We start from the raw sequence: 234,704 nt of genomic DNA, 5'->3' as shown, positions 1-234,704 counted from the left end.
ATTGGACCAACGTCTGTTCATGAGAGAAAGACAAGTTTTCCAGTTTACACAGAGCTTCTCTTCTCTTCAGGTCTGGAAAACTTACACAGCGTTGGAACAGACTGAGTAAATACAAAGTGGAGCAGATTGTTTCAGGCTTGTTGACTGGCTTTCTTTCATTTTTAGTCATTTTTTTGCTTGGTTAGTGGCACCATGTATGAACATGGTTGTTAAAGAACACTCTGGTTCTTCTTCGAGTGCTTGCTCATGTCCATTCCATTCTAGGTGTGCACACACGTAGAATGGAATGGACATGCGCAACACATCTCAAAGAACAACAATTACAAAGGTAAGAAACAGTCTTTTATAAGATCCTCTTGAAGGAGTTGAACTCTTCCACAGTAGGTTTTCCACTTACTCCAACACTTTGAAAATGGCAGGGAAACATGTTAGTTCCTTTTTCTCATTTTGTCAACTTCAGTTACTATGGTCATCCTTTGTTCCTGAAAGGGTGGATTAAAAACTTCTCTGAAAGTCTGAAATTGACCCATCCAGGAATTGTTGAGCTGTTACAGGCTCCCATTTATACTGGACAGGAAAACAGAGCGCATTCATTATAGTTATGTACATTTTCTTTGCAACATCGTGTGCTCTTGACTGAAATAGACATAGAATGCCTAAAGGTACACTAGTATTGCCTAAGCATGTCTTGATAGCAATGACTCTGGGAGCATAACCATGGGGGACTTCAGTCTAAGTGACATATGCTGGAGGTCTCAGGCTGACTAATTGGAGAGGGTTCAGAGAAGAGCTAGAAGAATGATTAAGGGATCAGTACATACACCTGATAGCAAAAGACTCAAGGAGATTAATCTGTTTAGTTTAACAAAGAGATGGTTAAGGGGTGATTTGATGAGTCTATAGGTACCTATAATGATAAACAGAAGTTTGATAACAGAGGGCTCTGCAAATTAGCAGACAAAGGTATTACAAGAGCCAATGACCAGAAGCTGAAGTTAGACAAATTCAGTCTAAGGATAAGGTTCAGCTTTTCAACAGTGAGGGTAATTAACCCTTAGAACAATTTACCAAGGTTTGTGATGGATTCTCAAACCCTGGAAATTTTTAAATCAAGATTGAATGTTTTGTCTAAAAGAGACGCTCTAATTCAAACAAAAATTAATTCAGGGAAGTCCTATGGCCAGTGTTATACAGGAGATCAGACTAGAGGACAATGGTCCCTTCTGGCTATATAATTTGAGGCTATGAAACAAAAAGCAGCTGAGTTAATTTTTTTCTATTAAACTGGTGTTTGTTTTTTGACCAGCCCCAAAAATAAACATATACAGTATATCCAGTATTAACATTAATACATTGCTGATTTCTAAAGTAGCACCATTTGTAAATTATGTATATTCTCAATGGATTCCAGTAAGAATAAATGGCATAAGAGTTGTATGTAGGTGACAGATGAAAGCTGAAAAAAATATTTTTTTTTTTAATGAGAGGTCTGGGTTGGGGTTAGGATTTGGTGGGATTTGTTACATTAGTTCATTTTTTACATTAGAAATTCATGCTTTGTTTATTCTGTTTTCATGGAAGGTTCTATGAACAGCTGGAGAACAAGTAGGATCATGAAATCCCAATTACTAAGGAACTGAAACTTGAACAATTAAAATCAGAGGGAATTTTAGTCAGACTGTAGAAGCACTTTGTTTTGTTTTTCTTAACATAGTTATTTCAAATGCCTGACAAACAGAGAGGAGAAAAGACCTCTTGGTTAAATATCCAATAGCCCCACCCTTTCATAAAAGAAAGTGTTCCCACACCAATTCCTTGATCCTCTCTGGAAGCCTCCAGGAAAACAGGGAAGGCAAGATTCAATATTTCTGATATTTCTAAGGTTCAAAAACACCAGAAAACTACTAAAAAAACTAAGCAGACAATATTTCCAGTTTTCTATATATATATTATGAAGAAGGGGAAAAAGAACAGGATGCAAATTTTTCTCTCCTTTGCTGATCAATTTTAAAAGACCTGAACAAGCCGTTTTCAGGTATCAAGACAATCTGGAAATGGTCCCAAGGGGTGAATTGCTTCTTGATTTAAGCACTCAGTCTGCCACTTGAATCTAAGCCAAATCGGGGTGGCATTTTTCCCAGTTGATAGTACCAAAAAAAAAGGCTGGCAGCAAGAATAGTTTTACTATAATTAAGATGATGTTACTTGCTTCAAAGGTTGGAGATCTCTCAGCAGTCTGGATCTATGCCATCTTTGCTCTAACTTCATATTTATGGCTTTTAATGTTTGGAGAATCATAATAACCAACAAGGTCTAAAAGATTTCCAAGAGCCTTGCTTATGTAATGGTCTCAAACAATTGACTAAGAGCAAGCGAAGTTGTCATAATCCACTGCAGTTTGAGGAGAATAAAATCAGCCCTCATTACTATTTAAAACTGAATGTCCTGCTGAGATTGTAGAGAAATCAAGTTGCCCCCAAGGTCTGCTGCATTTTTGTACAAAAGCTGCAGCTGAGTGGGAGGGATCCATCCGTAATTAAATAAATAAATGAGTGATCAGAGAGCAAGAGCTTAAAAACAAAAGGCTGCAGCACAATGAAAATTGAGTTAAGGCCAAATTTAGGCTGCATGTGGCATTCCGAGTACCAAAATAAGGGTTAATTTACCTTAAGAGAGACTGGAAAGAAATTGCCTTTTAAGATGTGTGAAGAAAGCCTCTTTTAAAAAAAAAAAAAAAGAAATAGCAGGTCCTGACTTCTCTGTTTTGCTGGAACATTTGGACTGGAGAAGTGACACGTAAAAGCAACAGCAAAATAGGCTGACATCCTGATTCTAGCTTTCCTATCATTCCATTGAAGGAGGAAGGGACATTGAGTCTATGGGCCCGAATCTCTGTTCTGTCACTCGCAAATGTATGAGGTTTCAGGGTAGCACAGAGCCAGTGAAATGTGTCTGCATCACTCCTATTTGATGCCATTGAGATAGGGGATTTACTGGAGATGTGGCCAGGTGGAGAGAGCATGACCAGAGCGCTGCTCTGTGCTGGCTATTTTTGGGTGCTGGAACAGCCCCATGTGGCTGCTCTAATGTACACTAGATGCCAGACAGACACCCAGTGGCTGTGTGAAGTTGTGAAAGGAACTATGAAGTTGACTTCAAGCCACCATTGCATCCTTTGTCCTTTGTTTTTGAGATGAATGGCATGGAGCTCATGTGGAATGGAGAACTGGAACCCATAATTGATACTGTCTCAGTCTCTCTGTCTCTCTCCACTTCCCCTCCTCGCTCAGTTGCGGGCTGGGAAACCTGGACTGTAGGGTTTCAGCTTATTGTGTGGTCTTTGTCCCATATGAATTCTCAGGCTGTCCAAGTATTCTGCCACCAAAAAACAGGGTAGGAAAGACCTGACATTCCTGCTATTTCCACTTTTAGTTTACTTTCAGTATTGCTCTCCTCCTGACAGTTGCTGCTCTGCTGGTAATGTGCTAGATTGCAGGCATCTGTGGTGGCATGGGTACCAGAATTCTAATCACAGCCCATGACGTCACAGATAGATTCATTGCGCCACATCATCAGTAACACAATTGCGAGGAGTATTTCAGCAAGGGAGAAAATTGTTTTAGAAAGGTAAACTAATCCTTATTTAATTGCTGGCTGGCCCCCAGCCTGGTGAATTTAACACATCCTATTACTGTGCTTATAAAACTGATCGTAGCTCAAGCCTCAAAGTAACTTTGCAGTTCACCTTTCAGTTCAGCCCATCTCTGCCTGGTTAGAGAGCTCTACATCCCCCTTACAAACATCATATTCCCCACTTACCTTCACCTGCTACCCAATTCACACCCTGCTACAGCACACAGCTGTACTGACGTTACCCTCAGACCAGGTCATGGTAGTCACTCACCCTCTGTAAACCTACATGGAAGTGGAAGTAGAAAGGCTGAGGGAAAGACTCCTCACGGAATGATAACACACGTTCTTAGAACTCTTAAACACGAGAGAGACAGCTTCCATTGGTGATCCTCAGGCAGAGAGTGTTTAGCAGAACTGTGGAGCCAGGGAACTCAGTGCCTTGAAGGAAGAGGGTCTTAGGGCAGTGATGCTCAATTAGATCTACCCGGGGGTAGATGGGCCATTTGTGCAGCAGGCTGACCAAAACCATCAGCTGCCAATCAATATAGACCTTGTTTGCAACGTAAGTACTAGTGTTTCTATTTCTTAACAAAGTTTATAAATCAACATTGTTTGTGGCAATCTTTACTGGGAGATGTGACATCAATGATCTCTGGCAAGAGTGCTGTGTAGGCGGTCAGGGCAAGGCACGTGCACCAGTGAAGATGCTCATCAGTCAGGCAAGTCCGGTGTTGGTATTTTATAATGTTCATGGTAGAAAAGGCAGATTTGCAAAGGCACATTGATTTGAACAGTGTTAAAAGCTAGATGGCTAGATTCTGGCTATTCTGAAACCAGTCAGCATACTGAGTCCAGAAATCACAACGCCCCACTTCTCTGAATTGTGCCTTCAAGACATCTGTGCTCTGGAGCCTTACAATTTCTAATTTAAAGGCACCTTCATCAATTGAATCAAGAATGTTCTTTGGTTCAGAAGGGCAAGGTCCATCGGCAGAGAGAACGAACGGATCATGAACAAATAAAAGCAAATCCTTCGGAATTTTAAAATTCTCAAATCGCATTTTAAAATTTTTGATCAGATTGTGTAGAATTCTTCCATCATTTTCATAGACGTTTCATCAGTAGCACCAACATGCAATGTGGGAAAGTGCAACATCTTTCTTGTTAAGTCCGTCTTAAAGATTTCAAGATTCCTCTGAAAGGCACACACTTTTCAAACAGATCTCTAACACTGCTTGCATGGCCTTGGAGATATGCATGGCCTTGAGGGAATTCCAGTGACCAGTAATATCGCACAGAAAAGCTACCTGTGACATAAAGGGGCCATCAGTCATAAATTCCAGGAACTCGGAAGCCTTGTTGGTCTTGTGGTTTGAAATAAATTCTATTATTTCTTTTTGAAGCACCCAAAACATCTCTAACATGCACTCCCTATTTACCCAGCAAATGTCGTCATGCTGCAACAGATCACTGTATTCATCTTGTAAAAAAGCTTTAAAAAGACGATATTGCAAGTTAGAAGTTGAGCATATGCAGCTCACTAATCTCACCGCAATACTCATTGTTTTTTTCAAGTCCCTACACAACTTATCACATAGGACAGTCTGGTGAATGATGCAGTAAAGTATATTTAATGAAAGATATACCACTACCAAATGTGTAACAAAGCCCTTCTCTTTCCTTGTGTTGGAGGGACCTTTGTCTGTAACAAACAAGTTTACTTTCTGCAGCTCCAAACCATCTTTTTTCAAAAAAGCCTTTTACCTTTTAAAAAATGATCTCTCCTGTGGTGTAGGTTTCTAATGGTATTAAGCACAAAAATTCTTCCTTGAAAATTTCACCATCATAACATCTAACAGCGATAGCTGAGCAGTGTCACTTAAATTGCTTGATTCGTCCAGTACAAGAGACATGTATTTGGCGTGTTTTAAATCAGAAAGCAGTGCTGACAAACAATCCTCATAAATTACTTCCAATCTTCGCACTGCCGTGGAATCAGACAAGGAAACTTGTTTCACACGGTTCACAATGTCATCTTTGTTTTTATCTCCAGCATAAACCTCCTCCAGCATTTCCAACATGCACACCTTCACAAGCTCAGCAGCTAGGAAAGACGTTTCCTTTTTAGCTAGTAGCAACATTATCCAAATTCCTTTTTCCTGTCACTAATGTTGTGAGAATGACATTTGAAGTGTCAGACAAAGACTTCAGATTTTCAATTTTTGTCATGTCTTGCCACACTGCCAGGAGGCAAAGGCCATGTTGAAGTTACCTGTGCTTTGATTCAAAGCGCCACCTCCCGTTGACAACCTTACAGATGGATACAGTGCTTTGGCATATTAAAAACAAAGGTTTTGCATTTAAATGAGGTGGCATAATAAAAAGAAAATCTGCCGTCCAGTATGGATTAAAAGCTCAGTTTTCGCTTTCAACTTTGCGATTTTACTCCCACTCGCATTAATTTTTGGCTCCATTTCCATCACTAATGAAAAAATGGGTGACATCCTAGATCAATAGTAGCCGATTCTATCACAGGAACTTAAGATCCAGTTAGTTATGTTTGGGTTGTCTACACTCGCAGTTATGCCAGCAAAACTAATGTCACTCAGTGGGGTGTTTTTTTTACATCCCTGAGCAACAAACGTTTTGTCAGCATAAGCACGTGTGTAGACAAGCCCTTACTAAGGAAGTCATAGGCAAATGATAGGCAGTGCATCACTGTTCATGAATTTAATTATAAACATTTTTTTAAGGTGAGCTGCAGGCAGTGCTTAATTTGTGCCAGGGCTTGCTGGGGCTCAGCTTGGCAGTTCATAGACCCAACACATCTGGGCTCCCGCCCAGGAACTGCCGCTCTCCAGCCTCCCAGCTCTGAAGGCAGAAGTAAGTAGTTTTGTATTGCCACCCTTATTTCTGTGCTGCTGCTGGCAGTGGTGCTGCCGTCAGAGCTGAGTGCCCAGCCAGCAGCTGCTGCTCTCCTGCCACCCAGCCAGTGCTTAATTTGGGCCACACAGGAAGCCTTGGCTGGCCACATTTGGACGGCAGGCCACCTATTGAATATCATTGGTGTAGAGTGTCCTGTCTCACTTGGCTTAATATTGATCTAGATGGGCTCTGCAGAGGTATCCTTTGGTTGGCTGGAAGGCTGACCATTGTGTGTAAGGGCTTTGGAGATGGGATGTAGACTGGGGAGGAAATAAGGCCATTGCCAAATCCTCAGTGGGACACAGTAGCGCTCTGGGGAGTATCAACAATTACGAAAACATCTCTTCCTAATTGAACCATTTAAAGAATGAATCAGAACATTAAAATTCACTCATAGGAGCCCCTAAGAAGACCAGAGAGGATTATGCAATAGCACATGGCGGAGAAATAATAAATAACGTGTACACCTTCAATGATTTACTGGAATGGTAATAGAGAATCTGCATATGCTCAATACCGCTGCATCTGGGGCTCGATTCATTTCTATAGTAGCACAAAAAGGTGCAAGTAGCACCAACTTAGGCCAGACTGGCACTGAAGGAGAGATTCACTCCTACGGCCTGCTCTCTTCCCTTCAGGTTTCAGCTAGTGTGAGACATCCTTAATTTCCACTTGGAGACCCAAAGGATTGCTACCTCAGAAACTCCTGAGGGAACACAACAATTTGGACCATTCCCACTTGCCCTGGACACACCATCTTCCCAGGCACTCCACCTGCCTTTATTTGGGTGGTGCTGGTTCCTGGCAGATTTCCAGCAGCAGAGAGGAGGTTGTATCAATTTTCTACAAGTACAATCATCCTCCTTGCAGACTTTCTGCTGCTGTGGGCTTCCCCCAGGGTTTATGTCAGCTCTTAAGAACATAGGACTTGCCAGACTGGATCATTCCCATGATCCATCTAGTCCAGTTCCTCTTTCAGAGGATGGCTGGCATCAGATGCTTCACAGGAAAGTGCAGAAACCCCACAGGAGGCAAATGTGGCCTAATCTGCCCTCCCCACTCTCACCCACACAATGCTGCTATAGATTTTAGTGATCTAGGTGGCATGTGCTTCTCCTACTGCAGAGCTAATCTAGCAGCAGCTTCTTCCAGGGCAGATTCCCACAAATCTATGGAAAAAAAGTGGTCGAGGAATCTGTTCTTTTTTTGTTTGGTTGGATTTTGGTCAGAGATTAGAACTGAATATTCATTAATGAATCCTAAATAACCTAAATTTCCTTATTTGTTGGGCCTATAGTGGAAATAAATCAGTAGGAAAGAAAAATGAACAGCTGGCGCAACCCACCAAATGCATCACCCTTTTAATTTGTTTTTTTCCCCAAGAAAGGCCTTTCTCACCTCATGACATGTTAAAGATATGTTATGATGTAGTGATATCAGAGTTCACTTGTGGATCTAAAGCTGGGAAAGTGTGTTCTAGAAAGATGAACGACAACAGTTTGATGAGCATGATGAATTAACGTGGCTTCAGTGAGGATAGTTATCAGTTATACAAACTCAACATGTCTGTGCACAAAGATCCCTGCCTATTTCGGGTCTGGGCGGAAACATTGTTAAAGGGCTAGAATGGTAGGGAAAAGATGAAGATGAAAAGATGGTGAACTTTTTCACATCTGGACAGTGAAAAGAAATTATGAATATAAAGATGGGAGTAAAAATACTGGGCTTGTTGTAGGAAAAAAATACAAATCCTGTGAAGATTCCAACCATTGTTACAGAGTTAATTCCTGGGATAAGAACTCATTGTAAATGCAGAGCAAATGCAGAATTCTTCTTCAAGGATTCCAAAACCATTTAAAGGGAAATAATATAGGGCCATCGTGATTTCCACAGTCCATCAAATATATACATCGTTTTTGAGTCTGGCTAACCCTACAAATCAAACCCTATACAAGTCACAACCTAGGTTTTAATATAATTCCTTAACATAGGAACCTTTGCTTAAATATGATTCCTTAAAACCACATCATTGTTGGCACACTAAAACAAAAAAGTTAGAATGCAGATGCTTCTATTGTCAGACAATTGACAAGAGATGCCAAGCATAAGCGGAACTTTTTGCAAGGACTGAACCACTTGTCATACAGCTATATAATGGACCTTTATTATTAAGTTTAGTGTTTGATGGGTTTTTCACCCTTTTAGGGGTTAAAGTAAGGGGCTCGGAGTACTGGGAGTGAACTTTTCTTTTTAATATCTCAATAATGAGTTGTAGGTTAAATCTAGATAACAAGAATCTGGAAGACTTTCACCAGAACTGTATAGTAGCCAAACGTTTTGGGGAGGGCAGGGGACTAAAATCTTGATAGTGTTCCTTTAAAGATAAGAAGACAGATAGGAATTACATTCCACCTAGTAAATAATTTCTGGAGTTGCATTCCTGTGCACTCATGCACAAATCAAGTACAATTGAGAGCCACAAATGTGCATAGGCTTAATGGTGAGATCTAAGATCAGATCTGGCAAACTACACGGTTTACCCTCAAGCACTGAAAAACCCAGATACTAGAAAGCCAGCCATATACTACGTAATTTCACATCATTTTGGATGAAATGACAGGCACACACATGCAGCTATTTAAAGACAGCCACAGATACAAACATTGAAACAGTGTTCAGGGAATGCATTGGCTTCTTTTGTGTTTGTGAAATCTCTCCTATTAAATTTACATGTAGAAACATAAACCCTGCAGTGTACTTTACCAGTAGAGTGCTGTACAGAGGCTAGAATATAAAAGAAGATTAAGTATGCTTTCAGAAATAGTTGCATCCTTAAAAAGCAAGCACGGACAAGAGGAAAATGACCAAAGCTGGGCTTGGAGGGCCTGGGTGTAGGGGAAAAGTATTTTGGCTTTGGAACCATCCTGCTGTTAAGGTTCTCCATTGCCCTACACATTGTGCAGTCTTTTATACCCGTGTAAAGTGACCGTAAAATGCTACAGCTCCTTTGCACGGGTGCAAATGACTACATATCACGCAGGGTGGTGAAGAACCTAATGTAGAATTTGATTAGTGTTTGTCAGTGGTTGCTAGTGCCCAAAATAAGCAGTGGAGCTGCAGGCAGCAGCTCCCTGGACCGTAGTTTACAAATAAAAACCTGGGACACGGTGGCAAGAGTGTTGTAGGGAAGTGTTTTCCTGGGGAATAAGGGAGATTGGTGGGAAGTAAAGATTCCTTTTTCACTCTCCTCCACCCTTTCAGCATGAAAAGTAGAACATTCTTCAGTAAAATGCAGGGTGGGAGAAAACAGTATTTATCCCTGTCACCTCTGTGCTATTCTCTCCAAGTCCCAACCTCTATCCCCTACCAGCTACTCCTCCCACAGAATCCCCAACCAACGTGCCCACCAGTTCACTCATCAATTGTTTCCCCTTGACAAGTCAACATGTCCCCCCTCTTAGATCAGAAGCTGACCAGACCTTATCATTTCCCTCCAACCCAATCTAAGCCCATCTATCAGCTTAGATCTCCTTCTCTCCCTACCCCAGCTGAGATCCTCCCTCTTCCTACCTATCCTCTCCACAACTGAGAACCACCCCTCAGCTCTGAACCCCTCTCACCCAATGTTTCTAGGCCAGGAGGAACATCTCCCCCGGATGTACACATTATGTGCAAGCCAGGCTCAGAAACCTCTTTTATACAGTGTTAAATGAGCAAACAGAACGAAACAAACGCAGTTGCAATAGAGACTCTCACAAATAATTGATAGTGATGTAGTTCATCTTTTGTAGCACATCTATCTCCCACTGGTCTGGAACAGAGGCAGCATATTCATGTGATCTGAAATAGGTCCTCCCCATCTCTTCGGACCACTTGCAGCTTGTGTTGCAGAGCCAGGAGGCCCCCATTAGCCCCTAGATGAATTGCAATCTGGTAACTCCAGCACTTCCAAGAGTCTCCCAGTGACAACAGGTATCTCAGCCATATTACTCTTCTGAGATATTGTTGGGGCATTAACCACTAATAACCAGCCACCCCTGATATCTATCAATGATTTAAGAATACATATTGTCCCTAATGCTTGAGTCTAGCCTCATTCTGTAGGACCTTGTGTCTGGGAACAAAGGTAGCTGTACTGCCCTAATCCTCAGGGGCCAGTTCAGTGCCTGGTGTACATTAGATCAGCTTCAAAGTTGCTCCAGGCCGGCAAGGAATCACTAGCGTAAGGTGCTCTTGCCACACGTCCCCTTATGTCTCTGATATCTCCCACATATCCCCTATGCCCAGGGCTGGGATGAGTGCAATAGAGCTGGCTATGCTATGTCGGTGCTTCCTCACATAAGGGTTCCCCCATGTCAGGGAAATCCTCAGCTTCCTGTTTCATGCACTTTAAAAGTCCTGTGCGCTGGAACAAAGGGGTCCTAGGCTGGCCCAGAATCTGGTCCATTATACTCAGATGCAAAAATAGAACCGCACTGTCTATTGCATGAAAATGTAAAGTCTGTTGCTGAGCTCTTATGAAGGCTACACTCCAACTGACTTCTTTTTAAATTTCATTCAATGTCACTGGCTGGCAGCTTCTGAGAAAAAGGATTGACCAGCAGAAGAAGCAGGAGGGTGTCCTAGCTGCCTGCTTTGCTCCTTGCTCCAACCAAGGGTAATATTAGATTATAAACTTTTTGGGGGCAGGGAATGTAGCACAGTTCCTAGCAAAATGGGGTCTTGGTCCATGGCTGGGGCTACCATAATACAAATAATCATTTATTAAACTTAAGGCCTGACCCTGCAGCTCTTATTCATGTGAGTAGTCCTTTAACAGGTGAGTAGCCCATTGACTTCTTCTGGGTCTCTTATGTAAGGGCCAGAGGATGAGGCTTGCGTTTAGTTATTATTTGGGTTGAATGGTTGGAGCTGTCTGTTGCTCTAGATATATGTTTCTGTTAGCAGTATATTTGCAATGCAGGATGATCACACGTGTTATAATTTCTTTTCTTAAGCTCCAGTGTTTCAGGGGTTGATAACTCATGTGCTCTGGGCTGAAACTTGGCATAGTAAGGGATAGAGATTACTCATGTAAGTAAGAACTGCAGGATCTGAACAAAGCATGGAAGTGTTTCTAAAAATAGGTGCTGCTGATTTAAAATGGATAAATGTATGTAAATAGTTCCTTTTGTTTGTTTGTTTGTTTTTAAATACATTTGAGAGATGACTTGTGCCAGTACAACTTCACAACAGCTTTACTTACAAAAAGTAAATACTGGTATGTAATTTAATATCTAAAAATAGTCTGGTTTGGGGGAGTTGGAAAACAAAACTGAAAATGATTTAGATGGAAATACTTTCATTTAGGTTTTGTAAAGCCCCCTTTTTATAAAACCAACAACCAACTTAAATGTGGAGACTAAAGTTAGTTGAGTATGAACCTTCAAAAAATGAGTGTTGACTTCCTCAGATCGTCTTTCTGCTACATTCTGGAATAAATGTTAATTGAAACAATCCAGAAAAGTCTCAGTTCAAAGGCCACATTAGTTTTCAGGTATTACAGGTGCGAAAACAGCTGAAAAATTGCAGGGTTTCTGGAGAATCTTCAGGAAAAAGGTAGAAAGAAAATAGACAGAGAAAGAATGAAACTACCAGGAAAAGTCATGAGGTGTCAGAGACTGACACTGAAGCAGAGAGAGAAGCCCAGGAAGGCCAAAGAGATTATATGTGCTGTGCAACAGTTGTATCTTTGTGTGTTGTGAAATAACATGCCGTAGCTGATCAATGAGCAACATTATGCATCCAAATCTGGAAAGAAAGACCAAGCGTCCTCACACTGTTGGCGTTTGTTGAGTCTATTGTGTGCCACTTGTTCCAGGCCTGTGAATTCACTTGTTAAGCACTCCTTAATTCAAAGAGATTGTAGAATCAGAGCTATAAAATCAGTCTCTCAGCTATGACAAAGGTACTCTGAAGCTATTGCTCCTGAGGAGCTGAGGGGCGCAGGGCACTCAGAATGGAACATGACGTAATACAAAAAAAGGGAAAGGAACTATGGCATCCATCCATACAAAATAAGTGAATGCTTTTAAAACTGGCCTTTTATCTGAACAGTTTCATAACCATATTTTTAAGACATATTGTAAATTGAGGTTTTCAAAGCAGCGCAGGGGATTTTGCCATACATCTTGCTCTGCTTTGAAAATCTTAGCTAAATATGCCATCTACTCCCTGCTGAAAGGGAAATACCAAATGCTGTAGTCAGCAGTTAATACTAGCTGGCAGGGGGGCACTTTGCTTCTGATCTGCAAAACTTGTGTACTTCACCTGGTGGCCCCCACAGCCTGCAGTTAGGAATCCTGGCCTGGCTGACAGGAGTCCCTTGGCACAGGGAATGCCCTCGCTGCGCCAGCCAAGTCAAGATTTGGGACTTTATTCAAAACCAACTGAAGTCAATAGACTCTCATTAATTTCAATGGGATTTGGATCATACCCTTAGCCCTTAATGGAGGGGAGACTTCCTTATCTAGATTACAAATATGTTTAGGCAATTTTTCAAGGACACTGTGGTTTTATTATAAAAATCAGTTTGAACACTCCTTCGCCCCCAAGCTTTAGTTTTTATATCCAAATGAGCTCTACATCCAGTCCAAACAACAGAGAATTGGAGTTGTAAATCAAAGATGCTGAGACTCAAAATCTCTTTGTTGCAAGGGCACAGTGAGTTCTACTAGGCATTTTAGCCATGGCAGGTCAGTCTAGTCAGAATTGTCTCAATTTAGCACCCCCACAAACTTTACCATGCTTTATCTGCAGGTGAGTCATGCTCAACAAAGGGCAAAATTCTTTCCTACCAACCCTTAAAAACAGAAAAAGAGAGAAATTATCTGTACAAATGAATGGTCCACTGAGCAGATTAAGTCAGAGGCAAACACACAAGCACAGATGGGAAATAGCTTTTAACAGGCTCTTTTGAGCCTTATGACTGAGAGATGAGTACAAAGGAATGATCAGTAAAAATGATGTGCCACTAATGGTAATGGGTTCTACTACCTCTTGACACTTGTATAGCAGCATTTCTTTCTCAAAGCAATTGACAAACATTCCCAAACTACGCCCGCAAGAAGCACATGAATGGAAATTCTGTAGGGTTGTTAATATTGCAAAATGTAAATTGTGTAAAAATGTGATGTCGAATGATTGAAGGAGGCCAAGCCCGTGGCATGGGCTTTTCTTGATGTTTCCATCAATCTAAAGAGATAGAAACAAGCCATCACTTAAACACCCCTCTCCCAGCTGGTATTATTATCCCCACCTTACAGAGAGGGACACCAAGGCACACAGAGAGTGATTTGTCCCCAGCCCCGCAGAAAGGCAGTGGCAGGTCTGGATAATTGAGCCGATCTATCAAATCTACCCAAGTACCATCCTGAAGTTGGCTTTAACCTCTTGGTGTTGTCATCCACACAGCGTCCTCTCACGCTGTGGTTATTTATTGCCCCAGCTTCAAACTGCCCTGGCATGAGCCGCCTCTCCAGCTGAGTGACTTTGCCCCCTAAGCCAGCGACCCTTGCTGGGCGGCGAGGTCTCTGCCCCTCTGCGCCGTGCACCGCCAGGTGCCCTGTCCTGTGCTCAGCCCCCGGCTTATCCCTCTCCCACTCCCGCCTCCTCTGCGAAAGCCCAGAGCGGGAGGAGGAGGGTTGCATTGTTGAGTTTGGGCAGCGCGCAGCCGCAGTGCGGGCGGCTGCTGTGCCTGGTCGCCGGTACAAAGAGGAGCCAGAGGCGAGAGGGGGAGTTTGGTGGAGCAGGCGCCGGGGAGCGCTCGGGTGGCGCACCCCTGGGGGAAGCCCTGTGCCCGATGCGCCGCCGCCGCCTCTCTCCCGCTGCCGGTCCCTGCCGGAGCAGCCCGCTCCCCGGCGCGGGGGGGATGCGAGCGGAGAGGTGAGTGGAGCGGCTCGGGGGGGGAGGGTCGCTTTTGCCCCAGCGTTTGTGAGCGGCGGAATCCAGGCTCCCCGGGGCGGCTCTGGGGAGGAGAAAACTTTGTTGGTAGCTTTGGCGGTGTAAGTCTGCCCCCCTCCCCCAGCGGCGCACACGGAGTTAATCCCCCGGGGGCTGGGGGGTCCCCTAGCAAACTATCTTCTTCTGCGCTGGGGGGGAGAGAGCGTCGTGAAGCCCTAGCGGCGGCGGCTGCTGCTGCTGTGTGGCGGCGGCGGCAGCGTCTTTTTCTTTTGCCCCAGGCTGGATGGGGGTGGGGGTGGTTCGTGACGGTGCATGCAGCGCGCCGAGTTTGCCCCTGGCTTGGATGGAAGCGGGGGGAGGAGCGCAGCAGGCGGAGGGGCAGTGTGGTGTGGCTGAACTATCTCCCTGGGGCATTTCCTTTGGGTGGGGCGGAGCAGGTCTGGGGCTTTAGTTGTGCCGCCGTATGCCCTGGCCGCAGGCCAGCACGTTGCTTCGGGTTCCCCTTCACTTGACATTGCAATGGCCACAGACAGGGGTTGCTTACTTCCCTCCCCCCCCTTGCTGGCTGCTCTCCCTTCCCCGTGGGTTAGGGCAGCGGGGATGGGGGAGGCTTTTGTTCCTGAAACAGGGCAGGATCTAACTTCCCTGGTGCTGCTGTTCAGCCCCTCCTCTTGCACACGTGAACCCTCACTTTATGCACAGTTACAAGCTTATTGGTCATCTGTTTGGGAGGCCAGTGGGAGGTCTGGTTTAAATGACTTGTTGGGAGCCTATAGGAAGGTGGAGGTGCAAGTGTGAACTTCTCTAGCTCTGTTGCTGATAATGTATAACTTATAGTGCCAGATAACTCACACAGTTGCTTGGGAAGGGCTGTCTGTTGCAGGCTTGCTTGATGAAGTACAGTGGAGGTGGGCCATGAGGCTGAGTTTGAAGCAGAGCTTTGTTCTAAGACCCTATCCACCTGAAAGTCACTGTCAAGGGACTTCTTTACAACATGACCCTTGGTGTCGCTTTGATAGGACATTTCAGGCCACAGCTGTGTTAGACTCTTCCCCCCCCTCCCCCCCCAAATTCCTGCCATTGCTACCTCCAGTGATGTGTTCTAGTGGAGACAGGTCACTGGTGTAAGCCAGCATTAAGCACTAAGGGCCAGATTCTCAAAAGAGTTTAGCTCCCATACAGGCTCCTAAATAAGGGCCAGCTCTTTAGAAGAGCTCAATGTGCAGCAGCTCCTATTGTGAAATTTATGGCCAGATTTTCAGCTGAAAACTTTTGAAAACTTGGTTCTGATTTGTGGGTGCTGAGCCCTCTTGAAAAGCTGGTCCTGCATCTTCCAGTTCTGCACTGAGTGTGGTTAGGTAATTTGGAGTCTCGTCTATACATTGTTATCAGGGTAGCTCAGAGGCCAGGGCCCTGTTGTGCTATGTGCTGTACACAAAAAACAGAGACAGACCATGCCTCAGTGAGCCCTACCATTCTCACTGATGCAGTTCCACGGATGGGAAATTTTAAGGAGAAATGGCCAGTCTCCAGTAGCCTATGGTTGCTGAAAATTAACTTTAAGTCCCCTTCTCAGATGGCATTTTATTGCACGTAAACCGAAGTCTGGGATGCTGAGCATGACAGACTGTACACCCGAGTTCACCATTTTTACAAGACAATGATAAATTTCGTAAAGAGTGTGACTTGTGAGGTATCATTTGAAAACTCATCATCTGCTGAACATTATTTTCCTGGTAAAATGTGTGGTAACATTGTATGTAATGTTAAAGGTTCTACTGTATGGCATTACTAAGTTTAGAAAAACAGGCATAGACCAGTTCCCCAGAGCCTACACCCCAGCCAGATATCAGCATAATCAAATGGACTATCTTGGACTATCCCATGAACAAGCACCCATTCTTTGGCAGGAAGAAGGTTGTAAGCGAGAACTTTACATATTGGCAGACACATTTTGAGGTTTCTGTTCCACAGATTTCCTGTTCCCTGAACCGCAGTGGGAAATGACCCTCAAATAGGGGAGAAAAGTATAAGAATAGAGGAAAAACCCCACAAATCATCTCTCTCCCCTCATCTCTACTCGCAGCACTACAATCTTTGAAAGATAAAGGAAGCATAATTGAACTGTGGGGGAAGGTCCTGATTGAAGCCATCTAGCCAGACTGCTGTAAACTTACGGTGAGAAGAACTTTTTTTGCTTTTAAGTTCACTTAGCTTGTTTAGAATAAGCATCAGTTTGTGTTTTATCTTTCAATTTTTTTTGTAACCGATCTGATCTTTATGCCTAATTACTTGTAATCATTTAAAATTTATCTTTGTGGTTAAGAACTTGTTTTATTGTTTTATCTAAATGTAGATGGGGCTTTACTGTGCCAATCCTGTTAACAGAAGTTTGACTTTAGATAAAACCAACTGTTTAGTTTTTCCTCTTGTAAAGGTGAGGCCTGCTCTCTCTTTTTTTTTTTTTTTTTTTTTAATGTTTTAATTAAGGGAATAGCTTGTCTGGCAATTCCTGTGCTTAGTCAATAACCTTGGGTCTGGGCTAGCTGAGAAAGGTGGCATTCCAATTTGCTAATTGAGGAATCAGATTTATCTTTACCTTTGTAACTCTTTATTTCATCCTCTTCTGACAGAGGGTGACTTTGGATGAGAGCAAGGGCTTGGAGGTGTATGTATGTGAGGCAGGGAATAAGGACAGTGGTAGAGGAAAGGATGATGCAATGTATAGCGCAAAACCCCAAGCTACAATAATTTAATATGCATGAAGGACATGCAAAAAGCTCCCCTTTCTTGCCATGATGGGGTGTCCTCCAGTGCCCTGATCTGAAGACCTGATGACCACTTATGTGGGTCTGTAGCAGGCCTCCAGCAGGTCATTTAGTTCCTCCCCTGCATCACTGTGGGATTTGCCAAGTAACCCCTCTCCACTTTATAAATTGTACTGCAGCTACACAACATTTCTAAGGCCTGAAGATGGCTGGGACTCGACTGGCAAACGGTCAAAGTTGTCACCAATAATATGATGATGACTCTCTAGAGTCTGTCTACACTAAGCATATTGCTTCCTGTAGCACTCCAAATCTATACAGTAAGAGACATAGGGCTGAATTCCATTTTAGTTTCTACACATTTAACACCCATTACGACTTTAGTGGAGTTATTCTAGATTTCTCCTAGTGTAATGAGAATAGAATGAGGCCCTTGCATTGGAAATTAAACTTAGGTCTCTCAGGTGTCACCTCAGCAAATGTGGCCTGGACAGATCACTGTAAATGTGTATTTGCACTGATGAAAATGGAAACTGCCTTGTTTTTCATATCCATGAGTGTCCTCTAAATGAGACCAATCCATTATACAAATTCCTCCCCCCTCCTTCCCTTTCTGGCTTCTAAACTCTAATACCTATTTGTGTCTCAATTCCTGCTGTGTATTGTACATCTAAATAATAGATGCAGGAAGTGAAATTAAAACTCTCTAATGAAGAATCTGTTTTGTAACTGATGCAGGTCTCTTTGCAGCCTAGGTGAAGCTGTCAAAAGTAGGCAGTTGCTTGGGCTTTTTGGTTACAAAAGCACAATCAGTTAAGTGGGAACAGTTGCAAATTTGTTCTGGTGTCAGCACTTGCTGTGGAGCAGGGATGAGGAACCTTCTGTTCAGTTAGTAGAATTGAGTAACAGGGCTTAGTGAAAGTTCTAAGCAACAACAGGTGTTTTTATCAGACTCCGAGTGTTGATAGAAAAAATAGTGCCTTGTAGATTGTCTTGTAAGTAATTAAGTTTGTAAGGCGGTGTGTGTATAAATGGTAAACTTATAATATACACTAGCATAAATTTATTTGTAAATACTTGTGGGTTGTGGTAAGGTAATCCAGCACATGTTAAACAAACAACTTGTTTATTTAATATGTCCTAATGATTAGCATACTATTTGTTGTGATTTCATGGGTGAACTTAACAAACATTTGTGAGAAGCTTTGTGTCTATTTACTCTCATTATCATCCAATAAATGTTTCCATGTTACTTAAAATAAAAATATGTTTACAACACTGGGTAAATAGATGGAGGGCTTCTTTCTTGTCTGAAAATTTAACTTACTTAAAAAATAAAAATAAACCCTGTGACACTGAGCCTAATTAAATCATTACTTTTTTTTATAAACCTCACATAGCCTTTGAAACTAAAACTTGCCTTAAATAACCATTTAGATTTATGATCAAACTTACAATGTACTTGACTCTAATGGGACATAATTCATTTTAAGTATCTTTAATAGTGTCTTTTTGTGGCTGAGTAACTGGCAGTGGTGTAGAAAAGCATTTTAGATTTCTCATGGACTAATCAAGGAAACAACTTAGACTTGTCAACATTGGGACTCCACAGTTATCTGTTACTCCCATTAGAGATGCTATATATTGAAGTGTGATAACATGCAAATTATATTGTGCCAGCTGTCAGAAGGCCAGGGCCTGAAAAGGAGGATAATAGCACATGTCAGAAATGAACAATTAACAGAATTTATTACTATAAGTAATTGATGTATACTTATGCTGATTATCTCTAAAATGTTCCTTTCCTATTGCCTATGTGAATTGTATCTTAACTTCAACTGTTTCTAAGAAACCGTAGCACCTAGTGTCATGCAAAAATGCACTTCTTTAGGGGAGCTCTACTTGGATTTATGACAATGTCATATTAATATTAATATATTAATATGTCAAATCAATATTAATAGGGCAATGTCAAGTAGCTAAACTCAAAAATGAGATGTGTAGTTCAGATATCTACATTATGTGGGAATATTTAAACCAACTGCCTAAAATTTTAATAAATTGAATCCCTTCTGCAATGTCATAAAATCCTAAACTAACAGGACTGTAGTAGTAGTCATTAGAACCAGAAAGTGAAAATAACCATTCTAGTGTTGCAGTACAAGCCGAATGAAATATGAGAGATTCTTTCTGAGCTTTGCTTGTGATTCATAGATTTTTAAGGGCAGAAGGGATGATAGGATCATCTGGTGTGACCTCTTGTGTATCATAGGGCAATTAAATTTCCACCAGTTGCCCCTGTGTTGAGACCAGTAACTTGTGTTTGGCTAAAGCATGTTTTCCAGAAAGGCAACCAGTCTGGATCTGAACACAGCAAAAGAAGAGAATCCACTACTTTCCTTGGTTGGCTGGTTGCTCCAGGGGCTAATGATCCACAGTTGGTGGCCGGGAGGGGAAATGGTGCCTCATTTCTAATATGAATTTGTCTGGTTCTTGTTCTGACTGTCTCCACTATATTAAATACAGGTCCTGTAACTGTGATTCAGGAGTCCCTTTTAATTCCTCACATACATGAGCAGACTAAAGACATGGAAATGAGAAGTGACTAGACAAAACTTAACTAACTGTGTAAGAGGAATTAAGACAAAATTAGCCTTCAGGATTTTGCCTGTTTTTGTTTGGTTAGTGAGGTAGAATAGCTATCAAACTTTGCCCCTCCTCTCTGTGCCCTCATAGATTTACTCAGTATAATTGACAGTTTTAAGAATTACTGCTCTTTGACAGCTCATCTGAGGACCAAGAGAATTCTCACTTTGCTAAGTAAAGAGATAAGGGAAGGAGAGGCTGGCATCCTACACTTTTACAGACTGTCATTAAGCTCTTCTGAAGATAATGGGGTGAGGGGAAAGAACTAGGTAAATGATTTATTTCACATACTTCATACTCAGGGTTAATCAGGAGACCTATACTCCTTTTTTATATGGGGTTGAAAATATTTTCCACTTCCTTCAGCTTTAGGATTAGATAATTAACCCTACTGATCTTGCCTCTACCTGTCGTGGCCTACCCAGTGAGAATTATACCAGGTGTAGCCTGTAGGCTCTCTTGTGTCAGGGACTAGTTTTGAGTAGACATTGTGATGTGTTGTGTTCCTCATGCTGACACAAGGTTTTTTCTTAATGATGTGCCCTTGTGAAAGTGGTATATGACAGTGAGGTTGAATGAATACTATTGCTCTCTTTTCTTGCTGTGTCTCTTATGAGAGTGGTAGTGTCAGAAATCTGAATGGAGCCTTATTATGGCTTATTACCCACAGAGAGAGGTTATTCCACTGAAAGGAGTATTGATGGTTAATAGTGTTACAGAGGGAAATGTGAGAATCTTTGTTATGGACACCTTCTCAGAGCTGATAATATCTCTTGATATTTGGTCCAGTTCACTGTTCTTTGCACAAAATATCTTCCCCTGACTTCAGGGAGTGGTTTCCTTGCGCCAGAAGTAGACCCTAGAGCAAGCTCCAGCTACCTGGGATTTAGGAAGACCGTTTTCCCACGGAAGCAACTATCCCATAATTGTACATCATGGAGTTTCTTGGGCTTCCCTGTGCAGCATTTGGTACTGGCCATTGTCAGAGCTAGATGGACCACTCGTCTGAACTGTTAGGCTCATAAAATTGTCACGCCTCCTAGAACTTAAATATTCAGACTATATTTACCTACCACACTTCTGTGAGGTAGGTAAATAGTGTTTAGAAGTGCTTGGAGACCCTTGGATAGAAAGTGCTGAAGGAAATGACAAGTATTGGTGGTAGCCTATTTCACATAAAGACTATATTCAGGGAACTTTTATTAAACAGGCACTTCAACCTCTTGGCCCTAATAAAACTGCAGTCCTTTCTATCTTCATTCTCTCCTCCTCCTCCTCCCGAGACCCAAATATGATGAACATGGTTATTGGAGAGGTTGCCACTCTTCAAATAGTAGTGAGAAAGCAAAAGTGGATAGCTCTGAATGTACTGAGTTCAGAAGGCGTTGATATTCCATTCTCTGAAGGACCAAAAGAGTGACCGTACTGGGAACAAATCCACAATGTGTTCTGTAGCACAACCAGTTCAAGTGAGCTAGGTGGCTCAGGGGGTTGTATGCATGGATGCTTTCTTGTCTGGGATTTAAATATATTCTCATCACATGTGCATAATGAGTTCAGTAGTTTTAGGGCTTATCTAGACAGCCCTGCAGTGCAGGCTCTAGTGGTTGTTGGAACTCACCCTTCAAGTGTTGTCCTGTAACTGCCTTGGGCCTCTATAGACACCCCCTCCCCCTTCACCAGGACTACATTAACGTGAGCCAGGTATCTTTTAGTTCATGCTAGCGGGGTCAGTGTGGAACAGTTACAGCACAACACTTTAGTGTGTGCTGCAGCCCACATGTGGGGCCATGTACATAAGCCCTTAGTTTCCACTCCATGTGTGTGCATCATGGGTACTGCAAACTTGACAGCCTCTGTCGGAGAGACCAGTACTAGAATCAGGATGGATACAAATTTTGATTATTTTTCCATTTTAAAAAAATCTATTTAAATATTTTTAAAAAGAAAGCTGTTTAAAAATTAAATTTGAAATTATGACAGCACCTAAACTTCAAGACTCTTAAAATAAATTTAAAGCTGTGTCAATGAGCCCTCCTCAAATTTTAATGAGTTAAAGGATGCTGCTATTTAAATTATATACAGAATTAGGGGGAAATAGCTTTAACATTTTAGGTCCACTCAAGCTTTATAAAATGTCACAATACAATGCACTTATATTTAAGTATCTCTATTATTTACAGTCTTTATAATGGAGCAAGTGCTAGCATTTGAATTTTTCCAAATGTTAATACTTCCAGTTTCTGTTGTGTAGAAAAGCTTTTTGCCTTAATTACATTTGGTTTCGGTTTAGCTAGCAGGTGCAGAAAATTTGGAAACTGATTGTGAGTTAAACAATCATGAAAACTTGTTCTCCTCATCCAATTTTATGAATAAAAACCAGGTGGAAAAGGATGAGATCTACTAATTCTAAACTTGAAGCCATTGGACCAGGTATTTAAGGAACCTAAAGATGCAGATAGGCACCTACTGGGATTTTTTCAATCTGCATCTTTAGGTGTCTTAAATACCTTTGAAAATCTGGCCCATTGTGATCAGAAACAATCCATCAGTTCACTAACTACAGATACTTGATTGTTTTATTAAACAATCACTTTTAAATGCAACATGTACATTGATATGTCTTGATAAACATATTATTTCCTCCCCCTTATGTATCAGCACATCTAAGATAAATTTTATTTATCTAATAAAAAATCAGTGTTAAAATACTGCAAATCAATGATTTAATGGTTACCAACCAATGGGATTCAGCCTTTAAGAAAATAACAGAAGAATAAATGGAAAACAAAACTAAAATCAGTGATTTTTTTTTTTTAATCAAGTTTTCCTGCTTGCTGCTTTTAAATCATGATTTAAATCAAAACAGCTTAAATCACAAATTTTAATTAGTGTGTATTGTCAGAACTATGTGTGTGTAGGAGCACTAGATCACACTATATCTGGTGAGGAAAATCGACTTTCATTTACAAGGGCAAAGACGACACCCCCCCCCCCCCCCCCCCGTCTTCCTAGTTCATAAGAATAGACATACTGGATCAGACCTGTCACATTGTCTCCCATATCCTCTCTCTGGCATTGGCCAGCACCAGAGGCTTCATAGAAAGGTTTAAGAATCTTGCTGTAGGTAGATGTCAGATAATTTTGTCCCTTACCTTTGGTCTCATACTGATCTCTAATGAGTAGACATTGTCTTAAGCCCTGAAACATGAGGTTTAATTCTTTCCAATATTTTTGTTAGTTTTAACTATAACAATACCCAGAATTATAATCCATATAATAATCCCCTTTTGAATCTTGCTAACTTCTTGGCCTCAATCATTTAATGTGGCAATGAGTTCCACAGTCTTATTTTGTGGGGGTGGGGGAAGGGAGTGAGGGAGAAGTCCTTATTTCCTCTTGATCAGTTTTGAATATCTCAGCTCTTAATTTCATTGACTGTCCCTTATTCTTGAGTTCTGAGATCTACCTTTCCTATATCATGATCTATTTTGTATGCTTTTATCAAGTCTCCTCTTTTTGTTTCCTCTCTAAGGTAATAGTCCCAGTGTTTTTCAATTTCTCTTCATACAAGTTTTCCTAATCCCTTAATCATTCTTGTTGCCTTTCTCTGGGCTCCCTTTCTGTTCTGTAGTATCATTTCAGAGATGGGGTAGCCAGTACTGCACACAGAATTCCAGATAAAACTGCACCATTGACTTATGATGGCATGATTGTTTCCATTTTATTCTTCATCCCATTTGTTCTTTTTGACCACAGATGCACATTGAGCAGTCTACAATTCCCCCACCCCTATGAGTTTGTGGGAACCCATTGTTGATCCCAGGATTTGGAAACCATGAGCAAAAACACTGTCTTGTGGTTAGAGTTGTGAAAATTTTCTTTCCTTTAATCTTCTGTTCAGTATACGTTCATCAAGTTTAACATAATGTAGTTGTCCTCTAAGTTGTAGCTTTTTGTTTATGCCAAGCTTTGGAACATGTGGTAGGTTTTGGGGAAAGGGGGTGGATAGTTTAAAATTCAGCTCTCTCTGCTCAGTGAGTTCTATTTATTTTAAATGGCAATTGTTTGCCTAATTTAGGGGTTGGGATTCTTCCCAAACACCCCTGGAGTGATGAGGTATCAAAGGTTGGATGTGTTTGTTTAGGTGCATAAACATGACTTTATGACTCTAGGGCTTCTGTCAAAGTTCTTTGCCTTCATTTAATGAATCCTTAAATAGGAAAGAGGGATGGAGGCAGAGGACTTCTGTTTTGGGCCAGCTGTGACCAAAAAAAAACCCATCAGACAATGGTTAGCTATCTATAAACATTAGCTTTTCTGCTTTGTGTCAGCATATGGTAATAGAGAGGCTCTTTAGCAATAACTCCAAACTCCGCTCTCTGATTTGGAAGGAGGAAGAAGGCATATTGGTTGCTCTCGCTTTTCCACGTGGGAGTTCTCTTCAAAGCCTTTCAGTGCTGTTTGGAAGAGAGACTGAGTTAGTCTCATAGGAAAGTACATTATGTTGAGAATCCCTGCCTACAAAGAGCATTTGTTTTTTCATTTATGTGGGAGTTTTTTAAATAAAATATAATACGAAAATAAGTAACGGACAACAATGTGTATCTTGATTTTCTGACAAAAAAGAACATAGATTCCGTTACAGTTACTAAAAATAATGGCATTGTGAAATTCCATTTTGTATCTCAATGACTTCCAAGTTTGTGGGGTGTGTGTTTTTTTTTTTGTTTTTTTTTTTAAATGAAATTGAAGAGAAGAAGTTTGGTGGGTCTGTATTGCTATTTTCCAGCTCTGCAAACTCAATCTCGGCTGTGATTGTGAAGTCCACACCATGTTCTTTCTCATTTGTGCCTCATTTCTAATCCTGATATGCTACACTTTCTTCTCATTCTCTTCAGTGTCTCTGTAAAGAAAACATCAGTTGCTTCCTAAACCAGGATTCAATGCATCTCCACTTCACACAGCTGTGTTTGCTCTTCATAGCCAATCTGGAATAGAAGTTTGCTCTTCCCTAAACAGATATGAGCGAGCAGACACAAGCAGAAAATCAACTGAGAAAGAAGGTGCTTCATTTAATATAATCTCTCCTCAGAGTAGAACGTGCACTCTGAGACAAGACCTAGTGCATTATTTGAGCAGAGTGAATAACTGATAATGACTCATTTGTTGGAATCTGGCTTCTTTGAGTTCAGATTATCCCCATATAAACAAAGATTTGAAATTTATAGCCTCTGGAGTTTTTTATTCTGCTTTGATATCTGAACCCTGAAACTTGAGTTGTTGCTTTGTTTTGACTCATTACATAGTTGTGTGTGGGGCGTGTACAGGAGTGTGTGGTACCTGCTTTGGCTTCCATTAAGATGAGGTTGCTTTGTAGTTGGGTTTCTGGTGCAGATGTTCAGAGGAAGTGAATGTAATTTTAACAGGATGAACTTCTAAACAGACTTAGCTTTTGGGTTTGTGGTAGCACAATTACGTGAATGTACACAGAAAGGAAGCTGCAATGGTACAAAAATGGTTGGAGGAATTAACACAAGCTTGATCATATTTTAATGTTTGTTTTGCATTATTATTCGGCACTAATCATTAGATGCTTCACACTTGACTATGAACAAAACTTGTGTACTTTTTTCAAATTACCCCTTCCTGCCTCCAATAGAACTTCTAAGACAACTCTACATTCTCCAGCTTCTCATTCATCTGCTGAGTAGCATTTGTTTTTCCAGAAACTGTTGGCAAATTGAACTTCCTATTGGGAAGTAGAGTGGAATAGCAGTTGTGTCTGAGGGATGCCAAACCATTCAGTTAATAATGACAGGTACTTGATACCTAGGAATTATAATTTCTAAACATTAGCAAGGTTGAGAAAGGGCTTTCATTTTTAGTTAAGTCCACTGGGAAGTACTAGGATAACTTTGAGAAATTCTTGGAAACTTGCTGACTTTGATTTTTAAGAGCCCAACATATATAAAAATGCTGAGGCTGCTGGGGTTTTCTTATGTCAGAGTGTATTGTCCAGTAGGAGAAGATTTGGGCTACAGTTGAGTGCTTTTGAAATTCCCGTTTGTTCAGTAAACAAACATAACTTTTAAGCAAAAAAAAAAGCTTCCCCCCTCCCTCCCTTCACCTCACTTTTTTGGACTTCCATGTCTTCAAGATACTAGTCTAGAACTAATCACTCCATTTTTTTGCTTTTGAACTTGTGGTTTTTGTAGTGAGCGACACAAGGTAGCAGGCTGCCTTGGAAGTATGCCAGTCCTATGACAGCTTAAACTTGGGCCTGACTCATGGGAGCCTACACTTGCAGTTAAATCATGATCAGCACTGGTTCCGCTGTACCCATTACCGTCTGGTAACTTTCTAGTGTATGGACAAGGCTTGGGACTACCTGTAACTAGGCCACAGGATTGTCTCTGAAGACAGATAGAAGGTGCTGAAAATACTTATGTATTTTATAATCATGACAAGATTATTATAAAACACAGCAACCTATATATTTTGTTGGCAGAGTTTCATCAGTACAGCAGAGTTTAGTGTTTCTTGCCTCTCATTTTTAAAAGGCCCTAATATTAACTAGTTTCTGGAGTGGAAACGTTTTTCAGCGTTTAATTGAAGGTGGTGTCCTGCACTACACAGCCATAATCACCCCCCGGTGGATGCAGGACTTGATTCTGGTCCCATTCAATGACTCCCATTGGCTAGAATAGTATATGATCAAGCCATCTGAGACCACAACATCCTAGGAGTTGAAATGCGTTTCTTTAAGATGAGCTCTCTTTTTCCAGGATTGTCCGTCGTCGTCCCCCTCCCTCCCTGAGAAGCAGGTCACAATAAATAGCCGGTGACTGCACAGACTCCACTTGCTATAGGGAATCCTCTTTTGGATGAAAAAGAAGAAAAATCTTTTAATCACCTTCAAATGTAAGTGCTGTTTGTTAGCTGGAGGGAGACAGGGCAGCAGGAGCTGAACAGTAAAACTCTCCTAGCACCTAAGCTGTGACAGATGGGCAAAGAACAGGGAAATCTAAGATGCTCACTTGTCTTGTGAGGAGCAAATGTTAGGTGCATGTAGGTCTTCCTGTGGGGTAATGCTAAACACCTGCCTTGTCTCTGCTTCATGTGAAGGCAATAGACTGAAGTCAGTAGACTGACAGAGTCGCTTACAAAAATGCTAGTTAGCTGAAGGGAAGGAGGAGAGACTGCCTGGCAGCTGTTGCTGCTTTTGAAGGGAAGGCACTGGAGGCTTTTGGGGGAGGGGAATCTGAGAGAGAGAGAGAGTACAATACGAAGCAATATGTTAAAAACTGAAGTAATGGAAGAGGCTCAGCATTATTTGCTGGTTTACCCCATTGACTGGAAAATAAATTATCAACTTTCTAACGACTAGATATTTATAATGACTAGATATTTTTTCTTTCCTTCAAACAACTTACTTATTTACCTCAAGCTGTCATTTTACATTACAGTGGTTCTAGAGCTGTCTATGGAGCAAGTTGCAGAAAATGATAAAATCTCTGCAGCCGTCCGGGCAAGAAGTGAATAATTGGGGAGTGGTTTTGGCATAAGCTCAACTCTTCCCTCCCTTCCCCCCAGACATATTTTAAAACCCTCTAAACTTGAGAAATTATGAAAAAGCAGAGAGAATCCCTATCTGCCATCAACCCCGAGATAGACTATCCATATACCTCACTGAGCCTCACTACTTCTGTACCACCCGTTTACTCCATACTAGATAGGAAAACTATCCTTCGTTCACCCTCCCTTAATGAGACAGTAATGTCCATTTCCTCTCTGTGGGAAAGGAAGGATGGCCATATGAGTAAGGTAGAAGTTGGGAGATGAGAGCTGGAGTTTCTCCTTATGCTTAGAAACAATGGAGTTCTACCTCTCTGTGGTGAGAACATGACTACCAGGTTTTCTGACTTTGTGACATACCTAACTTTGAGCAGGTCACTTTAGCCTCTCTGCCTCCATTTCCTTATCTGTGAAATGGAGAAAATTATTCTTCAACCTCTCTCATAATTTAGTCTCACTAGATCTCCGTGAAGGACATTGAGACATTAAGGTGTACATATATATGAAGTGTTCTTACTGCAGCATTACTTGCACCATTTGACCTTTTACGTCCTCTTCAGTGCCAGGTGTTGCAAATTATGCAGTCTTTTAAACTCATTTACCATCATCAAAGTTTAAGCTCCCTGCAGCTGCTGAGGTAAATGAGGTAAAACTGTGCAGTTAGTGGTTTTCAGACTTCATTGCATTGTGACACCCTTCGGATAACAATTTACTACATGACCTTGAGCGGGGGGGCCAAAGCCAAAACCTGAGCCCTGCCGCCGGGGAGGGGGAGCGAAACCTGAGGGCTTCAGCCCTCAGTAGCAGGGCTCAGGTTACAGCCCCCCTGCCCTTGGACTTTGGCTTCAGCCTGAGGTGCTGGGGCTCAGGCTTTGACTTTAGTCCCTGTCGCCAGCAAGTCTAATGCCAGCCCTGGCAACCCCAATAAAATGGGATTGTGACCCACTTTAGTTTAAGAACCGCAGAGTTAGGGTAAGTATACTCTATGAAAACCCAGGTGAGTGTAGTTTAAAGACGCATGCCTCTTTTCTTCCTCCTGGAGGAAATTCCAGACCAGAGTTTTTAGATGTCATGTTAGTTGAGGTAATGTCTGCCTTTTATGGAGAGTTCACCAAGGGCTAAGGACAATGCTAAGGCTGCATAGGCTACTTGAACGCTCTTTTTTCCTATTTCCTAATGTCTGACTTGCAATTTTATTCAAGTATAACCCTAAACTTGAATTTCCTGGTTTTTGCGTGTGTCTCTTTTTTTCTTCAGTGTTCTATTAAGTCTCTCTTCTTACCCCTCTCTAAGTTTCTTATGTATTTACAACTTTAATTCCAGCTTAAAGGCTTTTGAGCGTCTGGGAATTGTAAATAATTTGCATCACAATACAGGCCCCTGAGAGCCTTCCAGAAAATGTTAGAAATGCTAAAGGAAATCTACCTCACACTGAACTTTACACTGTGGTTTTTTCTTGTGCTTCTTCTTATTTTAAGACCTGGATCCAGTTGGACCTTCGCAGCTTGGGAGGCATGCCTGATAGAAATTGGGAATACTTTTTGTTGAGTTGGCTACCAAAGATCACTTAAATTAGAAATAACTGCAGAGTAACAAGTGTATTACGAGTGGGAGTGTAAAGAATTTAGCTCTGTGCAGCCTGCAGTGAGAGAGATTCAAGGACATCCAGAGAACAAATGCTTCACTTCTTTGAAGCCTGTGAATAACACTTAGTTTCATAAAGATCTTAGAATGGCCAGGGGAGGAAACAAAGAGCTTGTAGAGTGAATTTCCCCAAAGGTAAATATAAAGTATTTAAGGTAGAATGAGGATGGAGACTTAAAGAACGATTGACTGCTGTGGAATATTCCTTTCAACATATTAAATCAATAAATTGTTTCTTTTAATTATGGGTTCTTCACGGACTAGAACCAGGGTTGATTTCTTAGCTGGTTGTATTTTAGAGGTCATCCTAGAAGAAATCTGCCTGAATTGTTAAACACCATGCTAACAGATGTTAGTACTGTGAACACATTAGAATATGAATTCATCTAAGTGTAAGAGTGAATGATCAGAGGTGCTAACCTTAGAGCATGTTGAAAGGGGTGTATTTGCATAGTATTTTTTAGTGAGATGGGGGTAAGGAAGCAAACACTTCATATCTAAAAACAAAAAAACTCACCCCTTTAAACAGTTGAATTTGACATATACTTTTTTTTCTGACATTTAAAAACTTGTTTTACATACTTTTTTTTTTTAAACCTCTTTTTGTTTATGTAAAAATATTTTGGTATCTCAGAGATGTAAGTTCTATCAATTGTTCAGGACCCTGTTGACTGAAAGATCACCTAATTATGAGTTATCTTTTTGTTTCACTTTTTCCCCATCTATAAATCAAAAGCCAATTTCTTGTCAGTCACTGGCAAAGTTTCTCAAAATGTGTGATCAGATCGAAGGTTGAGGCCTTTCAGAGGTAGCTGTGGAACTTTGAAGGACAAAACAAAGGGGGACGGCAAAACTCTTACTTTTTCTGGTACTTTAAAAAGCTACCACTGTAATTCTGTGCTGACAAAAATGTCCTGCAACTGCTTTCCTGCCTGATAAACTTCTATCATATAAGTACCAAGAAGAGACATAAGTTCTGTAAAACTCTCCTAGTTTTCACATACTGTAGATGCAAATAAGTTTTGCCAGCATAAGTGCTAGTATAAACAAGGTCTAAGAGAACATAACCCATGTCGCTCAGTGGTGTGAAAAAACACACCACTGAGCGCCATAAGTTTTGCTGGCATAACACTGGCCACACAAGCGCTTATGTCAGCTGGGAGATGCTCTCCCGCTGATATAGATACGGCTGTTGGTTTAGGTGATTTTATTATGTTGTCGGGAGAGCAGCCAATACAGCTGTGCTGCTGTAAGTTTTAAGTGTAAACTTGCCCTTCCTCTTCCCCCTGCCTCCATCCAGTATTTCAAGATGTCTGGAATTTAATGCCAATTCCCAATGCTACTGCGACTTCTGGTTGATGTCCATAGTCCTTGTATGCTGTTTAAACTTGTATCCGGAAATGATTTGTCAGACGATCAAAGCAGTGGTGGGGTGAATGAACTTTTTTGCCAAACCGCAGGGTTGGCCTGAATGTAAATATTATCTGATGTTTAGGAGGACTGCCAGTGCTCTTGACGCGTGAGTGAGTTCTGGCTTTCACTCAAATTACCCTCTAGTTTACATGACTAATTTCATACAGCAATATGAATGGACTATCAGAGCTCATATTTGAAGAAAGACCGGATGAATCAATAGTTGCATGCAGATTGGAGAAGAATATTGACATTTAATTTAATGTATTGCTTCTTGATAGAACTCTTAAAACTGCAGTCCAAGTTTCCTATTGTTGGCAATGCCTTTTACTCTTAAAGCCCCTGCCACCTGAGGATCTCAGAGCCAGTGTAAATAACTTTCATTACATCACCCTTGGTAAGTTCTGTGATCCCCATTTTACAAGTGGGAAACGGGCATGCACAGAACCCTCGAACGGCATTGTTGAGCTTGCACAGAGCATGTGTATGCTGAACATGGGAATGCAAAGTGGGTTGAGTTATGGGTGAAACTGGTCAGCATTTTCTTGAACGTTTTAGAAATTTCTAAATTTCAAAATGTGAAAATAAACTTAACAAAAACCAGGATGGTGGGGGGGGGGGGGAAGGAGAGGAGGAAGAGAGTTCAATTATTTTTTCCCCCTCAAGTCTCTACCTGGGGGCATGGCTCTAAGGCTGGGAGCACACAGATGATCTCCAGAACTGTGCAAGGCCTGCTCAGGGCAAACGAGTGTGTAAACTAGGGATAGTTGAAGCAAGTGTAAGCCAGGAGGCAAAGGTGTGGTCTTTGCTTCACCTCCATTGGCTGGTGTATCAACTATCAGGGCCAGATTTAGGGGCAGGTGACCCAGATGATTCCCTGGGGTGCAAGGCTCAGGGTGCTGTTTTTGTTGTTACCGACAAAAGGGAAAATAGAATATTTGAAGTAAAATGTTTCAGGTATTTCATATGTGGATTCATTTTTCACTAACCTCCTAGAATGTTCTGGACCTTTGCAGAATCTCATGGAACCTTCCAGACTTTCTGAGATCCACATTTTCCATGAACCTCCATGTTGTTAGCCATCCCCTTGTGGGTATATAAGGGGCAGGGCGTCACCAGTCAGTAGTGAGCTCCCAGTTTTTGGATCTCTCTGATGCTGTGCTTCAGTTCGTGACGGCAAAGGCGAGAAAAGCGACCTTTTGACTAAAGGAATAGGGTTAACATTCTACAGTTGTCACATACTGTAATCATTTATTTAATACTAAACATAAGAACTGCCATATTGGGTCAGATCAATCTAGCCCAGTGTTCTGTCTTTTGATAGTAGCCCATGCCAGATGCTTCAGAGGGAGTGAATAGAACAGGTAATTATCAGGTGATCCATCCCCTCTTGCCCGTTCCCAGTTTCTAGTAAACAGAGGCTAGGGATGCTTCAGAGCATAGTTTTGCATCCCTGCCCATCCTGGCTAATAACATCGATGGACCTAGCCTCCATGAACTTATCTGGTTCTTTTTTGGACCCTGTTACAGTCTTGGCTGTCACAGCATCCTCTAGCAAAGAGTTCCACAGGTTGACTGTGTATTGTGTGAAGAAATACTTTCTTTTGTTCATTTTAAACCTGCTGCCTGTTAATTTCATTTGGTGACTCCTAGTCCTTGTGTTATGAGAAGGAGTAAATAACACTTCATTTACTTTCTTCACACCAGCCATGATTTTGTAGACCTCCATCATGTCCCCGCTTAGTCGTCTCTTTTCCAAAGCTGAAGAGTTCAAGACTAATTAATCTCTCCTCATACGGAAGCTGCTCCATACCCCTAATCACTTTTGTGGCCCTTCTCTGTACCTTTTCTAATTCCAATTTTTTGAGATGGGTTGACCCCCCCCGCCCCAGATCTGCATGCATTATTCAAGATGTGGGTGTAGCATGGATTTATATGCAGACAATATGATATTTTCTGTTTTCTTATCTATCCCTTTCCTAATGATTGCCCACATTCTGTTAGCTTTTTTTGACTGCCAGTGCACATTGAGAGCTTATTGATCCACCCAACATTGGTGCACTGTTCAGTTTCTTGATGTTAATGCATTTCAGTTTATTTTTAAAAGTCAAATGTTTCTATAAGCTTAGGGGAAATGAATTTATTTGCTTATATATGGTATGAATAAATAGCGATTTACAGGTCCTAGTGTGCAAATTTATCGTCTTATAGGAGAGGGATAAATCATGCATGGAAATCATGCATCAAAGTCATGAAATGGGCTACAAAAGCAATAAAAAATAAGGTATTCAAAAGTTTAACAAATGGAGGAATGGGGGTGGTGCCAAAGAAGCATTTCTTCTGGGGTTATATTTGGTCTTGGGTCAGCCCTGCCAACTACTGGTGTACAAAAGAGAGAGTACCTGAGCTGGGTACTCTTGCAATCTTTGAGACTTATTTTGCAGCAAAATTCTTGATAGTCAGACAGGAGCTTGGTGATAGGGGCCTGAGAGGCAGATGCAGCAGCAATCTGCAGGGACTCTGCAGTGTCCCAGTTCTTAGCTGTTCTGGGCCTAGGAAACATTTTACATAATATCCATGAGCTGTCCAAAAACACATGGAGAATGATTTAAAAAAAAATAAATAAACCAAAAAAGTTTGAGTCCACTTCAGGCGAATCAAGTTTAAAAAATGCTGCATTTCAACTCAGCAAAAAATCAGCAGTAAAGAAAAATTAATATGTTTACATGGTCTGGTATCAGTCTTGTGCGCAGACGATTAACAGTAAGGCCTGCATTGGAAAACACATGTTCTGCAGGCAGAGATGATCCTGGAATGCACAGGTAACTTGGTGCCAATTTTGCAAGCCTTGGAAAACGCTGTGCATTGACCTCCCACCACTCCAATGGACTGCATTCCAATGAAGGACAAGGCTCCCTTATAGTATTTTTCCGGTTCATTTTCCACTGCATTCTCCTCATTCTCTTTTTCGGTATAATCTTCACCTAAAACCATCACTACAGCATTCTTCTCCGTTACACACACTTTTTTTGGCATTGGCTTATCAGCTCAACTGGTTCAGCACTTCTTGGTTCAACCACAGCACTCGGACATTCTTCTAACATCAGTGCAAGTTGCAGAAGCTTTGATTTAGCAGCGATATGGACGACTGGCAAAAGAAATTGCATGTTTTTATTGTGTGGATCTAACAAGGAGGCAATAAGTGCAAGTTTGACAGTTGTGGCAGGATCATTGGGTTTCATGTGATGCTACAGAAAGCGAAGAACAGCAGCCTTGAATCAGCAACTTTTGCATTTCAACAGGAGCTTTGCTTCTGAGGTGAGTTTGGAGAAGACTCAATTTCAAAGATTTATCCAATTTGCAACAAACGGACTGTTCTGCAGACATAGCAGTTGTAGCTCATTTTAAAGTGGCAGTGGCTATTAATTGACACCGCTCATCTTGCAGCTGAAGCGTCAGGCAACTGATCGTTTGTTGTAGAGCTATCTGAAAGCACAGCGGTTATAGTTCACCTTTGCTCACTGAATCTTTCGAACATGTCATATACCAAATTCCAGTGAGTTTTACATGTCTGGATCAGACAGTGTTGCTTAACCTGAAGCTGTGTTTTCTTTGGATTGCTTTTGCAGCCACTGTGCTGTAGTGGAAGTGTGCAACTAGCCTACTTGCAGCTGACACAGCACAATTCACACTACTTGAAGAAAACCCATCATTTATGGCTAGCTGCAAAGTATGGGCAAAACAATTGACCGATATCCATGTGACATATCTCGGTGTGTTGGTGAGCACAATGGTGCTTGCATTATCTCGTAAGCACACCAAGACACGGCCTGCCAGACCCATCTGTCTATTGTCGTGTTTAATTTTTCAGCAAGGTTTTCTGCTGTATGTCTGGCTGCCATACTGTTGGTTTGTGGAACTGCATATCGAAGCTCCCAATTTTCAATATAATGGCAAGTGATAGTCATGTAGATTTCTGTAGTTAATGCTGTCCAGCAATCAGTGGTGAAAACTACTGTAACAGTGTTTTCCAGTTCTTCATGGAGAGACTTCACACAGTCTTCATAGCAATTCTCTAGTCGTGAGGGTACAGTCTGTCTCACAGGCACATGGTATTCAGGTTCTACAAAACTCAATGCATGAAAACCTGTACCCTCAATGACACTTCCAGGCAGCATATCTGTCATGATCATGATACACAACAATGTGTATTGCATTTTCTTGCACTTGCAGAAACCAATGCTGTCAGTGTTTGGTTTTGTAATCTTTTTTTCCCCCCCCTTTTTCACATGAAACAGGGATGTTTCAGCTTCAAATGGTTCAGCATTGCTCCAGTGCTGTTTGCAGATCTCAGCTGTGTATTCTACAGTTTGTTTAACGGTGTCTTCTGTTGTTTTTGTGAAATGATTCCAGGAGTTACTTCTTTTCGATCGCTCCATCTTCAAACTATAGGTGTGCTTACTGCTCTGGAAAAGGAATTATCAAAAATTGTGCCAACCTACGTGATGTTTGAAGGCTAAACGCTACCAAAGTGTGACATCAGTTCCATAGCAATGGTCCTAACAATGCGGCCCCTAGTTCTACATACACTATGAAATGTAGAAAAATACACAGGAAGGAAATAAGGCTCATATAAAATAATGACACTTAAAAACCTAATTCTCACAACACAATTGCTACATATTTGCTGGTATTGCTGCGGCATTTTAAATGTGCACATTAGGTATTACAATGTCAAGAAATTGGTTAAAATCTGTTTTAAACATTAACTGCAATATATTAACAGTATCAGTTAACAGTTTAACATCTTACATCCCTAATCTGATGCCCTCCCACTCCAGGATACCTGTAACTGGATTTGGTGTGTATCTTTGGGAAAAAAACCACCCAAAGAAAACAAATCTGTTTCACAGTTTGTGATAAGGTTGGTGTCCTATAGTAGTACCTGAAGCCAGCTTCATTTCTAATCCAGAGATGCATGTGCTGATCTTATCCATGGGGAAGGAAGAACAACTTGGTGTGCGTAGGCATGCCCAGCCAGTTTGCTCATCTGCTGCACATCCATTACGTGCACTATTTACCCAGGATCTACTACAATGGTAAAAGCAATCAAGGGCTTGATCTATGCCCAGTTGGTGACCTCCTAGCGCCACCCTTCAACATGCTGTGCATTGCCTGCAGAAAGGTGGTTCTCTGAGCTCCTGTGGCATGATGGGGAGTTGTGGGTAGGAGAGCAGAATGACTTCTACATGTGTGTGTGCACTCTTTCAGAATCCCAGTGCTGGGACGGTGTGCGGGTTGTCAATTTTTTAAAAAGAACTGGGCTGGGGGAGAAGATCTGAGTCTAGAGCCTGTATCTTTCATATAACAACTGTGTGTGTGTGTGTGTGTGTGTGTGTGTGTGTGTGTGTGTGTGTGTGTGTGTGTGTGTGTGTGTGTGTGATCTGTAGTCCATCATTTTAAAAATGCAATGCTAGTTTAACCAAACTCAGGGAATCCTGGCTGTACATTTTCTTGTTTCTTTGCTACAGTGAGAGATATCACAATCATAAACTGAGGACATGAAGCTTGGGGCTTAATTAAATGGGGTAGGTGTGTTGTGTTCATCTGTGGGTGTGGGGTTCCCCTTCAAACTGTGGTATCAGTGATTAGCCATTCTCTTTGTGGTGCAACCAGGAAGGCGACAGCTGAGGATTAGTTGCTATGGAGGCTGACATCTCCAAGTTTAGTTGAAACATGTCTCTAATGCAGGGCTCGACAAACCCCGTGCACCAGGTTGCCATGGCGCCTAGAAATTTAATTCTGACACCTAGTATTTCTCTGGGGGGAGCGGCTGCCGCGCTCTGGTCAGGACACTCCACCGCTGGGCCCATGTTGTCTGGCTCTTTAATTTTTTGGGCTGGCTCCTAACTCCAATAGCTATGGGTCTTAACCTTCCCCCCCTTCTTTGTTTTCTGTTTGTATTGCAGTAGTGCCCTAGCGGCTCTAGCCCCATTGTGCGAACATAAAATAAAAATATGGTCCCTGCCCTAAAGAACTTGATGTCCCTTAATGTCTAATATTAAAATGGGTTATTTCTAGAGCTCTGTTTGCTTAGCTGTACAGTTATTTAAGTGGCTGTACCTGCGAAGTAACTGACAAAGACTTTTCTTTTCTAACTGGGAAGCACAATTGAGAGAGCAGGAGTAGAACTTGGGTCTCAGAGATCCTGTGTGCCTTTGTGTAACTCCCATTTTTGGGAACAAAGTTTCAGAGAAAATTGAGCATTGAAACAGTTTTTTTTATGTTGACAATTCATGAGGTTTGTGAGATGTACACATGGACTTAGAAACCTAACAGTTATAGGTTTACTTTCCACAGTGTCCTTTTCTTAACAAAAAAACTTAGCAAAGTTCCCTCTTACCAGCTCGTGCTCCACTGGAAAGAGTAGAAAACAAATAACTCTCCAGATAAGGTTAAAGGCAATTTTGATAGAGCACCAATTTGTCCTGAAAATACTATCTCCGTATTCTCAAACACTTGTTCCCAGATTAACTGGTGCTATGCTAGCTTGACATTTAGCAATGCTTTAGAATTAATTAGCAGCCCTCCTGCTAGCTGGTGTCTTCTTTCTTTCTTCTCAAATTGCAGCATGTAGGAGTGATCAGGAAACATTCATCTGATAATTCTGTATTTGTCATGGCCTGATATTGGATGTCTTGAAACTATTTGTATCAAGTGGCATTTATTTAAAGCTTTCATGTTTTAGTTCTCTTAAATCCCTAAAATTCTTCCCCAAGAATTTCCACCAGTGAAAGGAAGTTGCAGTGTCCCTTCTTCAGTCTGTCCTGAGAAGAACAGACAGAGGAGCAAGGGAGCATCAAAGGCAGTCTCATCACATAGAATGACTTGTATACATCTCCCCGCTTAAAGATAAGAACAGTTATTACTTGTTCCTTTGTGCCAAAGAAGCTGGGAGCTTTTGAAATAAGGTTGTTGGCAATTTTTTGTACCCCATGCTAGCTCTTGCTAGTCAGAGTCCATCAGTTGGGAGTTGTTTGTTTGAGAGAAAATACCTTTTTATTCACCATCTGTGCATCCCAGAGCAAGAGAAAGTCATTGATTTAAATCAAGTTTCTCACTGATACTTGTTTCTTAAACAATGGTGTAAATCTGATCACTGAAATATGTTAATTTACAACGCCAAGGCAGCATTTTACACAAAGTATCCCCTCCTAGATGTTGTAATTTTTAGATGACTTGATTTTTATTAATTTAGGAAATAGTACATAATACTCATTACCTGTGTCAAGCTGCAGATGCAGCAGCACTACATGAGGAATGGTAAGAACTAAATCACACACACAAACACAACAGCACTTATGTTTTATTAAACTAAGTCTTAAATGTTACATACATGTTTCACATTTGCTATTGCAGCTATTGCCGGCTGACAGCTGTCCTTAAACTCTTCAAAGTTTATTAACTCGAACAGACAAGTCATCACAACACTAAACGTACGCTGTCCGTAAAACTTCTACCACTAGCTCTCGTCTTCCCCACTCCCACTGTCATTTTTATTCAGAGACTGAAACAGAAATAGGATTTTTCCTGCTTTTTCAACTCCTAGTCTATTTCTTAGCTTTGAGAGAATAATACCAAATAATGAAAATATTCTCTCTGTCTGCAGAGGAACCTACTGCTGTGGAAAAGTTGGCTTAGCGACCGAAGGAACTCTGTTTCAAGGTGCCTGGCTAATGATTTCCACCAGTTCAGGGGAGTGACTTTGTTCGAAACATCGTCCGTAAACATGTACTGTTTAAATGGTTCCGCTCCAGCCCTGAAATTTATTATGACTGGCAGAACTGAGGAGTGATTTTTGAGATGCCCATGCCATGGCAGCAGCATCAGCTTCAGAAGTTAGGCATCTACCTTTAAATCTGGGGTCGAGAATGTTTGCAAGAAAATGAGGTGGAGTTAGTGCTTGATCCATTAGCTTCTTTATTGCCTGTAGTTTAACTTTCTGGTGAGGTATTTTTTTCTTCAATGTCTCTTGAAGTGCCTTCCAAATTTCGACAGCATCAGCAATGCAACAACAATTTCTCTGAAGTTTGTTTAAGGCTATGGATATAGGCTTCAGTATACTGAGCATATCCTCTACATTCCTCTTTAACAATCCTATCCAGCCTGTGTCTGTCTTTGCACTTGACTTTTGTCTGCTGAGAAACAGAAACTGAAAGCCCAGAACTTTCAAGAAGCCAGAGCTGGTAGTTAGACTGGACAGGCTAGAGCCATTAATTCATTTTTAATGAGATTGTAAGTGTAGGTTTAGCATGTTTGTGATCAGATTTAATTGTAACTGTTGTTGTTTTTTAAATGAGAGAAATTTCGTATTTTGATGTTAAAAAAATCAAACGATTTTTTAAAAAACTCTTTGATTTTTTTTTTTTTTCATCCTGCTTTTAGTGATGAAACCCCATCCTCCCTACAAAACATACTGTTGTGTGTCCTAGTCATTCAGTTTTGTCTTGGTACCACAGTGAATCCCTTTCAAGGAAAGGACTTAGGAACTTAAGTCGTGAGGATCCAAACTTTTTCCCCTCATTTAACCCCACTGAAGTCAATGGGGGGCTGTAGTAAGGCAGAACTTGACCCATTTCTTGCTTGCCATTTCCTTTTTAACTGCACTGTGAAGCAGAATCCTGATGTACAGGCAAACTCCTCCTCTGTGGACACTTCTAAAACGATACACTAACAATAGCGAGCACAAGAGGTATTGGCCTGACATTCTTGGAGATGAGCCTCCTGTTTATAATAGCTGGTTCAGCCCAGGCAGTGGTGGTGCAGACCAACTTACAATGAGCTTGGATCTGGTGAGACAAGCAAGGGATATTAGTTCAACCTTGCTGGTTTGTAGGGTCATTTGCAAGTACTTAGTTGCTGGCACTTACTGTTGAGGAGACAAGAGAAAAATGCCTGGGGTGGGGGAGAAATCTATAAACTACCTTGATTTTGCAGATCAGTATAAAGATAGAATTTTTCAACTACCTTGAAAATGTCCCCTTTTCTTTTACTTTAGGGTGTGTGAGAGGAAATCCCTTTTTGTGGCAGCTGGGGAAAGCCCATAGGGTAAGAATATCAGATTTTCTTTCACTGCAGGTCTCTCTCTCCAGCTGTTTGCAGAAAGTATATTTTGATGGCATGGATGATGTGGTAAACCAATGTAAAAGTGTTACTGAATCTTGAAGTCTTCAAGAAGGTCATCCTATAGATACTTGAATTTCTAGGTTAATCATACTGAAGCAAGGTATCTGTATTGGTTTTTCCAAAAGATAAACAGAGTAATTCATTTTAGCTTTGAAATCTGAGCTTTAAAACATTCGACTTTTTAAGAGTGTTCTGCTACTTTTATGATGCTCTGTTTTTAAACTGACCTGTTTCTGTTTTAGAAACCTTATAATTACTATGTGCTGGGGGAAAAAAAATTGAGACTTATCAACTCTGTCTGCTGCTGTTTTCCTTGATAACACTAAAAGCTTTTAATAGTTTCTGTGATTCACCACCCTACCATGTTCAGTGTTTCCGTGATTCATGAAGAGCTCTCTCCTGAGGTGAGAATGGACAGTGTCTTAGTTGTAGGTATGTTACCAGTGACTGGGTGAAGGGTGCCTCTTGGAAACCTGAAAATAAACTAACTGAATAGTTGAATTTGCTAGGCAGAACTTGCAAACTTTTTTCCAGTGTACTGTAAAGATGTTGTTAGTGCAATGTAAAGCATTAGGGAGAGCGGGATGTGCAAGTGAGCCTTCACCCATATTAGCTTCTACTTGCTCAGTTAACATAGCAGGTACTGCTGGCTCTGTTTAGAGTTTCATTGTTTTGGGATCTTTGTAAATGGAATATTTTGTTAAGCTATTGTTCAGGCTGCATGTTTTGTAATAAACATCTGCTCTGTGGCTGATAACACTCTCGAAAAATGAACTCCAGAACAGTTGATACAGCTTCATATGCTTGTGGTATTTGTGACTTTTTTCCCTCCCCCACTCCCTTCAGGAAGTGCGGCCTAATACATTTTTTGGTACTTTAAAGCTTTTTAGCTTCAGCCAGCCATAAAGCACTTGCAAATGTGAGCAGTATCTACGTCAACTAAAGACTAGCATAAATCCAGTTCAGTGTCCCACCCCTCAACAGCAGACTGATATACAACCTGTAAAACAACCCACCCCAACATACATGCCCTTCATTGCTTATTAATGATACAGGCATTTCCCCATCTCCAAAGATAAAGCACTGATAAGCAAACATGGGGTAGTTGTTTGTACTTACATCTGCAAGAAGGAAATGGAGGATATTCATTCCTCTCATCTTCACTCTGAATCTTCCATGTTATGGTCCATCAAATATTTAAAACCCTAATACACAGGTGTTTACTAGGGAACACCAGATAGTTTAGGTAACACCACTCTTGGACTGGAAGCCCATAACATAGCTTTCTGTTTGCTAGAGAGAACGGGTTACAAAAAAGGTGACTTCACTTGAAGATATTTAGGTTGGAGTTGCTCACCCTTTCACATTTTTAGTAGATATTGCAGATGTTTATATAACGTGTATAAACTTGTATTGTACTAAATATTTGTAGAAAGCCCTGAGGCCTAACCGCAGGTAAGCGGCTCATGTGGCTTCTCCAAACAAAACAGAGGACCTTGATTGACAAGCCCAAAAGTAGTTCTACACTATGACTTTCCTTAGACCTTCCCAAGTCATTCTCTCATGAAGCAATTTTCATGCTGAAATTCAAAATCTAGCAGTAGCTTAATAGTTAGAAACCTTTTCACTTGAAATACAAATGCAAGAGATAAACCTACTTTTTTTTTTCATAATTGCAATTAAAGGGTTGCAACTAGAGTTGGTGGTGTAGTGTGGATTCCCATAGTTTTCTTTTTTGAAAACAAGCACTTCCATTCATAGAAAGTCTCTAAAATATTGGATGAAAAAACTTGAAATCATATCGAAGCTGCTATTTTTTTCTATGGAAAGTCTCTAGACAAGGTTTAAGTGTGATGGCTTGTCAACCTTGACAGATTTTTCAAAGTAAAATTCCCTACAGACTTAAGTGATGTGAAAAAAGGTATGTAGGATTTTTGTCTCTGGTGCAGTATCTACGGTTTCCAAAACATATTTATAAAATGCATGGTCCTCATAACATCTTATTAATTAATACTAGCCTGTGTTTACATGCTGCGCTGGACAGACCACTTCAGACAGGCCTTGCCTCTCATCCCACCAGTCCAGCAAAAGATTAATTACAACAGGACTTATTGCGTCCAAGTGGCCTTGACCGTTCTTATTCTTAGACGTCCTGAGGATTTCAACCTGTCTGCCCATCAACATCTGACCATTTCTGGGTCAGCTGATGCAACACAAGGTATGATCAGGCACTCCAACACAGTACTTCTTCTAATACTTAAAGTCTGGTATTTGGATGTGCACCATAGAGCACTCATCTTCAGTGGCAGTTCAATCCATTCTCAGCATCTCCTGATAGGAGCCATTGATTATCTGGCCAAATGGAAGTTTTTTCTCCTATTGGTCATGACAATGCCAGTTATCTCCAGAGCCTATTGGGATTCCTGCTTACCCTTAAGACATCACACCTCTCTCTTGCAGCAAGTCGCGCTTTTCATCCTCTAGTCCATGACTGTGCTATCTTGACCCATCCTGTGATGACTTGATTCCTGAAAAGTTATTAGAACTTCCCCACCATTGGTGAAGTCGACACCACAATGGGATCTCGTCCTTTCAGTTCTTAAAAGGCCTCCCTTTGAACTATTGTCCACCTGTTCCATATTTCCTTCTAGTTGCCATCACATCATCCAAGAGAGTGAGCGAGCTGAGATCACTTGTCAGATTTGCCATATACCATCTTTCATAAAGAGAAAGTCTTGTTTCACCTCCACCCAAAATTTATCCCTAAAGTAATTTTGGAGTTTCACATGAAATAAACAGTCTACTTACTGGCATTTTCTCCAACCCATATACCTGTGATTAGAAGAGAAGACTTCACACTCTAAATATCTGATGGGCACTGGCCTTTATCTACAGAGAACAAAAGCAATTAAAGTCTTGGTGTTTTTTCTATCACACTATCAGAACAAACAAGGGGTCACTCTCTATCTGCAGAGATCTTGGGCTGAATTGTTCTTTGTTACCAACTAGCTGACATATTCCTTTCTCCTCTCCCTCACTGCCCCCAAGGGGTAGAAAACCCATTCCATTAGAGTGTAAGCAACCTCTGCAGCATCTCTGAGCTGCGCCCTAGATAGATAGATATAGATATAGGTATAGGTATAGATGATATAGATAGAGAGAGAGCAGCTACTTGGAGCTCCATATACACATTTACAAGATATGCAGTGGTCCAGAATTCTACTGCAGATACATGGTAAGGATGGCAGGCCTACAGACATCGATGCCCTCTATATCGTCTCATCTTCCTGATGTTTGACTATAGTTTAGTAAGCAGTAATCAAACTCCCATGTATGGAATACAGATAGAGGCCATTACTTGAAGAAGAAATGGAAGTTATTTACCTATAACTGGAGGTTCTTTGAAATGTGTGGTCCCTATCTGTATTCATAGCCGGAGTCCAGAGATTTTTAGTAAACAATGTCCATTTGTCTGTGGCTACACAGTTGTTCTCCTCATGCTCCAGACTGAGGATATAAAGGGCAGTGTGGACCAATACCACTCCAGTTATTTTTCTTACCACAAATCTGAGCATGATCTGCAGCAGAGGGGCTGAAGGGTAGGTAGTGGGATACAGGTAAGGACCACACATTTTGAAGAACTTCCAGTTATGGGTAGGTAACCTCCATTTCTGAGGCAGTCTAGAGGATTCTGAGGTGTGAGGCTAGCTAGTTATCACAAGTTATCACTCACTTGAGCTGAATAAACCAGGGAAACTTTTTGGGGAGGAGGAGGGGAGGGGTCAGGGCCGCTGGCTGTAAAGCATTGCAGAGTTCCTGCCCAGTGAACATGGCAAACTCTGAGTTAGTCTAACAGAAGAACTTGCTACAAGAGAAAAAGACTACATCCAAGGATTACCCACACCCGCAGCCAATTCCTTAGGCCAATGGTGGAGCTGAGGAGCTAGGTTCTAATCTTCCTCTACTATGGGAAATCTTCAGATGTGTAGTTTTTCTTTCCCTTGGATACCTCCTACAGGATAGGTTTCAATTTCACTTGCAAGTTCTCAATCTCTAAAATGTGCACTAACAATGTCTCTCAGTTGCTAGTAGGGCTTTGTGGTGGTCTCATTCATTGTAAGGACAGCAAAAACAATGAGAGTCCTGTAGCACTTTAAAGACTAACAAATTTAAGTTCTGCAGGCATAAGCTTTCATGGGCTGTAACCCACTTCATCAGATGAAAGAAACAGAAATCAGATAGACTAAGGAACAATGGGGAAGTAGTTGAGACTTATTCATAACCATTGATTAGAAGGTGAGAATGTGTGAACAGTGACAATTACTTCTTGTAATGAGAGAACCATTCCAAGTCCCTATTTAGACCCAGTTTGATTGTGTCAAGTTTGCAGATCAGTTCAAGCTCTGCAGTTTCTCTTTGAAGTCTGCTTTTGAATTTTTGAAGTATGGCAACTTTCAAGTCAACTACAGTGTCCTGGGAGATTGAAGTGCTCTCCGACTGGTTTATGGATGTTTCTATTTTTGTCTGGTTTGTGTCCATTTATTCTTTTCATAGAATCATAGAATCATAGAATCATAGAATATTAGAGTTGGAAGGGACCTCAGGAGGTCATCTAGTCCAACCCCCTGCTCAAAGCAGGACTAACCTCAGCTATATCATCCCAACCAGGGCTTTGTCAAGCCTCAGCTTAAAAACCTGTAAGGATGGAGATTCCACCACCTCCCTAGGTAACCCATTCCAATGCTTCACCACCCTCCTAGTAAAAAACTTTTTCCTAATGTCCAACCTAGACCTCCCCCCTGCAACTTGAGACCGTTGCTCCTTGTTCTGTCATCTGCCACCACCGAGAACAGCCTAGCCCCATCCTCCCTAGAACCCCCTTTCAGGTAGTTAAAAGCCGCTATCAAATCCCCCCTCACTCTTCTCTTTTGCAGACTAAACAAGCCCAGTTCCCTCAGCCTCTCCTCATAAGTCCTGTGCTCCAGCCCCCTAATCATTTTGGTTGCCCTCCGCTGCACTCTCTCCAAATTGTCCACATCTTTTTTGTAGTGGGGGGCCCAAAACTGGACACAGTATTCTAAATGCGGCCTCACCAATGCCGAATAGAGGGTAGTGACAGTCTGGTTTGGCCAATGTACATGGCAGAGGGGCATTGCTGGCACATGATGGCATATATTACATTAGTAGATGTGCAGGTGAATGAGCTCCTTATGGTGTGGCTGATGTGGTCTAACTGAGTGGGAATCCTGATCCAAGGAGCAGAATAGGAAATGCAGGGGGTGGGGGGGAGGGATCATGAGTGTGCTGAAAAACATGTGAACCCTCTCAAAAGTGTGGAAGAAGGAAGAGCCCCAGGGAGCTGCCCTTCCTCTTTTCCAGCAGCTGTAGAAAAGGGCAGATGATAGTGGAACCCAGATTTCAGTTCTGGCAGGCATCATTGGCAGTGCTGCATGAATGGGTGTAAAAGCTTCCGTGGTTGCATGTGTTCACAGGAGAACAAAATGACTGAATTTTGTTTCATGGAAAGAGAGGCTGCAAACCCCTGCTGTAACACAATGCTGGCTCTGTTTGAGTTGACAACACCACAGGGGAAACTTTAAGTATAAAAGTTCACTGAAACCTTTTTTTTTTGAAAGTATGAGAACTTTTCTTTTACATTGAATCTCATAAAAGTCCTCTTAACTGATGTTTTGGATGTAATCTGAGTCTGGAGTGTCAAAGTAACTTTTCTATTCATACTAGGTTACTTTGTTCATGGATCAAAGAATGTGGCAAATACCCAACCTAATTACGCATAAACTTTCTAATGTTTCAGCTTGTATAGCACCGCCTGCCTTCCCAGACAGGTCAAGTTACTGCTTCAAGCATTACAGTCAAATGATGTACTGTGTGTACTAGAGAGGCACTAGATTAACAGCCTTGTAAATTTAGTTTTACTTTATATGAAATCCTATCGCTTTTTGTATTGGTGGCTACATTGTTACCTTGGGAAGTATTTTTTGTATTTGAAGAACATATATAGACAGAAAATAGCTACGGAAATCATGTTTGTATAAAGGGTAGTGCTTTTTAACACCATAGAAACCTATATTTAATACAGTTGCGAACTTCCTACATCAATATTTCTTTCTATGGGGAAAAAATAATGTACAAACTGCTATGGCAAGTCTGAAAGTCCTGCACAAGTTTAAATTCCGTTAGGCAGATGCTGTGATGTGACAATGAGTAATTTAGTGATCTTTCATTTGGAATGTCCCTAAATAATCTAAGCACTCTGAATCTTAACATTGATAAGATAAAGCAATATTGCAAATCTTTTTTGCCCTGGGGTTTCTTGTGCTTTTTCTTTCCAGTGGTTACACTTGCGATTGAACTCTAGCTCTTCAGCCAAAACTGGCTTACATTGCATTGTTTCGTGACCTGCATATTTGATAGACCATGTACATAAAGGGGTTTTTACAACTTTGTAGTATTCTGTTAGAATACTTGGTTCATTAAGTGTCATTTAGGAGAACATACTTAATGGGTCAGACAGTTCATGAGTTGGGTTTCCTCCCCTCCCCCCGTTTAATTTTTTTAACTTAACCTGGAGCTGCTGCCTTTGCTTTGTGTGTTAGAACTGAGTCTTGCACATACAGCATTTGCTGCATACCATTGTAGACCCATGCGTGGGGCATACCTTAATAATTTTGTTTTTCCCCCAAAAACTATTGATAGCAACTGTAGTGGTCCTAATGTAGACAAGGCGTTGGCCACCACTGGCCTTTTAACCATGGTTGTCTACCTCTGCTATACTTTCCTACCCTCTACAGTAGTTAGAATCCATGTATCCTCTGCTTCCTTCATCCTGGTGGGAGAAACTAGAGGAGGGAGGCAGGGCAAGAGTAGTGTGCAAGTTTGGAGAGGAAAGTTGGCTTGGATAGGGATGGACTCCCCCCAAGAGCCCTAATGTGTGGTGCCCTCCTGACAGGGAGACACTGGCCCCTTTTTTTTTTTTTTTTTTAAATCACCGCATCTTGTCTTTTTCTCATTTCCCTTGCCAACCCCAAACCATCTGGAACCCTAGCAGTCTAGAAGGAGTAAATGCAATACAATATTAAGATTAGGCTGTTTCCAAAGGATTTTGTTCCTTACAAGTTGTATTTATTTTAAGCATGTTTTTCTCAGGTCACTGATTCAGCACCTCTGGTCAGCCAGCCATTGTCGGTGTTTTTTTTTTTTTTTTTTTTTTTTTTTTTTAAAGCAGCAGCATTATCACCCGTAATAGCCATCAGTGATACATGACCACACTTGCTAGTTCTTACCAGCTTGCTTTAGCAGACAGCCAAATTTTTTTCAAAATGGTGCAGCCTGGAGCTTATTCAATCCAAAACTGCTAAATTAGTGCAGTTTTAAAATACAACAGATGAGTAACCCTGCTCATTCCTGCCTAGGTTCAATAGTTGGCACTTCCTAGAGCAGTGTAGGGGCTGTAGGAGGAAAAAGGGAAGGTATGTGTTTGGAGTGGGGGCAATGAAAACTAAACCAGATAAGCACTCCCAAACTTGCTTCTATTTAGAAAGTTTAGTCTATCCTAAATCTTCAAAACTACTCTAGAGGAAAAGGTAAGATGATGCTCAAACTTCACATATTAAATGTGAAGATCTCAAAAGTGTGTGTGTGTGTGTGTGTGTGTGTGTGTGTTTAAAAAAAAAAAAAAAAAAGGGGGGGGGGGGCAGCTAAGCATCATTATCCCCATTTTACACATAGGAAATCAGTCTCAGAGGTGGAGTGACTTGCCCAAGGTTCCCTTGGAAGTCTGTGCCAGAACCAGATGTTGAACTCAGGTCATCTGAGTCCCATTTCCCTGCTCTAATCATTTGAGGGAAGAAGCTTGTTCTAATGGTGTGTGTGTCCTACTGTTCTGAAGTCTTATAATTCCATGTGTCTGTCCGTCCCTCCAAGTTCCACTCTAATGTGCCTTGCAGGAAAAGTGAAATTTCAAAGTGCCAGGCCTTAACATAAAGAGGCTTGTCATTCAGATATGAATAATCCAGGATGATTTTTCATGGCAGTATTATATTATAATGAAACCAACTGCATATGCAATGCTTCATTGTTCAGCCAGGTCCATACTACTCAAATAATATGGTGTGTAGAGCTACCTTTAGCATTCCATGCAGAAGGAAGAGTGCAAAAACAAAGGCTGGGATTTTCAGAGGAACCTAAGGGAGTTAAGTACACAAATCCCATTGACTTTCAATCTCTTAAAAGGTTTCTTTTTAAAATCCCAACCCAAATGTATTAAGCCACATATATATCTCTGAGGTGACATCACTGACTTCCCTGGATTTGCACCAGAGATGAATATAGCACACAGTTAGCTCTCCACAGATCTGTTCCACCTTGGTTAAGCTTCAGCAACGTAGAAATTTATTTTTAGTGCACTTTTTTAACACTTAAACTTTCTAAACTGCTTGGCTTACAAAATTGATGGATTGAAATTCAAGGTTGTAAATGGACAATATGGAATTTGTAAGGCTAATAATAGTGCATGAACTAGCTATTTATGGCTGCTACCTTATGGTCTTGAGGCTTTCCATGCTCCACTCTGACTGCAGCCAGCGTACTACAGATACTAAACAACTGCTGCTCATCATAGCCATCTGTAGTGTTGTTGTGGCCGTGTTGGTCCCAGGACATGAGATGGACAAGGTAGATGAGGTAATTTTTTTTTTTTTTTTTTTAAATTGGATTATCTTCCATTTGGTGAAAGACAGGCTTTTGAGCTCCACAAAGCACTTCTTCAGGTATGTGCAGCTCAAAAGTGTTAGTCCACTAAAAAATACTACCTCCCCTACCATGTCTTGTTCCGCAGAGCAGTAGTCTGCCTGCAGGCAAATGTTGCCTACCATAAGCAGGTGAGTGGCTATCTGACCGAGAAATAGAAAGAGCAGATTGAGTTATGGGTCTTCTCCTCCTCACCCCTCAGCTTCATCTCTCTCAAAGCCTTCAGTCTGTCACTCTGAAAATAGCCAAGAAGTGCTGGTGTGGACTATAAAGGCCTGCCCAGATCCCACCAAGTCCATCTACCCTCCTATTGAGTGTAGGTATTCCTACGCAAGCTTCAGTCATGGCTTTGATTGCAGTATAAAGCTACCTTTAGTGACCATGCTGGGGAAGTGGTTGATTGTTTTGGTTCTGCTCTACCTCTTCAGAGAAACTAGCAAGTATGCTATAAAGCTCAGTCTTAATATCCAGGTGAAAATTCTGCTTAGCACAATGGTGAAATTGTCTTAATGTATAGCACTGTAATAAATAAAGTGATGTTTGCATGCAACTAGATGCCATAAATGCTTTAGGCTTATACACGTGGCTTATAGAAGGAGTGAAGTATTTTATACTCCCTTAAGGCAGCAAATTCCAGGATAGTGAATGGTCTGACTTTCAGTTCAATTATAATATTAAAAGAAATGTGAGATTAATCCTCCTGATTAATGAAACCCTAGTTGTAGTTTGTTTGTACAATCTATTGTTTTGACCTAACGGTTAGATACTTTTTTGGGGGAGGGTGGGGAAAAAACCAAAGGATGATCTAAGTAAATTTTCTAGTCCAGAAATACAAAGCTAGTTGAAGTTATGACAACAAAACATTAGCAGACCGTGTTTTTTAAAAGGCCATCCACATATATTCATACCATTTTGCCTCTCTTCAAAATATTTATGCATCAACTTCCATTGAGTAATTATGTGTAAAGAGAATTTTTTATCCATCTTGAGAGCAGTCATGTATTGAAAGCTTTTGCGAATCCGTCTTCTATTTCAGGAACTGATCCTCTGTGGATCTGAACCTCAGGGAAGCGAACTACTTTAACAATAAATCATACTTATTTATTTATCTTTTTGATGCTCTTTAGGGAATTTGCATTAAGGTGGACTGGTGTTTGGCAAACCATTTTGTGGTCTTCATAGCCCTTCCCGGTGATGTTATTGAGTGGAAAAGAGGGGTGTTAATTTTGCCTAATAAGGATGGCCCCTCTTTATATACAGACAGTGAGTCTGCCTGGACTAGAAATGCAACTTAAGCACTCTTTTCAGCTATCATTACAGGTGACAGGAAGGGAGCCGACTACTGCTAACCATGTTCCAGTGCTAATCCTAAACAAGGTGAAACTGTCCTTTCCCACTCTCTCTAAAACCTCTAATTACTGAAACTTGAGAACTGACTTTGTACCCAAGTTCCTACTTGAGTTTGTGTAACCCATTTACCAGTTACATTAGTCTTTGCTAAAGTAACTAATGCATTAATTCATGTAGCTGAGCTGTGCAGAAGGTGTCAGCTGCCCAACCTTGAGAGAGACCATAATTAAAGTCATGAAGAAAAAAGATCTTCTAGGTAAAAGGTTCTCAATTTAAATAAGAGGATTTCTATGGAAAGAAACCATGTTTGCCACTAATATTGCTAATAACACAACTGCCAAATAGCCAGTGACTACCCAGTATCTGAAACTACCTGTTCACACCTATGCTTGTCACTTACACCTGTGTAGTGTGGAGATAATCACACTGCTATTGTGCTTTGGTAGCCTCTTAAACCCACTCTGCATTGGTGGAAACAACTCCCTATTGCTTTCCACCTTGTGTAATGGGATCTAGTGTGTCTAGTTGCAGATTGTAATAAATACTTACGCAGTAAAATAATTTTGACTTTGTAGTATTCCACCCCACTGACAACTATTCTTGTTTTAATAGGCGAGTCAGTCAGATATTAAACATGTTGTTCTTGATCCTGAGCATTCCATCAAGTCACTGGAAGCTGATAGGCCGTTTTGTGAAGAGCCATGATCTCTGTACCAAGAGGCAGCATCAGTGATGGCAGATAAGGAAGCCTTGGCTTTAAGCAAAAAGATTTGCTTAGTCACTGAAACATCCAAAAGAAACTTGCCAAATTACTTTGATCCCATTTTAACTTGCCTCTTAATAACTGAATGCTTACAATGAAAAGGGGGCTTTGATTTGAAAGTTTTGGAAGGTTTGATTTTTTTTTTCCTTTGGTGGGGGGGAGGCAATATTTCCTACACCAATATTAACATTTATTTAAATGAGGGAAATTGAACAGAAGTTAGTTGGGCATGGGAAGGAGGAAATTGGGTGATGTTAAAATGGAGACTGGAGCAGATGGAGACGTTGTACTTGTTACAGGGAGTGGAAAACCATTGGTAAAATAAAAATTTGCTTATTTCACATTGATATGTTCTGTAAATACCTAGTTTAAACTATACACTTAATCTGAACATTTGCTTCAGGAGTTTGAAAAGTAGATACAATTACACGTCAAGTGCTGTAGTAGTAGGAGACTCAAGGAGCTTGGCCTGTTTAGCCTAACCAATTGAAGACTGAGGGGAGATCTGATGGCTCTCTGTAAATAAATCAGAGGGATAAATACCAGGGAGAGAGGGGAGTTAAGCAGCAATGCTAACATAAGAACAAATGGATCTAAAATGGCCGTCAAGAAATTTAGGCTTGAAATTGGACAAAGACCTAGACATTCTAACCATCAGAGGAATGAAGTTCTGGAACAGGCTTCCAAGAAGTGCAGTTGCATGCAAAAATTCTAACCTGTTTCAAGACTGATGTTGATTAAATTTATGGAGGGGATGCTATGATGGGATTGCCTACAATGGCATGTGGCCCATCTGCAACTGCTAGTAGCAAAAATCACCAACCGCCAGAGATGAGGTACTAGACGTGAAGGGTTCAGAGTTACTAGAGTATATTTCCCAAGTGTCTTGGTGGGCCTTACTGACATGCTCAGGGTTCAGCTGATTGCAATATTTGGAGTCAGGAAGGAATTTTCCCCAAGATCAGATTGGCAGAGACCCTGGAGGTTTTTCACGTTCCTCTGCAGCATGGGACACGGGTCATTTGCTGGTTTAAACTAGAGTAAATGGCAGATTCCCTGTAACTTGAAGTCTTTAAACCATGATTTGAGGACTTCAGTAGCTCAACCAGAGGTTATGGATCTATTACAGACTGGTGGGTCAGGTTCTGTGGCCTGCAGGAGGTCAGACTAGATGATTATGATGGCCCCTTGGGCCTTAGTCTGAGTTTTGTTTATCTAAAATGTGGTTAAGGCTGGAAAACTGCTTATATAAAAATGACACGTTAATCAACAGACCTGTTACCTCTATGTATCTAGTATAGTATCTGCGCTGTCTTTTTTTCATGTGTTTGTTTCTACTACTCTTCATTCCAGTTAGCTGCAGTGGCTTTGAAATACTATGGTGGAGTGAGCTGGATTCTCCTCTGGTCTGCACATCACTAGTGGAATTGTTAACAAAGGTCTGATCCGAGATTCTCTGTCACTGGTAGTGAAGTAAGCCAGGCTGAATGACAAGGCTGGCAGTTCAGAAGTAAAAAAGATAACTTCTCTGACAAACTTGGATGTGGAATTCTGTTCTGTGTAGAATTTTATAACAGTCATCACTATAGAATCTGAGTACCTTTCAGTAGTGCATTCAGGACGTGACTAACATCTGTCAGGTATGATTCAGTCTCTCTCTCTCATATCATCTTCTCAGGAGGTGTGTTAAATCACACACCACACACATGCTCTGTTTGAGTGTTTATAGAAGCCAAGGTCTAAGAAGTGTGCCTTGCCCTTGTGATGAAATTTGTATTGCGCCTTAGTTCCTGTGGGATTTTTGCCTTGGATAGCTCCCCAAGAAAGCTCCACACCAACAAGCTTTATTTCTATGGTAGAAAGTTCCACTGTGCCAGAGAAGGCGTGTTTTGTGTATCATAGTCCTCATCCCGCAGCTTTAGGCGATCTCTTAGATATACTTGGCCCAAGCCACTAAGTGCCTTGAAGATAAGGACTAAAATCTTGAACTTGACTGATATTCTGTGGGAAGCAGTGTAGAGAGCAGAGGACGGGAAGCTGTCAGGACTAGAAATATAGAACTCCATAATACCTCTTTTGATCTGGCTTCAGAATAGAACCATCTGTGTCCTCTCACTTAGCTCTTTTAAAGCACTGGATTTTTTTATTTTATTTTTAAGCGGGGGAGGGGGGAGAGAGGGATGGAGGAGGGTGATTTTTGAAAACATCCATAAAATCCTTTGTAAGGGGAAGTAGTTTAATGAAGCTACAAAACAATATAGTTCCGTAAACCTAAAATTGTACAGTGGCTTAGATAAAGTTTGAGTCGATGCTGTAGTCAAGAGTAACAACAACAAAATAAAACCCCTTTCAAATGTGCTTGACTTGATTGGAAGTATTTGACAAACTTTAAAATGTATATGCATTTTTATTTAAATGCACCAGACAATACCTGAAACATTTTCAGGTATAAACCAATATTGGTGTAGAGAATGATAAATATGTTTTTTCTCTTTCTAAATATGTTTAAAAAAATTATCTGGATTACCTCTTGAGTTTAGGAGAAATGCATTCTAAACCTCTGGCACTGAAAATGGAGTACTCCATCCTGTGTGTCATGCTGTGTGTCATGCTTAGCTCTTGTTATTAATAGATCTGCTCCTATTGCTTTCCTTTGTATTTTAATATCATTTAGAAGATATCCTGAATAGGTAAATGTAATGTCAACAAAGTTCAAACCTTTCATATAAAGTGAAATGTTTATAAAGCCTGAAGGATAGGAGTTTGGGGGGGGGAAGGGGGAGAGAAGAGGGGAGGGAAAGAATCCTCATCTTTTTTATAATTTGTTTCACAGCTTTGTAACAGTCTTGAACACATGGTTATAACGTTACCAATAGTTTATTTTTTGGTTTTTAAACAAATAATTGGGGCTGCTCCTTAGTCTTCCTTAAATATTGGATCTCCTATATCTCATGAGAACTTTTTGAGTAAAATCAGATGATGTTCTAAGATTTGAAAGGGTGCCTATCATCAGGTTTGGGTTTGTTTTTTGTTTTTTTCTTGTGTTAAATCTTGCTTAGTCTAATTCCCATGTATTCCATGAAGGTTAGATGACCTGGTGTAGTGACTACCTAACAATGGCTTTGTATCTTTCCACGTTGAAGTATAAATGTGTGGTTGATCATAAAGCCTTCAAAATTTAAAACCTGGATGCAAATAATGTTTCTTCCTCTCTAAATGTTGCTCAAAACTCTTGCTTTGCTTTATTAAGCAATTTTTTTCCTTTCCTTTTCCTTTTCCTTTTCCTTTTCCTTTTCCTTTTCCTTTCCTTTTCCTTTCCTTTTCCTCCTCCTCCTTCTCTACCATCTGCCACATGCCCCAGAAGCTGTATGAGATATTCACTCTACACTTGTCTGGCATACAGTATGTCCCCAGCAGATGCTGTAGTGTGAAACTGACTATGATTTGTGAGCATGACCATGTCGCTTGGAGGCAGATGACTTTCAACCTTTTAAAAAAATTGGTTTATTTTAAAATTTTTAGCGTTGTGTAAACTGTGAAATAATTAGATCATAAACTTACAATATATGAAGTGCTCAATGCTACTCTTATAGATCATTTTAACAGGTGCTTTATTTTTGGGTCTCTTTCCTTACAGAATGACTTTCAAGGATCTAGATGGACTGTTAGATGCTGAAGTGTTGCACTAGCTGAATCTTTTGTAGTTTTATTTCTGATCTTAAAAAATTCCTGGAGGAAACTAGAGGATTGTGTTCGGTACGGATCTTTGGAGGTAAGGTTTAAATCCCCATCCCTATGGTATCAGATTAATACAATCCATATCACTTTGGTTAGATCTTCAGTGTCAGTTAAAGCATGGCTAGTTTCACTGAACTAATATGGTTTTATTAATTTAGGATTTTTTTTTAGTGGCAAAACTAGGCTGCTTCTAAATCACTAATTCTACACACAGTGCTTGTATAGTTCCTTCCATTAGAGTATCCCAGAGTTTTTTCACTTAACTAATTGGTTTTTGTTTTTGTTTTGTTTTGTTTAAAGCCTCCATCCTCATGGGATGTTAAGTATGGGAGATAATATCCCTGTTTTTATAGGAAATGAAGGCACATAGAGGTTAAAGTGCAGTTCTGATCTGAAAAGTTACTCCTATTCTCCAGTCTTTGAATAGCGCTGCTACTATTATAATTTATTTGCATTACAGCAGTGCTTAAAGGCCAAATGAGAGTGGAACCTACTGTGATAGGCACTGTACAAACAAAGTGTGTCTTCACTGTGGAGTTCACTTAGAAGATTGGCGCCTGGGTTGACCTGGTTTGGGTGTGAACTTCCACACTGCAAAGCCATATTCAAGTTACTGTGTCCTCACTTTTCCTGTGTGTGTGGTTAGGACTTCTGGGAATGTAGTCTGTGGTTCTTGGAGCTGCAATAAGCTGAGCTGCTCTGATTCTTCCACTGTGAATTGCGGGAAAACTTTCTTGTCCTTGTGTGCACACAGGGAAATCGTGGGAAAGCACTGGACTGTTAGCACTTGAGAGATTTAGCCTGTGTCCTCACCGCAAAGCAGGCAGGTTACCAGCCTGAGTGAAAACAGCATCCAGGCTTTAGCCTATAGCCCCAGCCAAGCCAGCTAGCCTAGGCGTAAAGCACCTATTACGCTTGAGTTTTTGTGTGCGGACAGAAGCCAGCTTAAGGGCAGCACCCTTAAGCCAAGTTAACTTTACTGTGAAAACAAGCCCATAAAAACAGTCACTGCCTCAAAGTGCTTGCAGTCCTGAACAGACAAGACACAGGGTGGGGAATGGGATACAACATGCAAGTGATATGAATGGTATGATTATGCTCTGGAAACGTCATGCTGGAGCTGCAGTGTACTCTGCTCTGAGAGTCTAAGGTTGGATCTGGGGAGACAGCCCTGTTTCCTGTCTGCTTCTAAAACCAAGCCAATAGCACGTAGAGAAGAGAGGGAGGAGGTTGGCAAGCTCTGACAGAGGGCAGGCAACATCATTGGTCTGGTTTCTGATTTGACTGCTCTGCCTGCGGGCCTGATGATTCTTACCACGAGCTATCTGGCTTGGTATGTTTTTGGTTTTAGAAGTACAGTTTTGGAGGATGGGGGAGCAGCCTGGCACAAGAGCCATCCATCCCTCTTCTCCATGCCATTGATCTCCTTGGATGGTGACTGTTGCCACCCTCACTGCTCACCTAGCCATAGACACTGGAAGAAGAAAAAGTTAGGATGGGGAGTTGCTCACAACTTAAACCTAAACATGCCTCTTAAATCTTATACATTAGTCTCTTGCTAACCCTGACCATTGGAAATCACTTGCCACATTTTAAAGTAACTATGAAGATAGGAGACACACCTAATCATAGAGTAAAATCAGTCCCAGGTGCAAAGGTCCAAACAAGCCATCCATATTGCATAGGCCCTGTGGTTTCTGTGCTTATCCTGAATTGCCAGCTGCAGTGAGTGCTCTTGGGATAAGCACTGAATGTAGTGGCCCAAAAACATCACAGGGACAGCAGCCACTGTACCTGCCCCCAAAACTAGTCACTGTGGGGGTGGAGGTTGTGTTGGGGCCTGCTGTGCAAGTTTGGAGATATGTGCAGATGCCATCAGTTCCCTCCCTTTGGAGTTATTTACAGAATTCAGTTCAGGCTTGGTGCAGGGAGAGGTAAATTTCATCCATGTTGCACAATTGACATCAAACAGAGGTGAAAAGGAAATGTTTGCCTGCATGTCTATTAAACCAATGGATTTTAGATTGTAGTCTGGGCTATTGATAGTCCATGGAGTGCTTCCTTTAGCTCTGTTACAATCTCTGGGTCACTCTAATGCCAGCTTTTCTCCTTGATCATAGGAGTTCAGGCTGTTTGTGCAATGAAAAGCTTTGGGGCTTGGAAAAGCAGCTGGCGGCTGGCTCCTCCTCCTGCTGCTAGTATTATTTAGAGGAGGAGCTTTCCTCTGGGATCAGAGATGGGACTGGAGCTGCCAGCCACCAGTGAGGGAAAGAAATGCCCAGAGTAGAAGAGAACAGGTCAGCTGGTCAACTTATGCAGGGGAGACTCAAAGGAACTGGTGGCTGGATTGGTTGTGCAGGGGAGAACAGAACAAAGAAGCATGTGCAGAAGAAGGAGAAAGGGATGAATGGAACAGATGTTGATGAGAAGGGGGACATCAAATGAGCAGCAAATGCAGCCTGTGTCCGACTGTTCTTCAAAAAAGCAAACTTTTCACACCAGACTGCTAAGAAATAAACAAATGGTACTTCCATGTAAGGCATTAGCTATTGCTATGGTTTCCAAGTAACACAAGGGTGTTAAGTGAATGCAAATAGGTGAGGAATGAAATTTTCTTTTAAATGTGGTCCCTGCTTCAGAAAGTTTGAGGTGCCCTGTACTGCACTGCTCTTTGAAGTTGCTCAACTGCCTCTTCTTCCTCTTTATCCCAACCTTCCCAAGTGTAATAAACACTCCTGGTCTTTTGCATCTGAAAGGTGAAAGTAAAAATGTCATAACTAAGTGGCTACTCAATTGCTAGTACTAATAAAGCACAGTAGTAATAATAGCAGTATACATTTATTAAGGAGTGTCTTATTAAGAATTACAATGTAGTACAGCCAGACTCTTCATTTAGCAGGAACATTTAAGAGGGCTTGTTTTCTTTTAATGAAATAAGTTTGTCTGGAGTATTGTGTATACATGTAATATGTTCAGATCAATACATCTTTATTTCTTTGTCAGTTTAAAAGGGTTTTGTTATATTTTTGTACTTATATCTATCTCTATTTTTTTTTTTTTAAGTTCTGCTGTATTAAAATACTAACAAATACAGAACAATGCTTGTCTCTGAGTAGCAAAAACAATGCTTGTCTCTGAGCAAAAATCGGAAGGGAGCACATCTCATAATCAGGGGGCAGAGTGTATGCTGTAGCAATGTTCTCTACATTAGAGCTCAAGTGTGTTACGTGTGTATTTTTATTTTGTGGTGTTTTATGCAGCTCATGAAAGGAGAAACAATGCTTCTAATTCCAGAGCAAACTTCTTGGCAGTGCAAGATGAATGGCAGGCTTTTTTTTACAACCAAAGCAACCTGACCAGGACATGCTCATTTTTCAGAGGTCTGTCCTATCTATAGCTTTGATTTAATTGAGGATAATATTCCAATCTCATCAAATTTTAAATGTGCAGCTGCATGTTCTATAACAAGAATTCTTGGACCTATTCAAAACACTTTCTTTTATTTTAGCAATTCAAAATCCAAGCATTCAGTAAATGAACTTTTAGAAAACTTATTGCATGAGATTTGGCAAAGAGACTTATATATTCATGGGGAACTAGATTTATGTAAAGGATGTGGCTGAATTACAGCTGTATCTGAGCTGAAGTAACTTTTGCCTCTATGATTGAAGAAACAATACACTCTTAATCCTGGTGCCAAGTGTATATGTTGACCCCTTGGCAAAGAGAGATGTCTGGGGAGGGAATTTTAGCAAAGCTAGAGAATTTTGTTTGGTTTTGTGGCTTTCTTTTTGATATTGTGGAATAAAAGTCTGTCCTGCCACTGCTTTCTGCTCTCTTAGCTGACTAGGCAACTACCGGAGGGTGTCTTCCGGAATACAGGATAGTTGCTTTCTGCTCTTCAAAAAACAACTTAATGACTGCATCTCCCAGGGGGCAGGATATGCAGGGGCAGATTCTTCTCTCACAATGGTATCAATCAACAAGAACTTGGTTGCAGTTAATACGGTTGCACTGGTTAATTATAGTTAAGGCTGTGAGTTTGTCACAGAAGTCATGGATTCCATGACTTTCCGTGACCTCTGTGACTTCAGCTGGTGCAGCTGACCTCAGTACCACCCGAGCGGCTGGTCCCGTGCTTGGCTGGCCCCAAGGACTGCAAAGCAGCAGGCGGCTGGGAACAGTCCGCAGGGGCCAGTGGTCGGTACCCCGGGCTCCCCCAGAGCATCAGTGCCCCGGGAGCAGCGAAGATTTAGTTGGGGGTATTTTTAATAAAAGTCATGGACAGGTCATGGGCTTTGAATGTTTGTTTGTTTGCACGTGATCTGTCCATGCCTTTTTATTAAAAATACCCATGACTAAATCTTGGCCTTACAGTGAGAAGATGGTCTGGTCTTCTGTGTTTTCATTCTTCGAGCTTCCCAAGAGCAGCAGATGGTCTAAGTCTGAACCCCTCTGGCCACGTCCACACCACAAATACAATCACGTTTTTGTAACGTGCTCAGATACCCCTACCTGACCAAGTTACAGCAAACATAGTTTGAGGTCGGTCTGTGTGCATACTTTCTGCCTCATAAATGGCTTGTGTGCCACCACCCTGCCTAACAATGTTGTCTAGTGACCTGAAGAAGAGTTCTGTGTAGCTCGAAATCTTGTCTTTCACCAATTGAACTTGGTCCAATAGAAATTACTTCGCCTACCTTCTCTCTCTAATATTCTGGAATGACCACGGCTACAACAACACTGCAAACAATAGCGTGGTCTAAATGCATTTTGGGAAAATCAGGGTAGCTGTCCCATACTGCTTCACTGGGGTTAGGGTTACCTGGTGGACAACCACACAGAGTGACACCAATAGCATTGCTCTCTGAATGGCGTACCATGTGGCTGAGAGGAAGGCCGGACAGACTAGTTACACAGATGGGGTTGGAAGGTCCTGTTTGCTTTGCTGATTGCTTAGGGAAAGGCAAACATATTGCTAAAGGTAAGGTTTTCCCAGAACCATCAGTGACCAGTATTTTTTGTAGAAGGACACTGAGTCAGCAGTGACTGTACAATACCAGAAGCAATGGCTATCCAGTGGTGCAGAGAACTACCTGTTGATGGTACCACCAACTCCTTCCACCTGACACTTACATCTGTCCACTCTGAAGCTGGAACAAAGCTACCAAGAACTATGTTGACATGAGGCTTCAGCTACAATGTGAGCAGAGCCTTAATAGAACTGGCCCACATGCAAAACTCACGTGTGAGAATACCACAATTATAAGGGCTCTTTGTTGTCACTAACTACTCCTTACTTTGTGTTCCTTAATTCTTTAAGGAATGCTCTTTGAGCCCATAGTATGATATCAAAGGATACAACTGACTGAAAGCCACTTCTAATGTAATGTATCAGTTGAACCAGCAGAATGATTACATAATCTCTCATTTGCTGTTGGCACTGTAAACTCAGGAGATTGCAGTACAGTAACTAGTTTCTTAATTAGATGTGATTCTTGTATGTTACTGAAAACCTGGTGTGTCCTTTTTGATCTGTGTGTCCAGCAAATAATTTTTTAAATATGTCCTTGAATCACTGGAGTTGAGGCTTTTTTGGTTTACACTTATTTAACATTCTAACTAAAACTTCTTTTTGTTTCTTGAGTCTTGTGATGTCATAACTCCATGAATATTTGATATTCACCATAGAATAGATAGGCAAGACTTTAGACTGTTGTATAGAAAACCAAATCTTATTTTCTTCTTGGATTTACATGTTAAAATATAAATTCAGGCCTTCTATATACATAAAATAGCAATAAGTAAATAAAAAGGGGGTAAGCAGAGGTACAAGACCAACTTTTTTTCCTTTTGCTGATCATCTTTAGGAATACGTGTTCAGAATAAATATATAATTTTTAAAGGAAATATTCAGTCCATGAAAAGTTTTGTGTGGCCCAATATGCTAATAAAACTCATAAAATACCTCTAAAATGTTTGTTCAAAGTGGCATGTCTGGCTTATAGTAGCTGTGTGGGTGAACTGTCCTTGAATTTTGTAGACTTAATTTAGTACTACATAATACCCACTGATGGAAAACAGCTATAAATTTTCTGTGCGCAGCCATGCATTATTGATAAAGGGTAGAATAAACTCCACAATTTCTTTATTTGATGTTGTCAGCACAACAGCTGGTTGATTTGTTTAGGTATTTTTCTATTTGAAGGTTTAAACTGTCACTGTCAAGTTTACATTTGGGCCTAAATTTTACTTTTGTGAAAACAAGTTTTTTTTATAAAACCTAAACAAAATATTTGTATAAATTTAGAAACAGTAACATTTAAGTGTGTGTGTGTGTGTGTGTGTGTGTGTGTGTGTGTGTAATTATACTGAATCTTTATTCTCTGTGTGTGTGCGTGCGTGTGTGCTTTTTTAAATGAACTCTTCTGTGCAGTGTTTGAACCCCAATTATTGCAGCACTAAACCTGACAGTGAACTGGACAGTAAACAGTACTGAAATTGTCTTTAATTGTCCAAACTGATCAGAAGTGTAAAAAGTAAATGGAGCAGACAGTGACACATTAACTAGATTTTAAAAAGTCTTCCTTTTTTAATCATATAAATTGTTTGGAGCATGATTAAATAAACTCCTTTGGAACATATTTCTTAAAATCACTGTCCCTCCAAAGCTTAGAACATTTTTTATATTTATTCAGATTTTTTTAATATTTATCCAGGATTCTTTCCCCCCTCATACTTTATGGGTAGAGATTCTTCTTCAAAATATAATTTTAATAGAAAACACACTGCGAGCAAAAGGTATTTTGTGCTGTGAACAAATGTATAAGGATCTAGTCATCAGACTGGGAATTATAAAAACTTGCTAACAGAAAACTGCAACTGCCCAGTCTTTACAACAGAAATCCAACCTAGAATAGTCTTTTTTACTGTTTTAAAAAAAAAAAAAATTCATAGAATATTAGAGTTGGAAGGGACCTCAGGAGGTCATCTAGTCCAACCCCCTGCTCAAAGCAGGACTAACCTCAACTATATCATCCCAACCAGGGCTTTGTCAAGCCTCAGCTTAAAAACCTCTAAGGATGGAGATTCCACCACCTCCCTAGGTAACCCATTCCAGTGCTTCACCACCCCTCCTAGTGAAAAACTTTTTCCTAATGTCCAACCTAGACCTCCTGCCCTGCAACTTGAGACCGTTGCTCCTTGTTCTGTCATCTGCCACCACCGAGAACAGCCTAGCCCCATGCTCTGTGGAACCCCCTTTCAGGTAGTTAAAGGCTGCTATCAAATCCCCCCTCATTCTTTTCTTTTGCAGACTAAACAAGCCCAGTTCCCTCAGCTTCTCCTCATAAGTCCTGTGCTCCAGTCCCCTAATCATTTTTGTTGCCCTCCGCTGGACTCTCTCCAACTTGTCCACATCCTTTTTGTAGTGGGGGGCCCAAAACTGGACACAATATTCTAAATGCGGCCTCACCAATGCCGAATAGAGGGGAATAATCACTTCCCGTGACCTGCTGGCAATGCCCCTCCTAATGCAGCCCAATATGCCATTAGCCTTCTTGCCAACCAGGGCACACTGCTGACTCATATCCAGCTTTTTATCCACTGTTACCCCCAGGTCCTTTTCTGCAGAGCTGCTGCCCAGCTTGACGGTCCCCAGTCTATAGCTGTGCGTGGGATTTTTCCTTCCTAAGTGGAGAACTCTGCACTTTTCTTTGTTGAACCTCATTAGATTTCTTTTGGCCCAATCCTCCAGTTTGTTTAGGTCACTCTGTATCCTATCCCTACCTTGCAGGGTATCTACCACTCCCCCCAGCTTAGTGTCGTCCGCAAACTTGCTGAGGGTGCAATCTACCCCATCCTCCAGATCATTAATGAAGATGTTGAACAAAACCGGCCCGAGGACCGACCCCTGGGGCACTCCGCTTGTGACCGGTTGCCAGCTAGACATGGAGCCATTGATCACTACTCGTTGAGCCTTATGCTCTAGCCAGTTCTCTATCCATTTTATAGTCCATTCATGCAACCCATACTTCTTTAACTTGCTGATAAGAATACTGTGAGAGACAGTATCAAAAGCTTTGCTAAAGTCAAGGTATATCACATCCACCGCCTTCCCTAATCCACAGAGCCAGTCACCTCATCATAGAAAGCAATCAGGTTGGTCAGGCATGACTTGCCCTTGATGAATCCGTGTTGACTGTTCCTGATCACCTTCCTCTCTTCCAAGTGCCTTAAAATGGATTCCTTAAGGACCTGAAATTTTAGTTTCCCTTCCTGATTTCAAATTCTCTTTACCTTGTTAGAATAGTAGTTTGTGGTAAAGAAATAGAAATTACATTTCCAAACATGGGATTATCTATCTCCCGCTCCATATTATAATTTAGGAAGACTTCGCAATGGTGTTTTGTAATTATGGAATCTTATGCTGGCTGTTTTCCCAAAAAAGGTATACGGGTAGGGAAAGGTGAATTAAAATCTATTTGCGATCTTAATGCACTATGCTTTTTTGAAGGCATTCCATCATTGCTTAAAGGAACTGCTGAGTGTTTTACTCTTCGTTTTAGCTTTCCATATTTTTCTGCCTTTAAGATAAGAAGTCACAAAGCAATTAAATTGGTCATGTAGTTTCAATCATGAGGCAGGAAAAGCTAACTGGAGAAAGGACTAACATGATTGACAGAGGCTTGCAGAAGATTTACATTGAGAATAACTCATTCTTCAAAACTTTTTCATTTTCTGATGGAAATTGTGGGGTAAATCAAATACAGTGGCTATGAATGATTAAAATGCAGAAGTTATGAATTCTTATTGACTTTGTAAATCTCTAACTCCTTCACCTTAACATAAGATCATTTCTTCCAAAGTGGTATTGGAGCTTTGGAGATTTAAATAAAGTGTCAAAATCTTGAAATGCACTATTTTAACTATCAAGATTATGAATTTAGCGACAATGCTTAATGGAGACAAAGCTGGGGTTGAGGAGGAGAAGGAAGCTTTCCATGGTTTATCTAGTAAGTCTCAAATATCTATTGTCAAGCTATGTAATGTGCTATACTGAACTGTAAACATTCGTATAGTATACATTTCATGCAAGCCAGACTTTCTACTGGCAACTAAAACTTCTATATTCATAAAAGCATACAGATCATATTTAAATCCAACAAAAGAACACAAATATTTGCTTATCGACACATTATAAAACAGTTTACTTCCAGGAGATATAAAATTAGTTGATGCTGCTTTGTAGGAAAAAAGGATCTTAAGTGTCTTAATATCCTTCTGAATTTGTTATGCTGAAATATTTAGAATCCAGGGAAATAGTAGAACAATCTGAAATAATTTGAATCTAATTCTTCCAAATGTCTCCCTTTTCTTTAGATGACTAAAGATTCAGTATATTTTTGGTGAAATATTTTGTTGGAAACAGGACTTATTCCTCCTCTTTATAGCTTATTTTTCCTCTAACAATTGCTTCTACAACCTAAATTGATACCCTTGTAGCTTATCATTTTAATGTAAGAGTTGCACTGCAGTTAAATCAAAATAGGGACAAACTCATAGGGGGCATGGAATAATATAAAATACAATGGGACTGATTCTCCTCTTATGTACAGCTATTTTAACTCTATCCACTTGAGTGGAGTTACTCTGCACTTGCCCAGGGCACCACAAACCCCGGGCACCAGGTCACCATGGTGCCTAGAAATTTAAGTCTGGCACCTAGTATTTAATGCCACTGCGCCCATGTGGCAGGGGTGGGAGTGGGGGAGCGCTGCAACGCTCTAGCCGGGGTGCCCCACCGCTGGGCCCATGGTGTGGGAGGGGGCACAGGGAAGGGGCAGGGCTGAGAGGGGAGAGCGGCTGCTGTGCTTCGGCCAGGGTGCTCCACCACTGAGCTCACCTTGTGGGAAAGGGGCCGGGAGAAGGGGCGGGGCCGGGAGGGGAGAGCAGCTGCTACGCTCTGGCCAGGGCACCCTACTGCTAGGCCCACGTTGTCTGGCTCCTTAATATTTTGGCTGGCTCCTAGCTCCAAAACAAATTTGTTGCACCCTGCACTTGCCTGTTGCAAGTTTAAGACAAACCAGGCTTGGTTCTTCTTTCAAGTACTTAATGATATTTAGTAAAAGTACTTAATACTTAGTAATAGTTTTGTGCTTCCTCATATAACTAACGAAAAATTTATTTCCCAAGTCTAAATGGCTTGGTGGTTATCAAACGTGATTAGTTATATGGCAAATAAAACTTGGGCTGGAAACCTCATAGTGAACTGGTATGTAGTGGCAGCCAAAGGAAGGGCTTGAGGGGCAGTGTAGGGTAGGAAGACACCAGAGCCTGTATTTCGGTGTGATACATTGACATGACGGTGCAGTCAGGCCAGTCTTGTCCCCAAATTTGTTTTGTAAAAAGCTTTTACAAAATTGGATATTAACTTTGTTTTTAAGTCCATGAATAAAATAATACAAGAAAGAAAGAAAAGGGGGGGGGGGAGTGAAATTCTGCTCTGAAAATGGCATCAGGAGGGTGTCATGTCTGTCTCACTGGTTTCCATATTCTACTTGCTCAAGTTACAAGTATTCGTTTGTTCATTTAAATTCCAAGTCATGTGATTTCCAGTTGGCTGCTCTGTCATCCTCTGTAAGATCCTGCCATGTCAAATTCTGCCCTCCGTTATATCTGTACACCATCATTGCCTTCAGTGGGAATGCACAGGTGTAGCTGAGGACAGAATTTAGAATTGCAGTTAGAACTAGGACATCATCTGTGCTATTTCTTCAAAGTATTTTTTTAATAGTGCTCTAACTAGTTTCTAAGAACAATAGGTTCAGCTGTGTTTGGGAACATGGTTACAAAACAGTTTGTACAATCAGACCCAAGATGTCTCAAGTCAAACATCAAGAATTGGTGGTCACTTCTGAAAATGCTGGCCTAAGTGGCTGATCCAGGAAAAGGAGAAAAGCAGGATCCGAGAGGATGAGCTGTGCACTTGGGAAACAACTCATGTGTCTAGAGTTGTTGACTGGGTGGAGAAGCCGTTTTGTAGCCTGGTTCTCCCAGTATGTTTGTATAAAAAAAAATGCGTCCTTTGTTAACAACTCAGGTACATAAGATAGAAGAGAATCCAGCTCACTGTCCAATACCGGTACTCTGTAGACTTAATGGGAATAAAAAGTAGTAAACACTTTTTTTCCTCATTAAGTATGATTTTTAAATATTATTTTTACTCAAAACCTGCTCCCTTGGTGTCACTTTCTGTCCATAACACACTGCAACCTATACACACTTTGTAGCAGTAGACTAGTGTGAAAGGACCTGAAAGTAAATGACAATTCACTGGAGAAGCAACAAAAAATGTGCATATGTATTTGCTTTATAGGAAGAAGAAACAAAAGTATAAATTAAATCTGTTAATTCTTAATCTAAATTATTAGTAACAAGTAAAGGAACTTAGTTGTGCTCATGACTAGGTTTAACCTGAAAATGTCCCTTTAAGTTTGAGGTGGCATTTCTAGCACATACCTTATTTTTAATATTTTTAGAAATAGAAAAGGAAAAATGAGCTTTCTTCCCTTTTGTAACCTTACATTCCCTAGACTCCATGACCTTGCTTAAATATGCAATAAATTTAAGGGACAAGAACCAGCAAAGCAAGTCAGGAGTTGATTTTTTCCCCCACGTCCCCACCACCACCGCACCCCAATGTAAAAATCAGATTGAAAACTTGCTGTGGAGGGGCACACTTCAAGGCAATCTTTTGGATTCACGAACAGTACAAAAACAGTCCTGGTTATGATGCATATGTGTCATGCTCTGGTTACAGCTCAGTTTTAACTTTGTAGTGTGGGACCTAATTACGGCTATATCTAGACTACAGTTTGTCAGCATAATTTGTTGCTCATAGGTGTGATTAAACCACCCCCCAGAGTGACAGAAGTTACACCGACATAAGCATCAGTGTGGACAGCGCTGTCAGCAGGAGAGCTGCTACTGCCACTTGTGGAGGTGGCTTGATTATGCCAATGGGAGAGCTCTCCTGTCGGCATAAAACGTCTTCAGACACACTGCAGTGGTGCAGCTGTAGCGCTGTATATGTAAACAAGCCCTTAGTCACATAACCATGGAAAGTCTCTATGATCTATACTCTTGTCTAGTTACAGAACATAGTTAAGGTCCTAGCTATGCTACAAATCTAAGCTGTGAAACTGTGTCAGGGGACAAGTTTGTTGATGGCCTGCCATTGTACAGCATAATGGAGTAATAAAGAGCCCAACCTTTTGCTCTTCCATTCTTTCTGCAGTCAAAGGGGATTTGAATAATGATGGTGGACATGTTGCTTTCAGTGAATTAATAGGATGAATGTGCAAGATCCTCTGTTTTAAAGGTTCTAAGGTGGCCCCGAGAGATCGATGCTCATTGATGCTGACCAGCTGTCTTTTGAAGCTTCCGTCCTCATTGAACTTTGAACTGAGCTTTTAGCTGCTTGCTGTCATAGCTAGCTCTAAACAGAGTTGTCCTCACACAATGTGGTTGTTAGCCAGTAACCACAACAATTAACTGTTTCATCCCTTGAAGAGGTGTAGGATGGCACAAAATTGACTTTCTATAAGCAGTTTAGCATTCTTCTTTTGTTTTGGGGACAGAACAACCTAACCCTCTCTTCACATCTAATTTGGGCTGACTCTTCTTCCCATGTGGTTCTCCATGTAGCCTGATATCCCAGGGCATAGTGCCCTATACACTGCTCTGTATGTGTGATGCATCTTCTGGATATTCTCCCCCTTGATGAGGCACTATGGGATTGATGCCCAGGCTTTCCCAGCGTGCATTGATACGTATATAGCTATGCTATATGGGAGGTGTAGATAAACAAATGTGGTGATGGCAGAAAAACTGCTGTGTGGACACAAACTGAATCATGCTGTTTGTGAAGAAATAAAGTGACTGTGCTTTCAATCACATAAAAAATCAGTTTAAAACTGGTGTGTACAGGGCAACTTCTAAGTTCATGAAACCTGGTTTTTTTTCCTCCCCCAAGTCAAGAATTGAGTAAGATCAGTTTGAGATACAAGAACTTCTGCATTAAAAATGAATTAATAGGCTCTAAAATATGTCATTAATATTAGATTCTGCCACTGTTTTGTCTTGTGCCATCCAAATGAATTGTCTTCCTAAAAACATTCAGTAATGATACATGAAAGATGCTGCCTGAGGTTGGGGTTACATACCAGATATTAGTTTTTTTTAAATTAGGAGGCCTTAATCAAGAATGAGCAATTCATGTTTTAATGGGATCCCAGGAACAATAGCCCTACATTTGATGTACCTTACAAATGGGGAACAGTCCCTAATTTCATGAGTCTTCTAAACTAGTAGATTAATTTTTTCAGGAATTGTTACATAAAACAGGAGGATGCAATAATGAAGGACTTTAATGCCTCATGAATCCCTTGTTCCTGTGTTCTGCCTGTCTTTCCTCAGCCTTCATCTTTTGACACCTGCTCTGGTTTGGAATTGTGTCTCTTAAACCTTTTCACATGTTCTCTTACAGTAACAGCTTTATGTCTCAATCATGTCACTTTTTTGAAAATTTTGGCCTGTGCTCAGAGAGAAATCTGACTACCTGGCTGTCTATTAGGTAACATGTACAGCCAAACATGCAACATCAAAGAACTTCAGTGTTTTAGAGAACTTAATGTCAAGAAAGAAGAACCTTCCACCTGAGAAGAATCTCTTAATACTCTGGACACCTTTAGCAAACCCAGGGAAGACCGACATTACTGCATTTCTGATGCTTGTATGGTAGTATTAACAATTTTCCAAAAAAGTTCCCTTTTATGATATTTACAATATTTTTCTAAAGTCAGATCTCTTCCAGGCCTAGTAGAATGTGTTTGTGATCCAAGGGAAATCTCCCCTTTCCAATGGATATAGAACACCCCTGTCTAATTGCCAGATATCAGACCTGTCCCTAGTGGAAGAGGGATTATTGCTTACCTTAGACTAATTAAAATTTGTGGGGAAAGCAGAATGCGGTTTTCTGGGAGGCTGCTCTTCATTAATGATTAATTCTGCTATCCCAAACTCATTCCAAAAAACACTCTGCCACTTCATCATGGGTCTTTTTGTTGCCTCTTGGCTCCCTTCAAATTTAGTATTAAAATCAAAATATTAACTTTTTTTTTTTTTTTTTTTTTTTTTTTTAAATAAAAAGGATGGGTTACTAGATGAGCACTCCTGATGTTTAAAGTGTGTGTCAGATAAGAGAAGGGGAAAAATCATGGAGAACCCATTCTTCAAGGATGGTGTAGTAATTGATGGGTTTGTTGCACCGGAAGGAATTTGGTTCACTTCATCTAGTCAGACTTGGCGGTGGGAGCATGCAGTCTTATTACTTGGTTTTTGGCTGTGCTTTTAAGGTGTTCAGAGAGTTCCCTCTAGTTCTGTTCATGTTGAGATTAAACAGTTAAACGTTGGTTTTGTTTGTTTGTTTAAATGCTCAATAGTATAGATTTGGCTGATAAGTTTGTATACCTGGGTTTGGTTTTTAATAGTGAAGGAGAAAGAATCAAGATCTTAAACAGTCAAAGTCTTAAACAGTCTTTTGTGGGGAAAAAAGTGATTGTGATCTTCATTTCAAGGGTGAGGCAATAAGGGGAATGTCTAAAACAGCTTGCTTACAACTTAAGACTGATCTAACAAAAATATAGGTGTACACAGGACTAATGCTTAAAGTGTAGTTAAAGTAAACTTTTTCTCTAATGACCTAGGAAACATAGATATCTAGAGATTTATCCCAGATAAATTCACACTACAAATGCATGGAAGAGTGGGGCAGCTCACAAGAAAGTAATGTGACCTAGAGGAATTAGCCCAAAGTTAGGAATTTTTGGTATTCTAATATTGGTTTTGCTGCTGATTTTGCTGACCTTGAGCAAGTCACATCATTGCTCTGTTTCAGTTCCTCCTATCAAATCAGCAATAGTTCAGTAACTGTCTGACCAGAAAGTTGTGGTGGTGAACTTTCTGTACCATATTTTGAACAAGTAAAATGCCATATAAGTATTTCACAAATGTTTACAAAAGATGGTGGTAATTTTTTAAAATGACAAACACTGTAACAAAGCATCATAAGTCCAAAAGTTTTGAGAGGAATATTCAGGTTCTTATTTTGCAGCTGAAACAAGGCTTCAGAGATTGATTTTTCTTGTCCTTCCTCTTGTGTAGGTAACTGTGGCCTGTCACTTTTTTTGGTCATGATGTAGGCAAGACACTCTTCTAAAGATTTTTAGACAGTGATAGTACTAGTGGACTTTTATCTAGTGGACTTTACTATCTTAAAGGCTAGAACAGAGTCTACAACACTGCTGCGTAAAGAACTTCTACTTGACTTGGGGAATTTTTTGCCGTAATCTCCATGTTTAGCCAGTTTTGAAACTGTCAAATGAGCTAGTTCATATATTTAAAAAGGTACAGCCAAGACCACATATCCAATGTACATGGTGTAATGTAAAGAAAAAAGCATGTTGAAGGAGTGAGTAATAGGGGATAACAGACCTTCTTCAGAAGACATTAGGCCAAACTGTTATGCCATTTGTGAAGGTTCCTCCAGTTCAGTGTATAATCTATGATTATGCAGGGAAGGGAATGGAAATAGTGTGTTCAGGCTTCTGTTGGATGCTTTTGCCTGAAAAAATGATTTTAGATGTCTTGAGCAGCAGTTTGATCAAAAACTGAACAGAATGAATGCAATCTGAAACCTAGTCACTCTCGAAGTGTTTCAAAAGTAATTTCTGATACTACGGTAATCATCTGCAACTGTATGTCCCTGCCAATTTTTATGATCTTCTCAATCATTATTTAAATTTTTTAAAACTCCATTCTCTCTCCTCTTTCTATGTAAAAGATCCACGCAAACAAAATGGGGGTGTGAATTGAATGATTATAGGGGAAAATGGACAATTCACAATTGGAAAAGAAAGACTTTTGCTTCAGTTTCTTTTAGTATCTCATAAGACTCCCAATAAAAGATAAAACATTTTCAGGCAGTAATGTGACTTTTTTTTTTTTTTTTTTTTCTAAATTGGCAGTGCTCCTTTTAGGATGGGGAATTACTTTCTGCATGTTTGGCTTAAGAGTATTAACAAACCTTAGGAAAAACATATCTGCCTTGCTTGTAAATTTTAATAAAATAGCTTGTCAAATAGCTTGTGATATATCTAAACACTGGTTTTGCTTCGCTTAGAATGGCAGCAATCTAATTGGAATGACTCTCTGCTGATCAGGTCAGGGCTAGGTTTGAAGAAGAAGGAGGAGGGGATGAAAACACGTGAGTCAGTTTGTTAGTTAATGGAACCTTAATTCGAACTTTACAATATATTTTTCCTCAAGAATAAGGGAAACTTTGAGTTTTTATAGTAACATTAATATGAAAGACAGAAATCTAAAGCAGGGGCAGACGTGTATGTGTTTGACTAATCCAGACATGTACTTAGCCTGAAGGTTGGGTTGATGGAATTTGGGTTTTTTTTTTTACGCCATGAACTTTCCACAATTATAGTATAAATTCTAAAGATCTGTGAATAAGTTTGAGAATGCAAAGAGTTTGTAGAAGAACATGACAGCATCTATTTTAGTGTGCACTGTGTGCGTTTTTTTTATGCAGATGGTTTTTGTTTTCTTGGGGGTTTGTGGAAAAATTTGAAAATGGAAAACAATTTTCAACAGCCACATTTGTATTTTCACCACCATAAGAGCTTTGGAAAGGCCTTCTAACTCAATTACTGCATTGTGTTGTGGTATTGCTGGCATGTTGACACATCACATTTTGTCAGTGTTTTTCTTTAAGAGGAGTCCAAAGCAATGACCCCAAAGCAGATTAGCAAATAAGTAGCAAGACAGTCATTCATAAAGCAGTATCAGTAAATCCATTAAGTTAATGGAAGAAAGGATTTTGAGACACCACTTAGTGTTTTTCTTTTATGAAAGGTCTATTTCTTTAATGGTGTGGTTTTTTTCCCCCTCTCTTGCCAAGTATTATTTTATCTGAGACATTCTCTTTCATTGTAAATCCTCATACTTTAAAGACCGTAAGAAAAACACTGGTCTCAAAGGTCAGCCTAAACTTCTTGTCTGAGTTGCATTTGATGTTGCTCAGCAGATACAAAAGAAATAGTCTACTTCATGACTGTTCCATGAATTTGGATTTAAAAGAAAGATACCTAACAGCAGAATGTCCTGCCATTCCAATAACACAGTGGTTATTGGGATGAGTGTTTTTTGCTGAACAATTGCTTTTTAAATTTTCTCTGCATGAATATTTAGCAAACTTTCAAACTAGTGTGTTTCTTAGGTAGAGTACCAGTTAATACCAAATGTTGATGATGCAAATTTTTTATAATTGTCATATAGATTATAATAGAAGCATGCCTTTTAAAATAAATGGAATGAACAGAGGTAGGACAAATTACCTGAAGTGAAATGAGTGCCAGAAAACCGAGTTCTTGGTTAATGAAAATCAAGAGGGGAGGATCTGAGCTTGTCTATTTCAGACTCTTCCTGAAAGAGTTGCAGGGTGAGGAATGTGTTCACATCTAAATTTAAACTCCAGTCTGTTTCTCATGTTCAATAACCAATGCTTCCTATGTTCAAGTCTTTACATAGACAGACCAATTAAAATAACTGGAAAATATATATGAATGAGAGAGAGGGGAGCTCTTTGTTAGCCAATTACTACTCCTGGTTGTGTTTAAACAAGAGCTTGTACTCCCATATCCTCCTTTCATTAATCTGCAGTAAAGTCATTATGCTGAATTTGTGAATTCTCAGCTCCCTTGACAACTGATTTTATAATTGTAGGATTAGATTACTTGGTCCTGTAGTGACAAAAGGAGAAAACTAGTCAGAGATAGTGGATAGGAGCCATTATTTAACACATGTATATGATCAATAATTGCAATGGGAAAGTAGAGATATTGGCCATGTAAATAGAGTATATGTCAAGCCTTTATCCTGTGTAATGAAATGTGGTTAAGATCTACATTACAAATTGAAACAGCATTTTAATTAGGTTCTTTGACAATCATGTTATAACTGTCACTGAATCTACTCCAAATGCAGACAGGACCCTTAAAATAATAGACTTTCATAGTCTGGTTCTATAAAGACCTTTTGTGTAATAGAGGTTGGTGTCTTGAGCATGTTGAACAGTGGTGTTATGATGTAGGTTTGTTTGTTTTTAACACGTTTCATAGTGTAATTCTATTTGCAAAGGGAATTACTGTCCAGAGAAAAGTGGTTTAGGAAAAAGACCCAAAATGTAATTGGATAATGCCCTTATTTTAGGATGGTAAACTCTCCTGTATCCTTTACGGAGAAGATCCATGCTTTTGACAACTGATGATGGTATTTCCTTGTCTGAACCTAGATCCTTTTAAAAGACTGATGGTTCTTGAAGAGCTTTTTTTATTCAAGTCCAGAGGATTTTGGCAGATAGCCAAGCACAGAACTCTGCAGATACAAACATAAAGTTTAAAAAGCTGTCCAGATAAGGAATGTTAACAGAACTTGAGTCGCTGGTACCTTGTACGGGTGTTTTCGTGAACTTTAGAGGAGACCCAAAAAGCTTTTAACCTTGCTCTGACTGAGTTGCGAGGTCTGTGCTTTTATTGAACTTTGTTTGAAATCACTAACTCCTAAAGCAGAACAGAAATGAAGGAGAATGCTGCTTGCTGGGTAAATACAGAGCAGTATCTTTGGCTCCAAACAAGGCAGTTAAGTGAAAAAGACTCTAACTTGATTTGCAGCAGCAGTAGTAGTTCGTGTTTAAACATGTAAATGTGTTCCATTTTAAAAATAACACTGACAGAATGTTCAGGTTCCATGGGTGAGGTTTTTTCCTGGAACTCTGACTGGTGAAGAAGCTGGAAGAAGTTGTTGTCTTCCAGCTTGTTCGTGCAGATTTCAAAGTATTTCATAGATTCTGAGGCCAGAAGGGATTGCGATCATCTAGATTATCTGACTCCCTGTATAACACAGGGCATACATAGGGCTTTGCTGAATAGATTTCTAGTTGAACCAGAGCATCTTTTTAGGAGAACATCCAATTTTGATATAAAAATTATCAGTGATGGAGAATCCACCCAAACCTCTGATAAATTGTTCCAATTGTTAATTACCCTCATTGTTAAAAAAAAATTGTGCCTTATTTCCAGTCTGACTTTGCCTAGCTTCAATTTTTTATTTTGGTCCAATGAGGTACAACACATTCCATCTGATTCATACCCCATACCCTGTGGAAAAAAGTCCAGAGTTTATATCTCTGGTTATAGGAAGCATTTGTTAAAGGGGTGCATGCATATGTTTGAAAACATTCCATTGTACATTATTGGTATGCTTTACTTTGGTTAAACTGTACGTGTCTATCATTTCAGCAAACAGTGTTTTGTATCTTGCCTTGCCCTGGCAGCCCTGGAATTCAACAAAGAGAATTGGGTCATGAGGAAACTTGTGATTGCCTAGGTCATGAGCCTCATGACTCACTTTTGAGAAGATGAGGAATATTGTATCCACTAATGTGTATGTTTCAACAGAAGCTTTTTTTCCAAGTGACAATCTTTGGATCAATATGCTATCCTTATCTCTAATGTCCATTAGGTGGCCGCACACATTGGCGTTTAGCACACTCTTCTAACATTGTGTATATTTGCTAGCTTTGGGTAACAAAATGAAAACAAATCTAAGGCCAGAGTTTCTAAAGATTTCAAGACCCAATGAGACTAATAGGAGCACTTTGAAAATTGGTCTCCTGATCTCAACTTTTACCTTAAATTTTTATTTCCTACAGTTGAGAATGTAAAGTAAACAGAACTACTGTAACAGTCTCTCTTTTGCATGACCAAAAGATACTGGAAAGAACTGTGCTAGCAATTTTAACATGGATTAAGGTTCCCATTGTAGAATTAAGAAGCAGAGCAGTGCAAACTTAAAGCTCCTTTTAAAAAAATAAGTCCTATCCATTCTGGTTGTGAAGATGCCCCCCAACCATGAACTGATTCAGTGTGCCTGCAGAGTCAGACAGCAGTATAACAACAGTTCTGGGAGGAGTAAGCTGTCCAGTGCAACTGAATAGTACATTAACTCAGAAGCATAACAATTTAAGTCACCACTAACTATTGCACTCCTGATCCTGTGCTTTATCGTGTGTGGCTGAATTCATTTGAAAAGATATAAGAATAATGTTGTAAGTGTTAAAGGCGCAAATAGGAATGAGCCCAATGGCTACCCCAAGATTCCTGTAAGGAGGAGACTCTGCCAGATGGGTTGGGCACAAAAATGGGGATCAGGGCTATGCACAAGAGGAAGAGATGCAAGAGATTGAAAGGCCATGGCCAGGAGGGGAGTGAATAAACAGTGTGAATATGAAAAAGTTTAAACATTTCTCACACACACACACACACACACACACACACACACTCATGTTCTGCAGTATTGTAAGATGCATTGTGGACTCTAAAATGGTGTGTGTGTTTACTTTCCATTTTATCTGAGATGTGGGTGTGGATAGGAATAAAACGAATGTTAGATACCAAACTTCAGTCATCACAAACTAGGAGTTGGCAACTATTTTACTGTTTAAGTACGCTGATGAGTGTTTTCCTAGTGATGCTCTAGTTTATGCTTTAATGCATTTTTTCATAAATCTTTACTGTAAGTTCTTATCAAGTGCATATAGATTACAAAAGAAAACCCTTTAGACCGATTATAATTATGGGCAAATTAGCCCAAAGGATAATTCTTCGAGTGTTGGTCCCTGTGTGTATTCTGCAAGCACCCTGTGCCTCCCCATAGTGGGATACAGGTAGAGGCCACCCATCTTGAAGAACCTCCAGTGACTAAGGTAAATAACTTCCTTTTATCTAAATATGAAAGATTTTTCAGCTGTTTTATTGTGCTTGGTATGGGATGAAATTTATGGTTTCTTTTTGAAACTTCATACTTGACACACAGTCAGTTACTTAATGAAGGCAGGTGCCTCCTTACATATTACTCTGTCAAAGTAAAGTGATGCATCTTATTAAATCTCATACTGTATAGAGATGTAGTGTTTGTCATTTTTATATATCAAAGTACACTGGTTCAAGTTTAAACATGCAAAGTGTGTATAAGTGGAGCTTTGCACTTCAGGAGGTCCACCTACTATGTCTACATTTAATCTACCTGCCAGGTCCTGTCAGTTCAGTTACACTCTCGTTTGGTGCTCCACTGGTGTTTATGCCCAAGAGCACATCTTGCTTCCAAAAATACCAAAGTTCATGAGACTCGGCCGCAGGATTTTAGAAGTGTGATTCGCTCTAGGTTGTAGTTCGGTAGGAGCTTCACTCCTACTTCTGGGAAGGTTCTTGGGTTAACCACGTTACTGGAAAATTTCACTGGGAGAAGAGGTAATGGAGATTGTCACTCTGCGTCACTGGGTCACAGCTGAGGATGCAAATGCAGGACAAACTGACGAGACATAGGGCAGACTCACCTCAGACTGGTGGTTATTTTGTTATTAGATATACCAGGCCAGGAACAAAAGTAAACTTCCATCTCACAACACTGGTTAACAAGAAGTTCAAACTGCAGTCTCTTTAGGCACCCCAGCCCTTGTTTCACCACCCAGACCCTGGACTTCACGATGAGTGGTTTTCAATAAACCACTCATTTCATCAAACAGAGTTCTTCTCTCTCAAAAGATTAGCCACGTAGCCAGGTCAATATATAGCTCAGATCTTACCCAATAATCACACTGTTGCCAATCCTTTAGTATCTGATAGCTTAAAGGTTTATTTATAAGAGAAAAGAAATAGGAGACCGTTAAAATGGTCAAAGAAATCATATACATACAATCATTATAAAGTTCTTGGATCAGGTTTGTAGCAGTGATGTTACAGACTCCTGGCTTGTAAAATCTCTGGTAACTTCCAAAAAATTGGAAGGTCCTCAGTCTGTTGATTGGATGCTCTTTTTAGTGTAAGTCCATATTCGGGAGACCAGAGAGCAGGAAAGAAGCAAAATGGAGATGCTTCCACGGTCTTTTATATCTTTTCCCATGTGGAGTTCCAGGCTTAGTTTGTGGAAAATCACTGACTCAAGATGGAGTCCAGGGTCACATGAGCAAGTCACATGCCTTTGCATGCTTTGATAATTCACAGGAACTATATTCTGGTTAAAGCGTCCACAGGATGGCTCACTGGGCAGGGACAAGCTTCTTCTATGGCCCATTGAGAGTTACGTATTCTTTAATGGGCTATTAACTTGAACGGTCCTTTCACGCGTGCTGGCTAGACTGGATGTCAACTACCTTGTGGGTGTTACACCAGGAGCAAACACATTTGAAATTCTGGCACATAGTCAATATTCATAACTTTAGATACAATGATGATACATGAATACAAACAGAATAATTATACTTAGCAAATCGTAACTTTTCCATTGACACCGTACATGATGTACTTTCTACCAGATCTATTGCCAGTGGCAACATCAATGATATAAATGGTCATGTTTCAATCATACAGCATCACAGACAGTCCTGAGAGTTTACCTAGGGATGAGACTAGGGTAAACCCATTATAGCCTGGAACAAACTTCTGGGGAGTGTCCAGGCTAGCCTTTGCCAAGCTGTTGACTACTTTGAGTTCACTGGCAATTATTTTAGTTCAGGATAAAAAGCTCTAGTAGAAACAGGCCCTAAGACTCTTCATTAGATGAAGAGTATTTGGAAGATATTCTATTAAGCTTGATTTCAGGATACGTGAAGATTGGGGTAAATTCTTATTTCACCTGAACTGGCTTTCACATCACTGGTTTTCCACAATCATCCCCAAATTCATTTGGACATCCTTTGGTAGAATAAGTTTCAGTACCTCTCCTCTGAAATTAAACTGGTGCAAAACAGCTACTAGAAAAGTATCTTTCCGTTTCAGTGGCTTTTTTTTTTTTTTTTTTTTTTTTTTATTTCTGAAGCATCCAGAATTTTGCCTAAAGATGTGTCTCAAACAAGCACAGTAGCCACTGGTAATAATTTTCAATATTTATTTATTCTAGTGTTATCTGGATTCTTCCCCTTCCTTGCCCCACTTGCAGGATTGTCTGTGATCAGTCTGTGCACGTGACAAGATTTTATAATATTCACAAGTGGTGTCAGTGTGTGCTTTTTTTCTTTTTGTAAAGTTCTGCTTATTATGGTCGTATCCTTCGTTGTCAGTCAAGTACACAACCCTGTCTTCTGTTGTCTGTTGCACATATATAATTGGATCATTATGTATACTGCTCCACCCACCAAGATTCATTCATAGATTATTTTTTCCCCCTTAAGGTGTTTCCCCCACACCTTAATTTCCTTGTCCTACTGAATCCAACAGCCTCCCATAAATATCTGCTCTGTTGGGTGAAGTGTCACCTGGTCATAAAGCCTGAGCAGTCTCAAACTATTCTGAATAAGTCTAAAGGAAGAATTTTTGTTGCCTGTGTGAATCAAGATATTTTTTTCTTCTATGGCATCTCTTTGGAGTTTGAGAGTCAACTCTTTAAACAGGGCTAGCAGGGTTTTGACCCACATGGAAGAGGACTACTCTTAGTTCAAGGCTGTAACACTCCTGTTCTGGATAGCAAAAACATACAGTAGTATCATCTGACAGAGGTCATTCTGTTGGGACGGTAATCTTGTATTACGTGCAGATGAATGAATTTACTTCTTTAAATTATTGTAATAGTTTTAATCTGCAGTGTGTGGGGATTGGGTAGTATCCTTTTAAATCATTTGGAAGCTCTCTAGTGGGGTTTTGTACATTCTGTTGGAGAAGCTGCCAGAACCTAGCACAGTGCGAGTGTATGTATGCAGTTTGGCCTTGTATGTTTGTATGTAGTTGTCTGAAACCCAACTGTCCCTGTGGCTTCCTTATATGCTTAATGTTTTGTGTTGATAGCAAGGATGTGACAGTCTAAATTAGGAATGGGAATCCTGCATTGAACTCGTGACCTTCTCCGTGCTTTTGCTGTCCCGCATGCACAGGAACGTCTCTTTAGGGCAGAATCACGCTCTAGCTGGGCAGCTAGCTAGCAACCATGTAGAAACTGAAGGGCCAAATTCTGTGCTGATATACTTGCTCTGCATCCTTACTGACCTTTAGTCACCATAGAATTTGTCCTTTTTCAGTTTTCCATTGATGGGAATGTGCAGTTCTCCATTGTGGAGGTGGTTGTTGTGTTGAGTTGAATGAAATACAAGATGGATCATCATGTAGGCCAGGAAACAGTAAACTACAACCTCCCTAATTCGTGCAGTAATCCAAATGAGTAATCATTAAAGCATGGACACAGCTTTTAGTCATTAAGGCTGGAGAGAAAAATCATTGAGATGACCAAGGTTATGGGCTGACTATTTAGGATTCATTCATTAACGTCATAAAACACACAGATTCTTGTAAAGAAGATGCTATAGAAATGTTTTGTTTTAATATTAGACTACTCTGGAGAGAAAGTTAGTCAACCCTCTGGAGACACTTCCCTTTTATTAAGCCCTATCACTTCCCCCTGTAATCCCACCAAAAAGTACGATATAGAGGTGGACAATTAGCCCAGGAGAAAAGGAGAGGCAGTACGGAAAAGTTTATCAAGATTTAAAACATTAAATGAACAAGAGACATTAGTAAAGCAGTAACTTGCAAATCTCAAGGGCTACTGAGAGTAGCATTATGATTGTGAAAGTGGGTGATTGATTTATTTGTTTCTCAGAGTTTTACCCAAAAAACAGACTAGTTTAGGATTAAATGGTCTACTACATCTCTCTGTATCTGCATGAGCGTACCCTGAGAGATGTTCTCTAGTTGCAAAGGAGACCTTCCTGTTAAACACAATGTTTTTGTTACATGCCATGCCTATGTATAAATGTTAATTAAGGTGAGCAGATTGGCTCCCACTTGTTTGTGCAGGATGCATTTCTGGCCGCTGTTGGAGCACAGAAAGGACTTCAGAGTTTGTTATCCCTGGGTTTGTTTGGGTTCACTCTAGATGTGTGGTTTGATCTGGGCACTTTGCCAAGGAATTCCATACGGAGGTGTATAAGCACATTATCCACAAACAAGTTCTGTCCTGGGGCACTCCCACACAACATGAAGGGAAGCTGATAGAGTACTTCCATGCTTTGATATTTAGTTGGCGGTTGTGGACATGTTTTGGCACGTGTATATGGAGGTGGAATAAGTCGCTTGGCTATTTATTTGAAACTATATCTCAAATGATACAACACTCAACAAGGATTAACTCTAATGAGGTTCTCCAACTGGCCTTTAGACTCATTTCGTGCTCTCTCCTCTCTGGTTTGTGGAATTTACCACGTATTTGAACATATACAGATGATGATACGTACTTAAGAGAACATAGGCAGCTTAAAACTTTTTGCTAACATTGTGGTGCACAAGGTGTGAAGCATAGCGGGTTCCCCCTGCAAGTTGTTTAGCAGTAAAGTGACCTTTCACTTATGGGGGTTTTTAGGTGAGCTATGAAGATTATTTAAAAAATTGGGCTTGTGCCCTTTTTTACAGCTTTATGTAGAAAGAAAGTCTTCAATGTGTTGGCTTTTACATTCAGAAATTTCTTTTCTAATTTTGTATTGATGATGCTTGTGTGTGTTAAAGTTTAAACACCAGGAATAATGTCTGTCTTCCCAAGGTGTGCTACAGGATCTCTTTGACCAGCTCCATAAAGAACAACATTTTTATGGAAATTTTCACCAATAGTTTTTGGTCAAATTTTGAATTTTTTTGACCAGCTCTCCATCTAGGGTCTTGGTGAATGTTTGTGAGCTCATACACTTTATATATCTCTAGCTCTTCAATTAATCTTTTAACAAAGGCATCTCTCTTTCAAAATGTTCAAACTATTGGGGTAAATTTGCGTTGGGGGAAGGGTGGGAGGAGAAGAGAGGAGGAGGGACCTCCTAGAGTTTTAAACAGTCTGACTAAAATTCCCTCTGTCGTGTTACTCAGCTTTCAGTTTTTTAACTCATGATATCATGTCCCCAATGCTCCCATCACCACAGTGGCTTTCAGAGAAAAAGAGGTGGGCATTTCTGCTCTGGTGGGGTGGGGAGAAGTGGAGGGAAGGGAACAATTAGTCATCCTTTTTATACAACTGTAAGAGACACAAAAGGATGCAAGCCCAATATATCACTCTTCCTTGCAAGTCACCTGTTAAGTGTAACTTTGGCAGGAGAAAATTTCATATAAAGCTACCCTTTGTATCAAGCAACAGTAAGTACTGCCCATCTGTTTCCAAGGGCTCTGATCAAGTGGTTACCAACATAGACTGGCTCCAGTTACCCTGAACTCGAGTACAACAGAATGGATTTGTAGATAAAAGCAAAGCACTTGTGACTGTGTAAGAGAGGCTGTAGAGATTCTCATCTGAGCTCCCAGAGTGGAGTTGGGTGTGACTCCTTTTAGGAGGCCAGAGCTGTACACTCAATAACCTTGATGTCATTGAGCTTGTACCCTTCACCCCCACTTTTCAACGCTGTGTGCTGGGCAGAGAGAAGTCAGATTGCAGTTGAACGGGTCCATTACCGACATAGTCAAAGCAATTCTGTTGCTGAAGAAAAAGCAGTAATAAGTTCAAATGATTACTGGGTTACAAGCATGCGGTGCTGCCTGCTCTCCTCATCACAAGGATAGGTGTCAACATTCTGGGCTAGTGTTTTTTCACTTTTTATGAGACAACACATCTTCAGAATGAACACTTTTTGCTTTTGTCAAGTGAGTTTTTTTTGTTTACTTCTACTTTGAAAGCAATCGCGAGACAGGGATTTGCCTGTGGATCAAATTGGGATGTAGCTCTTATCTCTCTATAAAAGTACAGCCAAATTTAGGCGACACAGAAAACAGATGTACGGTTAATCACACATTGAAACAGTGTAAAGAAAATGTGTTCAAACTTTTGTGACTTTCAAAAGATTTGCAGTACATGAAACTCAGAACCTCACAAAGCTCATTGAAGCTTGAATTTCTTTCAGATAGTGCCATATAGAAAAGATTTTGGAATTTAAAGAACTTCTGGGGCTTTTTGCCATTTTGCAGGTCCCTGACCCTAGTCTATTTCGGTCATTTGAAGGAAAGTGTACAACTTTTTTGTTTTAAAATAGGTGATGAAAATTGCCTTTTTCTAGTTTTAAATAACAAAATTCCTCCATCCCATCCTGTTACATCAGTCAGCAGAGAATTCTGCCAACTTCTTGCTCTCTCCATCTCCCGACCTGCATATCTAATAAACTCCTGCAAAAGCTTAATGTGGTTCTCAAGGAACATTGTCTCTTAATAGCAGGCATCCCACAGTCTGCTGATTTTAAACAAAACAACAACAAAAAAAACGAGCCATGTCAGCACAAAACTGAGATGTTTCCCTTACAGCAAAAAGCCCTGGGGGGACAAGATTGCCTTTTACACAGTTTTTTCACGACCCATTTGAAAAGCATAAGAAGTTTTTCTAAATGATTGCTTATTTAAGATTTTTTTAATAATACACATGTGCATACACACACCGTTCAGATATCTCAATGTGTACGGGCACAGAATTCTAAACCCATGTGAGGGTTTTTATACTAGGTAGGTGGGCATATATTCATGTGCCTTTCATCCAGAAGGACCCCAAAGTTAACTGTTAAAAACTATACAGAGATCACTTCAGTATAGCCGAACCACAGCTGGCATGCTGGGTGAAGTGCATACAGTCATTTAACAGCACATAGCAAGAATACACAAGCTTTTTTAGGGTGGAAAGTGGTCACCTTATCCAATTGAAACTGCAGGGGCTTTGTTGCAATGTGACCAGGACAAAGATCTCTTATTAACCTCTGATAAGTGGTCCAGTTGTCTGTTTTAATATCTTCGGTAGCACAGTGCCTCTTAAAACCATATCATGCTGGAGCACTGATGCAGTACTGATCTCCAAAATAGTGCTGTGTACTGAACTACCAGCAATAGTTTCTGCAGTTGGCCTATCTTTGGAAATCTCCCATCCAATAACTGTCTAGGCCTGATATTAGTCAGTTCATCTGTGACAACAATCACAGCCAGAGGTGCTCTGACTTCAGACAGCGTAATTATTGGTGTGATTATATAAATGATAGTTTGGTTCAAATGTTTGCCGCCCTGTTGGCGTGAGGTTGCATATTTTCCCTGTGGGCAGACACCTGCTGGATGAGTGTCATTCTGTTCCCAGACACTCCTTGGTTTCAATATAATTAACTGGTGCTTATTAAAAGAAAGATATTTCTTAAGTTTCCAATGTCTTAATTTAGGTGTATGCAGGGGAAGCATTTTTCTTTTAATTCTTTCTCTTCCTCTAGCATTGATCCATGCTGTATTTCAGGGTATTGTAGTGTCTGCAGGATGCAATAAGAGGGGTTACTGAAGCTGGATGATCAATAGAGCTGTTGGGAAATGTCCAAGTTTCCTATTTCCCTTAAAGAAACAGGCCTATAGTTTTTCTGTTCTTAAGAGCAACTTTCATCACTAGATGGCAGTAGGGACAGTGATATGAAAAGCTCATTTTAATTATAAAAATCAAAACAATGAGAATATATAGTATTCAGCACATGTTTATTTCAGCAGTGATTATAAGATCTGATTGTTGAACACTGCCTGTCTCAGGAGAAATCTTTAGTTCTACTTCATCTTCATTTTCAATTTCACAGCCTCTGTTCTGACTGGTAGTCCCAAATAAGAGAAATGAATACTCCAAGACTGAAAAGCATTGGGCCTGGGTGTTGTGCCTCAAAATTGTAAATCATTAGTTTCTTTTTTAAAATTCTGTGTAAGAGTGGGTTTGAAGTGTGACCTTCTCATGCCTTTTTGATACCTAAGTGTTGGAATACATAATACATACTCACTCTTTGCAGATCTACTGTCATCAGAACTGCCCCTAAAACACTATACTGTTCTTATGACTTCTACTGAGAGAATATTGACAAATGTTAAGGCCTCAGAAAACTTGTGCATAAATCATGGACTATATTTATAGATTTACGGTGGAAAAAAATTACTAGTGGATTTCTACTTGAAATAGACACTACCAGTCTTCAAAATTTTGGAGAAACTAGTCCAGTAAATTTCATTTCTCCTCCAAGAAAATATGCAACCATCCAATTACAAAAAACAAACAAAAAAACCCACACTATCTAGTTTCACCAAATAGCAAGATCTTTCTCTTACATTTAGGATCATACCCATTAAATTCCAATCCTGAATCCAGAAAGAAATTCAGGCATGTGCATGATTTGGAAGTCGATTGGACTGCTCACAAGCTTAAAGTTAACCATGTGTTAAAGTGCTCTTCTGGATCAAGGTCATATCCTTTTCATTTTTTTACTGATTCATTTTTTTAACCTTCCTATTAAAAAAAATTCCTTCACACAACAATTAAATTTCTATGGAGGGCTGAAGCAAAAGATAGGAGAACTACCACCACAAGAAGGTTTCAGAGAGGGACGAGGCACATGTGATCAAATCGTGATATCTGTCGCATTGAACAGTGCAAGGAGTAAAAACAACGAGAGTCCTGTAGCACTTTAAAGACTAACAAAATAGAAATCACGTCCTACATCTGACAAAGTGGGTTACAGCCCATGAAAGCTTATGCCTGCAGAAATTAAATTTGTTAGTCTTTTTAAAGTGCTACAGGACTCTCGTTGTTTTTGCTGTATACAGACTAACATGGCTACCCCTCTGAATCAGTGCCAGGAGTATTATCTCCCATTGATTGTGGTTCATTGACTACTCCAAAGCATTTGATCCCATCCAGCATGACAGTCTTTGGAGAATACTGGTGGCATGGAGTACCCAAAGTACCTCATTGAGCTCATCGCAAGTCTCTACTGTTAACAATAGACCATGATGCAAATCACAAAAGGCGAAGAATGGGCAGGGTGAGGGACAAAGGTGCATTCTGTTCCCACAGTTTTCCAATGTGTATGCAGAATTTATTATGAGACAAGCCATGGAAGGTTTTGGTAAAGTGGAAGGAACTGGGATTTCCATCTTTTAACTGACCTTGGATATCCTGATATTCTTTGCTGCAACACCGATGCAGTGCAATAACGTTGGCATCTGTAAAAACAGTTACTGAGCAAAATGGTCTATCCCTGAATGTGGCAAAACTAAAATGCACATACTTGACATGATCATTAACAACAGGAAGCAAGTGGATACCAGGATTAATGGTCAAGCTGTAGAGGCAGTACCTATATTTAATTATCTGGGATCATACAGAGCCAACCAAGAAGGCTGCTCCAAAAAAATTGCAAGAACACTGGGGCTGGCTTGCTCAGGTGTGGCCTCCTTTACAAAAGTTTGGAAAAACTGTGGCAGCTTGAAATGTCCAAAGGTTAAGTTTTTCACCAGCCAAACAACTTTGGACAGGAATTTATGGATGTGACTCCTGGGAAACTAATGCTGCTGAGAAGATGAAAATTAAAGCCTTTGAGAATGGTGCTGGTAAAGACTCTTGTGTATTTCCTGAATGGGAAACAAGATGAACGCCTATGTTAGAAATATTATTGGAGAGAAGTGAACTCTGCTGTGAGAAATCAACAGGCCCAAACTTGTGTACTTTGGTCACATATGGAATAGAGATGGAAATAACCTCAAGAAAGTTATAAGGAATGGTGGCAGATCATAGTGGGGGACGACCTGCAAGGAGATGGATAGATGATGTGCAGATCAATGGGAGGTCACCTGCTGAGTATGCAAAGCCTAGTGATGGATTGAGAATGCTCCTAAAAATTCTGCTGTGCAGTCACTAATTTTAAACATGAATAAAAATGAGCTTTACATTAGATGGAGGGATGGGAGAGGATAGCCACCAGCAATTAGCAGCCTTAAAGTATAGATATCAAAGGAAAGAATTTTTGTTTTGCTCTTCCCAATGGGAAGCTGTCAAGCATTAGACATAAGTGAATGACTTGCGGAAAGCCCCTTAATTTTAGACTGGCTGTTTAAGTTCTTGCCAGGTAGGGGGAGTTATGGGGAATGTTCAGTTACCAGGGGCGCTTCATTCCAGATCATCATGGCTTGGGCCTGCATATTTGGAAGTGGAGATATTAGAATGTGTCACGTTAGATGCCCATTAATGGTAGTTGGAGAAATGAGGCTAGGGTTCAGAGAAGGGCTTGGGTCAGGCACTGAGAGAAGCTCTTCTCCACAGAGCCCTTCTGAACACTTTATTTGTGAGTCGGGGTCAATGTACCTAGAACAGGGGTTGTTAAACTTACTTTGCTGTGGACCCCCTTTGAAAATATTTCAGGCTGTAATGACCCCCCCCCACCACAAAGGTGATTTACCTCCCCCTCCCCCCCATGCCATGTCATCCTTACCGGCATGCACTGGGGCTGATAGCTCGCGACCCCTCCTTCCCCCCATAATAATCTCACGACACACCCTGAGGGGTCACAACCCCCAGTTTGAGACCCCCTGGCCTAGAAGAAGTGGGAGGGGAGAGTGGGAAGGAGAAAAGTATGCGAGTGTCTCAAATTTCTGGGTTTATGAAAAGGAATCTCTCTTTGGAGACATCTTGCTGCTTCCTGTGAAACCATGCCCATTTCTGGCAAGCTGCTGGGTGTTGTGGGAGTTTTTTAAACCTATTTTAAAATTTTCAATCTGCGTTTCTAAGAAGCTGTGAGGAAAGAGTTGGGTTTCACCCGTGTTTCTTTAACTCTAATCTTATAAAAGAGAGTAGTTTAGAGGTGCCCCCCCTTCCTCCCTCCCCTGTTTGTCAGCAGAAAGCATGAGTCTCAGACCTCGTCCTGACAACTCTGGACAAGCCAGAAGCTTTGCTGTAGGTCCTACACTTACTAACAACAATGAAGTCCATGACTAGAGCTGGTTGAAGAAACTTTGATGGAACCATATCCCAGCCAATGTGCAGTTCTGTTAAAATGAAAATACTTATCAAAATTGGGTCAATTTTGCTGGAATTTTGTTTCTAAAGAATACTGGCAAAAAGTTCCCAAGAATGTTAAAATGTCCTGTTTTCAACATTTGCTCAGTGAAATATTTCAGTCTTTTCTAAACTGCTGTTTGTTTGTTTGTTAATTAATCCAAGATTTAAATATAAAATAAAGTTTTGATTTTGTGAAAATGAAACATTTCAATTGATCAGAAATGAAAATGTCTTTGTTCTTTTGTGGAGAATTTTAGGATTTTCAGGATTTATTCTGATGAGGAAAAAAGCCAAATTTCAGTCTCTAAATTCTTCATGAAGCAGAACTTCTCTCCTCTTCACAGCTCTATCTGCTACTAGAGCTCGTTGGGAAAATGGACTTTCCTATCCAGTGGAAAAACTGAGATTTTAATCCTGAGATGGGATGAAAAGACCATTTCAAAACTCATCAAAAAACAAAATTGAGAAATTCATTTTCGGTCAATCCAAACTATTTTATTTTGACACTTTTTTTAAAAAAAAATTTGCTATATAAAAATTTGAAACAAAGTGATTTCAGAATGAAAATTTGAAACTTTTCATTCTGAGAATGTTGAACCTGGACATTTTGACACTTGCAAAACTTTTTTCCAATTATTTTCAAAATGAAATTGTCAGAATCATCACAAAGTTTTGAGTTCACTGAAACAGCATTTCCAATGAAAACTTTCCCAACCAGCTCTACCCACTACCTCTGCAGTCTCTTTTAAATTTAAACTCTCAGGTAGTTTTCCACCAGAACAATTGGATCCAGCATCCCTTTCTAGCAGCAGCACATAATACAGACCATTCCCTGATCCTTTGTTAGCTAGGGGTGGGGAGTATGGTCCACTCATTTCAGGGCCAATGTGTTTATTCCTGTGTTAAGTGCTTCGGGTTCTCTGTTATCACTTTGAGAGGTACCAGGGAGTTGAAATACAGGGAAAGTGACAATATAGAGAACAGACCAATTCTTAGGTTAGTAATTGGTGCTGCTACCAGCCATTTAGGAACATCAGATCACATCACACCAATCTTGAATTAGTTGATTTTAAGGATGCAGAAAACTAAAGGTGACGTTCTGGTCCCACTAATGTTAATAGGAGTTCTTTTGCCACTGATTTCCATGGGACCAGGATTTTGCCCTAAGAGTTTCTCACCAATATCCTTTCTGTTTAAATTCATTAGGGGTGGTGTTTATGTTGAAAAGATTTGAATAGGAGATTGGGCGGGGGGGTCAAAGTCATTTTCCAAGTTGGTTGGACATGAATCTACTGCGTGTATGTAAGCAGTGAGATAATAAATGTGCATGCCCTCTGACACCGTTCAGTACCCGACCATCTTTTAGTGTGGTTGTATGCATGCAACCTAAGCGCTTCCTGCCTGTTAAGGCTTGTATACCCTGCAGAGGAGAGAAAAAGAGAGATTCCTTTTCATAAAACACAGGGCAGCAAATTATATAACCACATGCAGTTTTGTTCCAAGTTGAAAAAACAAATTATTGGCAGGTGTTACAAATTTGTGCTTAATTATTCAATCCTATAGTAGCTTTAGTGAAAAAAATCACTCAAGTTCTTAAATGAAAAACAAACTTTGAATTAAGTGCTTTAAGCTTAATTTCACTAAATATTTTGTGGTAATTTGATATCTTAATAGAGCCCTATACCATAAGCAGTTCTAATTAGTAGTCAGTTGTTTTATTAGACATGGCACGCTCAAAGGTCAGGTTAGTGATACGGAGCAGAAATGATAAATTATGGAAAACTATGTTGATTATTTCAAACTGTAATCAGCTCTTAGAATTCAGGTATCTTTAACCTAAAGCAGCTGAGGAGAGAATCTATTCTGAATATCTACAGGCAGCTAGAAAAACAGGAGACTTAAGACTTAAAATGTACCAGGCAACCATCAAAAAGAATAAACCTTAAGTTTCAAACTTCACATCCTCTAATGCTATGAAGACAGTATCTTCAAGGCCAAGGTTAACTAATAATACAGGCAATGCAGTATATTTAATGATGAAAGCTTTTAATTTTTAAATACACCCTCCTTTTATAGTATTAGGTAGAGGTGCAAAAGTGGTCTTGTAGAAATAAAGCTGGATTTAATTACAAGTGTCCAACTGATGTGCTCCTGTTTTACCAATTGAGGAAGTAGAGAATTCCAAATTTACAGCAAATATTCTCAATGCACTTTAAATATTAGAGTGATTATTTCTCTTAGAGCCACTTAAATAGTACAGAAATAGTCATATTTTCATGGATAAACCTGGCAAGTTTGTGGGGTTCCTAATTGTTCATGAATAGTGAAATGACTGCTGGTTTCTTCATTGAAAACAATGATTTTTGTTATGATTGTTGATTCATTCACAAATTTATACTGGAAACTTTACTTTCCGTTCATTTGCTTGTTTTGCAATGTTTGTCACGCCATCAGCTTGCAGAAACAATATGGTATGACTTAGATGACAAATAACACACATGAGCCGGAGACTTGGCTTAAACCAGACAAGTGAAGCATCTCCTGTCCCCATTCTTTCAGCTCTTGTTTTTTTTTTTTTTTTTTTCTGATGAACTAGCTCCCTTGCTTAGATCAGGATCTGACACCTTTTCTCTTCTGACTGGGATTTTCCATGCTCTGCACCCAGCAACTGATGGAGGTTAGAGTTGTAAAGTCCACCTCTCTTGCCTGTAGGAAGCTTGTTTCAGCTTCCCAGACAGTCTTTCTGCTACCAAATGAAGTTTCCAATCAACATCAAAGGTTACAATCATAAATGCTGTTCATAAAACAAAATGGAATTCATAAGTTGACTTATTCCCCAAACTATCACATTAGTCTGATAGTTTAGTCACAAGTATAACTTAACAAAGTATAGCTTAACAAAGACTGCTTTTATTATTTATCTGATCCTGTGATTGTATTCACTCAACGCATTATGCGATCCCTATCCTAAATATCTTACTTTCTAAATTAAACAGATAAGTGGTTTAGACCCAAGGCACCACCTGGCCAGATGAAGGTTAAAATGGAGAGTGATGCAAATTTAAGTTTATGCACTGCTTTTTAAGTGGCTTCAGAGAAGTGTGTGTTAAGGGGAGAAATCTGAGTAGAGAAAAAGAAGTTTCTTGGTGCTCAGAGAAAGGGGGGAGAAGTCGTAAGCTTAGGAGATGGAGTAGACACAGGCATCAAGATACAAAGGAAACATTTAAGAGGACTTTGTTCTCTGACTGGCAAGTCAACAATATTCATAGGTACTAAATTCACTAACACACAGTCAAGCTGAAACATTTTAAATTGCTTTTTCTTATAAAGACACTATCTTGGATTTTATATTTCCCAACAGAACTACAGAGCCTGTTCAGTTTTCACTACTTATGCAGTTTGTTTACTTTCTGCATTTCTCCCAGACTGGACAATGAAAATAGAGTAGTCCATTTTCCTTTTGTTTATAATCAGTTTCTATTTCATTTCACCTTCAGGTTTTCATCCACTAGCACAGCCTACAATATCTGGGTTGTAAACCCTTCTGGGAAATGTTTGCTTTGACAGTCAACTTTCCCTAGAATTTTTTGTTTTTAAATTGGAAGCACAGCTGCTTGTCTCAGACCCTAACATTTATAAACCCAAATTTAGAGCCACAATTGACCCTGAGAAGAGCATAAAGTTCAGTGAAAAGACTATACTCCACCAAAGATAATTGAAAATATATAATTACTATAATATTAGTTATTTAGGAAATTGGGTAATAACTAATTTATATAACTTGTGTAACCACTGCACTGTTTGTTCTCTCTAAGTCAAAAGTATTTTATTATGACCAAGAGATGGGAAGTTTATGGATAGCGGCAGCGGTTATACTCCAAATCCTTACAAGAAGCAAAAACAAACTTAATTTGCTGCAGTGTTGGCTCATTAAGACAGTATCTCTTTAGGTAGAAGAGTCTGTAGAAAAGTTGTTTTGTCTTTCAAAAACAGCTCTGCTCACTTTTTACAGCACAGCATTCAGAAATTCACGGGGCAAGGCTGATCAGACTCCAATTGCATGTGGAATCAAAGCTTTTAATTGAAAGGAGCATATGAGTTTCTTTGATGTGGCAGCCATATTGCTGGAACATGAGACTTGTGATGCTTTACCTGTGTGGCTTGTAAATTATTAGTGTATATCCGTAAGCGAGCTTTGTGTCAGACCTTACAAGCCATTTCCTACGCTGCTTTAAGCATCTACTGGTTACACTTTTAACACTGCTTAAAAAACGTTTTTCCAAGGCTGACCCATGTACAGGTATGAAAACAAAGGGACTATTTTATTCAGAAGAGCTAAGCACCTATAATTTGAGTGGGGAGTTGCTTGACACCCCTGAAAATCAATCCTAGGTATCCCCAGTTGGAGACCTAAAATTAATGGACACTTCTTCGAATACACTGGCCTAAATAATGTGCCTAAGGTCACAAAACGAGTCATTAGCAGAGTTTGTATTAGAACTCAAGAATTCCCCGTTTCCAATTCTGTTCTCAGTCCATCAGGTATTTAGCACTAGGAGGTTATTTTTCTTGCTAAACTTTCCCTTTTCTTGGAAATGGCAATAAAATATGAAAACTGAAATATTTTAACTACACCAGTAAGAAAACTTTAAATAAGTGTATTAGGTTGAGTGAGGGTAGTCTTTAAAAAAAAAAATTGAAAGCTTCCCATTAAATCTAAAAAATTCACCTCTGTCTAGAAGAGAAATTAATTTAGAGGGCAGAATGCTTTTGAAAACATTTGGCTACAATTTGCTTATGTTTCCTACTAGAAAGGGAGGTGAGGAGATAAACTATTTGCAACAGATTAGTTAAGCATTTAAAACATTTTAGGAATTAGCTACAGAGAAATAGGCCCATATTAAGTAAGACAAATAATTCACCCAAGAGCTCAGATCCAGCAGAAATATGTGCACAGCAACTGCACTGGTCTGAACTAAACTTTATTGTGAATTTCCTGAAGCAGTTGCTTATCAGCTGGTATGAGTCAGGCCTTCACATTTTCGCTGTTAATCCACAGGAAACTTGGGCGTTCATACATCCGGTAGTCCCCTATTGTTAATGTTCTACACAATATTTTCTGTAGGTGATACCCACATGTTATTACCCAGTTATTTGCAATTGGCTTTTTGTTTTGCCGGGTTATTGACATCCACTGATGTAATTTAAAGGAAATAGCTCCACAGGCACTCAGAACCAGTCATTAACAATGGTGTTCAAAACAAGGTGTATGCAGAAAAGACGCTTCATTTCAGCAAGTCACACCTGTCAACTGGAAAAAATCGCTGAATCTTTTACTTACTGTTCTTTACTTGTAACACCTAAGAGGGCTGTAACTGGAAGAGATTAGAGAGAAAATATGGTCTTTTCCAGTTAATTTACTCTGTGCTTTTGACAGCACTTAATGTATAGTAAGTCATTTTGCCTTGTTTGCACCTGTCACACAGCTCTGGGAGAGGGAACATTTGAGAAAAAAGAAAAATGTAGTTGTGAAACCATAGAAATTGAAGGTAGGGTGTAGTATCTAAAATTGCTTTTTAATTCATGTTTTGAAATTGGTGAGGTTCCAAGTTGACTGTCCATTTAATCTCATGGATCTTGTTTCTAAAGTTCAGTTCATCTGGAATATAGATGAGACTGAGAGCTCCACCTGTCGTTGGGATTACCCAACGTTTTCTGATATAAAACTGTTTTCAATTGCTTATGATTCTCCCAAACTTAAACCTATTCTGGCTCAAATTTCCCATGCTATGTATCTGCTTCAAGCTGAATTTTTCTGAAAGGTTTCAGGTAAAATAGTTCAGCCATTGTTCAGAACAAATTTAGGGGGAAATATGTTGTTTGCCCATATTTGTTTTAAAAAATTACAGCCATTTGTTGAGATGCTCTAATACTTCCGTGCTTTGGAGCAGGGACTTGATATTTGGCACAGGAGTCCTGTTGGTGTCAGGGATGTGCCTTTTGTTGTCCCGTGAAAATCTATTGAAATTTGGCCCAGTTACGAGCCTCCGAAAATTCTTAGTTTGCACTTGCTCAGTAGAGATTTGAGTGTTTTGGCAGTGATATTCTTTAAGGATTCTGTCTGTACTGAGCATGCTGCACCCTAGGATTTGCAGAGGGTGACTAGGACTTTCCCTGCAGTTGTTCCTCTTGGTGCCATGGGCAGGAACTGAAAGGGGCTGCAACTGTCACTCCTGTGGTCTCAGTGCTTCTCTGCTAGTGCCCAGGAGGAGAAGGAAGTATCCAGAGTTGAATTAAGAGGTGAGAGGAAGTGGGAGAAAGAGAAGGGTTGCAGGAGCCAAAACAGGGTATGGGGAAAAAGGGAGTAGAAGACGAGGGAATATATAGATAGGGAAAGGGTGGTGTTGGGGGAATGTTTATAGAAATGGGGGGACGGGAACAGACTGTGGGCACAGGGGCAGAAGGGTATATAACCAGAGAATACACTCTTCCAGACCCTGGAATTGAACCAGCAGTCCTGAGTCTCTACGTTCCACTGCTGTCCGGAATAGCTGAGATTCACACTGTACTAGTGGGTATCTCATGTCTCTCATCAGTGATTGTTCCACACAGAGGATAACAGCTTACTACTGCTACCAGTTACTTAGTTAGCTCAAATGGTAGAGGTCTCTTCTATGAATATAAAGGTCTGAATCCTGCTAATGACCCAAGCTGGGAGGTCTGTATAGTACCACAGAAATTCTTTCATATTTACTCAGGTTGTTTTAAAAAGACAATAAAATATTACTTGTTTTGCTGGGCCAAATGTGAATGAGTTGTATTGTGATGCCATGTGGTCACAACACCACTCGTTCAGATTTGTCTTGGCTTGCCCCACCTCCTTTTCTCCTGCGAGAATCTCTGTTTTAGATAGGCTTGGAAGAATTTTGAAGCTGCTCTGCTTTGAAGGCGAGTACAAACCGGCCTGCTAAGAATTGTCATGGTCATCAGTTAGTGATTTACTTTTTAATTTTCCTAATACAAGAAAATCAACAGATAAGGTAAGAAAATGGTATGTGTGGGGGAGAATACAGCTGATAATTAGCATGGGAGGAATTAAAACAAATTAAACCAACTGAGTTAATGAGCGTTACTCTTGCTTATTATGTTGACAGGAAATAATTTAAAAACAGGTTAGATTAGATTGGTTATCTTATAAACATTCTTAGCAATCATTTCTCCTACATTATAACTAGGATAAACTTGCACCCACATTATACCTATGATTTGTTGCAAAACCTAAGAGCTCACTTTCTACTTTTCAACATTTCATCAGTGAAAAGAGCAATGGAAGTTTTCATCACACCATCATGCTAATGTTCCTCAACCATTCTTTAGAATGTCCTCCTCTAAGAGAAGTAAATAGTTCAGTCTTCATGCCGGTTAGACATTGGTGCCTCTACTGAGATTGCCAAGAAGTGTGACTTGAGTGTTGACATGGCTACCTGTACACTAAAAGCTGAATTAGGACCATTAACTCACTTCACATAGCCACCAAACAGTTAACTGGCAAGCAGTACTTAAATAGTACTAAAGGAGAGGAGAAAAGATTCATAGGCATTCTGTTCTAATTTTCTGTAAATAGCTGTATGCCCAAATTTAAATGAATTCTATCAGTACTAGTCCTTGCATTATTGTTTATTTGCTGTTGATCAGAATCTCCCCAGTCTTTTGCACCTTGAATTACATTCCTTTGGTCTCCAAACAGTTGCAAATGGGGACTGCTTTGCAGTGCTGTTTTCATGTCTGTAGACTGCCTAGGCATGGGACCCAGGTACAGACTGATCCAATAGCAGAGATAATGGAAGGTGTATGTGGATGTAATGAACTATGATTTATTTAAGTGTGCAACAAAATATGCAGACCCTTTTTGAGTGCCCTTCCAAAGCTCAACACACCCGTGTCCCTTTTTGGAGTCAGTGATGAAGCACAAGTGTTGTATAGTTGTGTCATGCAGGAGGGCCACCTTTGTCTCTCTACACCTGGAGCTCTGTCCTGCAAGGAACTGCTTGCCCTCTTCCATTGTCTTCAGTGTGAACTAAAAGCAAGCAGCACCTTGCAAGATCAAGTCATTAGAAAGATCAGCTGGAACTTGGCTCTAGAGCTGTAGTTTTTCAGGGCAAATTTTTGTAAAGCCTTCAGATTTTGTTGCAGAGGACTACATTCTGTTTAATGTATAAACCTGATTTGAAATATAAGGAGATAGGTGGGTATCTCAAATATCACAATGTGGTGACTAAGGGTTACTTTTTAATGATACCTACTATACAGTACAGTAAAACAGGATTTAAAAAAATACACTGGTTACCACAGGGTGGTTTGATTTTTAAATCAATGTGATTTAATTCGCCAGTTTTAATCATTATTTAAATTAGCAAGCAGGAAACCCTGATTTTAAGGATCCGTTTTAATCTTGTTTTCTGTTTGCACTTTTCCTTTTATTAAAAGAAAAAAAAAAAGTTTGACTCTCATTGGTTTAGTAACCATTAAAACATGTTGATTTGCAACTAAATATAGCCTTTACACTTAATTTGGTGATATTTTTTGCTAACCATGAGCATACATTACATCTATGCACTTTTATTTAAGAACTATATAGCTTAACATGCATTGATTGAAATTCTTAAAGTTTACTCTTTTTTGGTTCAAAATGGTGCATGATGTGTTTCGTATTTACTAGAGGATTAATTTTTTACTCATGACTTGTCAAGCTCTATTTGGATGCAAATGAGAATTCAAATTTAAAATGTTTTTTGTTCATTTTTTATCTTCATTAGTTAAATAAATCTACCTTTTAAATGTGTTGGATACATAAACATACCTTTTTTCTTATCAGAACATGTTCTGCATTTGAAACTGGTCTATTAAACAAAGGAAGTATTGTTCATAGCTCATGAATGGAACTGATTTGTTTCTGGTCTCTATGTCCTCTGAGATTTTTAAAACTAGTAGATCTCATCCTCTCATCTCATTTTTATTCAGAGATGAAAAGAGAAAAACAAGGTTTCAAATTAATATAGGCTGTCATAATTTCAAATTTAATTTTAAATAGATATATTTTTTAAATAATTTTATTGAAATAAAAAAAGTTTGGTTTTTTAATCATTGGTTTTTATCCATCCTGGGTTACAATGTGACTTTGGCTCAAAAAGACAGAAATGTGACTTCCATGTCTTTTTAAAAACTAGCTTTATTTTTACCACAACTCTCCTGAACTGCCTTGTGTTTGTTCAGTCAAACAAAGGTAGGAAGGAAAGGGAGATGTAGCTGATCTGTTAAGTTTTACCTAGCAGGTACAGTACTTGGGTTAGAAATAAGTATAGATTCTGATTTTCATATCAATAATTTTCAATTAAATTGTTGCAGATTGAACTCTTGTATAATTAAATGCCACATTCATTTGTAAAATACGTGCTCCTGTGTAAGACTGACAGGCAGCTTAGGTCTGTGCACTTTGACCATCTAAGTATCTTACTATTTTTTGGGAATGGGGATCGTGTAAATTAAAGAGCATTTAAATGCCATCTACTGTTCCTAAACTTGGCCTCTCAGGAGGTAAATGCATGACTTCATTTCCTAATGGAAATAGAACTTGTCCATGTCTCCTTATAGGTTGCATGCTGTAGCTATCACATGATGACTTTTAGCTATACTTAGATGGGGATTAGTGCTATCTTTCAGTAATTCAGAACTTTATTTTGGTTCGTGATCCTGGTAGCTTTTACTTCTTGCTGGTAAATGCTCTATTTTTGTATGTCAAAATTCAGTGTGGTGTCAGTAAGAAACTTAACTGAAATCTGTTCATGTAAGTATGGTCTACTTAATTATCCAAAACACACAAAACAAATATTCAGACAGTAGATTGGAGTACTCATGAGTATTACATAATGCTCTCTCTTTCCTTCTCCAAAGCAGGATTTTTTTTTTCTCTTCTTTCCACTTTCCTGTTTATTTTGAATGAAACAAATGATATAGTTCTTCTTCGAGTGCTTGCTCACGTCCATTCTGATGTAGGTGTGTGTGCGCGCCACGTGCACCGGTGCCAGAAGTTTTTTTTCCCTTAGTGGTACCCGTAGGGCCAGCTCTAGCGCTCTCTGCAGCAGTGCGCGTATGCTGTTGGCCCCCTCCCTCTCAGTTCCTTCTTACTGCCCATGATGGTGCTGAAACGACTCTCTTGCTCTCGCAAGTCTCCGTGTTCCTAGTGGTTTCTGTTTTACCTTGTGCCAGTGTATATAGTTCAAAGTTCTAGAAAGTTATTTGGTTAGTAGTTAGCTAGGTTCACAGCTAGTAAGCTCCCAGGGTCGGGGCATGCCCCAGTCCCTGGGATTTAAGCCCTGTGCTTCTTGTAAGAAGCCTATGCCACTGAGCAACTCGCATCAGAGTTGTTTGAGGTGCTTGGGGGAAGCCCACCTCTCTGTGAAGTTCAAGATTTGTAAGAGCTTTCGCCTGAGAACCAAGAAGGACCGAGATATAAGACTCAAGGCCCTTCTGATGGAAGCAGCGCTCGGGCTAGTGTCGGAGCCGAGATTGGACTCAGGACCAAGTACCGTGGCCTTGTTGAAAAATGGTCCGCCGGCGTCGGACTCCTTTGGCATCATTTGTCATCCTCGGTGTTGAAGAAGTGCCAGAAGAAGGAACACTCGGAGAGGGAGTGCTTATTGGCATCAAAGCCGGCTAAGAAAACCTCAGAGAAGCTGGAGTCAGCCCAGAAGGGGTCTCCGCCTGGATGGGCATTGAGTCTGGTTACCGCGCCACCACCAATTCCGGGGAGTGGCAGAAGCCCGCGCCACCTGTTGGTCCCTTCCATGCTTGAGGCGTTCCAGGCGATGAAGAACCTGTTGGCCTCGCTGGTGCTGCCTACGCCACGAGAGGGTAGGTCAGTGCACCAAGGAGCTGATGCCCCAACCGAGGGTTCACTGAGGGGGACACCGATGTCAGAGCAATGGCCCTGGCCCTCATACACTGGTTGCCCTTTGCCAACCTCCAGGCACTCGTCAGGCTCTTGGCACCAGTCGCTGGAGCCACACCAGGATAGACCAAGATTGAGCCAACGGTCGCCGAGTCATAGGCACTGGTCCCTTGGGCATTGACGCTCTTTAGGGTCCCGAAGTTATCTAAGCCCTGGGCATCGTGTATTGCTGGCACGCGGCAGGGCACTGGAGCCACGGCACTGCATGAGTCCTTATGGGAAACCTAAGGACAAGATGCGATCGAGGTATGACCAACGATCTGGCTCCAGTCACTGCTCTCCGGCATTGGATCTCCGACACTGGATCTCCGACATGTGGAGAAGCAGACAAGGTTGATGCCCCAGTAGTCACTGGAGCGTTCTTCCTCGAGCTCAGGAGATGACGTTGTACTTCCCTTGAAGGGACAATCCTATGAAGCTGCCTGCGAGTGTCCCTATGCTGCCACAAATGGGGGATTGACTGCAAGGGCATCGGTCTGGACCCTGGCAGTACTGGAACTCCTGGGGGTTCCCCCACCCTGCAGTGCCGTATCTACTCTCCTCTACGGGAGCTTCGGTGCCGCACTCCTCAAAGGACATCACTATGGCACCGGCCTTAGACATTGACTCAGACCATGAGGAATCATTGTCAGGCAGCTTGTCAGTGGCCCACTCCTTCAGCTACCGACCTCTTCCTCGTCCTCCCCAAAGGAGGCAGTAGCAGACCCTACAGTAGCAGACCCTACTGCCCCTGAGGAGGCAGTAGCAGACTGCTGGACGATTATAGGTCACATCAGGACCTGCTGAGAAGGGTAGCAGCTAACCTGGGCCTTCAGATGGAGGAGCTCAAAGAACCGATGGATGAATTGTTTGGCATCCTGGTATCCTGGTGCACGACAGAGTGGTCAAACTGGCTAAGCCCTTGTGGCAAACCCCAGCGTCTCTGCCCCCCACATCCAAGTGGGCAGAGAAGAAATATTACATGCCTGCTAAGGGGTTTGAATATCTGTATACACACCCGGCTCCGGGCTCGCTGGTGGTTGCGGCAGCAAACAAGCGAGACAGGCAGGGGCAAATAAGCTCTACTCTGAAGAATAAAGAGGAAAAAAAGATGGACTTATTTGGATGTAAAATTTATTCAACAGCAAGCCTGCAGCTAAGGGTAGCTAACCAGCAGGCGTTGCTGGGGAGGTTCCACTTTAACATATGGCAGTCGTTAGAGAAATTTACCAGTTCCCTCACCCAGTCTTCAATGCAGGAGTTTGAGGCCATCCTGGAGGAGAAGACTGTGGCCAGGGCCTCCCTACGGGTGACTTCAGATGCAGCAGACTCAGCAGCACAGGCAATGACCTCTCTGGTGACTGGAGCCATGAGGCCCTCCTTGACATCTGGTTTTTTCAACTGAGATACAGCAGTCAATCCAGGACCTCCGGTTCGATGGTGCCACTCTGTTCGCAAACCAAACGACTCCAGGCTGCATGGCCTAAAGGACTCTAGGGCCTTTATACTCCGTCCTCATCAAGAAGGCACTTTAGGCCTTCACAGCAGCCGCACTTCAGAGGACAGTCCAGGGGAGAGCCCCATAGGAGGAGAAACTGAAGTTACAAGCACCACCGAGGCAGTTCACTAGCATCTTCCTTGAAGCCAGGCCCGAGCCGCCATTCCTCAGATGGAAAAGGTGCATCCGAGAACAACTGACCAGTTCATGCCCGAGATCCAGTCTCCCACCTGTTTGCCTCCCGCCTTGCTCCTGGCTTGAAGGGCGATTACGTTGGACCACTGGGTTTTGAGCACGGTGGCTGGTGGCTACTGGCTACACCCTTTAGTTCACTTTGATCCCTCCCTCCCACCCTCCTTCCCTGTCTCTCTTCAGGGACACCTCTCACGAGCAACTTCTCATCCGGGAGGTTCAAGCCCTCGTGCAGTTAGGGTCGGTGGAGGAGCTTCCTCGCAACCTGAAGGGAAAAAGGTTCTGTTAAGGTACTTCCTGATCCCCAAAGTGAAAGGGGGCCTCAGGCCCATATTAGATTTGAAGGCCCTGAAAAAGTTCCTCAAAAAGATAGTTTCGCATGGTCTCCTTAGCAGCCGTCATTCCCTTGCTGGATCAGGACAACTGGTTCGCCGCCCTCTATTTAAAGGACGCTTACTTCCACATCGCTATCTTCCCGGACCACAGGAGGTTCTTACGGTTTACAGTAGGAGCACAGCATTTTCAATTCGCAGACCTACCATTTGGACTTTCTACTGCTCCCTGCATTTTTACCAAGTGTATGGCAGTGGTAGTGGCCCATCACAGGCGCAAGGGGGTGCAGGTCTTCCCCTACCTGGATGATTGGCTTATCAGAGGCCGCTTGAGGGAGCAGGTCCATCGAGATATGCAGATCATGGGAGACACGTGCTGGTCGCTGGGCCTGTTAATAAACGAACAGAAGTCATTACTCATGCCAATTCAGAGAATAGAGTTTATGGAGGTGGTCGTAGCTAGGGTCCTGCTGGCTACTGACCTGATGCTAGATTCCAGGCAATGACAAAGCTTATAGCAAGCCTATGGGGCCACCAGCTTACCACAGCAAGGGTATGCCTCAACCTCTAGAACATATGGTGGCTTGTACCTACATGGTCTGTTACACAAGACTATGCTTGCGGCCACTGCAAATGTGGTTGGCTACAGTATATTCCCTGTCAAGACATCCCCTGGAGAGGGTGGTCACAATCCCCTCCCACATACTTACCTCTCTAGAGTGGTGGACGAACCCCTGTCAAGTGCTGGCAGGAATTCCCTTTGTGGCCCCGAAGCCGATGCAGTCCCTGGTTTTGGATGCCTCAGATGTGGGATGGGGAGGCCCACCTGGGGACCCTCAGGACACAAGGTCATTGGACCAACGAGGAGCTGTGTGCGCACATAAATGTCAAGGAGCTTGGAGCCATCAGGCTGGCCTGCGAGGTCTTTCAGTCACATCTGTCCAACAAGATAGTGAGAATACTCATGGACAGCACAGTGGCAATATACTATATCAACAGGCAAGGGGGAGCCAGGTGCCCAGCCCTGTGCCAGGAAGCCATAGATCTCTGGGACTTTTGTGTGGAGCACGTAATTATCCTCAAAGTTGTCCATCTGCTGGGGCTGAAGAATTGTTTGAGCAGGTCCTTTTGCTCTCACCACGAGTGGTCACTCTACCAGGAGGCACCTGACTGCATCTTCCGAAGATGGGGAGTTCCCCGGGTAGACCTGTTTGCCACCAGGGAGAACAGGAAATGTGCCTGCTTCTGCTCTCTGCGGGGGTCGGAGGAGGGCTCCCTGACTGATGCGTTTCTACTCTTATGGTCAGGGGGTCTCATGTATGCGTTTCCCCCCATACTGCTGGTGCACAGAGTCCTGGTGAAAGTCAAAAGAGACCAAGCTCGAGCCATTCTGATGCTGGTGTGGCCACTCCGGGGCTACAAGTTTGGGATGCTGTGGGACCTCTCTGTGGCTCGGCTGTGGACTCTACCGCTGCGCCCAGACCTCATCTCCCAGTACAGTGGCCGGCTGCTTCACTCAGACCTAGTCTCCTTACATTTGATGGCTTGGCGGCGGCTGTGTGACTGAGCGGGTAAGAGAGCCACTGTTTGGCCCATGTCCAGAGAGTGCTGCTGGAAAGTAGAAAGCCTTCTACTAGGGTGTCCTACCTAGCTAAGTGGAAGCGCTTCACTGCTGGGCGGCCGATCACAAGGTGTTGCCAACGAAGTCTTCTGTACAGGTGATCCTGGACTACCTACTTCATTTTAAACAGGGAGGCGTAGCCTTTTCGTCAGTGAAAGTCCACTTAGTTGCAATATCGGCGTTCCACCCACCAATTGAGGGCAGATCGGTCTTCTCTCATGAAATGACTTCTAGATTCCTCAAGGGGCTGGAAAGACACTTCCCTCAGGTTAGAGAGCCAGTCCCCCAGTGGTACCTGAACCTTGTCCTGTCTCAGCTCAACTGCTCCGCCCTTTGAACCGTTGGCCTCCTGCTTGCTCATGCATCTGTCTTGGAAGGTGGCGTTCTTGGTAGCAATCACTTCTGCACGCAGGGTTTTGGAGATTAAGGCCCTGACCTCAGAGCCACCTTATACGTGTTTTTCAAGGATATAGTCCGGCTCTGCCCACATCCGGCATTCCTCCCCAAGGTCATCTCCTACTTTCATATTCATCAGGACATCTTTCTGCTGGTATTCTGCCCTAAACCTCACAGATCTAGTGAAGAGAGAGGTGTCTGCACTCACTCGATGTAGGGAGGGCTGTAGCCTTCTACCTCGATAGGACCAGATCGTTCTGCTGCTCAGCACAACTCTTTGTGGCAGTTGCAGACAGGCTGAAGAGAAAACTAGTTTCCTCACAGAGAATATCGTCCTGTATCAGAACCTGCATTTGTGCCTGTTATGAGCATGCGGGTGTCATTCCTCCATCATTCCTGTCAGCTTATTCCACTAGAGTTCAGGCGTCTTCGGCAGCCTACCTGGCGCACATACCTATTCGGGATATTTGTCGTGCCGCTACGTGCTCATCCATTCATATCTTCGCGTTCCAATATGCCATCACGCAGCAAGCTCAGGAGGTACAGTGGTGAGTCACCTACAGCAGAATGGACATGAGCAAGCACTCAGAGAAGAAAACAACAGTTACGAGGTAAGGAACCGTTCTCTTCGAGATGCGTTGCTCATGTCCATTCCATGACCTGTCCTTCATCCCCTCTGTCGGAGTTCCTGCAAGAAGGAACTGAGAGGGAGGGAGACAGCAGCGCCATATATGCGAGCACATACATGCGCTGCTGCAGAGGGTTCTAGAGCTGGCCCTACGGGGTACCACTAGGGGAAAACCTTCCGGCACCGGTGCATGTGGCGTGCACGCACACCTACATCAGAATGGATATGAGCAACACATCTTGAAGAACAACAGTTACTAGGAAAGCAACTGTTCTTTTTTACTATTAAAGTTATTTTGGGGAAACTGTTGTCATATTTACATATCTATATTGGTGGTACTTTAAAAATTATGCAGGTATATATTCAAGACCTATTCAATAATAAAAAGAGAGGTACTTCAGAAAAAGGCATTAAACACTACAAAGCTTAGAGCTGGTCAGAAACCAAAAATAAACTTTATGAAAATGTTAATGATTCTCCCCCTCCTTGTTAATTGTATGTTACGATTTTTATGGCCGCTCTACTTGAGACCTGGTCAAAGACCACTGATGTCAGTAGTCTGCAGACTTTGGTTACGTCTCAGAAGATCAACTTATTTAGTGTAAATACTGTTTTTTATAATAAAATTCATAGCATCTTTAGGCAATTTAAATTGAAAAAAATCATTCTCTGAAGCGTGAATATTTCAGTATCAAAACTGATATTTTTAACCATCACTATTCATATTTAGAAAATAGCAAGTACACTGTATACCTCTAATGTTACGTCTATTCAGTAAAGTATAAACTGAATCAAATAATTGTACAATCCAGGAATGCAGCTAGCATATTGTATTCAAAAATTGGAAGAACAATGTAGCGAGAATACAAATAGCCTTTATAATTTAAAAGATATTGCTAATAGAATTTCTTTTTGTGACATTCAGTCAATAAGTATAAAAATACTTAAGAAAAACTACTGTTATGGTAGTATCAGTATGTTAAACCTTCTTCTACATATCTTCAGAAGCCTTTATACCATCAGAATAGTAGTATTCTTCCTGAAATTAACAAAAGCTGGCCCTAGCCACTGCAGTGTTACTTTCTCCATGGCAAAGAAGTGTATATATTAAGCCCAGCTCCTGCAACCATTTACATGTGCTCAGTTTTTAAAGGGCTGAGGTCTAAAACAGTAAAAGTTTAAGGCAAAACAGCTTAAATTAAAAAATTTTATTTGTAGACAAGATACAACAAATTGCATAGGAGCGATCAGAGAAACTATACATAGTTTGGGCAAGACAAACATAGTTTCAATTTTCATTTTCTCCTTTTGTATATTGATGGTCCAACACATAGGAAAATTAAAGTTTCATCTTGTAATATATACAATTCTTTTTGCTGGGCTTGAGTCAGCAACATCAGCATTGTAGTGGCAGAAATGTGTAGTTAAAATAAAGATACATATCAGCAACCATGACTTTGACATTATTTTTAATAAACATAAATGAAATAAATCAACATTTCCCACATCTCCATATTGGATTTTGCTGCAGTATTTCTTTTATTTGACATAAGAAATACAGCAAACACGGTGTTAAATGTAAACTACCGTGGGAGATTAATAACATTTGTACTTTGCACTTTGTGCACAAAGTGTGCTCTGTTGGCTTGTCTGATGTTCAAACTATTTCCTGTGCAGGAACAATTCCGAGGAACTCTCAGCTGACAGACTCATTCCTGAGGTATAAAAGAAAATCACTTTTGGGGTGGTAAATTATTGAAAAGAGTTAATCTATTTTGTAATCATGTTAGCTAACTCTTTGTTTATAATGAATTGTAATGGACAGAGGATGGAAAAGGTTTGCCTCACATGGGACACAGACTATCTGTAGCCACAGATGTATAGAACACACGCACTGTACTTTTGTGCATACTGCCTTTGAAACTTACACTCTTACTTGACTGCTTGTTAACTAATACCAATAATTCCTTCATATTGCACTCTTGAGGTATGCTGGCTTGCTTCTGGAACTGCAATGCAGTTGTAGGAACTTCAGAAATAGAGCTAAAATGATTAATGAATGAATCGGTAGAAGCTCTTATTAAAATTATTGATTTTAGTTTATAAGGGAAGGGCATTATAACTTATTTTTATTAGTAGGAAAAGTGAGACTAATCCCAGTGCAGGGGTATATAGGTGCAAATTAATACTTTCTTTGTCAATACTTGTTACATTTCCAAAGCTATACAACCATTAAATGAAATAATATGTTAAGGAAAAATCTTAAGAGGAAAGTAGCTAGCCAAAGAGGTTTTAAATCCAGCTGTGTGTTATTACCTTGTAAAATTTTTGACTCTCTTCCTTTCTTCCCCTCTCAGAAAAAATTCACGGAAGTGTAACAAATCCCTTGTGATATCTGCTTTTGGGACTGGACCAATCACACTGAGTAATTGGAGCAGGTGGAAATTACGGCTAGCTTTCAGTAATGCTTGCACTTCCTTGATGATAGAAACAGAAGTGAAAGCGATGAGTGCCTCCAATAAATACAGTTGCTCCTCCCTGTCCTGGTATTTTTCAAGCCAGAGAATCTCTAACATAAAAACAGGAAAAATAAAAACACTCATCAAGAGGCAGAAAGCCAGTTAAGTGTCAGTGGCACTAAAAACTGAACCCCCTATGTGGGTAAAAAAGGGGCCAGCTGCAATACTGAATCTTCCTAAATCACCTTAACCAGGGACACCAACCTTGGTTCAATGGCTTAGTACCTAAATGTTTTCCAAACTTCATTTCCATTTGAGGTTTGACTGGGTCAAAGACGTTCCCCTCTTGCATTCCTGATTTGCTTTATTGAGAAGGAAAGGGGGCAAGGTGCTGAGTGTGGGACTTTCTGATCCCTGGTTCCTCCAGTGAGTGGACAAAAACACTGCTGGACTGGGTTTCTCTAGCAAGCTTGTAGTATGAAGTAGTGAGAATGACCATTAGCTTTTGGAGGAGCCAGCATTTTAGCATGGAATAAGCACAGCTCAGGCATCCTGAATAGTTTGGGAAGAGAGATTAAAGGCTTATTTTGTCCCGCGGACAATGTGACTATCAGTGAAGCCACCTTCTCTTGTTACTAAAAATATTCTATTTATTTTTAGTATTGTACATGATCTAGAATTGTCTGCCTGGAAGGCAGCCTACACAGAGAAACCAATAATAAATCACATTGCACATTTTATTGCTTCACAGTTGAAAATAAACAAAATTCAAGGAGCATTCTTTTGAAAGAAAAAGAACCCACCTAATTTATTGTGTATATTTGGATTTTTCCAGAGTACCTTTTATGGAGTGTGTATGTTACCAGGAGATTGCATCCTACTATGATCAGCACAGAAATACTTTGTTTTACTGACTTTTGTAATGTTCTTGTAACTAAATATTGAATAGGGAAAAAACCAAAACCAAAGATGGTTAATTAGTCACATTATGGGTCCTCATTGATGTGTGGGGTTTTGGCAGCAGTTACCTGGATTAGGTTTGGTCCAGCGTTTCGGTGTATTGGAATGTGACCTTTAGATCTAACCTTCAGTTAGGGAATAGGTGTCTGATTATAGCTAGGAATGCGCAGAGAGATTCATAACGAGCCTTCCAGATAAACTGTTTGCTCATGTTAGCATAGAGCTGTAGCCTTGGTCCATACACAGTTTGCATGAAAGTCATTGGTGCTTGAGTGCTGACTTTTCTTGTTAAAAAAGAGAACTCAGTGCTGTACACCTCAATCCTGCAAATGTTAATGGTACTACTTATGTGCATAAAATTAAACACCCGTGTGTTTGCAAAGTCAGTTGAAATAGAAGTTTGCATGTATTTAGCTCACTGTTAATTTTTGTTCTCCATAAAGAAATAACGTTATGAATTCATAACACAATTTTAATATATCTATTCAGTGAAAGTGACTGGTGTCTTTGTGGGGGCTACCCCTTTAACAAGATACAGTACAGTGGCATTGTATTTCCCAACAGTGACTGAGCCTCCAGAGGCAGACTAACTAGGATTGAGAGAACTTGGGTATCTTTAAATATTATTGGAGCATTTCAAAATTGTTGTAAAATACAGGCTACAAAAATAATGTAATAGAACAATTGCAACCGCTCTTTAAAATGCCTAGTGCCTTTCCCAGTCTTTTTCCTACCTGGCTTTCTGCTACAGATATGAAAGAAACTATATACACAATACTAGGGACTAAGTCACAATAGTCATATAACCCAGAGCTCTAATCTAGGGCTCAGAGGTGAAAAATTAGTTCGTTGACCTACTGTATCTCTCAGCTTCTGTATTAGAACTGAAAAGGGTACACTGGAATTTGTACAAAAGCTGCTCTCCCTGTCTCCAAATAGCAGCAGCAAAGGACTTCACCTGTGCCTCTGTTGTTCCTGTGCTGAAACTTTTTTATGGAAAACGGAATACTACTAAGAGTGTCCGTGTACTGCTGCTCTGTTTTTCACAACAGTAGTGGAGAAGTACCATAGGCAAGAGAAACAGCAAAGGCACAATCCTGCAGGGGGATTTAAATACTTGGGGTTTATAGGAAGTGGAAAGGCACAGGGTTCTATCTTCGAATGATTGCTCATATGCCCCGTGCACAGATTCCCGGAACTTTTTCCCTAGCAAGCCCCGCATGGCCAGCCTAGGCGCCCCCTGGAGTGCCGCGCTCATATCGCGGTATAAAGGGCGCTGCTGGCTCCGCGGGTCCCCAGTTCCTTCTTTCCGCCTGTGACGGTTGCTGGAACTATCGCCTCTTGCTGCGTGCAAGTAGCTCATTCCCTAGTTATTTACTGGTTTCAAGTTTGTTGTTATATAGTTGTTATAGAGTTAGTTTAGTGTAGTTATAGTGTTAAGTTAGAACCCCGGACGGGGTTCCTTCTACGGGAGTCATGCCGGGTTCCACAGGCTTTAAGAACTGTGACTTGTGTGGTAAAGCCTTCCCGATCAGTGACCCGCATGACCGCTGTCTCCGGTGCCTTGGAGAAGAACACCGTCGAGACAAATGCAAAATTTGTAAGTCCTTTAAGCCTCGGACTCAGAAAGAAAGGGACGCGAGGCTAAAGGCAATTCTAATGGAGTCGGCGCTCCGTCCAGCTTCCGAGCCGTCCCGGTCTCCGTCGACACCGAGTGTGTCGTCGGTGCTGAGCGCCCCCCCACCGGCACCGCTTTCGGCACCACCGCGGGCCTCGAAGGTGCCCAAGAAGACGGCACGGCCCGTGGCCGCACCGGAGGACTCCCCCCGGCCCTCGCAGGGCGGAGGGAGTACGGAGACGCCCCAGCCAAGGGCCGTAGAGATTACTCCGGCACCGGGGTCTCCGCGCGGGCTGCCTCCCCCGACTCCTGGGGGTGGGGGAGTGCACCTGCAAGGACCGTCGACGCCGGAGGCGTTTACTGCGGTACGAGCCCTCATGGCCATGCCTATGCCTCCGTCCCCCCCTCGGCCGAGGGAGAAGGGACCCGCGTCTCGAGGCAAACCCGCGCTGGGTGGTCTCGGTGGTTGGAGACGTTCCCAATCCAAGTCTCCTTCCAGACGGTCACGGAGGGTGGAGAGCGTCGGCTCCCCTCCGAGCTCCGACTCTCGGTCGTCGAGCGACTCGGCACCGCGGCACCGTGGGCGGTCCCGAGTCCGTCGCCGGAGCCGTGGGTCCAGCTCTAACGTCAGCAGGGACCGGAATTCGGGCTCACACTCTTCGGTGCGGAGCCCGTCCCGGCACCGCTCCAGGTCACCGTCGGTCGTCTCGAAAGGTCCAGAGACCCGGCACCGACCCCAGCACCGACATCAGCATCGCCGCCATCGTCGGCACCGCTCTCGGTCCCGAGGGGGTAAGCGGCATCGCAAGTCCTCTCGCCGCAGGGGCAGGTCTGCTACATCGTCATCGTCGGACCGCTCCACGCGTCGGCGACATAAGCGACGTACGGGGGGCTCCGGCGACAAGAAGGCCGTGCGGCTGCATCAGCCTTCTCTGCAAGCCCCTGGGTGGACCCAGGGGCCTTGGCAGTGGCCGTATTGGGGGCCCTGGAATGCCCCTATGCCCCAGGTCTCGGTGTCACTACAATCGGTGGTGGCCCCCCCAGTACCCCAGCCCCCTAAAGCTCAAGAACAGGGTTCGGAGGATTCGGACCCAGGGGAGGGACCTTACCTTTCTCTTCCTCCTCATCGCCAGATGAGGCAGCAGCCAGGGATCGTAAGGGCCCCCTGTTTGATTTCAGGGTCCATCAAGACCTCCTAAAGAGGGCTGCTGAGAACTTGGGCAGGGAGTTTAAGCTCATGTCTGAGGAGGAGGACCCCCTCTTTGGGCCCTCGAGCTCTGTGTGGCCCTCACGGGCGACCTTGCCAGTACATGACAATGTCATGAAGATTGCAAGGAAGCTCTGGCAGACCCCCTCCTCTCTGCCCTCCACTTCCAAAAGGGTGGATCGGAAGTATTATGTTCCCAAGGAACCATTTGAGTTCCTCTATAACCACCCCGCGCCGAGCTCCCTCGTGGTCGATGCGGCCAACCAGAGGGACCGTCAGGGGAACCAAGGTAGCACTCCCAAGGATAAGGAGGGTCGTAAGCTGGATTTATTTGGGAGGAAAATCTACTCTACTGCGGCGCTGCAGTTTAGAGTAGCCAACCACCAGGCCCTGTTTGGGAAGTACAATAAGAACCTGTGGGCCTCAATGCAGAGGTTTGCCTCCCAGCTGCCCCCCGACCAGGAGGCGGATTTCTCCACTATCCTCCAGGAGGGGCCGCGGTGGCTACCGCTGCGCTACAGTCGGCCAGCGACGCGGCGGACACCGCCAGTAGAGCGATGGCCTCGGCGGTCGTGATGCGCCGCTGTTCGTGGCTTCAGGCTTCTGGCCTCACCCAAGTGGTTCAGCAGGCCATTCAGGACTTGCCGTTTGATGGCCTGGGTCTGTTTTCTGAGAAGACAGACGACAAACTCCACGCACTCAAGGACTCTCGGGCCACCCTGATGTCCCTCGGGTTGTATACCCCTCAGGCCTCCAGGCAGCAGTCCAGACCTCAGGCCCAGAGGCAACCACCACCCCCGCCCAGGCCGGCTCCTCGACCCGCCCAGCAGAGGAGGGGTCGTGAGCGCTACCGCGGTCCCAGCAGAGGAGGCCGCCAGGGGTCCTCTGGGGGGGCCAGCAGGGGCCTGCAAAAGGGGGTAATCAATCTAATAAACGTTTTTGACCCAGAGCAGGAGGGTGGTACTCTTCCTTCTCTCTGGGATCTTGGCCAGCCGTTTGCGGATAGGCTTCGCCCTTTTCTTATAGAATGGGAAGCCATTACCACGGACTGGTGGGTCCTGGAGGTGATTGCCAAGGGGTACACCCTCCAGCTCACAGCCTTCCCCCCCAACACCCCTCCGAGGCTGTCCCCCATTGGGGATCCGGCCTCGGTTCAACTCCTAGTACAGGAGATCGAGTCACTCCTCATGCTGGGGGCGGTGGAGGAAGTCCCAGTGGCCGAAGAGGGCCGGGGATTTTATTCTAAATATTTCTTAATCCCCAAGGCGAAGGGAAACAGTGTATTCTGATGTGTACCGTGGTGGAGGATGTGTTTCTAATTTAGCCAGTGCCAGGGGGGTTAATAGTGCTATACAGCTATTGAGAAGAATGTAGGCATCAACCCTAAGAAGGATCAGCATGCTTCAAACCAATACAATTATTATGTAAATCTCTCTTGGCAAGAGAGCATGAGCTAGAACTAAGCTTGGCCTCTGCTTCCCAAAACTCAGGCCTTTTACCACTTGAGCTAAGTGGGAAATCCCTTAGCTGGCATTAGAATGAAATTCCTTTACCTACAGTGTGGGCAGCCACTAGAGAGCAACGTTGCACTCACCTAAATGGAAAGCTGTCTGTTATAGCACACTGCGTCCTACCTGCCTTATCTGGGTCAGTTCTGTTTGTCCCTGTAACCATGCACTGTGATGATATAACTAATGTGTGAGGATAGCGCAGTGCTGATCGCAGAAAGTTGGCAACTCCTTTATGTGGTGGCCCATTAAACATAGTGCTGAAAATACAGCTGCACTCTCCCAGGTGTGCTGAGCTGCAACTGCTTCCAGATATCCTCCTTGTAGCCTGTGTCAGCTCCGGGTCCAAACACTGGGTGAGGCACTGTAACTTGTCACATACTCGTTAATGAAAGGCAGTTTAGAAAGTGCTGTGTGGTAGCAAACAGGCTGATCAATTAAGAATTGATGGATTTTGATGCCCCTCTCCCCACTGACGCCCAAATGGCCACACATGCACTATACAGGCTTTGGCATTAGAACAATTGCTCCATAGGAAGGGCTTGAAAAACGGACTCGCCCAGGATGAGTAGAAATTTTACCCGAGTATATGGGGCTGCGGAGCTGCTGGCTCATTCCTTGGGGGAGAGGGCGAAAGCCTGAAGTTAATGATCTCTGAGCCACTTCCTCTTGATTAGGGAGCGAGGAAGGGAGAAAAGCTGCACAGGTATTCTAACTAAAGGGGGAAATGGGAGAGCAGCATAGGTGTTGATTTTCTTGTGCAGGATGGGGAGCAATGCATAAAGAAGTCCGTGTGGAGAAGAGGAGCTGGAAGGCTGAGGTTCTCCTCTCTATCCAGGAGAGTGGTAGCCTAAGAGCAGGCTGCTAAGCAGTAAGGGGGCCCCTGTTCATTTGTTTGGAGGATGGTGGAACCCAGCATTCAGTAATGGTGGCCATGGGGTGTGTGAGGAGGTGTACTAGTTCTGTAAATGTGTAACAGGAAGCCAGATGTGGGGTGCGGTATGGAGTGGAGCTTGGGGAGGCTCTGGGCAGGAGCTCTGCAGTGAAGCAGGGAGACAGCAGTTTCCAGTTAATGCTGTTGCTCTTATTCCAATAGTTCCATGTTCAGCATTGGAAGAAAGTGACTCTTTGTGATATCCCTTATCATGGTTGCATGATATGAGAGAGCCTAGAATTTACTGATTTGGTGGAGAGGGCAGATCCCAGAATGTATTAACGGGAAAAGTCTGTTGGAAGGAGCTATCAGAATTGATTTTCTTTGGTGGGGAGCAGAACTGACGGGGCTATGGAATGAGGATAAAGGTGACTTGTTGCTGAAGATGTGCTCGTGTAAACTGAAGAGACATGGCTTTCATGGGTGTTGCTTTAGGGGTGGTGATGGAGCAAGTGCCTCTCACCGGGCAAAGTAGGTTATTCCTTGGGCCAAAAGCTATTGGACATTTACAAGCCCACAGAGATTGGTCACCAGGAAAAGCTCTTCTGTTAAATTAACAGCTGTGACTGTCATGTAGTATTAGGTTTAAAGGAAATATGTCGCCTCTTTCCCAGAATGGCTGCAGCTGCTACAGCTTCTAGCAGCTTCTCAGGACTTCTTTTCTGTGACCTAACTTCCTCACAAGAGGGATTACGGTTCTAGGCATCTTTTGAGACTTTGCTGTCATAAAGGGGGCACCAACTGCAGCATCTATAATTCATAATCCTTCTCACCAATTTGCCATTTCATACAAAGTTTCACCTAAAGTTAAAGGTCCAGGCTCCTTAGAAGAGTTAAATGTCTCTATTTACCAAGGATTGGCCTTAAAATCCTTGACTGTATGTTGGTAAGCAAATTCCAAAGTTGCTCTCATGAGCTTAATGCACTTATAAATGTCCTTACTGCATTTGTTGCTACCAACTTAACATAAACCCCCTTTTGAAAAAAACCAGTTCGTATTAGTAAAATCTTCTTCACTTGTGAATGTCCTCAATGAACATTTAATTATGTAAGTAAAAACGATGCTGTATTTTGTCCCACCCTGTGGAATGCAAAGCCTTGATTGTCGTAGTCTGTTATGTGCTGTGGGAGGGGATGTGTGGAGCTTGCATTGCTCCTTGTGCCAAGAAGAGCCATTCTAGGATTTTCAGTGGTTGCAGGCCAAGGCCAGTGCACGACTGACCTACATACAGAATCCTGAAAAGGCTAATGTATGGTTTGTGTGTTATCCCCTGCTCCAGTTAACACCTGCTGCGGGAGCCTTTCATTCCGCATTGGTGCTGGGTGATTTTCATCTCCTCTAGTAGCTTTGTCCTGGTATATGAAAACACTTTTTTTTTTTTTTTTTTTTTTTTTTTTGGTTTGTTTTTGCTTTGCATTTCCTGAAGTTTAAAAATGCTAAGCAATGGCTGTTTGGCTTCCCACCACCCTCCTTTCACCTGAGCAGAGAACATGATTACACAGCAGTGTTGCACAGAAGTGTTTCTTAATTACTGTAGATATTTTGAACAAGCCTCAATGAATTTAAAACTAACAATGCAAATATTCTTATCCCAGTTTGTGTTTCTTATCCCAGGTTGAGCAATTGACTATAAGCAAAGAAGGGAGACAGGAAGAAAATGTGAAAGGAGGGAATATTTCCTTTTCATCATTGTTCCTTTATTTTATTTTTATAGCATATAATGCTCACACTAGGGAGAGATTAGCATTTCACTTTTTTCCCTTTTCATTTATCCTGGCTGAGAGTTAAAAACTGCGCACAGCTGAGCTGTGGATACGGAACATAACTAGGGCCTGCAGAGATAATCACAGTTAACACAGAGGGATCTGTAACCCAGGTCCTAGTCTATGGCCAGGTCTACACTACGACACCCGAGTGACCTAGTTATACCGATCTAACCTGTGTTGTAGACTGCACTATCTTGATGGGAAATGTAGCTACCACCACCTTTCACCGAGGTGGATTAAATATGCTGAAAGGAGAGCTTCTCCTGTCAGCACAGGAGCATCTTCAGTGAAGAGCTACCATGGTGCTGCTGCAGCACTGTACCTATAGACAAGTCCTTAGTGGGAGAATCGTGTGATTCTACCCCAAGGAGGTGATCACTTGAGGCGCATCCCCTCTGGGGATGCACTCAGCGTGGTCAGTGATGCAGCTAACTTGGTAACTGAAGTTAACTGATGGTGAATGGAAAAAAAACAATGCTCCGGATAGGGGGATACTTAATAGATGAGAAATAGGGTTTTACAGTGCTGTGCTAAATTCACAGGCTTAGGTTAAGCGTGGCCTTAGACCAGGTATATAGAGACCATAGGCATGCAGACACACTTCAGGCAGTGTACCCATAGAGGTATAATTGCCCTGCACCAGAATCCAACCCTATGATCTACCAAGAGACAAGACTTCTGCAGGTGTGTATGCGCTTTCCTCTCCTCCCATTCTTCCTAAGGTATAGCTAAATCATTACTTGATGTGTCCTCTTAATTGCACACAAGATTCACAGGACTAAGGGTTTGCAAAGGAAAATATAATATATATTGTAGATACAGGAAAGTTGACCTTCTGCAGAGCAGGTGCCACAGATCTTAAAGTGAGTTTCTGTGATAGGTCCTTGTGCAATAGGAACCAAAATTAAAAATGGGGTCACTCCCACCTAGCTGTACATAAATGTATTTGGCTGCTCCTTGTAGGTGAAAGTCACTTATTCATCTTCATAAAATCTAGCAATAGGCTATGGTGCTCTTGGTATTTTAATTATTGGAATCTAGAATTTATGGAATATTTTATATTTTCCAAGTTCATTCTTCTCATTTGACTCTGACTGACACAGTTTTCCTTTAAATAATTCTTGCCAAGCTTCTAAGGCTTAGAAGGGCAGAAAAAATAAAAGGGCAAAACTATGTACAGTGTAAGAGCACACGTTAAACAGACTTTCCCATAACAAACTATGTAAGAGTATGCAGTAAACACTAATAATGGGAGGAACTCTAGAAAGTTTTGATGTTTAGCTAAACTCTTTAAAATTCTAGAAGCCCTCACCAGTGGTTGGACCCCCTCTTACTCCCCCAACGCCCCCCCCGCCCCCCAAACCCCTCCGCCAAAAAAAAATTTGGGCGAGGAACCAAGAAAAATGTGGATAATTCGGTTGTGTCCTTTGGGGCTCCCTGTAGCAGCTGGCATTTCAGCCCCCACAGCACCACTTTTCTGGCATGAAATCCTGCATTTCCATGTGAGTTTGGCTCATCATGCCAATGCATAAGGAAAGGGAGTGTTTTCCATATCATTACCTGGGAATTTCAGGTCAAACATAGCTTTTCCTTCCCTGGATTATGTTGTTGTTCTGTGTTGTTCTTCATGATGCAAATAGGAAAAGTTTCTAAAATATAATGTTATACAGTCTACAGAACTGTCTTTTTAAATTGAATCAATGAACATATGTTTTGGTATGATTTTTGCCATCAGTATTGCATCGGAGCTGACTGGTATGCTGCAAAAATTGTGAGGCCCTGTTACAAAAGTTAGGACCTGTGTCTCCAGCATACAAATGGTCCTGATGAAGATGAGTTGGAGGTTGAGTGAAATTCACACACTTACACCTGGTGTGTGCTACTGAGTCTGCAAACACACTGACATAAGCAAACCATAACCCTAATTCACATAACATGGATATCTTCATTGCCAGGAGCTCTGGAAACTTTTTTAAATAAAAGCTTATATTCTGGTTTCGAGAGAGAAATGTCATAGACCTTTCTACATTTCAGTACTGAAGACCATTCTTCCTGCTCATAAGTCCTGCTAGACTTAACTTACAGGGTTATTGCTTACTCACCCTAATGTATGTTAAATGACACTTTAGGGATTGTTTTTAACTTCAGCCTGTTTTGGGAGAAACTGTTGTTTATACTGAAAATGAGTTTGGTTGACTTAATTCTGGTTTGAATAACTTCTGTCAAATAAAAATAAAGCATTAGCTTCCTTTAGCGGAACTGGTTACTGAAGTCAGACTCAGCTATGCTTAACATACAAACATTTGCTCTGTTTACATAAGGCTGTTCTTGGCAATTCTCACTGTATTTAGTGAGATGCTGTTTATAATGAGGGTGTTTCATATAGAAAGGGTGCGTCTATATGGACAATATTCTGAAAATTTCCCACCACTGTTCTGGCATTAGTGCAGCTCCACCAATACTGAAACAGCTAGTGTAGAGCAGCCGCTGGTGTTTTATCGCTATGTCATCTGTAGCTGTTCAAGGTAAATATAGATGGTTGAAGGTTGAAAATCTGGTAGCTTGTCTACTTTGCACTGCCATCATTATTTGTGCTGGTGATAGGGCAGTTTGAGAGAATTTTAGAAAACTGCTCATATACCCTGAAGTCAGTGGGGGGTAAGGGGATGCCGAGTTTAGGGGGTTAATGTGCATAGTGTATAGGTTGTTGGATTGTAGTTCTCAATACTGCTACTTAATAAAGCAGTCCTGTTTGTGAAGGCTGGCTCCTTTTCGGTGTACATGGTCTCTAGAAGTGGAACAGAAGGGTTTCTACAAGATCCTCAAAATTATTTGGTACAGAAAGCCTGGTTAACTTTAGCTAAAAGTTATTAATTTATTCTTCACTTGCCAAAACAGCTGTGCAGATTTTACTCTGCGTGCGTGCACACACGTAAAAAAAGAGTAGAAGTTCAGAAATTCTCAGTTAGACTTGTTAATTAATATTCTCCAACATATTTAATTTATAAATCTCCGATTTGCAAATTAGGGCCAGATGTTTCCATAGATGGGATTTTCCTGTACAAATGCAGGGAAAGTCAAGAGCTGGGACTCATAGGATACATCTATGCGACCCAGGAAAAAAAAGGACACGGAGCAGCAAGTCTCAGAGCCTGGGTCGTGCTACGGGGCTACCAATAGCAATGTATATGTTCAAGCTTGCCCTGGCTCTCAGGCTCTGAAACCCAGCAAAGGGGATGGGTCTCAGGCTCCAGCCTGAATCCAAACATCTACACTGATATTTTTAGCCCCACCCTGCAAGCCTAAGTCAGTTGACCCAGGCTTTGAGACTTGCTGCCTCAGGTCCTTTTACATTTTTTTTTTTTAAATTTCAGTGTAGACATACCCTTGTTGGTGGGGAAGAGTGCAAAGAATGACAAAGGGATCTCACAAAACTGGGTGACTGGACAACAAAATGGCAGTTGAAATTCAATGTTTATAAATGCAAATTGCCCATTGGAAAACAGAATCCCAACTGTACATAAAAAGTGATGGGGTCTAAATTAGCTGTCACCATTCAAGAAAAAGATCTTGGCGTCATCATGGATAGTTCTCTGAAAATATCTGCTCAATGTGCAGCGGCAGTTAAAAAAGCTAACAAAATGTTAGGAACCATTAAGAAAGAGAGATTATAAAACAACAAATATAATGCCACTATACAAGTTCATGGTTCGCCCACACCTAAAATACTGTGTGCAGTTCTTGTTGCCCCATCTCAAAAGAGAGATATTAGAATTGGAAAAAATGTAGAGATGGACAACAAAAATGATTAAAGGTGTGAAATAGCTTCCATGTGAGGAGAGATTAAAGACTGGGGCTTTTCATCTTTGAAAAGAGATGACTAAGCGGGTTATGATGAGGCCTATAAAATCATGAATGGTGTGGAGAAAGTGATTGAGCATGAGTTGTTTACCCCTTCACCTAACACAAGAACCAAAGATCACCAAATGAAATTAATAGGCAGCAGGTTTAAAACAGTACTTCACACAACACACAGTCAACCTGTGGAATTCAAGGTGGGGATGTTGTCAAGGCAAGAAGTGTAAGTGGGTTCAAAAGAGAGTGACAGAAATTCATGGGAGAGGTCCATCAATGGCTATTAACCAAGATGATCAGCGATGCAACCCCATGCTCTGGGTGTCCCTAAGCTTCTGACTGCCAGAAGCTGGGACTAGAGGACAGGGGGGGATGGATCACTTGATAATTGCACTGTTCTGTTCATTCACTCTGAAGCACCTGGCATTGGCCCCTGTTGGAAGACAGGATACTGGGCTAGATGGACCATTGGTCTGGCCCAGTATGACTATTCTTATGTTCATAAAGTAATAGAAATTTTTTTCAAACAACAAGTATTCTATATGGACGTCTCTTACTCTGTCATCTTAAGATGGAAGGCCTAGCTTCAAGCCTGAAGTGGGTATTTGTGGGTGTCAGTCTGTTCCCTGCAAACTGCTCCCCCAACAGCTGCTGATGTCCTCTGGGCAGAGAGAGACTTGAAGTGTTTATAAAATAATTTTAAAACGATTACAGAACACTCCACCTACTTCATAGCTACATCTATGCAAAATGTCACCAGCAGTGTAAATGTGAGATAATCTTAATTTGATAGGATTTGCCAGGGTATAATGACTTGACAGGGTGCAGTGGAGGAGAGGGCGCCCTGTTTCTCATGGTTTCTAGCAAAGCTTTGTGCATTGGTAAAGACTGCGCTTTCTACAAAAGGTGTAAAATATTTTGTTTCAGTGGTAGTGATACACATACTCAAGCTTACAAATCTTTGTTTGAGGTTCCTGCCATTGAATCTCAGGGCAGAGGAGAGCTTGAATATCTAATTCAAAACAATTTAAAAACTGTTTAATTGAGCAATAACACTTTATATAGCTAGTCTCTGCTTGTTTTGCTTATACCCTCAAGAATTTAATTCATAGTACTCACAAGTGGGCATGGGGGGATAAGTGTATAAAAACATAGGGCTAGTAAGGGCAGAAAGCTTAAGGGTGGGAATGAAAAATGCAAGCTCTTTTTCTAATTCTCTTTTGTACGCTCTCTGTATTAGAGGGTGTGTTGTTTTCTTCCTCTCTATGGAGTTGCATTTTTCAATTGAATTCTCCTGTCATCCATAGCTTTGTCCATGTTAGGAAAGTTTCTCACTGTTGACAATGGTGCAGCTGAACACAGTTTATTTTGGCCTACATCTCCAGGTAAACCACATACAGCACTATTCCAGGAATGGTTAAAACCCAGTGCGCCACAGTTTCTGAATCTGTGCTTGTTAAACACTATTGAGCATCAATTCAGCTACACAGGGGTGCTGGAACAATTTGTATAGTGGGGTTGCTGAGAGCCATTCAACCAAACTGTAAACCCTGTGTATGATGGAAAACACTTCAAGCCAAAGAGTGTGGCAGCAAGCACCCTTACTTCCAGCATCTTTGCAGCTACATCTCTGGTGAGTAGACAGTACAGTTCAGCATGAATTGTGAAAAGAGGGAGATTTGAAAACATTATTTGGTATAATATATTGTGCTTATGTCGAGCTAGGCCAGGTTTTTCCATCTTGGGACAGACACTTGGCAGTTGAGGTATTATCCCCAGTTTCATTTCATTTCAGAAAGTCAAGAATCAATTCTTAGTGTTTTTTCATGGTATAGTGGTTAAATGTCTGGGTTCTTTTTCCCAGTCACTGTGAAAAATTGCTTCACTGAAAAATTGCTTCTTTCTTCCTAATTCTTGTTCTGTGCATAGAAGTACGCCAGTTTAAAGGTGTAATTTTTCAGCCTGCGCAACTTTGAAACTGATACATGAGGGGCCATACAGGTTTTGCACCAGCTCAATTTGGACATGGCCTACACATAATTTTAGGTCAATGTAGCTCTGTTGGTGAGGGGTGTGAAAAAAATCATGGCTCTGACCAACATAACTGTGCTGACCTCTAACCCACAGTGAAGAGACAGCTCTGTAGATAGAAGAAGGCTGCTGTTATTTGGGGAGATGGTCTTTTGTGCACCAAGAGAAAAACTGTCTCTGTCAGCATAGGCTGCGTTTACACTACAGGATTATGCCAGCATAGCTACAGCGACGTAGCTATGCTGTTATAGTCTCCGTAGTGTAGACATACGCAAAGGGCTGTGCTCCATAGTGTAGATGCTATAGTGACTGAAGGAGGTTTTTCTGTTGTCGTTAATCTACAGCCTCAAGAGGTGGTAGTTAGGTTAACAGACGTATTATTCCATTGACCTAGTGGTGTCTACACCAGGACTTAGGTTGATTTATCTGGGGTATGATTTTTTCACACCTCTGAGCAGTATAGCTAGGTTGACATAAGTTGGTTTTTTTTAACCAGACCGTGGTCTACACTTAAAGATCACTTAAGCTGTAGCTGTAGCTATGGCGCTTAGGGTGGAATGGGGGTGTGAAAAATCCACACCTCTGACCAACATAGCTAGGTTATCTACCTCCCAGTCTAGACGCAGCTAGGTCAGTGAAAGAATACTTCCATTGAGCTAGCTGCTGTCATTCAGAGAGGTGGTGTTCCTACAACAGAAAATTCCCTTCATCGCCTTAAACTGTGTCTATGCTGCGGGGTTAGGCTACACATCTGAAGCTGTGGTTTAGGGATTGTCAACACAGTTTTTGTACCACTTGAATTATGTATGTTTAAGCACCAGTACAATTGAAGTGGTAAAACTCCTAGTGCGGGTGCTGTTATACCAATATAAAGCCTTGGCTTCGCAATTACTTTTACCAATTACACAAGTATGGCTAGATAGCTATAAGGTATAACATGTCCCCTCCCCTCCGGACACTTTTTTATTCTAATGTAAAAGTGGGGGAGGGCGTGGGGTTGGTTTATCTTAAACCCCTTCCCAAACAATATAAACTAAATTGAAAATAAGACTTCTTTTATAGTGGATTAAGAGCATCCCCCGTGGTGGATGTTATACCTCAGTAACTCTACTGGCCTAATTTCACACCTCAGCCTATACCATAAAAGACCTATTGTAGAGAAGACCTATTGTAGAAAAGTGTATTTATATTGTGTATAGTACTATGTTATATAGACCAACCCTTGTCCTGTAAGCATGGTCAGCTAATACATCTTCAAAGGGCTTGGTCTGGGCCCTAATGAGCATTTAGAGGGATTTTCAGTTGTTTTAAGGTAAATTGATTGAGCAAATGAGACAAAGTCTTAGACCTGGTATAAACAGAAAGCTGTACCAATGTAACGAGAGGGAAGATTATGTACATGGTTAGTTAAACTGGTGCAACTTTGTGTGTGGACTTTTTTTTTATTGGTTTAAACCTGGACTATATAAATTTGGCTTGTGCCTGTCTGATTTACAGATGGAAGCTAGACTGATTATAACCAGTTTTGAAACAATGTAAGTGTGTGTTCACATGCACACCTGCTAGTTTAACTGAGCAGTCTTAAATTAAACCAGTGCAATTTGTGCATAGACAAGACCTCAGAGCCCCTCCACAGAAGTTTGCTTTAGATTTTCCTGATACAGATTCAAGCCGAATGGAAGGCTGTAAATTGGCAGACATTGTCTATGTGTTAACAAAGAGCAGGATGCCTGATATTGCAATGAATAAATTGGAAGTTGATAACTTTTAAGCTTAAACATTGAGCATAGGAAGCTAAAAGTTGCCTTCTTTCTTGACAAACTTTCCATTGAGCTTACAGTATCTAAGGTATCCTAAATTCAGAGGTGCACATTGTGTACTTCGAAGATGGAACATTGCTCTAGGTTTTGTTCTTTGGGAGGAAAGTGGTTACTTTGTTAAAAGATTTCATATTTTAAACATTGGCTCTGATTACAAATTTGACAAATTGGATGCATTTTCTTTCCCCTTCCACTATGCTCATTGATTCAGAAATCTGATATCCTGTTGTAACTGGAATTTAACTGTACAACAGGCCATATATGGGACCTCAGAAGCGATGTATGTTTGCATTGCAGGCTGTCCTGGTTGTTTTCATTATTATTTTGTGATCATAACCTTTGTTCATTTGATCTATACAACATTTTCATTTCCATGTTTATAACAGTATTGCTTTAGTCTGTAATTCCTTCCACATAACAGATCATAAATGGTGAACACTTGTTGCATTGAGGTTCTTTTTCCGTTTCTCAGAAAATGGATGGCTAGGTTGTATTTAAAGTCAGTTTATTCCTTTCTTTCTAGGAATGAGTTGCCTTTTGTGCTATAGATGAGTTTCTAAAGCACTGTCTGATTTTATTTATTTATTTATTTATTTATTTATTTTTGCTTGTTCTGATTATTGTTCTAAAACTTTACTCATGTAGCAAAGCATTAAAACAAATGTAACTGGAAACATGTAACTAGTTTACAGGGGAACTGTGAGTAGGGGTCAAGGGAAGGTATTTGTACTACTTCAAACTCCACCTGTTTGAGGAGACAAAATGAGATGGCAATCTCGCATTGTGCAGATGTTAAAAATGTGATCACACATGCTGCACTGTGCTCTTTGGGGTTGCTGGAGTTTTAATACATCCCTAGGTTCTTCTGGGTTCCTCTGTGGGCTTGATCAGATGTGCTGAGGCAAGGTAGGGGGTAAGTGATGGTACTCTTGCCAAGCCTATCCAATTTATGAGGCCAGAATGACCTGGCACTCAGTGTAGATTGTGTAGATTTCGGTAAGATTTTGATTTCTCCTCCCCTCTCTTTAATATACCTTGATGAGCAGCAAAATAGCTAACCATCTTGACCTCTAACTTATCATCTCTGGTACTTATTGATGTGAATGAAGGCAAGAGTTGTAGACCAAGCTGGATGAGTAAGCATCTCAGACAGGTGATTAAAAGAAAGCAGAAAGCCTAGAAGGAATGGAAAATGGGAGGGATCAACAAGGAGAGCTACCTTTTGGAGGTCAGAACATGTAGAGATAAAGTGAGAAAGGCCAAAAGCCAAGTAGAGTTGGACCTTGCAAAGGGAATTAAAATCAATAGTAAAAGGGTCTATAGCCATATAAATAGGAAGAAAACCAAGAAAGAAGAAGTGGGGCCGCTAAGTACTGAGGATGGGGTGTAGGTTAAGGATAATCTAAGCATGGCCAAGTATCTAAACAAATACTTTGCCTCCGCTTTTAATGAGGCTAATGATGAGCTTGGGGATAGTGGTAGGGTGACGAATGGAATGGGGTTATGGAGGTAGAAATTACCGTATCCGAAGTCGAAGCCAAACTCAAACAGCTTAATGGAACTAAATTAGGGGGCTGGATAATTTCCATCCAAGGATATTAAAGGAACTGGCATGTGAAATTGCAAGCCCATTAGCAAGGATTTTAATGAATCTGTAAACTCAGGGGTTGTACCATATGACTGGAGAATTGCTAACATAGTTCCTATTTTTAAGACAGGGAAAAAAAGTGATCTAGGTAACTACAGGCCTGTTAGTTTGACTTCAGCAGTATGCAAGGTCTTGGAAAAAAATATGAAAGAAAAAGTAGTTAAGGACATCAAAATTAATGGTAATTGGGATAAAATACAACATGGCTTTACAAAAGGTAGATTATGCCAGACCAACCTGATCTCCTTCTTTGAGAAGGGAATGCAGTGGATCTAATTTACCTAGATTTCAATAAGGCATTTGATATGGTTCCATGTGGGGAATTATTAGTTAAATTGGAAATGATGGGGATTAATATGAAAATTGAAAGGTGGATAAAGAACTAGTTAAAGGGGAGACTACAGTGGGTCATACTGAAAGGTGAACTGTCAGGTTGGAGAGAGGTTACTAGTGGAATTCCTCAGGGCTCGGTCTTGGGACCAATCTTATTTAACTTTTTTATTACTGATCTTGGCACAAAAAGTGGGAATGTGCTAATAAAGTTTGTGGATGACACAAAGTTGGGAGGTATTGCCAATACAGAGAAGGATTGGGATATCATACAGGAAGATCTGGATGACCTTGTGAACTGGAGTAATAGAAATAGGATGAAATTTAATAGTGGAAAGTGCAAGGTCATGCATTTAGGGACTAATAACAAGAAATTCTGCTATAAGCTGGGGATGCATCAGTTGGAAGTGACAGCGGAGGAGAAGGACCTTTGGTTGATCACAGGATGACTGAGCCGCCAATATGACGTGGCTGTGAATGCATCAGACGAGGTATTTCCAGTAGAGATAGGGAGGTGTTAGTACCGTTATACAAGGCATTGGTCAGACATTATCTGGAATACTGTATGCAGTTCTGGTCCCCAATGTTTAAGAAAGATGAATTCAAACAGGTGTAGAGAAGGGCTACTAGGATGATCTGAGGAATGGAAAACCTGCCTTATGAGAGGAGACTCAAAGAGCTTGGTTTGTTTAGCCTAACCAAAAGAAGGTTGAGGGGAGATATGAACATAATGGATATAAACTGGCCATCAGGAAGTTTAGACTTGAAATTAGATGCACGTTTCTAACCATCAGAGGAGTGAAGTTCTGGAATAGCCTTCCAAAAGGAGCAGTGGAGGCAAAAAACCTAGCTGGCTTCAAAACAGAACTTGATAAATTTATGGAGGGGATGGTATGATGGGACAGCCTACTTTGGCAATTGACTGATCTTTGACTACTGGTGGTAGGTATGCCAATGGCCTATGATGGGGTGTTAGACAGGGTCAGTTCTGAGTTATTACAGAGAATTCTTTCTTGGGTGTCTGGCTGGTGAGTCTTGCCCACATGCTCAGGGTTTAACTGATCGCCATATTTGGGGTTGGGAAGGAATTTTCCCCCAGGGCAGATTGGCTAAGGCTCTGGGTTTTTTGCCTTCCTCTGTAGCATGGGGCCACGGCTCACTTGCTGGTGGATTCTCTGTATCTGAGTCTTTAAATCATGATTTGGGGACTTTAATAACTCGGTCATAGGTTAGAGGTTTTATTACAGGAGTGGGTGGGTGAGGTTCTGTGGCCTGTGCTGTGCAGGAGGTCAGACTAGATGATCATAATGGTTCCTTCTGACCTTAGAGTCTGAGTCGCACCTTACAGCTACTGTTCCATGCCGTGTTGTTGTAGCCGTGTGGCTCTCAGGATGTTAAAGAGCTACTACTTCATTCACCTTGTCTCCCTAGCTATTGTTTCAGGCTGTCTGCAAACTCAGTTATCTCTACGTCATTGGTATTTTGGTCACTTTTTTCCACAAACATAACAAGTAGAGAAATACTTCTTACAAAAAATAAAAAGAGCTGAAATTATAGAACAAGAAGGCAGCATGGGAGAGGAGCCAGGATGCTATTCAAGCCCTGGCCCTCAGGTTAAAATTAATGGCACAGATCCTTTGCTGTGGTCAATGAGAACATTATCCAACTCTGGGTGGGGCAGAATGGAAAAGCAGCTTCAAGCCACCTTTGCACTTTATCGATCCTGTGTCTACTGTGCATTAGGCTAATCCCCAGTGTAAGTCCTTTCTAACTTGGTGCATTACCCAGGTTCCCAAGGCATCCATGTGGCACACGGGGTTAGCAGTGTGTAGGGAAACCCCTATCCCACATTTCTCCTGGCCACCTCTCCTGTGCTGTGACACTGAAGGATCCTCTTTTAGGCTGCATCTGCACTGAGAAATTTCAGCCATTCTACTCTGGTTGATCTAGCACAGGTGCAGCTGTAGAGATGCCAGCAACAGAGTGAGCTCTAGCATTGATGTGCTGTAGGTGTTTTTATCACTGGGTTATCTAACCCTGCTTAGACAAGTGTAATAAAATCACCTTCACCGTCCACACCTTTCCCACCATTGCCAGCACTGATTGCGCTGTTTTGGTGCTAGGCCAACTTGGGAAAAATAGCTAAAAATCCCGTGTAGACAAAGCAGTTAAAAATCCTAATGCTTAAATTTTAACCCTGAGTTCACACTACAGAATGGTCCTGTTAGTAGCTCAAGTGTTGGCGGCACTCGGGGGATTCAGCCTATCCCACTTGGCAGGCCAGCCAACTTGAGTTAAAACACCATCAAACTTGAGATAAGGGTATTGTGGGTGGACAGGACAACATCAATTTAACTTTGTAGTGAAGATAAGCCCTCCAACACTCAAAATGATCAGCTGTTGGATCTATATACTGAAAAGGAGACTCCATATAGTGCTGTCTAAAACTATCGAATTGTAACTGCCTATTTCTTGTTGTTTCAGGTTGCATGTCTGGCTGGACTTGATGCATGAAATTTGCATGACTCCTAACAATATATTTCTGGATTTGTCAATGAACAGACATGGCCTACCCAGTGAATATTAGCAGCAGTACCTCAGGTAACTAATGGGAGACACTTTTTTTCCTTTTGAGTTTTTTTTGTTTTGTTTTAAACTCTCTTCCTATAAAATTGTGAAACTCTTAGAAGGATCAAGGTGCAAATGACTCTAAACAAATATTTCAAAGTGTTTTCCTACTAGATTAATGTTTTGTTTTTTCTCCTTTGTTATTTTTGTCTCCTCTTTCCAGATATTTTGCAAATAGCTCCCCTAACTTGAAAATATGAACTAACGTCCCAGTGGCAGATCCTCACCTGGTGTAAAGCAGCCTAGTTGCACTGAAGTAAATGCACTGGGTTGCACCAGACATGGATCTGCCTCAGATAGTTTCACTGCAGAAAGGCAAATGGATATTGTGCTATAGTTATAATGCATTTGTAGGCCTAATGAGCTCTCATGTGTGATATCTGAAGCCTGTGGTGTTAACATCCCTTATGTGTCTAGATTTTCCTTTCCCTTTTTTGGGCTATGAAAATCCATGGGCATTTATTTGGATTGAGTACTCTTTTTAAAATTTGAGTCCAAGGGATGTTCAAAGGTTACTGATAAGGCTGATAGATCAGAAAGGGCCAGAGATTAGAGAACAGTTGATAGAAGTGTTGCAGTGCTTTTCCTCACTGTTATGTCAATATTTTCTTGCTCTCTGGAGCATTCCACAGACATGACTTTAGTATACTACAGTCATGCTTTCTACAAGGATTATATGAAGAGTTTCAGGTGCAAGGCAGAAACCTATGTATACTCCTTCAGCACCAGTGCAGTAAGTTTTCCTAATGTGTATATGCTTGGAGCATGGGCGTGTAAATTAAGGCTTGGTAGTTGGGAAAGGTGTTAGTTTTTTCCCATGGCATTCATGTGGAACCGTAAACATTTTTTTCTGGAGAGTCAAAAATCAAATTCCAACTATTTTAAAGATCATACAAAGAATTTACTGGACTCACGCATGCTTGTTCAAATGCAATCTAATAGATAATCACAGGGGACAGTATTTGTATTTGATGCGCATATTGTTAGGACATTGCCAAACTTTAGAAACTTCAGTTATAGGACAAGTGTGAAATCCATAAGGTACTGGCTGCATCAGTTGTATTTGCTATAGAATTTTTTTCATCAATACAGAGGACTGAAAAGTCTTCTCTCTGGGCAAAAAGGAGTGCAGTTGTCTTTGGTTGTGAAAAGAGATGAAAACCTATATGTCCCAATCCTAACAGACTGGTAGGATAGATAGCTTTCAATAAAGATTTTTGTCAGAAATTCTGGTAATAATTTACATCAGTGATAAACTCAGCCTTAAAACACAGAGATTTTTTTTAAATGAAGTATTTTCTACTTTTAAAAAAATAAGATTTGACATTCAAGATTATCATATGAGAGGGAAGGATTTTCTCTTTTTAAATAAAGAAAAAAGTTATATTGGGTGTGTAACTTTTTTTTTCTAAAAATAAATACAAAGTTAATTTTAAAAAGCTTTATAAGGATCTTACATTTCGAATTAAACACAAGAGTTTCTGGTTCCTCACCCCACATGTTTTGTTTTTTACTATAGTCTTGATTCAGGCCAGGCAGAACTATTCATTCCTAAAAATGTTTGGAATGTTCTGTATAGATTCAGTGCATTAGCTTTACTTTAACTGTAGCTAATTGGCTTTTAAATGTTTTCTACTGTAAAATTGTCTAATAGCAGAAAATTGTGATAGACTGACACTTCAGTTCAGAAGATGCTAAATGTTTGAAATGGGAATATATTTGTACAAGAACCTTTTAGTTTTGGGATTGGTATGCAAATAGGACAACGCAGAAGAGAAATTGTTTGCTCCCTTACTCACAAGTATGATAAATTGTGTCAAAACAAAAGTTAGGTTGTATACTGTTCCACTGCTTCATAAAGGACTGTCTGGACTTGTCTGCTTTATAAATCCTTGAGGCCACAGTTCTAATGTGTAACACTTAGTTTTGTATGTGCATGCTTCTCTAAACCTTGAGAATTTCACAATGGTTTAAGCGTTGGACTACAGACGTATGATTTGCTGTTCTGCTGTGCTGAGTGAGGGAGATTGCTTTCAGATCAACTCCTGGTCATCTGGGCGTTGGAAATATTAAAGCAAGTTTCTTAATTGCACAGTGTTCTAAGAGTGAAAAGAAACTTCAGAGGTGGGGATTTTCGGCACACAGTACCCTCTGAATCAGTCACCAACAGGAAAAAAAACTAGATAAACTTGTTAGGAGCTTCAGCTCTAGATTTATGCTACTTGAATGATTTTGCTGCTTTGAGCACAAATTAAACCACCATCATCTGCAAAGTGATTTGAAGAACAGTGCTTTGCTTTAGCTGCTTTACCAATGTGAGTATTGAGACTAAGTGTGTATGCCTACTGTGTCCTTTTGGTTAATTTTCTGAATTCTTGAACCTGTCTGGTGTATTACGGATTGGCAGCCACAGACAAGATCTTGAGGAAGGGTTCAAGTTTGTTTGTAGGAAAGGTTCACTCTATTTAGCATGTATGTACAAGTACTCCAAGAACTATTTTTTTTGTGGAAAAATATGTATTGGAATGAAAATACACTTAGTTATAAATATTTTCTCTTTGTGCATGTGAGACCATATACAAAGCAAATGCTAACTTTATCATGAAAGCTAGCTCTGAGAAACGTTGATAAATTTTCATAGTTCTTGTATAGTTCAGCAGAGGCTGTACTTTAAAGATGGCTAATAAATAACTGGAGCTGTATGTAATATGGAATTCAGACCTATCTGTCAGCGGTTCGGTTTGTTGGTAAATTATACAAAAGTCAAATTTAATTATTCCTTTTTTGTTTTTGTTGCACATGATTCATCTTTATTACAAGTTTTTTAGTGTGAACCAGAAGCTTTGTTAATCCTCCTCAGATATTAAAGGAAATTGGTTTTTAATAGGAACTCACTTTGGATTTTTGGTTTAGGTCTCCCTAACATCAAGCATTGTCAATGTGGAGTCTGTTCAGGAGGCAGCCTAAATTGCTGCAAATGACAATGAGAAATAAATGGCTTTTTTTCTCTCCTTATAGGAAATAAGTTTTCCATTTCATTTCACTGAGGGTTGGCTCTTGTGGGGCGTTGAGTACTCTCAACTCTTCGTTTTGTAGAATTCAGTCCTAAACTGGGTTTGGGCTTTTGTGCTGACTGAATAGGTCTCTAAACTCATGGGTATGAAAGTGCTGGGGAAGTAAAGAGAGTCCTAATGCACTTGTCAGAGCAGTTGCAGCAGCACTCTATTAGGAATGTTATGTTTAAGTGGGGAATTATTTGGAAGTTTGGCCTCATTCATCAACCCCATACCAACCAGTGACAAGCAGCTGAAAAACATGACAGCTAACACGATTATTTTTCAGATTAGTAAAAGTGTCTTCACCATCCTCCAGGTCCAATTTACAGCAAATATTACTTGGTTTATGAATCAGCCTTAATGGTCACAGAAGCAATATAGTGTGGCCCCACCACTTTTGCAGTTAGGCCCATCAAGGTTTCCCCTAAACCCCTGTAACAGAAGGTCACAACTAATTCCAGACTGAAACTTGCTATAAAGGAGGGTTGCTTGGAAATACTTCCAGTGCCCCCCTGAAACCACCCCCCACAGAAAAACCTCTCATGCTTTATTTTGAATGCAAAAGTCTTGATTCTCTTAACTGCTTTCTGATCTGTTTTACCTTAAACAAATTGTTTTGGATCAGGTTCACCACAGAGCAACAAATACCATAGTAGGAAAGGAGATTCACTAATATGATGAATACATAAGAAATGATGCAAAATGCTATCCCTACAATACAACAAAGCTAGAAAACACTATTAAGGAATTGATCAAGGGGGTCATGGTTCAACCTTGTGCTCTCCTCAAATGCAAAGAGCAAAACTAATTATGATTCTTCTTACTGATACCATCTCAAATTTGTGTGCAGAGCTTGCGGAAGTGTACCATGCACCTGTGCTTAGCCAGGAAAATATCTTTCCTGCAATCCAGAGTCAATTTGTTAAAATTTTCCAGGCATCCTTGTATTGCTGTGCAATAGGTAAGGCCACAGGGGTCAGTATAATAGTACTGTAGCATAGGTACTGTAATGGGGTATTTACCCCACACACACTGTGAAAAGATTAATAAGGGCCTGAAAAGCCAGTTAACCCACCTGCTTGCACCCATTTGAGTGGGCCAGCCCTACCTAGAGATAAAGCCTAGCTGGAAAAGAGCTGTTTTATTTCCCCCTAAAGAGCTGGGTGAGCCCAATTTGAGGAGGAGGCTCCGAGGAGAGGAGGTGGAGAGTTCCCTTCCTCTGGGAAGCAGCCTGAGAGAAGGCTAAGAAGCAGAGGAGAGCGGACAGGATTCTCCAGCTGGAAGCCTGCATGGAGATAAGGGCCTTGAAGAGCTGTAGCCAGCCTGAACCCCTGAGTCAGGGGAAGAGTATCCCAGCCCCAGGGCTGTGGGCTTGATTGAGGCATAGAAGCCTGTGGTTAGACGGGAGGGCAGTCTAGAGCAGCAGAGATACCTGAGGAGGTGGCTGCCAGCTGTGCCCAGCTGGGCTGAAGGTTTGGTTTGTATACATTTCTGTTGGACTTTTTAAAGGACTCTGCAAAATGGACAGGCTGGAAGGCCAGGACACGCCTATGGCTAGAACAGGCGAAAGGACAGTGGAGCGGGCACTGAGGCACAGCTGCCTCAATGCTACATTCAGCGGGGGGGTGGGGGAGGGTGTGTTGGGGCAGTAACTTTCCCATAGCCCAACTCAATTTATTCTTTGCTTTAATCTTTTTTTGTGTATGTGTCTGTATTTTTTCCATTGTCATATGTAGCTGTTTTAGCGGGTCAGTCCCAGGATATTAGAGAGACAAGCTGGGTGAGGTAGTATCTTTTTTTTTTTTTTTTCTTTTCCCCCCCAGATCAACCTCTGTTGGTGAGAGAGACAAGCTTTCGAGCAACACAGAGGTCTTCCAATAAAAGATATTACCTCACCCACCTTGTCTCTCTGTATTTTTTTCCCTCAGGCTAATTTTGTTTCTATAACATTTAGTTGTTTTTAGAATATTTTTCCCCTAAAAGCCTCTTTCTAAAAGATGTGGGGGTGTTCCGAACTTATCTGGCCTTTTCCCTTGCCAGTTTTACTGTCATTGCAGGGTTTTCTGTCTCCCTGTCAATCTCAGGCATTTACCTGGCCTTATTGCCGTAGAATCAGAGTGCCGCACTCTTAATGTAGTTATTTTCACAACACCGCTGTGAGGGAGGGAAGTGCTATTATCTCCATTTTACAGATAGAAAACCGAGGTACATGGAGATCAAGCTAAGTCGCACAGGAAGTCTGTGGTTGAGCAGGGAATTAAACTTAGATCTCCTGTGTCTTGGGTCGGGTCTGCACTCGCAGCGAAATTCAGCGGCAGTCGACGGGAGATACGCAAGCTGCATAGAGAGTAGCTTGCGTATCTCCCGTCGACTTCCTAAATTCCAATTAGCGCGGTGTCCCCACTACGCTGCACCAAGGGGAAATGCTTTCCTGTCGATGCAACATTAATCTTTTTTTCAGGGGTGGATTTATTGAATCAACTTCCAGATCGATTGAGTGGGTCTCCACGCCGCTTAAGCGATCCTGCAAAATCGATCCTGCAGCATGGACAGTGCCACCGTGAGTGAAGACATCCCCTTGGGCTAGAGCCCTAACCACTGGACTAGACCATCCTTTGTCTTCCTCCTTTTCCTTTCCCCTCTCTCCTTTTTCTACTGCAAGCTCATTTTCCAGTCTTCTGGGGATTGCGGCTGGAGCACAGAAGTTGCACATTCTCCTGTCAGAGGGTATGTGGGTGTGATCTATTAATTTGAGGGTGTTGTCCTCCAAATGCAAATGAGCTGAAAGCTCTGAGAATATGGATTAGATCCTGTAAAGAATCTTTTTGGTTGAGTGAGATATTTGATATTGTCCCCAAAATTACTGTCATACTTTCTTCTATACATAGAGGAATATATCCTTGAAGCATTCAGTGTCATCTAGTGAGAGTTAATGGTGGGTAACCTTATAAGGGTTTGGAAGCCTATTTCATATAAGCAAGCAAGCCTTCATCTGGAGCTCTAGAGTACAGGTTTACAAGCAGCAGCTAATCCGGCTTCACTGACTTTATTTATATTTAATTTTAAATATTGAAGTCTGCTAGCCAGCTAGCTCTCAAATACATCTGATCAAGCTTCCTTGACTCTAAAGGGAAAATAGTAAAAACTACCAGCACACTTGGCAAACGGTTTGCTTTCTAATGGCTTAATCCAGCTCCCACTAAAATCTCCCATTGATTTCAGTAGGACATGGATTCAAACTTGGAGACCTGATTCTGCAGGAGGATGATGACACACTCTAACTTTAAAGGGGGAGCATAGGGCAAGAAGTGCATGAGGAGATTAGCAACCAGCTCTACAGGAATAAGCTGTGCTACAGGTTTAGGGGACCGTTGCCAACACTTGTGATCTTTATCACGAGTCTTGGGAGTTTTTCTTAAAGCTCTCTCTTCTGGGATCATCTGGTTGGGAGGAGCTCAGCTTACTTTTTTCATTTAAAAACAAAAGTTTCAAGCACTCATGGTTGCAGAAAAGACGCTCGAAAACTTGAACCATAAAGGCACCCAAGGCCATAAGGCAAATAAGAAGAATCCAGCATTACTTTTTAAAACTCTCAATATTTTTATCTGTTGGTCTCTATAACCATGTATAATTGATCAGCCATTGATTAAAACATCTGTTAATCATTCAGCCTTTACATTAAGGGTTCATTTTCAAAGCATGAGACTGTTTTAAAGCAACATTTGCATTCTTTTATCATGCAAAACTTCTCACTGATTTCTAGGAAATTTTACAAAATATATATAGGCCTATTCTCCATTGCTTACAAGTTTGCTTGAGTTATTTTTATGATAAATCATTACAGTAGTTTCCCTGATTATTTTTTTTAAGACTACAGGGAATTCCTCATAAAGGGTATAATCTTAGACCATGTACACCTAAGCACAAACCTCTGGCAGACCCTATAATGTTAGGACTTGTGTGCTAGTTAAGGAGAAAGTAGGTTGTACTAGAACTTAAGTGTGTTAATGGAATCTGTTGTTTGGTGGTTCTCTTAGGAAGGCAGATGGTTTTTCTTTATGATCTAGGTTAGAGTTAAAATACATAAATTTTATTTGTGTATTTCAACAATGAACTGAGATTACCAGAAATGAGCATTCAGGAGCTTAGCAGCTCAAGACATTTGGCTTCTGTGATGAAGGCTAAAACTTCAAAACCATTTTTCACTGTTTTGAACATCATGGATTCCTGACCTCTGGGAATGGCAGGCATATAGAAAACTGCTAGCATTCTTCTAGAGGTAATTTTCTGGAGGACAGGCTTTTACAAAGTACTGTTGCGATGCTACTGATTCTGCAAATTTCAGTACCCTGAGCTCAAACCTCATAGTGTTTGCTTAGTTCAGTTGTTATGAACTAATCGAGTTCAGATGAGTTCATATTTTTGTTGAACCAGTCACCCAACTGGTGCTAGTTTTGTTCAGTGGGGTCAGTGTGACTCAAACAGTATAAATATGTAGCTATGGATTTCCTTTTCTTCCGCATTCAGAGTGTGATAGGCATAGATCCTCTCAGGATTACAGTGAAAGAGAATACACTGAATGCTTGCTATTTTTTTGGCTGTTGATTAGTCACCTTTGCCTCCAACCAAGAGAACAGTACTGAGTTGCTGCATCTCTGTCTGTGTTCACAGATAGACAGACAGCAGCAATACCTGCAAGATTTATACAGCTATATCCTACCAGTGCCTCACCCATGGAGATGTGGTGATTCACCTTGGTAATGCACCACACCATTTTAAAACAAACTAGGGTGGAGGCCTTGACATTAGCGGGGTGGAGGGTGACTGCACCTCAAGCAGTTTCAACAGCATAATGTCATTACAAAACTTAGCTGTGTTTTCATAAACCTGAAATCTCCTACATAGTGATTCCAAATCTGCTGCAGGGGCAAATTTCTAACAATTCTGAATGGACACACGTTTTAACAGCTGTTTTTCTGCATGTCTATTTGGTGTGGATTTATATTTGTATCTTACATGCTTATTATTTGACTCTAGAGGTACTGTTGACACCACTGCATTCTCTCCAGCAATGTATTGTCATGGCATTAGCCTGACTGCTTCTCTTTCCTGAGAACTCTCTGTCCTGGTGTCTCTCTCCTCACTCGCCTCCACTCCCTATGAGTGATTTGTTGTTTCTCTTGAGCTTTCCCCAGTCATTTTTAAAAACAAATGTCATTAGTTGCTGATGACACTCAGGGCTTGTCTACATTTAAAATGCTGCAGGGGACCAACTGTAGCACTTCAATAATGACGCTACCTACACTGAAGGGAGCATAGGTCAGTATAGGTACTTCACCTCCCTGAGTGGTGGTAGCTGTGTTGATAGGAGAAGCCCCCTGTCGACATAGTGCTGTCTACACTGGGAGTTAGGTGTGTATATATCTTGTAATCCTTCCTCCTGAAATGGAATTCCACGGTGCTCCAGAGTTCGGGCTCCCAATTGGCATCTCCCTCGCATCCCATCCCAGGACTTTACATGTGAATATCCTCATACTGCCTTCTTATTTCATTCAAATTCATAACCATCACATTTATTGAAATAAATGGTTGAACTTGTTATCCATATGATACATGTTGCTGCTTTCACAGCGCATGGTGCTTAGAATATTAGCAATGTCTCAATAACACAGTTCTTAGTTGGCTGGATAAACTTTTAAATTAGAGACTTCCTTATGGAGACTTGTTCCAGTGGCTCCTGGTCTGAGCGTGGACACAACCAGTTTTTTAGGGATTCCAAAATTAGGATTTAGAGTGGCAGGTGACTGCTGCTATTTCTCCCTCTATTTCTCTCCATCACAAACATCTAGACATTTTTTCCCTCCAAAGGTGGTCAGTATGACTATTGCCCCCTTTGATAACCCTTCCATATTTGTCCTCTTGTTTGACTTTTTATGAGCATGGCTTTTACTGCATTTTATTTTATTATACTACTGTGCTGTACCCCACGTGTTGTGTGTGGTAGCTTACAAAGAACAAATATTTTGAACTTCCTGCTGTTCCTCTTTCCTTTTCATTCACAATTTTTGCCTGCCTTATTTGAATAAATAGGAACCTTCTATAGTCAGTAATTGGATTATCCATCAGTACCTGTTTGAAAGCAATAGAGAAAAAGGGTGGAAGTTTCTAATGAAGTTTTGTTTTTGAAGATTTGATCAGATTACATTGAGGATCAAATAACCAGTAATTTGAAGCAGATTGTGCTCTGTCTACAAAGCAGACTGCTTTCGTCTGGACAGGTCAGAGATACTGCTAAGGGGCATGTTTACTGATGTACTTCTGGCCCCTTCTTCTCCTCCCTTTCACAAACTAATCTCTGTGCCTGAAGCTCAATCCAGAAGGATCCAGGATAAAATGCAGGGAAGAAAGCACAATCTGTGAACTCTTTGCTGCTGGAACTGGAATTTCATGTTTAGGGTCAGTTCTTCCAATGAACAATTAATTTCAGGTATAATGGATGTCTGTGCACTTAACAGCTCCTAAGTATACAGCTTTCAGCTAAAAGAATTGCCTTCATTCCTAGTGGGTAACAATACAAAATGGAGTGGAGAAACTGAGTCATATACCTACTTTTCATAGAAACAATCCATACATTTCCCACGTTCTCCCCATGGGTGCAAAGATCATATGTTATCTGACTCAAAACAGGATGAGCCATTCCTATATTGCCTATGAATAAGGGCCTTCACTGCATCTTTAAACTTAACCGGCCACTTCACTTTGGATGGTCCCTTGAAATATGTGTTAGCTATGTATGCTAAACAATCTGTTCCATCTTGTATTTAGCAGTGGCATTTTGAGTTAATTTCCCAGACCTGAAGAAGAGTTCTGTGTAGCTCAAAAGCTTCTCCTTCACCCACCTTGTCTCTCTAACATCCTGGGATCAACATGGCTACAACAACACTGCATACCTCTTATGGCTCAAATTAATCTTGTCTCACTTAAACTGGCATTCTGGCTTCTGTAATAAGGACTCCTTCCATGGTTTGTGTTAAGAGGTGACATTGAGCCATGAGTGCACAGAACTGATCTGGTGTTAGAGCAATTAAACTATTGAAGGACACGCATAGACGCATATACTAAGGTCAGAAGGGACCATCGTGATCATCTAGTATGACCTCCTGCACATTGCAGGTCACAGAACCTCACCCACCCACTTTCATAATAGACCCCTGGCCTCTGGATGAATTACTGAAGTTCTCAAATCATGGTTTAAAGACTTCAAGTTACAGAGAATCCACCATTAAAACCTTCAAGTGACCCATGCCCCCATGCTAGAGGAAGGTGAAAAACCAGGATTCAGGTCTTTGCCAGTCTGACCCAGAGGAAAATTTCTTCCTGCCCCCAAATATGCTGATCAGTTAGATCTTAAGCATGTGGGCAAGACTCTCCAACCCAGACACCTAGGAAAGGAGTCTCTATCATAACTCAGAGCCCTTCCCATCTAGTGTCCCATCACCAGCTGTTGGAGAGACATCCACTGCTAGCAGATGCAGATTGGCTACATGGCCTTGTAGAGGCAGTCCCATCATACCATCTCCTCCTTAAACTTATCAAGCTCTGTCTTGAAACCATTTAGTTTTTTTGCCCTCACAGCTCCCCTTGGAAGGCTGTTCCAGAACTTCACTCCTCTGATGGTTAGAAACCTTCACCTAATTTCAAGCGTAAACTTGTTGATGGCCAGTTTATATCCATTTGTTCTTGTGTCCACTTTGGCGCTTAACTTAAATAACTCCTCTCCCTCCCTGGTATTTATCCCTCTGGTGTATTTAGAGAGCGCAATCATTTCTCCCCTCAGCTTTGTTTTGGTTAGGCTAAACAAGCCAAGCTTTTTGAGTCTCCTCTCATAAGATAGGTTTTCCATTCCTCTGATCATCCTAGTAGCTCTTCTCTGTACCAGTTCCAGTTTGAATTAATCTTTCTTAATAATGGGAGACCAGAATTGCACTCAGTTTTCCCGATGAGGTCTCACCAGTGACTTGTATAAAAGTAGTAACACTTCTCTGTCTCTATTGGAAATTCCTTGCCTGATGCATCCTATGACTGCCTTTCACAGCCTCATCACATTGGCTACTTATAGTCATCCTGAGATCAACCATTACACCCAGGTCTTCATAGAATCATAGGGTTGGAAGTGACCTCAGGAGGTCATCTAGTCCAACCCCCTGCTCAAAGCAGGACCAACCCTAACTAAATCATCCCAGCCAGGGGTTTGTCAAGCCACATCTTAAAAACCTCTAAGGATGGAGATTCCACCACCTCCCGGGGTAACCCGTTCCAGTGCTTCACCACCTCCTAGTGAAAAACTTTTTCCTGATATCCAACCTAGACCATCCCCACTACAACTTGAGATAATTGCTCCTAGTTCTATCATCTACTACCACTGAGAACAGCCTAGCTCCATCCTCCCTGGAACCCCCTTTCAGGTAGTTAAAGGCTGCTATCAAATCCCCTTGCATTCTTCTCTTCTGTAAACTAAACAAACCTAGTTCCCTCAGCCTCTCCTCATAAGTCTTGTGCTCCAGCCCCCTAATCATTTCTGTTGCCCTCCGCTAGACTCTTTCCAATTTGTCCACATCATTTCTGTAGTCGGGGAGAGGGGGCTCAAAACTGGACACAATACTCCAAAGCCAGTGCTGAATAGAGGGGAATAATAACTTCCCTCAATATGCTGGCAATGCTCCTACTAATACAGCCCAATATGCCATTAGCTGCCTTTTCTCCTTCTCTGTCACTTCCAGCTGATACATCACCACCTTATAGCAAAAATTCTTGTTGTCAGTCCCTAAATGTATGACCTTGCACTTTGCAGTATTAAATTTCATCCCATTTCTATTTATTACTCTAGTTTACAAGACTTTGAACAGGGGAATCCTTAACAATACTATACTAGCTCTGCTCATTTATTGACATAACTCCCCTGCTTCGCCATCCAAAGTGCATGCTCAGTTTCTACTGGTATGTAAGTAAACTAAGTGGACATTTCATGACAAAGGGTAAATTTTCAGCTGTACCTCTATATGGGTACATGCAAATTGGTGTTTACACATGCAACTGGAGTAGCTAAGTAACCAGTCTGTTCACAAATTATTTACATATTTAAATCCAGATTTTGTGTATGAAATCTTAGAGGCTTAGTTAGGGCTGGCTGAACAGGTGACCTTAAATCTGCTTCTATCATTGGTATATCTGCTAAAATTTGAAGTCTTTAAATGCAATTATTTAAGGCAAAAACACATATTTGATATTTTATACAGTAAATGGCCACAAATTTTAATGTGATGCTCCTTTAAAAAGAGGTGGGTCGAGGTGTTCTGAACAACATTTTAAAAAATGAGAAAAATCTATATTTTTCCATCTGTGGTGGAACAAAGTCCCTCTTGGACAAATTTCTGAAATGAATCCTGTCCAGCTTGCACTTGGTCCTGTGTCTCTTTTTCTGGTTTTTGTTTTGGAAGGGAGTGTGATATAATCTGTTGTTGTTTGAAGCCAGAATGGCCGTCAGTAGACCCCAGTCTATACACTGGGTCCTCTGTTTTCTGCAGACAAATCAGGCTCTCGGTCATTAGTGCTATTCTCTGGCCTTGTTTTTGCTTCCACTAAACAGTAGCTGAATGTTTTTGTTTGGCACCATAATAGTCTGGAAGCCCAATAGAGTGAATAAACATACAGTCTCTGCCTTTGATTTTAATATTCATCAGTCCAAGTAGACGTACATGCTGACAAACGATATAGGGAAGGAATTCTGACACCTTTTCAGATTTTTTTTCCCCCTCTCCTTATGTTTACTCTTTGGCCTGCTGAATTATTGAGAGAACTTTGAGGAAGATCTATTAAAGGTGCATGATCTTGGATGGGAGAGATCTCTGTCAGATGTCAAGCACTTGAAACCACAAAATAATGATAAACGGATGGAACAATTGGGAACAGCTGCTAAAAAAACTCCTTCCCTTTCCAGAATGTTAATATGGGGTTTTTTTATTCAGTTTTTTCCAAAACAGTTTTGGCATCTGCTTTAGAGCATAACTTCAGGTTTGGGGGGGACAGTTAAGAACCTGTTGATCAAACTAGAGAATTGCTATGAATTATTTTTTCTTAAATGAAATTAGTCACTGCTTTAAAGGAACAATTTTTAGGTCTGATTTCTCCCCTGACAGCAATCCTGTATAGAAGAACAATGAGTGCAGCACTCTACATGGAATGTGTGATGCAGAGTTTGGACAACATTTTAGCTGGGTCCATACGCTAGTGATAGTCATGGAAAGACCAAATATAGGCATGGTCCCAACTGCCTGCTGCTGTTCAATTAGTTGTACATAATAAAGAGTGAGGCAGACTGTGTGTTCAGACACATCAGCAGGTGGTGATAGTTGTGTGGTTTCCACCCAAGATTTGCGCACACACTGCTGCTTAATACCTTTGGCAAATTTTGTTTACTCTGCCCCAGATACTTATTGTTATTTCCACCTTTCTCCATGAAGCTACTTCAGATCTGCTCTGCATTCACCTGACAGCTGCATGACAGCTAGGAAAGAACTGGGTTGCAGTGTGTATACAGTGACCACCTATATTTCAAGGAAATAAAGGACAATTAGACAAAAATACAGGACAAGCTTATTTTTAAGAGATTCCCCCAAATATTTTTTCTTCATGTTGCAAAATCCTGGATTTATGTTACAAGTATGTGATTCTATTCATGATCAATGATTGAACACATCCTTTTTCATCTTATTAAATATTATTTTGTTCCTTACTAGATACAGGGTGATATTAGGCAACAAATACAGGATGTCCCTTAAAATACAGCAGAGATGGCCTCCCTACAGAGCTAGTTTTGGGGTTTTTTTTCATGCTGGTATACCAACTTTCAAGTTAGTGTAGACACGCAACACTGGTACAAGACCCTTTTTCCACTGGGGCAGTGAATTTGCTCTGTACATTTACATCAGTGCCATTACAACAGCATAAAACACATTCATGTAGACAAGACATGAGCATGTGAGATGTGCTGTGACACGCTGCTGCCTCTGTGGCACAAATTTAGTGACTAGAACTCTGAGATTAACTCTTTGTTTGGTTTGGTGGCCATACCAAAATAATAAAAGAAAAACTTGAGCAAACTGAAAAGTTGGAAAAACAGAACATGTTGTGAGTCAAACAAAACATTTCTTTTAACCTTCAGTGTAGTGTTTTGTTTGGGTTTTGAACTTTTTTAAAACTTTTAAAAATAAAATTGAAGTAAACTTTTAAAACAAAATAATTTTGCATCAAAAATCGAAATGTTGCATGTTGAAAGAAAATGCAATGTTTTAGGAATATTTTTTTCAATCAAAACTGTTCACCAAATTCTACATGAATTCACTAAATACTTCAGTTGACCTGAATTTGCGTTTTTTGAGGTAAAAAGTTTTTTGGCTAGAATTTTTTGCCCTCTTGTTGTGGTGCCATGCCACATTTTGAGGGTGAAGTAGTAGGTTCCAGTAAATAGAGGGCAGAGGAGAGGCCTTCAAACAGAAATCAGGGAAGCACTACTGACATGCGGTACTTCTAACACACAGTTTCTGCATGGATTGCTTTTCTTCTAGAGCCTGAATTCCTACAGTGCCTTTGGAAGAACTTATTCTGCTGCTCACCACAGTTCCAGTCTGAGCTGGCAGTAGACTGTATGAATGGATGTGGGTATTGTGTTTTACTGGTATGTGTACTGTTCCATTGCTGGTGAACCATCGTATCATACCACTAGAGCAGAGGTTCTTAACCTTTCTGGGCTCAGGACCCACTTTGATTGCCTGTTGCAACCCAGTAAAATAGCTTTAGTGCAGAAAAATCTGGCTTACTAATTATTTCTTATCCACAATATGTAATATACATATTAATGTAATAAGTACACCATGTGTACTATAGCAGCAGCTCCTGTCCTATGGGCCTGGCTGGGCTGGATTAGGCACCAGACTCCAGGTGTTGTGACTTCTGGTCACAACACTCCACAGGCGTGGCCTGACCCCCTTATCGGCAGCTAGCCAGGCCCAATTTGTGAGAGGGACATTGCAACTTGGTGCATGAGGTTCCAGTATCAATCACTCATGTCCACTCACTCATGATGGTGGGGAGGTCCAGCTGAGCCAAACTGGAGCAAGGCGCCAAGCCCAGCCCCCTCCGTGGGACCGGAGCCACAGAAGCCACTTCCGCAGGGTGAATGTGGATGTAGGCTCAGCAATCTCCCTGATGGCCTTCCAGCATTGCTAGGTTAAATGTTTTAAAAAAAAAAAAAAAAAAAAAAAGAGAGAGAGAGCAAAATCAACTTTTTTAAAAGAAGTGGCTCAAGCCCGAAACAAGCTCAATCAACCTGCTGCTACTGCATAAGACATAGCTCACTGCTCCATTACTTTTTAAAAATACTACTATGGCTGTCTTATTGCTGCATCAAAACTTGGCATCTGCCTCGTGTTTTCATTTGTGAAGTGTTCGTGGCCACTTGCACAGCACATGGGCCTCAGCCTACTCCTGGTCACCGCCACGCTGCTTTGCTGCCTGCGGCTCCCGGGTTTTTTCACATTCTTTTGAGGAATTTCCAGCATGGCAGAAGTACCCTGGAGAACTGTGCCTTTCTACAGAAGTGAGTCTTGTGGGGCACCTTTGGAAGCACTGTCCTAAATATTCTTCCGACAACCTTCAGTGGTGGAGGGAAGGATTATAGTTGTTCAGGCCAGAATTTTTTTGCATTGTTCCTTTCCAGGGAAGAACAAGTGGCACGGGGTGGTTCTTTTCCCTTCCTTAACAAATAGGTGAGGGAAGAGCCTAAATTAGGAGTCTTTGTTTAGTCAACCCAGTTTTGTTGTAGCATAATCTTGCTCTGTTGATGTTTACAGTCTGTGTTTTAGGCAGAGGTGAATAGAGGTGTCGCTGAGAAACTCAGGAATCTCTTTAAGATGCTTTGAAATTAAAATCTGTGGGCCTGGATTCCCAGTCCGATTGACTGGAGTTATATTAAGTTCTATGGAAAAACAAAATATGTTTAAAGGGATGTCCTATCACTTGAAACCAAATAAGCTCATGTATCATTTTAAAACAGCTTGTCAGTGTGAAAGGCACCAACTGTAGTTTGACCATTTCCTTGAAAAAGAAAAATGTTTGTCTAATTTATATAAAAAGTTTTATTTTTATCCTTCAAATTATAAGTTGTATTAGACGAGTAAACAAAAGCAGAGTGCAGTAGGATGATGGCTGTTACAATAGAGATAATTATTTGCCCTAAGTGTGTGTGAGAGAGTGAGTGAGTGAGAGAGAGACAGACACCCCGACAGACGGGGGGAAGGGAGGGGAATGAGAAAGGGAAATCATCACAGCTTTTCATTCCTTCCTAGTTTTGACTTCATCAGAAAGATTTAGTCCTTCGCTTATGTTTTAGTAAAGTACGTTTGTCATTGTTTTTAACTCATTGTGAGGAGTAGTCCTCAGTGTAAATTATCAGTGTCTATGATGCAACGAGAAACATTGGAACTGAACTTCCCTGGCTGGCAGGCAGAGTAGAATTTTGTCAGGAAATTCCAGAAGAGTATAAATAAATTCTCCCTAGCAAACCCTGGGCTCTTTGCCTGCTGATGTGTCAGGAGTACGCATTCCCTTTAAGGCTGAGGAAAAGTGTGCTTCAGACTTAATTTCCTGAAAATGAAACACTGAAACATTCAACAATTACCTCTTCATGGAATGGTAAGTAAGGCTGTCAAATAGAAGAGAAGTTAGAGGGGAAAATGGATATTAGCTTTGTTTGCCTTTGTTTAAAAAAAAAATTATTTAAAAATAATCACTATTTTTAAGCTGACGTAATTGAAAGCCAACCACCAAGTCCTGTGCTAGTACATTAGTTGCATGCATTCTAGCTGTGTGTGGTTTTTTTTTTTTTTTTAAACAAAGTTTGGACTGTTCTCTTTGATAGAGTGGCACTGTGTTTAGGCTGCAGACTGAAGAAAGTTTGTGTTTATGATTTACCTCAGGTCTGGTCAGGGTTTTTGTTGTTTTTGTTGTCCTGTGTTTGTTATAGACTGAGAAGTTTCTTGAATGGATGCATATTTTCTGTTCAGAGATGTGCTTAAATACAAGGGTACTTTTTTTTTATATTCAGTTGCACAAAACACCATACATATTTACTTATATCAAGGTCTCAGCAGCAGAGGTAGCAAAATCTCCTTTGGGTGGCTTGATTGTGGCGCTAATGATTCACTTCTACGCCACTGTTTTTAGCTATTTATAATTTGCTCATAAAACTACCTTTTTGGCTGATGTTTTATATGCTTACTATGGCTGATGCTGAGCTTTATGAAAATAAAATTTGAAGAAAATCAGGTCATCAGTCTGAGCTATCTAAGTATGAAGAAAAGGTGGAGTGGTTTTTTTTGGTTTTTTTTTTTGTGTTTTAAGAAAATGCTTCAGTTGCTTTGTTTTTCAGATAATACAAATGGATTTTGTTTTAAAGTAGCAAATGCAGAATGTATGTAATCTCAAATGAGGAATTCATGCTGGATTTTCAAATGAAAAAACAAAGCAAACCTGTTTTTGAAATTGCATACTGAGTGCATGTTGAGTATATCCTTTTCTTACTGGCATAAGCACATACCAGAATGTAGCCATCCCAGTGCCCATACGTGAAAATATTCATGGGATTGTTATTGGATAAGACGGATTTCTTCCAATTGACCTTACAGCTGCAAAGAGAGTTGACCTGGAAATGGAGGTCTCTGCTGTAGTCTCATACAGTAAGCTTATATATCCTAAAGAGGCTGGATGCTTTCTTCATGGTGACCCTTTATCTATAACAGTAACCCTATGCAACTCTTCCCAACTTCTCACCTGTTCAGAGGTTTATAAACTTAGAAAGGTAATGACATAACAAACTCAATCTGTGTCTGTGATTACACAGCTGTGTCTGGGTTAAGAGACAAATGCAGCCGTCTTTGCTCAAGTTTCAACTGATGTCATTGGTTGATTGAAGTTTTGGGTTGGGGATTAGGTTGGGGAGATAGATATGGGAAGGGAGAAGCCCTCTAGTTCAGATCTAAATTTTATCCATGTCCATCCTGACTGGCAAAAGCTAGCAAAAAGACTTTGGCACCATTAAAGTTGCTTGCAGCACATCCTCTCAGAAGGACAAGGTTCCTGTTTCCTTTAAGGAAGCACTAATTAGACCCTCACTTAAGAATCCTCCTTGAGTGTGACAAACACCTGAACGATAGTGTGCCTAGTCTCAATACTCCCTTTTTCTTAGGTAATGTTATTGAGGAAGGCTGTGGCAAGACATCTCCAGCAGAATCTGGAATACTCTGTTGTCCTTGATTCTAGCTGATTTGGTTTTAGGCCTGGGCCAAGTTGAAAGACTGCACAGAATGCAGATTGATTGGTAATCTGTTGATGAATGATGGGAGGTATGTGAGCTGATACAGATGACCAGGAGGAAGTGGTGAGCTGCCTTTGGACCCTAACAAGGCTAGATGAGTGGTTGTGTTCCTTTCTTTCTGATAGATTCAAGGGATTATTGGTAGCAGCTCTCCTCTGCATCAAGAGCTCTCTCAGGCTATGTTTCACAGAGTTCTGTTTTGTTGCCATTCTGTTCAATGGACTTGTGTTTGCTAAGAAAAAGTTGAATTCCCAACTCATGTCAGCTAACTCTATAACTAACGTGAGGAGAAATCCTAGTGGAGACCAGGCAGATTGTAGTTTTAACTTGCGGTAAAGGCAGTCTGCCTGGTCTTCACTAGTATTTTACCTCGTTAGTTATGAAGAATTAACTGATGTGAGTTGAGACTATAACATTTTTCCTGGTCGTTACAAGAAGAGAAATAGGGGCAGCTTCATCCTCTATGTCGGGGTGGCCAGACTGTGTGGCTCGGGAGTCGCATGTGGCTCTTTTGCAGTTAAGTGCGGCTCGAGAGCCCCAACACCCTCCCCCGCACCTCCCGCCATTCTCTGCCTACCAGATTGGCATGGGTAGTTCAGGGCTTTTGCCATGCGGTCGGGTGGTGGGGGCTAGAGATTTCTGCTCAGCAGGGAGTGGGGGGGTCTCAGGTCTTCAGCTCCAAGGGGCACACCTGTTGGGGCTCAGGGCTTCAGTCCCACGGTGAGGTGATGGGGCTAGGGGTTTCTGCCTCATAAGAGGCACCTGCCAGGCTTCAGGGCTTCTGCCCTGTGGCATGGTGGTTGTGGATCTCGAGGCTTCTGCCCTGTGGGGCGTGCCTGCCATGTCCCGAGCCCTATCACCACCCCACATGGCTTAAGCCCAGAGGTCCAGGAGGTGCACCCCAGCTCTGGAACTTCTGAAAATTGTTGTTTGCGGCTCCGAGGGTCAGTAAGTTTGGCCACCCCTGTTCTATGTGCTGCCTGTCACCCAGCTTGATATTTCCATCTCCTTCAGACTAGTCTGTGTGGATGTGCAATTTGCCTTGTGCTAAATGGCAATCTGTGGCTTTGAGGCTGTTTACTTGACTCAGCTAGTCAACTACTTAGTTTAAGTGCTGCAGCTGATTTCAGCAAACACACCTCCAGGCTGTGAACATGTGTACCAACGACAGGCAAGGGGCAGCAATAACTTGCCACTTCCAGTTGCTTCTGATTTTGGAAGCAAAGTAAACTGGGTTGGGATGTCAGTACTTGGATTTGGAGACCGCTAAAGGCAAAAGGAGCCTGCGAATTCACCATGTAGTTCTTACGCAGCAGCATAACATTTGAGAGACTGAGTCAATGTGTTCTAGCAATGTTTCTGAAGGCAGTGACACTGTGATGAGCCAGTCTTTGCCTTCTGTGGAGCTCCCTGTGGTTCATGATAGCTGCCCACTTTCTTCTGATTGCCCTTTTTCCACGGAGCTCTGGAATGTGGGTGAGGGAAGATGCCAGTTGATGTCTGTGGAGGCAGTCGATGTCTCTGTGGCAACTAATGAGAGAGAGGATGCAGAATGGCAGCTTAACGGAGGTCACCAACAATATTTCCTGCTCTGTTTTCTTTTGTTGGTGAAGCAGGTTGAGATATAGTATCTGCACTCCTTCCTTCTTCCCACTGTTTCCTGCCTACTGCTGCTCTACTTCACCTAATGCCTCTGAGAGAGATGGGGAATGGACTGAACAAAGCAAACTCTTAGTTATATTTTCAGTGGCCAGAAGGCTTGATTTGATACACTTACAAAGTGTGCATGCTGCAGTATCATCAAAACAAGCATTGTACCAGGAAAACTAGTACAACCAGAGAGTAAGAGTCAGCCTACAATTTATAGGCCTCAAATGAGGGGATTACTAACACAGAAGGTAGATTGATTTGTGTTTGATAAGAAGTCACATTGCATTTGAATACACAGGATCCCGGTTCTTTGCTTGGTTGGTTGTTTTTTTGTTTGTTTTGCAATGGATTCCTCATAAATAAGGATAATCCCTTATTTAGTGTTAATTAGCTTCTGTGGCTCGCTGCACTTATTGTTCAGATTAGCTAAATCAATTTTCATGTATTCTTACCAGAATGCTCTTATTTATTAGCTATTCTTGATTTTAAAATCAAAGTGTCACCTCAACCATAGCTAACCTTGGAGCTGCAGTGGCATATAACTTTTCAAAATTGCCACCTTTAGGGCTCTAACTTCTCAGCTCAGAGGTTTTTTATTTTTTAAAGAAAAAGGAAGCTCAGCTCAGACATATAAGGATCTGGCCTTCAAATAATTGCATGTAATTGTTTTTGGCAAAATGCTTTTGAAATGCACTATTTATATTTCATTTTCTTTCCTTTGCCCCTTTGAGAGATTCCCTCCCTTACCCACTGTTTGTGGTCCTTATTTTTTCCAATGTAAACTTGGAAAATTCCAGGTTCCCCAAGCAAACTTAATTCTGCCAATTTACAGCATGTGACTTGTAGACTTAGTTATTAGGCACATTTTTACAAGTATTAAAATTAGACTTGGCAGAATTCAGTATTTGTCTTTTATCTTACAGGTATTATTTTTAGCACTTTTTATTGATTTAAATTTTCACAGCTGTGGGAAATTATGGTGGGGGGGTCAGACAATAATTGTTTAATGATAGCAGAGGTTGATATTCAAAAAGTTAGTTTTATAACAATTAAAACACCAATTGTCAACCTCACATGTCAATATATGCAAAGTAAATATTCTTAAATCAAATCTAATAAATTCTTAAGCAGCATTTTTCTTTCTTTGCATATCTGCACATTTTGATGATTGTCGATGGAAATGTTTTTTCATCAGTTTGTGTGTAGGGTGAAATCTAGATTTTTATTGTTAAGTGTGGGTAAATGTAATCTATCCAAGACCAACTACAATTTAAATTGCATAAGTCACCCACAATTGAAAATAACCACAGTTACCTCCAGAAATATATTGACAGTTATGGTGCAGATAATGTAAACACAAATATAGAAAAGGTGTCTAACATAACATCATGAAAGTCATCAAACTGTGTTACTCTGAAAGTAAACTTTTTCTAATTAAATGATGTTACTAAGGTCCCAATCTTGCAAACACTGACTCGTGCCCATATATAATTTAAGCACATGGTACTCAGGCTGATTTCAGTATGGCTTCTTATGTGCATAAAGTTCTGCACATGCATATATGTGTGCAGGATTGAGGCCTACGGTGGCACTTGAACATGCTTTCAAACAATAACATTATTCCTACTTGTACCATGATCAGGCACAAGTAGTCAGCGCACATGCAGAACAGGGCATAGAACTCAAAAAGCCAAAGCTTTTGTCATGTGAGCTAAAGAAATGGTTCCACTATTTTAGGAATTAAAAGTTGAGCAGTAAATGGTGGTGGTACATGTATAAACAAGTGAATTTATTTGATCACTTAGAACCACTTGATCACTTAGAACCAGACCAAAGTGCTGTGTCACTGACACCGTTCCTATGATGTGGTGATTTTGGGGGGAAAAAAATTAATTCAGTTGATGCAACGTGATCCAAAGTCCAATGCAGTCAGTGGAAAGACCCACATTGACTTTAGTGGACTGTGGATCATGTCCTATATTCTTTGTTTTCTTAATGGTCCCACTTAAGCTAGAAAGAATAAGGAAGAGTTAAAGCACATGATCCATCCTTAACAATACTCAATTGCCAAAGTATTGTGATGTCTACAGTAAATATAATGCAAAGCTTAAATCTTAGACTATTCACATGCAAACACAACATAATGATCTATGAACAGTCTTTCGTTTAGCTCATTTTCCTTATGCTTGTTGATTCTAAGGCTTGGTTTACACTAGCAACTTACATTAGTATTACTACATTGCTCAAGGGTGTGGATTTTCCACACCTTTTAGTGATGATTATACCAACCTAATTCCCTAGACAACAGTGTGTCAACAGAAGGGCTTTTCCCGACAACTTAGCTACTGCCTCTTGGGGAGGTTGATTATCTACCCTGATGGGAGAAGCTTGCCTGTCGTATAGGTAGCATCTTCACTGAAGCACTACAGTGCAGCTGTGTTCACTGCAGCCTTTTAAGTGTAGATAAGCCCTAAGACTGTGTCCTTAACTCACCACTGTGGGCTTAGGTACTGCAGATATCTAAACAATTATGTAAGACTACATATTGCATGAGATTACCCTTTTTTGCTAACACAGACCAAATTAACATAATATACAAATCTTCACTATCCTCTACCACAATGAGGGTAGTGTTCTCTCCGGAAACCTTTTTAAAAGAGAGCAGATATAGCAGTATTGGGGGAAATATGGAACAGTCATCTACAGCATGCAAGTGTGTGGGTGTTCTGGAACATCAAAAATGGAAGAAAATGCTATTTACCACAAACATTTGTACCATGGCATCTGGGTGTTATATGTTTATTTTCTTCATTTCAATTTATTAACATCAGAAAGAAGTTGCTATCCAAAATGTAATATATGGTTTAGATTAAGACAAATTATGTCTTCCTTTAAGAATATAATATACATAAATGTAGAAAATGTGTTTTCCTTGACACTCTAACAGGTCATGTTTTACCACTCTGAAGTGATTTGTTTTAATTTACCAACTAAACTGTGAACCTTTCTACAGTGAAGTAAGCTTATGCCTCCAGAAAACTTTACTGTAAATGGAATTTCTCTATAACGGGAGAGCCTGGGCAAAAATCCCTTCCTGTTGATTTCAGAAGTGGCAATGGAGATTCTCTTCTGCAGTTGTGGTAGTGTAGGGTGGGATGGGAAATAGATTCTGGAAGTCTGTACCTTTACTACCTGTGGGGAGCAGCTGTAGCTAAACCAGCGCCTCTGCATTTCCTGTTGGCAGCAGTTGTAGGGAGGCTGGGAGCAAGAGAATCCTGGTACCTCTGCAGGATAGTGTATTTCTCTGTATTTTCCCTGCTTAGCCAGAGTAGATCATGAGAGGGGGGTGATGTGGTAAAACTTATTGCCATGCTTTTTAAAAAAAAATCTGCAAAGGGGGAAAAAAGATTTGGTGCTGCTTGTGCTGCTTTGAGGTATAAGGAAGGCCTGACAGCTTTTTTTCCTCTCCTTAATCAAAAATTCAGGTCTGATGTTCCCCATTTTTTCCCTAGACGATTCCGTGGAGAATTTGAGACCTCTTATGTCTGTGACATCACATGTACAGTACCAACCAAATGAAGCCTGAGCAACTGAGGGGGGTGGGGGAAGCTATTCCTATGCAGACTCTTAAGATTCTTTTTTTGTTGTTGTTTTGTAACTTCTGTTGTTACCCAAATAACAAATATCACAGGGTCTTTTCAGGAGATAAGTCAACAAGCAACATTTATTGTGAATACAGAAATTTGGTAAATAGTATCAATAGAAAGAAAAGTATCAACACTGTAATAACATCAATATTGTTCTTTACTTTAGTAGAATAGTATTAATAATGTAAACACTAGGAAAACAGTATTAACATTGTATCAATAGTACAATTACAGAGACATGTTTCAATTGGTACTTTCATTCACACTTACACACAGACAGGCATACACAGACAGGGAGACAGACAAACATACATAGGGGTCTCATAGATGTTATAGTTACCAGCCTCTTGGTGCTCGTGATAATCACTGGCCAGGTGACTATAGCACGAGGATGAGGAGCAAGGTCCTGCCGATGTGCATCGGTACTCCTGGCTGATGTGATGTTGTAGACCCGAACCTCCAGCCTTCATCTTCTTGTCCCATTTATAGGGAAAGGACCCCGTGTAAGTCTATGGGTTTTGCGCTGCACTGCAACTGCATTCTTGGTGTGATTCTTAATCACCCACATTCTTGCAAGCCTGATCAGATTTTGTCCTTTGAAATGGACTGCCTCCAAAGTTATTAGGGTGGGCTCCTCTTCGGCCATTTGAATGGTAAAAGTTATTATCTTCGCTCCTTTCTTCTTCCCTCAGACGTTTTAGGTGAGGCTGGTGTTTTCTTTATCTATTTGGACATCCCTTACTCAGACCAATTGTTCAATCACTCTCCCTGTCTACACTCACCTCAATTGCTCAGCCATTCACACTCCAATCACTCAGGGCCAACTCCTAGCTGAAATGGGCTTACATATTATTTTTAAAGCAAACCTTATTTAATTTTTGACAGTGTCTTTTACAATTGAAAGTAGATATATTACATTTCACAGTGTGGCTTTTTATACTTACAAATATATTGAAAGTGAGTAAAATTAACAGATAAAATGGTTTAAAAACAAATAGACTTATAGAAAGTAAGTGAACATTTAAAAGGGTAAAACAATAAGTTAGTTGAGGTTTTAGCTTTTGATTAAAGTTACAGTGTGTCAGGCTGAAGTGCCTTTTGGTAGGAAGAAGTGGGGGCGGTGTGTTTGGCTCTGTTCGTTCTTGTATTTTTCAAAAACAAGATTTTGGCCAACACTGTTGAAATCCCAACACCTGAAAAGATAAAGGGGGGAACTCTGGGTAAGTATTCAAGTTCTTGCCTCTAAAGGGTGAGAGCTCAAGTCCTGATATTCCTCTGATAGAGGAAATGAACAGGGAAAAGACCCAGAAAGAACTTCAGTTCCTTACAAATACAACAAAGAACAGAAAAAAAGACCCAATTTTTTCTCCTCTTTCTTTGTTATCTTTTAAATCTGAGTCCAGTACACAAGAATACTACTCTTGTTTCACATTTATACCAATGTTCTGCTTCTTTGCAACATTCTTTATATCTTTTTCTATGTGATAATTCTTGAAGTGAATATATTATTCATAACAATATTTCAGTGGAAACATTTTTTTAAAAAGTTAGCAGACCCACATTAAATGCCTTAGAGCACGTACCATAACCAGATGGAGAATGACCCTTTTAGATGCAAGTTGTATATTCTTAAAGGCATCTTAGTTTTAGAATAATATTTTTAAATGTTTTCAGGCTTCTCTTCTCTTCTCTTCTCTTCTCTTCTCTTTTCTTCTCTACACTATACAGTAGTGATTTGTTATCTTAATTAACCACCGGACTGAAATTTTACATGTGCCCAAATTCTCCTTTTTTCTGCTATTGCTTACGCTTACATGATACTAAAGCTTTTAACTAATTTGAACCCATCAATTAAACATTGTAGTCTTCAAAGCGATTTCTGTGGGCTATGCTAGGTCTGACTCATTGCTTTAATATACTGAAGTTCTTGTGCACTGCATCAGAAAGGATATAATTTAATGGATATTGGCAAGACTGCAGTGTTTAGAGTCGGTGTTTAGACAGAGGCAGCCATAGCAGTTCAGGAAGAGAGCACAGAACAGTGTGTTTGTTAAATGATGCTTCTGTCCAGTTTGTGATTATTATGCAGTAGGGAGAGGGTACTGCAATTTGTGCACACTTCTAGATAACTGAATTAATGGCAACAGTAAGACAATGAGACCTCTACAAACAAACAAACAAACAAAAATGCCAGAATATCTTGCTTCACAACCACTTGTCCAAAAGGAGCATGTACAGTGTAAAGTCTAGCTTATTACCGTTGAGTGTTCAGCAGATGAAATAGCAATGTGTGTTAAATTCCAAAGCTGATGACTTAAGTCTCTGTGTATGTGGATGCAACTGCTAAAGTTAACCTTTGCAAATCAACACACAAAGAAAAGGAGTTCCGTGTAGTGAAATGATATACTTTATGATTATCTGAAGTATTGCAGGGATCTGAGAATGATGTCTTTTATTTGTTGCAGTGCCCCGTTCAGCTAGCCCAGGACAAAATAAGAGGCTCAACAGGAATCTTCTTAGTGTTCTGTTGCCGGTCTTTTTTTGTGGCAGTGGAATTTCTTGCTCACTCAAAATTCCAAGATATGCAGACTTTTCCTCTTGGCTGAATGGCAGATAGGTACAGCTTCCTCAAAAGTTAATCAGCGTTGCTTTTTGTGCAGCAAAAGTACTACCTACCAAATGCTAATGGAGTGAGTGCCTCCATGGTGCATCCGGTATTTCATGGATAGGAGAGACGAGGATAATGTTCTCGCAGGGTTTTATTTCATTTCCTTTTTAGTAGATTTTTAAAACTGGCAGAATCATTTTCCAGGCCCCTAAAATAGCAACCCACTTCATTTTGTTTCTGTACTTCGAAGTTTCACAGTAAGGTCTGAAATGGACGTGCCTGTAAAATGCGTAAAGGCTTGGCACAGCTCCGACGTACTGCATGATAGATTTTTTTTTTTTTTTTTTGCCAGATAACATAACTTCTCCTTGTTTATCTGTAGCATCAAGAAACCCTTGCTGCAATGATCTGCTTACAGTGCTGTAATTGTGCTTGTATAGTGTACCCTGTGTTGTTTTAACGAAAAATTGTGTGTGAATAACTGTCCACATCTCTTTAAAAAAAATACGAGCAACTAATTCTTATTATGGACTGGCAGGTGCAAAATGTCAACATTACTAAGATAGCCAGTTTAGCTAGAGACCTCAAAATTAGCCACAGTTTTAACTGCAAAAATGCAAAGAATTGATACGTTCTTGGACAGGCTTCATTTGGGTAATTTCCATCGGAATTGTTTGAGAGAGAAAATCTTTGACAGTTTAGCTCTTGTGACTTAAATTTAAATGAGCTGTCCTCAGAGCTTTTAAGTAATTTTCTACTGATAGATTCATTCTAGAATCTTGGGACTTTCCTGACCCAAAAGCACAATGATGATCTAAAGGCTTAGTAAAATTATTACCGCTTTTTTAACTTTCCATCTTACAGTTTTGAATTTGACAGAAACTGGTTAATTTTAAAAATAATACAATATTTTCTCTGGTATATGCCAAAGTTCTTAGTCCTTGTAATAAACCAAATGCTTCTGCTTTCTGTAAATTGGTTTTATAGAGAAGAAAGTCATTGAGAACATCTAGCACTCCGTGACCACTGTCCTCTGGTATTTTAAAAAAGCAAAAACTAATTTTCTGAGCGAATCCTTTAAATCTGTCATGAATAAAGGTCGGTTATGGGGCGGGTGGGAGGGTTTGGTAGTGTCTACAGTTAGCAATATCTGCAGAAGTGCCTGACACTTCTCTTTACATCCCTGTTTTCAGTTGCTTATAACTTTGCCAAACTTTAACTGTTTGGGCTGAAATGGGGATGGATCACTTAATGATTGTCTGTTTTCTGTTCATTCCCTCTGAAGCACCTGGCATTGACTACTATTGGAAGATAGGATACTGTGCGAAATGGATCATTGGTCTGACACAGTATGGCCATTCTTATGAAATTTTCCATACTGGATGTCTGTCTGTCTCCGGTTGAATATTTTTTGAAATATTCATCCAAAAGGCTTCAACAGTTTCCAAGAACAAGGCTAGAAGAAAACCCACATTGCTTTGCCCATGTGAAATTCTGGCAGTCTTTTCTCTGAAAAGCTCTAACCTCCCCAGACTTTGACAAGGCCAACCCTTCAAACATGACCATGCTTCAGCCTGGGGGCTGCAGGAGGCTGAGCAAGATTTTCCCTACGATTGCAGCTCTCTGTGCCAGGACCATGCACGGAACCAGAGGCCAAAAGAGTGTGCTTTCTCCTGGGCTTTTAATGACCCCTCTGCTGGGCCCAGCCATTGTGTTGGAGGAAGCCACCTGAATCAACTCCAGGGGGGACAAGAGCCAGATCTGGGGAGGAGATGGGGGTAAGTAGGTTAGGACAAGGAGCTGGGGGGGGCTGAAGTCTGAGAGGGAAACTGAAACTGGAGTTGGGAAGTGGAGAAGAGACTGGGACTGGCTGGGCAAGAAGATTGGGAATGAGAGATAGGAGGACAGAGAAGACTGGGACAAGTTGGTCAAAGAGATTAGGCTTGGAAGATGAAGGATCTTGGGCCTGGAAGCCAAATGGTTGAAAGGAAGGGGGGGGAGGGGAGACAGATCTGACAAGCAGGCAGGGAGTTGGGGTTTTTGGCTGATCTGAGAATGTGGGATATGGAGCCAAGGGGGAGTGGAGATTGGGACAAAGAGCCACAGGGGTTGGGAGGCTGAGATTGGATGAGGAGCCTGGGGAGAGAAAGTAAGAATTGGGGATCTTGGGTGGGGAAGCAATTGGAGGCCAGTGGAGGTGTCAGAATCAGATCAGGGGAGAGGAGCCAGTAGGGGAGAAATCAGGAATAGGGTGGATGGGGAATGGCTGGGCAAAGAAAATGAGGCTGAGCATGAGGGGAGAGGGAGAAGAGTATAACTGCGCTGGGAGTCTGGAGGGGGAGATTAGAACTTGCTGGGCAAGGTGACTGGGACTGAGATGAGAATCTGTCTGGGTGCGGAGGCAAGGATGGGACAGAAGGGATTAAGGGGAGGGGAGGAGGCAGAAGTGTGTGCCCACTCAAACCTCCTCCATGACACACCTTCCACAACAAATGAGGCAGAGATCCTGTAGAGAAAAGCCACCTTCAGTACACACCCCTGATTCATCTCAGGTGGAAAAAATAATAGATGGTCATGTAACTGAAGTCTGAATGGTTACCCCCTTTGACCTCTGTCTGCTGGTGAAAAATTTGGGATCTTACGAGTTGTTCAGTCAGGAGGAGAAATTGAGGATGGAATCAAGTATTTCTTTGATGCAGTCCTGTTTATGTACAGGGACTGTACAGAAAGTCCCTGTTTCCCTGATCACAGAAGGAATAAAACAACGAGAAAGTATGTTAGCTCCCATTTCCAAGCCTCTTTTCCAGACAACACTTAGCCCAAAAGCTCTGTTATAGCTTTTATCAGAGCCATGTTCCTAGTGCTTGTCCTCACTTTCTCCTTGCCTTTTCTGACGTTTCTTAATTCTTTGGTGTTTTTCGCTGCTTTACGCTCTCTCTTGCACACAGTCACACCACTCTGTTAAAACAATACCCAGTGAATCCCCTACTCCCACATAATTCAAATTCCTGTCAATTGCGGGATTGGTGCCTCGCTTTCTCCTCTCCGCCCCCTTTGTAGTACACACATCTGCCAACTACAAGTTCAGTTTTGCTGCTGTGACTGCAAGTCACCCTTTTGCAGGACCTTTGTTAAAATGTGAGTTCTTCCCGAGCTGTAGAGGAAAGTGCGGTGCCCTCAGGATGCTGCAGGAGTTAGGAAGTGCAATTGACTGAGAGGAAGGATGGCCCAGTAGTTAGGACAGTATCCTAGGACTTGGGAGATCCACGTTCATTTCCTTGTTCTTCCACAGACTTCCTGTGTGACCTTATGCAAATCAGAGTCTGAGTTTCCTATCTGTAAAATGGGGATAATAGCACTTCCGTACCTCATGTTCTGAAGATAAATGCATTGAAGATTGTGAAGTGCTTTGGAATCTGCTGATTAAATGTTCTATTAAGAGAGAGATGGTAGTATTATCCTCAGCAAAACAGTAAAACTGACTATTATTATTTCTATTCCTGTATCAGCCTAGGAGTCATGAATCAGGATCCTATTGCGCTAGGCTCTGTACATACACAAAACAAAAAGATGGCCCCTGTCTTGAAGAGCTTACAATTTAAATAGACAAGACCCAAAGTGCAGGGAAAGGTGTTACGAGCAAGTCGAGTAAACCAGGTGATGGCGTCAAAAGTCATGTTAGTTCCACAATTTATGTATTGATTTATTGGTTTAGTGAGGAAGGGATAAGCTGAAGGGAAGAGTGACTGAGGACAGGGAAGGGGAGAGGAAGGTCAGAGGAGTGAGGCTGGATGAAGAGACTGTGAGCGCGGGGAAGGATTGGTGCAAACAACCAATCAGCACAGGGCAGAGAAAGTCCACTTAGAATGGTGGAAAGTTTTTTTCAAAAGGACCAAAAGTATGCTTTGGTCAAATTCATCAAGTAAATTGAAAAACTAGAGATTTCTTTATTCTAATCTTTGTTTCATCACACTTAGGTGTTACTAATAGCAATAGTAGATTCAAGGTGGTTTTTTTTTTTGAGTTGTGTATGCCTCTTTAAAAAGGACACACCAATTTAAAATGTAGTTATATTAAAAAGCGAGCTAGAAGTTGTTCTCAGGTACTGTGGCTGCCTGCAGTAGCCTGGGTCTCTTTGCTGGGGGAACATTGGCGGAGTAGCCAGTTTAGCAAACATACAATAGTAGCTTGGAGATCCAAGTGCAAGATCAGCTTTATATGCTTATATAACTTTAAATGCCCAGAGACATTTGTGTCTGTGAGCTTTTAAGGAGGAACTAAAATGCAGTAAATATACAGTAAAAAGAAATGTATACATAAATTACCAATTATTCATGGGTGGTGGGGAGGGAACAGAGAAAGAAATGTGGAGGATACAGCACCTTTAAAAGACTAACAAGTCACTTATTATTAAGCCAACAGAACATGCTGAACAGCTGAGGTTCCTTATGGGTGCTAAAAGGCAGTAGTTTTCAGTTCTGCTGTAGAACAGAACTCATTGGTGAAAGCTCAGCCTATGAAAATGTGCTCTGCTTGGCTAAGTTTACAGTAATGTGGACTTTTTCCCTTAAGGGGTGAAGAATGAGAAAGTTGAGAGGCAGGGCTTTAGTGAACAGAGAGCTTGTTTAAGCTAGGACGGTATGGAGAAAAATCAGAGGCCAACTTTTATTTGGATGGAAAATGTATGGTCTGAGAGCTGAGATACGTAGCTAATTCAGGTAACTAGAAAACTAACTTTTATTGTTTGTTTGCCTTGCAGTTCAAAAGTACCTGATTCCTCTAGTGAGTTACAATTTGTTTTTGTGGGGAAGGAGGAGCAGGATATGCAGTGACCTCATGTATAAATATTCTGTCTGCAGAAGCATAACAGATCTGGTGAAGTTTTATTTAGAATAGCTTTGGTGACATGCACGTCTAGTGTCTGCAGGAAGCTGTGCTGTCCTGATATCTGAGCTGGCAGTTTCTCTTTTGGCCATGGAATTTTTAGGCTGCATTGGGAACAGGTCTCGCCGCATATTTTTAGTGTATGGGCTTCATGCAGGATCAAAATATAAAAGAGGCAGATTCACAGACACAAATCAGTGTGCTACCAAGCAAGAGAGAGCTTGTATTGCTGCTCAGATTTAAAACTGATTTGAAATTACTTTTACCTTTTGAAAACTGTTGCCTGAAGTCTAATGGCATTAGTAAATTAAGGAGGAAATAATTTGTGCGTAACCCTTTTAGTACCCCCTGGAGGAATCAGTGTCTCCGGATGGTTCACTGCAGCACAAAGAATCATCTGATCCTTTCATGACAGACTAGTGTGTGTGAAAGTTTGTTGTGACGTGGTAGTACTGCAGGAGTTCCAAAAAATATTATTTCATGCTATTGGTAGTGACTTTTGTGGTGCCTTCATAAACTAAAGCTATCAACATATTTGCTTATGATTTCAGCATTAAAACTGTGTGCACATGTGAGAGAGAGAGACAGAGAGAGATTCTTTCAAGGTATATTTAAGATAGACAAGTAATATGTCTTCCAACTTGTAACATTCAGTCTGTGCAATGAGTAGAGTGGATTTATCTTGCTTTGCAGCGATATAGTTTAGCCAGAAGTAGCTTTCTTTTCATTTTAAATTTACTAATTTTGTTTTTCCCCTACAGAAAAAGAGGAAGGTATTTTGAGTGGAGAAGATGACAAAGAACAGAAAGATCCCTATTTTGTGGAAACTCCTTATGGCTACCAGTTAGACTTGGATTTTCTCAAGTATGTGGACGATATACAAAAGGGAAACACGATTAAGAAATTAAATATCCAAAAGAAGAGGAAACTAGTACCAACTTTTGCAGGTACCAAGAACTCCAGTGGCCAGTACAGTGGATGGACCTCAACAGAATCTCTCTCGTCATCAAACAGTGATGAGAATAAGCAGTCCTTCTTTTCAGCAAGGAGTCAAGTAGCATCGACTGTCACTGCAAGACCATCAGTTTGCTTTGAAGCCTCTCCTGCCTTCTTAACTATTCCTGAGAGCAGACAACTTCCCCCTCCTTCACCACAGCTTCCTAGGCACAACCTTCATGTAACAAAAACTCTCATGGAAACACGGAGAAGACTGGAGCAGGAGAGGGTTATAATGCAGGTGACTCCAGGGGATGTCCGCAGGCCCAGGCTTTCCAGCTTTGGAGGCCTGGGCTCAGCAAGCTCCCTTCCTTCCTTTGTAGGATCTAGTGGGCACAATCAGATGTCTCAACAGCTTCAAAATGGGTACCAGGGTAATGGAGACTATGTCTATCTTGCTTCCTCTTTGGGCAGCTCCATCCGTCATAGCCCAATGAGTTCAGGATTATCGACACCGGTGACTAATGTGAGCCCCATGCATCTGCAGCATATCAGGGAACAAATGGCAGTTGCCCTCAAACGCCTCAAGGAGCTTGAGGAACAAGTCAAGACTATTCCTGTGCTCCAGGTCAAGATTTCAGTATTACAGGAAGAGAAAAGACAGATGATGGCAGAACTCAAAAGCCAAAGACTACCCAATCAAAATGACATTTATGGCTTCAGAAAGCGATCTTACAGTGCAGGGAGTGCAGAGCAATGGGGACATCTATCTCAGGTCAGAAGAGGAGGTGAATTATATATAGACTGTGAGGAAGAGGTGGAGAGTGTGGAGCAGAACTCTCAGAGGACAGAGGAGTTTAGGCAACTGACTTTTGAAATGCAAGCATTAGAGAGAAAAATCCAGGACAGCAGCTGTGAAATCCCATCTAACCTTCGGATAAACAGAGAAAAACTAACAAAAGAAAGCAGGTCAGTTGCTGTGGGTGCTGATGAAAATATGAATGATGTGGTCATATATAACAGATCTTCCCGATCATGCATAGATATAGCAGTGGGAACAGAGAGAGAAACTAGAGATGCTGGGGTTGTGGTAACAGAGGTGATGCTAGGCATCACCACAGAAGCTGAAAAAGAAATAGAGCTTCAGCACCAGACCATTGAAGCTCTAAAGGGGAAGATCTACAGACTGGAGGTTCAATTAAAAGAAACTACTCATGATAGGGAAATGACCAAATTAAAACAAGAGCTGCAGGCAGCTGGATCTAGGAAAAAAGTGGATAAAGCGTTGATGGCTCAACCTCTGGTTTTCAGTAAAGTGGTGGAAGCTGTAGTACAAACAAAAGACCAAATGGTAGGTGATCATGTGGATGTTGCTGACTCCTGTGTGGGGAACCATCTACAAATGAGAGATATTGGAATCTCCTGCAGACCTAATTTGCAGAGTACGGGTGTGGGCCCAGAACTGCTAATGAATCGGTGGCTTGTGAAGGAGAGAGCAGACATGCGTGACCAATGCATTGGGAGATCGATTGAAATGTGCAACAAGAGTGTGGGTACAGAAATGAGTATTTGTGAAACTGGCATCAACACAGAGGAGTCTGTGGATAATTTGAGTCTCTGCAAGACAGAAGTGGAAATCAAGGAAGTACGGTCGATAGGTTGTGGAGATTGTTCAGTGAATGTGACTGTTTGTCCACCAAAGGCGTGCGTGTCCCGCAGTACAAACACAGAGATTGTTTGCAAAGTAGAATCTGCAGTTATGGCAGTGCCTCGTACAGCTACCCAGCAAACAAGTACAGTATTGGCAGTGGTGAACCAGTTCACCAATACAGAAATGGCTTCTCTGATGGATTCCAGCACAAACACCATTTTGAGCACTTTCGATAAACAGACTAATACTGTGAATGTGGAGATGCGGACGGTGGCGGTAGGAGATGGTCGGGTAAAGGACATAAACACATCTGCTAAAACTCGTTCCATTGGAGTGGGAACCTTGCTTTCTAGTGACTCTAGCTTTGAAAAGCCCTCTGTGATAAAGACCAAAGACTGTGGAGTAGGGCAGATAAACATTAATGAGAACTATCTAGTTGGTCTTAAAATGAGAAACATTGCGTGTGGTCCCCCTCCATTGTCTGTTGTGCTAGCCAGTACCAGAAGCATTGGCGTAGGAGATGAGCCTGTAGATGAATCTGCAAGCTTTTTAGTGGAAAGTCCTCTCCCTCCACCTGAAATGAGGACTGGCTTGGATCACTATATTGAGCGAGTACAGAAGCTGCTTCAGGAACAACAGATGCTGCTAGCTGAAAACTATAGTGAACTGGCAGAAGCTTTTGGAGAGCCTCACACACAGATTGGGTCTCTGAACTCTCAGCTCATAAACACCCTTTCATCCATCAACTCTGTCATGAAATATGCAAGCACTGAAGAACTGCGGAGCTTAGACATCCAGAAATCGTGTACGGACAAAAGCACTATAACAGGTATGTTGCATTGTGTGCATTCCTATCACTATCAAATACAGTGAATTAGTTATGTGAAAACATTTCACTAGCCCACAAAAAAGAAAGCATGGAATCTTATTCAATGAAATCCAGTGCATGAAATTGTTGCTCTTGCATACCTGTTCACTTTAACATCTCCTGTCTTAACCATCACTTATTAGCAATAAACAGAAGGTGAGGACAATATGGCTGTAACAGTACTACAGACATTAAAGTGCTGAGCTTGGTAGAAATGCTTAAATAGATGTTTGTTTATATATAATAAATCTGCTAACTGGGTGATGTGACAGAATTTAACCTGGGATATTTATCCATTGTTATGATTTAAGATTATTCGGGTTAACATAGTTTTTGTTCCCCTGTCCCTCCTTGATGGCAGAGTGCAGCTTTTTAAAACTACAGCAACACATGTTTGACTTTCCCATAATACACATTCATCTTTTATAAGTTGAATATTCTTGCTGATAATGGAAAATAGACATCTTCGGCTGTTTTCTCAAATGTTGGTGCTTTTGCTTCAACATTCTTCTTTCATCTTCTCTTCTCACAATTAGATCACTGTTAGGTACTATTCCGCACTCTGTTAGCATTGATTATTAATGGGCCACTAAGGAATGTATAACAACAAGAACATCTGTGTTCCAATAAATGTTTGTAATAGTCTCCAGTTACAGCAGCACATTTGCAAAGCATAAGTAATACTACTTGGGTTTTGGTGGTGCTCAGGAGAGGCAAGAATTGAGCCTTAAGTATTTCTTTTTTTTTCTTGGTGTTCTATTTATTTTAGAATCTGCATAATTAACTTTGTTGGGGATTTTTTTATTCTTGGGTACCTCTGCTCACAACTTAAAAGCATATCGTCCGATACAAAAACCTAACTATACATTTTTATAAGAGCTTATGTCTATGAACTCCAGCTACAATAGTACTGAATTCATAATAGTTGGCTTCTTAGAGACTGTTATGAGATCATCAACCAACAATAACTTCTGGAAAATGAACACTTCCCCCAGAGAAATAGTAAAAATAAACAGACTACTAGAAAGATAGGAAAGTTGTCCAAATACACTTGAATATCTGTATCATAGATACTGAATAGGAAAATCTCTGTAATAAAAAGTCTGTTTAATAGTGATTATCTACATACACTGTTAATTTAAGCTTTTACAGCTTATTTGCTGTCTTAAATAAATTTCTTCATGTTGTTTTGTAAAGACAGCTGAGTAAATCTAATATTTTGCCTCTGATGCATTCATTGGAACCATCTATTAAACATATACTGGAATAAAACTTTTAATTTAGTACAGTAAAGCAGTAGTCGACATTCAGGTTGGGATAAAGAAAATACTCTATATCCTGTCTGAATCCACACAACATGATATTCTATTTATACTATTATCTTTCTAGTATACACTTTATACATATGCCTTCAATAAAGGTAATGGTACTATAATAAGAATATCCAACAGGCACTAAAATGGCACTTAAATATCAACCAGAATTTTAACTAACTGTTAACCTGCCACTCTACCCCTCATTTTTAATATATGATGTCAGCCATTTAGTCTGAGGAACCTAGAAAGTATCTAGGCACCGGGGGAGTGGTGGATCAGCTTCTAATAAAGGCATTTTTACTAGGCTTTATGTTTCACATTCTTGCCAAAAATATTTCAGAATAATTTTGTTTCAGCTTCTAATGCCATTATCTTTAGCACTGAAAGCATAGAGTAAAGTCTTTATGAATGTGATCGATCACTTCATTATTCCTGGTCAGAATTACATGCTACATCTTTGCACAGGTTTTGAGTTACGAATGTATCTCTGATCATTTTAACTCTCTTGTAATTAGGTTAGGGGGACAACATCAACTTTAAATCTAGCTGAGTGTTAACTTGCTTCTGTTGTAAATGATTATTCCTGCCAAAAATCTGTGTATAAATTGTATACAATAGCTGAACTTGCTGAGCAGTACTGTCTATTAGAGTGAATTTGGTAAATCCCTCAGTTCCCCCACTTCACCATGACAGGTGATGTTCAAGGCAATGAAGTTACTCAGAGTTCAGCTCCCATAGTAACGACAAATTTATAAATATCTAATCTCCCTCAATTCCCATTTTCCAAGAAAATACAGGCTCGGTTTAGTTACAGTAAAGCTTCAACCTAACCAGTCAATTCTCCTGAACCAGAGAAAAGAGAGCTTTGGAACAAACCTTTCTGCCATGCACAGCATCATATGATATTTTGATCTGACATTCATCAACAAAATTAATTACTTAAATTTAATTAATTTAATTAATTAGTAACTTTAACCTGACTTCACCTGTTTTGGTTTGGTTTTTTTTTTAAATAAAGAAAATCTTTATATAAGACGATCAGATGCTTGTCAGAAGCATTATTTTGTGTTTCATCTTCTTCACTTCAAAGGACCTGCATTGTCTTCTAATTTCTATGTGCCAGTCTCATTAGCCAGTCTGATAATGGAAAGTGGCCTTTTAAAATAAAGAAACCAGAGTCCAAACAAAAGTAGAAATAGGAGATCATTGTCTAAACTTGAGCCAAACCCTGTAAAAGGATGCGTCTCCCATTGAGTTCAATGGGAGTTGTATCTGCTTGTGCCAGGGCTGCATTTGGCCTAGTATGTTAACAATGTAAATCCATCACACGTGGCTGTTTGTTTTGACTCAGACTCTTATTTGGAAGTGGGTAATGGTGGTTTAAAAGTATCTTTTAAAATAACACAACAGTAAGTCTTGTGAAACTAAACTGTATCTCTAGGGTATTCATGCGGTAATAAAGAAATTATGAAAGTTCCGCTGATGCTCTAGCATGAGTGATACAATGAATAACCTCTTAAAGTGCAGGTTTACTCTGGAAAGGGACTAAAGTTATGAGTGCTTTTTATTCTAGTTAGCCTTCCAGAGCCAGCACTTCTGAGAGGTGAGTCGGGATCTATTCCTCCTCGCATCAACAACAGAATTGTTCACCAAGTTCCAATCAGCTACTGTAGAGTCTCACTTTTCAGAGTGGAATTGCACAAGAATACCAATGGCTTTCTCTTTACAGTTTTGTCAATTAAACAAGTCTGTATCACAAGTGAGTCCCCATTTGATAAAATTGGAAACTCCAGAAATAGGACCCATCATCTGTGACGTGAGCACTTTCTAGACAAAAGCACTGCCATACACCATTATAACTTATTCTTCTAAGAAACCGGCTGATCTATTTAGCATTGGAATTAGAGGTACAGTAATTTCATGAGCCATACAGTAGTTTGGGGTTAGGTTTTTTTAAACTAATCTTATCCATTGAAATTTTTAAACAACCAGACTTCAGAACAGAAAGAATTCTTTTCTTTTAAATTCAGCTGCTGTTTGGTAGGATATCATTTGCAGCAAGTCATCTCCATCTTTAACTTACGTGATAAGTTAGTTACTCCATCTAAACTTTATCAGAGCTTGTTGCTACTCTTAATTTGAGTCCTGCAAAATGAATAAGCACAGAAAGGATGAACCAGGAAGGAACTATGTATGGTGCCCCTTTTAAATAAAATAACCACTTTCATATGGATAGCTTTCTGAAAAAAGCACAGTTCTGATTGGAAGAACATTATTTTGGGACACAAGTTTTTGTCAGTGTGAGTTAATGTAAATCTTTGTTTAAGCATAAAATGTATCTACTTAGCACAGCTTTTTTATTTACCTTAATAAAATATTTTCAGTTTAATTGTGTTCTAATATGAAGCAAATGGATTTAAAAGTACATTGATAAAGTAAAAAAGTAGTATGTCTTCTTAAGAAGACTTTGGACCATATCCTGCAAAATGTTGAGCACTCTCAGCTTCTAGTGAACTCAGTGGGAGAGGTGTGTGTGTGTGTGTGTGTGTGTGTGTGTGTGTGTGTGTGTGTGTGTGTGTTATAGATCGTCTGTAGTATATAAAGTATTTCCTTCACCTGTGTCTAATTCATACTATACCCAACGAAATCCACATACCCTGTTTTTAATATTAATAGACCACATTGTGAAACAGTGTTTAAGTGGAAATTTTTGCTCAGATAGTGTGATGATGAAGGCCATAGAAGCATCTGCATAGGTAAGTTTAAAAAACAAAATCCATCTTTCAGTCACTGAATAGACTAATCAACTTGTCCTTTTTTAGATGTAATTATGCAAAGCTCCAGACAAAGAACTTAATTCTAATCAGTTATGCTGGTTTAATTCCACTAACTTCATTGGAGCTACTCCTGATTTACCATGGTCCTAATCGTCTTTGTCGGTGTCATTTAACTATTCTGAAACCATACCTGTACCAGACTAGAACGGGGATTTTCAAAAACTCCTAAATCCCATTAAATATCAGTGGGATTTGTTCTGCTAAATCATTTAGGCATTTATGAAAATCCTACTCTAGATGACAAAGTGGAGTTAAAAATGTCTGGATTGTGACTGGCTGCTAGTTGAGGTGATTAATTTAACTGTATCAACTGTTTGGAACCTAACATCAAATGCGACATCAGTGCCACAATATTAAACAAGCAAATGTCCTGCCACAACCCCACCAGCCATCTTGAGTTCCACATATAGTGGGACCAAAATCACACACATTTTCTTGCTTTGCCATGGATCCCGAATCCTACTGTAGCATCTGAGTTCAGTGTGGCACTGAATTGCACAAAGTTTTTGCAGATGGTGTGCCTGGGCATTTTCTCATTTAGCCAGCCTAAGAGCCTTGATTCCTCTCCTGCTCCGTGACAAATATACCTGTTTGTCCTGGCCTGGCCCTGCTGGTCAGCACAGCATGCAGCAGGGTAGGAATACTATACTGAAGTAAAATGCTGCAGCACGTGCAGGTGAAATGGTTCAAAACTATCCTTCTCTCCTGCTCCTTCCAGTAACCACTGCACATCACTGCAGTGAGGAGTGAGACTGGGAGTGCTAGGAGAAGAGCAGACCACAAGAAGTAGTGTGGGCTGTGTGCTATATATCTCGCACACTCTTTCTGAAAAGCTGACAGTATATGATCCAGTGGGTGCTGAGATTATATGTTGTAACCCACCCTCCCGCACACACATTTCTCTGACTTTCTGTTGAGCTCATAAACCACCCCCTTCCCAAACCATTCACTAACCACTTGTGGTGCATCATCAGTATTTGGAGCACTTCCCCAAACAAAAAGTATTCCTAAAACAGCCTCTGTGGGAATTAATGTAAACACCAGAGTCATTTAAAATCCTATTTATTACACATCCACTGGAACTTGTCTACTCCCAGGGGGGTGGAGAGGAGGGAGGCGGTGATTTTTTCTTTTTTCTTTTATTTTTTTTTTAGCCAAGGGGTTGGATGAAGTTTTTGTTCAGTCTGAGGGGAAGGGAGTTTGGTAGCAAAACAATTTGGTATTTTTAAGCAATAATGACCTCACTTCCAAGGTTATCATGACCAGCTGATGAGAAAGTGATGTTGACAAATGCCCTATGTTAAGTTCATTGTGGCCATAAAAGGAAAAATTGGGGCCTAGAAGTACTTTATGCAGAGGGTTTGGTTTTACTTGTAAGTATGCAGTTTCGGTTGGTATGTGTAGAACATTTCTGGAGGGTTAATTCGCAACACCTTGGGCTATCAGATAGTTTGAATCCTCTCCCAACGTTCCATTCGGCTTGTTTTGCTATTTCGCCCTGACTAGCACCTTGCATGTGCATGCTTATTATTCATGGGTATTAATGTATGCTTGAAAAATCTGATTCAGGCTGAGCAGGAAGCTATCCAAAGGAGTACCATTACCTTCTGCAGAATATAAGCTTTTATTCAAAATAAAACATAACTTTCTAGTCCTTACAGTAACAAAGAGCTTCCTTTCAAGTATGAACTATGTATACAACTGAAGCCATGGCATATTCCTTAATCTGCAGATAGCTCCATGACTCAAAAACAGGAGCTGATTGAGAGGTTAGAGTAGCGGAGACTCTGAGCAGAAAAGAAAAGAAGAAATTGCCATGAAGTGTTATTTCATCATTATTATTATTATTACTATTTTAATGTCTAGGGGCTGTACAAACATCATATGCTATTATTGGGGGTGGGGGTGGAGGTGAGGGTAGGGGGAAGTGGAGTGAAGCTAGAGAAGAAAGACAGTAAAACAAAAGGAAGAAAGATGTCACATACATTTTTGAAAGCTGGTTCATAGAAAGTTGATTAACATTATGTAATAGTTAAATGCAGTATCACAAACAGTACAGCTCTCATAGAAGTACAGGATACATGAATTTGTGGGGAAATGAATTAGGGGTGTGTGAAAGGACAGATACTTTTCACTGTGACTGGTGCACTTTAATCCTTGGACTAATGCATGAAACCCTGATAATCAACGAAGGCACAAGTTCTTTATAACAAGGAAGGATTTGATCCACAGCTTTCACACTGAAGAGATGGCAGTATTAGAATAGATAAAAAAACACATTGTTTCCTTTGAATAGCTGACCTGTTTACTTAAGTAGGGATATATGGAAAAAACAGCACCGCTGCAAACCGAACTTGTTTTGGTGGCACAGCCTTTCCAGCCCCATCACACCAATGTGGATTTCATGTGTAGACTCTAGAGAGGTTCATGAGAGATTCCAGATTTTAAATGAGAAAAAGAACACCACAGATGCTACCCTATTAACCTGAGAGGAGAAGTGGAGTTGGGTCAGATACACTTTTCTCTAGACCAGTTAGTTAGTTAAACTTCTGGACATTCATGGTAATTTGACTTTAGACCCTGGCGAGCTGGTTCAAGTGGTGGTTATAATTGCACTGTCCAGAAAATGCTGCATATGAATTTGGCAGGTGGGAAAAGGCTGTAGTACTTCGATAAGTAGGGAAGGTAGCAGAACTATCAGGATTACTGGAATCCTGAGAAAAAGAAATTCAGCAAGTTGAATTTCCTTATCATGGACAGTGTCATTCCCTCTAAAAATTACTTTCATATATGATCCTAATCATCTAAGAGCAGACTTCAGAGCAGTGGAGAGCCTCGAAGTAGGAGAGTGAGCAGAAATCCTCCAGCACATGATGCTGATAGCCCTGGCAGAGGAGCAGCTGTGGTAGTTATTGCCAGAGATCTGGGAGGCAGGGATTACACCTGACAGAAGCTCAGACTGAGCTAGAAGTAAGGAATAGAAACCAGGAATGGAGTAAATCCAGGGTTTATGGAAGGAAAAGGGGCAAAAGCATGCATCCCCCTGGAAATGTTTGCTTGGATGATGGCCCTCAACTGCCTGGGTCTCAGTAGTCTTCTTTATATTGTGTATTTTGAAAGAGTAAAAACATCAGTAGAACTGCTTAATTTTTAAACCTGTGAAAATTATGTGCTTCTTTTTTTTTTTTTTTAAATGAATTTTTATAACTGAGCAATATAGAGTATAATTTGCTCAGTGGTGCAGTAGGATGCTTTCCCTACTGTGTACAGGATTAGTACTGAGCAGTAATTTTCATTTGACTTCTCGGTACTAATAATGCCCACCCTCTTTGTTGACAGGTACTAATCTGGAGTACATCCCGCATGGTCAGCTTGCTGGTGCGTGCTTGATGTCTAGCTCCCGAACACTGAAATTTGAACAGGAGGCTGGAAACATCCAAGAGGAGAAGATGATTGCCATGGGAGAAAGAGAACGGGGAATTAAATCCTTGTCTTCTCAAGACAGTGCAATACCTCCAATTAATCTAACTGATGACCAGCTTGCCTCTGGCCTCTATGGTAACTATCTGTAGAGACATAGCTCTGGTAATGTTGATTGATTGTCTCTGAATATTAAACATAGTTGGAGTAAATCACATGGCTCCTCATGTATAATTGTGGAGGTAGGAAGAATATTTCCAGAAGAAACAGAGGTTTTCATTAAGAGGAGGGACATTGGGAGTGCTATCCTACCCTATCAATATTTTATTTTTAAATGGTAGATTACAGTGTAAAATGGTTGAGTTCAGTTTGTTAATGACGTCTCAAACAAAATCTAATAAGAAAATAAATATGGCTTATAAATCAAAATAAAATTTGTTACCCTTAATGCTTGATACATAGATACTTTGTAATTGTAGTGAGTTTAACTTTAAACTAACAAGTTGACTTGTTTCAATGAATATTTAAAGTTTAAATTCACCAATCTAAATAAACCTTGTTCCCTTTCCCCTCCCTGGTTAAATGAGTACCTGTCAAACATATTTCTTGCGCATTCATGTTATACATCTAGCCTTCTGTTCCAACAAATTGGAAACTTCAGTGTTGGCATTTAAGTACTTGTAATTTGACACCAAGATTTTCATGGCAGACAAAATTAACCAGTTTCAATGTTCTGAAAATTGACACCAGCAACAAAACAGTGAAAATGTATTTGTCTCCAGGTGGCCATCAAGCAAACTAAAACACCTCCTTAGATAACCCTTATCTCTCATTTTTCTGCTTCTGGATCTGATTTTCTAGGCGGCTTTTTTGTTTGTGTTTCCTGCATACAGACAACACTAGCTAATTTAATGTGCCAGTGACTCTGTATATAGGAGGAGTAAGACAAATCCACTTTAAATTTACAAGTTAAAGAACAGTTTGTTTTAAGATAATCTAAAACAAGCAGTTACACCCAAAGATGGTGCAAAACTTGTACTGATGCATGTACTTGACACTTTCTTCAACAGTATGTGTGAATAATGAAAGTACATTGAAGTCCATCATGAAGAAAAGGGATGGGGAAAAGGATTTTAACAGCGCAAAGAAGAATCTGCAATTTGTCGGTATTAATGGAGGGTAAGAGGAACCCAGTCCTTAAAATATCTGACTATTCAGTTCATCGAAACACTTTTCTTCCCTTTCCCAGGACAAGACAAGGGAGTGCACATAGTGGTGCAGCCATTCTCTCAGAATTTGGAGAGAGTAATCCTGAGGATATTAATTAGAGGGGGAGAGAAATGAAATTTTTGTCTGGGGTGATCCTGCTGAGACTTTCCATTGCTGTGGGTTGTTTTTTGTTTTTGTTTTTTTTAGAAGCTATCATATCACACTTGCTCCCAAGCCTAAGTTTTTGTATACATAAGCTTTTACAAAACTTAATACCAAACAAACAGAGACCTATGGGAACACTTTTAATTTCAATGGAATTGTTTTTTAACACATATATAATTTTATCAAAGTGTGGGCAATCAAGGTATTGCAGTATTGTGCAATCTGCATGAGATCAAGACGTGAAATGAACTAAAGTAAACAAGTATTTGAAAAGCAAATTTTAGTTTAAAAATAATCTTTCCATTTTAAAATGTTATTTATCAATTTCAGAATGTTACGTCAAATATCAGTTAAAGAAGAAACTTCCAATAGCCACATCCATTAAGTCTTTTTAAAATGCTTTTTGTTAGATTAAAAAATCGGACTTAAAAAAAGAAATTTGAAAAGTAGACCTTGAACTTTTTCTCTACACATTAAACAATTACTTAGTATTGTATATATTGGGTGAAATCCTGACCCTATTGTAGCCAGAGTTTTGCCATTTACTTCAGAGGGGCTGGGATTTCACCTATTGAGGATGTATGTGTAAATAGTCACTGAGCTTCACATATGTTCTTTAAAGACACAGTAGGTCAGCTAATTCATTTAATTCAGCTTCAAAATACTATAAACCCCCATTATTTTTAATCTAAAAAGACAACATTTCCCCCATCATAGCAAAAAAGGGGAAAATATTGCTTCTGATTTTAGATAACCTTAGCTTGGTAGGGAAGAGGATTCAACTGGAGAAGCCCAAGGCACCAAATTCAGTTCTGAGCAGAAGTAGTTTCTTTCACTTGAATGGCTCAGGTAATATTTGGGAATGTAAGAACTTTTCTATTGTTAAAAGGGATGTTTCTCTCTTTTCCCCCCACCAGTTGCATTGTGTGGTCTCAGTCATGGGCCAATGTGAATGTAATGATCAGTGTCAGAGAGAGAATCTGGTTTAGCAGATATTTATTTGGGTATTAACTTCTAAATAAGTATTCTAAAAATCTTTGGAAGATTTTTATCCTCACTTTTGAATGTCAAAGAGTTTATTGATAAAGTAATTAATCATTTTACTCATCCTCTTTAGATAATGAAGCATTACCCAATAATCAAATATTGAATGTCTTACTAATATTTTTCTGTTACTTCAATTTTTCTGTGTATGCTAGAATTCAGTAACACACCAGTCAGTGAAACAATTTCTGAATTGTTATGTCAAGTCCTTTCAACAAGCTAGGGCCCAATTCCGGAGAGCATATCTCTTCAGCAAAACACTCAGCATATATTAGTTAAGCATGTGCTTAATTGCTTTCCTGAATTGGTACCTCACTGTGCAACCTTTTGTCAAGCAACTTAATTTCTTCGCATCTGCATTCCCCTGTCTATGCATAATAGGGATGATTTTTACCTCAGAAAGTTGTTTTGAGGTTTGATTAATGCTTGTAAAAGGCTTTGAAGTTCCTTGGAGAGAAATGGAAAGTAATATACATGTGCAAAATATTGATTTAACCTAGCATTGATCAAATATCTAATGTCACAGAATTAAATCTTTCATGGAATTCTACAACTCCTGATTGCCATCTAGGTATGAAACCACATCGAGTGATGATTCTAGTTCAGAAGAGAGTTCTTCTTCAGAGTCAGATGATGAGTGTGAAGACAATGAGGATTCCCACCAGGAGGAGAGGCACAGCCTGCATGAGATGGAAGGAGGACTTCATGAGCTTAATGCTGAAGATGTTGGGTCTGTTCCAGTGGACGAGGAGATGCACGCTCAAGAGAGTGAGCCTGAGAAGGTTGAAATCAGAGAGAGGTATGGTATATTTCCCTGTTTAATATATAATCTAGCACTAGAGCTGCATAGAACAGGCCTTTTCATCATTACCAATTAGTGTGTTCTGGAAAGCACAAAGCCAGACACTTAACTGGCATGCTACCCACTTCCTGAGTCACTAGGTCAACAGAGGTCATTTAAAAACTGTAATTTAAAAACATTTTAAAAACTCTAATTTTATGCTTGTTTTGAGTACACCTCATCCTGGCTGATAGCTTATTTTTCACTGTTCTCCATTCAACTCTTTCAGTATTATATACAGCAAGTTGGCATCCCAATACGTATATATTAAACTTGTCCCAAATTTAACTGGACATGCTAATTAAAAATGTAGCTAAGGATGGTGATCTTCACTGACTAGAAGAAAGGGATTGTTATGGTAAAAAATTCTCTGTGAATAGTAAGAACGTAGCAGAAGCCTATAGTTTCTTGCCACTTTTATTGTTTTTAATTGACTATGTTCCTATAATACGGATGCTGGCTTCAGTCCAATTTACAATAGTCAGTTTATAACTAGACCCCGGTTATTGATAGCCAATACAGGCCATCCCCCGATAACCAATGGCACTCATTTAAAAAAAAAAAAAAACCAGAAAACACTTTCCTAACCACCTCAACAGAAAAAAGCCTGAGCAAACAGATGACTCTTGCACCATGCCCTGCAGTTCAACAAACTGGCTCCATCAGAAGATATGAGAATCAGACTAGAATGCTTACCCACACATCCATTCTAATCGTGAACTTTTGGACTGTCATCAGAAATGCTTCAGCTGATTTCAACTGCCAAGATGATGCATAGACTGGGCGTGGTGTGTGTCAGGTGGACCATGCCCCAGACCATATAAATTAAAACTTCCATCGTGCATTATACAGAATACCACTACCAAGCTTCTTTTTAATATGGTGGCGTGCTGATGAGCTGCTTCCTACATAACAAGTACTGTAAGAATAGAGAGAGGGGTTTTAAATCTGAACCAAGAGAAAATACCCATTTAACGCACCAGGTCTGCTAAAATGTAGAGCTTAAGAGTGCACCAACTTGTAAAAATAAATAAGTGGCATCATAATGGCCACTTTACTGTTCTGTGCAGACAAGTCCTTTGTAGTCTACAGGGCTGTGATTTCTAAAGGGTACTAAAATGTTGTGCATTAATTGGTCTCTCCACACCCTGGCCATGCACAATAAAAGTGTCCTAGCACACTCTAGTGCTACATTAAAGTGCACTAGGGAACTTCTGGTGCTCACCAGCAGCGTCTTCATGGACCAGTTAGCAAGCAGCACATTTGCACGCTTTAGAAATGACACAATCCCGTAGGCTGCGTTGCTGTTTCATGTAGATGAGCCCTTTAAGTAATAGTTATTCAGCTGTGGTATTTCAGTGGAGATAAAACTTAATAGCAAAACATTTGTGCAATTATTTACTGCTAAATAAAAAGTATGCACCAGCTATAATTAAGAGTTGTTAATATACATGTGTTTTGGCTGTGACTTTTAAAATCTTCTGTACTTTATTTATACAGTGCCTTAGGTGGGCATGACATTTTACAGACAAAATAAAAATGACAGGTCTATTCTGCAAGGAACTTGCATTCAAATTTAAATTTAATACATAGCAAGGGATGATAAAAGGTGAACAGAGAGGGAGGAAGGTTACAGTAGTGAACTATATGAGATAAGCATATTATTACCAGATTGGACTGTTTCGGTCAGAGCCCAAGTGTGCAAGCACTGGATGTAGTAGGTGTGCAGAGGCGTTACCAAAATGTGATTTTTTAACATCTGATTTCACAGGAAGCATCAAAACTAGGAAAAACTGCTCTATATCACTGGAAAGCTAAGACATCCAAGTTTCTCATGGTTGTCTTCTAACACTAGCGCTTATAAAAGATGGTGGCTTGAAATAGTGGCTCGTCTCTCAGGCCAAGCAAAAATACATACCATTTGCCACAGACCAGCATGTGTTCAACATGCCCAGCAACCTGTCCATTCCAGTTGCTTTTAGTTCTTTCTCTGATTTTAAAATAAATACATTGCAATTTGGGAACCAGGTTCATAATGAGAGATGGGGAAGAGGTCAGTGATGGAAAAGTAACAGGGATTTGAATGAGTTGAGAGAAATTGCATGTTGAACAGGATTTGCAAGGGGGTTCCTGGCATATGGGGTGTAATGAGAAAAAGCAAGGAGCCAGATTTAAATCAGTTTTCACCCAAGTTCTATTTCTTTTTAATGCTGGCAACAGTTACCTTTAACAGAACAGAATGTAATTGGCACTTCACGTAAAGGTTTAGTGAGTCTAAAACTCAAGAGTAAAATATTGCTCAACTTTATTAGTACTAATCATCCTAATGGGTAAATCTGGGAAACATACTTTTTGTTCTGTGGTCAAAGTGCAGTGGTGCAACCTGCTGATCTGCTCACGTTGAGTGCAGCTCCACTTAAAACTGCTGCCAGAATGGATTCCATATTTCAGCAGTTGTGGCAGGGCGAGAACCATTTGCTCCTTGTAACTTTTTGAAAAATTACAGAGTAAAACATTTAAAACAAGAAGAACTAATTTTAAAAATGCCTTTTTATTTTGGTTTCACTCTACAGATATGAATTAAGTGAAAAAATGTTGTCTGCATGTAATCTACTTAAAAGCAACATAGATGATCCCAAGGCCTTAGCCAGCAAAGACATGGTAAGCCCAGTCCAGTGCTAAGTCACTACTCTGAATGTTTCTCACTTATTTAATCTCTTCCAGCACAAGTCAGGGTAACCTCCTGTTTTCGGGACTGTAAATAAAATAGTTGGGCAGAATGAAAGTAGTGTCTTTAGACTGTCTTGGAATGTCATTTCTGGTCCCACATCAGAAGACTTTTGTCAACCAACCCATCCATACTACTTCATGCCAGGAATATATTCATTCAAAAGACAAGCACCTAAAATAGTAATACTTATTAAAGGGCAGTTTCATTGCATCAGTGCATTCCACTTACATTTTAGAAAGTGTTGAGTTAATGTGGCTGGCAAGATTGGATATGGGTCTGGTACACAAGCTCCTGTGGGAAAATATATATGGCATAGGGAGTTAGCATTCCTTTTGATTACAAAAGTACAGAGCATGTTCTGATGTGGAATGTGCTCTTGCCTCTTTCCAAACATAGAAGTATGTGTTGTTTCTTTCTCACTTGTGAAAATATTCTTAGGGCTTGTCTTCACTTACCTCGGAGATTCGGCAGCAGACGACCGGAGTTACGCAAACTACGCAAAAAACTTGCATAACTCCCGTCAACTTCTGTGCTTCTCTTCTGCGCACCGTCTTCACTGCACTGCGCTGACGGCAGCGCTACACCACTTGAGAAGGTGGTCTTAATATGTCAATTTCTGGATCGACTGAGCAGGTCTTCACTGACTGCTCAGTCGATCCAGATAAGTCGATCTGACGGCGGCAACTTTGCCGCCGTCAGTGAAGACCTAGCCACAGAATAGTGTAAACAAGCAGAATGAGGTTGCTGTGCTAATATCTTCTTAAAGAAATAGTGTCACTTGTTAAGTATGGAAATTACCTACATCATCTCTGTGCATTTTGTGACGGTTTTCTGAAGGTGAATGAGCATAGATTGCTATAAATGTAATGTGAAATTGTGGTCTGTACTTACAACTACAACTTTATAATTGGAGGTGGTGTGAGATACAATACTCAAATGGCTGACTGCCAGTGATGGGAAGCACTGCAACTCCTGATTTCCAAGTGCTCAGAACCTCTGATAATCAGGCCAAAGGTCTCTAACCTAATGTCGGTCTAATTCTGATTTGGGCCTGACATTGTTGATTAATGTAGGGGTGACATATAGTTTCTATCCCTATATTAGTCCTGTCTGCTCTGTAGTTTTTCACAAAAAGAACAAGCTTCCGAGCCTATTGGATGTTGAAAGTGTCAATAATGGGATAATCGGGTGATTTTGTCCAGCAAGGATAATTTGATTTTGAGCAAACTGTTTACAAGCACAGGAGTTCTTTGTTATTGGGAATTCCAGTCTAATCTCTAGTTCCATTCATCTGTGAGTTGGAAATGAACCTTGGGCAAAATGTTTAAACTTGAGCATCCACCTAAATAAGTGGCTTCATCTTTTTCCAAGTTATTGAGCACTTGCAGCTCCCACTAATGTAGTTGGGAGCTGAAAGACACTTTTTTTTTTATTTAGATGCCTACATATGAATTTATGTGCCTGAATATAGGAATCCACATGTAGAAAGCATGGCCCTTATTCACAGTTTGATATTTGCCATTTACAAAATAGCATTTTGGTGCGTAATGCTTTCTGTAAAAAAAATAAATAAATAAATAAATAAAAATTTAAAAAATTGTGTAACACTAAAGATCATTCTGTATTAATAATTATTGTTTGTTTAGTTCTTTTTGGTAGTGCCCACAAATATGATAGGTGTTGTATAAACCAAAGAATGTATTAGGGACTATATCAACTGTTTACACCCTAAAAGTTGTTTTATTACATAAGCCATGGCATTATGCTTGATAACATAAAAGAAGACACTGTCCTTCCTTTGAGAAGCTTACAGTCTCTGGTTCTGCTTCTGTATCAGGATCTACTAGTGCAAGTGCCAGATGCAGCACCAGCAAATACTGATGCAGCATAAGGGACTAAAGAAGCATTTGAGTGAATTCACGATTGATTGCCCCTGGATTTCTTGCCGAGAGTAGGTTTCCCTGCCTGTGAGGCTTTGTTTTGAAGGGAGCAGTGGTGATGAGGGACCAGAACTAGAGAATGGAGAGGGAGGGAAAGGAGAAATATTTGAGTCTTTCCAAGTTAGGATGAAGACACCTAGGTGAGGCAATATAGGGAAGCTTGCACTGTAACTGTGCACTTGAAAAACGTCAGTTTCCATTGCTGTCTGTCTGGGACACTTTCCAAAAACAAGACTAACATATAAACTTAGTTAACTATGGTAAAGAAGGAGTTCCATTCCAAGCCCTGCTCCTAGCAATCAACACTTGATAGCTATGAGTTCTGGTGCCAGTCATTTGTCACACTTAGTACTACCAGAGAGATAGGCAAACTTCCTGGAAATTAGCTGAAATGGGTAGAAATTAACAACCCTAGTTTCAAGTGGAGATTGGTGGGAGGAGAAAATTCAATTTTTATTTCCTGGGTTTGAGTAGAATACTTTCTGCCCACATCTGAGTAAAGAAGTCTTGGTTTCCTGCACTGCCAGTTTGTGGGACAGAAAACACTGTAAATAATATATCCATCTGAAAATCTTTTTGTCTTGTTTTTGGCAGAGATTTTGTTTAAATACCATCCAGCATGAGTGGTTTCGTGTATCGAGTCAAAAGTCAGCCATTCCTGCAATGGTTGGAGACTACATAGCTGCTTTTGAAGAGGTTTCTCCCACTGTCCTCAAACACATAATCAATATGGCAGATGGGAATGGCAACACAGCTCTCCATTACAGTGTATCACACTCTAACTTTGAGATTGTAAAGCTACTTTTGGATGCAAGTAAGTTTGGTTGTCTTTTGAGGTGTATGGGAGCTTGTTTTTTTGTTCTGTTTTTTGTGATCCTCACAGGTAACATCTTGCACATCAACTCCAGAATTCCTCCATAAAAATTCCTCCAGAATTTTAATTCTAGAACAGTACAGTGCAACTTCGCACTAAAACAGTACTGGGTAGTAAGGTTTCTAGACTTGCTTTGGAGGTGGTGATTTTTGCTTATCTTGAAGGAAGGAAAGCAATGTTGTGTCTAGTTGCTAGACTAGGCAACTGACATTTAGGTTACTGGGTTATATTCCAGATTTTGCCAGTGATTTACTGAATGGCTAATATAGTCACATACTTAAGGGTTGGACCTGGCCACCACCTATATGCTGCCTTAATGGCAAATGGGGACCGTAAAGGTGCTGTAGGCAGCCAGGGGAGAGTTTCCTTAGCATACGAGCAGTGTGCCACATGTAGTCCTGTGCTGCCCCCCTTGCAGCCCAGTGTAAGAGGGTGGGAGAGGAGAAAGTAGTGGTAGGAGGGAGAGTTGCCATAGTGACTGCTTTGGGCTGCAATTCAGGTAGTGGACAGCACAGGTAAGGCTGCTGTAAGTTGTCACAGGCCCCAGGAAAAATATGGATAGCGTAAGGGCAGGCCCCAGCCCACCACACATGGGCTGTGCCTCATGTGATGTACAGAACAGAATTTGTTCCCCATAAAATAGCTATAATGCTTACCTATCGTACCTCAAAAGTGTGTAGAGAAGCTTGATTAACTTGAGTTAAGTGGTTTGAGGTTCCCAGGTGAAAGGTGCTATGCTAATGATTGTTCATAAAAATAGAAACACCAGCCAGAGCAGTGGTTCCCAATCTTTTTGGCTCGAGGGCCACAAATGTAATTTTTACAACGCTGAAGGGCCACCAGTCTATCAACTCTCATAAAAAATGTATTGATGTGTGCACCATTAAGGACTACAAATCACTGCATATTTAAAGTAAACATTTTGATGCTACTGTGCTCATTTTTTACATTCACTATTTTACCCCTACAAATTACTCACAGTATGTCACACGCTCACAGACAAAGCACTAGTGTAGATGAGTGACTGTCACTGCACATGGCCTGGCAGCTAAGTCACAGTGGGTGGCTGCTAAGTGCAGGCGAAACCAGAAAGCACTGATTTTGAGTCCTGCCTCTCTCCTTAAGCATGGTGGGTCCTGGCTGCTCTGCCAGCAGCTCCCTCCCCACTCCCCACTGCAGCCAGACGGAAGTAGTTCAGCAAGGAGGCTGCCTCCTCACTGATCTCCCACCCCCATCCCCCGGGTGTAGCAGGGAAACAACACGTGTCCTGAGGTCCCGTTCGTTCCACCTGGGTAACTAGGCAGTGGCTCCCTTCTGCAGCCAAGGGGCAAAAGATCAATGCTCCCCTCTCTCTGGCTCCAGCAGAGACCCAGCGCCTAGGGATCCAGACAGAGCAATTTGCTGTACTCCCTGCTACAGACAGGGGGAGGGGAGCGCTGATCTGCTGTCCCCTTGGGTGCAGCAAGGAGCCTCTGCCTGGGTCCTTAGGCAGCAGCTCCCTTCTGCAGCCAGCAGGAGGGGAGTGGTGGGCCACTTGAAAGACCCTGTGGACCACAGGTTGGGAACCACTGAGCTAGAGGATGAAAGGATCTTACTGGAGTCTAACAATGCACAGACCCAAAGACTTCCTCAACAGGAAAACAAACGTTTCAAATGCTGTAGACTGGCTTGAACACCGGCCGGACTGGAGTAATGACTCACTGTAAGAGAATGCGGGCAATGTCAAGAGCACAGTAAAATGTGGCAGAACTGAGGTCTAATGTAAGCTCTAAACTGTGTTGGAAACAATTTTCTCTTACCTTCCTGAATATCTCAAGGTAGCATGAGCACACTTGCTGTGTTGGCAGTCATTGTTCTTCAGTCCACAATAGGCTGTGTGGTTGCATTAATAATTAAATAAAGTGACTGGAACTGGAAATGCCAATGATTATTGGCTACTGTCATGTGAAAAGGACTTTTGTGCCAGACATCCTGCAAAAAGGTTTAAACACAGTGGCGTTCTTTTAAGTATCCGTTTGGATAGCCCTTCTCTTGATTTTTTGTGTCTGAATTGTCACAAGATGCATGAAATGTGATCTTCCCAAATTAGGTATGTGCATAGGTGCAAAATCTCCAGCTAGCAAGACAGAATGCTCTACTGGTAACTGAGGGGCCAGCATCTTGGCACCAGAAGGAAGTGGCTCTGGAAAGCAAGCCTGGATCTCTGTAACTCGTTACAGTTAGTATAATTGACTGCCACTCCTCTGAGAGATGGATGCATACATTTTCTCACACCTTCCAGTCCTTCTTTTCCTTCCCACGTCACTTTTGCAAATCCCATTTTTGTCTGAAAAACAGCAAGAAATGTGAAACTGTTGCTGTAAATTTTTTTTTTTTTTCAGTGGGAAATCTGCACTGGAGCTGAAATTCTAGCCTTGTAAAGAAACCTAATAAAAATCCCCTCTTGCTCTCCAAATGGTAATTAGAATATGATGAACACATTGAAAAGCTACTGGATGGTAAATGAATGCTAGCCCCACAGGACTCCTTAAGAATTTTAGAAATAGAAGACAGACTGGTGTATTAGGTTGGAACAAAAAGAACAGTCCCATTTGTTCCTGACACTTAACGAATTTGTTCCCAGAGAAGTCTCTCTCTTAGAGCTGGAAACCTTTTAACTGTAATGCCTTTTCTAAATCTCCAGAGCATGTCAAAATAGCTTATGTAAAACTTTAACATGGCTAGCACCAATATAAGTAGCTAGAGGAAAATGTAGTATTATGGGGGAACCTTTCGGTCTTGAATTTCATTGGCCATACTCACTGACCATTTCAATTTTGGAATGAGGATTCCCTAAATGTAATTAAAAGACTCACCCAGATAGCCTGCCCCAAAATTCCAACCCAAGGCTGGTATTGGATGTAATATTCTTGTAAAATTTCCAGTGAGGTTTTTTTAATTTTTAACTGTGCCTCAATAATGACAAATAAATGGCTTGGTGTCTTTTCTGTGGCATGTATGTCATACATGTAATGAAGAAGAATTGTTTTCTTTCTTTGGCTCAAGAGCACCCTTTTTTCCTCAGCTTTTCTTTTGAATTGCTTTCATTATGTGAGCAACTGCTGCAGATTCAATAGGCTGGTCTAATATAATTTATTCAGTTCATTTGCACAATTGCTGCTTTCTGGATTCCTGCTTTCCAAAAAAATTATCTCATTCCTCTGCAGATGTTTGCAATGTAAATCACCAGAACAAGGCTGGCTATACCCCCATCATGCTGGCTGCTCTTGCAGCTGTGGAGGCTGAGAAAGACATGCGAATAGTGGAAGAACTCTTCGGCTGTGGGGACGTGAATGCTAAAGCCAGTCAGGTCAGTACTGTCGCACTCCGATACCATTCAAAGCTATTTTGCTTTATAAATTGAATATAAAGTTGCCTTTATTGCAACTGGAGAGCAGATGTGTAACTTTCCATTAGTTCAGAGTTTGCACTGACTCTGTGCTGCCAGTCACTGCCTCTTAGAGATCTGTCTGCATGTTTTTGGTTCCTGTTTACAAAATGGAATCATGGAAAACTTTTTGAGCTTTAAATAAGATTTTTCAAGTGCCTCAACTGTTCCTCTTAATTTTGGGGGCACTGTGTGGAAAAACAAAACTGAATTTTGGAAGAAGTATTTATTTTAGCTCTGTAGAACTTTTAGTTCATTGTATTTTACGCTAAGTGAGATACTGTTAGAGAGAGAGAGCTCAAATAGATGCTGTACAATCATATAGTGAATGACAATCCCTGCATCTTGATTGGATGTTACTTTTGCTGTGATTTTCCTTGCAGGCTGGCCAAACTGCTCTGATGCTGGCAGTAAGTCATGGACGGATAGACATGGTTAAAGCTCTGCTGGCCTGTGGTGCAGATGTCAATATCCAGGATGATGAGGGCTCTACTGCTCTGATGTGTGCTAGTGAACATGGACATGTAGAGATAGTAAAACTCCTGCTGGCTCAATCTGGATGTAATGGCACCCTGCAGGACAATGTGAGTTGCCTTTCCAGACACTGCTCTGCCTTTCCACTAGATAATTTTTGGGGTGTTGATTTATTTTTTACTGACTGGACAGATTCAAAGATCCACTTGAGTGAAATTTATGGCTGACAATCTGAAGTAGAAATGTCCAAGTCGTCTTCATCATAGTGCGTGCTCTGATTATTTTTCTTTTAAATACATGATTTTCTGAGCACTTCCAAAAATCAAGCCTACACATAGAATTAGATGCTTAACTTCTGGTGTACAAATTTTGGGGAAATAATTAGCCTTAGTACTCAAACCTAATTTTTTACTGAATGTTTTAAAGACTTGTGGTGAGAAATCCTTTAAAAATAAAAACACCCAAAACATAATTTTCCATATATTACTTTCTCCTAAGACTTAATAGTCCTCCTTCAATGCTTCCATATGATCATGACAAATAATCAAAATAATGACTCTTCTTCAAAAGTTCTTCCTTTGCCCTAAGCAGTGATGCTGTGACTTTATGAATGCCAATTTGCCATCTCCAACCATTGAATAACATTGCCTCAACAATAAACAAATATGCAATCTGTGTGCTCAGCTGAGAATGATATACTAGTATCTTTCTTGATTAGAAAAGATTACTGCAGTCTGTGTGAGTAGATGAGGATTTGATCAATATATCCTTTAAAGCTTGAGAATGTCGACTTAGTTTTATGTCTTAACTGAGTATTATAGTTGTGTTCTTGCTGACAGTATTGTTCCAGGGGTATGTTTGGATTCCAGCTATTACTGGCATCCAATTATTCACTGTCAGTACTTACACAAAGTCGGGGGGGGGGGAGGATTAATTTGGGAGTTTAACTTCTCTGTACAACAATTGTAACACTTTCAGTACATCCACCTGATTCACAAAGCTTAGCTGGTTTTACTGCCTTCAAAGTGAGTGCTTTACAATAGCTGCCCTCAAAGGGTATGTCTACACGGGGACATACCCTATCATCTCAGGCTCCAGCACAAGCCCAAACATCTACAGAGCTATTTTTAGTCCCACAGCTTGAACTCTGTGAGCCCAAGTCAGGTCACTTGGGCCAGCCACAACCATTCTGCGGGACTTTTATCCCAGCATAGAGTACCTGTAGACATGTGAGTGATTGGTGTAACCAATCCCTTTTTAGGGCAGTCTAAGGCCACTGGAGACAGCTGCTAACTTTAGCAGCATGTCAACACTCTGTCTGTCACCAGAGTAGTGCCTAAAATCTTGGTGGTGCCAGGGCACCAGCCCTGAATTAGGTACTATGCTGCTGTCACTTACAGAAGCCATTCAGCTGTATGTATGTTGATGTTAAATTACCTCCAATTCTTTGATATGGGCAAGTATTTCTACTGGTCCCCTATAATACGAAGAATTTGATTTCTAGCTGCCATGATGTATAGTTAATTATGGAAATGAGCTCTGTGCTATTGATTTGTGCCGTTTTGCTAATATTCAAGAACATTTTTCTAAACGCTTTCTGCTTTTCCAGGTATTCTGTGACAAATCTGTGTACACCACAAATACCAGTGTTCCTCGCTCAGCACAAATATCCTAATGGTTGACACCTCACACTCCGCCCATTCAGTAGAATTAAAAATGTGAATTGCTCCCCACCACCTGATAAGAAAGCATTTCACTTAAATGTGGCCCATGCAAAGATCAGGCTTGCATCTTCCTTAGATTGGTCTTGACTGCTCTAATACCAAAAGCTACAGCAATACTTAATAAGCCTACTCCTCCGAAGCATTTAATTGTGATGCCAGTCGTAATGTTGGTATTGTAGTGGAAACGTCGGTGATCAAGTGAAGAGGAGGCTGGCAGCACACCAGTGAGCTCCAGTGATATTAGCGCTGCACACTGTTATTGGCAAATCCCCTCCCATTTTGCGAATTAACATTCCGGTGCTGTGGCTGTGTGATGCTTGCATCTATCACAGAAGCTCAGCCTCACAAGGGACAGCAAATGCTAGCACCATAGGAAGGCGTAAGGGCAGAGAGAGAGCCTCTCTCTTGGCTAATTTGTGTGCTGTGCAGGAGGGGTAAGAGAAGGAGTCAACTGTTACGCTGCCTGGAGTGGGTCACGACTGTGGGTGCCAACCTCAGGGTAGACTGTCAAGAAACAGGGCATGAACCCCAAATGGGTTGTGAAGTTCTATGCTTAGATTTCACCAACCGAGTAACAAGTGTGGACATCTCAGGCTCTATAGCAACCTTAATAGGGAGCCACTGACAGTCAGTCCCCTGTTCTGCCACCCAGGCAAGCCTGCCCCTCTGATAGATGGTCCCTTATATCAAAAATCACAACAATATTCAGATTACTCCCAGTCCCATACTTTCCTCAGGTCAAGTGCACCCTAGATCTCTCACCAAAGACAACACTTGTAGCCAATCCTGTAACAAACTAACAGTGTATTAACTAGGAAAAAGAAATGAGACTTTTTTAGCAAGGCGTGCGCGCACGCACACACACACACACGAGGTACAATCTTAAGTTCTAAAGGTAATAGAAGCTTCTGTAATGAGTAAACTTTTATATCCTTTAGGGCTAACCCAATCCAAGCAGCTTGGGGATCTCTTATGTTTAGCAATCTTTGTCCCTCAGAGTCCAGGCACCATAAAGATACCAATTTTGTCTTAGCAGAATTTGTATTCCCTTCTGTCAGTGTTCAAGTTGTGATGGGACGCAGGCTTGTGCATGTACCTTCTTCAGGGCTGTGGGGGAAGGAATCAGGAAAGTCTTTTGTCCACAATGGCTTGTCTGATGTCTATAGACCTGCTTTTGTTGGGGAGAAGATTACACTTATTGTGGTAAACTAGCCTGTCACACTTGGTAATGCTTCTTCCCTGACTGAGTGATTTACAGTCTTAGCAAACATTTTCATAGTTTATAAAGCAAACATATAACATGGGATACAGATATTATAGGATTAATACATAAAGCATCCTACAGGCATTCCATAAAGTCTAAACACATTCTTACAACTCTAATATCTATTTTAACAATACTGACACACAGGTGAACTGGACTGGTTTCCAGCTATGCATTTCTCAGAGTTCCATGAGGCCTGGGGCCTTGGCATGAGTTGGCATTAAGTCTGCGAGCATCACATCAACCTTCCCTATAAAGCCACCAGCAAAGCAGTCTGCTTGGGCAAAAACTCTCTAGTGCGCTCTGAGGTCTTGACAACCAGAAAACTCAGATTGTAGGTTGTTTGTTTCTTCCTGTTTTCCCCACCCTCTCAAATGAGAGATCCTGAAAATTTAGGAAGCAGCAGTCATGGAAGCTAATAATGTAGAAGGACTTTTGCGGTGGCCTAAGGGGAGAATATATGTCAGTAACACTCACTGTAACAATTTTCCCTTTGAGCAAAAGCTCTCTTTACATTCTGTCAGCTTTATTGATTTTGAAATAAATAAATTATCCTCTGACACAAGAAAATAATATCTGTAAAGGAAAATATTTGTGGGTAGACTCTTAGCCATGTGCACTTGGAATTAGGAATGCAGCTGCTCTTACAACTCCCATAAGAGTAACACAGCTAATTCTCATTGTAGCTGATTAACTTTTATCCCTCCCTTCACTTCCCTTCCCCATCAACAATGCAATTTCTCTCAGACAAATTCAGACCAATCTCCTGAAATCACTTGTCTGACACAGAATTACTTGTAACATTATTGTGATAATGGCACACTCTTTCTCAGCTATAAACCAGTCCCCTTGTTAAGAGAAATTATAAGGGCTCTAGCAATTGGATTGCCTCATAAAACAGAAGCACAAGGTTTGTTGTCACTTAATTATAATAAAAGAAATTAAATAGGACCCTAAATTAGGCTGGCTCTTTGAAATGAGGCCGTATTGCTCAGTAACTTCTACTCTCTATAGGCTGACGGAGCTTTTAAAGGATTTGCTTATGCACATGAGCATTAATTTTTTCCCTTTTATTCTTCAAGGATGGCAGCACTGCACTTTCGATAGCCCTGGAAGCGGGACACAAGGACATAGCAGTTCTTCTGTATGCTCACGTAAACTTTTCCAAACCCCAGTCACCGGTTAGTATGTTAAATGTCCAGGTTGCTGAACATTGCGTTTACATGATATCTCGCTGTTTTTGAGACTAAACATTGGAAAAATCATGTGGATTGTACTGCGAGAGGCCAAACTTTAACCAAAGAACTTCTTAGAGAGAGACAAGGTGGGTGAGGTAAAATCTTTTACTGGACCAACTTCTGTAAACTTCTGTTGGTCCAGTAAAAGATATTACCTCACCCACCTTGTCTCTCTCTCTCTCTAATATCCTGGGACCAACACAGCTATAACAACACTGCATACAAAGAACTTCTTAAACAGTGCTGTGTAGGTAATCTGTCTGTGAATAGGATACCTGCCACTGCATGCAAAAATGCATATAGCTTGTGGGTTTCTCTTGTTTGGTAAATACTTAGCTTCTGAAAGGTATTGGATGGGTAGAACAGGATAGGACAATCTGTGTTTATCCACAGGGCAACATTTATGCAAGTAGCTCCAATACAGGCCACTACCGCCTGGACCCTGGCTAGAGGATACTTCCTCCCCCTTTCTATCTGAGTGAGGACAATTCAACGTCTGTGTTAAATGAGACATCCACGTAGGCTGGCCAATGTGCAAAGTTTCTTTTGCATAATTGTGATGCTTATTACAGAGCAAGTCATCAAAGCAGCAGGCCAATTTTAGGGTTGTTGCGGCCCTATGCACACAGGCAGATATCCACCAATTCTCTGTCTGCACTTGCCTTCGCGATAAACAGTTACTAAATGTTTTTACTACCCATAATGCTGTGCTGCTTCAGGCAGTGGGATAAAAGTAGCCAACATAGTAGCTCATGGACTGAAAGAAAACACATTACCAGTTCTGTATAGGTTGAATTTTAATTGCTGCCTTCATAAACTGATGGGACGGTGGTTCATGTGCAATCAGTTTAATCTCTTTATGTAATTAGCTGAATTCAGTTAATTAACTGTCCTTTCCTTTCCCCTTTCTAGGGTACACCTAGGCTCAGCAGAAAGACTTCTCCTGGTCCTACCCACAGAGCCACCTTTGATTAGTAATGCACGAATATATGAAATCTTAATGCCATCTCTAAGCTGCTAATTGTTACTGTTTTACAGAGACAGATACTGAATGTAATTGTCTTGTGCCTGAACTCACCAGCAAATTGAAAGCAGAAACCTAGTGCTAAAGGTAGAAGACTATAAACTTGAAGAAAGCTTACCGTTAGATAGTAGTCTGCTAGTAACAAAGCTAAAACCATTCTTTTGCTCATCTATCCATCGTTGCAGGAAACAGCATAAATCCGGTTTCTCCTTTCTATAGAGTCTATTCTGTTGCATTATGAACAGTTTAGGAATTGTAAGTTATCTGCACAGGTATGAGTATTTTTTTTTTCCTTTGGACAAGTGTCATGGTCTCCAGGGCACTTTTTAATTCTCTAAAATATTTATATTTACTGTACATGGAGCTATTGGCAATAATTCTTTTCATAAATTTCATTCCAAAATGTGTTTGAGTTCTTTTTAATTTTAAAATATAAAATGTAGTCAGCTCTTTGGAGGTTGGGCTAGTGGGTTGATGGTTTAGAAATAGAAGACAGGCCCTCTGTCAGGTCTGAAATTAGCTAAATAAATGAGTTGTCACCAGTTGGATGTATTGTATAACTTTTATATTAAAGATAATTGTATCTATAAAATTAAATCACACTATTTTCAACATTTTATATTCTCTAGTAATTAAAACTATATGAAGAATTACATGTATTGTTACCATATTTTTATTAATTGTGTGTCAGTGTCCATATGATCCATATATAACGTTTATCAGAGAAAAGTTAGAGGTATCAGCTGTATGTTCCTCTATAGTGGAATTGACTAGTTCTCAGTGCATATTTATGGAATACTATTTACCTTGTCACATTCACTTTAGTCATATGTATTTAAATGTTTGAAGTGCCTTAGACTCTTGCCATATTTTCGAAATAAAATTTCATTATGCTGTTTTACTCCTCTCCTGCTTTAGCTGTGATCTGCCATCATCCAAGATGAAGTGAATTATAACTGCAGTAGTGAAACATGATGGATTGATTGAGTCAAGGCGGAAAAGAGTGGACAGCTCAACACTCTGGTTATTGAGGTGTTAACGTTGTCAGCTGACATCACTCGTTCATTCCTTGTAGCCCTGATCACACTAAACTTGCTAGCTACAGGTTTTAAGAGTTTCAGTAGGCAAACAACTCCCTGTCTGGCCATCTCCCTGAGATGAGGGTGTAATATTGAAACATTTTGTCTCAGATTGCTATTGTCATGAAACTTACAATTGAAAATCTAATTTCACAATTTTTAAACTGTTCTTGATGTTCATCAATTTTCACATATTGTACAGCTAGTCTTTCAACTGAATGTCATTATTAATGATACTTACCACTGATGTTCCCAGCACCTCCCATCTGAGGATCACAAGGCATGTCACAAAGGTGGACAGATGTCCTTATCCCTTTTTAATGGACAGGGAAGTTGGAGCACTGAGAGAAATGAAGTGACTTAGAGCAAGTCAGTGGCAAAGCAAGAGTAGAATCCAGGTCTGTTGGCTCTGTCACCCATGCTAACATCAAGGTTATGCGGCCTAATATCATTAACAAATGAATCATAGGCTTTTTTAGTGGCATTGCCGAGGCAGGATAATGGCTAGAGTGATTCATTCTTTAAAGCATGAAGAATGAATTTGAAATTCTTCAACAGCAAAGTCCTCTAGCTGATTAACCCTATGGAGAGGTCTTCACTGCAGAGTGCACCCAGGTAGTCAGCACCTGGGTCTGAGCACCATAGCCTGTATCTGAGCTGCCACACTGCAAAGCTCTACCCGATTTCCTGGGTCCTCACTGGTGCTGCGTTCACCTGTGTGTGTCACTAGAACTTGCGGGGGCATATCCCATGGTTCTTAGTGCTGCAGTGAGCTGAGACAATGATTCTTTCACAGTAAATTGTGGGACAGCACGTGGAGAGAATTGTGGGGAGGCACTGGACTGTCAGCACTCAAGCGGTTTAGCCTGCATCCTCACTGCAAAGTAGGCAGGTTACCAGGCCCAGGGAAAGCAGCAGTCGGGGTTTAGATTATATCCCCCACTGGGATAGCTAGCCTGGGTTGAAAGCACCACCAAATTTAGGGTTTGTATATGGACAGGAGCTGGGTTAGAGATAATACCCAAATAACAGCCAGTGTTAACTCTGGAGAGAAGACATATGCTAAGACAGCAAGAAGGAATATACTTGAATTTACTCCTTCAAAGTACCTGTCCCCTTTTCTGCTCCTGTTCCTTACTTTTCCTCCAGTCTCCCAGTTTTCCCTGTGAGTCTTGAAAGAGGGCCCTCTCTTTAACCCACCGCCCTCCACTTTACTTTCAGCTGATCTGACAGCATAAATCCATTGGGAGCCCTATGTCAAAAATGATTTACTTCTGCTGCTATGGTGGCTGCACTATGCTACTTCCCAGTTTAAGGAGAAGACCCCTGGGGAGGGAGGAAAGAGAGGACCCATGCCTGTGGAAGGCATTTTGGGATGACTTCTTAGAAGTCCCAAACAAGCCACACTGTCCAGAGGTCAGAGTCTTCTTAGTACGTCATGCCCTTGTGCCCCTTTCATCCCCCACACTCAACAACAAAAAGAAGCTGCTGTAAATCAGCCGGTGCCCAGATGATATCCAGCTGAGGAGGGGAGGAGAGAAGCTAGTTTCCAAAGGGTTAAGGAGCTGTGTAGATGTACGTTCTTGGTTTCACTATGGGTTTATTTGAAATGCAGGTCATTTAGTTATGTTACAGCCCACATTTGAGTTTAAACTGTGTATGACTTATTCTGCTCTGACTGAATTGCTCAAGACCCAGGCCCAAAAGGTACTCCAAACCCAGCTATGTTCCTATGCCTACCTATTCACATCCATCACATAGGATTGGACAAGGACTAGCATCTACTTTTTTTTAAAACATCAGTTGCATTCTTCTGCCTGGTGACTTCATCTCTGGAGAGGTCAGATCTCCAGTGAGTTCATTTGAACACTGATGTGTCCCATGCTGAGGAAGACCAGCTAAAAGTCTTCCCTTGCATGACTAAATGAGCTAGTGATGTGATTTCTTCACAGACTTACAATGTCTAGACTTTGCCATTCAAGGTTGTAGCCTTGAAGGAGGGAGAGGACAGAAACCAAGATCAGCACAGGTTCCCAATACATAGGCATGTTTCAGTGTATCTAGTACCCTTTGAACTGCAGCAAAGGATGAAATCTCCAGTGGGGTCACCACTTTATTTCCAATTAGCCTAATCCACAGCCCAAGGAAAGTGAATCAGAAAGCCATACACTGAACAAGGTTGCAGAGGTCCTATACCTGTAGTAATTGGAATTATAAGTGAAGTTTCTTGGTCTTTCCTTGGTACAAACAGATGTAATGTATTAAAGTCTTTTCAGCCCACAGGAACTGAAGTAGGGAAAGTGGTTTCTGAAAGACAATCATCTTATGCTTTACTTGGCCAGAGATAGGATTGGGATAAAATATTCCATCTGTTTAAATTGTACTTTGTGCCTTAATTTGTAGGAACTTAATAATAACTGTAACTATCTTGAACAGCAGGTTTTTGACACTTCATCCGACAGGTTGGTTATTTTCATCCCTTGCCTGTAATTTTTGGCAGGGAAGGATGTTGATCAGGAAACAAAAATATACGGGTTATGCCATCTGATTAAATACAGATAGATTAGATTCTGTTCCATTGACTTCAATAAAATTACTCCAGATCTACAATGAAAGCAGAATGTATCCCAGGATGATTGTTACCTGGTCTTTTTCTCCTCATTTTTGTACAAATGAAATGGATGGCAGGGAACTTTTCAAAGGGGCCAGAAAAAAACTACACTCTGCATTGTTTTCTTTTAATTACTTGTGCATACATTTCAAACTACCTGTTAGGTAAAACAGCTGTCTGTCCCCCAGTTTGTTGTGGGAAAGCTTAATTTAAATCCATAAAGTAGAGCCAATCTTAAAGTGCCTTCATCACTGCAGTACTACAATAGCTAATAATTTAAGAGTTATAGTTAATGCCAGCAGAGTATTGGAAGGGAGGTAAAAACATATTTCAGGGCCTAAAATGATCTCTAACTATGAGGAATTAGGATGAGACCTTTTTGGGTGGCAGATTTCCCTGCATCTGCAATTGTTGGATTTCTTGCACTTTCCTTTGAAGCATCTTGGACTGGCCATTCTCTGAGACAGGATACTGGACTAGGTGTAACCATGCGTCTGAGGTGGTAGAGCAATTCCAATGTTCTTGTATTCCTAAGTGACTCTTACGTATAAGGTCCAAATTTCTGCACCATCTTTTTCCAGGAGAAGTGATCATTTTGATGGGAATTACAGTTAAAACTTGTAACTTGTAAGCACCGACACGTCAATCATTTAAAAAAAAAAAAAAAAAGTCAGCGAGGCTTAGGCACTGGGTGTCTCAAGTGATTGGTAATAACTATTACTTCTAACAAGATTAAGAATGTTTTCCTCTCCAGGTCAATAGCTCTGATCTACCCAGCTCAGTGGTGATTAAAAGCCCTGCTGACTGACCGGTGATTTTTGTCTGTATGAAATTAGTCTAGGCTGTAATTCCCAGGGACCAGATGTCTCTGCTACACAAACCACAATCACAATTGGCTCTTACTAGCACCCTCTACTTATCAGTCACAACACTCTGTCACCACTACCTTCCTGTCCTCAGGAGAGGAGAGATGCTAGAAGTTCTACTCAAAGAAGATGGAGGTGCTACTTGTAGGCCGAATAGAACTCTTCGAAGAGTCTGCTGCTGTTGTGACATGTCCACCAGCTGAGAATGCGTATCCCCAGATTGTCAAACTACTCTGAACTCCAAGGATTCTTTTGGGCTCTTCACTGATACCAGACTCCTAGACAGCAGATGTCATTCACTACAAAAAACACACTCTGCCACCTACAACTATTGAGGAAATTGCACTCTATCCTGGGATAGCATCAAACGCTCCTCACTTTCTAGGATTATCTCAATGCAACATACATTGTCCTGGAAGCATCAGCCTTGTAAAATAGATTTACAGTGCAGCATCATAACTGCCTTGATATCGTTTACAGGGAGCACATTATGCTGTGCTAGTCACTGGTTCCCTTCTTGGCATCATCAGATTTAAGCTCTCTGCTTGAAATCTTGGCCCCACTGGAGTCAGTGGAAGTTTGCCATTGACTTCAATCAGGTCTTTGTTTTCAAGGTTCTCCATGGGTTTGGGTCTTAGGATATCTACAGAAATAGCTTACCCACTTGGACCTCAACAGTTCTGCTCCTAGGAGCAATAGAACTGTGCACCACGGGGATGAAGTCTGTGTATGCAATAGATAGGCTTTCTTGGCAGCAAGCCCAGGGTTTTGGAATTCACTCCCACAGCAAATGTAAAGACCACAGCTCCAACCACTTTTAGATCCAGCTGCAAATCCCGCTTCTTTGACCTTGGTTTCCCACACAGCAATTCAGAACCCGGTGTCACCACTGAAACACAAAGCAGGATGAAATCGTAATCCTCACACAACTTACTCCCATCAGCAGGGGTGGGAGAGAGCAGAAACATTACTGCCAGGAGTCACCGTATGTATTCTTTAACTCTGGAAGGTGCTCGGATGCCACTGTGAGGGATGTCGTATAGAGCACTTCAGGCAAAGAAGCCTGGGACTGGATAGACTTTTAGGGTATGTCCCTACTGCAGTTAGACACCTGTGGCTGGCCCATGCCCACTGACTTGGGCTTGTGGTGCTCAGGCTAAGGGGCTGTTTAATGTAGACGTGTTTGGTGCAGACTTCTGGGCTCAGGCTGCAGCCTGAGCTCTGGGATCGTCCCACCTCACAGGGTCCTGGGGTCCGGGCTGCAGCCCAAGCCTCAATGTCTACATTGCACTTAAGCAGCCCTTTAGCCCAAGCCCTGTGAGCCTGAGTCAGCTGGCACAGGCCAGCTGTGGGTTTTTAATTGCAGTGTAGACATACCCTTAGAAAGCAAACTATCATCCCTACAGCTGCTCCTTCCAGGTTACATGGAGAGGAGGCGAACATGGGGGAAGCTTTCACAACTGTTCCCTGTGCTGTGCTGTTTTGGTGGATAAATAATGGTTCACTTTCTGAACCTCTGCCTCCTTTCACCAGTGCTGACTTCAACCAATCATTTGGAAACTAAACAGAAAGCAACATGTGGTGGTCTCTTCCTTGATGCCTTTACAATAAATGTTGTATGGTAGGAGGGATAACACTGGCTAAGACTGCCAAGGGCATATTATGCTAATCAACATGATGGAATTGGAAGAAAACATGGATGCTTTAAACTCCCTGCTTTCAAAACAAGTGCTGAGATGTTTGTTCTACTATAATATATACTTTTAAATTTTAGATGTGGTGTAGGAACCTAATGATTTCATGGAAAGGGACACCTGTAAGCCAGTCTTCTCAGGTTGGTTGCAGGTTTGTCTTTTATTTCCCTTGATCTAACAGCAGGTACTAGTGCACTATATACGGTGGAGAACCACTGAACTGCCAGACAATATTTGGACATAGGACAACTTTCTGTTTTCCGTTTTACTGAGAACATGATTTTTATTTAGACTTGATCTATGGCCAGAAACCATTTAGCTTTGCTTCCTGCTATAAGGAAATGACTAATCATATATTTGCCTCTTGCTTATTTATCATGGCAGCACTTTGAATGCCAATGGATCATATAAAAATACTCTTTGCTAAAGATTACACTGTGCTGTGAAGTTACTGAACCAGCTCTCAATAGCACTTGAGAACTTTGATCTGTACAGTAAGTACCCACAAACAGCTCTGGTGCATCTTACTCTGCAGCAGGCACCTTGCACATTTAATACATGTCACAGCTCTAGTCCCAAAAATAAATATTTTATATTTCACAAGAAAAATGCTGGGGTTTGTCAAAATGAAGCCACACAGGCAACTTAGTGATTTGTCTGGGACTGTAGGCACAATTATACATTTGAATATCTCGCAGCCCTAGGCTAAAATTTCCACACTTGTGTGCCCAAAGTTAAGCTACCTAAATAAAGTAGCCTAATTCTCAAAAGAGTTCGACATCTGCAGTCCCCATGGAAACCAGTGAGAATTCTGGGAGTTCAGTGCCTTTGAAAACCAGGCCACTTATTCAGAGAGCTAATTATGGATATGGATGTCTAAAGTTGGGACCTAAATTTAGAAATTTGAGCCCAAACCTATAAGGCATGGATGGTGCTAGACAAGTAAATGTGCAGGATATTTGAAATAAAATGTCATTTTTGGAGGTAAATGGTGCATAGCTGGAAAAAGAGGTATTTTGCATTAAATCCACTGAAAGATTTGATTTCTGTCAGAAATGGGCCTAACTCACACAATCCAGATCTGAATCTGAATGTCCCAAAAGTTTGGAGCTTGGATACAGATCAGAACCTTCCCTAGTGTCTCTACACAATTATGGTCTGGGTAGTGCTAGAGATGGTCCAGAATTTGCACTTAGATCTATAATCCTCTCATCAAATCATGGGGAAGTTCAGATTCTCTCTTCGAGTGATTGCTCATATGCATTCCAATTTAGGTGTGTGCACGCCCCGTGCACAGATTCCCGGAACCTTTTTCCCTTAGCCTGCCCGCAGGGCCAGCTCAGGCGCCCCCTGGAGTGCTGCGCTCATGTCGCGGTATAAAGGGCGCTGCTGGCCACGCGGGTCCCCAGTTCCTTCTTTCCGCCTCTGACGATTGCTGGAACTTCTGCCCTTGCTAGTGCAAGCAGCAGTCCTTAGCCTTTATCTACTTTAGCTTCGAGCTTCAGTATTGTTATTTAGATTTGAAGTTGCTTGCCCTTAGGGGCTTGCAAGTCGGAAACCATGCCAGGCTCGGCTGGTTTCAAGAGCTGTTCCATCTGCTCCAAGCAATTTGCGGTGAGTGACCCTCATGACCGCTGCCTCCGGTGCCTCGGAGAGCAGCACCGCAAAGAAAAGTGCAAGATTTGCAAGTCCTTCAAGCCCCGCACCCAAAAAGAAAGGGAAGCCAGGCTGAAGGTCTTGCTCATGGAGTCGGCGCTCCATCCGGCTTCAGAGCCATCAAGATCACCGGCACCGAGTGGATGCTCGGTGCAGAGCGCACCGCCGGCACCCACAGCGGCACCGAAGGCCTCGGTGCCGAAGAAAGCCAAGCGGTCTGGCACCGCCTCCATGGACTCCTCCCTGTGACCACGCACGCAAGGAGAGCCTCAGGAGACACCCCAGCCACGTGCCGTGGAGGTTCCTCTGGCACCGGTGTCTCCCCGCAGGGAGCCTCCCCCGACTCCTGGAAGTGGGGGAGCGCCCCTGCAAGGGCCGTCGACGCCGGAGGCGTTCGTCGCGGCAAAGGCTCTCTTAGCTTTGCCAACGCCTCCGTCCCCCCCTCGGCCGAGGGGTGCGGGACTAGCGTCCCGGGGCAAACCCGCGCTGGGTAGCCCCGGTGGGTGGAGGAAACATCGCTCCCCATCCTCACCCAGACGGCCACGGAGGGTGGAGAGTGCATCCCCTCCGGGCTCCGACTCTAAGTTGTCGAGCGCCTCGGCACCGCGGCACCGGGGGCGGTCAGGAGGCACCAAGAGCCAGCGCAGGAGCGCTAGTGAGGACTCAGACGCCTCCTACAGCTCGGGCTCGAGCTCTTCGGTACGGGGCAGGTCAAGGCACCAATCACTGAGTGGTGCCCATCCTGAGGCCCTCTTAACCCAGACAGCAGCGGCACCGTCTCCGCCGGCACCGACTGCGGCGCAGACCATGCCGGCACTGGTGGCGATGCCAGCTTCATCGACGGCGTCTTACGTCTCCGTTCCGTGGTCTACTTTAATGGGCCAGGCCATGGTACCTCCGGGACTGCCGGCACCGGGGTGAGCGGTACCGTCGATACCACCGTACCCACCGGCACAGATGTATGCGGCCTACACGGCACCGGGGCTTCCGACTTTGGCACCGCTGACTTCGGCACCGTGTAAACCGGTGCGTTCCCGTTCGACTTCACCGGCACGCAGCAAGTCAAGCCGCCGCTCTCAGCCCCGTAGTGGGAAGTGCCGCTTCAAATGGTCGGGTCGCCGGCGCAGGAGGTCCACTAGCTCCGCCAGCCGTTCCTCTTCGAGGGGTCATCGTAGACATCGGCACCGATCCTACTATTCGTCCCAGAGCCGTTCCCCGCCGAGAGGTCGCAAGAGATGATCGGGGGGTTCCTCTCATAAGAGACAGTACGGGGACGCCCAGCAGCCACCTATGCCAGGGTGGCCGCAGGGACCGTGGCAATGGCCATATTGGGGACCTTGGTCTGCTCAGCCGGGTCAGGCCGCTGAGTCACTCCACTCTGGGGTGGCACAGCCCCCGCCTCCTCCTTCACAGCTGGCTCCTCAACTCCCCTCTGATAGGGAGTCAGACCCAGAGGAAGGTCCCTCTACAGGCCCTGTTCCCTTGTCCTCCTCTTCATCGCCTGACGAAGGGACGTCCAGGGATCATAGGGCGCCCCTGTTCGATTTCCGGGCGCATCAAGACCTCCTTAAGCAGGTAGCCTCCAATTTGGGGATACCGCTTAAGGAAATGTCAGAGGAGGAGGACCCCCTCTTCGGGCCTTCGGGCTCCTCAGGCCCCTCCCGGGTGGCCCTTCCAGTACATGAGAGGGTCATGAAAATTGTGAAGGCACTTTGGCAAACACCCTCCTCTGTTCCCCCAACATCAAAGGGAACAGAGAGAAAATATTATGTGCCTAAGGAAAATTTTGAGTTCCTGTACAATCATCCCCTCCCAGGAACCCTAGTGGTGGATGCGGCGAACCAAAGAGACCGCCAGGGGGGTCAAGGCAGTACCCCCAAGGATAAGGAGGGGAGGAAATTAGATCTCTTTGGCCGCAAAGTTTATTCCACGGCGGCTCTACAATTAAGAGTGGCAAACCATCAGGCCCTCTTAGGAAGATATAATCAGAAACTAGGGGGTTCGATGCAGCGCCTGATTTCAGCGCTTCCGGCTGATCAAGCGGCTGACCTGGCCACACTGGCTCAGGAAGGGGAGACGGTGGCCCGAGCGGCACTGCAATCTGCCAGCGACGCGGCAGATACCGCGGGCAGGGCAATGGCCTCCGCCATAGTAATGCACCGATGTTCCTGGCTGCAGGCTTCAGGGTTGTCGGTTGAGGTCCAGCAGGCTATCCAAGACCTCCCATTTGAAGGTTCCACACTCTTCTCTGAGAGGACGGACGAAAAATTACATGCCCTGAAAGATTCAAGGGCCACCCTGAGGTCGCTAGGGTTATACACCCCGCAGGCATCGAGATGCCAGTCTCGCCCACAGCCGCAAAGGCAGCCACCTCCCCCGCCAAGACAGGCCCCCAGGGCTACTCAGCAGAGACGGGGAAGGGAGCGCTTCAGGGGCCCCAACCACCATGGTCGGCAGGGCTCCTCTGCGCGGGCGCAGCATGGCGCAAAAACCGGGAGTGGAAACGGTAATAAACGTTTTTGACGGTGGCTGTGAGGGTGGCGCTCTTCCTTTTCCCCGGGAGCTTGACCCACCCTTTCGAAATAGGCTTCGGCCTTATTATCAGGCTTGGGAGTCCATTACTTTGGACTGTTGGGTCCTAGGGGTGGTCCTTAAGGGTTACGCCCTTCAGCTTACAGCTCGTCCCCCGGACTCCCCGCCCATTACAGCCCCTTTGAGAGATCCTGTGCATAAACAGCTTCTCATTCAAGAGGCACGTTCACTCCTGAACCTAGGTGCCATTGAGGAGGTCCCGGAGTCAGAGAAAGGAAAGGGGTTCTATTCCAGATATTTCTTGATCCCCAAGGCCAAGGGCGGCCTAAGACTGATCCTGGACCTCCGCCGTCTGAATAGATATATCAGACGTATCAAGTTCCGTATGGTGTCCCTAGCCTCCATAATTCCGGCACTAGACCCAGGGGATTGGTATGCGGCCCTGGACCTAAAGGACGCCTACTTTCATATCTCCATTTTGCCAAGGCATAGGAGATTCTTGAGATTCATGATTGAAGGAGGCCACTATCAATTTACGGCCCTCCCGTTTGGTCTATCGTCAGCCCCGAGAGTCTTTACAAAGTGCATGGCTGTAGTGGCGGCCTACTTACGCCGTAAGGGAGTACAGCTCTTCCCATACCTGGATGACTGGCTCATTAAGGGCAGATCCAGGTCTCAGGTGCAAGACGGCCTGGAGTTGGTCTGCGCCACATGCACCAGACTGGGGCTTGTCATCAATGAACTGAAATCCACACTTACCCCAGTACAGCGCATTGACTTTATCGAGGCCACGCTTGATGCGCTTCAGGCTAGAGCTTTCCTGCCTCGATCGCGCTTCGAGACAATGGGTTCCATCATTGCAGAGTTGCATAGGTCCCCCATGACGACAGCTAGGCGCTGCCTACAGCTGTTGGGACATATGGCAGCCTCCACCTATGTAGTAAGGCTAGCTCGCCTCAAGCTAAGACCCTTGCAGGCCTGGTTAGCTTCAGTCTATGTTCCCTCCACACATGTACTGACAAAGGTGGTCACGATTCCCCCACAGGTGCTGTCCTCCCTTCGTTGGTGGATGATCCCGAGGGAGGTGCTCAAAGGAGTCCCATTCAGAGATCTGGCTCCGTCAGTAACCCTTATCACAGATGCCTCGGATGTGGGGTGGGGAGCTCACATCAGCGGCAATCTGGGTACCCAAGGGATATGGTCACCGATGGAGAAAGCCCTACACATCAACATCCGAGAGCTAAGGGCGATCCGTTTGGCCTGCAAAACCTTCCTCAGATTCCTGAAGGGCAGGGCAGTACGGATCCTCACAGACAATACAGCGGCCATGTTCTATATGAACAGGCAAGGGGGAGCGCATTCTTCGGCCCTATGCCGGGAAGCCACACGTCTTTGGGAGTTTGCAGTGAGACACGATTTTCATTTGTTTGCCTATCACCTCCCGGGGAGCAGGAACGACGAGGCGGACCGCCTCAGTCGGTCGTTCTCCCCCAGGCACGAGTGGTCGCTGCACCAGGAGGTGGCAGCTTTAATCTTCCAAAGGTGGGGTGTTCCCCAACTGGACCTGTTCGCGTCGTCGCTGAACAGGAAATGTCCCAATTACTGCTCACTTCGAGGTCGAGAGCCAGACTCCCTTTCCGACGCATTCCTACTGGAGTGGGGAGGGGCCCTGATGTATGCGTTTCCTCCCATTCCGCTCCTCCCTCAGGTCCTCCTCAAAGTCAAGAGGGACAAAGCGAATGTCATATTGATTGCCCCAGCGTGGCCGAGGCAGTACTGGTACAGTACACTGCTTCACCTATCTATCGCCACTCCGATTACACTCCCCAGGCGATACGACCTGCTCTCCCAGGACCAGGGGCGCCTGTTGCACCCGGACCTGGATTCCCTCCATCTAACAGCCTGGAGGCTCTCTGGTTGACGGAAAGTGAAAAAGCTTGTTCATTGCAGGTCCAGCAGATTCTGCTTGGTAGCAGAAAACCCTCCACACAGGTTACATACCGGGCTAAGTGGAGGCGTTTTACGGGGTGGGCAGAGGCTAAAGGTATCGCACCAGCCTGCTCACCTATACAAGTAATCCTGGAGTATCTCCTGTATCTAAAATTCCAGGGATTAGCCCTGGCATCCCTAAAGGTTCACCTGGCAGCCATTTCAGCTTTTCACCAGCCACTGCAAGGGAGGTCACTATTTTCCCACCCCATGTTGGTTAGATTCTTGAAGGGGGTGGAGAGGATATTTCCCCAGGTGCGAGACCCTACCCCCCCGGGACTTGAACCTGGTCCTCACCATGCTCACAGGACCTCCCTTTGAGCCCATGGCCACATGCTCCCTGTTACTCCTCTCCTGGAAGGTAGCGTTCTTGGTGGCCATCACTTCAGCTAGAAGGGTCTTGGAGATAAGAGCGCTTACTTCGGAGCCCCCCTATACGGTCTTTTACAAAGATAAGGTTAGGTTAAGGCCTCACCCAGCCTTCCTCCCTAAGGTGGTATCCCAATTCCACTGTAACCAAGACATTTTCCTCCCTGTGTTCTTCCCAAAACCCCACGGGTCGGAAGAGGAGCGGAGATGGCATTCGCTGGATGTCAGGCGGGCACTGGTTCACTACCTGGAGAGGACCAGACCCTTTCGTAGATCGTCACAGCTGTTCGTAGCAGTGGCAGACAGGATGAAGGGCTCTCCCGTCTTCACCCAGCGAATCTCTTCTTGGATCACGTCTTGCATTAAGGCATGTTATGAGCAAGAGAAAGTGCCTTTACCAGGAATGGTGACAGCACATTCGACTAGGGCTCAGGCCTCTTCGGCAGCCTTTCTAGAGAACGTGCCACTGCAGGACATCTGCAGGGCTGCCACCTGGTCATCGGTTCATACCTTTACGACCCATTTATGCCATTGTCCAACAGGCTAGAGACAACGCAGCTGTTGGCAGAGCCGTATTGAGTAGAGCTGCTCGTCAGTGACTCCTACCCGCCTCCATGGGTATGTCTACTCAATCACCTAAATTGGAATGCATATGAGCAATCACTCGAAGAGAGAAAACAAGGTTACTTACCAGTAACTGTTGTTCTTCGAGATGTGTTGCTCATATCCATTCCAAACCCACCCCCGTCCCCGCTGTCGGAGTCGGCAGAAAGAAGGGACTGGGGACCCGCGTGGCCAGCAGTGCCCTTTATACCGCGACATGAGCGCGGCACTCCAGGGGGCGCCTGAGCTGGCCCTGCGGGCAGGCTAAGGAAAAAAGGTTCCGGGAATCTGTGCACGGGGCGCGCACACACCTAAATTGGAATGGATATGAGCAACACATCTCGAAGAACAACAGTTACTGGTAAGTAACCTTGTTTTCAGAACCAGACTGTGATTAATGTCCATTTCTGTGTAGTAATCTCAAACTCAACGAAAGCTAATTAGCAGAATCTTGAGCTAAAACCCACTGAAAAAACAGTTTTTGTCATACTAGAAGCAGGGCCTTCTTCACCATGCAGTCAGAAAAATTGCCAAGGGCAACAAAAATGTAGTGTTTGCTTGTTGTGAGAGCAAGTGCCAGCAACAAATGGCTAAGAGGATGTTTACCAATTTGCTGAAGGCAGCAAAAAGCGTACAGCCAGTTTTGATCTGCAGTCTTGTCAGATTTAATTAATTGAGGAGAATAAGCAGTAAAAAAATAAATAGTAATTACTCCCTTGGGTTTCCATTCTCTTGATGACCCTCCTGTTTCAAATAGTTTGATGACCTAAATAGTTCACACCTTGAAAGCTAGGTCTTCAAACAGGAAATACTTTGGAATTCACAGGAATGCCTATATCCACTGATGCCCTTTACTAGCAATGTTTCATTCCATCTGTCAGTGTTGGATAGAATTTATCACAAATGGTTGGATTAAAGGGTTTACCATACATACCAACTGCATGCTGGAAATGTACTGAAATCACCAGTGGTTAGTTTCTCAATCCAGGTCAGACAATAATTAAGTGTAGCAAAATCTGAAATTGTAACCACCTTTGAACCCTTGCTCTTTTGGGAAGTTTAAAAGTTCCATTGTTTTCTCAGGGAAACCGCAAAATGCTGCACCACATGTCAGAGATTGCATTGGTATGTGCTAGCAGCCCCACTGTAGATGAGCAACACGTTCCAATTCATTAAAAGACAGACAGCCTGGCTTCCTGTTGACTTGTTTTATAGTAATAGGACCAAACTGTTAGTCCAAATGACAGCAATTATGATACTGCTTCTGCAACCATGTACATTCAGAAATTTTACAGCCTCTTCAGTTTTCTGCTGGAGGAACTGCAGTTAACATGGAGTTTTGTGATGTTAGTGAGGCACCATCACTGGCATAGTACTTTTGAGTTTGATGCCTGGATGCCGTTTCAACCCTGGTCCGTTTCAACCCTAGCAGGCATATGCCAACGGAGTTGTTCTCCTGACATGCAAAGGGCTGTCTCTGTTCACTGGTATGGAGGGGGACTGGGATTATGGCTTTTCCCATGCCTTTGGAAAGGCCGGTGACCGCATACCCGTAGTGCAGTGTTTGCACATCCTATGCCAATTGTGTCTGGCCCTTTACAAAGGCACGTGAGGAAGTGTGAGGAAAAGCCTTCATCCTCTCCTGCTCTTGTGACCCCATCCAGAAGCAACCTGGACCTAAGAGAATTCTTCAAATTAACAAGTTTTAACTAAAAACAATTTCCTAGCTCACAAAAGGCTTAGGGCCTGAGATGGACTCCTATCAAAACTCCTAATCCATGCCCCTCTAAGTCTTGGGGAAAGTTAAGTGCCTGATCCAACCTTTGGGCCCATCTCTGTTAGAGACCCTGGAAAATGAGGCTATGTACACATTTTGGGGGTTCCACAGCACAAATTAAGAGAGGAACTTTATCTCAGGTAGTTTGAGTTCTCATCTCCTGAGACTTTAATATTAAAGAAAGCATCTCATATTTAGAAAAGAGCTAAAGGGATCTCAGCAAAATAGCTGGGAAAGTTACAAACTCCAGAAGCATCCTTATTGTTACTCTGCTAGAAACAGAAAAATTTCCATCAGAAGTGGCCATACAAAAGCGATGAGATGTTTTTGATTCTTGGAATGTAAGTTAATTGGGGCATGGATTGTGTCATCTGATGTGTTTGTAAAGTGACCAGCTAAAAGGGAACCTACTCTTGCTTAGGGTCTCTAAGTGCTACTCTGATATAATAAACATCTAATGTGGTTCTGATGCAGAGGAAAGACAGCTTTGTGGAGAAAGGTGTGGAGGGTTCACTTATACTCCAAGCAAACCTGAGCATGTCACACAGGAACAGAACAAATACCTTCTGGGACCTTGCCTCTGGTTTTTTGGGGGGTTGTTCGTTTTTTATAAAGTCTTTTCAGAAAAACAGCGAGAATCTTGTGTTAGACTCTCTTAGGAACACTGAAATGAGGTTTAAAGGAAGGGGCCTTCAAACTCATGTTTGATCCAGAGTCCAGTTGAAAATTGTAAAGCTATTAAATTTTCATTGACTTTAATGGTCTTTAGAACAGGCCCTGAGTGGGAAAAGACGCCTACTGATTTCAACTGGCTTTGGATCAGAACCTGAATGTGCTGAACCAAGGTTAATAAATTTGGCTGGTTATATATTAGGTAGCTGATTGCTGTGTTTTGCCATTCCTTTTCCATTAGTTTTTACAATGGAATTATTTGTTTGGCATGACATAACCTAGTATATTGGTACCTCATCACTTCCCAGCAAATACAGATGGGCAAAGAGAAGTATAAAGAGGATACAAAATCCTATATTAGTAGGATGAAGTGGTGGAGCAGCATAGTGCATCCTTAAGATGCGACAAAGATTTCTGTAGAAAAGTTTGCCAAATTACGTGTATTGATTTTTCCATTGTTAAATTAGGCAATGAGACAAAGCATGTTAGCATAATATGTTGATGGTATTGCTGTAGTAGTTTGTCTGAGTATGTTGTTTCTCTGTTATGTCTATTTGATGAGTTCACTTCCTTCAAAGCCTTTACAAAAAAATTAAGTTAAAATGTTTGCATGTTTTGAAAGTTTTAAAACTGCCAGTTTTTCATGTTAACCAAGTGGCCCCAGAATGGGGAGATGATCAGGCAAAATGGTTGTCTCCACGTTATCATGTCCAGAGACAGCAACTGTATACTCTTTGGACATGATATGCAGAGCTCAGACCCTACAGACTTTTACTTTGGCACTTTAGGCCACTGTGCTTTGTTCCTCAGATCAGCTCTCCTCTCCTGAACTGGATGAATGGCACCCTTTCCCCTTGGTTGTTTCTTACTGGAAGCTACCCCTGCACATTTTCTGTTTGGGTAACCAGCACAGCTGGTATGATAAAATAAAAATTGACTTTTGAATAATGTGTGTTATGTAATCAAAAGTGCCCTTCGGTGGGCAAGGGGACTTCTATACTAACTGTCTGTAAATACAGGCACAGCTATGCTCTTAAATGGAGAATTATTAGATAACTTTTCCTATTGCTAGCATGAGTCTCTCCATAACTTGCCAAAGCCAATATGTTCTAACCCTGTTTTATTCTAGAGACAATGAGAGGTAAGTTTTCAAAGCAGTGCTCAAAATTTTAGCTGAGCAACTCTCATTGACTTGAATGGAAGTAGCAGAGAGAAACCCTTGTAATGTTTACTTAGTTTACTTCTGATTATTTGATCTGCTCTTCTTTTAATTACAATAGCCAAGTTGAAGGACCATCTCATTCTGAGTTACTACTAAGTTGCTTAGGCTAACCACAAAAATCAAAGAATGTATCCAGAAGACTCAATGAGAGATTCATCCCTGGTGGAGCCCCATTGGGTTTGCTGGAAATGAAGGGAGGAATTTGAATTACTCACTCCATTTGCATGCATTCTTTGCTCTTGTATTGCGATCTCCAAGTGCTTTACAAAGTCTCCTGCTGTCTCTGACTGCCCAGATTCCTGTGCTGCTGATCACGTGCAATATGTGTTTCCTCAACCTTGTCCACCCACCTCCTAAATGTAACTCTGGACCTGAAAAGCATCTTTCTTAGAGTCTGTGGGTGGATGAGATGCTACTATAGAGGTGGTTGAGCCCCCTTTCCATAGGAGAGAAGGATGTCCATGTGGATCAATCAGGCCCTGAGTTAAGGACTTCAGGATTTGGAAATGACAACCATATTACAATCATAAACCAGTCTTGCAAATTTGTCATGAGCTCAGGCATAAAATCTACTCAGCTGCCCTTTGCTGTGTGACTAATGATACCCTCTGGCCCTGGAAGAAGGAGTAACCAACATGTTAATGGCCCCTGCAGATAATACTAAACTGGGAGGAGTTGAAAACATTAGTGTAGGCCAAGGAATAATACAAAGGGATTGAGAGAAATTAGAAACATGGACAGAGAATAAAATGAGATTGTTTTGGGAAAATAAGAATATAGCTGGAAAAATTGAAAAATAATCCGAACCACAGCTACTCAATGGGAGAAGAAGCCTTGAAAACAGTAATGCTGAAAGAGAGCTAGGCTGAGAGCAAACTGGACAGCAGTTTGCAAAGTGATGTAGGTAGTGAAAAAGACCAATGCAATTTTTTCTGCTTATGCATGAGACATGGAGCAGGGAGGTAAATGTCTCTCCTTATATACTGGTAGCATTGATGCAACTGTATCTGGAAGGTTGTTTTCATTTTTGGCCATCCCCTTACTAGAAAGATAGTGACAAATTGGCAGGAGTTCAGGGCAAAACAACAAAAATGATCAGCATGTGGTGGGATCAACTTGGAGAGAAATGTTAAAGGGACATAAATATCTATAATTTGGCTAGGAGACAATTACTGAAAGTGGGGAATGTGGAAAAGAGCCTATAAATATTCGAAGGGTTTAAACATCAAGTATGGGGTGAAATTGAAAGGGAATAACACAGTAATTATTTGCAATTAATAGGAGGCTCTCTATGACTAAGGGGACATGGCAGGCTACCTCTGGAGAACTGAGTTCAATTGTTGGAAAGACATGGGTGAGAATATAAGTGAACATGGGCTTAATGGTATCACTATGGATATTGACTCACATGACAAAACCACCATGGTGTTTGGCACAATTAGCAGTATCTGCTCAAGATCAGGCCGGGAGTAGAAGGATGGGTTTTATAGATAAGGACTGAAGTGCCCAGTAGGGCTGTGCAGGGAAAATTGCACAGCACCTGCCTGCAGTCTCATTAATGATAAATTTAGTCACAAACTTAAAAAAAAAAAGCCCAATCTTGAGACCTGGGACATCTGCTTGGCTTCCCTCTTAGTTCCTTCCTGCCAGATCAGATGTTTCTCTAAGGAGAAGGGAGACCTCTGTTGGCAGGAAAGGTCAAATACTGCAAAGATTTACAGCTTTGCAGAAAATGTGCAGTCTTAGTTTTTACGGAGTGTTTATTCCCAGCATTTCTTTAAGTGCTTTCTCATGTCAGTTCCAAGTAGGTGTGTGTGCACCACATGCACCATCACTGGAAGGTTTTTGCCCCAGTGGTATCCATAGAGTCGGCTCTGGAGCCCCCTGGAGTCACACCTTCATGGCACTGTATATAGGGCCCTGCCGACTCCTTGCCTCTTCAGTTCCTTCTTGCCACCCATCACTGTCGATCTTCTCTTGCTTTGCAGGCTTCTTTCTAGTTGCCGTTGCACTGATACCTATAAACAGTCAAATTGTTTGAGTTAGTTTGTGGTTATAGTTAGGCCGGAGGCGGGATCCTATCTAACTAGACTAAGGTCCACATCCTCCCACTGGGAGTTAAGTGCCCAAATGCCTTTGAGGATCTGGGCCTTAAATCACCTTTGAAAATGAGATGTAGTCTCCTAAGTCCCTTGAAACCATTACCCATAGGCAATTAGCAGTCGAAATTCCATTGACTGTCATGAGACCTAGACTCCTATGTGTCTTATGAAAATGGGAATTAGGCCTGTATAATTTTTCCATTAGGGAAAGTCAGTGCTTTGATATGGCAAAGAATTCGGTCAATATGTAGTTTTTGCTCTTGTGAAGTCAATTTAGCTAAGAATGTGAAGTGTTAGGAGTGTATGTGCCCAGCACCGGGGAAAGACAGAACTTAAGAAGTCTCTGTGTTCTTGAGAAGGGGATTCTTGAGATTCTACTTAATTACTCCCCCTTTCTCGTACTTCAGCTTATTCTTCTGCAGAAGCACAGGCCAGATCTCAGTCCTTCCAGGACAAAGATTTGACATTATACACAGGTACATTTCTGAGCGAGAGTGTGACACAATTTCTTTGAAAAATAACATGTAATAAGTATAAACACTTTTCAATGTTTAACTTGGTTGTGAATATTTGTCTCTAACAACTAGTAAGTGATAACTCTTTGATGTTTTTCACCCAAACTTCCACGTTTGTTGCAATTACAAAATAGTGAGGAAATCTGTATTTTGTAACCACGCATATATATTCATTTCCCCCCAATGTCCTCATGTGTTGAGCCCTCATCCTTCTTGCAATGTGAGGAATTCAAAGTGTGTGTGTGTGTGTGTGTGTGTGTGTGTGTGTGTGTGCACGCGCATGTGCCTTTTGAGCTTCTACCAGCTGCAATGGGATGGCAGTTCCACATTTTCCTCCCAATTCCTTTGCATCTCTTCAGCAACAACAATCTTAAACTCTTGCAACCAGTGGTGACGTCCAGTCTCCTTCTCTGGTTCCCATTGCACCACATGCATCCAACTGGATTGGCACAATCTTTGAGATACAGCCCACCCAGCAGTCATCTCTCATCACTGCATGATTCAGCTGCTAATTTCTCCCAGGCTGGCTCCAACTTTCCCTATTTCTAGCCGCCTGCTGCTCACTGAGCTCCAGTTGGCTCAACCTTCAGATGGTTACTTTTTGTGTGTCCTGCCAGGTGACTTGCCCACAAAATTTCAAATATAGCTTCAAAATGGCTACTGAGCACATTTACTGACTGCTGTACCCCAAATTTTGGATGTTTCTAGCTTCTCCAGTGAGGTCACCCCGTCCACTCCAGAAAGTCTGCAAGCCCAGAGTCCTCAAAATAAAAAGAAGAAACTGTGTATCCCCCCCTGTTGTTTCTTCCCTTATTTACATCACTAACTTCTGCAGTGCATGATGTGGGTTAGATCTGCTCCCACAGTTGATTATTTTCCTTATATGCCAAACTATTTTTTCAGAATGTCCCCAAAATTGATGGTTTTGATTTAACTGCCAGGGAAGCTTCTAAGGGGGAAATGTCTTGAAGGTCCAAGCAAACCACTTCCAAATAAGTCATCTTTGTTCCAAGTGGTACCAGCACTAGAGCCTCAACAGCAATTGAGACACTGACTCTATTTTGTAACCTAGAGTACGTAACCTAATCTCAGTTTCTCCACTTATAAAATGTGGATAATGATACATCCTTGCATGAACTTGTTTTGCAGATCAATTATTTAATAAATCTAGCTGGGGAGCTCTCAGGGGCAGAGACTGTCTTCTCATTACTGTGTTTGTACGGTGCCTAGCACAGTGACGCTCTGAAACCCTGCTGTAACAATGATAATCAAACTCTTTGTTTCCCTATGTTAGGGGACTGTGGTGTCACAAGTTCAGCGGGTTGAATACATTTTTTCCAAATAAGGCTTCTGTATTTAATTTTCTTTGTGGGTTAGAATTTGGTTTAAAACAATATGACAAAAGCAATCTTATTGAAGTGTATGAGAATAAATATCTATTTTAAAACTGCTTAAAACATGTATTATTTACCCAGTGGACCATAGCAGCTGCAGTCTGATGGTCTATCAGGCAAATATGCATCCAGACAGTTTTTAAAATGTGTATCATTTACTTGATAGACCATAGCGAGTTCTACAGAGTGGAGCTATGGTCTATTATGTAAATAGATATTTGGACAATTTTAAAAATGTATGCTATTTACCTCCATGCACTTGGTGAAAATTCTTCTGAGAAGGCATTATTAATGCGTTTGCATAGAAGTTGCTTTTCAGTGTCTAATAGCTTGGTTGCATTCAAATACTTTACATATAAAAATGAGATAAGACAAAATGATGTGTTAAAGCAGGATCCTTGCAAAAATTATTGCTTGCTTAAAGGGGTCATTTCTGAGCCTGCCTCCATGAATATTGGTTTTTAATCTACGAGATTGTCAATCTCCTAGGTTTAGTTATGTAGTCTTTATTCAGACAATAGAACCATAGTATTTGCATGAGGAGGGGTTGCTGAACTGCATCCAATTTTTTTTTTTTTTTTGGTCAATTGCAGGCAAAGGTTTCCAAGGAGTGATAGAAATCAAAACATCTGTTTAGCCAACTTCCAGTGGCTGGCAAAAGAGCTGTGTCTAGAAAAAGTCACACTCTAATTAAAATCAATAATCTTCCAGTTAGGAGAATTTGTAACAATGTATCATCTTCTTAAGCACCACCGAACCAATAGGAACATAGACACTCACATGATCTTTAATTCAGCCTTTGTGTGTATATTTTTAGAGAGTAGTAACACTTACCTTGCTGGATTGTAATACTGTGCAAAACACACATCTAACAACAGAGGAAAACTGTTACTAGGACTAAACAATTATCTCGATGTACTGAGTACTCTTCCATTGACATAATACCTTGATAGCCACATAAAACCCTTTACACCAGCTCTCATAAACTTCTTTCAGAATAAGACTGCCTAAAGGCTTGAATAACAATAATTTAGCCCTCATCAAAATGGTCTAAGTGGTCCAACTCCATCTGAAGTGGAGTCAGGCCTACCTCACCTCATTATTGAAAGAAGCAATAAATAAGGAAAAATTGGAGGAGAAGCACAGAACTCAAGGGACAGAATTTTTTTTTTAAATGAAGCAGGGCAAAGTTCTGCTCTTGGACCTATTCTACTCTAACCGACCAGTGGAAAGTCAATCAGACTGACATCAACAGGGTGTGTGTGTGTTTGTGTTTTGAGGGCAGAATTCAGCCCTAAAGAATTATTTTCTATTTATTTACATTTCAAGGACCCCCCCCCCCCAAAAAAAAAAAGCTTATACAAAGAGCTCTACATGCTCAAACTATTAATTAGACTTCCAATTGCAAATAATTGCTCAGCAGCAAAAAATAATCATGTGCAAATAATGAATTAACTCTGCCAGCTAATAAATCAAAGCAGAGAAAACAGCCCCTTTAACTGGTGGTATACATCCTGAACCTTTCTTCTTCCCCACCAAACCTCTGCCCAATAAATAAATGGCTTTAGTGGTGTCACTGGAACACCATCAGTTTAAGCTATTTCAAATGAAAAACTTAAAATAACTGGAACTTGTGTAACTTTAAAAAATGTAGTTAATAAAACAACTACTTTATAATTTGAAATGATCTATTAATTCCTTTAAATACAAACTAATGCAGTGGCTTTGTCCACTGAAGTGGAAAGTCAGCTGGATCCAAAGATGGATTAAAGATAATAAATACAAAAATATTGCAATTAATTGTGTAGCCTATTTTAAAAGATCAGAGTTTACTTTGCCACAGTCTAGAAATCTATCAAATTTAGCTGTCTTGTATCGGTTGTCTTATATCTCAATTGATGCTGGTATTCCAATCTGAAGGCACTGTATGCAATAGCACTATTTTCTGATAAAAGAGCTCAAACATATAGATTGCTTATAGAATCCTATCATTCTTATAGAGTGAATTACAAATGTTAGAAATGTCAGTTTAATGAGTCATGCAAGCGACCTCAATGTTCTAAGTCACTGGTCCAATTAATTTTTTGTGTGTGCCTAAAATGAATGTGAAGACTGTTCTGGAGCAATACAGTGGTTTCCTCCTGCATGCTCTTCTACCTTTATTTTATAAGTCAAGTCTAATAATCCTTTGAAATAGCTACCAAAAGTAAATTATTAACAGCTAAAAGTTCCAGAGAGCCTGATAGCTCGTGCCCTTCCCCCAACCTTTTAATTTGCAATGAAATGATTCAGGCATAAAGGAGAAAAACATAAAAAGCAGACTTTTGTTCTTCAGAGGGCTAAAAGTGTTATTTTTCACCTTTTCCCCTGTCTGTTACTAGTTATAATAATAAAAATTCCATCTCAGACTTTCAAAGCTCTTAACATGTGAAATGGGTATGAATGTTTCAATTTAATTTGCTTTGCAAGTTTGCAAATTGTGCACTTTTTGCATTTTACTCAGCACACTCTGGTAGAGTCACTTTTGTTTCCAATTTCATTTTTGTTTAAAGATGCAGCCTGATATTGATGTCTGGGTTCATATCTCTGCAGCGGACTGTTCATGGGTAGGCACTTACTGATTATTTCGTAAACATTTCTTTAACGTAACCTAAATACTGGGCCCTTAAACTCTGGGAGTGTACTAACCCACATCTCCCCAGCCAACTAATATTTGTTTACTCAGACTGCTATTTCCAATGGTTTCTCTAACAAGTAGTTTATCTGGAGTTAGTGATGCTGCAGCTCCCTGTATGAAATGCTGGGAAAGATGCTGAAAGCAAATTCCATTTGTGTTTGAGCTGTGATTTCCCACTTCTGTCTCCATTCAGGGGAGCAGCATACTCCCCTAGCTGCATCAGGTGTGAACTATGGGGCTGGAAGATAGTACCACACGCTGACATACCCCTGCCCTTCCCTCCACCCTTTGGCACAATGTTCAGTCCCAGGTGCAATGGAGGGAGCAGCCCGTGTTCATCCCTGAGCACTGGGATTGCGATTATGAAAGGCTCTTGTATAGGGCACATAAAAGGGGAAGACTCCTAGCATAGGCCCCTCCATCTCCTGGCCACTGCTGTATGGGGCAGCCACCACCTGGCCTATAATAAATAGATGCCCTCGGAAACACAGACATGATACTTATCCTCCTCCACTAATGGAGAAAAAGCACTACTGTTCAAAATGGTAAGAAGGAGCTCTGTAAATTGGATGGAAGGGGCTGTTAGAAAAAATTGCTGAGACCAATCTTATTGACCTTGGTGAAAACACAGCTGGGTCATTGGACCTTAAATGTAATAAGCCTTAAGCTGTATTGTAGAGTCCTACAAAAATTCTCACATAAACATTCCAAAACTGGTACAGGAAAGCTGCCAACTTCGTCTGAATCTGAACTCCACCGAAATGCAGGTAATTTGAATAGAAGGGTTTGGGTTTGGACACATTTCTAATTAAGAAACATTTTATGGTAGTACAATAGGTTTCACACGCTTAAACTATATTTAGTATCAAAAATCTCCCTCGACAACATACACTGAGCTCAGCAGCAGTGACCTACTACCAGCAGATTTAAAAAATACCTTTCTGGGCTGGAATACAAAGGCCTGGCTGTGGAATTTTGTTCTGGTATATCTGCAATGTGGTCCCATTGACTAGAATTTAGCTTCTTTATAAATTAAAGAAGGCTCAAATTAAGGTTCCAGAGACAAAAATGAATGAATAAAAAGGGGAGGGGAATTACGCAGTATGAAAGACAAGGAAAACTAAAAAAAAATAAAAACTTTTTTTTTTTTTTTAAATCTATGGCTTGTTTATGCCACCTACTGGATTTTTACTGAAGTATATTTTCAATGAGTTTGATTGTTACAGTCATACACTCTGATCTTTCAAACACTTAATGGGGACTACTCACATGATTATCTTGACTTTAATGAGATTACTCACATAAGTAAAGATACATGTGCTGAAATGGTTACAGAATTGGAGCCATGTGTCTCTTTAGTCTGCTAATTTGATGATAGGGTTGCAGGTAGGATATTTAGGGCCTTTGTAGAAGTGAGCCCCTTGGAAGTCTAACTGGGTTTGGCAAGACAGTAGAGATTGATGGCATGTCAAAGTGAGTCTGCCAACCTGATACACAATGATGTGCTCAGTCCCTGTCAGCAGTAGCTAAAGACCATAGTCTGGAGGATTTTGGAATTTACGGCATAAGAAGGTACAATAACATCTCAGATAATCTGTCTCATGAGTGTTTCCCTCTGTACGTAAAATTTAACGATAATTAAATGGGTGCTGTGGGTGTATTGTAATATGTAATCACTATTTGAGTTTGGGAGGAGAGCCATCTAGCAGGTGCTCTTGGGGACAATGTGCTTTGTACTGGCATTTAAGAGGATGTGGCGTAGCTGGCTCTGCCTTCTTTACTGGATAGTATCAACAGCAGCCTGAACCATCCATAGTTCATGTGCTTGCTGAACACAAAGACTCACTAGAGTCAATCCTTGTGAGTGATGTTCCAGGTGGAAAGAAGGTTCTAGTACCATCTCCCTCCCTTATGCACCACATGCAAGCCTGAGAGGATGTGACCGTGTTCTGAACTTTGTTCTGAAGGTGCTAATGTTCATGGACATTCTGATCTCTTCCATCACAAGATCCAATTTCTGTGAAAGTCCTGTTTCCTTCTCCCATGTGCCTCACCTCTCCGGTTGGCCGTTCCATCATTCCACTGCACCATAGCTGTTGCAGGAGGCTAAAATCACATAAAGTGAGGTGGTCCCTTGGGCAAGAAATCACTATGAAGTTTGGGACCAACACGTTGGTTTTGCCCTAGTATTCAATGGGGAGTTGGTAGAGTGGGTCACTATGAGTGATGTACTCCCAGCTGACTGTGTAGAAGCTAAGTATGTTGGATGCTATGTTCTGAACCAGCTGGAGGTAAGAACCAATGAATCACATTCATCCATGAACAGGACATAGATTGGGTTTTTTTTGTTTTGTTGTTGCTGTGGCAAATAAACAAGCAAGATACTTCATTTCAATAAGGAGTTCAAATATAAATCAAAACAAATTAGACATTTCAGAATAAAATAGTCTTTGGAAAGAGACTGATGCTGTAGAAAGTCAACGTCAGTTTGTCCATGAACCACTACAGAAGAGACAAGCAATGCAAGCTTCCTCTCACTGCTCTCCCAATGTGTAGGACTATCTTTAGCAGGTGAAAGGATAAGTCTTTGTGCTTTTTTTAGGACTCAATCCAGCAAGGGACTGAATGTACCCCCAGACCACTGAATTCTATAGAGTTGAGGATCTCTCACTTCACAGGAGGGGCAGCATCTCACAGAATTGGGTCCGTAATTCTTGGTCAACAAGGTTGGTAATCAGTGCCAAACCTGGAGGTTTTGACACCTGTCTGCTGGGAAACTTCTAGACTGACACCCACCCTTCAGTATAGTTGCCCCAATCAATGAAGCAAAAACATTCAGCCATATTCAGTAGTCTACCAAATGGTTGCACGCTCAGTAAAGAGAGGGGGGGATATTTTTATAAAAGTTTAAATTTTATACTTTAAATCTCAAGCAAATGTTAAAGCTAAAGAACAATTGCAGATCAATGGCTGTTATGCAAGAGCAAAAATATCCTTTGTCTACTTCACTTTTTACTCTTTCACTGGAGCCATTAACATATTTCTAAAGAATTTATATCACATAGGCCACCTAACAATCATCAGATAGTAGCAACATTTGGTCATTGCTATCATGGCTGGATTCAAATGGGGTGATGGGGTGGGAAACTTGCACTTATCAGCAAAGTCTGCTTCATCTCCTAGGGTGACCAGATGTCCTGATTTTATAGCGACAGTCCCAATATTTGGGGCTTTTTCTTACATAGGCACCTATTACTGCTACTCCCGATTTTTCACACTTATCTGGTCACCCTATCGTCCCCAGATGAGCTAGTAATGTCCCCACCACTCTATTACACCAGTGACTTTTGTGCTTTCCAGGGGCCCATAAAATTCTTGGCAAAATCCCTTCAGTTCCCATTAGAAGAAGTTCATGAGTCTCAACACTCTTCACATTCTAAACATCACCGCTCAGGAGAAAAATCACCTACTCGCGCAGGCTGGCTGAAGGACTCAAAGACAACCTTATGGAGACCCTCAGTACTATCCACACCAAACTTTTCCCAGACTTTCAGCGGAGATCTAGACTTCAGAAAACAGGACCATGCCCCTCATCATCTGCACCTTCCTCCAAGAAAGATTTGATATGTGAGTTGAGAGCCTTAAGCAACCTACTTTCCTGGATCCTGTGCTACATGATTCCATCCATCCCTGTTTTGGAGACTGACTGTCCCACTTCCTCCCAGCCTGGGAACAGATTACCTCAGACACATAGATCTTGGAGGTGATCCATATGAGATATTCTATCCACTTCCACACTATTCCTCGTTTCCACCCTCCTTTCCTGTCCCTCTTATGGGATTCCTCTCATGAAGACCTCTTAAAACAAGAGGTCCAGTCTCTCCTGCCTTTGGGGGGGGGGTGGTTGAATCAGTTCTTCCAGCAGTTTGTCAGAAGACAAACTGTTCCTGTTCTGTTCCTAGTTCCCAACAGGGGCAAAGATGGAGACTGATTCACGACCTCAGAAACCTGAACACCTATATTCTTTCCCAGCACTTCAAGATAGTGATGCTAACAACTATAATCCCATCCTTAGATCTGGGAGACTGGTTCATCATCCTTGACCTCCAAGATGTCTATTTTCCTGTGACTCATCGACTTTTAAGACAGAAGGAACCATCATGATCATCTAGTTTGACCTCCTGCACATTGTGGGCCACAGAACTGCATGCACCCACTCCTGTAATAGACCCCAACCTCTGGCTGAGGTACTGAAGTCCTCAAATGATGATTTAAAGACTTCAAGTTCACTATCCCTCCCCACACAAACTTTTCCTACATTTCATAATAGGCTCAGAACAATACCAGTACCAAGTCCTTCCCTTTGGGCTCCTCACAGCCCCAAGGGTCTTTATAAAGCTTCTTTCAGCAGTAGCTGCCCATTTACATCAATGGAGCATAGCAGTATTCCCATGATTTTTTCATCTTTGTTCCTTTATTTTTTCTCCTCCTCTCTTTTATTTGTACTTCTTCTCTATCCCCACCTATTTCCTGGCTGCTTCCAGGGGTGCTGGAACAATTATAGTGGGGGGTGCAGAGAGCCATTGAATCAAAGTGTAAACCCTGCATATAATGGAAACTACTTCAAGCCGGGGAGGGGGGGGAGGGGTGCGGTAGCACCCCAAGTGTAGCCCAATTTCCCTTATTGGTATTAAAACGCCTCCCTTCTCTGAACTCTGGTTGACCCTAACATCCAGTTTGGTACATTTTTGTTTGGGTCTCACATTTGTTTGGGTGAGCCTGAGTACAGAACATCTGAAACCATGAGCGGAACGTGTGCACAAATCTTAGTGGGCCAGGTGCAAAATAAGCAAGATGTGTGTAGAGAGCGGGGAAATAAAAAAAACTGATTGGTCAACTGATTGTGTATAAGATTCACAGCACTTTATAATGGTTGCTGTCCATCATGGTGGCAGCCACGAATCTCACGCCTCTTCAGATCAAGCAAAACGAAAGAAGATACCTGTTTTGAAGTTACTTATCCCTCTGTTTCTGATTCTGTTCCTGTCCACCATTCCTAATTCCTTATCCTGTAGTCGTCTTCTGCTTCCTGAATGGTCATCCTCCCCGTCCCATGCGCCTAGAGTAGTGAGTTAGAAAGACTTTGTTAGCTCGTTTACCCCATTTCACCATTATTGTATCTTTGGGTTCCCGGGCTTTAGGTCCTTGGCTCTCAGACTTTGTGACATTATTTTAATAAACCGCTTCCTCGTTTACTTATTACATGTGTTGTTTTTTTCTGAGTGAGACCAATTGATAGATGCCATAGGGGCGAACCTGAGGGCTCCTAATAAGCGTTTGCATTTGGGCTCAGTTACCAAATTGGTTGTGGGAGGTTATAAGGCCCACTGACTGTGGGTGAGAGCTTTGGAATTATTTTCCTCCGACTTTTTGGGTAACATATCTAGCGACCGCAGCAGCACCTCTTAGTGTTCGTCATAAGGAACCATTTTGTTTGCCCCTGTTATCTATTATTTACCAAAAGTCCAGAGGAGGTTCAGTAACCTTGTGGGTGGAATCATGTTAATGTGGTGATCGCCACAGGGACCCAAAGTGGGAGCAGCAGGGCCGGAGTGCCAGTGGGCTGGCTACCTGGACTTAGTGAAACTGAGGCACCAGACAGAATCTGGTGGGGGTGGTGCAGAGTCCTGTGAGCTCCATTTAAGGTGGTGCTGAGGGTAAGCATCACAGAGACCTGTGGAGAGCAGTAGGGCGGAGCGATTCCGGAACTGCTGGGCTCTCTATCACAGATGGCGGCGGTGGTGAATGTCATTTCTGCAAGTGTCCCAATGTACAGAGCGCTGTCAAGGAGGACAATGGGTGCTGTGCAGAGGCTCCAGGGAAACCAGAGGCGCTCTCAGTGAAAGCTGACAGTGGGCGCTGGTGAGCGCAGAACCCATGGAAACAGTGGCTGGAGGACATTGCAGCAAGGAGCTGTGAGTGGATCCTGTAAGTCCTGCTCTGGGAAGTGCTAGGATGCTAGCAAACTTCCAGAAAAGCTGAGTAGGTTACAAGGTTATGGGCTATGGTTGAACATTGGATTGAAGGCGCAACCATCATGATAAATCCAAAACTTTCAGGACAAGTGGTTGGAGCTGTAGGGTTAATAAAAATGAGCTGGTGTTTTGTGTGAATTCTTTTGGTATATTCTAAAGCCCATGGGCGGTAAACATGTTCAAGGGGGAACAAGCACTGGGAAATTTAAATGAGAGATGGAAAAGTTTAGTGACAACAAAGCCTATCCGTAGTAAGAAACTTAAGAAAAGGGCTTTAATCTGTGTGTTGTATATTGTATCATGAGAGCTTGAGATATGCATTAAAGTAAGGATAGTGCCATCTCCCAGTTAGAAACCAAGATCAAGGAAGAGAAGTTAGCTAGAGAGACGCTTACTGTTCAGAATGACACAGTATCAGCTCAGCTGCTGAGTCAATTAAATCAGACCAGGCAGTTAGAGCAACAGCTAAAAAAGGCACTAGCAGAACTGGCTAGTAGAGATAGGGAAGTCTTTATACTAACCAAAAAGGTAGAAGAAGCACAGACTGCAAGCAGAAAGATTGTAAAAGAGGTCAGGAGCAGTAATATCAAAAGCGCTGACCATTCCAAATGCCATCTGGAAATCAGTACATTGAAGCAAGAATTAGAGAAAACTAAAGGCTTAATGTCAGCCAAGGCCACATCTGAGAACTGCCGACCTGTACCCTGTGCACCTGCAGTGTCTCCTGTAATGGATAAGGGGAGCAGTAAACATATTATAGACCATGATTGATTATGGACCAAACTGTCTTGCACATGTATGAGGGAATGGACCCGCTATTGTGGGGAACTTTCCTTGCTTATACACTACCCTGGTGGAGATGGTTAGCAAAAGGATCTGAGTCCCTGCTCCCACTCTCTTTACCCAGAGGCCCACCTGACCTCGAGGGCTCCCCTCCCACTCTCCTGTGTGGTGGGATCCCTGTAATCCCGACAAGGCTGGGCTCAGGATTCCTGGGGCTCAACGCCCAATCTTGCCGTGGTCCCTTAGGGCAGGGGCTAGGGTGTCCCTACTCCGGGGTACTAACTCTGCACTGGGTGCTTCCCTGACACACTAATCATTGCATACAATGCAAAGCAATACAATTTATTAAACGAACAGCAATCAAAAATCAAATAAAAAATAAGAAAAGCAGAGAAGGGTTAAAGGAAAACATTCAACACTGCCCCCTGGCCCGGGGGCACCACAAACAGTGTTTCTGGGGTGTAAGGGAGGCTCACAGTCTGTGTCTCTGTCTCTGTTCACAGTCTCTGTTTCTCCGCACCCAGCTCCAGACGGCTCCAGCCCCAGCTCCTGCTTCGCTCTGCTTCAGTGCAGCTGTGCTCTGCTTGGCTCAGCTCTCTGGGGTGCCCCTCTGGTTCTGCTGCTGTGGATCAGCTCAGCTCAGCTCAGCTTTCTGTGCTCCTCTTCTGGCCTCCCAGCTGCTGGCTGCTTTGTCCTTAGCTCAGCCTGCTCTGCCCAGGCATACCCAAGCAGGCAGCTACAGTTCACACAGAGGGCAGGGCTCCCCCCTATCCTCCTGGCTCCCTCATTGGCCTGCCCACCCTGTCAATCAGGCTGACCTGAGTTGCCCTCTCCCCACTGGCCCTGGGGGCTGTGTCTGCTTCAGGGTCCCACTTACTCAAGAGATGCCCACCAAAAAGACCCACTAAGTTTCAGTAAGGGGCTAATAGACCCCTTACACAGAGACAAGATATGAAATTAGAGCGTATGGGCTTGAACGAGAAAAGGAGATCACTTAGCAGGGATATTGCCATAGTTTAGATGGCTCATATTAGCAGCACACCAAAACTGAGTGATGATTTTTAATGCATTGCCAAGGGAAGTGCAAATGGCAAGTACACAGAGCATGTCTGATATCTACGATGCAGTTTTCCAGTTATATTTTTCTTTTGAGAGTATAATCAGAAAATATCATTCTTAAAGACAAAGATTAAATGAGAGACCTGAGAAATTTCTCAGCAGGAAGAAACTCCTGTATTGGCTGTCAGGATTAGCATTTATTCAAAGCCTAACACTGACTTTGAAGAAAGACTGTGAGAAGTATATGAACTGCACCGGCAAGTGTTTCTGCAATCAATGCACAGAAAGAAAATCTCAATGGTAACTACTGCAAGTAAAGGAAATACAGACAACAGATCAAGGTTTAATAACAACTATAAAGAAAACCAGAAAAACAGAGAAATGAAGAAAGGAAACCAGAAATCCTATATCTTTACAAAAGAAGATTATAGAACTTATAGAAATGTCCTTTCGAAAAATCTTCTGAACTATGACGAGACAAAAGATATAGGTGGCCTCCCCACAGAAGAATTACCCTGAAGGTTGACTAAGCATGAGACAAAAAGTTCAATAAGAAAGCAGGATCAAGGTGAGATGCAAATTCAACAGAGTCTATTATGACTAGATAAAACCCTGCTGGTCTCCTCACTAGAAAATGACAACCATGAGAGACCTGTGGTAAAGGCTACCTTAGAAGGAAGATTTGGAAACTTTGAACAATAGCTTTTAGTAGATAAAGGTGCTACGTTATCTCTTCTGTGTACCTGGAGTCGGGGACAGAAGCAAAAAGAAGCTTTTATTGCTTTGAAAACAAAAACAAGCTTCAATGCAGAAAGATAGATGCAGAAGTATCGTAGTGGGCTCAGACCCCTGCCCACTGAACCAATATAAATATCCTAAGGAGGTTGAGGCTGGAATCAAAACGACCATAGATGCCCTAGTAGAGCAAGGTGTGCTCATCGAAACTACGAGCCCTTGCAATGCTCCTGTGTGACCAGTTTTAAAGGCTGACAAACCACTTGAAACAACAGTTCACATCATGCGAGGAAGAAGTTCTTGTCCTCATCTGGTCTTTAAACCATTCGGAATATATCATAGGTACAGCACTGGTAATCTTAAAACTATCCACACACCTGTACAATATGAACTGTCGGGAAGAAGTAAAGATGGCAGAATGCCAAGCCCAAGACTGGCGGTTTGAACCTTAAGTCGCTAAACAAGGATGTTAGCTTTGACTTTTTCAACGCTCTGTCCATAGTGCTGTATGCGCTACTAGTACATGGACAGGAACATGAGTGTCTGGTTCCCGCCTAAAGGTTAGGAAAAGAGAAATCTCCCTTCAAGGTGGGCATTTCATTTGAAGAAGCAAAGGAATTGGGCTTACTCATCTGGTTCATTGAAGGTAGCTGTTATTATAGTCATGGGAAGCCATGTACTGGTTATGCTGCCATATTGGCAGATACGGACTGTGTTTTGCAAGGAACAGTTGTTCCTCACTCTGCACAGGCCACAGAAAGACACATTGATATGTACAGGCTCTCATTGGGCCATAAAGGCTTTGGTAGACTGGATAGCCTTATGGATTGAAAGGCAAATGATAAGATAATGTGATAATATAATAAGATAATTGCCCATGCCAAGTATCTCCTTTATGTTTGGAATATAGCTAAGAATAGACAAGAATAAATTTATCTATTAAAAATGCGAGCCCACTGTAAAAATGCAGAGGAAGTGAGTCGCTTAAACAACAAGGTTGACCCATTGGTAAAACAAGCAGCCTTCCTAGGCCCAGAAAAGATTATGGACAAAATCAGCAGAATTGGTGCAGAAAATCAGTAACTTTGATCCAGTAACCCAATTAGACCTTATGACATTACAACAACAAGATGTAAAAGTAAATGAGCTACTAAAAAATAAAAACCATGGAAAGTACACAACATTCAAGACCAAAGAAGATTTGATAATGGCAAAATACAAGAATAGTAGTAATGAGACTTTACTACCATTAGTCATGTCAACATGCCTGAGAAAAGAAACAATAAGTCTAGTGCACAGTAAGGGACATTATGGAATGGATAAAACTGGTAAAAGGATTTTAAGTGTAGCTTGGTGGGCTGACTGTGTCAAACAAGTAGAATCTGTCTGGCATGCACAGAAAACAATGCTGATACCAAGATTGTGAAAGGGCCAATCTGCCATCAACCAGTCAGAGGACTCTGGACATGTCTTCAAATAAACTATATTGATCTTCTACCTCAAACTGGGAAAGGAAACAAATATTGTGACACATTTTCAAAATGGATAGAGCATATCCTACTAAAAATAATACTGCATCAACAACTGCAAGGAAACTTATGGAACAACATTTTCTAGATTTGGTCTACCTGACTGTATTGATTCAGACCAAAGATCTCATTTCGTGGGCGAGATAATGAAGAACATTTGCACAGCATTTGGAATCAGACAGAGATTCCACATTACGAGACATCTGCGAAGTTTGAGTCTCATCAAAAGAAATAATCAAATGTTAAAAATGGCCTTGAGAAAAATTATCACCAACTCAGGTAAAGACTGGGATGTCAAACTACCTTTTGTTTTAATGGCAATAAGATCGTCTCTGGTGTCACATCAATACATGCCACATGAAGCAATAACAGGAAGGCTGATGTGCACTCCCGAGCAATTGTGGCTGGGCGGAGTGCCGCCCAACAAATATCAACCCCTGGTACCAATGGATCAGTATATGATAAAATTATTAGAAACTATCAGCAAGATGCTAAAGGAGGTGATTAATCTGAAAAAGATTAGGAGATGTTTTACATCCAAGAGAATGGGACATTGGAGACCCAGTACTATATAGATATTTTTCAGAAAAACAGCACATATTGAGTCCTAGATTGATGGGACCTATAAAGGTGGTCAACAAGGCCAGCCCCAGTGTGTACCAACCAGAAATTCAAGGGAAAAATGAAAAGACATATAAATGATTTTACTCATCACAGATAAAAAATTGGAAGGGTGCAGTAAAGTACTAATTTTTGTTTCTTTTTCTCTCTCTGCCTCTCAGAGAACCACTGTAAACATTGTTAATAATGTATATTGTTGTATTAAGAAGTTGCATCTGGACCCTAATATCTGTAACACAATTAATCATTGTGGAAGATGGGGAATACTTTGTGTGTAAAACTAATGAAAGCTATGTGTTAGCATGGGATAAGGCTGTAGTGTGGCAAAACACTCCATTTCCCATTTTATTAAGAGAAGACTTGGATGTATATGAATATATGTTTGGAAATGAGCGTCATGTAGCATGGGAAGAAAAGAAGTGTGACAATGACAAGTTAGTAACTGCTTTCACCTATGGTATTGATAATCAGAAGGTGATAATAGTCAACTTAGATGGTGAACCACTCACCTTTGTGACAATGATAAAGGAAAGATGTGCCTCGGATTTAGGCAGCAATTTCTTCTTTCACTTCCTAACTGACTGTAGAAAGGAAGGAAATATAACCAATCATATGTGTGCATACATAGATGGAGATATTCCCAATTTGCTAAAGAAAAACTGTACAATTATAGTTAATTTGGTGATCAGTCTACAGTCCCCAATGGAAAATATCCAGGCTAATTTGTACACCCCTACAAAAAGTATGTTACAATGATACTGTTACACACCATAATGTAAACAGGTTTTGTAATGATTCTAATAATACATTTGTCACGTTATGCAGTGGAAATATTTTTGTCAAAATCAGTAAGAAAGATACAGGTATATAGTGGTTGACCAGCTATTTTGGTTTAAGATACAAAACAAAGGTAATGGTAATATACCCACTGAAAATAAGTCCAATAGGACACATGGTTATCAAGGAGAACATTAAAGAGAAGTCAATGATTAAAACATTTTACTCTTTAAAGAGGGTCGAAATAAATTTGCAAATAGATGTAACCAAAATACAGCCAAAATGTGAGGTCTGTATACAAGCTTTAGAGGAAGGTTAGAACAATTGGATTAAAGGAGTTACTTCACTGGAAGTAAAAAGTAGAGCTAAAAGAGATATTATAGCAAAGGTCTTAGGTGGCATTGGCACCAGACTGGGTATCCTAAGCACTGTGGATCAAGAAGTGTTAGCAAATAAAATTGAAATATTGGGAAGGGATTTGGAATCTTTGTCCCATCTGCTAACTACTTCTTTGAATCAGCTGGCAACAATCCAATTCAAGATTGCAAGTATTTTACCAGAATGGTTCAGTTTACAAGAAATGGATAACGTGCATATAATAAATGCATTAGAAACCTTGCAATCCAACCTGTCAATAGCATTTGCCTGTGTGCAAGCTGAAAATTGGATCTTTGACGTTTCTAAAGATATTATTAGAAACAGCTTAAATGGGATATTACCTCTTGAAATTAGAAATGTAATCTGGAGAAATGCCATGGATATATTTGAAAGATAACATCAAAAGTGGTGGCAAATGGTAAATTTTTCCTTTTTAGAAAGCAGCTACTATGATGTTCCCAATGTGTTAACCATCAGACAGGCACAAACAGAGTGGATATATCCACTAGCCCCATTTGGAATGAATGCAAATCAATCAGTTTTAATACCAGCGGACCTCTCTAAATGAGTGCATAAAAAGAATGTGGTATGGAATACTATTGGTCTAGACCCCTGTGTAGAAAAAAATGGGCTAGGTTATATGTATGGATAAGGTGTGATAGAAAAATCACATATAGGTCTAAACTCTTTGGCAGGGAAATGTCATTATAAATTGATACAAGCTGATTTTAATTCATCTGTTATTGTTATTGTAAATGATACATGTATTTGTGTGTGGAGCTGGTGTGAGAGTTTTACTGTTAATCATTTTTATCCTGTCATCCATGATCCTTATGTAAATTAATGTTTATGTAATGTTATGTCAGTTGTGGGATGTGATTAATTTTACTGTACCCCAAACCATAATGCAGTCTTTAAAGAGTCATTATGTGTTATATGATTAATTAGATTAGCATCAAATGGATGGGTTCCAACAACATTAAGACAAATTCTGATATATCAAGATCTAAAGAAACATTTAAAAGAGAATGTAAAGAGGTCATGGTGACCATACACCATTCCACCAAACGTATTGAAAGAATTTTTAAGCGAATAGAGACGGAAACTCAAGTCCATCACTGGTGGGAGGGATTGTTTAAATGGGGTAATAATGACCACAGTTCAGGGTGGTGTATTTTGTTACATCTTATTATAGCTATTTTAATAATTCAAGCTTTATCAGTTGTTTATTTGATCACATTGACCTGTTGGATTAAAAATAGGTTAAAAAAGTTAGAAGTCTTTAATTACAAATTAGTTTCTGTGTAACTAGTAGTGTGACTTTCAGATTTCAGTGTGCATAGTACATTTGGCTTGTTTGAATAGGATCAATTATTGAATCATATACTAACCAGGTTTCAACTTCAGTTAATATTAAAGTAAGTGTTGGCAAGAAGATACTAATGCTCAGTGCAATCTATAGCCTTGAGTTTAGCAAACTTACCTAATGGTTCACATAGTGTGATGGTGCAATTACTCAGTAGAGTATATTGCCCATCAAGAAAGGGACTTGTAGCCCAGTTTCCCTTATTGGTATTAAACCCCTCCATTCTCTCAACTCTGGTTGACCCTAACATCCAGTCTGGCGCCTTTTTGTTCATGCTCACATTTGATTGGGTGAACCTCAGCACAGACCATCTGAAACCATGAGCGGAATGTGTGCACAAACCTAAGAGGTCCATGCGCAAAATAAGCGAGTTGTGTACAGAGAGCGGGAATGAACATAAAAAAACCTGACTGGTTGTTCTCATAGATTCATAGACTCTAAGGTCAGAAGGGTCTATGAGTCAGTTAATTGTATATAAGGTTCACAGCACCATATAGTGGTTGCTGCCTATTATAGTGGCAGCCACATATCTGGTGCCTCTTCAGATCAAGCAAGAAGAAAGAAGATACCTGCTTTGGAGTTACTTAATCATCAGTTCCTGATTCCTGATCCTCTGGTTGTCTCCTGCTTCCTGAATGGTCATCGTCCCCATCCCATGCACCTAGAGTGGTGAGATAGAAAGACTTTGTTAGCTCGTTTACCCTGTTTCACTCTTATTGTATCTTTGGGTTCCTGGGTTTTAGGCCCTTGGCTCATGGACTTTGTGACATTATTTTAATAAACCCCTTCCAGTTTTATTTAGTCCATGTGTTGGTTTTCCTGAGCAAAACCTGGTTAATAGATGCCATTGGAGCGAACCTGATGGGTCCTAATAAGTGTTTACATTTGGACTCAGTTACCAAATCGGTTGTGGGAGGCTATAAGGTCCACTGCCTCTGGATGGGAGCTTTGGAATTATTCTCCTCAGACATTTTGGGTAACACTAGTTCCAGCACCTATGGCTGCTTCACTTTTTCATGTACACAAACATCTTGAAGCTGCAGTCTGAGGTAAATAATTTGTTGTAATGTATTTAGTAAGTAATAATGCAATATCGCCCCATAGATGTATATGGCACTCTTCACAGAGGGCCAAATTCAGAGGGTATGTCTGCAAAGCAATGTAAGCCCAGGGTTCAAATTTAAGTGCAAGCCTAACTCCCACTTCCATCAGCACATCCATTGTGCTAATCTGGGGCTAGGACCCAGGGTCCCAGGACCACACAGTGGTGGAGGGTCTGAAGCTGAATCAAACCTGGACCCAGCGTTCAAGCTTTAAGAGGAGACTTCAAAGAAGAGCTGGAGGATGCTTACAGCACAGGAAAAGCAAAGCTGTATTTTAACCTATATGTTCCAGATCTAAAAAGGTATTTAAGGTTCTAATTTCTATTGCAGTCAATGGAAGTTAGGAACTTAAATATCTTTGGAGCTGGGCCTGTGTGTGTGTGTGTGTATGTATATATATCTTTTTTCAGTGTGAAATGTGGACATACCTCTTATCAAAACACAATGAGGGAGCTCCTTAGTAGGGTGATGCACTTGGTTAGGATTAATTTTAGGCCGTGTGTGAGGCAGCTGGTGTGTAAAATCTTGTAAAATGACCAGATTCCATCTAGAATCCCTGAGCAATAGTAAACATGGCACTCCTAGTAACTGTGTGGTTCTTAAGAGAGCAGACATGCAGTTTAAAATGCAGCTCTCTCTCCATGACCAAGGAACCTGCTGCCCTATATTCCCAAATCAACTTCTCTTGGATTTTTGTGTAATATCTTATTGAAATTGTCCCACTTGTTGGCCCCAAACTTGGAGCAAAGATAGCATGAACATGGCCTGCTCGGAGCCCTGGGACCTGCTGCAGCAGCTGGGCGGGAAGTAGAGGGAGGAGCTGGGAGGGAAAGGTCGGGGGTTGCCTTGCTAGCTCTCGCCTCCCGGGGAACGTTCCAAAAAGTATCCAGCGTTCTGAAAAAAGTAGCGAATGTTCCAAACCTGCTGCAGCGTGCCCGCCAAAACGCAGGCAACCGCAGGGGCTGGTCAGTGTCACTCTCTCTCTGCCGCTGCAGCAGCCACAGCGCCAACGTGGGCGAAGGGCAGGGGAAGGGTAGGAGGCAACTGTTTTGATTTGGGTCTCATCGCAGCCACTATTTCTGTTGCAGCAGGAATTGGCTAATACTTGTTAGCCGAACTTCCCTTCTTCCAGACAGACCCCAGCCCTGGGACATTAACTCCTTCCCCCTTCCTCAAATTGTACAGGCGAAGCAACCGATCAAAGACGATGCCCAATGACGCCTCATTCAACAAGCCCTCGGCTTCCTCGGACCATCATGCTCAAGGTGGTAAGATGGGTAACTTTGGGAAAGCCGCCGCTCTGATGGCTGCTGGTACTGCTGCCGGCGGTGGAGGGGGTTCCGGGGTCTTGAATCAAGCCGCCGCCGCGGGAAAGAAGTCTCCCCGTCTCCCCAAGTGTGCTCGGTGCAGGAACCACGGCTACTCCTCGCCATTGAAAGGGCACAAGAGGTTCTGCATGTGGAGGGACTGTCAATGTAAAAAATGCAGCCTGATCGCCGAGAGGCAGCGGGTGATGGCAGCCCAGGTGAGCTGGGGGTAAAGAGGGCTCAGGCTTGCTAGACTGAATCAAATAAGGGGCCAAGGGTAGTGGAATGTGGTCTTCCTAGCACCTGTCTGAAACGCAGTTACTTGACGGTCACCCGGAGCTCCCTGCAGTTCAAGTTGCAGAGAGAGGGTTTTAAAAGCCTTTATTTCAGGTTGTCACGTGCACAACAGTTTTCCCCAAGTTTGCAGGTTCTGCTGGACAGCAGTCCTAGAAAATCTCTCGCAAGAGTGTACATCCGGCTCCCCAAAGCCTCCTTCCCTCAAATCTCAAGTGTTGCCCTAGACCTACTGGCTGAAGTTCTGCTTTGCAGCTTTTGTATTACTCCAGACCCTCGGTTAAAACAGAGACTTGGGGAATTCCACTCTGCACCTAGTCACAGTCGTTGTGATTATTTGCCATGATATGATTTCCATCTCACACAACTACTAAAATACATTCTTGTTAAAAATAAATCTCATAAAATTCTTTAAAAACTACCGAAAGGCCTATGATCAGCATCATGTAATTCCCTTCAGACGTTTTGGATGGTGACAATGAAAACATATGTGCGATCTGTCCTGTTGTCTGTTTCAGCAGTTTCTGTATTTGTAAACTGTTCAGAGTAGGTTTAGAAAACAAACTTCCAAAGATATTAAATAAGAGTCCCCAGGTATTTGGTTAAGTCTGCGGTTGTAGTTTGACTGAGAAATGCTAACTTTGTCATTAGATTTGAATAGCTGCGTTTCATAGGTGTGAAGATAATTGTACATACCAGTTGTTCTAGATGAATGGAAAAACATTAAATAAATGCAATCGGGTTTTCAAAGCTGGAGTTTAAACACATGCTTGTTTTTCCCTTTTGCACTCAACGACTCTAACCTAATTCTGAAGAAGAGGTGGATCTGTTTGAGTTAAAACATCCCAGTAAAGTGAGACTGGAGCCCTGAAACATTTGTGTTTTAGAATTGGTAAAGAAACTGAAACAGAAAATTTCTTAAAACAGATTCTTGTCACACAGTGGTTTTTTTCCTGTTAACAAATGACCACATTATCAGTTTGCTATGTATATTTAATGTATCGTATGTAAGCAAATAGTTATTTGTTTTCATACTGTAAAATATTGATCTAACTGGATGGAAGCATCTGAACTCGTTAAAGGGACATAAAAGGACCATATATCTTTTATTCACTCTTAATACAGACATAGATTTGAGATTTGGGAGTTTAGCTTGTGTTGGTTGCAGAAGCTGGCCCAATATGATATTTTTATTAAATGTAATTGGGTTTTTTACATCTGCTTTCATGCGTATTTTGTTTAATCCTGTAACAAATGTAATGAACAAAAAGTAAAACATGATTTTCTGAAAAGCAAAACAATGGCCTCAAAGAAAAAAAAAGAATTTATTTAAATTTCAGAATTACAGTATGCAAAGGAAAGAACAGTATGGGTTTGGCTTTTTTTAACCTTAATAAAATGCTTTACTTTGCTGCTATCCCCCAAAAATGTGGTCTTGAAGCATCCTGTGTTGAGTAAATGAATGAGAACGCTTTTCTTTGTAATTTGGTATGACTTTTTGATACTATGCAAAATCTACTATAAAAAGTAAAGATGTGACATTTTGTAGAAACAGTTAGCAGTTTTGAGTTGGGCCTAGATAACAGCAGTATTCAGAAGCGGTAGTAGTAAGTAGCAGGTAACTAATATAGCAGATTTTGAATAATTTGTTAATGTATTTCCAACGCAAAAATAAGTAAAAATAAAATGTTTATCAACTTAAAATTCTATTGAGACATTCAAAAAGCAAGGTTTGCAATGAAAATTTTTAATGATACATTTTCTATTCTAAAACACTCCTTCACTTACCTTACATGGTTTGTTTGTTTGTTTTTAAATCTGCTTCATGTAAGATCAGTTAGTTTTTATATTGCTGTGGGTGTTTAAGTTAATTATTTTAAAAATAATTGGGGGCCTGATCAACTCAATGAATGGTGGAAGCAGAGTTGAATTGTCATTCTTCTGTCTGAAGTGCTTATTTTTTTCTGATTTTGTATGTGTTTTTAGGGAAACTGTGGCTCGTTTCTAAGAGTTAAAAATTATTTTAGTGGTGTTTTAAGAACTTGTTTTCCCTGAATTATGTGTTTTAAAAATATTGGCCATTTGATGTCTCATGCTCTTGAGTTGAGCTGATTTTAAAATTAAAACTGTAAACTAATATTATAGCTAATAATCCAGACTTGTCCAGTCCTGCATGGGAGTAATTTTACCCACTTGAGAAGTCCAACTGACGTCTCAGTTACACATATAAATATTTGCAGGATTGGATCCAGTTCTTCAAACCCGTACTAATGTGAGTAATTCTATGGATATAAGGGCTTCTTGGACAAGCAATATTTTTTGGGTTTGAGGTATAATAGCCTGCTCTTGCCTTCTTTACTTGCAGTCATTAGGCCTACTTATGTGAGTAAAGGTTGCAGGACTGAAACCTATGGATTCAATTCTGCAAGTGGTCTGCTCTCAGAATTTCCAGAATCTACATTAACTATGGGATGATTCCCTCGCTCTGTGACTGAAGTGTGTGGCTGGCTGACATGTCTTTAAAAGGTTGCAGTGCTGGGATCAAATCCTATTCCAGTCCCTGTTCTTGGACCTGCTTATGTACTCCCCTTGATTGAGGGGGAGTTTTGCCCAAGTAAGATTGATATGATTGTTATTTTTAGGAGGTCTTACTTAGAATATTAGTGATTATTTTGATAAAATTATAGGTGTTTTTTTCCCTCAGTGGAAATAATATACTGAGGTGCTGTTGTGACACCCTTTGAAAAAAGAACCTTTTGAAATTCCTAGTGTTCCCTGTAAAAGGATCAGATTCTGTACAGACTGTTCTCATGCTGCTGTGTAGCTTCCATGATGTGATTGCTCCTCTCTGCACAGAAGCCCGGATCCTCAAAGGTATTTAGGCTCCTGACATCCATCCTACCACCTTTGTGGATCTGGGCCCTAGGCTTCACTGTGTCTTATTTGGGACTGCTCTCTTTACCTAACTCAGAGCTTCCAGGAAGCACTGAATGCTCCCACACATCATTTCAATTGAAAGTTTTTATATATAGAAGTTAAGATCTTTAAAATCTTCACTTTCCATGTCCCATATATTTTGCAATGACCCATTTGCAGCAGGTGGAATCTTCTAGCACTATTAAGCTGATAGCTTGCTGCTACATTTTGCAAATGAAATTCCAAGAGCTTTTGTTAGAATATTTTTTCTTACAAGAGCCATTACTAAAATTGCTGCTTTTTAACTACAGTTCAATGCAGTATTGGGGAAGGGGAAAGGGAGGTTCTAAGTAATTTGTACTGAAACATTTCAAATACTGTGCCCAGAAAAATTTAAATTTAATCTAAATGTAAATTTGAGGGTGATTTCCAAAATTCAAATGCAAACATGGACCAAACTGCCACCCTATATCGGAAATCCCAGCATAGGGATGCTGTAAACTCTGATGCCCTGTCTATGCTAGCCAAATGACTTGTTTGGGTGTTAGCAGTGGGGGCAGCTACTAAACACTGTCGAAGTGACACTGCAGACAAGGAGAAATGGTGTTGATCACTCTAGCAGGATGTGTGGATGACCTCTTTTTCTGAAGCAGTGCTGAACATGGTTTGCTTGTGTCTACACTTGTAAAAGCTATCTTTGGTGCTGGTTTAGCAGTACCTGCTGTGACATTTGTTGTCAGCAACAGGTCGTTTTGCTTATGTAGACAAGGCTATAGTTTGCAAGCTCAGAGTTTTCTCTGGTTGTCAGTGTTGGTAGGATTGCTGTAGAATCAGGGGGACGTTCAGGCAACAGAACCCAAGAATCTGGGGGTTATTTATATGTGGGGCATGTGTGTCTTGTTCTATGGTCCCCGTGGCAGCCATGTTCTCATGGGATCTCTGACTGCTGTTGCCCTGCTTTCCTCCTGTGTGCTATGTAAACTTGCCTGAGGCAGAGGGGGATTCTGGGGCAGCAGCCTGCAGGAGAGCCCAAGAGCATTACTCCTCTAGTCATTGACCTCCGTGGATCTCTTGGGATCTTCAGACTTGCCAGTTCTTGTAGGACCAGAGCCACCCTGATGAAAAGCTGCAGCAGCTGCTCTGCAGGTGGGAGGTTTCAGAAGTTCCTGCCCCACTGAGATATGTACTAGCACAGGAAATAATCGGGTCCCCTTTACCAGATACACAGCAAGCAGAAATAAAATAACAGACTTTGAAAAATCTTCCTGGCTTTGCTGTGGGTGACGGTATCAGCTGAATGCAGCTGACCCTGGCTAGAATCTTTGAAGAGAATGAAATAATTTTAGCTAGTAGTATTTAATGCCTGTGCCCCTGCTGGAAACAGAATATATTTGTTTATGTCTGTAGCATTTTACAGGAGTGTTTCATGTTTCCTGTGTAACCTAACTGAAATTTGTATGCATTTAGATGAAGGTAAACTTTGACCCACCTTGTTTCATACCACCTCTTTCCTCTGTACCCCTCAATACATTATTTCCCCTATTTATGCCCTGATATTAGTACCCATGAGTTAGCATATATATTGAGGGGGTGTACGCCCCTTAGTTTGAGGCCAGTCAGTAATTTCCCTTGTGTTCATTGTAAATCATTCTCAAACTAGAGAGTACACACAGAATAATTGTTCTTATTTCCAGGTTGCATTAAGAAGGCAGCAGGCCCAAGAAGAAGAGCTGGGGATCAGCCATCCCATCCCTCTGCCCAGTGCCCCGGAGCTCTTTGTTAAGAAGGAAAACAATGGTGGCAGCTCCTGTTTATTGTTGGAAAGCAGCAGCCCGACACATTCAACAAACACAGTAACTACAGCATCCAGCACACCAGCAGGTAAGGGGGCGGGGGAGGAGGAAGGAGAGAGAGGGTTTCTGGTCACTCTAATAAGGTTTGCCAACCATCCGTAAATTTACGGACATTCAGTAAAAAAATGTACAATTTTAACACTGTCATTAGACCTGTAAATAAATGAAAATGTCTGTAAAATTGGGTAGAAATAAAACGTTGTATTTTGACATCGATTGTCATCGTTCAGAATCACTTCTTGTATCATAAAACTACACTGATCATGACATTATCAGTTTCCTGTTTTCTATTATTGCATATGCCCAAAGAACCTGATTGATCAATTAATTGCAGCTAAAACAATTGCGTAATTCTGAATTCCTGTGTACAGAATATCACGAGTGAGTACACACTTCTGTGACATTATTGTATTATTTATAGTATTTTAGAGATGTCAGAAAAAAGTTTATCGTGTCAGTGAAAAAAGATCAACTTCAGATCTTCATGTCAGTAAAAACTAAAATGCAAGGTTGGCAACCCTGAATGGAGAGAGCTGATTTCAGAGAGATGCTGGTTTTGTGTTACATGCTTGTTACAGCTAAGTGATAGGCTGCTGTGTATTTCCTCTTCTTTTCCTTCCCATGGAGCAGCACTTCTGTAGAGAGAAGGTTGACAGAAAAGATGCATGTGGGGGGGCAGGGGGAGAAATCATCAAACACTTTTTGATATTTTTTTCCTTTTAAAAAAATGTATAAATCAAAATGGAAATTTCAGAAAACACCAGCCAGCTCTACTGGCTGCATACATGTGTAGGAGTGAAATAAGTCTGCAAACTTAGCACAATCAGTTCCTTTCATAACCAGGAATTAAGAGTTCTCTTAACATCAGTGGGGCTGAAAATGGAGCCACTGGGATCACATCCACAGCTGAGGTAAATCATCATCGTTCCCTTGGCTTCAGTGGGGCAACACTGATTTACACCAGCTGAGGAGCTGATGCTTTGTCTTTACAAAACCGAACTTAATTAGAAATAGCAATTGATTATAAACAAAAGGGAAACCAACTTCACTGACTTCCATTGTCCAAACGGAGAGAGATGGAAAAGCAAACAAACACAGTGAGAAGAAAACTGGATTTTTGTTTCGTTTTAATAATCAAGGAGATGTTAGTAACATAGGTAAAGCAATTTGTTAAAAATGTTTGTGAAATGGACGTTGTCCCATTAACTAACTAAAGGTCACCTCTGGCAGTGTGCTTCTGTATGCCAGTCAGATAGCACCATTGCCTGCTCCGATATATTTAGAGTGTAGCTCCTGCACCTGATAAACGGAGTTGCTGTGTCCCACATTGACTAGGCAACCCATCTGGGTCCAATCCTTTAAAGCACAGAATGGAAGTTCTGTGATTTCCGTGTGTTGGATGGAGTTCTTTTGGGTTGTGTTTAGAAAAATTGCTTGTTGGAATTGACAAATAAGATTTTGTTTTCATTCAGACAATCCTGTTAAGATATCTGTGGTTGACCATGAGCTCTCTCTTAAAAAGAAATGCATTTGAAACACTGAATTTTGTTTGTGATGGGGGAGGGCTGGTTAAGGATTAAAACAGCTTGTAAAAACACTTACAGAGATGGGGGTTAATTCAGACAGAAGAGGGAAAAAAGCTTACTCAGATAAATCCAAAATTAGATTATGTTGCAATCAGGGAAACATTCAGAAACTTCAGTCTCAACCTGTTAAGATATACTATGGAGTATTTAACTTACTCAGTTTTTACAAACTACAATAAAAAATGTGCATTTAGCACCCCTGGCAATATTATAAAAATAGACAGATAAAAAGATCCTAGAAGAACTTTACGCTGGACTAAAAAAATTATATTATAAATATTGCCAATTTAAAAATCTTGAGAAATCTTTTTTAAATTTTAGAAAAGGACTAATTAATTATAAACATCTTTTAGCCAACCATTTTTTTAAGCGGAGTGTCTTTGTCAGTGTGTCAGACTGAATGTTCTTCTAGTAGCTCCATGTTCTTCTTTAGCATTTTAATAAATAGCACCATGTAGGTAGCAGCGTTGATAGTATTGTGCTTTGACCTTTGAAAAGTAGATACATTTCCAGTGAAGAAGAAAGTAGAGGTCAGCCTTCGTTTGCCAGAAGTGAATTCAGGAACAAGGTACAGTGTCTGGGAATGAAAACTTCTGCTGAGATTTTCAAAAATAGGATCCTACGTCCATATTTAGGCACCTAAATAAGGCCCTGATCCTATAAACACTGACACATATCCTTAACTTTCAGCATGTGCATAGTCACATTAGTAAACTCCTGGCCCAGCTGAAGTAATTGGGTGTTCTGCCGCTGCCTGCAGTGGGGTGTGGTTTGCACCATTGACTTTGATGTGACTACTCATCTGCTTCAAGTTGAGGACGTGCATAAATATTTGCAGGGTTGAGACCCAAGTGGCCTGGTTTTCAGCACTGTGCACACAGCTGCTTCCTAGAGATCGCTGAGAGCTGGACTCAGCACCTTTGAAAATGAGGCTGCTTAGCTGCCCAAATATAGGTTTGTGCACCTAACTTGGCCTTTAGATTGGGATGGTGTCCCTCAGTTATATTACGTGTGTGTGTGCACAGTTTCTTCCCTAGATACAAGTACAGAGAAGCCCAGGTATATATGTCTGTATTAACATATATAGCTTAACCTTCCTTTTCAGTGAATCTGTACATGGTTGAGGTAATGCCAGCGCTAGTGTGAGAGCTATAGAGAATCTTACCCTTTGCAGTCCAGGGTACTTTCAGGTACCTGCACTTTTGTTTCATCAGTTCAATGTTACTGTTATGCAAGAGTTTAATGAGTCACCTGATTTTTAGATGAAATGAGTGGATTGTGCGTTAATGGGATGAGGGGGCATGGATGAGTGGAAAAGCAAGACAAAGGGGGCAGTGGTAATGAAAAACTCTACTTTTAAAAATAAAGCGTCTAGGAATCCAATTCCAGTAACCAACCATATCATGAAAGACCCAAAGTCTTCAAACGTGCCATGTGAATGGAATATAATGATGGCTTATGGTGAAGCTGGTACATATTTGGACGGCCACACTACTATTTTTAGTGCACTAGCTTGAGCAAAGCTAACAGGTGTCTGTCCACCCACACAGGGAAGCGCCATCCAAGCTGCGGTGTAGACATACTCTAAAAAAGATAGCAGGCCATCAGGGATCTGCAGATGTAAGCACTTCAGACTCTGCTTCACTCTCATGAAAAGGAAATGCAGGGACTGAATGGGGCTGGTTCACAGCAGCCTGGCGAGTGGAGGTGGTGGAGGTGGTGGTGATGTGCCCCAGAGTCTAAACTTTCACTGAAAATAAAAAATGAAGTCTTTAGCTCTGAGGGTTGAAAAGATAAACTTCCAAATATGAATGGAATATAACTGATGGAGCGGCGCCTCCCTGAGTCTGCAGACAGCCTGAGTCAGTTGCTCTGAATTCTGAACTGCTCCTCTTCATCTCAGGGGCATTAGGGAGACAGATTGCAGGATGACCCTTCCCCAAGGAATGTGCAGGAGAGGAGAGGTTAGTCAAAGAGGAGTCGCTTGGATTCATCTGTGAGGAAGCCTTCCAAATCTACCTCCAGGAAAAAATGGGAGCCGAGATAGAGAAGATGGCCCAAAACACACTGCATACAGCCCTTCCCTGATGACAAAAGTCCTGTTAGTGTACCACTGTGCTAGGTTTTGTACAGACACATAGGCTATGTCTGCACTACAGCCTCTGTCAGCAAAACTTAAGTCACTCAGGAGTGTGAATATTCCACCCCTGAGTGACATAAGTTACACAGACCTAAGTGCTCATATGCACAGCGATCTCCCACCGACATAGCTTCTGCCGCTCGCAGAGATGGTTTTTCTATGCTGACGGGAGAGCTCTCCCCCATTGGCATAGAGCATATTCACTAGATGCACTGCATGAGCGCAGCTGTATCGCTACAGCTGTGCTGCTGCAAGCGCTATACATATAGACATGGCCTATAGTAAGAGGTAGTCCCTGGCCACTCTATATAGATGATACAGACAAAGGACGGGAGAGGCAGCAGAGACACAGAGTAGGGAAGTGACTTGCCCAGGGTCATACAGTAGGTCAGTGTCAGAGCCAGGATTAGAAGCCAGGCCTGCTGAGTGCAGTCCAGTGCCCTCTCCACTGGATAACGCTGCCTGAGCTTTCACAGGGCCTTGTTTGTATGTAGATAGATGCAGCTCTTCTGAAAATGATCATCTGTAGTAGTAGTCATACAGACAGAGTCAAACCGTGCCCTGAGCTGGAGGCAAATTGTTTCCATTGACACCCACGAGAATGATGTGGACTCCTGTGAGGGCAAAACTCTCTCTGTCTAATGTTAGTATATACTACACAGGAGGTCATATTGACAGTAGGAATTTTATTCCTTGTGCAAGCTTTTGATTTTAAAGACTTAGTAGTTTTTCTTTCTGCACACAGTTTGCAGTGAGAGGAATAATGTGTGATGGAGTCACACAAATCATATAGGATGCTAAGGAGAGATGGACTTGCCTCATTGTATCCATTTTTTTGGCATGTCAGAAATATTATGACACCTTGAGAGACCAGAGACAATTTTTCAGACCTCTTGTGACACACAGTTTTTGGAAAAGAGGCACTAGCACAGCAATTTGCCCATATACCATTGCAGTCTTGGTGACTGTTTAGTTTAAAAGGTGCTTATTATCTTTCAGAATCAGAGAGAAAAGAAACCTGGGAGTTTGCAGAATAGTCTGCAGGAGCTGTATGGGAGCAGATGAGGCAGTTTGGGCAGGACACATACAGAACTTCTGTAAGCAGATCTCATTGTTACTGAGTGTTTTTCCTGAAAAAGTATCACTTGGTTTAACTATAGTGTGCAGATATTGTAATGCTCAGTAAAACGCCAAGATTCAGGAGCATTTAGAGAAACAATCATTTCCTCATGTTTTGTTTTAATTAAAACTTAGTGAGCAAAATTTAGAGTTGAGTCTTTGGGGAGACTGAGCTCTTGTGATTGTATCTTTCAAATGGCCTTTATTTTAATCCCTGAGTCATCTACATTCCCCGCAAAGGTGGTGTGGTTTATATCAGGAATGCAGAGTCATGAAATGGAGGTCGCAGAGAGCGCCACTCACATGAAAGGAAGGAATCTCACAGCAATATCATGGAAGA

The 234,704-nt window shown here is 41.4% G+C and overlaps 2 protein-coding genes and 1 long non-coding RNA gene across 7 annotated transcripts in view; 2 read left to right on the top strand and 1 right to left on the bottom strand.

Moving 5' to 3' along the window:
- The first annotated feature begins 14,312 nt into the window (after positions 1-14,312).
- KANK1 (KN motif and ankyrin repeat domains 1) lies at positions 14,313-185,903 on the top strand. 5 transcript variants are annotated; one of them, XM_067569192.1, is made up of 16 exons: positions 14,313-14,481; positions 16,474-16,677; positions 39,607-39,656; positions 54,254-54,388; positions 124,604-124,720; positions 130,265-130,363; positions 156,784-159,438; positions 166,970-167,188; positions 168,121-168,229; positions 170,040-170,267; positions 172,883-172,970; positions 175,575-175,794; positions 179,061-179,203; positions 179,665-179,865; positions 183,826-183,924; positions 184,894-185,903. In XM_067569192.1, the coding sequence occupies exons 5-16, from the start codon at positions 124,684-124,686 to the stop codon at positions 184,954-184,956; spliced, it is 4,161 nt and encodes a 1,386-aa protein (XP_067425293.1). In that variant the 5' UTR covers positions 14,313-14,481; positions 16,474-16,677; positions 39,607-39,656; positions 54,254-54,388; positions 124,604-124,683; the 3' UTR covers positions 184,957-185,903. The 5 variants fall into 5 exon arrangements, with proteins under 5 accessions (XP_067425293.1, XP_067425295.1, XP_067425296.1 ...); XM_067569194.1 differs by lacking the exon at positions 130,265-130,363; XM_067569195.1 differs by lacking the exons at positions 130,265-130,363; positions 166,970-167,188 and adding an exon at positions 125,370-125,480.
- A 17,941-nt stretch (positions 185,904-203,844) lies between these two features.
- On the bottom strand, positions 203,845-216,269 carry LOC137167175 (uncharacterized). Its single transcript, XR_010924038.1, has 3 exons — positions 216,058-216,269; positions 213,766-213,882; positions 203,845-204,093 (listed from the first exon to the last, which is right to left on the bottom strand). It is a non-coding gene; the product is annotated as an uncharacterized lncRNA (long non-coding RNA).
- Positions 216,270-224,207: 7,938 nt separating this feature from the next.
- DMRT1 (doublesex and mab-3 related transcription factor 1) overlaps positions 224,208-234,704 on the top strand; it is a 90,701-nt gene continuing 80,204 nt past the window's right edge. Inside the window, exons 1-2 of the mRNA XM_067568896.1 lie at positions 224,208-224,674; positions 229,361-229,547. Coding sequence (XP_067424997.1) covers positions 224,357-224,674; positions 229,361-229,547 — 505 coding nt within the window. The 5' untranslated portion in view covers positions 224,208-224,356. The remainder of the gene's footprint in view (positions 224,675-229,360; positions 229,548-234,704) is intronic.

The sequence above is a fragment of the Emydura macquarii genome, unplaced genomic scaffold (genome assembly GCF_026122565.2).
Source record: "Emydura macquarii macquarii isolate MOO-44397 ecotype Brisbane River unplaced genomic scaffold, CSIRO-AGI_Emac_v2 contig_2897, whole genome shotgun sequence".
Classification (NCBI taxonomy): domain Eukaryota; kingdom Metazoa; phylum Chordata; order Testudines; family Chelidae; genus Emydura; species Emydura macquarii.
The sequence above is the reverse complement of the archived record's forward strand: the minus strand, read 5'-3'. Positions and strand labels throughout refer to the sequence as shown.

Coding starts and splice junctions, on each gene's coding strand:
- KANK1 (XM_067569192.1), top strand. CDS start 124,684: ATGGCCTACCCAGTGAATATTAGCAGCAGTACCTCAG. Junction 170,268..172,882: donor AAGGTTGAAATCAGAGAGAG/GTATGGTATATT, acceptor TTCACTCTACAG/ATATGAATTAAGTGAAAAAA. Junction 179,204..179,664: donor TGAATGCTAAAGCCAGTCAG/GTCAGTACTGTC, acceptor TTTTCCTTGCAG/GCTGGCCAAACTGCTCTGAT.